Here is a 288,358-nt window from a genome sequence, read left to right as displayed (position 1 = left end):
AGCACCCCATATCAAAAATAAGGTGTTGGTATTATGATGGGAATTGCATTAAATCTGTAGATTGATTTTGGCAGGATGGCCATTTTAGCTATGTTAATCCTACTGATCCATGAGCATGGGAGATCTTTCCATCTTCTGATATCTTCTTCAATTCCTTTCTTCAGAGACTAAAAAGATTTTTTTTCCAAACAGGTCTTTCACTTGCTTGTTGAGAGTCACACCAACATACTTTATGTTATGAGTGAGTAATGTGAAGGTTATAGTTTCTCTAATTTCTTTCTCAACCCTTTTGTCTTTTATATACAGGAGGACTACTAATTTTTTTTAGTTACACTTTGCTGAAGGAGTTTATCAGCTGTTTATCCTTCAACTGTTTATCAGCTGAAGGAGTTCTCTGGTTGAATTTTTGGGGTTACTCATATATACTATCATATCATCTGCAAATAGTGATACTTTGACTTCTTCCTTTCCAATTTGTATTCCCTTGATCTCCTTTAGTTGGCTCTTTGATCACCTCCTCTTGGAGGGTTCAACCTTACCAGGCCACAGAGGGAGACAATGCAGCCAGTTCTGATGAGACCTGACAGGCTAGGGTCATACAGAAGGAGAGGAGGATCTCACCTATCAGTGGACTTGGAGAGGGGCATGGGAGAAGAGGAAGGGAGGTGGGATTGGGAGGGAAAGAGGGAGAGAACTACAGCTGGGATACAAGGTGAATAAACTAATTAATAAAAACTAAATTAATTTAAAAATAAGGTGTCAGACCATAGACGCTGACACCCAGAGTCCTCTTCTGATAACAGAGTACTTGCACATAGGTGCATGCATCTTCACATTCCCACACATGTGAGCATACACACACACACACACACACACACACACACACAGAGAGAGAGAGAGAGAGAGAGAGAGACAGAGACAGAGAGAGAGACAGAGAGAGAGAGAATATTTACCTAAAGGAACGGGGGAACCTCTTTGATTTACAATAGTGATAAATTTGACTGGTAAGCAACATTCTGAAATTATCCAGTCGTTTCCTATACGACACTGTGTGCTGCTGTCTTTTCTATCAGTAGTGTCTCCCTTCATGTCTGCAACCTCACCCACTGAACAGTTTGTAATCTTGATCAGAAGCTTGTGAGATAATAGTCAAACATAGAAGTTATGGTGAACACCCAGATCTTCTAATGATACCTTTGAACACCAACCTGTTTCCACATCACTTTAGCTAAGCCACATATCTTCTCTTAGAACAGAGAATCTTTTAACTTTGTAGCTCTGGCTAGCCTTAAATTCACAGAGCTCTGCATGCATCTGTTTAACCAAGTTGTAGAATTAGGAGTGTGGGCTAGCATAGACAATTTGTTATAGGAATTTGAACTTTGTTTTGTGAACCTGTAAAAGGGGAGTCCTGGACTCATATCTACTTTTCCTCTAGGAAAGAGGCAAATGAGAGTTCTTCTAGAATTTTTATTTTACATTTAAAAACTTTTTAAATTTATTACAGTGTATTCACTTTGTATCTCAGCTGTAGCCCTCTTTCTAATCCCCTCCCAATCCTGCCCTCTCCCATTCTTCTCCTCCCATGCCCCTTTCCCACTCTACTGATAAGGGAGGTTCTCTTTCCCTTCCATCTGACCCTAGTCTATCAGGTCTCATCAGTACTGGCTGCATTGTCTTCCTCTGTGGCCTGGTAGGGCTGTCCCCACTCAGGGGGAGGTGATCAGAGTCAGCCAGCCATTGACTTCATGTCAGAGACAGCCCCTGTTCACCTTTGTAGGAAACCCACTTGAATACTGAGCTGCCATGAGATTCATCTGTGCAGTGGTTCTAGGTTATTTTCATGAATGGTTGTTGGTTGGAGTATGAGTCTCCGAAAAGACTCCTGGGCCTCCATATTTTGGTTCTGTTGCTCTCCTTGTGGTGCTCCTTTCCCCTCCAGGTCTTTCCTCTTTCCCATTCTTTCATAAGATTCCCTGTACTCTGCCCATAGTTTGGCTATGAGTCTCAACATCTGCTTTAATATTCTGCTGGGCAGAGGCTTTCAGAGACCCTCTGTTGTAAGCTCCTGTCTTGTTCCTTGTTTTCGCCCTCTTCCAATGTCTGTCCTGTTTGCCTTTCTAAATGATGATTGAGCATCTTACCCAGGGTCTTCCTTTTTGCTTAGCTTCTTTAGGTGCACATATTTTAGTATGATGATCCTATTTTGTTTATCTAATATCCACTTAAAAGTGAGTTTATACCATGCGTGACTTTCTGTTTCTGGGATACCTCACCCAAGATGATCTTAGCCTTCTTTGTCCTGTTTTTGTACAAAGTTTACTGCATATAATATGGAACTGGAGCATGATATTTGGACAGACCTAACCCTGTGTTCCCAGACCATGGTCAGTCAAATGTTTTTCCAGAATAAACCATCTCTTTTAAAAAATAAAAAGAAAGTGCTTCTAGTTAGCTAAGTAGCCATCTGTAGTCACCACCTAGATACAGAGTAACTATCCTTTGTTTATTCATTTCTTTGTGCAGGGACTGGGCTTGAACTGAGGAATTACCCTACCACTGAGCCACAGTCTCATCCCTACTCCGGAGTACCCAGATCTTAATAGCTGAGCAGACTGACCCTGCAAAGAAAACATATTGTGGAAGCCAAGACTTTGCTCTATGGAACTTTGTAGCTTTACCATCTATTTCTCTTGAATAGCAATTTCTCAACTTTCTCAGGAGAGCTATGGGTAGTTAACAGTGTAATGTGTCATATACGTAGGGGAATATGTAGAAGACAGAGGATGACAAATGTTGATTTATTTGGTCATTTCAGGGTTAAAATCATGTCACTATAAGTTAGCAAACATTGTCACCCATATTGAGGAGAATTTACAGGGAGATTTCCTTCAAGTGGGACAGTCAGGACTGTCTTCTCAAGCTTTCCTCATATTAAGATGTGGGAGCAGAGTACAAGAGAGAACTACAAGTCAGTAGTTAGTTACTACCAGAACCAACACCAGACCTGACATTTTATCACCGCATGTGACAAATGGGGCCCCGAAGCCCACTGCTACTTGAAAGCCCCCACACAGAACACATCATTTCGCACAACTGTGAAATGCTGATATATTTATTTGCAGTGGAGTTTATCTTCTTAAACTAAACTCTTGGTTCTCAGAGTAAGAAACCTTTAGTCATAGTGTCAGGTATATTTGCCACACTCAATGCTTGTTAATCTGAGGGAGGGAATTGGGTCCTGTGAAAGCAAACAGGTAAGTTTTCATCCTTTGCTTCAAGTCTGAGTTTCTCTGACCTGCTGCTTCATCCCTTCTGAAATGAAAAATGTCTTTAGAGTGATGATGAATGCCACCAGGTCTGTTTATGCGATGCTTCCTGTGTCACCGACTTGAAGGCATTTCCATCTATTTTTGTGATTCATGCAGCCTAGAAGCAGAAAGGTGAAATCGCATGATTAATGGCTAAGCTTGCCATTTTCATCCGTTTCTATACTCATTCTTTTTTTGTTTTCCTTTCATTTCAAATGTTTTGCTAGTTTACTTAACAACCTCTACCTGTCTAATATGAAAGTTTGAGGCTGTAGGATCCTCCTAGAAGCCAAATCTCCTTGGAATTTATACAGAACCCACACTGATCATGTCACTTTTGAACATCCAAATAATTCCAAGGCATGGCCCAAAATCTGGGCCACAAACAAAGTGATGCATAACTGCTTTAAATAATTAGAGAAATCTTTAGTGTGTTAGGCCTTCCAGAACCTAGGTTTTGCTGAGGTGTCTCTGTGTCTGTGTGTAAGAACAAAAAATAAATATAAGAAACCAGTAAGAGCCCACCGGCTTACTTTTAAGCAGCACAGTTGTAAAACTGTTATGTTAATAAGATGAGATATTTTGATGTGAGCCTAAGATGATACATTAGAAAACAAGAAGGAAAAAAATGAAACTGTCTTTCTGATCATGTACTATGTGCTTGCTTGGCTGAGTAGCAATTCTCTTCCCTGTGAATCACATAAAAGTTTAAAGTTTCCAGTAGCTTCACTTCTGGACAACAAAGCCAGAAAGAAAATGCTGAAGGAAGGCTGGTGAGTTATTTAAGGATTATTTATATCAGATAATTCTTATGTCATCAATAATAGAATATGCTGACATTAAATGACAAAATGAAACTGTTAGGTATTGTTCAGAAGCACTGAAGCCGTACACACTGTTTCTGATTATATATAATTTATAAAATGACAGTTCAGACACTATATAAAAATATATTTTCTCAAAACCATGATAGTCTTTTTTCTACATATATGTGAAAATAGGATTAGATGAAGCCTGTTGTATGGATGGTTTGTGAAAATTCCAAGTGTTAACAAACAGTTACAAATATCTCCTTGAGAAGCTTAAGCAGAGTTATTTTGACTCCATGTAGACCAAGGCCATTTTTATCTGGGGCATGTGGGCAACTACATCTTTGAGACAGAAGACTGGAGAAGGAAACAAGAATTTTTTTAAAGGTAAAAAGGATGAAATTATGTCAAACAAATATCAAGCTTCCAAGAAATAAAACTATCAAGTTTACATGATATATTGTAAAATTTCAATGTTTCAATATGGGAAAGAGTTTCTTGGGTTAAATTCTGATGCCTTATATAACACCAATAGGCCAAGAACTCAAGGCCAACTTTAAAAAGTTTATCATGGGGCCCATTCTAACCCAATAAAATGACACCTAACAGAGATGTCAACGCTTCGTATTCGCCCATGTGTTCAATATAATTCTTGAAAGTGGAAACACAAACACACATACTTACCTCAGTTACCTTTGTGTGAGTTTCTTTCTTGAAATATGGCTCACCTTTCTTGATCAGGTCTCCTCGCCGAACTGCGCCAAAATGTGGAGGTGGCTTTATTGGGAACATCAAGACCCTTTGAAAGAAGCGTGGCTAGGATCTTTGTTGACGTTTCAGATGAGATAGCAAGGAACCCAGAGAGCTTGTCAGACCTTCTTTCCCTTGCCTTGGACTACTCATATAGGAAGTACTGTTAATAACACTTTAAATGCTTTAGTTGTCAGTCACTGCTCTTTCTTTGTAAATGTTACCCATTTCATAAATAAATCAAAACCTGCAGACCTTCGGTTTTCAGAAACTTGAATGCTTTTGTTAAAATTGTATGAAGCAAATTCACAAACACGTGATGTATATTATCTCAGTGCACCACTGGAGATGATAGAATATACTATTTAAATTAACTTCTCTCCCAACAAATGAAATCAATTCTCTTCTTAGGTTACTTTTCAGCTGCCTTTTGTCTTGTTGCAGAATCTTTTCTATTTCTCTCACTCATTCATCTATTGTGCCCTTTCCTTGATCTGATAGCATTAAACATATAATTAAGTCATAAAGGAGGGAACTGATGAGTACAGCAGATGGTAATTGCTTCCTACATTTGAATGAAATGATATGCATTGCTACAATTTACAGCTCTCGCCTCATATTTTATTCAGGAACCTTTTATCTCTTTTCCTGCAGAATTATTCTGCAATAAATTTAGACATCTTATCAATAGCTTGGTGATAGTAGCAGAAACAGAAAAACTGAACTTTGTGCATCTTAATGTTTAAAATAATTTTCTGTAATAATTGAATTATCTGGCAGTGAACATTCACATAGAGAACCTCAATATCAGTGTCCTTTGGGGGGGTCAAGTCTGTAATTAAAGAAAAGAAAGAGCCTTTAAATGAATAAAATATTGACTGAAAAAAGTTTGGAACTAAATAACTAAATAAGATGTCATTGGTTTTGCCTTTTTTTTTCTTCCTTAAAAAAATAGAACAGGGCATTTTCTTTCCAAGAGCATAACAAAGAGTATAAAGATTAAACTATCAGAGACCTCTAGACAAGTCACACCCAACCCTTTAAGAACTGTGAAGAAATTTTGGAGTTCAGGTCTGGTTCTATCCATTTCATTTTCATGGAGTTATATCCCACAGGTCCACACTACTTAGTGTTGAACACCTGCAAACTGCTCCTGAAGGTCGTGCTGCTGTCTCCAAGGACCCGAGAGTAATTGCTACCCTTCAGGTCAGTTCAGTAAAAACAGTGAAAGCCTTCCTTGGCATTGGTCACATGATTCAAGGTTATTGTTAAAGAATGTGATTTTGAATGAGTCCGGGTCTATAGGAGACAAGGAGCCTGTCTCAATAGAACACACAAACAGGTTCTTTGGACTGAATCATCTGTCCAAGGCAAAGTTGTTCAACGTTTGAAAGCCCATGCAAAGGATAGCACTATTGTAAGTACCTCAGTGGCAAGGGTGATTTTTCTCCAGTGCATTTTTATATACCCAGACCATGTGTACCTGGATCCAACATGCCAATTCTCTTCAGAGCATGGCCATATGTTCTTACATGTCAACAGCAATGGTCAGAGAAAAACAATCATCCATCCACTGTTTCAGGTGGATGTAAAGTCTTTGCTTGTAAAGACTTGTCTCGCAAAATAGTGAAACATTCCATTTTTTCATGCCTTCTAGTCCTTTCTTAGTTCATCTACATCCCACTAACCCAGATGCTTCACTCCCACGAGGGAAAATCTTTTCTTATGCCAGCAATAAACTAATTTTGAATAGAAGACAACTCACCCATCTCCCTGAAACATATACAGGAAAAGGAAATCCTGCTTAATATTGATTGTATTTTATATTCTAAGTATGGTGTCATTTAATGTGTTTTTCATCAATTAACCAAGGAAATACTTAGTGCTTTCTACTTTGATGTTAGATAACAACAAAAATAAATTGAAAAGGATATGTGTGACAGGAGATGGCAGCCCAGGAGAGATATGTCTAAGTTATTGCAAGAAACTATAGTTGCCCTTCTAGAACTTGAGACCTTAAAGTAAAGTTATAGGGAGGAATAGAATCAACTAGGCAATTCCAGGAAGGCTTTCCTTGTGTAAGGTAACAACACTTCTAGAAAGTGGGTAGTTGATTGATTGAGAGAGAGAGAGAGATGAATGAGGTTACAGAAATAGGCAGCCATTGTGGTTGGTTTTCCCCCCTTCAAAACAGTGAGGATTCTTTGAGAGAGAGAGAAAAAAAGATTTCAGGTCAAAATTCTAGAAATCATTGTGTATCTACTTTGCTGCCATGACAGAATAATGACCTTGAGAGTGTCCACACATCTGTTGCGATTCAAGTACTGTACCAGAAACTCTTAAACATGCATTAGTCTTATAATGTACACAAACTCTGTAAAGTTCATATTATGGCTTAGGGAGGTCAGATAACTTGGCAAAGTTTCTGCAGGTACTAGGCAACAAAACCAGTGGTAGTAACCAAACTCTGATCATCTACTTTCACAATCCATGTTTCTTCTTTTTCATCCACTTAGGAAATATGACATCTTTCCATGTAAGGCCTCAATGAGGTGAGTCCAGTTTACAGCCAGTTAAGGAAGTCTAATGGGTGGTATCTTGAACTCACATCCAAATCTGAAGAAATCTTGAAACTTACATCATTAGTAACAAAAAGGAAGCTTGGAGATCCAAGCAGCTGGATCTTCTTTAGCAGAATAATCTACTAAGTAATGGGTGTACAGTATCAAGAAATCAAAAGAAATGTAGACATTCTGGGATGGGCTCAACTGACACTACCCTTTGCTAGTGTCCTCTACAATACTACAAATTTCACTTTGAATAGAGCCCTTTCTTAATCAATTGTTTTAGTTTACTCAGCATTACAAAGTCAAAATGTCACTGTTATAAGTAAAAATGATTATTGGAGAACTTTCAGTGCAAACATTTCCAAGTATCAATCTCTCTAGAGTCAGCATTACCTGAGAAGAGAGCTAAAAAATTAACAAACGATAAAAACAGGTGAAGATTCTGGGATACAAATTTAAGTCTTCATTGTACTTTGTGCTGTACCAAAGGTACCAATTAAAAACAAAATATTGGTAGTGTGTCTTATCAATTCTCCCTCTGTGGAAAATATTTTCAGGTAAACTACATGGACAGGAAAAATGGATTTATAATTTATTCTGGTTATTTGTTGATTTTGACTTTTCAAATTCATTAAAAGCTCCTTTGTCAGAAAGATTATAAAATAAATGGATTATAAATTCTTTATCATACTTCGCAGAGCTAAGATGAGAGGAAGAATATAAGTATTTAAGTAAAGAATACATTTTAATCAAGAATACAAATAATTTTAATTCTAGGATGATATCAAAAGGATATAAAGACAATCTAAAAATTTGTTCCTGTTTTATAAATGCATTTCAAGTTTTAAAACGACTAGAACTATGATTTTGAGATTGAAAAGAAAAATGAATTTTATCTAGACATTCTGGCTTGCCTTGCAGTTGAATGTAGAATTCTGGAATCCAGGGAGAAGTCTGGGCAAGAGAAAGGAGCTTGGGTGTGAGTGCATAGAATGCAGTCTGTAGGTGGTGGTTGGAACCATGAGTGTGGGTGAAATTGTTTACAGAGCATTTGTAAAATGATAGCTAAGAAAACCAAATTTAGAACTCCAAGAAATGGCAGCATTTAAAGGGAGGAGAGGAAGAAACAAGCTGTAGGTGGATGGAGGCATGGGTGAAGATTCAGAAAGCCATGAGAAACAAGAGATGTGAAACACTGGACAGTGTATACTAGCAAAGGTTACAGTAGAATGTCTCCAATGGTAGGGGCATGACCTTTAAAATTGAAGGCTTTGTCTGGAAGGAGGTCTGCTCTTACTTGGTTAGCAGCCTTCTAGTGGGTGTCTTCTGAGTCTTTGCAAGTAACAGTTGTTACAATAAATGTTATTTGAGCAGAAAACAGTGTCCACCTCTAGAACAAGTATGAAATCTCCCAAATGACTATGCGTCAATCCATCATGGGCATCTCATGGCTTATTTTTCTATTTATTTATCAGATACCAATTCCTTCTTTAAATAAATGTGCTGCACGAGTGGACCCTAGTGGTAATTGTTAAAAAGCACATACTACCCCAATGGGAAATTTTAGAATTTTGAAGTTTATCAGTCAGAGCAACCAGAAAGTAATGCCCATTTGTAAAACACTTGGGACTCAGAAATTTCTCTTTAGGGTATCCACAAACGTTCATATCTACTTCTTTTCTTTGTAGAATTCCTGGTCACTAAAATAAGCTTATTTGTTTTCACTATGTTGCCTTTTGGATTATTTACATTACAATATTTCCAGCTGCTCGTGGTTAATGAATAATGTTTGAATTACATCAGAGACTCTGGAGTCATTTGAACATTGCTTCAGAAGTGAACCATTTATAACATCATTTCTAAGGAAAAAAAAAAATGTGTGCCGAGCTCCTAACAACTGATTAGCAAATTAAATTTTGGAATCCAACATACTTGCTAGCAAGGAAGTGTCTGTAATTAGAAAGGTAAATCTGTTGGGAGGAAATCAAATAGGTGAGCCAAATTGCAGAAGCTTGTGTTGTGAGAAGAAGTTAGTGTGTATTCGTATAGTGTGTTACTACCTCAAGGTACGTTCATACAGGTGGGCTCACCAGAGAGGCACAGCCCTGAAAACAAAGCCAGGCAACAGTTTTTCATTCACTGAAGTTTGAGGGAGGAGCAAATGAGTAAAGGTGTTTAAGTAATGTCCCTAATTTCAGGCCACACAAAGCTAGGACAACTAGGTCCCCCAGCTCAGAGTCCTTTCTAGGATAGTAGCCCTGTCTGCTGGGATGTGTTTAAGATTTTAATTGAGAACCTCAGGGTTCTCTCTCTCTCTCTCTTTCTCTCTCTTTGATAAATAATCTCAATAGTCTTGCTGCTGCTATTTAAAAAAAATGTTTGAAAGCTACTGACAAAATGGCCATGGCCAATCTGGCTTTCTAGAGTGGAGACTAGAAGTCAGGCTGAGGAATTGCTTTCTTATGGTTGTTAGGCAGAAAGCAAACCTCTTGAGCAATCATGATACTCGAATGGAAATGTGAGTAAGCACTTAGTTCATAATAAGAGCTAAGGGCTCAGCTAGGTTTCATTTAATTTAACCTTAAAATCAGGCCAGGTAGCGTTAGCTGTATTGGATCAGGGGGAAAAAAAAGAGCTCAGAATGGTTATGGGACTTGAGCATGGCTACCTAAGTTTGTGAAAAATGTTGCAATAATTTGTGTATAGGTTTTCTTAGTCCCATAGTTTGGTCTCTTAACTACCACTTCTGTATTGCCATTGTCTTTCCAGAGATGCATTATCACACTCTGAAAAAAAATTAATACAAAGGCTGGTTACTTTCTGACTCACCCAGATAGACAGTTGAATGGTGGTAGAGAAAGAAAAATGCAATCTATGGGAATAGTATACTCTTGAGTTTAGCAGTCCACAGCTACAGTTTTTCAAAGAGAATCCCCCAGATTCAAAGCTATGAACATTTGATAACACTGATTTGATACTCTGTGCAAATTGTGACATGGAATTTATTTGGTCTTAACACTTTTGGCTAATTTATTTTTAAATTTCTCTATACTGGATTGGATTCGATGAGGAAAAATAAGGATCAGCCGTATAAAATAATATATTTATTAACTTTTTGAGTCACCTGGGAAGAGAGAACCTAAATTGAGCAATTGTTTCCATCAAATTGGCTAGTAGCCATATACTTGAGGCATCTTATTAATTGCTAATTGATTAGGATATTGATGGCAAACAAGAGATGAACAGGCACTTGTATTTCCTTCTTCACCTCTAAGACAGCAAAAAGTGTACACTCTACATTCATTGCTGAGCTAAAGACTCATAGTGATCACCTGGAGAGGAGAGATTCCTGTTTAGCGACAGGCAGAGGAGAAATAATAAAAGCCTTTCATGAAAAGTGACCTACCCCCGCCAATTTTGCTCCCACTCTTGGAATCTACTCATCTTTCCTAAGGCAACAACCACAGCCATGGAGTAAAGGAGCCACAGTTAACATCTAGAACCTCTAAGGTCTAGTGTTTCATCTTCCTGCCTTATCAGCAAAGGATCTGAAAACAGGTTACTCATGCTATCTTCCACACACATCATCTAGCAAGAGAGGTGAGTGGAGGGGGACTGCAGCGGAAGTTCCTATTGGGGAATGTCAACAGGGAGAAACTTAAGGCCTTTGGACTGTCAATATTATTTCACAAACAAGTAAGTCCTTGTAGATATTTTTGCCCAGTCAGGAAGAAATCCTCAAAAACTTCAGATATGCCCTCTGGAATGCCTTGTATCCCAACGTATTGTTTTGCTTGATCCTTGATGCCCATGGCATTTCTCACACTTTATAACGCCAGATAAACCTGATGTTGCATAGTATCAACTGCCTTCTTTTTCTGAGATTTACTTTTAATTGTGTATGTGTCTGTGTAGATAGGTGCATGTGAGTGTGGTAGCCCATGGAGAAGAGATGACAGCATTGGATCCCCTGGATCTGGAGTTATAGGCGGTTGTGAGCTGCCAGACATGTGTCTTGAGAACTGAACTCAAGCAAGCTCTAAGCACAGCAAGCCCTGCTAACCACTGAGCTGTCTCTGCAGCCCTCGACTGTTTTCTAAATATTTAACCTTGTACAAATAGATGAGCACAATTCTCACCATGATCAGAAATGATTTCTAATGGCATGGATAGTGGTTTAATACAGAGACTCACAGCTAACAGGTACATGTACATCATACCCTTTTCTCCCTAAGGCTCAGGTAACATAGTGGAAGAGGTGGCAGAGATTTGGAAGGGGGTGGGAAAAAACTGTAATCAGAACTCATTGTATGATTTTTGATAAAGATTGAAAGAGCCAGGGATTGGGAAAGATTACTGTGAAATTCTGTCTTCTGTATGTGATAGGGATGTTATATTCACGATTTCACAGTAGTTGTGGTTACCAGCACAATACCTGTGCAAGACCATGCCCCATTCAACTTTCCAACATGAGAGAGAAAAAGGGGCTTCCAAGGACCCATCCTTAGCTGAAAAGCTTTTGGAAGTTGATGGCCACTGAGATAAGGAGGGTTAATGTGTAGCCCATGGTAGATTGTCTCTGCTCCAGTAGATGGCATGCTATACCCACACACATACAAGCAGCTCAAGTGGAACTCAGTGGGTTACAGAAGAGATGAAGAAAGAGGAGGAGGAGGAGAAGGAAGAAATAAAGACAACAAGAAAACCTAAAACTTAGGAGGGGGATTATAAAGGAGTCTGGGGGAATTGAAGGAAGGATTGAGGGATGAAAATTATTTAAATACACTGTGTCCATGAAGGAAATTACCAAAATAAAAATTAAAATAATGTAAAAACAGATCATGTTGTATCTTGTGCAGTCTTGGTGTGTTAGGTGCTATATTGGTCTGTTTTATTCTTCAAGTGTGGTGGTTTTCCTTGAAACCTAAAAAAACAAAACTCAATGGCTTTTTTATTAGTTTAAGTTATTTTTCATTTTAATTCATTTTTGTTAATGTAAGTCCACTCCACACAGACTCAGATTTTTGACTGTCTACTTTCATTCAGTTGTATGTGCCTCAGATCACACCAAAAGCCTCTTCCTTTGCTTGTCAGGTTTCTTTGCCTGCTCATATCTGTCTCTTCTCTCATCCCCTTCATATCCTCTCTCCCATCCTCTTCCTCTCTACTTGCTGTCTGGTGCAGAGACTTGATGGTTAACCTTTGCAAGGCTCGCATACTGACTCAGAAGTCTCAGCACAGTGTTGATGCTGTTGATGCTCAGAACTTTGCTCTAGCTTCTGTGTGTCACTAATCAGTTTCAGGAATAAGCATACTTTTACTGTGCGGGACTATTCATGGCGCTCTTCCATCATCATTGGTCTTCCCTGAACTTTCTTGTTACACCTTGTCCTTACTCATATAGCATGCACTGGTAACCAGTATGGTAAGTATATTATGTTATATGACAGAATATTAGAATGTGTTCCAGTAACTTTTATTAAAAAATATATAATCTTGGGAGGCAAGTAGCCTGTCTTCCACAGTTATTTTCTATAAGGATAATAGTGATTTACAGTTACTCAACCTGCTGTGTCTATTTCTTGACTCCCACATAAGACTTCAAATCAAATGCCAAACATTTCTATTTGTTGTTGCAGGAGATCCCTATTTTTGATAAGAATTTCTGTTTTAATTGGGGTCAGAATGTTAACAGTTATAATAATAAAAACAATCTCTAAAATTTGGCTGTCGTGGAGTGTCCTGTCTTACTGCTCTGTACTCCCACTGACCAGATGTTCTGTCGCTCTGCCATAGACAATTTTTCTCAAACAGAATTATCTTGTCTGTGTGTGTTTGTGTTCCACAGAAAATATTCTCCATGTCTGAGCTGACTTCCATGGTAAGTTATGCTATGTAAAATGGAAGTACTTGTTAAGTGGTCCATAGAAGTCTTAGATATGGCACTTGATTTCTGGAAAGTTTTTAACTTGTTTAAACCCAAGGTCTCTAAGTATGGCCTTTAGAAAACCTGTTCATACTTCCGCACCTCTTTCTCTACTCACTTCCTCGTTTTGTAGTGACAGGTGGGTTAATTAATATAAACCCCATTGTATTTCTCTGCACAAAAAGACGCTACAATAGAAAGAAGGCTGGGACCTTCAAAGAGGAAGGGGAAGAATGAAAGAGGAGCATGGGATTAGAGTGAGTGAGTCTTTCTTGCCTAAAGCCTTAACCACACTTTGACTGCTTTTCAACAGGCTTTGGCTAGGACATTTTAGTAGTGGGCTCTGTGATTTGACAGAAGACATTTTTATTTTCTTTCTTTTTACTTTTCATTAGTTTATTTATTTATTTATTTATTCACTTTACATCTGGATAGCAGCCTGTCACCCTCCTCTCTTCCCAGTCCCATGCTCACACCCCTTCCCCTATCTTTCCGTCTCCTTATCCTCAGAAAAGAGGACTGTTCCTATGGGTACCAACCCACCCTGAAACATCAAGTCACTGCAGGACTAGATGCATCATCTCACAATCTGTGCAGACAAGGCAGCCCAGCTAGAGGAACAGGATCCACAGTCAGTCAACAAAGTCAGGAACAGCTCCTGTTCCATTTGAGAGAGGGCCAGCATGAAGACCAAGCTGCACATCTGCTACATATGTAGGAGGCTTAGGTCCAGCTCATACATGCTCCTTGTTTGGTGGTTCAGTCTCTGTGAGTCCTCATGGGCCCAGGTTAGTTGACTCTGTAGGTCTTCATGTGGTGTCCTTTACCCCTCTGGCTCCCTCATTCCTTTCCAGCACTCTTCCGCAAGATTCCCTGAACTCTGTCTAATGTTTGGCTGTGGGTTTCTGCACCACTAGCTGTTGGACGAAGCCTTTCAGAATACAGGTATGCTAGGCTCCTTTCTGCAAGCATAGCAGAGTTATCATTAATAGTGTCACAAGTTGGCTTACTTCCACGGGATGGGTTTCAAGTTGGACCAGTCATTGATTGGCCATTCCCCCAATCTCTGCTCCATCTTTATCCCTGCACATCTTGTGGACAGGATGAACTTTGGGTCAAAGGTTTTGTAGGTGTGTTGGTGTCCTTAACCCACCACTGGAAGTCCTGCCTAGCTACCGGAGGTGGCCCTTTCATGTTGCAAATACTCTGCTGCTGTGAGTCTCAGGAGGGTCACCCCCATAGACTCCTGGGAGCCTCCCCAATCCCAGAGATGCCTCCTCACAATTCCATTCTCTCCTCTAGTATTGTCTCCCCTTCCCACACCACGTTACCACTCTTTTCCCCCTTCCACAGCCTCTTCCACCCAGTTCCTTCCTTTCAGCAACTTCAGATGTGCATTTTATTTCCCCTTCTCAGTGTGATTTAAGCATCCTCCCTTGGGCCTTACTTGTTACTTAGTTTCTTTGGGTCTGTGGAATATAGCCTGATTATCCTATATTTTATGACTAATATACACTTATAAGTGAGTAGATACCATGTGTGTCTTTCTGGATCTGGGTTAACACACTCAAAATGATGTTTTCTAACTCTGTTCATTTGCCTGCAAATGATGTCATTGTTTTTAATAGCCAAGTAATATTCCATTGTGTGAGTGGACTATATTTTCCTTATCCATTCTTCAGATGAAGGACATCTAGGTTGCTTCAAGTTTCTGGCTATTACAAATAAAGCTGCTGTGAACATCATTGAGCAAGTGTCCTTATTGTATAGTAGAACATCTTTTTGGTATATGCCCAGGAATGGTATAACCGGGTCTTAAGGTAGACCTATACCCAGTTTTCTGAGAAAACTACAAATTAATTTCCAAAGTAACCAGTTTGCCCTCTCACCAGCAAGGGAGGCATATTCCCTTTGCTCCACATTCTTGCCAGCAGTGAGCTATCATGTAAGTTTCTTATCTTGGCAATTCTGAAGGGTTTAAGATGAAATCTCAGAGTCATTTTGATTTGCATTTCCCTGATGACTAAGGATGTTGAATATTTCTTTAAGTGCTTCTCAGCTACTTGAAATCCCTCTGTTGATAATTCTCTGTTTAGCTCTGTGCCTATTTTTAAATTGGCTAGTATGGTTTGTTTTTGCCTAATCTATTGAGTTATCTACATATTTTGGATATCAGCCTTCTGTTGGATGTAGAGATGATAAAGATCTTATTCCATTCAGTAGGATGTCATTTTGTCCTTTTGACAGTGCCCTTTGCCTTACAGAAGCTTTGCAGTTCCTTGAGGTCCTGTTTGTTAATTGTTGATCTTAATGCCTGATCTGTTGGTGTTCTGTTCAGGAAGTTGTCTCCTGTGCAAATGTGTTCAAGGCTATTCTCCACTTTCTTCTATCAGAGTTAGTGTATCCAGTTTTAGGTTGCTGTCTTTGATCCACTTAGATTTGAGTTTAGGGCAGGGTGATAGATATGGATCTATTTGCATTTTTCTACATGTAGACATCCAGTTGGACCAGCACCATTTGTTAAAGATGCGTTCTTTGTTCCATTGTATAGTTCTGGTTTCTATGTAAAAAATTAAGTGGGTTTACTTCTGGATTTTTAATTCAATTCTATTGACCAATGTGTCTGTTTTTATGCCAATACAATGCAGTCTTTATTACTTATTCTGTAGCACAGATTGAGATCAGGGATAGTGGTATTTCCACAAGTTCTTTTATTATACGGGACTGTTTTGGCTATCCCAGGTTTTTATGCTTTTCCATATGAAGTTGAGAATTGTTCTTTCAATGTCTGAAAAGAATTGTCTTGGATTTTGATGAGAAATTCACTGAATCTACAACTGATAACACCTTCAGCCAAGTGCCTGAATACAAAACTAACTCAAAAAAATCAGTAGTCTTCCTTTATACAAATGATAAACAGGCATTTTTCTTAATACCTGGAGTGAAGTATAGGCTCTGAATTCATAGTCATTATTTAAGTCCCTTCATTGCCTATTGCTGCAAGCCTTGAAAAAGTTAATCTTTATGAGTCTCAATCTCATCACAAGAAACAATGGAAAAACAATGAGTACAGACCACTGTGATGTAGTGTGAGGTTAAACTAAGAGATAAGTGTAAAAGGCTTTTATATTCCTCCTCATCTCCCTCCTCCTCCTCTGCCTCCTCCTCCTGTTCTTCTTTCTACCCCCTCCCTCTCTCTCCCTCCCTCTGTCCACCCACCACATGTGTCTTTTCTTACTTTGGTGACAAGGTCCTCCTATATTGCTCTGGCTATTCTGAAGTTGCTGTATAGACTAGGCTGCCTTTGAATTCATGGTGCACCTTCTTTCTGCCTCTCCCTCCTGAGTTGGGGATTAAGGTATGTGACATCATCTCTAATATGTGCTTCAAATAAATATGAATCACATATTGAGACTAGTGTAGTTTTGTGGTTGAACAGAGGATTCTGAACCATACCTCCTGGGTTCTAATCTTTGTTGTTCTCAATAATCACAATTTTGCAACATAATCTTAATTTCTTACACCAGTTTCTTTTAACATAATATGTTTTGTTTATCCTTCAAATTTTTTATATGTGTATGCAATGTATTTCGATCATATCTACCCTCAATGACAGTCATTCAACTATATTGAATGGCTATAAAAACTGACATTAAGAGAGTACCACTGTTCCAAGGCAAATAATTTTTTATTGTTTATTATTTGTGTAGTATTCTGTCTATATGTATGTTTGCACACCAGAAGAGGGCACCAGATCTCATTATAGATGATTGTGATCCACCATGTGGTTGCTAGGAATTGAACTCAGGACCTTTGGAAGAATAACCAGTGCTCTTAAACTCTGAGCCATGTCTCCAGCCTAATGCAAATAATTTAAGCAGCACCTCTGACAACTTGTACTTTTGTAGTCCTGTTTCTCTTCAACTAGAGCATGAGCTGCTCCGTTAAGAATGCTGGAATCTGTTTTGTCATTCTTTCTCTGCACACAGAAACATGTCAGTCAAATGATGAGAATTTACCCTGGGAGCAGAAGCTAGATTTCAATACATCTCCAAGATGAAGCAGCAACTGTTTTCAATTAGCATTAGGTTACTCTTACGAAGCCTAGAATTTGGAAAGAGATGGACTGATACTACCTGATAGATGAAGGATGAATTAGTTGGGAAGCTTAGAGTTTTCAACTCCAATTGTCGAAGAGATAGCACAAAGTAAAATAACATCCTGTAACATCCTAATCAACTGCATGATGGTTTGTAACACAAGCAACTCAGAGGATTGGGGCTCTTTGCATTAGTGTTTCATAGATTATCATAGTATAAAATCCACAGGGAGAAAAAAAAGTGACACCACCCAGATTTTGTCTGGAGTGAATGTGTATTTTTTTTCAACTTGTTAGTGTGTGTAATTACAACACACCACCTAAATAAAGCATGAGCAAAGAGGGAGGGTTGCATGTTCAAAACCTGGATAATGCAGGGTCAATAGTGTTTATGGAATGCCCTTATCTGAATGAAACTGTACTTTGCAGAAACTTGAGAAATGACTTTCCATGCTGAGGATTATCTGACCATATGATAATAAGCCACCTGTATCAAACATGCTTTGAAACCAATAGCAGAATAGGATGAAGGCACCATGACCCAAGTCCATCACCTTCCATTCCTGGGACTGTCTTTGCATCATGTTATGGAATGAAGAACTAGATGTAAATGCAAGTAAGGAGTGGTGAGAGGAACTTGGGCTCCTGTTTGGCTCATGTCAGTGTGGAGCAAGATTCTCTCTTCGCACTTCCCACACTTTATAAAGCAGTGCAAATACGGTAAACGATATTTTTCCGCATCCTGTTTGTACTCCACATTATAAAATCTATTTTCACTTATTTTACATTTCTAAACAGCTTCTCTTAGGTAAAATTGTAAATTGTACATTAAGTTGTATGTTTTAAAGGTGTAATTTTGCAAATTCTAACATACATATTTACTCAAAGGCAGTACCAAATATGTCATCCTCAAGAAAAATGCTGACATATAAGGACAAAATTACACTAAAATTTAAAGGGAGGAAAGACATGTATTGTGATATTATTTTGGTAATATGATATTAGTACAGAAATAGAAGTTAGAGAAAATAGTGCTACCATAGCTTTTCTTAATGTCAATTATTGATGAGTTCATCATAAAAATATAACAATATTTGGCACACAATAACAGAGCCTCAAAACATGTGCTGAATACAGGATAAACTACAAAAAAAATAAAAAAATCCTCAGTTACAGTTGGATATTCTAATACCTTCATTTTAATAAATTATAAATTAGGTAGACAGGGAGGTGAATATGAAAAGACATTAAACTACCAATCCACGTCATAATTCATGGTTTTCACAACTGATATTTGTAAAACCATTCAATCTACCCCATGGGGAAACTTAGTTTTTTTGAGCAACAATAGAACACAAATGAAAATATACGGTATTCTAAATACAGCACGATTCTCAGTAAATTTAAAAATTGAGGTTGGAGAGATGACTTAGTGGTTATGCACACCTGATGCTCTTATAGAGGTGGGGGTTCAATTCCCAGCACTTACATAAAGGAACTCATAGCAGCTTTGGACTCGGGCTTAGGGGCTTTGATGCCTGCTTCTGGCCTCTGTCGGCACCACATACATAAACACCCACACAAATGCATAATTAAAAATAAAAATACATCTTTGAAAATGTTTTAAAACACGGAGAATTCATGGCTAGCAGTTCTGCTATGTATATATTTTACATAAGATGCTTTAGGCTGAGAGGGACTGACATGAGATGGAAATTTATATATTCCAGAAGGAATGAAGTTTTCTTTTTAGAAATGATAGAATCTGGAAAATATCACAAAATGAGGATGTGGGAAATGATCTTGAGGATGTAGGTGTATAAAATAGACATACAATGTGAACATTTATTGATCATGAGTCCTAAAGTAAGTACCTTGAAAGAATTCTTTATTATAACTTTACTACTTTTGTAAAGATGAGAGCAAATTCACACACTAAGGAAATTCTTTTGCTCATTTGTTTTTACATAAATTAAGATGTGACTGGATATTTGTTACTTCAGTATATAGAGCACCTTCATCCTTCAGTGCTGATGGGTATTTTTTTTTTTCATTTTAAAGTTGTCAGTGCTGTTTCATATAAACTTACAGTACAAAATAGCAGAAATATGTTTAGGGCCATTTCATAAATGGTTGGAAATTCTGCCTTAATCCAAAACCAACATTCATTTAGCAATTTCTCATGATACGTAAGCCAGCAACTCTAATACAATTTAAAAATCCAACCTTCTAACCATGCCATCTAAATGTACACTAATTTGATATTTACACACTGAAGACTGATGGTAGAAAACTATATAAAAGTCTTTGGTTTCTGTAATTAAACCATTTTGCTTTTGTAACAGCAGAAAGCTGTTACTTTAGGACTCATGATCAATAAATGTTCACATTGTATGTCTATTTTATACACCTAAGATCACCAAACTTCCTTGGGTGAAAAGTGGTAATGAGCTGGGACAGCTTCAGACTGGCCACAGCAGGTAACTATGATTTGTCTCACCCTTTAGCAGGGCTGTGATTTTTGCCAGCTGAAAATAGTATCCATAGCTGCTGCTGCTGCTGCTGCTGCTGCTGCTGCTGCTGCTGCTGCTGCTGGTGGTGGTTCCTGCTGCTTCTGATTCCTGCCTCTGCTTTTTCTAGATGCTGATTAATTTTGCTGTTTACTGGATTGCTGGTTGATTGTTGAAGGTACAATAATGTTGAAGACTGAACTTGCCCCTACAAACTCGATGCCCCTAATCAGCAGGAATGAGTCTAAAGATATCCTGCCTCCCCTTTCTCCTCTATCTTTCTCTCTCCTCTCTAGTGTTGGGGAGTTAGAACAGATTGGATTGGAGAAGGGTAGTAGGTAAAAAAAAAAAAACAAAAAACTGAATAAAGTAGCCAAAGGCTCAGCCACAGCAGACTAGGCAAACAATTGCAATACAAAGAAGGTTTTTCTATGGAGTGAATTTGATAGAATTCTTACTATCAGTGAAAAATTAAATTTAATGATACAAAGAAAATGTGTGCTGTGTTGCAGAAGGAGTAAGAATAAAATGATCAATTAAATTGAGTATTTTAAATAAACAGGATATGAACCTAAAAAAATAATTCAAATTAAAATAGTTTGTCATTCAAACTAAGTTCTCAGTGAGTACGATGAATCCCCAGAATTTCCTTATAATGGAGTAAACTCCAAGGTTTCTCAAACTATTGATTTATGAATATTTGTCTTTTTGTTGTTTTAAAGGATTCCCATCCACATAACCATAGCTTAAAATCAAATGGTCATATTAAGTATATAGGGAGAAGAAGATTGAATAAACGGAGAAACCTGGGGTTCCTTTCTCTTCGCACTTCCAGCAACGCAGTATTAAAATCAACCCTAGCTAATTTGGACTTTCTTTCAATCGTATTGATTCTTCTATGAAGAGAAAATGAGAATTATGTTTGACTTTCTGAAGTGTGTATTTTTTTAACATTATAGGAAACCTGAGTACTATTTGTCAATATTAATCTTAAAATTCTCTAGTCCCAGCATAATGTGTGTATGACATCATTTCAAGGCAGAAACCCCACATCTCATCAATTGCTTCTATCCTAATTAGCAGGAATCATTAAATTACAGGAATTCATTATGTTGTGTGAATTAATTCAAAAACATTTCTTAGTTAGAAATTGATCTCAATGAAATATCAAGAAGTTTGTTTTTACCACAAATTCACTGGAGAGTAAAAGGAACAGTGTCTTGAGGTTTTAACAGATAGCAAGACAGGAAAGGGACTTTATTTTTGTCCTGAAGATCTTTCTCTAACAATCATCTTGGCTGTGCCATTTGAGACTATGTAAAATGGAAGACAGAGAAGGGTGGGGGACAGGGGAAGCATAACTTGGTTAATGAAAGAACAACATGGCTCCTTAATGCTTATAATTTCGAGTCCCATCATGAACTTTCAACCTTGTTCACATGCTCCCTCTTCTGGCCTGTTATCAGTCAACAATCCCTTTTAACAAATTGATCTTTAATGGTGTGACTTACCACTCCCTGTTTATCATCTTTATACTTGTGTTATTACAACCTACAGTTATTAATAACAACAAATATCTGCTTTTACGTTAATGCACTTGCTAGTTCTCTTCCTTGAAAGGACATTTTGTTGCTTTCCTATGAAAAATGAAAGGTAATAATAGTACAAGAGCAACTGCCAAAAAGTCTTTATTCTAGGGAAGAACAAAACAGAGGGCCATCTTGTTTTGTGACAAGCACCTTTACTTCTAACTGTTTCTTTTCTGCTTAGGAATTTGAGATTAACTTGTCAGGAATAATTTCTAGAGTAATCTTTAAAAACCTATGAATCCCTCTCTTATTAGTTTTAATAGAGTCACTGCTCCCTAAGCTTACTTGGAAAATTATTACCTATCACAAAGACAGAAGGCAAACATGTAAGATATTGACAGCAGTAGAAAGTGAGTCCCTAATGATGGTTATTAATAGTGAAAGTTACTTTAAAAAATATAGTCAGCCAAACACTAAATTCCTCTTGAAGACTAATGTGACGTCTCAGAAGTAGGTGCAGAGTGGTGGAAGACATGCTTTGGTAGATGGGAAGATTGTGGACTAGAAAGACATAGTTAGATCTTAGTATGTGAACCGACCAAATACATTTATCAATCATTAGTGTTTTATCGTAAATATTTCATTATGAAGAAAGAATACAAAAATAAAATCCTTCCTTAGTGCCTACAAGGAGTAAAACTGTTGTCTTATCTCAGACAACTTTTCTATGATGCTTGGCAAATTTTAGTTAATGCTGAGATCTGCTCTGTGGGTTGTCTGGAGTGTCTGTTATTATACCCAGAGAACCCATTTACTATTTATATTTCTTGTCACATGTTTTGGATACATGTTTGGATACAAGGCTAGATTGTGGGTCCTAATCAAATGCTGGCATTGGAGCAAATATAATATCATGTTATCAATTTATTGACACACTGTTTCCATGTGTTTACAAGGAAATGCAAGCTGATTCCAGTACAATAGATTATATGGTGTAATAGATCATTACAGAAAGCTGGTTAGAAATAGAACACAAAAAACTTGAGACTAAAGGAAGAGAGCAAACGGAGGATGAGGTGCTGACAGACAGACAGACAGGCTGACTGACTAGATTATGATGCCTTTGTAGGTGAGCTTGTTTATGAAAACCCTATAGAAGTGTAAGTATCCCTGAAGTCCATCTTTGGAAAAAAATGAAAAGATTTTTTATTACGTCTCTAGTAGATTAGTTTGCTACATAAAGTGCAAGCAACTTGAATGGGTTAAAAAGATGCTATCCAACGCTAAGAAAACTAGCTAAAGAGTAAAGCTGAATAATCAAGCCTTGGTGTATTAGCAATGTCTGAAGACCCTGAGGTGACCCTAGTGCAAGAAGACCATGAGAAGGGAGGGGGACTTAAAGGTCCGTGGTCACAACAAGTTGTTTCATTGTAGCTTTGATTTTCCCAGTATTACCCAGCTCATTGGTAAAGATGCCAAATATTTCTAACATGTTACTCAATTATTTTTAAAGTATCAGTTCAAAGAGAAATCATCTCAATGTCAACATTATGTTTGAGAAAGATGGATGGAGGAGAGATCATTTCAGTTTGAAAGCCATCGTCTAAATTTACAGCTGCATGTGGTCAAACAACTATTGACGCCTGAGAGTTTCCAATTGCTGGTAATAGACTGGAAAAAAAGATAATGTGTTTGATCGATCAGCATGAACAAATTTCATTTAGGGGATCAATAACAGTTTATACTTGACAAAGCTGAGGGACCACATTTATTTTTCCCTTTGATTGAATAAATGTTTTCAATGGGACTGCAAATGTAAGGCAGGCCTAACCATTTCTTAACTGGAGGCAAAGCCCCAGCTACAGAGTTATTGCAAGCAATGTGTATTTAAAACTAATAGACAGAAAAGTGGATAGCCAGGGGCTGGGGCCATTGAATGAAAGTAATGTACAGTTTATTATAACACAACACATGGCAAGAAAAAGGTTTCATTTTCTTGGTGTCAAGGAATAGAAAAAAAATAGGAAAGAGACGTCACATTTCAGGAACTGAGATTTCTCTGCCTTGTTTTATTTTCTCCTTTCCTCTTTTGATTAAACCCTTCATTGGATGAAATAAATTATGAAAAAAACCTAATAGAATAATAGAATGCTAGAAAAGAGTCCAAGACCATGTGACCAATAGCATCAGTGTCGGTATTTTCACATGTCACACAGCACTGACTTCTTTACAGACCGGTGTACACATTTGCTCAACTGTTTAACACCCCCCTAAAAAAACAAACTATGTTTATATAAAGCAGAGCATGTGGTTCAGTAAAGGCTTGCTGAATGAATAAATGTTTGAATTATTGCCCGTTGATGAATAATGGCCTCCCAAGTAGCCTTATAATTAATGTTGATCTGTATATATGTATATATATATATATATATCCTTGCATTTAAACTCAGCTGTGAGCCCTGAATTTTGGGGTTACAATGGTTATGCAAAACCAACCTGCTCTTCACTTTACAGATGGAAGAGTGACACTGCAAGTCATATATCACTTAGCTGGTCATATGGAAGAATTGGTTTTTCCATTCATTCTATCCAAAATTGAGGTGTAGTACACTGGGAGATTTGATCGAATTAGTTTTGTTTTATATTTTTTATGTCACAGCTAAATGTGTCCTCTATTTTAAAATAAAGGCTTTGGGGCTGGAGAGATGACTCAGCAGGGGAAAAACACCTGCCACCGAGCCTGCTAACCTAGTTTGATCCCTCAGACGTCTATGGTGGAAGAGGAAGATGGACCCTTGTAAGTTGTCCTCTGACTTCTACTTGCATGCCCTGGCTTGTGTTAGTGCATGAATAAAAACACAAGACAAATGACTAAATAAAACGTAGTTAGACTTTCAGCTGATAGGTCATGACTTATTTTCATTGCCCCTTGGGATTCCTTCCTCCAAAGAATATTCATTCATTTCATCCTGTTCTCCATGTTGACACTGGAAACACAGCATCTATCTGGGTGTGGTAGTTCCCACCTAAAATCTCAGCATCCAGGGTGCAGAGGCAGGCGGATCACTGCAAGTGTCAGGCCAGCCAACTCTACACAGTGTGTTCCAAGCCGGACTAGACTATATAATACAATAATCTCTGTCTCAGAAAGGAAGGAAGGAGGGAAGGAGAGGAGGGATGGGGGAGGAAGGCATCTTCTAGATCATTCCAAACCTTGTTTCCATCATTGTTCAGATTCTCCACAGGTCTTGTGTGAGTCTCAACTACAGATAGAGTAGACCTGAAAGCACACTGACACATCTTAAAAGAACATAGCAGTCAAGATATTTTAGGCAGGAGTTGAGGATATAGGTAAAGTACAAAGCAGATGCCTAGCATGTGTGAAGCCTGCTTTTGAACTCCAGCACCTCAAATAACAATAATAATGTTAAAATATATTTTATCCATACATCCTCAATTCTGATTTCACTTAGAAACGGCAGGGTGAGGTCTCGGCAGAGTTTTTCTTCTGTCGAACAATGCCTAAATTCTCCTCCCATTTCCCATTGGGGCTGGAGTTATATCGTCCTGCAGTTAAGTTTCTGATGATCCAGATGATGAGCTTGCCTTGCAGTGTGGGAGAGAAGCCAGTCATCTGTGAGGCTTCTGGTTCCAGCTGCCGCAGCCAGCCTCACATTCCTGGCGTGTGCCTTGGAGTGCGAGCTGAGGTGGTAAGAAGCATCGCCCGAGGACGTGCGCCGTGCCAGGTCTATTTTAAGCACTGGTGCTCTGAATTGTTTAAAATGCATATTGTTTGTGTACATCTCACAGAGGAAAATGCCAGCTACCGATGCCCCGGGCTGCTTGTGTGTCAGATGATTAAGTCTTCAAGTCCTGCAGCTGCGGGGTCATTATCAGTGGTACTTCCAGGTCAGGGTGTACACAGCGGAGTTTGAGGCAATGGTTGACCTTTTGATGGCACTCCAGGGTAACATGGCTTCCTAGGGCATAAATAATCATTTTGAAATTGTTTATCTGACTCCTGTTTGGTTGGGAATGCAAATGTATTATAACATATGAGATCTCCTGATATTCTTTTGGGAAGGGAAAAACAGTTTCTGCTGCATTTCTCTAACTTTCTAAGCAAAACGCTTAATGAAGGAAGGAGATGGCAAAATTAATGATGTGGGTGACTGTGTTATACTCTGAGGCCCAGTAATTTAGAACGACCTCTCAGAAACTGCATTCTTCTGTTACATGTCAGCAGCACTTACAATACATGCCTGCCTGTCCTTCTCATACACTAGCTAAAACTTAAAACCGTTGTGCTCATACTTGAAGAATCTTCATACTGTTCATGTACCACTCGACCTCAAAATCAAGGGCTTTGTTTTTATTTCTTTTTTTTTAACTTGAAAAATGATTTTATCATCATGTATTAATTGTATAAATTCAGGAGCTTCACCATAATGGTTCCATGCACACATATGACAGGTGTCAAACTTGTTCACCCTCTTCTTATGTTTTTATTTTTTTGGATCTCACTTGTACTTATCTGGTACTGAGCTAATATCTAGCATCAACAGGCTCTCTTTACGTATGTAGAAGCATTCAAGCTCATTTCAGAGTAAAATAATAAAGCTCAAAAATATAATATTCCTGGTTTCAGTTGGCTTTACTCCATTGCTATCTACCCAGCAGTTGTTGTCAAAAGAAAAAAAAATCACCTGAGCCTTAGAATTATGGAAATAAAACTGAGAAGGTCCTAACAATATGGTAGTGAGCAATCACTAATCATAACCCTCAGAGTTAATCATTAGAGGTGATAATTTGAAGATGAAGGGTTGATATATTTGTTTTAGTAAAAATTCACATTGTTCTTTCAAGTGGCTTCAGGTTTCTGAACAGTTGGGTCAAAATATGGCTTTTACATGACAATAACCGTCATAATGTTAAGGTGTCATTACATACTCTAATAACAAAATGACTAATGCATAATGGTGCCAATTTACATCAGGAATCTATACTTCGATCCCATAATTTCAAATACGTTTTCTAGAAAAGTTTTGTAGTGTGTGTGTGTTTGTGTGTGCAGCTTTGCTGTAAGTGATGATTCAAGAAGTCAGACTGGTTTATGGGCTCACCTTCTTCAGCCTGGCACCCAAACAAACACAGCTGAGCTCCCTCTGGCAGGAGTGTGCTGGACCCACAGAGGGTTCCAGTATTGACAGTCAACAGTGTTGAATGTAGCTCAGAAGCCAGGCTCTGCTGCAAAGGAGAGAGGGAAATGGGGAAGACGTGATTTTGTACATGAGGGGGCTGTTTCTACTGTAGTTTTGGTTCTTCGAAATGGTGTCATTGTTTGTTCCAGTGATAGAAAACCCCAGGTCATGTGAGAGCGTACATCACAAGTCCCAGAAGAAACAAGTGCATTTCTTTCAAAATAAGAGATTTTGAATGATAGCTGCAGGAAATCTCTGACACAATGTATCTACTTTTGGGAGGGGCTGTGTCAAAGATCCCAGCCCACTTTCAGTGTAGCTACACCATGGGAGGAAGTGACAGGAGCAGAAACTCACTCTGTTGATACCTTCTCGTGAACCTCTGTTTCTCAGGTGGACTTAGCTCATATCCAGACCCAAACATGGCCATGCCTGAAAGGGTGAAATCCTACCAAACATATTTCCATAATCCAGCAACTGAGATATCATTTACTTAAGCAAGAGGTGGTAAATACTGTAAACATCTTTTCTTTAGAATTTTATTTTCTGATTCTGTTTGTATTTGATTTTTAAGAGAATTAAAATAGTAGTCAAGCAGTACTGGCATGGCTGTGTTGAAACTAATACATCTTGCTGAACCATTAATATTTATTCCCTTAATTATGTGAAGGGTTCCATGCCCGTTACTAAGGTGCGCTGACTTCCAGCAGTCATTATTAGTGTGGTTAAGCGTGTTGGACTTGCCACTTCTCATCTCCATTTTGACACAGCCGAGATGCTGCGTGTCGTTTCTTTTTCTCTCCCTCTCCTCTCCGGTGTTTCTTAACCCCTGCCCCTTAGACTAATAAATTAAGTTCCCAGGATGTGGAGGTGCTGACTGTTGCTGAGCCTGTAATGAATGCTTTTACATTAATCAGACAGCAAAGAGCCTGACAAGGGTGTCCCCATTTCCCCGTAAGCCAGATGTCACAACACTGTCATGGCTCATCCTGGCTCTTCAGTCGGTTTCATGTCTCCAGCATCCTAGCAAGAGCCTCAATAAAAGCCCAAGAATCAAAGACACAGTATTAAAAATAACTCCAAATGAACAGATGGAATGCTGGGGTTACACCATTTTAAAAGGTTAAACTTTTTTTTTTTAAAGCAATGAAAATCCTCTACAATCACTCTTTACCCTCATGTTTCAAAGAAATTTTTTCTGAGAGGTTGAGAAATGCAATTAATGTTGGTTATAATGGCATCAGTTTAGTAACTTGCCAAATTCATCTTATACCACCAGAGTTCAAAGCAAATGGGTGTCATGAATATCTGTTTATTTTTGATTTCATAATAAATAACAACAAGCAAACACATGTTTTAAAGTCATTTCTTATCTACTAATGTGGCAAAGGCATTCTTGAGGTAAAAATGTTTTTACTTAAAATTAAGAGCTTGCTATGTGAATGAAATTTGTGGGCTCCTAAGCCACTTTGGATGTCAGTTCTGCTGCTTTCACAAGCCCTGGATTGGCTGCTGGGGTGGCTGGTGTCTGTTCACCTTCAGATTGCCCAGAGATGTTTGGTTCTGCCATTACTGCGTGGCTTTCATTTTTGTGGAATTTCATGGGGGAGAATTACACACACACACACACACACACACACACACACACACATACACACACACACATATATATATATATATATTTTTTTTCTATCCTGATTTCTAAAAAAGGCAGCTCAGTAATTTAAAATAGGTAAAATACTATAATTTTAAGAGCATTTAAAGTAAATAGTCAACATAAAATACTTCCGGGACAATTTCTGGTAGAGATACAGGCAGTGCAGACTCCATGATGAAAGGGGATGGGTCCTGAAGACAGCAAGACAGGGTACAAACAAAGAGGAGAGAAGCAGTCAAGACTCTGAAGAGGAAGCTTTCAGGGTTGCCCAGTTATAAATGCATGCTGATGCTCCCAACTGGGCTACTGAGTCATCATTCTTGCTAATAAAATAAATACTGATAAATTCTTGTGCATGGAATGCTTAAAATGAATGCTGTGGTAGATGCTCTAGGAAAAACAAGTTTGGGTGCAAAATAAATCCTAAATTGACAGTTTCAATGTTTGGTTCTATGTAATATTCAATGTCCTGAATGATCACTTGCTAGGAGGTAACTTTTTGTTCAAACAGTACATGGTAATCAGTGGAATTTTTCAGACCTTGAATATATCGGTTAGAGGTCTTTGTAAATGATGATCAATGTAGGTATTTTTTTATTAAATAAATCATATTCCTAGCATCAAGGAACAATGAAAATATGAAGGAAAAATTAAGGAAACTAGTTTGTGGTCAAATGTGTTTCAAAGCATAACAAAACATTTGCATATTGTCATGTCTTCTGTAGAATGAAAAGTACTGAATGGGTCAACGTAACTCAATCACAGAAGGAAAAAACAAAACCTGATCATTTGTTATCATGGACGCTACTATCCTGTAACACAGCATGCAAAGAAATGAGAATAACACAATTTTTGAGTGTAAGACCCAGCAGTTTTGGAGGAATCCCAACTTTTAATCTCTATATGCCCAAGGTTGATGTCTATCAAGAGCTGGAAATGCTAGTTTATTCACAGTAAATTGGAACCAAGCACGCTCCTTAACCTTGGCCGAGAGACTGAGCAATTGAATCTCTCGTGTACAATATGAAACAAGTTAATGTTTCCATCTCTCATGGCGCTAGTATTGGAGTGCATGACACACTGCTGTTCTCTGTGAGGACCACATAAAAATTAAGATGAAGGGTTTAAGACAAAATTCTCTAAGATCTTTCTCAGGAACATCATGTGTAACAAAGACTAACCTTTGTCACAGCTTCGACCATTTAATGTATGTTGTTTTTGAAGACTGCTAGTGGCCTCAAGGGAAGGTACAACCTTTGGCTCCAAAGAGTGTGAGCTCTGCCAACTGCAACATAAGAAACAGACTATTTATGCTACTGATGCCCTTAGGAAGCATTCTTCCCTGGGCCTTGATCTTCTGGACTATGGCTAGACGGGAGTGACATCACGTGATTGGCTGCACACAGGGCAGCCTTACAATGCTGAGCTCAGGAGCTGAAGGGTTGTTTTAAGACCCACAGTGCCAGGAAATCAGAAGCAGCTTTCAGCTGCGTGGGCATCCTTTGATTCTCCACCTAAGTTATTTTGACTTGATTAAATGATCAGCAAGTCATCAGGCTTGAGTGGGAGTCTATAAAAAGACACAGAGAAGGATTCTATGGGAACTCGGGGTGCTTTATAATTCTGTCATTATGTGAAATAGGATAAAGATGAAAGTAAGGCATTTTGGTCTTGTGGGAAGTAGGCTGGAGAGATCCAAGCTGTAGCCCCAGCTCTGTGTGCTATTGGAAAAGCCACTTATTCCCAGACTTTGAAGTCTTGTTCATAAAAACAAGAGGTCAAGCTGCATGCACTTTCTGAGTGGTCACATTGGGGAAGGCTTTCATTGTAACTTCCTTCATTTAGCTCCTCATTTATTTCACCTTCACTATCCTAATTATCATTGGTTTCCAGTGTCTTAATCTCTACCGAGTCTTCCACATTCCTGGAGGTTTCACATTTGTGTCCAGTTGCTTAATCAATTCTGCTTCCTGACAGAACAAAGTAAATTTCTTTTGCGTGGCACTGCAAACTCTTTGGGACTTAGACACCACTTCATGTCCAGTGTCACCGTTCTTCACTCACTACAATGCACTGTGCTTCTGCCTCGGCCCAGAGAAGCTGAAAGAGTGTGAAAATGAATTTGTCTTATTCTTCATCTTGCCTTGTGCACATTAATACAGAAGAGTTTGTAAGCTCTGGACTACGTCACCATTATATTTACACCACAGTCCTATGACCATATTCCATCATGATACTTTATCCATGCATTATTTTTATAATTTTTAGGAACCCACCAGGTCATGTTTGTTTTATGTATCTAGTTTCCTATATATCTAGCAGTTGCTACTTGAAGGTCTTCGATACAGATTGGCATGGACTTCAGTAGAACTAAAAGTATAAAATATAAGTTTCGTGAAGGTGGTTTCCATGTCATTCTTTTCAACACTGTATGCTCAGCACTAAATGAAATTAAAGTTTGCTCAATAAAATTTGTTAGACGACTAGAAGTTCACATTCACTTCAGTTTTAGTTGTAGTCACTGTGTTCTAGGGCAGATTTTTTTCTGAAATTAAAATTTTTTATTGAAAACCTATGACAGACTTTTATAAACAGATAATGTTAATAAAATGGGATACCTCATTCAGGATGATCTTTTCCAGTTCCCACCATTTACCTCTAAATTTCATCATTTCCTTGGTTTTTATCGCTGAGTATCTGAGTGAGGTATCCCAGAAGCAGAAAGACACACAGGATATATACTCTCTCATAAGTGGATATTAGACATATAATATAGGATAAACATACTAAAATCTATACACCTAAGGAAGCTAATCAGGAAGGAGGACTCTGGCTAAGATGCTCAATCCCCATTCAGAAAGGCAAAGAGGATGGACATCACAGGGGGGAGAAAACAGGGAACAGGACTGGAGCCTACCATAGAGGGCCTCTAAAAGGCTCTATCCTGCAGGGTACCAAGGCAGATGCTGAGACTCATAGCCAAACTTTGGGCAGAGTGCAGGGAATCTTATAAAAGAAGGGAGAGATAGTAAGACCTGGAGAGGACAGGAGCTCCACAAGGACAGCAACAGATCCAAAAAGTCTGGGCACAGGGGTCTTTTCTGAGACTGATACTCCAGCCAAGAACTGCTCATGGAGATGGCCTGGAACCCCTTGCACAGAGGTAGCCTATGGCAGTTCAGTGTCCAAGTGGCCTCCATAGTAACAGGGACAGGGACTGTCTCTGACAGGAACTGATTGTCCTGCTCTTTGATCACTTCCCCCTCCCCAACGGGGGAGCAGCTTTACCAGGCCACAGAGGGAGACAATGCTGCCACTCCTGATGAGACCTGATAGACCAGGATCAGAGGGAAGGGGAGGAGGACCTCCCTTATCAGTGGACTGGGAGAGGGACACGGGTGGGGAAGAGGGAGGGTGGGATTGGAAGGGGAGGAGGGAAGAAAGCACAGGGGGGATGCAAAGTGAATAAACTGTAATAAAAATAAAATAATTAAAAAATAAAATGGGAACATGATTTACTTTAGTCTATACAACACTAGTATGAATGAGGAGAAAATTATTTAAAACTTAAGGTTTCCCGTTATTTCATTCATATTTAGAGAACAGACCTTACAGATGGTCTTGTATTATTGTTACTATTATTATTATTATTATTTTTCAATGCAGTTTATTCAGGAACCTTGAACAATCCTCGGACCCCGGGGAAAGCCAGCCCACAGCTTAAATAGCCTCTGGGTAGCCAACCCAGGCGTGCCACGGGGGCAATGCAGATAGGTCCACCTACATGGAAGCAAGCCAGATCCTCGGCCTTAGCCAAATGTGGAATTGTTCGTGACAGAGAGCACTCACCATCGGGAAGGTGGAAGGCGGAAACCAGCTCCATCTTTAAGGCATAGCGTTCCGCAGCACTCTACAGTTCCCCCTTTTTGTTTTAGACGCATCAGGCAAGAGTAGAGGTCTGATCTCTGATATTAGAAATAAATTGGGACTTATTATTATCAACTTACGTGATATGGAAGGGTGAGACTTAGACCGTTGTTCTTTCTGTCATATGTGTGGTTTATTATTAGGTACTGTAGTGCTGTTTGTAATCTGTATACTCACTATGAGCATCCTCATTTTAAAATCAGAGATTTTACCCATTTTGTAAGGACAAGGTACATCCAATGCTTTGCAGAGTGGCTTGTTACCCATACTGTGCCATATAAATTCATCCTGTTTCTTTTCTGTGTGTTTTTCAGCTTAGGATGCCATCGCAAAACTTATTTCTCACAGTTCTGGATAGGGGGTGGTACACATGTAGCCAGATTATGAGGAGGGCTGCCTTCCTGGCTGGCACACAGCTGCCTCCTTGCTCTTATCCCAGGCAGAGAGCAAGAAAGTGACCTTGTGTGGCTCCTTTTAGAGAGACACTGATCCTACTGGGAAAAAGCCATCATTTATCTTAGTTAATTCCTTCATATTCAGTCTCATTATGGGCTAGGAATCAAGTCACATTTGAGGAGGAAACAGTTTGTTATTTAGTAGCACCCTACAGTAACAACATGCCTCTGCCCATGGTATACCACCAAGATTCTAGAAGAGAGCTATGCCTCACACTGCATATATACTTTAGTGAGCTTTCTGAACTCATGTCTATGTATATCAACATCCATTCTACACACATAAATACTCACACACCCATATATATGGTATTTTGCGTTTCTTTTTATTCCTTATACTTATGAAATATTCACATCTCGAAATTCCCATTGACTATGCTTAAAGTTTAATTAGGTCCTCTTTTTTGGCAAAGAAGGGGGAAAAATTCTCTGTGTTTTTGCTAATGTTATGAATTAGCAGGAGATATCCAGAAATAGAGTTTGCCCACATGTTGTTTGAAAATTGTTTACAGCAAATAATGAACAAAGCAAATCAGATTGCCAAAGGCCTAGCTGTTGAGAAGGTGTAGCACATTATTAATTAAAATACCAGTCAGCTTGTGCGGCACGGCTAGCCTGTGGGTATCGAATGTACGCCACTTGATTGAATCAGGTAGTGGCAGCACACACATTTTTTATTTTGTGCTCGAAGGGATAACAAAAATGTAAAGCTGTTTTCTGCTCCTTCATTTGAAAAAAAATATATATATATCATTTCGGAATGAAGGCCTACCAGCGGCAGCAGACAGGCAGAAGTAATATAAAATTTACATTATACCCTTGAACTGTGATTTTAAACGTGGATCCACAAACTCAGACACTCTGGTGGCATTGTGTTATAGGCAGACCTTTGTCTATGGCCAAGGAAACAGTTTCCATGGAGATGCAGGCTTTTGACAATGGTCACTGTTTTGGTGAAGAAAATTAATCCAAGCAGGAGACCAGTTTACAGTTATAAGATTTTTTTTTCCTATGTAGAAGGAGGGGAAGAAAGAATTGGGACATAGTAGAGAAGAAAAACAAACCTGCCTTTTGGGTATTCTTTTTAACATGCTGAAGTCAGTGAAAATTTTAAGAAACCACAAAATATGTTTCCAATTTCAACGCTGATGGGAATTCTCAGGTGAAAGAAAAAACTAGTAAGGAGAATATGATCTTTTACAACACACGTAAACATTTAGCTCACCCCTAGGATAAGTCAGGAAATAATGCTGAGAGTGGTTTTTGTTTAATTCAAACAGTATGGGTTAATTAAACTAGGACTGGGCTCTGTTTAGCTTTGCCTTGTTCCAAGCTCTTCACGGGGATCACTTTTATTCCATACATTTCCCTCTAGTCCAACATTTGGGCAAATAGTTGACATAATCGGTTTCCCATAAATGCTTGTGTAATGTCATGGGCATGTCTGCAAGGCTCCACAGAGCAATAAGGACAATAATTTGAAAGGACTTTTACTCCACCCAGTCGGCATCCCCTCTAGGTTCAATTTAGACAACACTGAAAGCGTCATTAACACTTTGTGTCCACAAGGATACCGAGAGCCATCAGATCTGTGAGAACTGTTTGCAGAAATAAGCTTTATTATAAAGTAAAACCATGGTTGCTAGAAAGGAGTATTTAGCAAATCTACCTTGTAGGCTCCTGGTCCAGGTGCCTTAAGAGTACAAACAACTTCTCTCTGGGTAGAATTTGCAATACCTAGCTGTTAGGCTGCATTCCGATTTCTATGGGAGTAACTTGGGAATCAAATTAACCTCTACACTTGCAATCGGATTTCCAGGCTTACAGGAGTACATTCCCACAGAGTTTGAATTCAGGCCTGAAACAGAGAGAATTGACCGGACAACAAGTTCACCCAGTTCTCCAGATTCACTCTAAGTCTGCCTTGCTCTAATTCATGACGCTGGCCCTAGTGTTTGTTTGGGGGAACTTTGTTTTAGCCTAGAAGGCTTTGCCTGAGTAAGAAAGCTCCTCACTTCGAATGAGCTGCCATATCCCTTTGATCTCAACGTGATCATGTGCTGTGCAGCCAGCCACAATGAAGGTTTTCACCTCACTTCCAAACACAAAATACCAATGTCCCACGGAGCCTACTTTCCATTTCATATGAAATGGTGAACTATATTTCTTTTCTCTCCCCTTTCCCTTTCCTCCTTTGCCCCTATCCCCTTTCCTCCCTTTCTTTTTCTTTCCCTTCATTCTTCTCCATTTATTAAGTACATATCAAATCTGTTTCTCTCTGCTTGGTCTTTCTTTTCTCCTTCCTAGTGTTCATTATGAGGTCAAGACATCATTTTCAAGCCTTTGCCTCATCACCGTGCCACCACTTTCTCTTCTTCTTAACCTTACTTTCATTTATGTACAGAGTAGGTTTTCTTTTTCCCCTTCCAAATGCCTATTCTTACAAAAATAAGTAAATAAAAAAATGCCTTAGGAATCAAGGGCACAAAGATGAGGGAGTAATTGTAGTATTTCTTCCTCCTTTCTCCCAGGCTGTTTGCACTGGCCGTGAGGCAGAAGGCAGTTTTAAAACTATCTTTGCCTTTTGTTTTCTGCTTCCTCTCTCTTAGGGGAATGTAAACCATCACTGCCATAGAGCAGCTGGCCGTGACCTTCTGTGTTAGCAGTTCTGTTCCCTGAAAACTAAAAATAGGCCTAATCTCCTCAACATGTGAGTATCCAAAAGGGGCTCTTTGATTAAGAGCTGTCTCTACAGGCAGACATCACTGTCCTCAGGGCAGCCAGAGGCAGGGGCGGGCATGGTGAGGGGGAGGCAGGGCTGCAGCGTTACTGTTTTTTTTTTTTTTTTATGGATGACTTCTTGTTTTGTCCCCAGAGTCCAGCTGTTTCCTGACTTCTGCACTCAATTGAGAAGGCCACTTCTGTAGGCAAACACTGTGAAAAATAGGCCAGCAAATACAGGCTGTGCGTTTCTTTGATTTTTGAAATTAAATTCAACTTTCTCATTGTTAAAGTCAGATTTGGTGAATGGTAACCAGATGCATTTCACTGGTCATCAGTAAAGAAATTTCTGCCCCTATCCCCACGCCCCTTTGAGGAGTGTAGGCATCACAAGTTGAATTACTCCTTTTTAAAAAATAAAAAAAAAAAAAAAATTTGCACCAAATCCCGAGTTGCCTTTGCAGGGGTGAATGAGATTCTCGTTGCTCGGAGTACTGATAGACTCAACACCTGCACATATTTGAAATCTGCATTCAAGTACACATTGGGTCAAACCCTAACCACATGTAGGTACACAGCCAAGTTATTGGATTTCTTGATGATGAATACAAAGCAGACAGTGCACCCGCCTGGGTGCAGAAAAGAGTTTGCATAAAAATGAAGGAATGGTGTACATGCCTGTGGAAGGTACTGATTAACAGGTCTGCTGAGACCTGTTTAGGGCAAGTTGCTTCCTTTTGGTCCAAAGAATGGAATCTATCTCTGGCTGTGGATGGAGACCTAACATTCCAAGATACCCAAAATTTAAATTTTAAGCTAGCTTGGCTAGCTTACCTGCAGGGTTAAAGGATGACTCACCTTAAGTCATACCAAATAGATGGGAAGAATAATTTCCCTAGAAACGCATGCTCTGTGCAGCTGGCAAGAGAGTGTCATAAGACCCTATTCAGTCTCTCCCTCCTTTCTCTTCTTTGCTCTCTTTCCTAAATGCTGGCCAGAGCCACAAAACCACAGTATGTTTTTTCTTTGAGGTCTGGTTTTGTTTTTCACTACTTCTCTGAAGCTACCTCCCTTTTGCCATGTGGCTATTTGCTAAATCTCAATATTTGTTTTGCTTAAAGACACACTGTTCTTTCCTTCATTTCCTTCCTGTAGGTAGCTACTGAGGTTGTTGGCTGGCTTGCCTCAGTGTTTTACTCTAATAAAAATCTGTTTTTCATTCTGAGTCTGTTCTTAAATTATCTTATTAATTAGACTAGAAAGCCTAAGAAGAGGACCCCGACATGACAGCCGACATGCGCACCCCCAAAATTAACAACTTTATACTGTGTGTATATGTGTGTGTGTGAGAGAGAGAGAGAGAGAGAGAGAGAGAGAGAGAGAGACAGAGAGAAGGAGAGAGGGAAAGAGAGAGAAAGAAAGATAGTATGCACAGGTTCCATGCTTCTGTCTCCGAATGTGAATGACAGCTTCTTTACAGTGTACCTAAATGCCATTACAGATGTCATTAACCCCAGATGACAGGAACCCACTATCCCTCCACTTTAGACAAACGTTCAGCTGATGAGGTCAGAAACTTCCAGAACAGCACATTTGCCCTTATTATTATTTGTTATTATTATTATTATTAATTATTATTATTATTACTAGTTTTTATTTCACAGCATAGTCACACTGATGGTAAGGAATCTTTCTCTGTACGTTGAACTTATTTTTTTGCGTATTTGTTTGTTTCCTAGAATAAACTGCTCCTTTGTGCCTAGCTCTGATGAAACCCAACAGTGCATTCAGGGAATCTCCAGTGTTTCAGAACTGCTGATGTATGTTCCCTGGTGCTCTCGAGCGACAGTCCATGTATTACTTTTAAGTGCTTGGCTTACAATGCACACAGAGTTGAGATTTGCGACTTAGCTGTTGTCACCATCCAAAGAAGGTTTAGGAAAGTAAGCTACATGTGGAAAGACTGACAAGTCTTTCCATCGTCTATATTACTGCTCAGAGTATTTTTTAAATTCCCCCCTTTCATGCCTAGGTGGCTTACCAGGTAGCCACTCTGGACCCAGAGCCTGCCCTTCCTCGATGAGGACCTTGGACTGTGGGTGTGTAGTAGATAATACAGTTCAGCTCCTTACCTTGTAAATGCCATGTTGGGTTTCAACAATAGGGGGCAGCACTGAGCGACTGGGAAAGTGGGAAAGAGAGAGATCTCTTTCATCTCTGTTTCCTCCGTTCTGAGGTGCGAGCGGCTTTAATGGGAAGAGGGACTGCCTCTGACATAAACTGATTGGCCTGCTCTTTGATCACCTGCCCCTGAGGGCGGAGCAGCCTTACCAGGCCACAGAAGATGAGAATGCAGCCACTCCTGAAGATAACTGATAGACTAAGATCAGAAGGAAGGAGAGGAGGACCTCCCCTATCAGTGGACTTGGGGAGGGGCATGTGTGAAGAAGGGGGAAGAAGAGTGGGACCGGGAGGGGAGGAGGAAGGGGCTTATGGGGAGATACAAAGTGAATAAAGTGTAATTAATAAAATAAAATTAAATTAAAAAAAAGATTATTTGCACTTACTCATGTAAGGCCATTTTTTCTCTCTCTCTCTTTTAATGTAACTTTCACTGTTACACTTTGAACGGTTTGGGGAAAAATAGCATCCTCTGCTCGATCCTTCAAACCTGAGAGTGATGACAGTTCAGCAGCACTGCCAGTTTCTGTGTGTTCCACCGTTTTCTGTTGCTTTCCTAAGTTCACACAAACGTTTGCTAAACAATCGATGCAGCTTGACGTCAGACAACCCAAGAGGTGAAACAATCCAAATATCCATCAGTAAGTATTTTATTTGTTTGAGAAAGCATGAATTCAAACGAAGTAAACACAAGAAGTCAAGGGAGGGAGAAAGCAAGGAGGAAGAAAATGGGGATGGAAGAAGAAAGGGGAGAGAGAAAAAAGGGTGAAAATAAAGTAGGGAGGTAAGAATGGAAGGAGGAACAACAATGCACAAGATTGACAAAGCAAACCTACAGACCTGGCTCCTCCAGGCGCTCTGTCACCCACTTCAGCCTTTGTCACAGTCATGATATCATAGAGCACCTACGCATGTTTTTCTTTTTCATAAATCCGAAAACACAACCGCTACATTAAACTGGCTGAAAATTACTGGAACGAAAGACAGACTTCCAAAATAGCTATGAAAAGCTAACTTAACAAGATAATACTATTATTATTATTTAAGAGTGTCCTATCTAAATCTACCATTCCTTACGATGGAACCCTTAAACTGCCCAGATTAGTTCACACCTTTTACCAAATAAAAGGACGAAAAAAAATCTGAAAAAAAAAATCTAGCAAAGGATCTAAAACAACTCCTGCAATAATTTTACTCTGAACTCAAAGCTGTTATAACACAGGAGTGTTCCAGGCTGCTCTATGAGTAAAAGCTCAGGAGTGTTGGGTACCAAAGCACTGTTGGTGGGTTTTTATTGAGCACTCAGGGACGAAGGTGATCAAAAACAAACTCCTTCCCCAGGTATTCACACTAGAACGCAAAGACCAGAGAGGGCATAATCTCTAAGTCTTCAAAAGATTCTTAATACATGAATGATTTCAAAGATGAAGGCTTCATAATTAATATTGGTACAATAACTATATATATTTATATTTTTCTCTATCTCCTCTCTTCTCTGGGGTATTTTTGTTGACATATTTTTAACTTTTTTTGTTCCTTGAGACAGGGTATCTCTGTGTAGCCTTTGGCAGTCCTCGACTCACTTTGTAGACCAGGCTGGCCTCAAACCCACAGCCGTCTCTCTGCATCTGCCTCCCCGAGTGCTGAGATTAGGGGTGTGTAACGCCACACCTGGGCTTTCTAACATTTTTAATGACACAGAATAATCTTAATATCAAAATCCACCAAGGAAAGGGCTTTTCACTGCAACCTTCAGAACTACACACTACTGATATTCTCTCAGGATTTTTCAGTTTTAGCAACATGCTCTTTTTTGTCCTGATACCGTGATGCACATCATTGGCCCAATCACTCCCTCTAACAAATGGCTGCTTAGCAAAGGAAAGAGATACAGTGCTCCTTACTGAGAAAGCAGAAATCTTAAAGTTTGAATAACAAGTGTCCCTGGAAATGATTTAGTAACTTGACCTGCACCCCCATTTTCTTTCCAAGAGCTTAATGCTCACTTAAGACTGACGGGAAACTTGTAACAGACCTGTTAGAAAGGATGACTCTTCCCAGGCTTCTACAACCTGATTCATTATGCAAATGGAAGACAATTACATGCTTTTACACCCATAACACACGGAAACTGCCATGTACTCCAACTGCCTACATGGGCACATAGCTCTTGGGATTTGAGGCTTTCTCCTGGGAGTCTGTGATAAATGCTTATGTAGGTATGGAAAACATTGGTCCAAAGAAATCATATAATGAGGATAAACTGAGAAAAAAATGTCCAAAATTAAGTAAAACATTCAAGAGGAAATAGCTAAATGCTATGCTACAGCCTCTGCTCCACAGGTAAGCTCTACCCAGGCTTTGCTCTCAATTTTTAAGCCTGGTGGATGAAAAGTGTGCCAGAAAGATAAATGAGTCTCCTGTAAAGTTTTAGCTTTACATTAAGTGACACCTAATAGTAAACGTGATTTGAACTTCAGCCACACTTTCAGTGGATTCCCTTTGCTATGTTTTTTGAACTGGGAGGCAGGGACTTGCTCATGTTATTACAGTTTTTTTCTAAGTTGGTTATGACCTTCTTCCAGTTCCACAAGCCTGCAATTTACCCGTTAGAGAGACTGATGCTCTAAGACAGCCGCTGTTTTGTTGACATGGTGACAATACAAGACAATTTACAGTAATCTGTGTATCATTGGCTTCTGGGCATGTATTTATCCTACATTTTACATGTGTCTGACATATAGTCTAGTATGTGAGTGCTATATTTGTAGCAGGAACAACAATTGATAAAGTATGAATTGTTGAACTGGTGGGTCCTACATGGGAAGAGCCAGATTAAAAACCTGCTCAACATTTACAGTACTTCTCTTTGAGATTTCTGGTTCCCACACTCACAACTAATGTGGTTTAATTTCACATATCAGTGACGAGCGATTGTGCTAACTCCATAAAAGGGATCGGGAAAGTGTGAATAGATATTGAAAATAACTTGGATTCTGTTTGCTATTGGGTCTTTTGCAACCGTGTGTTGTTCTGCTCTGATGAGATCAAAGGAGAACATGAGCTAACATGTAAGATCAGCTTAAACACCCAGAATGTGTCTCTGGAAAGCTCTCCTGTCTGGCACATCTTGCTTTCTCTCTTCCCCATTACTCGCCTCCTCATGTCTGTGTGAAGAACTCAGTAGAGATGTTATCAGAAGTTTCCTGTGATGTTGATTGCTCCCACACTATTCTGACGGGAACATATAAACAAAACCGGAAGGAAAAATAAATGAGATGAAGAGGCAATAAGGAAAGGAGGATGAGGAGAAGGAAGAAAAGGAGGAGATGGAGGAGAAGAAAAGACATGGGGTGATAGGAAGAGAAGATGTAACTTCTCTAGCCAGGACTCTGAATTTCTATGAGTCAGAAGAAGGCATTGGGACTTAATAACTTTTGTCAAATTAGGATGAAGGAGCGAATTTCTCCATTGAATATGTACTTCATGGAGAGCAATAGCTTACTTTCCAGTTTTCTTTTCCCTTTAAGGTTCTCCTTTGCTCACAAAGATGGATATATTCTATCACTATTGTCTTTTGTTATGCTCTCTCAGTTTGCATCTGAGTTCTCTTTTTTGGACCGTGATCTGCTTTGTAGGACTCAAAAGCCAACATTATTTGTTAATCAAAATGCAGCTGAGGTGCTATTTCCCTGAGTTATTTCTTGCTTTCTGCTGACTTTACTGATCTCTGTCATTTCTTTAAATTCTTTAAATTTAAGTAGACAGTGTTTTGGATTATCTGCATGACTGCAGTATGAATTCTCTATTCTTTTATTCGAGAATTGCTTCTTACATACATTTCTTGGTTTTACTAAGCCACGTGCAATTGAGCTCTGACCCATGTTCATCCTTATTTTCCATATACATTAATCCAGAGTAATAGTAGACAAGAATTTAAGGTTAAATAACAGTCTCATTAATGAACTTGTCACCTATTGCCACTATGTGTTGGGTTATCAAAAACAATCAATACATAATTTTATGAACGTATTGCAAACGACTGCAAATCCTGTTAAATTAGGAAATAAAACAAATTTATTTATAGAAAAGTGTGTTAGCTACTTTTCTCTTACTGTGACAAAAAAAATCATGATCAAGGCAGCTAATAGAAAAAAAGGATTTATTTTGGCATTAGGGTTCCAGAGGGATAGGCATCCATCACCATCAGGGTGGGCAAACATGGCAACAGACAAGCATGATGGGATTGCTGAGAGCCAACATCTGGAATCACAATCAATGAGCAGAGAACAAACCGGAAATGGCCTGAATCCGTAAACTCTCAAAGCCTACCCTCAGCAACATAGTTCCCTTGGCAAGGCCATACCACCTAAACCTACCAAAAACATGACGTCACTTAGAGATCAAATATTCAAGGGCCTGAGGCTATCTGTCATTCAAACAACTACAAAGATCGTCATTATTTTCCCAATTCACTTTATACGTGTAGAGAGAATAAAAGGAAAAAAACTTTGTAAATAAGTACAATGGGGGAGAAATATTAGTTTTGAAGGTCGTGTGGACCCTTCTTCATAATGTTGTAGAAAGCTGCAAAGCCATACATTTTCCCATCTCTCCAATGTGTTAAAGGATGGGCAAGGATATTCACTAGCAAATGTGTATGGCCATGCTTGCTTGTGCTTCTTCTCTTCCAATCATAAGTGCTCATGAAAGAGGCTTAAGAGAAGACAGGTTTTAACTTTTACGTGATGATGAGATGAGAGCTGAGATGAAGAATGAGGGAAGAGTAGAATGCCCTGTAGGTCGTCTACCATTATCTGTGCTATCCCCAAATTTTGGCTCTTTGAGAAGAAAGTAATTTTGAAAAAAAAAAAGGCATTAAGAAAGGAATGGATACAGAAATTGTTGTACCTTTACATAATGGAATACTACTCAGCAATTAAAAACAAAGAAATCATGAAATTTGCAGGTAAATGGTGGGATCTAGAAATGACCATCCTGAGTGAGATATCCCAGAAGCAGAAAGACACACATGGTATATACTTACTTATAAGTGGATACTAGACCTATAAGATAGGATAAATGTACTAAAATCTGTACACCTAAGGAAGCTAATCAAGAAGGAAGACCCTGGTAAGATGCTCAGTCTTCATTCAGAAAGGCAAACGAGATGGACATCAGAAAAGGGAGAAAACAGGGAATAGGACAGGAGCCTATCACTGAGGGCCTCTGAAAAAAGACTCTACTAAGCAGGGTATCAAAACATGCTGAGATTCATAGCCAATTTTTTTTTCAGAGTGCAGGGAATCTTATGAAAGAAGGGGGAGATAGAAAGACCTGGAGGGGACAGGAGCTCTACAAGGAGAGCAACAGAACCAAAACATCTAGGCCCAGGAGTCATCTTTTCTGAGACTCATACTCCAACCAAGGACCATTCATGAAAATAACCTAGAACCACTGTACAGATGAAGCCCATGGCAGCTCAGTCAAACATCGGTTAGCAGGTGGCTCAAAGCAGTTCATTCAAACCATGCATAAGCCCAGTGCTGTTGTTCTTTGAAGTGCTTTGATTCATTGCTGAACTCTATTTGTACTGCTGTAACATACCCATAATGGAATCATTTGTAAAGAACTGGGTGTATTTTCTCATCATTCAGGACGGTATGAAGTGCAAGAGCAGGTTCTGACAGGCTCTGTTGTCTGGTGGGCTTGCTCCTGGATTCTAATATAGTGCCTTGTTTCTGTGTCTTCTGGAGGATGGGTTCACTGTGTCCTCATAGGGTAGAAGCCAAGAACAGTCAATGCTGCATGAGATTCTTCTGTGTTATGAGGGAAGAGCCTAATTTCCAAACTACTGAACATTATCCATCACATTAGCTCATAAGTATAACACCTGAATTTGGGAGGGGACAAATTCAAATCATAGCATTCATCTTGTACGTAAAACCCACCAAAACCAGAGCTGACATTTTAGGAGTGAGATCATGTGGCCAGAAACAAAAACAAAACCTCTAAACTTGACCTATGCCATACATATATGTACATTTTATAATTACAGTACTGATTTTTACTAAATACTATGCTGTGTGTTCCCTAATTGCCTCTCCGTATCCACCTTCCCTTCATCTAGCTCTGTCTTAGAAAGCTGACCTCCTCTGGGCATGGTGGTACACACCTGTAATCCCAGCACTTAGGATGGCAGGGGCAGGTGGATCTTTATGAGTTTAAGGCCAACCTGATCTACAAAGCAACTCCAGGCTACACAGAGAAACTCTGTCTCAAACAAACAAACAAACAAACAAACAAACAAACAAAATAGTGCTACCTCAAGAGCCAGTTACACCACTCCTGGGCATGTCTCCAAAAGATGCTCAAGTATACCACAAGGACATCTGCTCGACCATGTTCATAGCAGCTTTATTTGTAATAGCCAGAAGCTGGAAACAACCTAGATGTCCCTCAGTTGAGGAATAGATACAGAAATTATGGTACATTTATACAATGGAATACTACTCAGCAATTAAAAACAAGGAAATCATGAAATTTGCAGGCAAATGATAGGAACTAGAAAAGATCAGAAAGACACACATGGTATATACTCACTTATGAGTGGATATATATTATAGGATAAACATACTAAAATCTGTACACCTTAAGAAGCTAAGCCAGACAGAGGACCCTGGGTAAGATGCTCAATCTTCATTCAGAAAGACAAACAGAATGGACATTGTAAGAGGGAGAAAACAGGGAACAGGTCAGGAGCCTAACACAGAGGGCCTATAAAAAACTCTATCCAGCAGGGTATCAAAGCAGATGTTGAGACTCATGGGCAAACTTTGGGCAGAGTGCAGGGAATCTCATGAAAGAAGGGGAAAATAGAAAGACCTGGAGGAGACAGGAGCTCCCCAAGGAGAGCAACATAACCAAAAAATCTGGGCCCAGGCGTCTTTCTGAGACTGATACTCCAACCAAGGACCATGCATGGAGATAACCTAGAACTCCCGCATATAAGTAGCCCATGGCAGTTCAGTGTCTAAGAGGGTTCCCCAGTAATAGGAAATGGGACTGTCTCTGACATGAACTCATGGGCTGGCACTTTGATCACCTCCACCTGAGGGGGAAGCAGCCTTACCAGTCTACAGAGGAAGAGAAAGAAGCCAGTCCTGATGAGACCTGATAGACTAGGGTCAGATGAAAGGGGAGAAGGACCTCCCCTATCATTGGACTGGGGGAGGGACATAGGAGAAGAGGGAAGAAGACATAGAAGAAGAAGATTGGGAGGAGGTGGGGGAGGGGGCTACAGTTGGGATACAAAGTGAATAGACTATAATTAATAAAAATAAAGGAAAAAAGAAAGAAAATAAGTTGTTGTTTACAGAGAGTCTGGTAAAATGGGCAGAAAAGCTATGATAACCATGCAATCCACCTATTAGCATAGCACAAATAGAAACTTTCTGTTAAAGCTCAGGAATATAAATGGAAGTAAATGGCAGCATTATTGCATGAATAAATGAGTTAGTCAATCAATCACTGACAAGGCACACTCTGTAATCAAAAGATTTTTCATGGTAAGATTAATTTCATGTAATACCATTCTAAATATTACATAAGCCTCTTTGACATTGAGTTATACTTCCCAAGAAAGAAAGAGCACTTTTAGAGGCCAGAGAGTGGTAGACAGTCAGGAACAATTCTCTTGGATTTCAGAGTCTGGGTGGCCACAAGCACAGGTCTGAGAATTCTCTGAAAGTCCTTGTCGAAAACTCTAGTGACTAGTGATGGGTGTTATTTAAATAATGCTAGTAGTTGACAACTTTGGTAAAGGCAAGATTATCAAGAAGAAGAAAAATTCTTTAAACTACTATACTTAGCATCTTACATGTAAAACTTCTACCAAGTAATCACAGAATTGCGAACAGATAGTTCTTCTCAACATACAAACAATAACAATATATGTTGTGTGTGTATGCACTGTTTGTAGTATCACATATTTGGCTTGGAAGCCAGTAATTGTAAGTACCGCATCAACATAAACATAACCACTGAAGGTTGGTTCATGCCATTTGATTGCCTTCTATCAGGTTACTTAGGACAGACAGCCTCAGCTACCAAACAACAAAACAGTCTTCTTCCTGGAGCAAAGCATTGACGGTTAAGTGATAAAAATGATCAAGGCTGCTTTAAATTCACAATGGTGTTATTCCCCTGAATTAATAAAGGATGAGAAAGCCATAAAAATAGTTTTTGGATTCTGTCACTAAATTCTTGCAAAATAATTGGCACAAGACAGTCTCTAGTTTCCTCCAGCTGCACTTCTCCTCATGTGGGAGAACTCTCGCAGAACTCACCAAGAATTCTTCCATACAAACAATTTTCCAATGGCTTCTTGATCCAGCTACCAGCTTTTAGTTTACATATTTTTTTTCCCACAAGTAAAAAGTTAGAAAAAGAAAAATTCAAGATTTATAGCGTTTCAACAGAGAAACTTTAGTTTCATATTTCAACAAGAGTAGATTTAGTCCCTGTGAGACTCTTGACAAATACAGTTGCCGTTTATTACCAGATGTGCCGTATAAAATTCTGTTATGGGAAAAGAAAAGGCTATGAACTTGTACAAAGACAGTGTCTCTTTACAGAACCTAATGATTTTCAAAATTTAAGAAATTCTAGATATGGAAAATATGGAGAAGAAGTCTTCATGTAGTCTGCGGTCCCCAGACTTCACGTAGTCTGCAGTCTCCATGCAGAATAGTGGATACCTAAGTGTAATGAGTAATTGTTAGGATAGTTGCCTAAAATGAAAACCTGTACCATACAGTGAGCAAGAGCAAGCACTCCCCCGTTCTTAGCACCACGCACACTCAAATGGTTTTAGAAACAGAAAACCTAGTAATTGCCACCACCTGTCCAGTCTACCCGGGATGCTGAGGAGAGTGCCTGGATTGCGTTGCTTGTGACTTTTGTCTGTGTTCTATTCAGACCTACCCAATCTTCAGAATAATGGGCTTTTTAACCTTCTCTCTGCCTTCTGCCTCCTTTTATGAACTGCATAAAGTCAATGGCCACTGGACTGAAAGTCAAAGAGTGAAACTTTCTTACTGTTTTGACAATCTAACCAATGTACTCTTTCTTCCCTTTAAAAATAAATGGCCAGTGGCACATAGAACCTCAGTCCACATCAGCATTATCTTCAATAATTTAAATACCATTCAGATGAACAGAGAGGAGCACCAGTGAAAACTGCATCATGACTACCATTCCCATCAGGAGCCGGCTTGCTACACACATCACTCTCAAAGTCTGCTGTGTGCAATTCACTCCAGTTGTCTCTTAAGACCCAGGCTTCTCCTGCAGAGCATTTCTCACTGCCCTGTAAACGTGATGCTCACAATATCACACAAATATTTCCTTCTCTCTATACGCCTCCCCCTGGATCTTTATATCCATCATTTCCTAACTAATTTAAAAGCCCCTGAAAGTAGACATTCAAATTCTCTAGTTGACGTTACCATTTAGGGACTTCCCCTCACCTGTGAGGATGCTTGTCCTTAATTGTTTCTGGGCCTTCGTTTGATTGCGCTCTTCAGGTGGACTCTTTAGCAGTGGTTCTCAAGGTGTCTTAAGGCAATAGTCATTAAAATGGAATATATCTTCAGGTGGTGATGTAGAGTCACACACACACACACATGCACACATTCACATGGAAACAAACTGTAGTACAACTTCCATGACACCACCAGTTCACTTACTTTCTTCAATGTGCTCTGCTCTCTTCTATCCCAGTCTGCTTCTTTAAAAAATATCTAACTGATTCAATGGCATCTGTCAGAGCAGTTAACTGTGGTTCTCTAGGCCATCTTTGTTTTCACATATAGTTTCTTGTTTCTAGTTTTTGACTTTCAGTTGTTTGACAGACTATAAATTTAATATTATAAATTTCGTGGTCATAGTCCAGACCCTAGGTTCTTAACAAATATTAATAATAACACTAGAAACATTTTTCTTGGTCCAATGGCAGCCTTGTCATCAGATTGTAACCAGGAGTAAATAGAACACTCGATTCAGCCCACATGCTCATTATGAGACCCAAAGAGAATAAATCAACCCTTTGCTTCATGCTAATGGCTGAGTAGGAAGGAAAGTCTGGCAGGAAATCAGTTATGACTAACGTATAGATTCACCTGTCAATTTATTGTTTTCATGATCATCCCCATGGAGTTAACACTAGGTGTTAATGAAAGGAATAGGATGCCTTGGTCCTGTTATGTTCTGGGCTTTAAAAAGTAAATTTCCTTAGTATCATTTGTGGTTGCACATAGGTTCAGAGATATTTCCCCCAGTAGCACCCCATTTATTAGAGAATGAAAGCATGGACCTGGGTAGAAAATTGTGTCAAAATAATGAGAGCTACCACAAGGCTTAGAAAAACCCTAGTGTTAATTCTACAGGCTGAAATCAGACCCCCACACCCACCCACATTGTCTCAAATGTTAAAAAGAGGGAAAGGGAACATAGAGCGAAACCCCAACATTAAAACCATTTATTTTAAACATGTGAGTAAATAACACAAGGAGAGAGCTATAGGAAGAGGCCTGAGGGGAAACGCCCGCCATTTAAGACATTAAAAAGGACTTGAAATATTTCCCGAATTCCAGAGGCCCCACCCACACAGCCCTAAACCTAAGTTGCAGAAGGGATCAAGGCGAAAAACCTGCAGAGACCTTCACCAGTGTCAGAGGGCCGTGCTCAGCTCCTTCCACAGAGAGTTGGGTTTTGTGTTTCTGGAAAGGCATCAGGAATGTAGATTGGAAGCAGGTCCTTGGAGACTCTGGCTCATCCCTTCCTACTATCCCATAAGGGTTTTTCGGAATGCATACTGAGCACCTGTATCAGAATCAACTGAGACTCCAGTTCCTGGGTTCTAATCCACATGTCTGGGGCCAGTCTCCAGGAAAAAATTTGGTTCACGGTGAGAAATGCGGCCGGATTTCCCCTCACAACATTGATCCTCAGCTGAGCAGCTAGTCTTTTCTATCCAAAGCCTGATGTAATCCATCAAGATATCTCAGCACTTTCCTGTCTTTCTTTTGTAAGGAAAGAGCATACATGTGACTAGCTATAAGCCTACTACTCTAAGAGACGGCACTTTCTGCAACTGCAAGCTTTCTCTAGAATCTCTGGGGAAGGGCTGTGATGGGAAAAATCTTAGCACTGTGATTGGTGTGCTTCTGTGGGCTTATCCAACATAAAAAAGCTGGGATGAAGGATACAGGAAAAGTCAATGGCCCTGGTGTGCGTGTGCGTGCGTGCTTGTGTGTGTGTGTGTGTGTGTGTCTGTGTGTGTGTGTGTGTTTTCTCATTGATTCCCTGTTTCTACTCTAAATCTGGAAGCTGAGAAGATGACCATTCCAGAAACAATGGCCACCAAGGGAAGAGGGGATGAACACAAATAAATGCATATTAACGACACTTTGAGAAACTCCAAGACATATGTTTTTATGACTGTCAAAGTCATCATTTTTGACAGCCTCCACTTATTATGAAAGTTTGTGAATCATGATTTTGTACTTACATAAATGAAATTATCATAACTATAAATGTGATATAGGCTTATTTGACAAATCTAGAAAGTCCATCTAAAATGAAGTTTGAGCGATGACGATGGTTTCAGAAGTAACCCATCAGCCGAGCCCTTACGTAGCTAACTACACAGACTCTAACTAGATTGCTTAGGTTTGAATTGTAACTTGAGCATTTACTAGGCTAGTGACACTGAGGAAGGTACTTAGTCTGTGTTTCAGGCTGTGCTGCCGCTGCTGAGGAAGAGGAGGAGGGGAAGAAGGCAGAGGCAGGCTTCTGCCTCATAAGCTTTTTTAGGAAGAGTAAATGGCTCAGTATTTCTAAGGTAAACAGTTCCTAGTCATTACATGTGCTAGGTAAGTGTCTGTTAAATAATTAAAGTTATATTGACATTAGCCTCTGTTTCTATATGTTAGATGCCATCACATCTACAAACATCTGGCGAGTAAACTTTCTCAGCAGTTTATTTAAGTCATATTATATGCAGTTAGCTAAAACCGAATAATTTGTCAAAGAATTCCTCCATTCCTATAGTGACTAATGTAACTAAAAATTTCAGTTTTTGTTTGCACTCAGAGTTCTGGGCTTAGATTATTTTATGATTAAATTGGGGAAGCAGAAAGATAAGAAGGCATAAAACAGCAGGCACAGAATAAAACAGTTCCATTCCTCTCTCTTCCTTTGTCTATTAGAGTCATTTTCCCACAAATTTTAGTGTGGTTGTGTATATGACCAACATACATATTCATGCTCACATTCAAGTACTGAGAAGTTAGAATTAGAATCCCATTTGGTTTTGAGGGTTTCCTGTTGTTATCTTCAATCTCTGCATGGAGTTTTTTGACAAATTAGAAATTCAATATAAAATAGACAACGCCACTGTCAGCCTTTGCTAACAATAGCCAATGAAAGCTAGCCTTCCCAGAGGCCATCCTGACTGAGGGGCAGGCTTCACTCGGCATTATTTCCTAGGCCAGTATCCCCTGAGAGGCTGGCTTGTAGCTTCTTCTCTGGGTGAACTGGACTTCACTCAGAGTAGAATGGCATACTTTCATGGGCTCAGCATTAGGCTTATGCTTTTCCCCTTCTTTATAGTGGGTGGACAACCTTGTTTGCATCTCTCTGAACTTCAAAAAGGTCTTTGTTTACGGAACTGTCGCAGAGAGGCCAATGACTGTGGGAGCATTTATTTATGTTACTCTGGCACAGTAGAAGTCACTTTGATTCTTGAATGTGTTCGCGTGACTCATGGGTAATTTTTCCTATGTGCTTGACCTCTGATCCTTTCCATATTCTCCCATTTCCGTTACCTTAGCATCAAAACCACAGCTGTCTCTGTTGACCAGGAAGGAAGAATGAAAGTCCCTGTTTCCATCCAGTCTTCAAAGGAGGTAAAAATAGTTCCCCTTTGCCTTCATATAGCCACATACTAATGGGTTTTTGAAAATGAAAGTTGTCATTTCTTGTTTGAAAAATATTTTGACAGGACAGAAAATTAGAATTAGAGACATCACCAAGATCAGCTTAACTGCGCATCATGTGGTAACACTGAGCCTTATCAGAGACACTACACACAAATCGCAATAATGCCAGATAAACATTAAATGCCCTTAATCATTTTAAGGAACAAATGTAGTTATCAGGATATAAAATATTAAATGTCCAAGTCAACAAAAATCTGCAATGTTCACAAAAGCGGACATTGATTCATGAAAGTGATGCATGCTCTAGACCTCTAGAGGGCGCTGTTGCCTTTACACAGAAATACATTTAATTACATACACATCCTGAAATTTTAAGAAATGGGGAATTTGTGTATGTATAATTTCTACACAAAATAAAGAAGGGATCAATAACTGTGACAATAATCTGACCTCTAAACTATTAATTGGGGCTTATCTCATTTAGCAAACCTTTATTATAACCTAAAGATCAGCTACCTAATGCAAGAATGGCAAAAACAAGAATGTTCTCCAGATACTATTCACAATAAATTTCATTTGAACTTTGCATTAATCATAGACGTTAAACTGATTGTAGGTTCAAATAAGTATACAGATATTTAAAATCCTTTGGATAATTTTTGAGCATAAAGTAATAAACTCAGAGCGTAAAACCAAGTTTTAAGAAAAAAAAATCTACAGATTTTGAAGATACAAATAAGATTTTTGCCTAAGTAAAGCGACTTTCGCATCTAGCATTTCATACTTGTTCTTTTAGTCTAGGTGATATTACCTCGGGAGATCCAGAGCCAGAGCCAATGGTGAGCAAACAGCAAGCCGGTTCTTAGCATAATTTCAAAGCTGTATAATATCACGGGGAGAGAGGTTGGAAAATCTTCAGATCATGTGACATGCCTGGAAAGTCATATTCGAAGCGTGAATGTGTAGATAGTTGTTTGAAATAATATGACTTTTAAGAGAAGAAATGATTAAAATAGACTCACATTATTATTATTTTTTTTAATGAAATCACCAACAGATTTGTTTTATTTGGGCTTTGACAGCTACTACAAGTCCCTGTCACAGTTCCAGAATTGTTTGAATCATAATGATATTTTTAGAATCATTAGTTGCTATTAGAGTTTCATACAGAAATGCCCCAGAAATAGGATAAAGAAGAAAAAAAAGTGCTGTTTTATAATTCAAATTTTTATTTGCACCTTTTCTAACCCAATGTCATCCCAGAGTTATTTTATAGAAATAGTGAGTGATTTTCCTCTGAGTTACAAAAATGGACTAACGGAAATACTCATCTCTCAGTATCATTAATAAATCACATTATATAACAAAGTCAGCAAAACAGAAAGTAATTGATCCAAAAAGCTTCTCCAGATTTGTAGCAGTTCTTGTGTTGAAGAAGGGGAGGGGGGCAGCCTAGGTGAGAAATGTGCAGAATAATTGATGAGCCATACTTAAACTGAAGCGATTTAAGTTCCAGGTCAGGAAGTGAGGCAGCATGTTCGCTCAAATGTGAGAATCCGGCTAGAGAACTCATAGACTGCGTGTACCCACAGAGAAGCGACATATGCCACTCCTTAACTTCTCTCTCAGAAGCACAGAGCTAGTATGGAAGCTCCTTCCCTCCCTTTCCTTGGAGGGAGGAGGGTATCAGTATCCTCTGTGGCAATAGGAGAACAAAATAGCCCGGCTGAAACAAAGCCAGGGTGTTGGGGATAGCTGTCTACGGGAGAGCTTGGGGCTGCACAGACCTAACAGGTCTTTAGTCTGAATTACTCTGGGTGGCATCAGAGAAGGGAGAACTCAACTTGAAGAAGGGAAATAGGATTTTCTTCCAGATTTAGTCACATGAAACGCTCTCGCTCACACCTATAAGTCATTCAACAAATGGAATCTTGAGATCACGGCAGCTGTAGAAAACATTGGAGCACTTAATGGTCCCAGGGGTAACTAGGAGAAAGGTTGAGGATGCATGAAAAAGGTCATGACTAAGCATTCCCAACAGCTCTTGGCCATTTCATGTTTGTTTGTTTGTTTTAATGTGCAATATGCCATTTCCTTTGGGCAACATTGGTACTTAGTTGTGGATATCTCCAGGAAGGTTAGAGATTATATAGGTAAGGCATAGTGATATGTGGTTTGAGACTGAAAATAGGTTAAGAATAAAATAGTAGACTTTTCTTTTTAAGTATTCATAACTTTGAAAAAAATCTACACAGCCCTCAATTTCTACACTTCTTAAACATGAGGGTAGGTGGTCACATTTATTCTAAATGATGAAACATTTGGAAGTGTTTCGGAGGTATAAAGGATATGACTATGCTAATAAAATTTGTGTTTCAACCTCAGAAAGGATCTTTAGTCTCTCAGTGCCAAATTATTCTTTTCATGGGCAAAAACAAACTAGAACTATGAAATTGAGTGGTTTATTTCAATATTTATCACGAAGTATGAAATGAAGATTTTATACCTCGCTTGGATCTCCTCCTGGTGAGGCGCTGGAGTTCTCGCTCCGCAGAAACATCTTAGTGGGCTACCCAAAGGCGTGGAGACACGTCAAACATCGAGAACGCCAGATGTTCTAAATGCTTACGACAGTGCGGCTGACGATGTCTCAGGTGAGAAACTTTGTCTAAACCTCACGATCAGTGCCGAGTATGTCATTTGGGGCTGTTCTGCGGATCTGTCAGAATGTAACAAGGACTGAAGGGGTACAAAGAATTCTGTGTGTGTGGAGGGGGGTTCTTTTGTTTGTTTGTTTTTTAAGCCACATTATTCTGAAATCAGTCGAGAGATCTCTACCTGGGAAGAGAACCATCTCAAGAAACAAGGCGTCAGATGACAGCCTGAAGTGGACTCACGCATTTAGCACATTTATTGGCATAGAGAGAGCACAGGAGATCACCATGACTGTCTACAGAGACAGTTGTACATATTAGCATAACACCATGCTCTGCACAGTTAAAGAGGATATTATCTTATGAAATATAGAGGGTACTGTGAAAGAAGTTGGCTGACCATGAACCCGACCGCGAAAGTTTAAACTGGCTTTGCACTCTCTGGAATCGAGACAAGGACTTACCTTCTATGAGTCCGGCTCAAACCCATCTGCTAACTTGACCCCGGAGTAGCACTAAAGCCCCTTAAAATCTCCATAAAGCTCTTAAACCCCCTCAGTCTCTAGTCTAAGTGTGTGCATTCTATATCAATTCCCTTTGACTCTACGGATATAGCAAATTTTATGGTTACATTGACTAATTAAAGAGTTGTGAAAGAACTTTTCCAAAACACTAAGCATTTTATGCAAGGTATGGTGCTATGTTCGAAATCCCAGCATTCGGGAGCCTGTGGCAGAAGAATTATTAGCCTGACTGTATTTAGCAAGACTGTATCAAAAATAAAATAAATAAAAATAAAACCAAAAGAGACTAAATATTTGCATGTTTGTCACACAATACCTTATATATTATTATGAAATAAAATACCCAACACTTCAGTAATTCACGTGTGCATATTTTGTAAAAAGAAGTTTAAATAATGTTCAAGTTTTGGCTTTGGTTTTGTCCATACTTAGTTCACGTCCCAACTGCACATTCAGTGGTATCAGCCAAGGAGCTTTATATATAACTCACTACACAAATGTAAATATTTAAGGCACTATGCTATGAAGCTACTAATATAATGGATTGGTTTTTATATTTTATCACAACAAACTCGCTCATTTTGGCTACTTTTATTGAGAGAAATCCATACTAAACAGTGATTTAAAATGTTCATAAAGTTGCTAGCTGAAAATGTCCCTATCTTTTCTGTTCTATCCAGAGTCTATAAATCTGAACCTACATCTCTATATACATAGATTTATGCAATTGGTAAAAAAAAATCTCACCATCATATTTTAAGTCCTATCTATTCGTGAGGATTAGCCTGTTTGACTCTTTGAGAGAGGTGGTGGTGTAGCCTTTTCACTTAACTCAAGCCTGTGTCCTCATGAAGTGATCATGGTATCTCAGTGGCCTGTAGACATCAGCACTCATCATAGGTCATCATAGCGAAGACTTCCTAACTCTGGGAGTTCTTCCATCTCTCATAGAAAGACAACTTTAAATTTTTTTTTTTTTTGCTTGAGTCCCAATGAAACGAATAGTACAGGCTTATTTTAGCTTTTCTATACCTTACTTTTCCAGGAATTATACTGACACTTATACCCAAACCAAATTTTCCTGAGTCATCACTGACTAAGCCAACGCATGTTTTAAAGAGAAGGACATGGAACAATCACTGTCTGTACAAAATAAAACCATGTCTATGTTCAATTCTATTGTCAGACTGTTCTCTCACATTCTGTTCATCATTCAAAATAGAGTGGAAATCTTCAGAAGCGATCCATGTGATTCCAAGTGTGTTAGAGCTAGCATGCTCTCTTCCACATGGGCTTGGCAAATTCTCTCAGCATGCTTACAGGGTGTATGTCTGAGGCAGACTTCTATCTCATTTTATAAGTCCTCAACTATTCGGTGTCCTGCTTCATAGACCTCAGCTCAGAAGCTGGAAGAAAAAAGAGTTTCTTCTACGTTGAAATAGCTGTCCATCCTGTGTCTACTCTTTCACTAAACACCCATTCACTATTACTTAAATAAAAAATTCAAATGCGCTAATTTTTCTCTTTCCCCATATCACAGAACTTTATAGGACTATATATTACAGTACAATGATAACATACCATTCCCTTGGAATCAATAAGAGTATGAGTATCTCTGTACAACTTCCATTACATTAAAGTCCTAATCACTAACTGAACTTGATGCCAAGTCATCATGAAACATCGCATTAAACCATTTGGGATTCAAGATTTTCAAGTCAACATAACCACCCAAATAAGTATTAGTTGGACAAGAAGTGAATTTGGACACTTCCAGCACCGTGTAGATGATGAAACTTACATTAAGATACACAACTTTCTCAAGATCACCACCAGGAAATTGACAGAAGGAAAAAGTGGAACTGCACACAGAGCTCTATATTGATATATCTGCTATTCTACTTTGCCTCTGATATAGAATATATTGCCTATTTGAAGGCATATGTGAATAACACAGCCCAACAACTCAGGTTACAGGAAAGGACAACAATGTGGGACATGATTAGCCCAGGACAGCATAGTGATTTAAGCCAGAATCTAGATCCTGGTTTTCTCAGACTTAAGTTGTTTGCCAGTTGCCATACTGTTCAATGACAGTGTTCATGACATTGCTGAAATGTTCTTGTTTCATGCCCTTCCTAATCCCTGATCATGAATTAATAAAACTGCTAGATGTTGTTAGAAACAATCATACAATGCTATTGGAAAAATGAAAGTTCTCTTACCTTATCCCAGTCCCCCTACTTCCTGCCCCATGGTTTTTGCAGCTCCAATTCTCTTCCAATGGCTTTTTCTTTCCCATCAGAGTCAGAGGTTTTGGTCTTCCAAACTCTCTTGCCATTATTACTTTTCCCATAGTTCTTACAACTGGGCACCACACCATCTTTTCCTCCCTTGCTTTTTACCTTTTCTTACATTTTTCCTTTCTGATTTTCAACATTGACTTGCATGGCTTTTAACCATCATTTTCATATATATGGTGAAACACCTAAAATGCTCATTTACTTATTTTGATTTCAACACATGAACCACTCTCTTCTCCCAGAACATTTTTTTTTCTTTTTGCTGTTTCAACTCTTATCTTTCCATAACCATCTGTTTGGGATCCAGGGTCCCCAGATACACATGACCACTGGATTCTTTTTATGCATTTTGACCAAAGTTAAAATATAGTTTACAGGAAGTATATAATCTAAAAGCATTGAATTGATTTTACAGTCATTTTATTGTAGTTCTTAGTGATTTTATATGAGTTTTGTATGATTAGGTTTTTGTTTTCCTTAGTCATAAAAAAAAAAAAGCAAAACTTTCCTGCCCAGATGGGAAGTCTGACCCAAGATGATCACCTAGAGAACAACTACACCTTGTTATTTCTAAAGTTAACAAAAATATGGAATCCATTTGTATCTATTGGCAACTCTGTAACTTGACTATCAAAATTATCATTTTATATGCACGGACAGGCTAGCTTTGTGCCTATCTCAAACTGGGAACTCATGTGTAAGATTAAAAGGTCAGTTTGAAACATGGAGCAGTTTGACATTAAATGGATAAGGAGGAATTAAACTCTTAGTCAATTTGACTGTCATAATTCCAGGGTAAGTATGCTAGAAAATATATTTGAGAGAATCTTCCAGCGAATTACATTATTCTTTGTATGTGATAGCATCAAAGACTAAATGTATTTTCTACTCCTATTTAATATTGTTCTTTTTTCCTGTTCAACGACACATAGATATAACTTTCTGATCAGAAAATTAGCCATACTGTTGAAAGCCTTGCTTTTTTTTTCTGTGGATTCTCTCATGCATTTCAACACATTTTATTTATCACTATAGGAAAGAAAGTTTATAAACTAGATGACACTATCTATAAATTTGTGTTTTACTTTTCTGTGCTAGGGATTGTGTTAGGTGCTAGAACACAAATAGATACAGCTTCTCCTCTTAAGCATTGGAGCCTAACAAATATGTACTCACCTTATAATATTGTTGCATTTGTACTAGTGTTATTACAACTATTCTTCATTTTTAATGATTATTACACCTAGTCCCAGAAAAGCACATTTATAACATTTTATGATAGTTTTATTTCTCAAAAAGAGAAATAATCTCCTCTAATATAAGCAGGCTTTTCCTTATAATGATGTTGGAACATTTGCCAATCTTGCCTTGAACTTCTACCCCCTTGTAATCAGGAACTAATTAATTAATTAGCTAATATTTGTAAAGTGCATTGAAGATGAGCACTGGCATAAAATGCTAAGTATTTTAAAGTCATGTTTTGCCTCGTATACTAAATAAGCTTTTCTCTTAGAGTTTGGGAAAGACATTTTAACATTGCATGTCATCTCAATGAAAAGCTTAGCATGCATTGGAGGCAGGGGTGTGCAGATGCAGAAGTTCAATGGGAAAGTGCAACTGTGATCAAAGGAGAATGGTCCTTTTACATATTTCTCTGTTTACATATTTCTCTGTTTTACATATTTCTCTGAATGTATATATCATCAGAGAACAGAATGAATACATACATTCTTACGTAACTGCTGAAATCCAAATACAGATTTATAAAAGTAAAATAACACTGTAATTTCTCACTTATGAAATTGATAAAATAATTAAGTTAGGACTTCCCAAAATGCACATATAATTTATAATGTTCTTAAGAAGTTCAAGGCCAAAACATTCATTGTGGTATGCTTTTCTACCTCTGCTCTGCCTAAATTTGTGAGATAATTGTAAACTCCTTTCTTTATCATGATGTTCAAGGCCCAACACTGTGCCAGTGCCTGGAAGAGAAGGATATTAATAAGGCCCATGTCCTGCTCTGATCTATGTAGAAAACCAAACCTTAACATATATTTCTTAGGTGACTTTTCTAATATATTTGTAAGGGAACTGTATCAACTCAGAAAACCCCAAGACAAGTTCTCAGGACACACACACACACAAAGTTTTACCGAGAGGGTCAAAGGGAAGGGAATAGAGACAAGGACAAGAGATAGAGGAAGAAGGAGAAGGGGAAAATAACAAGAAAGAAGGGTAAGAGGTATGGTATTTTTTTCTGATTGGGGATTACGAGACAAAGGACTACCTCTGGATAGAGAGGACACAGATGTTGGCCATAGGCAAATGGCAGTTTATAAAGGCAAAAGGGGAAAACCCCTTTAGGATTAGGTGTTTAATTTTAATTGAGTATATTAATTAGATGAACCAAAGGGAGCTTTCAATTGCTGGACTTCAGTATTTTGATAGCTGGATCTTGCTAGTCAACTTCAGGAGGAGGAATTGGCTAACCAATGGACTAGATGTTGGTGGCTAGCTTTAGAAATGTAATCTAATGGTTTTAGCAAAGCAAAAGGAATTGGGAAGAAGGGTAAGGCCTTCCAGAACTGTATTTGTATTCTAAAGTTGGTCAGAGTCCCTTCCACATAGAAAACCAAACCTTAACATGTATGTCCTAGGGCGAGTTTTTTTAATCTACTGACTAGAAAATGTAATTAATACTTGTGATTTTTCAACATAATTCTTACAGGACATCTTATTTTGTTAGACATTGTATCTTTCTGTTTTGGAGATTATGTTAGAACCTTTTCCTGCTTCTCTTACTTTTACAGCCAATAAGATATGGGTGGCAGAAGATGGAGCCAGTGGCCAAGCACAGAGAATTACTTATGTACTGTTTTTACTCCTCTGTTACTCTTCTCTGTGTTCATATGACTGCTAATCTAGTTTCCCTTGTGAATGTGGGAGAATGTGATGAGATACAGAGAGTTCACTTGGCTGAAGGGGTCTGTCATGCGATTATTTAGAGTGCAGAGTGCCATGTGACCTTCCTTTTCTCTTTGGGAGCATAAATGACGGCTTCTCAAACAATCATACTTCTCTCTGTGTTACTTGAGATACATTAAATGTCACTGACCAACATTCCTTCCTCATTTCAAAACATTGAGGGCTGGGTTTCTTTACAGTCTCTACCATGAATGGAAATTAAAATGAAAGCTGCTGAACAAATGGTTACCTACTGACAAGGTTTTGTAATGAAAGGTTTTCCTCCTAGGAGGCACTACCGGAGTATCCACACTGTCTAGTAGATACACTATGTATGCTCCATGTCTTTATATGAGAAAACCATTGTTGATCAGCACTAGATCTCATAAAATCTGACAAAGACTCTTTCAGGACCAACCTAAATATCTGGGATTTGTGTGTGCGGGGTGGAGGTGTAGGTAGGATCACTGCTGGTTCTCTTTCTCTCTCTCTCTCTCTCTCTCTCTCTCTCTCTCTCTCTCTCTCTCTCTCTCTTTCTTTCTTTTCCTCCATAGTCATAATCAAGGATGTTGACCAAGACTTCAAGTTAGCATAGCACACATATGATGCTGAGACCTCTGGACATGCTTCACAAGGCCTGAGATGGTTCCTTGCAAGATGTTAGTCTTCAGTCATAATACAGTTCAGGTTGTAGAGACTACAAATAGGACACAAAGCCAACGAACAAATGGAAGTGAAAATGACCCAGCATCCAAAGTGTTTGTGCAAATGTGAGGACATGAGTTCATAGCTCCAGAGCTCACATGAAACTGGAGCAGTCACAGGCACTAAGTATAGCAGAATCCCAAATCTGAGACATGAGGTAGACCCTCGGCTAAATACCCTAGTTTAGGACATAGTAAACAATAGACAATGTCTCAAACAAGGTAGGAAGAAAGGATTGACACCCAAGGTTGTTTCCTAAATTCCTTCAAGCATCATGATTCCCTCTCACCTTGCCTTTTCCTCCCTCTCTTCCTGTCTTTCCCTCCCTACTTCCCCCCACACATACATGGGGAAAGGGAAAGGAGAAGAGAAGGAGAGGAAGGAGGGAGAGAGAGACACAGAGAGAAAGAGAGAGACTGGGAGACACATTGAGGACCAAAGTGAGAGAAAGTTCAACTGTCTACTCTAAATGAGAGAAACAGAGTAGAAAGGGGTGAGTGTAGCAAGCTGTGTGAAAGCTTAGTCATCAGTCAAACAAGGCAACAGCCGAGTATCACATCAAGAGGCTAGGGTGGGACTGTAGTTCAGTGGTAGTGGATTGGCTTGACACGCATGATGCCCTACATTCAAACACCAGCACTGAAAACAAACCCAGACTCTGCGATTCTTTTTGGACCATGTTGATACAAGGTCAATGGTAAAATGTTTGCTTCATATGCATGAAGTTCTGGGTAAAATTCCTAGTAAATGAAAAAAAAAGTCAGTGATGTGCTCAGCAGGTAAAGATATACTGCGCTATCCTGAGACTGAGTTCAAGCTCTGGGAGCACATGAAGGATAAAGTGGCTGCCTCTGTCATGAACTCGCTTGCCTGCTCTTCCATCACCAGCTCCTGGCCGTTCAGCCTTACCAGGCCACAGAGGAAGAGGATCCAGGCAGTCCTGATGGGACTTAACAAGCTATGGGCAGATGACAATAGTGGAGAACTGTCCCTTTCAGTGGACTAGGGGAAGGGGCTGAGGGGAAGAGGGATGGAGGGTGAGACTGGGAGGAGTTGAGGCAGGAGGCTTCAATAGGGATATATAATGTATAAACTATAAAAAATAAAATTAAACTTTAAATTAAAAAAGAAATGGAAGGAGAGAGACAACTCCAGAAACTTGTCTCCTGACCTCCATATACTTGTCTTGGCACCTGAGTGCCTACATAGCCACAGCATGCCTGAATATGTACGCTATTGAAATAATAAACTAATAAATAATTTCTAAAGGGAAACTAAATTTCCTTAGTTACAGATATCATGTCTGGCATTCATGTTTGTGATGCTGGCATGAATGTCCAAGTCTGAGGCAGAGATTCCTTTATCTTCAGGAAATCTTCAGAGATTCCTTTATCTTTGTCTGTTGTACCTTTGCTTTGGAGGCTTCCCAGTTTCACTCCACACCTGTAACTTGTTCGTGGAGTGCTTGACCCTTTCCTGAAACTCTTACGTCCATTAAAGACTTAATGACAAGTTTCTTGTTTGAAATTTAACTCTGCCTCTCAACAGCCAGCTTATCACAGACGCTCACCGTAGAAGCTCATCTAAGGTGGTGTCTTCACAAATACCCGTATCATAGTGTATTGCTTCAAAGGGAACAGAAAACCGTCCTGTTTTCCACTCTTCCACCAATCTGGTGTCTGTCCTGTTTGCCATTCTAAATGAGATTTAAGCATCCTCCCTAGGGTCTTCCTTAGTGTTTAGCTTCTTCAGGTCTGTAGATTTTAGCATGGCTATTCTATAGTATACGGATATTATTATAATATCCACTTGTAAGTGAGTGTATTCCTTGTAAAAGTCAATTCCTTAACCCAGAGGTAGTTTTCGCATAGGCCAGCCCTTGTGAAACACTTATGAAAGAGCTAACACCTGTTCTGTGACTAGAACAAACTCTGATGAGACTGGATGTCTCTGTGATGTGGTGTTACTTTGCCTTGATTCAAATCTAGGCTTTCTCACCCACCACTGCCATGATTTGGGCTCTTATGCATCCTCCCTCTCAGTGTCTGTATCCATGAAATTAGTATAGTAACAGCTATCTTCCATGGCTGCTGTGAAGATAGACTGAGTGAAATTATCTGTCTAGTTGGGAACATGAGAGCTTTATCTGTTAGTACTAATATAGGTAGATGGTATGGTACATAGATGAAGAACCCTGGCCCTGTGATTGGATATCTATGTTCAAGTCCATGTTTGGCCATGTAGGCAGTCCAGAAACACTGCAACCTCTACATCTCAGTTCCCTCATTTATGAAATGTGTTATGAGAACTAAATTTTACACGTAAGTGACTTTATATAGGTAAATGCTAGTGATTGTTTTCCCTCAGTTCCCATTTTGCTAGATCATTTGTTCATTGGGCTATGTGAGGCCAAAGTCTAATGACATATATGTAGAATATGCTACCTTTTATATTTAAAAAGAATTCTCAGACTGAAGAAAGTATTTTGAGCACTCTAGTAGCACCCAGTGTTAATATGTATAGAATCTGTTCTTACCTCTCCATCTTCAGAGTCTCACATGGTTAAAAAAAAAAAAAGTCATTAGAGAACATTATTTTTCATTCCATGCAGATTCGTGCTGGTTGTGACGTGAGGTTTCCCAGGTAAAGATTTATTCCTGCTTCTACAGAGCTCATCTGTCTGCAAAGTCTCAGCATCAGGGCTCAATAGCTTGTTTCTCAGAGGCTCCCAGTAAATGCGATTACACTCAATCTTCGTCTTGAAGTTCCCTATGCAAATGCAGAAGGCTCTTGCCTTGAGAGAAAAAAAAATCTTTAAAAGTTGCACAGTTCCCCAGAAGCTGAGGTTGGGAGGGAGGCATGCTTTGTGTCATACACATTAATTCAGTTGGCACATTACAATGTTAAACTAAATGACATTATTACAAAGCTGTGCTAAGAAGTGTTGACAGGTCCATATGGTAATTTTACAATGTATAATGAACACACAGACTCCTTTCTTGCAGAAATTTATAGTTCAAATCTATACCCAGGATATCCAGTTTTATTTCCAGAAACTTAAATTGACTTATTACGATGTAGTGAATGTATAAATTAGTTCCAGTAGTTAAACTGAACATTTCCCTACAGACTCAATTAGATTCATTAATCTGCTGTGTAGACCTGTAAATGGCCCATTGTTCTTTTCCCCCCAAAATGTCAAAAACTATTTCTCTAACTATAAAATATTTCCTACAAAAACTGTTTTAAGTGGTCAGAATTATTGTATGTTAGAAACCCAGAACTACAAATTATCTTATTGCCCTGGCACCTTTTTCCCAAAGAAAAATAGGGTCCAGCCCTTGGCAAGTAATTTAATGGGGTTAGTGGCTGGATTCAGTGCTCTGTCACACTGAAAATGCGCTGAAATTAAACAAGCTCATCTTTACCCTTGTCCTCCGGAATAAATCAGCAAGCGCTGGGGCGTATTGTGTGTAGTCCTAGTCCCGCAGCCTTTCCATTTAAAACTCTGGTGTAAGGTGCCTCCCTGTGCCTGAAGTGTGGCCGCTTCTCAGTCCACTCTGACGTTGTGGGGGCAGAATAAACTCACAGAGCCTGTTAACGAGCTCCATTTCAAACGAAGCACACCTGTGTCCCGCCTGGGTCCAGATACCACCCCCTTCATGTGGGTACCGCGTAGACTGCATCGCTGCAGAACTTTCAACACAAATCTTATTTTTTTTAAAGCTACTCTAGTGGAATTTAAAAACAAACTTGTTTTGCTGATTGATGAAGGTGGCTGTTTTTACTTGCTGAATGATTTTTAGGTTTTTTTTTTTTTTTGCTTCTGTGATTTATTAAACACTGCTGTTTGAAAAACCTTTGCAACTGTTACCTTTGACTTTTTTTTTTTTTTAGTGGCTCAGAGCCAATAATCTTTTCAGAGTTGCATCTAGTGCTAACTAACATGGATTATGTTTTTAGGCATGGGTCAACACTGCTTCATACCGAGAGGAGAGGCGTACCTGAGTCATTCTCAGACAGGCTGATGCTAACACAGCCAAGCTGTATACTTAATTTCAAAATGCTGGATACTTAAATTTAAACTACTTAAATTTGATTGTTCACAATAGAAAAAAAATGGAGCTCTTTTGAGGGGCAGAAAAGAGCTGCATTTATTATTATGGTGGTGTCTCCCAAGGGAAATGATGAAAACGAATGTCCCTCAGAAATCATTTGGAAACAGGAGTTCTAAAATCATGTCTCTGCTAGGTTGTCTCTATTCCTCTTACAATTTCTTCATTCTTAATCATTAATTCTCCAAATTCCATGTTCACTTTCTCTACTCTAATAGATGGAAATGTTGATGCAGATAACTCTCAATTTTTATGTGACACACAGCAACCCCAAGTTAAGAAAAAAAAAAAAAGAAGTGCCCTCGGTCTACACAGCTTCTGTCCCTACTTCTTTGTCACTTTGAGACAATCAAATGTGGCAAGAAGTGGGCAGCAGGTTGTGACAGGAAGAAGGGTGTGTTCAGCAACAGATCAGAATAAAAATTCACTGCTCCAACCAGCAATGGAGAAAAGGCAAAAAGAGAGGCAGTTTCCAGAAATTTGGGTGGGGTCAGAGCTGCCCTGAACTCACCCATGTAACAAACACTGTACTTTCAAGTGACCTTCACTACTCTCTTCCAGCCAAGATTGTGTAGTCAGCTGGAGGAGTGGGTGCTCCAAAAGCAGAGATGTTGGACTTTTCCTCCAGGATGATATTTCCAGTGAGAAATATAATGTGTTGGAATAATCAGCTTCCTGTTCACAGTCCCATGTTCATCTGCTCACAGGACATGCACAATTTTCCTGCCAATGTACAGCATATAACATTTCCTTCCCCCACCCTTTTCATTTCATTAATGTGGAGGTGGGGAAGGGGTGTGCCAGATTCTTCTCAAAACATATTTCCCCCTAATTTTTCAACTTATCACCTCCTTTCTTGGAATCCTAGCTTTCATGACAAATGGGAGAGTTCTTGCCTGTGCAAATCTGCTCGATGCTAATATGTGCACCTGTACTTCTGGGTGGTGGCGAGGCAGCCACACATGCACAATGAGTGCGAGTTTCCCACATGCAGAAAGGACAGGAGGCCTGATATCAGCAAAACCAGCTCAAGTGCTTCCCTGACCTTTTGAATTGGTAAGTGCTTCTGTTCAGGCAGCTTTCCCCATGGCTCAGCACATTGAGTTTCAATTCAAGTATTCAGTGAATAGCTTCCATGTGCCAGGTGCTGTGCATGAAGCAAACTATGCAATATATTGTCTCTGCTATAAAAAAAAGTGTCACCTTGATGAAGTGACAAGACAGTCTCACCTATAATTGTGGTAGGACCTTGAGGATATAGCTAATAAACTCAATGGCAGTAATCAGAAAATGCTTCTTGCAAATGAATTTAAAAGATTAACTGGATGTGAAATGGGGAATATAAGACAAACCATATTCACTGGTATTATCCCATGTAGACTCCATTAGAAACAGAACAGTCTAGAAAGAAAATATGGAAGTTTATCAGGGAAGCTCAGAAGTTGATTAGGCTGAGGTTCTCCTCTATCCTTATCACAAAGAGAAAAAAAAAAAAAAAAAAAAAAAAAACAGATGATGGCACAGGAAGGAGGACAGAAAAAGCAGAAAGAGCTCTGTAAGGAAGACAGATGATAGCGAAGAGCAGCTTATTCTCCATACAAATTCTAGCATTATTTCTAGAGGTCCTACCATTTTACAGAAACTACCACGTGATACCTGTCCTTTACATTTATGTCAGGATAAGTTGTCTCTAGAGGATAGAAGATTGGTTCAAGATGACAAATCTAGCGAATAATACAGCAAGGGACCGAGCCAGCCGCGCTGGAGAGAGAAAAGGAGAGAAATTCCAAAAAGAATTAAAGGCCAAAAAGAATTAAAGGTGGCGATGGGAGCATGTGCATAGACTTCCTGTCATGTTAGCTTTGTTGTCCTTATCCTGTCTTCTGCATTGTCTGCCCTTCTAGACAAGCCTAGATAGCACAGAGTGCTCAGTCATGTCCATCAGCTTGCTGCAAACTAGAGCCGTCAGGGAAGGAGTTTCAATTAAAAATTGCTTTCGTCCAGCTGGCCCCAGATCACATCTGTGAAGCATCTTCTGAGTTCCTAATTGAGGTAAGATGGCCCAGCCAGCTGTGAGCAATGCCATCCCTAGGCAGATAGGTCTGCTCCCTGTGGGGAAGGAGTAGCAAGCCAGTACGCAGCATTCTTCCACAGCTTCTGCTTTTCTGCTCCAGGTCCCTGCCTTGGTTTCTCGTAATAAACTCTAAGGTGAAATAAACGCTTTCCTCCCCAAATCATTGTGGTCACAGGATATATTACATGGTATATATCATGATATATATGTGTGTGTGTGTATATACATATATATGTATATGAAAGAGAAAGCATACCAGGATACATAGTATAATTAAAAGACCTCTAGCACCAGGAATTTGCTAATGTCTTCAGTAGGTTCACTAGTCAGTATGAATTAGTTACATGGCCTCTCTGCTGTGCCTCACTTACATTTTAGTCTCTGATCATATAATTAAGTGTTCCTGATGAGGTTACTGACTGTCTTTTTTGTATATCTGAGCGCAAGCTCTCTAAGAGAAAAATGGCCCATCATTGTCACCTGTGCCACGAAATGAAACTTTGGGATGAGTTCTCACAGGCTGCCCACTTTGATCCAAAATGCTGTGGTGTGTAGAAGATTGGGTTGTCATCTGGGTAATGATTTCTCTAATATCTCAAAAGAGACTCCATTTCTACATCTAAGAAGAAAAGGCTAAAAGACATTATAGATTTGGGCTCCAAAATCAATGTATATTGATCTTGGCTCACTCAAAGAAAACCTGAAAAATGTTTTACCTCATGAAACTAAAGTATGTTATCCAAGATAGGTACTGTTGCATATATTATTATTTTTGTTTTCCAATTCAAGAACCATCCATAGTAGTTTCATTATAGCAGTGATTAAAAACATAAACTTAAGAATCGGGCAGCCATGGGCTCAATTCCTACCTTAGCCACTAGTTATCTGTATGACTTTAATAAATTATTCAAATTTTCTATGCCTCTTTTTCTTCATCTGTAGAATTGCTGTCAATATATAATGAGATTTATGTAAAAATCGAATTAAATAATATTTATAAAATGTAACCATATAATAAATGATATATTGGTCTTAAAAATAATTTGATAATGTGTTAAGATAAATAGATGCCCATGTGTAAAAGTTAATACAAGAGAATAAAAGAGAAGGAATTATATGTCAAATAATTATATTTAAAAAATGTTGGGTTTGCTGTAGATTTTTCTTTACAAGAAAAAAATTAAGCATGATGTCTTTTTTAAAAATCCAGTCGTAGAATTATGAGCTAAGAAAAAGGCATAGAGCTGGTTAGTAACTAATATAGTTTGTATGCTGGCTTTGTCCACAAGCCCCGAGTTAAAGAACAGGCCTTCCACTTAGCACTGCTGAAGCACGTTGACTAGGGGGGCCCAGAGAGTGGACTGTGTGACCCTGACCCTGTGTCTTTCTCTTCTGCTTCCTGGACATAAGTTGAGTGTATTGTTTCATCAAAGGCTTCTACTGGGACAGTTTATCTCATCATGGGCCAAAAACAACAGCAGCAACAACAAAAATCAGTCATGGGTGAAAACTTACAAAACTTGAGAGCTGAAATAAATCTTTTTCCTTGTAAGTTAATTATTTCATTTTTATTCTAGGAGTAGAAGGGTGACAAATGCAGGATCTTACTTAGTTTGAATCTGTGTTCCTTGAATTCCTTTACCATAAATGTTTAAAGGATATCCTTATATAATCCTCTTAAACATAATGTGGTAATGACCACATATAAAGATGAAACTGAATATTTGTGCTATATAGTTGGTTGAGACAAGGTCTTATGCATAAATGATAGTAGCACAATGTGAAACTGTGTATAAACATTAAAGCACTAGGTTCATAAAACAGATTAATCACAGTTTATTGTGTGGTGCGTTTTAAAAAATGTCATTGATGACCTTTTGGTATTGAGGATAAACAGTGAAGTCATGCAGTAACACTTGAGTTTGGGTGAAATATTCAAAATAATTTCTTTTGATATATGAGAACATTTGCATATCCAAAGCCTGCTTCTCTACAGGGTTGTGTTTTTTGTGAATGATCAACTCACTAATTAGCCAATTATCATTGCAAATAGAGAACAGGACAAAAATCACAAACTGTTAGTAACTTAAAATAGCAATCTACATCATTACATATGAAAGAAGAGTCTAAGAAGAATAAGAGGCTGGAAATCCGAATGAAACTGTTTTTTAAACCTTTGCTGAGATAAAAATAACATTTTACAATATGGTGTCACTTCTGAGTAATGAGTGTAAATTTCCACATCTGCATGACTAATACAAAACAACGTGTGCTCTTTCTCTAAAATAATATAGAGCAGCTTTGAAACATTTTATAGTCTTTATTACAAATAATCCTAAAGTATACATCATCCACTTACAGTTCTTACTATTGCTACTAACTACTGGCATTAACTGCAGTTAATGTATCAGTTTCTCCAAATGAGGAAGGAGGCATATTTCTAACATCTGGATTCCAGTAGCTAGAATTGTAGCTAGAGAGAATCACCAGAATTAATAGAGTAAGCCATCTGCAAAGCTAACCTCAAATAGAAGATTAATATACAAACCAGGGTGTCAACAAACATCACTAGATTGATTACAATAAAAATACAGCTAAAACACAGAACACCCAAATCCATTAAATTGTTCTGTATTCTGTCACAGAGAATGTACCCCACAGGCATAGGTTTTTGGTATTTGAACACCAGGGGTCCTCAGGTAGAGGCACTGCTTATAGAGGTTTAGGGGGTGTGGCCTTGTTAGAGGAAGTATGTCCCTGGGGTGCACTTCAAGTACTTAAAGACTTGCCCAACTTTCAGTCCGCTCTCTGAGCTTTGTGTTTGCCCTTGTATGTGTGAGCTCTAAGCTTCTGTGCTTGCCACCATGTCTGCTGCTTGATGGCATGATGGATTCTTACCCCTCTATAACTGTTAGTCCAAATAAACCCTTCTCTTTAGGTATTGTTATGGTTGTAGGGTTGTATCCCGGCAACAGAAGAGTACCTGATACATATTCTAGGTTTACAGCTATCATAATCTCCAACAGTGTGTTAGGTGTACGCAGAGAAAGTATATTTCTAAGTAAAACTTCAGTATTCAATACAACACACTCCTTCAAAGTTGAAGATTTAGTGCCCTTATCTATTTGATGAACATGTAGCTCCATGAAAGAACCATCATGGCAGCAATTGCTCGGTTGGGTCATGTTAGTCTTTGGGTGAAATGACAAAAAGAAGTTCTTCAATGTCCATAAGGGAGGCCTACATTCAAATATTTGGGAGCTCCACCATGTCTGCAAACTCAACTCTCAAGGAGAACTTTCAGCTTGCAATGGAGCTTGCTGATGTGACCACGGCTTTGTTTTGTTTTTGCAATTTGGGGGCAAATGTTTCTTGCAGATACAGGTACAAAAAAGATTATACATTTAAAATATTAGGCAAATAATTAAGCAATGCAAACTTTAAGGTTTCATATATATGCTCTTTCTAATTTCTTGACACATTACTTACTTTCCAGTGCTTGCTTTCTACTTACTAAACTATATTACTTGGGTACAAATTTTATCGTTTGCAGTTTTCTTGATGACAGATGCCAATTTGTTCGCGCTTCTGTCACAACCCAGGGTCATGCCTTGCATAGTGTATATATTCAGTGATTTATTTGTTGAATGAGCCAGCTTACAGTTTGCATAGCTCAGTGGCGGGGTGACTACTCTTTCCTCTAGCACAGCATCTGGAAGCTTTGGAGCTGTGTTTTGCTTGGAGCAAGCTCTAAGAATGCCTGCTTCAGTCAGTGTGCTCTTCCAGTCACTCCATCAACGAAAAACACCAAGGGAGGCATCATTGTTCTTGTGGCTGCAGGCAGATGTGAAAGATGCTACAAACCCTGCTGAAGGCACTCCAATTTGTGATCCTCAGCACTACATGCCTCCATTCTTCCTTTTGAGAATTTCCTGCAAGCCAGCAGTGGCTTTTGTGGAACACTCGCAGAGCTGCATAGGGGCTCATTCCCTTTCTGCACACAATTTCGGCTGCTGACATACTGAAAGATACACTGGAAACTTGTCTCTTTTTTTAAATAATTTTAAGCCTGGAAAAGAAGCATAAAGGCTTAAACCTTCTTCGCTGAGTGTGGACTGTGTTAACAGAGGAGGAAACATCGCAGGCCTAGACTTCCAGAGTGCATTAGGATTTTTTTTTATTTCAGTTTTTTTTTATTTTATTTTATTTTTATCAGTTACATTTTATTAACTCTGTATCCCAGCCGTGTCCCGATCCCTCATTCCCTCCCAGTCCCTCCCTCCCTCCCTCATCTCCACCGTGCCCCTTTCCAAGTCCACTGATGGGGGGGACCTCCTCCCCATTCATCTGATCCTGTTTTATCAGGTATCTTCAGGACTGGCTGCAAAGCCCTCCTCTGTGGCCTAACAGGACTGCTCCTCCCTTCGGGGGTGGGGAGACCAAAGAGCCAGTCATCGAGTTCCTGTTAGAAATAGTCCCTGTTCCCCTCACTTTGGGAAACCAATTGGTTACTGAGCTACCACAGGCTACATCTGAGTGGAGGTTCTAGGTTATATCCATACATGGTCCTTGGTTGAATGTCAGTCTCAGAAAAGACCCTGTGCCCAGATATATTGGTCCTTGTGGAGCTCCTATCCTTTCCCCATCAGACTAACTCCCCTTCTTTCTTATGATTCCCTGTACTCTGCATTAGGATTATTGGCATAGTGGATGGAAATGACAAACCGATCCATCCCTTTGTAAGTGTCCAAGACTACTCTGAACTGCAATCCAGAGAATGAAATATACATAGAACTTTTATGCAGGTTTTTTCTTTAAACAATTACTAATAGCACAAAGTACGGTGTTTCATCATGGCATTTCCATGTGTGTATGTGATGTGCTTTGATAACATTCATTCCATCAACGGTTGCCCTGTTCCCAGCCTATTCACCTTCCACTTTCATCATCCCTTCCCACTTTCTTGGTAGTTCATGGTTTATTTTCTTACCCTTCATTATTCTATCCCCTAAATGCCACAAATGTGAAAAGCCTGTGAGATTTGTCTTTGCTGGACTAGCTAGTTTTGCTCAACATAATGCTCTCCAGTCCATAGCTATTATTGAAGGCTAACAAAATTTATGTTTGCATTCAAGGCTTTTTGTGTTTTCATCTTTTAAATCATAATGACAATACCCATAAAGAAATTACAGAGTTTGAATGTGATGCTTTAGGTATTTACATATAAGCCCAAGACCAGCTGAAAACTTAAAAAACTGTTTATGCTTATTCGATTTGTATGTGTGTGTGTGCATTCAGATCATGCATGTGTATGTGGTAAGTGCACGCCTCAGTGTACACGTGGACACAGAGGCCAATGTGCGGAAGCAGTTTTACTCTTTTTATCCATCTGCGTTCTGGGAATAGAACTCAGGTCACCAGGCTTGTGCAGCAAGCAGCCACCTCATCTGAAATTTCAATCCATAGTTTATCAGATTTTCATTTCTTCTCTACTAAATTTGCTAGTTCTCATTCTATAAGTCATTTATGTCATTTCTGAAAACTATTCTTAAATATTTTATGATTTTTAGAAAAATAAATATCTGAAAAGTACTATCAAATTAATATTTTAAAATGTCATATTCTTGTGGTTTCATATGTAAATAGTTTTTTTATTGTATATAGAACTCCGGTTTATTTTCCTGTAGTCATGAAAGTAACTCAAAGCTTTATATGGGTGACATAATAATCTGTGTGAATTTTGAATTGCCTAAAATGATGCTGGGGCCAAGATCTGCAGGAAAATGTTAAATTAGAAGTGGTGAAGGCTGAGTTGTTATATCTGCCTAATCCTAAGTGATCTTTCACTAGGAATTATGTTAACTGTGGGTGTTTCATACACTCACTTACAGAAATATCATAACTACATTTCAATTTTTAAACATCCGTTTTCTCCACTCATTAAGATAATCAACATGTTAACTTGGAAAGAGAGGGAATTTCGTGGGGTCCTGTTCTTATACAAAGAACTGAAGGCAACAGATGTCTTGTGGGAGAAGGAGATGAGGACATTTATTGGTTGTACATTGCAGAGTGATCATTCTTGGAACCATATACACACAAAGAACAAAAGGAAACTCAGCAGGTTATATGTGTGGGTACATATATATAAGTGCATAGATATACATATATATTATAATAATCATAAAAGGAGGCTGTCAGCTTGTGAATAGAAAGGCTTGAGTGTTTTGAGGGAGGATGGCTGGGAGAGGATAGAAGAAGGAATAAAAAGAGGGGGAGGAAGGAGAAAAAGGAGCTTAGAAAGGGATGTAATTCTATTTCAATTAAAATATATTTAAGGGCTGCAGAGTTGGCTCAGTGGCAAGAAACACTTAGTTTTGCAGAAGACACAACTTTGATCCCAAGCACCCACGTGGTGGTTCACTACCGTGAAGATCTGAAGCCTTCTTCTGACCTTCTCAGGTGCCACAAGGAGCACTTACATAAAGGCAGCTAAAACACTCACACACAGAAAATAATAAAATAAATTTAAAAAATGTTTAAAGTTTTTGTTAAAGCCAGAAAACTAACAAACAAAAATAAAAAGATTATGCAAAACCAACAACAGGTCATATGTTTAATAAGTGAGCCAAAATGCATAGATAAAAAAAAGATAATTTGGTTTATATTCATTTTCTAATTTAATAAAATTCTGAATTGAATTCTAAAATTAAAACAGTCTTATAATTTTAAGAGACATCTATTTGGTCATGAAAAAACATATATTTTGGTATTCAATAAGAAAATATGCTGAGATATTGTACACAAATGGGATTGTAGATTGCTCTTTATTCTGCTTTCTCTCTTTATAGTGACTTTTTACCTTGAAAACCGTGTTGGAAATAATCACACTTTTCTATTTAAGTTCTTAACTAATGGAAATATTTACCACTTAGGCCAGTGGGGCCTAGAGATTTCTTGGTAGAATTCAAGTTATTTTTATATAAAGTAATACAGGTATTTTATTTGATCTTATCAGTCTTCATAATTATTTTACATCACAGATACTGTTGAATTCATATATGTTGGTGATCTTGTGAAAAGATTTTTGCCGTGTTATCTCAAATACTTTAGTGTTTCTAGAGCCTGTAGCATTTCATCTTTTGACTCCTGGCATGGATGAGTTGTGTCTTTTGTTTTTTGTTCTTGTTTGCTTGATTAATCTAGGTGGGAGTTTATTAATTTTATTGTTTGTTTTAGAAATGTACCTTTTTTCATGAACTTTTGTGCTACTTGTATGCTTTTTATTTGATTGACATTATTACTGTTTCTAGTCCCCTTAACCATGTTTTTGTATGAAAAATGATCCAGAATCACCAGACAATATGATAGTTCAGTACTTTTAATATAATCATTCTTTATGCTAATATATATGAAGTTTGTGTTTGTGTGTATGGATAAATACACATGTCATTATACAGGAATATATGTATGTATGTATATGTATGTACATATATAACAGTCGAAGGTCACATGCTATCATTCTGAAGATTATTGACACTTTCATAAAATTCTTGTGAGGGTGTCCCTCCTGGTTCATACACAGCCATTCTCAACGTGTGCCAGAGAAGTAGTGGATATCACTGGGTAATTTTTCAAAATAAGAACATTAATTTCACATATGAAGAATCCATTCTTTCCTTAAAAACTCTCTCCTTACACTACCCCTGTGAGAGTTGAGTTTCAGCAAGAGAGTTGGGGAAGCACCAATATCCAGCCCATAGTGGGAGATGATATATCCATTAGAAAGTTATATACATTAGAGGCAATCATTATTTTCAAGGGTGTAATTGCCACAAGTGTTTTTCTAAGAAGTTAAGTTAAAAATCTGAGCCCAGGTTGTCCTGCAGAGACTGATGCACCAACCAAGGACCATGCACGTAGAAGACCTAGACCCCTGTTCAGATGTAGCCAATTGACAGCTTAGTTTCCATGTGGCTTTCTGAGTAAGGGGAGAAGGGGCTGCTTCTGTCATGAGCTCGGTTGCTTGTTCTTTGATCACTTGCCCCTGACAATGTGGTCTTGCCAGGCCACAGAGGGAGAGGATCCAGGCAGTCCTGATGAGACTTGATAAGCTAGAGTTAGATGACAGAGGAGAACTCCCCATTTCAGGGGTCTAGAGGAAGGGGGTGTGAAGAAGAGGAATGGATGATGGGACAGGGAGGATTAAAGGAAGGGGCTCCAATCTGCATATATGATGAATAAATTGTGAAAAAATAAAAATTAAAATAAAAAAGACGTTAGCTATTAAAATCCTTTTTAAAAACATTTATTTGGCAGATTTGGGGCTTTAGCGCACTGAAAATAAGCTAAGTTCTGTTCTTTGAATAAGCAGACAGAATAAGGTAGGGGTGATGCTTATATAAGATATAGCTATACACATCAGATCACACTGACTGAATCACAGTTCTTTTCAACTCAATCCAAGGGCAGTTCAAGGATCTAAACAATTTGCAGTACATTTATTCACCTAAGTTTTCTTTAAGCTCCGTGATATTTACCGTGTTTCATCTTAGTAGCTTGCTATAAATTTTCTAAGAGTAAATGGATGAAAAGACCAGATTGTTTTCTTGGAATAGAGGAGACAACCCTGAAGAGTCAGAATATTTTGAAAACACAGACGTCCTAGAGGTCCTGGCGGTAGGCTGGAGACGGGAGGACACACTGCAGGTCATTCTTTCTCCTAGTTGTATGCAGAATAGTTTCTAACAGGAAAAACAAACTCCAATACACTCATAGGAACTTTGAGTCACTGGATATTTTTGCCTGTTGCTGCCTACTTAGTCCAAGAAGAAAGTGAACATTCATGAGTCAGAGCCCTTCGCCTTGCCTTGTTCACTTAAACATGACAATGGGATATTGTAGAAGAGGAATTTGCATCAAATGATTTGGAAAATATTTGAAATAAATCAGGACTTGGTCAGTTCTATTTGTCCCTGGTGTGGGTGGGCAAAGATAGAGTTGTCTCAGTAAACTATTCTGTGGAATAAGCCCACAGTTACTGGAAACTGCAGGCAAAGGAGCTGAACATGACTGAGGTAGGATAGGTTAGGCTTGATATGATCCTCCCTCCTCAAGGAAATGCAAACACATCCAGACAAGTAAAATGGACCAAGCTTTCCGTTAAGTTTTATTTGCGTTACTTAAGTTTTATGGTGATGAAACTTACAAATTGACTGCAATAATTTTTACATCTTGACTTATTAATGATGCAAATATTTAATGGTTAGAAAAAAATCAATTGGTCTTCCCTTCATCAAGCTAAGGTCCCCTAAGCAGACTTAAGTCTTACATGTTTATAAAATACAGCTGAAGCTTACAATCCTAAGAAAGAACAAAATACTACATAAATAACCATGAAAGGGAAGTTTACCTGGTTAGGGGGCCAAGTTATGCCCCTCGAGGAAATTCATGAGAAGTAAATGAATGAAGGAAATAGGACAAGGCACTATGGACAAAAGGAATCACCTGTATGTGTGCTGGGTTATGGATGAAACTGGCAAATTAATGGCTGGAAAAAAAAAGATGAAATAGTAAAAAGGAAAACTTTCAGGATGGGTTAAAACAACAAAACATAGTTTTATATCTACCTACATATGAAGGCACAATGGACAAAAATAAAAGCAGAGGCGAGGACAGAAGACACTGTAAGAACTAAGATAAATTTTAAAGTGATAAGAACAGGCCTGGGGTATGGCTCATTGTCGAAAGACTTGTCAGGTCCCAGGTTTGATAAAACCATGGCAGTCATCCAATGAGGTCAAACAATTCTACATTTTTAGACAACTACTGAACTTTAAAGCATACAGAGCAAAGCTGACAGAATTAATGTGAAAAACAGACATATACAACAATCACAATGGGGTATTTTACCATACCTCTCCTAATATCATACAGCAGGGCACAGAAGAAACTGAACAGAGCAGCAGGAAGATCTAAATACCTTCAGGACCTACCCTACTCAGAAAAATGGCTGTACCCCACAGTGGATGAATGAGCTTTGCTTTGTGTTCTAATATGTGGTCAAGTTCATAAAAGTTTTATGGTCTTGTGAGAAATAGTATATTTTTAGTGTTTGCATGGGATATTCTCCATGTCTTTGGGAACCATTTGATTTCTGATGACATTTAGAACTAGAGTTTTTGTGTTTAGTTTGAATGACTTATCTAGTGGTGACAATAGGGTATCGAAATCACACACTATCATTGTGTTGGGGTCACTCTCAATTTGTGATTTTACATCTATTAGTGTTTCTTTCTGAAGTTGCGTACCCTGTGTTTGGTACATAAATGCTTCAAATTATAATATTCTCTTTGTAGATATTTTTTTAATAAAAAAGGAAGTACCTGACCCATTTCTTGTGGCTAGTTCAGTTTAGGTCTGTTTGAAAAGATACTACAAAAGCTGTGTCTGCTTGTTCATTTGTTCTACTTGCTTGGAATAGCTTTTCTGCTTTTCTCCCCCCAAGGTGCTGTTTATTATTGATGATTATTCTTGGATGAAGTAAAAAAAAATAAAAATAAAAGAATCCTGTTTTCTGACCCAAGTTGTCAGCCTGTGTACTTATTTCACTGCTAATAAGACCATGAACTGGTATAACCACGACGAAAATCACTGTGGAGATTCCTCAAAGAGCTAAAAATCTAACTTATGATCCAGCTATACCATTTTGGGGCATATATCTCATAGTCTTTCTATCTTGTTTACTACAGAGATATTTGCTCTGCCGTGTTTATTTACAATGGATAGGGAACAGAAATAATGTAGATATTCGTCAACTGGTGAATTGATAATAGAAATGTGGTAGTTTACAGAATGAAAATGTCATTTAACTTCTAAAAGTAAAATTATGGAGTCTCAGGTAAATGGGTGGAATCGGAAATAATCATCCTGCAGCAACTCAGATTCAGAAGGCTAAATATAGCCTGCTTTCTCTCATGTGCAGATGTTAGTTTTGCTTCTTTACATATGTATCTTTCATTCGGAAAGAACCATTCAAGGCAGGGGAACTAGAGCACAGACATATAAAGGAGGAAAGGGTAAAACATGGAACAGGAAGGGTTAGATAATGTGGGAGATAGAAGGACAGTGTAGAACAAGTTTAAGAAGAGATACCTAATACTGAAGACCTTTGGGAAAACCTAGTACTATATAAATTTCCTAACTAGGGAACCCATTTGGACACTGAGCTGCCATGAGCTACATCAGTCAGGGTTTCTAGGCATGGTCCAAAAAAAAATAAATAAGGAAAGAAAGAAAGAAAGGAAGAAAGAAAGAAAGAAAGAAAGGAAGGAAGGAAGGAAGGAAGGAAGGAAGGAAGGAAGAAAGAAAGAAAGAAAGAAAGAAAGAAAGAAAGAAAGAAAGAAAGAAAGGGAAAAAAAAAGAAAAGAAATTTCCTAAAACACACATACACACGTAATTTGAATGGTATTACTTTTATAATAGGAGTACAACAATCTGACTAAATATCACATGCTAGCAAAGAAAAAAAGTATTAGAATGAGCTAATTATATTGAGTTGTTAGTCAGTGTGCTCTGTATACACTCAAACATTACAAACTATTATCAGTGCTCTTGGATTTACTGTCCAGAATTTCATGGTCAGGCCCTATTGCTGAAAACACCACACAGTTTTATCATATGCATAGAGAAGTCAGTTTTAGTTATAAATTGGAATGTCCATTCCTACTGGCTACTTTCACAGAGTTGGAAGTCCTGTACAACTAACGGAAGAGGAAAATAATCATTAATATCCCCCACCAGCTGTGAATAAGAACTAGTGACCTGATCTGCCCACTGGTATGTGGCATGAATATTACAGAAGCGATCAACCACTTTCTAATTGGATACAAGTCACTCTCTATGAGATGGAGCCAGTTCCTAGCACAGTTCATGGAAAGGTTGTAGGACCTGGTTGGAGAACGAAAACTATTATTCTACTAAGCAGACGTAGTACTGAAATGACTCCTAAAGACCTATCATTATACTCATAGATCAGTGCATCAGAAAAGCATCTTCTTGCAGTAGATGAAAGACCCCAAACTGAACATGAATCCCAGAATATTCTGAAGCATTATGTTTTGAGTAGGACCAGATGCTAGCATGTAAAACAAGTACTTTCTGTGGCCAGGCAACTTCAGGTAAAAATAGACCCTGGGAAACCTAACAGAATAGAAGTCAACTTACTCTCCCCTTCCTGTGTGATTCATCAGAATGCATACTCACTCGTGTGTTCACTCATTAACACTCTTTTTGATGGTCTAAGCATATTTTTGGACCCAGGGCACAGTGCCTAATCTTTAGTTCTCACAGTTTGTTACTGATCAAAGACATTTATGGCTGTGGTAGACACAGGTGCTTGGTGTACAGTCATCGTAACAAACTCCTTGTAGTTGCTCATGCTGATTTTCCATTCATTGTCGGGCTCCTTCTAGAAGCAGCAATGTGAGTCAGTGGGTAAACGCACCTGCTGTCAAACCTGATGGCCTGAGTTTGATCCCAGGAATCCACAGAGCAGAAGGAAATTGACTCTTGCAATTATCTTCTTGACCTCCGCACACGTACCCTGACACATTCCTTCTCTCCAGCAAAATTAATTAATAAATGTAAACAAAAAGACACTGGAGTATGCTTCACAGTGGTTTTTTTTTAATATCATTGCGGAGGCAGAAAATTCATTATTGTACACTTTCATATTACAAAAATCAATATTCTCGTCACAGACTTTTCTCTAACTAGGTCTCCTGATTAAGACAGCAAATCCCATTTCTAGACCCATAATTTTGATCTATGCCTTCACTGAAACTATTTTAAAAGAAAAACTTGTGACTAAATACTCATTACATTTGAGAGACCCAAACATTCTACATTTCACCTGGGGCGTAAAATTTCCTACAAAACCTTCATGCTTAGAAATTTGTCTCATTAAAACAATTTGAGTTTTTTTTTAATTAAAAAAAATGACTCAAAATGAGCACTTCCCTTTTTCCGAATTGAAATAAAAATTAACAAGAAAAGCTACAAAAAAAATTCTGTTCAAGAGCATGGACACTTGATGTCTGTAATTGGCATTGAACCAACCCACAACCTTAGGAGATAAACAGTAATGATAGGCAGATATTCCTCAAGCCCCTTTACTAAAATGATTTCACTTTAATCTTCTTCCCCTAAGTTATTAGGGTAAAACTTTGCAAGCCCTAATTTCATTTGAAAAGGACTGTCTGTGGGGATGCTTAGAGCAGCTAAGCTGCAGTCCTTTGTTTTCAGACTCTTTGCTGTTCTCCAGTTGCTGAGAAGAGGAGGGAACTTAGGCTGCATTCTCTAGTGAGTAGGATGCACTCTGAGAGGGAAATCATTAAAGCTGAAGACTTCAATGGCAAAGATAAACGGGATTAGAGGCTAATATTTCAGAGTTAAAGTATACAGAATGGCAAATGAGCTATCAACTCACTGTGGCTTTTGAAATTTCAAAGTCCTTGACTATGTTTTGAAACACATTTATAGCAAAATGATCTTTTTGGCACAAATAAACCAAAGGTGAGTCAAGCTTTGAAGTTCATATCACTGATGTATAATGTTCTTAGGTATGGTAAGCTTCCATTGCTTAATAGGAAAATAATGTTTAATTAGATACATTCTCCCGGCACAGGCCATGACCATGCTTTGGTACAGGGATCTTTGCCCAGTATTAATGCTGCTCTCATAATACACTCTCCTTTCTCTGGCCCTGTGCTCTGCATAGCTCCAGAGTGATAGAGACTGTGACTGGTGCTATCATGTGCCAAACTGAGCAAGCAACAAGCTAAAGAGGTTTGATATCAGCCCTTTGATTCTGGGCACATGACTTACTTGTGAGGTTCTAGGTAATAACTAACAAGGTTATAAGAGGAGCACGTAACTTCCAGGGAAGCAGTAAAGGGGTGAGGAGAAGTGTTGCAGATAAGAAAGGGTGACAGACAAGGTGAAGGTGAACAAAGCACATTGTGGATATCACAGTGTAACTCCTGTGTGTGATACATGTAAAAAGGGAACTGAGACTGTAGCAGAAGAGAAAAATGGAGACTAGACAGTGCCTGTATAGTTATATAGTAGCCATAAGACAGAATTAATAAAATCATAAGCTTATGTTTTGTCCAAAGGGGTTTGTCAATGAAAACATGGGAGTGATCAGTTACACCTCAGTATAAAATGTCTTATCTGAGATTGGGGAAAGAATTAGCAGAATAAACACTTTGCTAGTAATTATTAGATAGGAACAAGGTTTAGTGGAGCGCTGCAGCCTAGCTGAGTTTGCACAGTGGGGGGATGTGTTCCAAGCAGGGCTCCAAACAGGTGGAAGGGAGAAGGCATGTTACAATTGAGAGAAATTTGGAACATTTGAAATCTGCATGGAATTCAGAGTGTGGGTCTCTGCAAAGCAAAATCTGATTAACTTGATAATCTCATTATGTTTCACATTCTTTCCCTTCAATGAATCAGATGTAGCTGTAGCATGCACTTCCCAAAAGGAAGAGTATTATCCTCCCAACCCACTATACACAGTACCGAGAATAATGTCACACTGGCCAGAAAATATGTGCTCTGCAGATGAAAATAGTCAGTTAGACCCTGATGGCTCAGGAGTTTCCCTGGTAGGCCTTACAGGAGACATAAGTAATTTTGAAAAACAGTATTCCTCAAACAACCGTTTGACTTAGAATTTTGTTATATCCAAAGTCAATTATAGAATAGACAGAAGTAGTGACTGAATATGTTTCTTTGATCAATTCAATCATAGACACAACATTCTCTTGCTGCCTTTTCTCAATTTTCAACTGAAAGTAAGAACATGGAACCCAGGACATCTTGTGCTGGTTGCTGTATCATCCAGGGTTAAGCCTGTTTTAATCTGTGCATACTAAACAGTTATTGAACATTTGAGTACACCATAGGAAGTTCTTATTCTTTTTATAATTTAATTTTATTCATATATTACAATTTATTCACTTTGTATCCCCTCTGTAGTCCCCTCCCTTGTCTCCTCCCAGTCCCAACCATCCTCCCTCTTCTCCCCCATGCTCTTTCCCTAGTACCCCATAGGGGAGGACCTCCTCCCCTTCTATCTGATCCTAGGCTATCAGGTCTCTTCAAGGCTGGCTTCATCATCTTTCTCTGTGGCCTGGCAAGGCTGCACCCACCACAGGGAGGTGATCAAAGAGCAGGCCACTGAGTTCATGTTAGCGACAGCCCCTGTACCCCTTACTAAGGAACCCACTTGGAAACTGAGCAGCCAATGGACTTCCTCTGGACAGCAGGTCTAGGTTCTCTCCATGCCTGGTCCTTATTTAGATTATCGGTCTCTGTGGACCCCCCTGGACCTGGGTATTTTGACTCTGTTGTTCTCACTGCGGAGTTCCTTTCCCCTCCAGGTCTTTGCCATTGAATCAATCTTTCTCATGCTAGTATTTCCAACACCTAAACTTTATCCATTTGGTTCATCTGGTTTTTAAGGGAATATGGGTGCATAACTATTGCCTTGTAAAGACACTTTACTGGGCTAGTGAGGTGGCTCAGCAGGTAAAGGTGCTTGCTGACAAACCTGACCACTTGAGTTCAATCACTCTCTGGAACCCACAAGGTGGGAGGAGGGAACCAAATCCCTTTAAGTTGCCATCTTACAACACAGGGGCTGTGGCAGGTATGTGCTATCCTGTCCGAATAACATGAATAAATGTAGAAAAATAAAAACAATCTTTCATTATTTAATTAAATGGGAAAAAATGCACTTTTCTTAGTGGATAGATGGGTTAAATCTAGTATCTATTTTCTGCCTACAGTCCATCTTTTCTTTATGTCACCAAATACGTTCTTCTTTCTAGAAATTATTTTATTAAAACTTAATGTGTTTTAAATAAAATCAAATAGTGACTACAGATGAACAAAGGAAATCTGTACCTACATCTTTAGATATTGGTGCTCCTTATCAAAAAAGTAAAAAAAAGATTGACTTCCAGGTTTTCATGTTCATTATTTAAATTTGAGCTTTTATTATACTGAAGCAGCATGAGATCTATTCCATCAAGTAACTTCTATGTAATAGGTTGCCATTGCTTCCCAGCCCATTGTAGGACAGAAACACTTGAGCTCATACACACTGTCTACATTAACTTTATATTAGTCGTTTTCTAAACTCCCTTTACCCTTCCCTCTAGCCAGCAACTATCACCCTTCCAGTCTTTGAGTCTATGGATTTGATCATTTTAGAAACTCCATCTAAGTGAAATCATGTAGCCTGGATTTCTGTGGCTTGTTTCATTTAGTGTAATGTTTTCACAGCTGCTGGATATTGCATACCTTTCTTCCATCTTGAGGATGGCATTGGTTATTCGTATCCACAGATTTGTCAACTCATCTCTCACTACACTACACGTTCGGGCTTTTTCACAAGAGCAAACATCATCAGTGAGCACAGTAGTGAAGCCTTTAATACCTGACAGTGAGACTTCTAGACAGTAGAGCAGCTCTGCTTTCAATTGTTTTTGGAAATGTTTTGTTCTCCACAGAAGATGTACCTCCAAGAGTTCCAATTTTTATAGGTCCTTACTAGCATTTTGTTTTTAATTTTTTTGATGTATGTAAATGCCATCCTGACAGAGGTGACATAGAGTACACATGTAGCTTTAATTTGCAAACTCCTGATTAATAGTAACATGGGTTATTTTAAAAACGTACCTGTAGCCATCTGTATGCAGTCCCTGGAGCAAATTCATTCAAGGCCTTGGCATATTTTAATTTGTTTATTTTTTATTTTGCTGATAAGTTATAGAAGTTCCTTATATTTCTAGGATATTGATTACTATAGGCTGAAATAGTTCTCCCACTCCGTAAGTTGCCTTTTCTTTCTTTCAGCTATTTCCTTTGGTGTTCAGAAACTTTTTTCTTTGAGATTATCCTTTTATTAATTTTGTTGTCTGGACCATTATGCCCATGAGCCATTGCTAATACCAATGTTCTAAAGCCTTTTATCATTCTAAGAATTTTACATATGAGAAGATCATACTCAATAGTTTTTCTTTTTAAGGCTTTTCCTTTAAAACCATAAATGTCAAGAATATCTACTTGGGCCACTGTTATTCAACATAGTATGGGAAATATTAGTTAAATAAATTAGAAAAAATAACTATTTAAAGCAGACAGGAAGAAATAACTGTGCTTATAGATGACATGTTGGATGAGACCTAACAGACTAGGATCAGAAGGAAGAAAAAGAAACCCTCTCCTACCAGTGGACTTGCGGAGGGGAGTGTGTGCAGAAGGGGGAGGAAGGGAGGGATTGGAAGTGGAGGAGGGAGGGAACTAGAGGGGGGATACAAAGTAAATAAAGTATAATTAAAAATAAAAAAATGATGGAAAAGTGAACAAATTGTAAGCGAAACAGTATGTATCCTATATATCATGCTATATATTATTAGGAAGCCACATGGCACATATTAGCACCTATGTTTGGAGGCATTGCTCAACGATATATTCTAGAATTTTTGCACATATAATTTAATGATTCATATTTTGTGTCTATTATATAATTTAAACAAATAACTTTGAAAAAAAAAACAAGATTACTGACTATCAGGGAGCCTACATGGGTCTGACCACAGCTCTTGCATTATGTGTTATGGTTGTGCAGCTTTGTCTTCTTGTGGGACTCCTAAAAATGGGAATGGAGCAGGAGCTGTCTCTGATTCTTTTGCCATCTTTTTAGATCTTTTCCTCCTACTGGGATGCTTTGTCTAGCCTTAATATGACGGGAGGTGCCTAATCTTATTTCACCTTGATATGTCATATTTGGTTGATATCCCTTGGAGAAGGAATGAATGGTTGGGGAGGTCAAAGGGGAGCTGGAGGGACAGACTAGGAGAGAAGGAGACAGGGGAAATGCATTTGAGATGTAATATGTGAGAAAAATAAACATATTTAATAAAAGAAGTAACATGTTTTAAAAAACACTTTTGTTTCCATACAAAACATTTGACAAATGTGATATCACCTTTGTCAACTTGGTTTTAAACTGTTTCTGAAAAAGTTAATTTTACACAAAGATCCTCAGATAGAGTTGAATTAATTGTTCCTTTGGGTACTGCATAACTTGTTTGCCAACATATCTATGGTGTTTTCTAGATGTCTACAATAAAATATTACCAATTAAAAATAAATAAATAAAATTTTTTTAAAAAGTCCTAAAGATTCTAAAAAGAAAAACACTTAAAACATATGAATTAAAGTCATAAAATGTAAAAGTAACATATAGAAGCCAACTGTAGAACTGGTAGGATGGCTCAGTGGATAAAGGTGCTGTGGCCAAGCCCAGAAACCTGAGCTTGATCCTCAAGGCCCACACATGCACCCATACTAGGGTTATAAATAAATAAAAAAATAAACAAACAAGCAAATGAATAGATGTAACAAACCAGAGTTTCCTTTTTTTATACATTAACAGCAAAGTACCTAAAACAGAACCTAGAAAAACAATGTATTTATTTATGATAACACAAAAAGAATAAGATATCTAACAATTTAAAGAGGAAAAAAACAACAACAAACAAAAACAAAAACAACAACAACAACAACAAAAATCCTTCATCTACAGGAATTTTTGTAACCAGTGAGGAATGTTTATAATATGAACTTAACTACTTACCCACAACCAAGTCTCTCCTCCTTCTTCAGTCAAAAGAAGAGTTCCTGAGACCAAACTCCCTAGCAAAGAGAGGATGGGGATCTTGCCTGCCAGTGACTGGGACCACACAGTCCAGAAGTCTCTCCGTCTTTGGTGACATTTTTTTTTTGTAACTTAATCACTCATCACCTCTTAGAAAGCTAACTGCAACAGTCAGTTGCAAATAACATGGTTGTTAGTTTCTAGACTACCGGAATACTTAATTTAATTTTGTGTATGAAATTTTGTGTGTGGAATGAATAGTAACATCTTCAAACTTAAGTATATTGATAAAATGAAAGTCAAAAATAATGTTGATTTTAAAAAAGAAAAAAAACACAGTTGTTAGGGAAAAAAATGTAACTGTGCTTTGATCTAGACAGACAGGCTTCACTTTTGACAAGGTTGGAAATCTGAAATAAGACTTGGTATTGTGGCTATTCTAGCTTCCTCTAAAATGATACCTGTTTGTGCAGCATCCCAGGGGAAGCAAGAGATGCTGAATATCTTGTTAGTAAGCACTGAGTCGACATTTCAATCTCAATTTACAACCCATTGGCATTGTGAGTAATCATTTCAGTGACTTCTTTGCAAGACCGACACCTGCCTACATACTGTCTTCTACTTCTTCATACAAGTGGGATTTAAGACCTATTTCTTGATAGAATAGGTCCCTGGTTTTAAATAAACCTCATAAAAACTGACAACTCCCAACCTTTTAAGAATGAAAGACAGACTTTTATATGAAATGCATTGCAAAAAAGAGAGGATTTTTACTCATCACTAAGAAAGTGGTGAATTACACAGCCTCGTTTTTTAATTCATCAGATACAGGCTTCTTCAACACAGTTACCACTAGATGTCTTCTGAAAATGTCCTTGTGCTAAATAGGAAGTTAACGGGCTCCAGAACTCTCAAGGAAAATTTAAAAGAAGACTCATGTCACCGTCGTTAGGAGAGGAACTTTGATGACATTCCACAAGGGTGAAGAAGACAGACAGAACTTTGATTTACCAGTTATTAATTTAACTGTGATTGAAAGAAGGATAATTTTCACAGCAATACAACTGGGGTCCTAAGAGGAGTCAGGAGTTAGGTGAGGGGACTGGAGCCCTAATGGTTTTTGTAAATATGAAAAAATGGTTGCCATATTTTTCCAGGAAAGAAAATAATAAACGTTCCTTTGGTATTCATGATCTAACCATTAGTCTATGTGACACTAATCCTCATTGGTTATGTAGGCATTTCTGATCTGAGCCACATATCCAATGATATACTGGGGAAGAGCAATCTTCAGTTGCTCACACACTATTTTTGTGAGGAGGCCTAACTCAAGCTCAGCAGACTGTCCGGATCCCAGCCTACAAGGAATTTCCTAGAAGTAAATTCTCTGTGGGACTGACGTCAAAAATACAGCTCTATCAATGTCACCTTTATGTCAGCAAACAGATTAAATGTTTCTAATATCCAGCATAATGACATTCTGTGTGGTCTTGATCATATTTGTGATAGTATATGTGAGACAGCTGTAAACCTTGGAAGACTATGCCTGCCTAAGAGAATAGGGTTTTCTTTTTTCTTTTTTTTCCTGGTCCTAAACACGTTACAGTTGCCACTGTAAATCACTTGTCAGTCTATGGCAAATGTAACAGTGTTTTAATCTGGAAAAAGGGGGGAGAAATAAAATACAGATAATCTTTTTGGCCATTTCCTTGGCACCTTCACACAGGGAAGACTGACAGCTCCTTCACTTGAATGACAGGTGTCCTTTGAAATGCCTGTGAATCAGGGTCTATACAGACTGTTGAAATGCATATTTCCCTCCTTATCGTAAAGGAATGGATGGGCAAGATAGGTGCTGTTAACATTGCAAATAGCTCCAGAATTATTCATTGTCAGCTCCAGGCAAAGAATGGGGGGAAAGTTTTATTATTCACCACGCACAATAGCAGGGCGCTTAATGATTCTCAGTTACCTTGGCAGAATTGTCTGTCGACTTCAGGCACTAGCAGTGGGTGACACAGGTCTGGCCAAGTGTTAGAGCAAGATCATACATTCTGGTCCCATTTTAATTTCTAATACATTAATCTTTCCCTCCCAGATGCACAATGAATATTCCATAGACTCTTGTTTGTCAGAAGCCGTCTGGCTTTCATCTATTCAGGTGGTTTCATTGACTGTGAAAGCGAGCTTCAAAGGCCCGATCAGTCAATGACAACTGTCTCACAATAGCACTGAGTAATGCTTTCCCTTTTTCTTTTCAGGCATCTGATAGACAACTTTGACACCTGATCTCCGGGGACCCCGTGGAGTCACTCAGAGTTCTTAAGAGACTTCCTTTACTTTATCACTCCAGAAAGAATTGTCACAGGTGAATGTATCGCACTTTCTCAGGAGCTGAACCTGACCCTTGAATCCATCTCATTTGCACTGCAGGTTTCAGGATGAATTAAAATGGATTAAGTTGGCTTAATGCTGTTTTACAAGCAAGCGGAAAGCACTGTGCCATTCATTTCTAATTTTAATCCTTTGTCTTAGCCTGTTAATTACTATTGTTTTAAGTTCATTATCCTGCCATGCACATTGTTGCTAGTTGGATGCTAATGCATGTAAGCGGTGTCCTCACTTTCGCAGGTACTGACCCTTCAGTTGTCAAAGGAGTCCGTGTCACTGCCAAACATCCGATTCTATAATCTACAATTCTCTTTAAGTTTTTATTCTTCTCTTGTCTCTAATTAATTAAGCAGCAACCCCACTGAAGCATCGTTTGCACAGACTCCAGTTCAAAGTATTAAAAAGGAGAGGAAGGAACCAGGAGCCCACTATGCGGTCTCTAGAGTTGCATTAGGGCAATTCTGTCCTAGCAAGGGGTTTTATCTACTGTGTTTTCGAAACAGGGCCATGAATAGCAATAGGAGCTCTATTTCCTATCTTATCATAATATTTTTCAGCATTTCTGTTGAGTCCAACTGGGATGTTACGACCCCACAAATGAAAGTAAAGCAAAAAGACACCTGCGGAGAAGTGACGTGAACAGATGAGCTGGTCACAGATTCAAGAGTCTCACTTCTTTGGCCGATTCAAGTTTCTCATGTAATTTTCCATTTTGGTGTGAGAATTCCTTGTGCTTTGTCCTCAGAAAGTTCAGCCAGACCCTGGACACTTTCTGTGAAGAAAACAGAGTAGCTCCACAAGTGCAAAGTTCTGAGCATGTCAAAGTTTATCTCTATGTACAATTGTACTCTTACCTAGTGCTGTATCACTTCCATCTATGGTCCCTGCTTTGTGTTCTGAAGCAACACACCACACACACACACACACACACACACACACACACCACACACACAGAGGGTGGGGAGAGAGAGCTACTGCCTTTATTCTGTAATTACACTGTGATTATATGAAGCATATGGCTTCCTTCGGCTTCCCATTGTGGGGACTTTTATAATCCCCATCAGTTTATCCAAAGTACAATTTCTTGACAGAAACCAATTTTGGGGGGGGGGGGGTGAGGAAACATTTGGGAAAGAAATATGAAGATAATAAATATTTCTTGTCTCCATGAAGGATAATAATAATAATTATAATTAATTAATAGTTCAGTAATAATACATTCTCAACCATCAGTTGTGCTGATCTGTGTGGATCATCAGCACAATTGCTTTCTTTCCTAACCACACTAGAAGAAGTAGCTTGAGTCTCTCCTCCTTCCCCTATCTAAAACCTGCCCGTCCAGCATCTTCTCTGTTTCTATCGGTTAATAAGGAATCAAACATATCATTTTCCACTTAGAAGTACCCCCTGCCCTAGTCACAAATCCTGTGCTTTTCCACTTTTCCCTTTGCTTTCATAGATCGCTGTATCTATTTGCAGACAAAGTCTCCTTTCTCTAGTAATTAGCAAACTGCTCCACTAAGGTTGTTGTCACGCTGCTGCAGGGATGCATTTTCACTGAGTTCCATCCACATGGCCCTAATCAATGACTCTTTTGCTTCTTCCTCATCGGATCAGGAGCAGTCAATAGGGCTGGCTGTTTCCCCTTCTCTACGACCTTGTTTCTCTTCACTTAAACAGCACCACAGGCTTTCAAGCACCACGGGCTGCTCCGTCCTCATCTTACTTGGTGGCTTATGTCCCTTTTCTGATTTCTATAACCTGGAGGTTCTGGTTCTAGGACTTTGATTTATCTCACCTGACCCTCTGGGTTTGAGAGTCATACAAAGGTCAACGTTTTCCTCAGTTGTCTCTATTTTACAGTATTCTCCTTAACTATTTTACCTCACACAGCTACTCTCCCACTGAAGATCTCTACCCACTTTTATAACATGGATTTAGTATCTTACATGTTCAAAATAAAATCTTACTTTGTTCCTGATGACAATTGCTTAGATAAATGAGCCAGCCAGTTCCTTTCTAGCTCTATAGCTAAAGGAACTAAAGTGGACTTATTTGAAATGTCCTGAAAAGCAACAAATATTCGACAAGACTGAAGTGGAGATTGCGAGTGAGAAAGGCAAATGAATGCAGTAGCTCTTGTACAGTGAGAAAAGACATCAATCTTCAGAGCAGGAGAAAGCCTTAGCCAAGTTAGTATCTGACAGGTTATCAGCCAGAATTTGTAAATAACTCAAAAAATTAGACATCAAAGTCAACCAGTCAATTAATGCGGCAAATGGATGGAACATCCTCCCCCCCTCCCCGAAAAATGTAAATGATCAAAAGACAATTGAGAAAGTATTCATCACCCTCAGGAAACAGAAAACTAAAAATCTAAGCTACAATGACATGCCATTTCACCTCAGTAAGGGCGGAGAGAAGCACGCTGAGGAATATTGTCAACATCTTGGGAGGCCTGTCCTGAGCCCTGCTTCGTGTCTATCCACAACTGCGGCACACGGACTGTCTTTCCGCCCTGGTTTTAATGTGATGAGGTGCTAGCATAAGAGCATAGTTAGGGTGAGGCAACTTGTTCATCTCATGGCCGAAGCACAATGATACCACTGACCTTCCTGATTTTAAAACCTAGTCTCCAACTCACCATATGTTTTAAAGCTTTATTAATTTTCATTTTATGTGTTTGAGTTTTTTTTTAACCTGAGTGCACTGCATTTGTACCAAGGTCCTCCAAGAGGCCAGAACAGGACACCAGGTCCTCTGGAACTGGAGTTAAAGACACCATGTAGGTTCTGGGAACCCAGCTTGGGTCCTCTGTAATGGCCTTATCTCCAACCCACCTCTGACTCATTATAATTTAGTGACCAATCTTATAAGATTTTCTTATAAACATTGACCAAGGGTATGGAAGTTCACCAGCCAAACCCCGCAGCTCTGCACAGATCTCTTTTTAAACTTTGACACTGTTTCTCTATGGGGGTGGATGTGGCCACACCAGTGTTTCTGTTTATGGTAGTGTGCCGAATTTACAGGGCCTGAGGTTTCCTTGGCAGGAAGCCATCTATTCTCACCTTCTCTCGCTTGTGGCTACAACAGTTGGCACTCCATTTCTTTGCCTGTTCTTCGTAAACATTTCTTCCATCTGATTAATAATTTAAAATCTCCCTGCCGTGTTTGTTGATCTCCACCTGTTTGTTGCTTTTCCTGTGTTTGGAGGTTGAAAATGCTGTGTTGGTACAAACTTAATAAAGCTTAATAGGACAGGCATCCATTGGAAGTACCCAGATGGCAGAGCATAGGCCGAGAGTCACATGGCTGACTCGTGTGCCTGTATTGAAATAAGGGAGGGGACAGATTCCATTGAGTTCATCTCTACACTCAGAAATTCTGCATAGAAAGTTAAAGTCCAGTTATACTAATTAGTTCATAATGGCTTCAATGAAATGTTTTTCTTTTTCATTTGCTGCCTGCGGTCCCAGTGTATAATTGATTTCTATCAAGTCTCAGAATTAGCTTGATTACTGCTAAGAATGGCTTGGAAAAATTTAAAAACAATGCATATCAAAGACTTGGAAGGGGAAAACTACCATGGCTCTTGGGTGTGTAATGGATAAACGTGGCCACTGAGAATCTGCACGGCTGGGAATCCACACTTGGAACCAAAACAGCAGAGATTACCTTTTAACCTCTTCAGTTTAGTGAAAAGTGACTGGAACAGTTCATCAGTGCTCAAGAAATATTACAAGATAAAGGAAATGAAAGTAATGGACTACAATATGACAGACAGGCTTTACTGGACAGATATAGGCTTTTCAAAGCACAGCCATTTTGTTTGTTGTTGGCAAACCATATCCTCTAAAATAAGTGTTATGTTCAAACTCTTGACTATATCACACAACCGTTTTTCTCCCTCCATTTCGTAAGCCACCACAGAACTAAAATATGTCCTCAGTCTTGCCTTCCTTAACAGAGGTGTTGTTTGCACCACATATAAATAACCAACACTTCTCTTGGCCCTAATAATTGTTACAGCTTTTGCTTTCTAATAAGAATGCTTCTTATCAAAGTTATTTTTCTGTTTTTCTCTTGGATTCTCACAAATAGCATCACCTAGGAGGTACCCCCACTGTTTTGGAAGACAGCTTTATATTTTTAGTTCACATACCTCTGGTTTTATTTGTTTGTACTTCACTTTGGACAGATGTGTCCATGGAAATCAATTCTAAACTTTCACCTCCAACAAAACCTAAATATTTCTGATGTCTTAAGCTGAAGCTCTGTCCCTGGCACCTATTATATCCATTAGATCATGACTGGTGGAGGAGATGTGAAAATAAGAGAAAAGAGATGAGAATCACCCCAACAGCTGAAGATGTTCTTCATGGAGACCGTGAGGGCAGCATTCCCTGCATAGGAGCAGAGTGTGCACACCTAGGCACTGTGGGGTAGGAGATTTTGTGAGGCAGGAAGAGGAATTGTGTTGAGGTGGAAAGTTCTATCTATAAATCTGTTTCCTGCAGTCAAGAGAAAGTGAATGCTGGTGACTCATGACCGCCAGCAGATGTCCTTGTCACAATGCTCACTCTCAGGAGTTTTTCAGCTCTCCTAATGGGTCTTTATTTTAGCTCATTAACCCTTCAGTGTCCCCCTTTCATCTTGACTCTGTCCTGATTTCTTCACTCACCACTAGCTATCATTTTATCAGAGCTCATAAAATCACCTTCTTCTTAATTTCAAATAAATATTTTGATGAATTTTCATAGTTTCTTCTAATTGTGCCACTATTGTTGATCTACATTTCACTCTTTTGCCATTACTTCTGTAATTAAAATTTTCATGGTAGCTCAGTGTCCAAATGGGTTCTCTAATAAGGGGAGCAGGGACTATTTCTGACATGAACTCAATAGTGAGCTCTTCCCCTCTCCTCCCACGAGGGAAAAGCAGCCTGGCTAGGCCACAGAAGAGGACATTGCAACCAGTGCTGAGGAGACCTGTTAAGCTAGGGTCAGATGGAGGAGGAGGAGGTCCTCCCTTGTTAGTGGACTTGGAAAGGGGCAGGGAGAAGACGAGGGAGGGCGGGTGGGATTGGGAGGGAATGTGGGAGGGGGCTACGGCTGCCATACAAAGTAAATAACCTGTGATTAATATAAAAAATAAAAAATTAAAAAAATTCAGTGAATGATTAGATCAAGGCTAAGTATGTAAAGACAACATGGAAAGACTTTAAGTATTTGTACTTCCTTCTCCCTTTGGGTCTTGCTGCTCCACCCCGCTGATACTCAAGCTACAGCAGCTGTGTGTAGCCCTCTTCTTTATATGTCTTACGTTGTGTTGTGTCTCCACCATGAAGCTTCTCCCTTCTTGGCCAGGAAAGCTCCTGACGATCTTCCATGTTTCTTCTAAGTTATAGCTCTTGGAGGTATATGCTCACTGCTACTATTCTGTGTAGCTCTCGTTAGAATACTTTTTAATCATTGTAAATATCTCATTTGTGTGTGGAGAGTTAGTTTCTTGGGAATGTGAACTGAAGGTTGTTTGTCAGTCACAGAATTTCAAATGATACAGAATGCTCAGTTAATATGTGTGGACTATACAGGTGGATGAAGTTATAAACATCAGGTGAGCACCGTGCCGCTCATTCTTTTAAATGTCAGCTTTGGAATCATGTAACTCTTAAGAGAATTTTGTTCCTAATACTGAGGAATCAAATACGAATAGTTTTTACCTTACACACCCAGTGTCTCTGCTTTCCAGAGCTCATTTATTTTATGTGAAGATGCAATCTTTTTTCAATAATTCCAGCGAGAAAATGTACAGAAAAACAACAAGTAAATTTCCCAGAGAACAACAGAATCCTTTTAGAAATCAGCATAAATTGGAGTTGAAAAAAAAAAAAAAACATTCAAACTTGAAAAGGAAGCCATTTACCTGAACAATTTGGTCTAGAGTAGGTCAACATGCTAACTCCTTCATCAAAAGTGTAAGGCTAAGAAAAAGCAGCTCACCAATTAATACAGAGTCCACTTACATCTCCTAAGGATTGGTGTAATAATGCCATGGTTTCAAATCCTTTCTTCTTCATCCCGGTCAGCAAAGTCTGCTAATGAAAACTTTAGAAGCCACATTTAAATGCACAAATCATCTACAGTATGGTCTTAACCATATTTTCATACCCAAGCTGTGGTGAAAATACAGAATCTTAGTGGTTTTATTTTTTTCCCCTGGGGTGAGAGGAAATCATGAGCCAAGTCAGGCTACAAACATCCTTCTTGTCCACAGAACAATGAGGGCATACATCTACTCAAGCACAGTAATGTTTCCATCCCTACTTTTTGCACAGGGGCAAACTTGCTGCTTTCTGTGGACATAGATCTAGGGAGAAGGTGCTACGGAGGTCACAGGTATTTTATAATTTTTCAAGATGCATATTGCAGCACTTTGTGGGAAAAAAAAAACCCAACTGTAACTAGAGCTAATAAACTAATTACTGCTGTCCTAATGACTGAGCTTCAAAGGAGATCTTAACTAAGTGAGCCAATTATTACATTGCCATGTATTTTTTATTCCTTCCTGTTAAATCATGCATTTGGTGTTATACAGAAGCTTTATGCTTATTAAAAAATAACCAGTATGTATGAGCTTATGAAAGGAAACTTCACTCAGATTTTTAAAAAGCAAATGAAAAACCTTCAAATCGTACTGGTGCCATATGGTATACTCAGAAACACTTGTGAAAGGAGAGCTAAACCTTGAATATATTAATGATTTTACTGAAAGAAAAAAAAAAGACCTCCTTTCCATCTTTGCATCTGAAAAGACTTTTGAATCAGCCACTGGGAAGCACATTTCTGTAGAAGAAACTGAATTCAGTAACATATAACTAATATTGTGATTATAAATAGTACGTGGTTTTGAATAACACAAAAGCTTAATGTTCTGTCTTAAAAACTGCTCAAGAGGCTTAAAAATATCTACAGCTTATTTTCTACATACATTTCTTCACTGCGTCTCACAATTTCTTTCATCTCAGCTTTAGGCAAAGACAGGAGCCTAACTAACCACATGGACTGTGGATGTGTTCATGACTCTAGAAGCTTGAGTTTCCATTGCCTTGCCACTCATTGGTTTTTGCCTCCTCATAAAGTCTCTTATAAACCATTCATTCTAATATGTAAAACATCTACTAAGATCCTGCTTGTTTGTTTTCTTGATTTTCTTTCTCATACATTGCAAATGTGAACCATTCAGGAAACCAAACACAAAGCAAGAACATGCTACACTAATGGAGAACGCCTCCTGGTTGAATGGCCAGCATTGAGCAGCACTATTGTTCACTGAATTCAGTAGTACTTTTATTCTGTGTCTTCAATAGTAAGCTTGCTGTCTCTTACATGGATACCGTATCCATTGGTACATATGCTTCATTTTTAAGGTAGCAATAAGAGCAACTCACTTACAGAGACAGCGTCATGTTGTACTATTAAAGCTAAGGAAGTTGTTTGTGGCAGGATCTTCTTTCCTGTCCTGTCATGAGCCATAAGTGTTTGCTGTGCTATGGCCTTCACTGTGTGACAGAATGAGGCACTCCTTCTTTGGCGTACATCCAGAACTCAAGACAACATTGGGTGAAGTATTTAATTTGGATGTAAACAAAAGTATTGCTTATCAACCAGAAGAATCAAAGTACTTAGTTAGTTTAGTTACCATTTAGTAATATGTGTGAGCTCCAGAACTGGTCTTTATGGTTTTAACACATGTATAGTTTATTGCACCTGAAAAAAGAATAAAGATCAGTATATGAAAAAATATGAAGTATGAAAGAAATTAATATAGTAATTTAGAAAAGTATGAAACGATTCTTAATAATCATACTGGTCATTTGGAAGGAGTAATTGATATTACTATTACATATCTAAACTGATAGTGTGGTTAGGGTATCTCCATCTCGTTCTAAACTAAAACTGGGTGTGGTTACAAAAAACAAAAATTCTTAAATGTCTAGGTGAATGGTGATTGGCAGAGTTTTCTCACTGGATCACAAACAGAAATACTTATAGGTGTATCCGTGCCCTGGTGAAGATCAGCAATTCCATTATTTGAAATTATGACTCCACTTTTAACTTACATTGCAAAAAAAGAAAATATCCAAAAATATACATAGCTATGAAGAGAAGAGAACAATAAAAGGAATACATAGAGCAATAATATATTACCAATTTCTAAAAGCTCTGGATTCAGTGGATAGACATCAAGTTGGAAGTTCCATATTGGGCAGAGACCCTGAGGTATTAGTAGACCAAGGCAACAGGGCTCACCTTTCATCAAAGATTTCCCCATAGCATCTTCCTGAATTATCAACCAGCTGGAAACATCCCACAAGCATAAGGTTCTCACACCCATATCCTCCCAGGAACCTATCCTGCCCCAGGCCTACAGCTTGACAAAGAGATGCCCCACCACCTCATTTCCCTTCTCGATCCCGGCCCTCTCACCTCCGAACCCCCTTCTTTCTACACCCGATCCCCACCTTTGTTTCCCTCCCCATTCTATCTCCTTTCCAGTTCTCTTTTTTCATCCACTTCTGCTTTCTCTTCTATACGGGTGTGACTCTAGCTGAGACTCCTAACAGGAGGGGACATGAGAACTGAACTAACCACTTCCTAGCCAGGCAGTACTAGTAGAAGGAGGGGAACAACAACCCACAGAAAAAACATTTGATCCAATAATTATTCTGCCTACAATAAGTGCAGGGATAAAGAAGGAACAAATATTGAGGGGCTGTCCAATCAATAATTGGCCCAACCTGAGAGCCACCCCATGGTAGAGAACCAGTCCCTGACACTGTTAATGATTCTCTGCTAGGCTTGCAGAGAGGAGCTTAACTTGACCATCAACTGGGAGGCTCCAGCCAGTAGCTGATCTAGACAGATGCTGGGACTTGTGGCCAAGCATGGGATGGAGCTCTGGGGGTCCTGTGGAAGTGTTGGGGGAAAGATGGAAGGATCTGCAGGAGACAGGAACCTCACAAGAAGACCAACAGATACAACTAACCCAGACCCAAGGGGGCTTACAGAGACTGCGGCATCAAGTAAGGAGCATGCATCTTCTGGACCTAGGCCCCGTGCGCATATGTGGCTGATGGGCATCTTGGTTTTCGTATGGGTGCTCCTGACAAGTGGACTCCATGGTCTGCATTTGGATCACTTCATCCTGGCAGCGCTGGCTTGCCTGACCTCAGGGGATGAGGATATGTTCAATCCTGATGAGACTTGATGTGCAGGGGAGAGTTGATACAAGGGAGGGAGCTCCCCTTTTCTGGGGGAAAAGGAAGAGGGGAAAGGAGAAGTAGGGAAAGAGAGGGTTGGGAGGATAGGAGGGAGGGGCACCCTTGGAATGTAAAGTAAATAAACTTAAGAAAAAATAGGGTTCCCATGCAAAAAAAAGAGCAAGGTGAGAACTCCTGGGAAAAGAGACTGGTAAGTCTTGAGTGAGGTTAAATAGGAATGGGGGAGGGAGGAAGGCAAGCAGGACCCACTAAGTATATTGTCTATGATTTGTTTTTTTAATAAAAGGCTATTTGACAGTTTGTAATGATGATCTCTTGATTACAGGGAAGGTACAGTTTACCATTGCTAAATGGATTCCCCAGGAAGGTGGAGTATCTACTCTGCTTACAAAAAAAAAGGCAAGGCTCTTTACAAAGCAGCTCATAATGACTTATATGTGTGCACATGGTGTGGCTGTTCTAATTTGAACATACATGCAAAGTTCTGCTGATTATTTAAACATAAGTACCGTTGGTGAATAGTAAATCAAAGTAGGCTAAAGTATATCCATGTTTAAGTTCCTGCACGTTAGAGAATTAGTCTCCCTGCAGAATGCTCAACCCTAAATAATGAATGTATGTGCTACACCTCATCCTCTTGGGGCTCAGAGATCTTTGAGAAAGAGGGGGTGGGAGGCAGTGGGTGGCTATGAGGAAATGGTATGCAGCATGTGTGAGCTCACAGTAAATGTTGCAGCACACACAAGACTTCTGTTCACCCTAAGGCAGACCAAATCCCGTCACTGAAGAGAGGAACTGGGCATGAAGTCCTACCTTCAGCTGAGGAGAGATTGGCTTCTGTTCAGCTACTGAGACAGAGAGAATCGGTATTCTCTGAGAGTGTTGCTCCTGGTAAATCAACCACACCCAGTGAAGACCATACCCCCGAGATTATTTGCTTGGCATAAATTAGTCCTCTTGTTGGGGGATGGAGGCACAAAGTTGGGTCGGGGTGGGTACAGAAGGAGGCTGTGTCTGGGAAGAGTTGGGGGAGAAAAGCTGAGTATGGTCAAAACACGTTATATGAAATTCTCATAGAGCTTAATAAAATTTTAGAAAAGAATAAGCCTTCATCCTTTAGCCTCAAGGCTCTGCTCTTGTCGTGTTATAAGCCGTAGAGTCTCCTACATAGTTTTGGAAGCAATCAAAAGCTCCCATTTTCAGTCATGTTTCAGAAAACATCATTTTGTTAGCATTTAATGTATTTTCTACTTTTCAAAATGTCTTATTACATTTTGAAGTTGAACAATCTTGCGTCCTACCATCTTCACTTGCTAGAACATCTCAAATGATTCCATGACATAGCATGATCTTTGGAATCGCGGATTTTAATGATTGCACAACATTGAAATTTGTGGCTTTGTCATAGTTAACATCATTAAATTGACTAAGTCATTTTCTTTCTTTTAAAACTAAAATGTTTCTTTCTGTTATTTGTGTATATGATACAAGTTTGCTTGCTGCAATAAGAATATAGTATATTCTAAAAATAAGATTTGGGGGTCAAAATTTATAACTTTTTTCTAATTTTAATTACCTCTTACAATTTCACAAGCAATATATGAAACTCAGAAAACAGAAGCAATTTAAACATATTTAACTAAATGTTACAGCTTTCTTTTGTTTTCAGTTTTTTTTTGGCCATCATTTGTCCATTCCTTCTTTTCACATAGCTTCTGTAAATACATATGCACATATAAAGAAATATATTTTCTATGTAAATATTATCTATATATTGTTTTATAAAATTTATATATTTCATAATAGCCTTATTTCTTAACTGTAAGTTTTTTTACCTTTTCAAAAATTTGAAGTATCTCACATTTCCTCCATATTAATAGTTTAATTTTTATATACTATGTACTACATCTGAAGTCCATTCCAGACATTTATGTAGTACATATAACTATGATACCTCCTTTCTACTTCTCTTTTTGAAGGTAAGTCCGCTTCATTTTTTTCTATAATTATTTGCAACTTAAAAACATTAATTTAAAGTTATTTATAAAAACTAATTTTCAGCAATACATTATTACTTGGAGTGTCAGCATTCATCATACAAAGAAATGAATCATAAATCAAATAAGATGCTGATTTTTTTTTCCTGAGTAGTTTATTTGGTTGCAAAGGGTGAAATTACTTCTTACCAATTATGACAACTGGGACTGGATTCTTATTATTAATGGGCTCTATTTGTTGTGTATAGAAGCAAGCAACATGGCTTCCAGGAAAATGCTTTGAAAAGAAGCCTGAGAGGAAGTCAGTGACTGTATGGAAGGGTTATTCAGGCTGAGACCCATGTGAGGGAGTAGCCCAAGCAGGATGCCCCTACTTCTGCCTTCAATTAGATTAGAGGGAAGGAAACGGGCTTAGAGGTGTGTTTTCACCAGTGTGAATGCAAAGGACAAAGGGCAAAGGGTAATTAGCTCCTGACCTGAACGAGCTAGTAAGAGAAGGTAATTCCAGCAAAAGTTTAGCTTTGGCTGCTTCAAAGGCCTATGTGAATGTGGGGGTAGTGTGTGTTCATCAATAGTAAAAGTCTACTTATGGGAGCTCCTCGAGGCAGGGTCACAAACTCGTGCCCACTCAAGAAGCAGCCTGGGCTGGTAAGCATGAAAGAGCATGTATCATCCAACAATATGAGTATAACTAGAGTTTTCACATTTGGGGTGATGTTAGAATGTGGGACAAAGGTCGTTATGTCACTTGAGATTCTATGAGATCTGGAAGTTGATAAGAATATTCATTTAAAACTTGATGTGGTATGAATACTGATAACTACTTCAATATTCAAATCAACAACTATCTATATAAAAAAAGTCCAAATATTTCTAAGTTCTAAATTTCTGCCTAGCCATTTGGCCAGCTTTACAGTTTTAAGATTTTCAAGCTATGGTAGAATAAAATAGGTTAAGTCCTATGATAAGGTTAAGTCCCTCATTCATTCATCCAAGCAGTAAGTATTGAAAAAATATTAACATGTAATACATGCTCTATCACAAACGCCAAAATAACAGACCTAAAGAAGTTAGATTATTGTTTCCCAGTAATAGTGTAAGCCCAAACAGTACACACATGAAAAGTTAACTCTGCCTCTCTCAATGTGCAGCTTCAACATCATGGCCATCATGGCTGCTCCAGGTCATGCTCTCAAGTTACCATCCTGCTAGACAGTGGGAATAAAGGAAGAGATCTCAGGCTTGTCCATTCCTCGTGTCATTCACTTCCACAATATCTCCAGAGGCTGGGCTTACTTTTCACTTCCATCTGTCTGGTCAAAAGAGTCATATAGACACATCTAACAACCAGAAAGCTGTTCATTATGTTGTGATCAGCAACCACATATCTGTCTATAGTTTCTGAGAGATTAATATATACACATTAATGTATTTATTCGTATCTCTCATCATACCTCTACTACACTGGAAGGTGAATTAGAAATAAAGAAGGGAAGAAAGAAAGAAAGAAAGAAAGAAGGAAGGAAGGAAGGAAGGAAAGAAGGAAGGAAGGAAGGAAGGAAGGAAGGAAGGAAGAAAAGGAAATCTCACCATAAATGAAGGTATGGTATTCAAGAAAAGGCAATGGTATGATCAAAAATATGAACGTGGAAAATGTGGTGCTTTCAGCAATGCTGGAAGTTTGGCTCACAACCTGATTGGCCTTCTCTTCACAATGACGCTCACCTGGGAAAATGCTGGGGCAAAGAGAGAGCCACTGAAGTTGGCCTCAAATCAATGAGCCTTACTAATTCTAGGGAATTTGGCCAAACTGAGAAGTTGAGTTTATTCTATCAGAGCAAACCACTTCATGAGTAGGTCTCCAGACTGAGAGAAAAGCCTGCCAGCTCATAAAAATGCAGCCTTTTCAATGGAACCATCCAACTGGATCATCCATCACCAGGAAATAAGTCCTCAATGAAAAAGCTCTGGCTCCCACCATACCCAAAGCAAAGGCAACACTCAGGGCTTCCACAAACCAGTGGGGATAAAGAATGTAGATGAGGCTACGTGTTCACCTTGACATGACATTCACAATTCTTAGCTTCTGGACATTAATCTCAATCTGCAGAATGTTAGTTTTATTTATCTTCTCTCCATTTGTCTCTCAACTTTTCCCCTTTTTACTGCATGTAAGGCCCCGGAGTTTTCTCAAAACTTCTACTCTGCAGTCCTTTCCAATCTCAGGGGATCTAAGAATAACTCCTGTTCTCTTCTCGAAACATACCACCCTATTTTTCTTCAAGCCTATGTTTTTTCTACCAGAGGGAAGAAGAGAAGTGTCACTGAAACAGAGACTACACAAGCAACCACAGAATCATTGGCATGAAGTATTTCAGACAGATTAAATAAGGTGGTAGCAGTGGAACAGAAAAAGGCAAGCAGTATACTCCACGATGTACTGTCTGATTGGTGGTGGACAATAAGTCGAGGAAAAATTGTAACAATAAAATTTGCAGCATAGTAGCTGAAGGAAAAAATGGTGGCTCATTAAGCAAATGAAACTCAGAAATGCCATAGATAAGGCTGAGGCACCTCGTTTGTGGTAACGAAGGATTATTTACTAATAAAATGTATGTTGTGTTCTTCTGTTAATGATTTCACTGTATCATTAAAATCACCAGAAATTTGTTGCTAAATTTTTTAAAGATGAGAAAATAAATGTTAGGAGTTTTTCTCACTTGCAAATACATTCTTATAGATATTTGAGGGATGCTTAAATAATTGGAATAGCAAGTAAAAAATAAATCGAGACTTAAGCAAGGGAAGGTTTGTATTCAAAGTAGTATTGGCCAGGTGTGGGGGCACATGCCTTTAATTTCAGCACTCAAGAGGTAGAAGAAAGTGGATCTGGTCTACATAGAGAGTTCCAAGATAATTAGTACCTGAATCCGATCTTCTACTTTGCTAATTTCCTTTCTATACATACCCTTAGTAATGAATATGTTACTGCAAGTCATACCATCTTTGTTTACTTCTCTCAAAATTACTGAAATTGAATGTGTGACTGTTTTAAATCGATTATTTATTTTCATAGGGAGCTCACCTATTGATTAGGGTTACTTTTCTCAGCGAGCATTTGTGATAAAGTCTGGTGCCATGAGAACATGGGCTCAGGACCTGGTTACTAAGCTACAGGTAAAGACCTCTGGGAATAAGCACCTCAACCCTACAAACTTGAACATTGCAAACACCTCCATTAAAAGAACACAACACCAGTAGATATACTATCAAGTGGGGGGGAGGGGAGTCTAGCAGTGTTACGCTCCTAACCTAAGAAATTACAGGTAGCTAAGGAATCTGAAAGTGGGAAAAATGCTCTTTCCCAGGACGATCCTCCCTAACTGGTACCTACTGATCAGTTCTGAAACCATAACCATAAAAGTAACTGAGAGGAAGTGTTTATAGATGCGTATATTCATCCGTGTATTCATCAGTGTGCGTTTGTAGGTATGTGTAGGTGTGCAACAATAACAATTAAAGAAAAGTGAATTTGACAAGAAGTAAGGAAAGGCATGGGGGCAGTTACAGGAAGGAAAGTGAAGTGGGTGATTCCATCTTAATTTCAGGTTTTTTAACTGAAGAAAAAAAAATAAAACTAACGCAAATAGCAGCTTAATCCCAGATGTGTACGTCCCAACATACAAATACAGGAAGTATGAAAAACAATCAAGGAACTCATACAAAAAGTATTAATTCCAAAATGAAAGACTCCAATAAGAGAGAATTAGATCTCAAACAAAGAACTCAAAGGAATGGTTAAACAAATGTTCAACAAAATCAAATAAGGAATGAATAAACTCCTCCAGAGAGCAAACGAATGAATGAAATAAAGACATTAATACAAAATATTTAAAAAGTTAAAGAAAAAATGTTAAAAAAATTGAATATTAAAAGCCCAATAAATTAATTTTTTAACACACCTCACCTATAGAACAGATCAGTTGCTAAGCATATTATCAGGGCTTGAAGAAAAGTTAAATGAACTAGGACATTCAATGATGAATATAAAGTAATAATATAGCATAAAAAGACATGAAATTTGTAGAACATCACTAAAAGACAAAAAGTTATGAATTGTGGGCATGGAAGATGATAAATTGAAGCTAAATTTATCATTTAAATGATAAAACATGTTAAATAAAATCAGTGAAGAAATTTACCAAAATCTAGTAAAAGAGATGAGCATGAACATTCAGACACAGGAGGAATTTAGAATGTTGGGCAGATGAAATTTAAAAAAAAAAGATTTTTTTTCCATATCATGTGATCATCAAACACTAAGAATATACAATAACAGAGAAAACAAGACTGAAAATTCCAAGAGTGAGTTGTCAAGTCATATAAAATGCCCACCTTTCAGAGTAACAAAAGTTTCTCAAGAAAATACAAGAGCCACGTGAGTATAGAAATATATTTCAGTCACTGAAAGATATAACTACAAATATAAAGCACTATATCTAATAAGGCTAAAGATATCCTTTATGTATGAAATAGAAAACCGGTACTTTTCTTGATAAAAAGAAACCAGAAGAATTCCTGACTACTAGGACAATACTATAAAAGATTCCCGAAGTAATACACTCAGGAGAAATGTGAACATAAGCACAAAACCATGAGAAAAAAAAATAAAGACTACAGTAAAATGAAATTTGAGCAAAAGAAGATTAAGAACTGAACATTCTAATATAATAAATGGAAGATGTGGATACATATTTTTTATAACTGAATGTTAATGGTTTCAATGATACATTTAAAAGATACAGACTACTCTGGTAGAATTTACTGTGACAATGGCCACTCTCAGCTGCTCCATCGTAGTCTCGAATTCTCCAGTCCAATTACCTAAAATATAGCTCAACAATTGTTTAGACAGATTTGCAGCACAGGAAAAATTCTCATGTTGTATGCTAGTGACACAAAGTCCAGCATACTTTCATTGACAGCCAGGCTGTAGAGAGCTGCGGAATGCTATGCCTTAAAGATGGAGCTGGTTTCCGCCTTCCACCTTCCCGATGGTGAGTGCTCTCTGTCACGAACAATTCCACATTTGGCTAAGGCTGAGGATCTGGCTTGCTTCCATGTATGTGGACCTATCTGCATTGCCCACGTGGCACGCCTGGGTTGGCTACCCAGAGGCTATTTAAGCTGTGGGCTGGCTTTCCCCAGGGTCAGATGATTGTTCAAGGTTCCTGAATAAACTGCATTGAAAAAATAAATAAATAAATAAATAAAAAAGATACAGACTAGCAGACTGAATTGCTATGGCAAGACCCATACACTTTTTGCTTAGAAGAAATGCATCTCACTGGCAAGAATAAACACATTGTTCAGTGAAAGAGTGGAAAAAGGTATTCCTCAGAAAAGGGGAGCTCCCTTTCCCACACACCCCAGCTCATCAAGCTGCATTAAGACTGAGTGTGTCCTCTTCCCCTGTGGCCTGGCAAGGGGAAAGTGATTAAGAAGCTAGCAAGTGAGTCAGTGTGCAATGCAGTCCCTACTTCCTTGACTAGAGGACCCACATGAAGTCTAAGCTGCCTATCTGCTACATCTTTGTAAGGGGCCTAGGTCCAGTCCATGCATGGTCCTTGGTTGATGTTTCCATTTCAACAAGCCCCTCTGGGCCCTGGTTAGTTGATTCTGTTGGTCTTCTTGTGCAGTTTCTGTCAACTTCAGGTCCTTTTCTCTTTCCTCTCACTTTTCCACAAGACTCCCTACTCATCTCCCAATGTTTGGCTGTGAGTCTCAGCATCTGTTTTGAGGTGCTGCTGGGTAGAGTCTCTCAGAGGACAACTCTGGCAGGCTCCTGTCTGCAAGCTAAGCATAGTATTGTTCATAGTGTTAGTGGTTGGCACTTTCCCATAGGGTCAATCTTTGGTTGGGCCAGGCATTGGTTGGGCATTACCTCAATCTGTGCTCTATCTTTATCCCTGCACATCTTGTAGGCAGGGTATATTTGGAGTCAAAGGTTTTTTTGGGTGGATTGGTGTTCCCATCCTTCAGAGAACTTTCAACAGAGGAATCTCAGATGGCCTAGGAGCACTTAAAGAAATGCTTAAATTCCTTACTCATCAGAAAAATGCAAATCAAAACGACTCTGAGATTCCATTTCACACTGGTCGAAATGGCTAAGATCAAAATCTCAAGCGATAGAACATGCTGGTGAGGGTGTGGAGAAAGAGGAACACTTCTCCAATGCTGGTGGAAGTGTAAGCTTGTACAACCACTTTGGACACCAGTCCAGTGCTTTCTCAGAAAATTGGGAATAGCTTTACCCCAAGACCCAGCTATACTACTCCTGGGTATACACCCAAAAGATGCCCCACCATACAAGAAGGACACTTGCTCAAATATGTAGCAACTTTATTCATAATAGCCAGAATCTAGAAACAAACAACCTAGATGTCCCTCAACAGAAGAATGGATAAAGAAATGGTGGCACATTTATAGAATGGAATACTACTCAGCTATTACAAAGAAATAGTGAAATTTTCAGAAAAATTGATGGAACTAGAAAATATCATCCTGAGTGGGGTAACCCAGACCCAGAAAGATGCACACGATATGTACACCCTTATAAGGAGATTTTAGCTATATAATACAGGATAAGCATACTACGAGACATAGACCCAAAGAAGATCAAAAATAAGGAGGATGCAAGGGATGTTGCATAAATCTCACTTAGAAGAGAGACAGAGCCTGTTCCATGTAGAACATTTCTACCTCAAAATGTTATAGTTTCTCACCTAATATCTCAAAGAAAACAAATGTAGGTCATCTCTTCGGTTTATGGCAGGTTAAACTAAATCAAACTGGCTTCAGACTGAATCAATAGAACGTTTTCTTTCTCATAATCCAGTCCTTTTTAGCCACAGTATTGTTGGTGTTTTGAACCAGCAAATTAATGCTTTTCTGAAGAGGATATGAGCATCATAAGATGTTTAGTGCCATCTATGAAACAGTCCCAATAAAAGTCAGTAGCACATTCCCATTAATGACAAACAAAGTCTTCATTAAGATATTGGCCTGCTCTTTAATCACTTGGCCCCTGAAGGGGGAGCAGCCTTACCAGGCCACAGAAGAAGATAATGCAGCCACTCTTGATGAGACCTGATAGGCTAGGATCAGAAGGAAGGAAAAGAAGACCTACCCTATCAGTGGACTTAGGGCAGGGCATGCGGGCAGAGGGGGGACGAAGGGAGGAATTGGGAAGGGAGGAGGGAGGGAACCACAGGGGGGATACAAAGTGAATAAAGTGTAATTAATAAAGATTAAAAAAAGATATTTTCCAGATCAGAAGAAATTAGTACTAATTTAATTGATTACTTTTGCATAGAGTGTGTGTGTGTATGTGTTTTAAAGGAAATGGATTATTGCCTGGGGACAATGTGTATCAGAACATATGGAAAGGATGGATATAAATGGCTTTTTCATGCATCTTATGTCGAATTAAACTTAGAACATAAAAATAAGTTAAGATTTTATAAAATTATCAAATTGAACACAGTCATACAATTTCAAAATTTTTGAGATATTTTGTTTTTTATATACTAAACTCTTTGGTGTGTTAGTTAACTACTAATTTAATAAAATGTGTGAGTTAACTTTAAAAAAAAGGAGACAGAATAGACAGAGGTAGTGGTTGAAGAGAGGAAATGAGGTTAGATAGGGGTCATAGAGAGTTAAGAGTATGGAGCTCAGACCTGGGGAGAGAGAGGGAGAGAGGAGAGAAGGTCTGCAGAGAAAAGAGAAACTGAGGGTGGGGGCATCTCTGTGACAAGCTGGAGACCTAAGTCAGGGTAGGCTCCTGGGAGGATATGAAAGAGACTCAAGCAGAGACTCCTATAGCAGAGACCACAGAGACTGAAGAAGAGTAACCCTTTAATGAGGTGAATTTAATACCCAACTCTAATCAATACAGCTAATCTGGACAAAAAGAAAACACCAAAGCTAAATAACTTTATAGATCAAGTGGACTTATCAGTCATCCACAGAATATTCCACCAAAATGTTACAGAACACTCTTAAGTACTTGTCTTAGAAAGAGAAACTACTTGTTTCTGTTGCTATGATAAATGCTGTGACCAAAATCAGTTTTGGGAGGAAAGGGTTTATTCCATGATACATTTCCAGGTATCAGTCGATCATGCAGAGGAAGTCAGGGCAGAAATGTGGATGTAGGAATTGGAGCAGAGTCCACTGAGGAGTGCTGCTTACTGGCTTGCCCTCTTTGGCTTGCTTAGTCTGATTTCTTACAGAAAGCTATGGTGGACACGTTCTGCACACACTGCTGTCAACACTCACACTTGGTCCCACATCCCTCGGAGCCTGAGGCTCTGGGGTTCCTGACATGTCTATGCTCATGTCAACAGCATACATTCACTCAGGACTTCCTTCACTCTGAGCCTTCTCTGCTCACTTCAAAATACTCTGTATAAAGAACAAACACCAGTGCAAATGATTATTGCAGTAAGAAAGAGGGTGTGTTGATACGGGAAGAGATTATTAATTATTTTGTTCCATTCATAAGTATTCAAGTGTCTCAACTTTAAAGAAATGCCTCTTCTATTATACTGTGTCTGAAGATTAGAATAATCCTGGGGTGGAGAGGGAGGTGAAAGACACAGAAATATTTTTGACCAGGGAATGCTTTTCCCAAATGGTCACTGGTTCTTGGGCACAGCTGGAAGCTTTTATTCTCAAAGTGTCAGTGCCCAACATTGAGCCCAACTTCGGAGTCCTTAGGAAAGGAAAGGAAGCTGGATATTGTTTCATCAAGGTCTAGTTAATAGCCTATTAGTAGTCTATTAGTAGACTGGCCATTGGGATCAGGCAGTTTCATGGCTGATGAGATTGCAAATAAGAATCTTGAAAGCTTGTGGGTATCTCTTTCATGTGTAATCAAGGGTTTCTTTAGGGTCTAAGTTGGATAGGGAAGGCTGCTTTTCTATGGGAAACCATTTCTTGAGACATGGAAGCATAGTGGCAGTTTCTTGATTGTCAGTTTTCCAAAAGTTCAAAACTCAAAAAAATCTAGCATTACCAATTCAATGACAGTTACTTCAGGCTGATTGCTCTTTTTGAAGAGGTGACTAGTCTAAAGCTTTAAACATATATATATATATGTGTGTGTGTGTGTGTGTGTGTGTGTAAAATATGTGTTTATGTATATATGTATTTAAATATATTTTAAAGTCTAGTTATTTTGGAAAATGAGTATTTCTGATAAAGACGCATAAAACTTTAATTTACTCCATTTAGGTTAGCAGGAAAGCTGAAATGCACTTTATAATGAAAGAAATTATTATTAACATGATGAAAGACAACTTCGCTTTCTTGTGGGTTCTTTGTAACTTTATATGGACTATCATTGCCAGTGGAATCCTTTTCTCTCCTTTACCTGTCCATTTTGTTGAGCTTCTCTGGGCACATTCTAGCTCTTCCTTCCATGTATGTTTGTATTTGCTGTTGTGATCCTAAGTACACCATTTAATAATGCCAAGAGGACCATTTTCCATAGAATATTATCATAATGTGTCAGGCTGTGTACATATTATTTAGATGGGGGAAGGGAGATTCTCTTGTATATCACACAAGTTGGCCCATGCACTCAATAAAAGCTCATTACGGAAAGATTATAAACGTATAACAATACATTTTAAGTGAGACGCAATGATCCATGAAATTGGTGTGGCTAATTAGCAGATCAAATCTCTGTAAGAACCGGATGTCTTTAATATCCTGCAGTTGCTCAATTCTATAGGTATTTTACTATCCACAAATGCTTAGTTAAATTAAATAATAGTTATAAATGTTCAGTGGGATTAAAGCAACTGTAAAATGAAACCAAACAAAATGAGTTTATTTTGTTAATAGAATAAAGAGAATCCCAGTGTTAATATAACATTAACACAGAATCTAGAGCAAACATCCCCTGAATCCCAGCCTCATTTCACATGTAATTAACCTTTCTCAATCAAGCTAAGCATCCTTTACACCTCCTTCCCAACTGCTGCACATCCACATGCCTCCTTCCATGTGACTGAAAGCCCGGCAACAATTCAGACTGGTAATACTGCCTCTCAGGATGCCTCCAGAGCGACATCATCCCAAGAGAACCTAGAATATTAGCCAGTTCTCCCACTTAGATGAATGTATTGCAAGTCTGGTTCCTTTGTAAGAAAGTGGGTGCATTTGACACTAAGAGAAAATGTGTTTTAGTAGTTTTCAATTGTATAATATTATGGGTTATATTTTGTTCATTTAAGTCATTTGGTCACTGCCTACTTTCCTGCAAATGTTAGCAATTTTTGAAGTGGCAACTCTCCCCTTTGGGAAGAATCCTATTCTCTTTCTACAGAGATGGAACATACTATTTGGGCATTGGTCAATCAACTCCTCCAAAACCATTGGCATCAGTGATTGGACAGTAGGTTCAAGACCCCAGTAGGAATGATAATAAACCCAAGACTGAGAGCTATTCAGAAAACATGAACTTGAGAGGAAGTAAGGGACATCTGGCATCACAGGTGATGCACACCTGGAGGATAAAGCCAACACCCAGAAGGGAGTACATCCAGGATGGGCAGAAAGAGCAACCTTACAGTCCTTGAGCCTGCAGTGAGCCATCTCTTAGGCCAGTACTGTCTTGAGACTTCAGTCACATCAGCCAAGAAATTCTCTTCTCAACAGTCGGCCAAAAGTCTCAGCGTCTGCTTTGATAGTCTGCAGGCCAGAGCCTTTCAGAGGCCCTCTGTGGCAGGTCCCTAGGTTGTTTCCTGTTTTCTTCTTCTTCTGATGTCCATCCTTTTTGCCTTTCAGGATGGGGATTGAGCGTTTTAGTCAGGGTTCTCTCTCTTGATTAGTTTCTTTAGATGTACAGATATTAGTAGGTTTATCCTATGTTATATGTCTATATGAGTGAGTATATACCCTGTGTTTTTTTCTGCTTCTGGGACAGCACATTCAGGATGATCCTTTCCAGGTCCCACCATTTACCTGCAAATTTCATGATTTCCCTATTTTTCATTGCAGAGTAATACTCCATTGTGTAGATGTATCACAATTTGTGCATCCATTCTTTAATTGAGGGGCATCTGGGCTGTTTCCTGCTTTTGGCTATTACAAATAAAGCTGCTATAAACATGGTTGAGCAAATATCCTTACTGTGTACTTGAGCCTCTTTTGGATATATGCCTAGGAGTGGTATGGCTGGATCTTGAGGAAGCGCTATTCCTAGTTGTCTGAGAAAGCGCCATATTGATTTCCAGAGTGGTTGTACAAGTTTACATTCCCACCAGCAGTGGAGAAGGTTCCCCTTTCACCACAACCTCTCCAGCATGTGTTGTCACTTGAGTTTTTTATCTTGGCCATTCTGATGGGTACAAGGTGAAATCTCAGGGTCGTTTTGATTTGCATTTCCCTAAGGGCTAATGACATTGAGCATTTCTTTAAGTGTTTCTCTGCCATTCGATATTCCTCTACAGAGAGTTCTCTGTTTAGCTCTGTTCCCATTTTTTAATTGAATTACTTGGTTTGCTGCTTTTCAGTTTCTTTAGTTCTTTATATATTCTGGATATTAGCCCTCTGTCAGATAAAGGGTTGGTGAAGATTCTTTCCCAATCTGTAGGCAGTCGTTTTGTTTTGATGACGGTGTCCTTTGCTTTACAGAAACTTTTCAGTTTCATGAGGTCCCATTTATTGATCGTTGCTTTTAGAGCCTGTGCTGTTGTTGTTCTGTTCAGGAAGTTGTCTCCTCTACCAATGAGTTCTAAGGTATTCCCCACTTTTTTTTTTCTAACCGATTTAATGTGTCTGGTTTTATGTTGAGGTCTTTGATCTACTTGGACTTTAGTTTTGTGCAGGGTGATAAGTATGGATCTATTTTCTACATGTAGACATCCAGTTAGACCAGCACCATTTGTTGAAGATGCTATGTTTTTTCCATTGTATGGTTTTGACATCTTTGTCAAAGATCAGGTGTCCATAAGTATGTGGGTTTATTTCTGGGTCTTCTGTTCGGTTCCATTGATCCACCATTCTGTTTCTATGCCAGTACCATGTGCATGGAATCTTATGTAAGAAGTAGGAAATAGTAAGATCTGGAGAGGACAGGAACCCCAAAAGGAGAGCAACAGAATCAGAAAATTTGAACACAGCAGTCTTCCCAGAGACTCATACTCCAACCAAGTACCAGGCATGGAGATAACCCAGAACCCCTGCACAGATGTAGCCCTTGGAAATTTAGTGTCCAAGGGGGTTACATAGTAATGGGAAGAGGGATTGCCTCTGACATAATCTGATTGGCCTGCTCTTTGATCACCTCTCCCTGAGTGGGGAGCAGCCTTACTAGGCCACAAAAGATGACAATGCAGCCACTCCTGATGAGATCTGATAGACTAAGATCAAAAGGAAGGAGAGGAGGACCTCCCCTATCTGTGGACTTGGGGAGGGGCATGAGTGAAGAAGGGGGAGGGAGGGTGAGATTAGGAGGGGAGGAGGGAGGGGTTTACGGGGGATACAAAGTGAATAAAGTGTAATTAATAAAAGTTAAAAAAAATTAAAAAAAAACAAACAAGACAATAAAAGCAAAGACAACCATGAAACATACAAGCAAAAAAAAAAAAAAAAAAAAAAAACACAAAAAAAGAAATTCTCTTCTTTTAACATTGATTTTTTTTGGGGGGGAGGGTATGTTTTGTTTTTGTGTTTTGGTGAGCATTTTTCTAAAATAACCATAACAATTCCAAATGATACAGTATCATACCTATATGTTAAAACTAATATTATTAAGAGTGTGGAATGAGGAGCTATAAACTCGATTAAATCGTTATTTCTGTTTGGCTATTCACTTATTGGAGTTCCTTTGGCAAATAACTCGTGCTGTGAACACAGTTCCTTTCCACAGTTAGAATTTTGTTGCAAGCATTAAACAAATTACAGATTGAACATCCAAGACACTAATAATGAATGACAGTTATTGTTTTATAACAATTATTTAGCAGAATTTTTAATGCTGAAATCTAGGGTCTTATTTTAGTTATACTTAGTCTTATTCATGGTTATAAGTCGACCTGTATCAAAATCATTCTAGTTACTAAATATGCTTGCCTCTGCTGTTTAGAGCTACGTGGTAGTCACAAAAAGGGAGGAGTTATGCTCTGTCTATAGGATCAGGAGCTTAAATCTGGCTCCTTTTTTTTTTCTTAATTAGTGTAAAGAGATGAAGTGAAGGAGTAAAGTGGAGATGAGGTGAAACAACTCCATTGTAATTAGATCAATGGAATTTTTTGGAAAGCTTGAATTGAAAAGTAGATCAAAATGTCCCTTCAAAATGTCTAATAGAGGGTTTTCTAAGCAACTCATTAAAAATTAGAGATATAGAAGTTAGCATTGGGATGCGCTTCTTTAAGGTTCAGAAAAGCAACAGGAATCATCAGAGTGCAAGGCATGAATAAGCAAAGCCCAATACAACTTGGCATCTATGGTTCAAAGGGAATTAAAAGCGCTTCCCTGCAGATGAAGCGCCTGGCTCAATGTGTGAAGTCAGTTGCTGCTGCTGTATCCATTAGGGATTCTATCATTTCATGTTGGGCCTGGGGGGGGGGGCAACTGAGCAAAGCAGAGCACAGGGTGAGTAATGCCCATACACCCCCAGCCCCCAGCATTTCAGCAGAGCTGAAGCCTTTCACTGTCTCTTCTGAACTAGGTTGCAAACAACCTAGATGTCCCTCAGCCACAGAATGGATAAAGAATAACTAGGCACATTTACACAATGGAGAATGACTCAGCCAATAAAAACAGTGACATCATGAAACTTGCAAGCAAATGCATGGAAAATCTTAGACCCACACTTAGTCCTGCCTACAAGATGTGCAGGGGTAAAAGATGGAGCAGAATTTGAGGGAAAGGCCAACCAATGACTGGTATAGCTTGAGACTTATGCCATGAGAGGGAGCCCACCTCTGACACTATTAAAGATATTCTGTTATACTTGCGGACAGGAACCTAGCATAACTGTCATCAGAGAGGCTTCACCCAGCAACTGACGCAAACTGATGCAGAGAACAAGTGGAGCTTGAGGGCTCCTGTGGAAGAGGGGAAGAAAGAATTGAAGGAGCCAGAGGGGTCAAGGACACCACAAGAAAACCTACAGAATCAACTAACCTGGGCCCATAGGGGCTCACAGAGACTGAACCACAAACCAGTGTGCATACCTGGGAAGTACCTAGGCCCTCTGCACATATGTACATATGTGTAGCTGGGTCTCCATGTGGGACTTCTAAAGTGGGCACAGGGACTGTCTCTGACTACATTGCCTGCCTTTAGATCTCTTTCTTCCTACTGGGATGCCTTGTCTAGCATCAATAGAAAAAGATGCACCTAATCTTACTGCAATTTGATATGCCAAGGCTGGTTGATATCCATGGGAGGCCTTCCCTTTTCTGAGAAGGGAGAGACTGAAAGAAGAGGAGGGAGAGGAAGCTGTGATCAGGATGTAAATTAAATAAATAACTTAATAAAAATTAAATAAAATAACTTAATAAAAATTTATAATAGATAGAAATAAAGAAAAACAAGGGTCAAGGGAGTATATCACCACTTGAATAACCTTACAAGAAATCCTACACGAAGAACCCCAAATTGAAGCAAAAGGATGTTAAACAAAACGCATAAAACATGAAAACAGACAGTTTACTGGCAATGCTAAATATATAAGCAAATACAGAATAATGTTATACTGTAATGGAGGGGCATAAGTCCCTTTTAATTGTGGTATGGCAACTAAGTAGGTAAAAATATACAACTTCAAATGAACAAAAGATGTATAAATAATGGAAAAGTAAAATTATACGATATTTTATGTGAAATTATGTTGAGTTCTTGCTTCAGAATTGTGAACAAACTTTTAGCTAGCTTAACAGTACAGAAACAGAGACAGGAGTTGTAAAATTAAAAATGAAAGAGAAGACATTGCAGACTGATGCAACAACAAGTCCATAAAGAAATACTATATACAATTATTCGGCAACAATTTGTATAACCTAAAAACATACAGCCTACCAAGACTGAGCAGTAAAGAAATAGAAAACCTGGACAGATCAATAGCACCACAATAGTAATGTGATTGTTAGCATTTATTTAAGAACGTTGCCATGTGCACAATTGATCTTATATAAAAGATATTTATTTGGGGAAAGGGAAGCAGAAGAAAGTTAGGGCCTCAGTGAGCCATGAGGGTAGAGAGGGAGAGAAAGGGGAAGATACAGGGGGAATGCTCTCCCCAACAGAGAGAGGGGAGAGAGAACAAAACAGTGAGGGCAAGAGAACAAGAGAGAGACAAAGTGGTCCTTTTATAGCTCATGAGCAGCTAAACCGCATCTGCCAGGTGCCTCTGCCACACAGCTGGCGGGCAACATGTGATGACATCGTAGGTTGCTAGGCAACCCAGAGGCAGGCTGCCTGTACGATAACTGTGGTGATCTTAGTTACTTTTCCTGTGGCAAAAGTAACTTAAAGGAGAAAGGCTTTAGTCTGGTTCACATCTCAAAGGTACAAGCAGCCATGTCTGAGAAGTCAAGGCATCAGAGGCTTGAGATTGATGGCCACATCACAGCATCCACAATCAGGAATCACAGGAATAAATCCTTTATAGAAAGTCCAGAATCTCTTCCCAAGTAATGGTCCCACACAGATTGTCTCCGAATTCCCAGTTCACTATTCACCTGTTCAAAGGATCAAGATGATCCCCTGACAACCACACCCCTAAGCTGACCAGAGGTATATACTCTCTACAGGTGTGCCTGGAGGCTTGTTTACTAAGTGATTCTAGATCCTGTCAAGTTGATCATTGACACTAATCATCACAATGCTGGATTAACTATTAGAAATGAAAATATCAGGATCATAAGTCTTCAGTAATGAACTATAATAAACATTGAATAAAAAAATTTCTCCATTTTCCAAAGCTCATTTTATGAGACAAGCTTTATCCTGATGCCAAAGCCAGAAGAATAAAACAAAGTTTCAAGAAAATAATGGAGCAACATGTATCCCTGATAAATATGAAGGCGAAAATCACCAGCGAAATGTAAATGAACTTAATTCAACAGCATAGGAAAGATGATCATATGTCATAACCAAGTGAAATCATCTCATGGGATGCAAGGAGGGATCAACATAGAAAAATAAATTGCTGTGCTATACAAAGTCATCATGCCATAACATAACTGTGGATGTTATGGTCGTGTAGCTTGATCTTCTTGTGGGACTACTAGCAGTGGGAGTAAGGGTGTCTCTGACTCTTTTGCCTACTTTTGGGACCTTTTTCCTCCTATTGGATCACCTCATTCCAGCCTTAGTATGAGGAGAGTGGCCTCGTCTTATTGCAACTTGTTATGCCTTGCTTGATTGATATCCTTGGGAGTCCTGCTGTTTTCTAAAGGAAAACAGAAAATAAGTGCATCTGGAGAAAAGGGGAGGTTGAAGACACGGGATGGGGGAGGGGTTGGTGGAGGAAAGAAAGGAGGAGAAACTGTTCAGGATGTAATATATATGAAAGAAGAATAAATGAACTGATACTCCAGCCAAGGAAAATTCATGGAGATAACCTAGAACCCCTGCACAGATGTAGCCCATGGCAGCTCAAGTCTCCAAGTGGGTTCCCTAGTAATGAGAACAGAGACTATCTCTGACATGAATTCAGTGGCCTGCTCTTTGATCACCTCTCCCTGAGGGGGTGTAGCCTTATCTGGCCACAGAGGAAGACAATGCAGCCACTCTTGATGAGACCTGATAGACTAGGTTCTGATGAATTGGAGGAGGGGCAAGGGTGGAAAAGAGGGAAGGAGGGTGGGATTGGGAGGGCATGAGGGAGGGGACTACAGTTGGGATACAAAGTGAATAAACTGTAGTTCATAAAAAATAAATAAATTTAAAATAAAATATTAAAAAAGAAGAAGAAATGAAAGAAAGGAAGGAGAAAGAAAGAAAGAAGTAAAGAAAGAGAAAGAACAGAAAGAAAGAATGTAAAGAAAGACGTACTTTGAATGAGAAATTACCACTCCCTTGTCTTGAGCATTGGAATATTTGTTTCCCAGTATTTGTGAGAGTTTAGAAGCTGTAGCTTTACAGGAGGAAGTAACTCTCAAGGGCTAACTTTGAGATTATATATCATTGCTTACTTCCATTTTGCTCTCTCTATTTCATGCTTGTCATACATGATGCTTGCTGCTATGCCTCCTACCAAGATGAACTCTCATCCAGGAACTAAAATCCAAAATTAACTCTTCTGTATGTTGCCTTGGTCATGTAAACAACAACAAAATAACCAGTGCAGTTTATTTTTGTTTTAAGTTTTATTCATTACACTTTATTCACTTTGTATCACTCTATAAACCCCTTTGTCCTCCCCTCCTAATCCCATCTCCCCTCCCCCTTCTTCACCCATGCCCCTCCCATGGGCAAATGCAGGCAATTGTGAGGCTGAGAACAGCAGCTTCCTCTAAAGTGAGGACCCTTAGTGTCCATGTGAAACCAAAGCCCTTGGAAAAGCTAAGGCCCCAAGGAACTTTTGGAGTGTGGATTGGATCAGAGAGCAAAAGCCATATGGGACATAACCGATTTCAGGAAGAGCACCTGGCCCAGCAGTCCACTCTGAGAATCCTAACTGCTGTTCTGGTGAGTTAGTTTTCTTCTTTTGCTTTGGGTAGTTAGTATTTATACATGCTTAAAAATTTTTATAATAAATTCTATCTTGTGAGCCAACTGGTGTGATTTTTCTGTCTCCCAATTAGACCCACAAGACTACTAAAACATTTTAAAACTGAATACTAAGAAAATATTTCAACCACCATACATTAGAATGAAAATAAAAAAATAACAGCAGGCAACCCAGTCCTTAGGCTTTTACAATCTTTCTGCATATTCTTCTCTGATTTTTTCCAAGCCTTGCGTTTGTGCTGTAAATGTATCAATTGATTCTAGGCACCCTATGGTCGCTTATCCTATGCATTTTTTATCAGTTGTGGAGTTGTGCAAAATGGTCTTCATTTGTTGCACAAAGCACCTTCTTTAATAATGAAAAAAATAGCTACACTTACTTACATGTGGGTATAAAGATTAAGTACTGAGAATACAGTCAGGAATTATGTTGGTTTAGGAAAATGTTCTCCACTATGGTCTATGACCACTCCAGCCACAGGTCGTTAGCTAGGTTTACAGTACCAGGCATGAATTCCCTCCTACTGAATAATTATTTTTAAAATATTTTTATTATCATTTATTACAATTTATTCAATTTGTAAACCAGCTGTGGTCTCCTCCCTCATCTCCTCATAATTCCACCCTCCCTCCTTCTTCTCCCCCTATGCCCCTCACCTAGTACATTGATAGGTGAGGTCGGCCTCCTCTTCTATTTGACCCTAGCCTATCAGGTCTCAGGGCTGGTTGCACTGTCTTCCTCTGTGGCCTGGCAAGGCTGCACCTCCCATGGGAAGATGATCAGAGAGCCTGCCACTGAGTTCATGCCAGCGAAAGTCTCTGCTCCCCTTACTAGGAACCATGCTTGGAGACTCAGCCTATGGGCTACTTCTGATCTGGGGTTTTAGGTCCTCTCCATGCATTGTCCTTGGTTGGGGTATCTTCAGGGCACCTAGTGCTCCATTTCTATGCCTCTGCAGTCTCCTTTTGGAGGTCCTGTCCCTTCCAAGTCTTTCTATCTCCCCCTTCTTTCATACGATTCCCTGTACTCTGCCCAAAGTTTGACTATGAGTCTCAGCCTCTGCTTTGGTGTCTCAAACATTAGAATCTTTCAGAGGTCATCGGTGGTAGGCTCCTCTCCTGCTCCATTCTTAAGTCCAATTAGAGAGCTGTTAGCTACCTCCAAGATAGAAACGCAATGCTGCATTGTTGGAGATATCTGTCCGGTTTGGATTGTAGGTTTTATATCTGGGTAAAACTATTGATTTCCTGTTTCCCTCAGCAGGTTGCATAGCACATTTAGATAGTATGAGAGCTAGTCCTCAGAGAGAAAGCTTCCAAGTCAGATTCAGCACGAGTCCTCTGTCTTATTTCCAAAGCGTGTGTTGTCTTCAGCAATGGGGTCTTCCTTTTGAGGTCTGGAAGGCCACCAAGGGCAATGGCAGCAGTCTGTATAATTCTGGAGGTCTCTTCAAGCCATAGGAGGCTATTAAAAAAATGTTTTCTTTTGTTTTCTGCCTATCTAAAGCGGAGCACTTACTTCAAAGTAGAGCTCATATGAAAATGCGGTATTCCGATGATAAACTGGAACTTGTCTCACATAAATATCCCATGTGGTAATTGACCAGATTTCTCCAGCCTGGGCCCCTCCTTGGGAACCCATGGAGAGAAGCTAGAAAAACATGAGCTATAACTACCGGAATAAGAAATGATAGTTTCCATGCTTCACTTGTACACCCAGTAGTGTGGCATTCTTGGAATGTCATTTGCCAAACACCATTTTCTCGAAATAAAATCACACATAGATGTTCCCAAAGAACTTCTGGTAATTGAAGTGGAATACCATTCCCATTGGTATTTAAATGCTATAATAAAAGGAGAAGTCAGAGAAGGCATCCAGAGAAGAGGTAATAGATAGACACTTCACAGCAGAGAGATGAAAAGGGAGACAGAGTATAGCCACCCCTTTAAATGATCATGAAGTAGGAATCTTAAGCACTGAAATACTCAAGTTACTTTCTACCTCTTTACAACAATTGGAGATTGTAGGAAAACTTGTGAGGATCATCTAAGCACTTCCGTCTTGTGTGAGATCAGTTTAGACTGTCAGTAATTGCTCTTGTTTCCCCATGTTTGTCTTAGCTTTCCAGTGTCCCACGGATCCATTGATTCTGCCCCACAGGCCACTGAGTTCATTTTGCAGGGAGGAGCATGCTGAGAGCAGGGCTTTGTTTCCTCCACTGACCAGCACAGTGATGTTTTCCTGGAAATTTGGGTTTCTAGGTACTTCCATTTTCCCTGTGGCAATTGTTAATTATCCAATGAGAAGTTTTATATTTCTAGAAGAATTGCCTCCAATCCACAGAGTCCCTGCAATGCTCTTGTGAATCAGACTTGAAAACAAGCTTTGTCACACAGCAGGGTCTGTCTGAATGTTAGCCAAAAATAGAAAACCTTTCAAATGACTGGCTGTAACTGGGGAAAGACAGGGAAGTATTAGAATTATTCACAATCTGTTTTCTTCCTTTTAAATTAAGGTTATCTTTGCTGCCCTATTGCAAGCCCTGGTCCCTCCAATTTAGAGGTTACAAAAAGAGTCTGGAGTAAAACACAAAAGTTTTTAGATGCCTCTGTCACATTTGAAGGCTTAGATATAGACATAGACAGCTGTCTCTGACATGGGCTGTTGCCTGCTTCTCAATCACTTCCTCCTGGCTGGGCAGCCTTGTCAAACCACAGAGGAAGAGGAGGCAGGCAGTCCAGATGAGACTCCATAGGCTGGGGTCAGTTGGTAGGGTAGGAGGGCTCCCCCTTTCTGAAGACTAGGAGAAGGGAATGGGCGAAAAGAGGAAGGGAAGTTGGGACCTGGATGAGATGAGGGATGGGGGCTATGATCAGGATATAAATTGAATAAATTTTAAAATAAAAATCAAATAAAAAAGGGAAAGAACTAGAAAGGCTAAGCTTGTTCAGCAGTAAGTCTCAAAGGGTAAAAACTTTCTAGGTCTAGGATAGCAGACAGAGGCTATCTCAAGCTGAAGCCTTCAAGTCCAGTTTGCAGAAGATTAGACTGTATGGAGGAGAGAAGCTTCTAGCCCTAGGCCTAGGGATAGACAAAACAGAGAAATGAGTTGCGCACATCTGAAGTCCTGTATTTGTAAAGCTTGGCTCTCATTTCATTGCCAAACAGTTGAGGAAATAAAAGTAACATTTAGGGAGTTGTACAATTTTTTAAGTATTTATTGAATAAGTCTGACAGAAACTCATTGAGACTTAAATTGTTTTTTTGTTTTTTTTTCCTTGAGAGGTGACTACACAACAAAATATTTAAATATCATCAGTTTCCTGTATCATAGGTCTTAACATTGTACCATATGTTTCATAGTTCATATCTCTAACTATGTAGTTTCACTGTGTTAGATAACAATTCAAAACACTTAATATCTGCATCCTACTGATTTCATCTTTCTTTAAAGCTGATGTTGATCTACACAGTGAAATCATTCTCATTGTGCTTTTATTCTTATTTTAGTGAAAGCTTTATTTACTCTGTTTTAAAATCAGTAATCGTTGTTATTATTGTTATCCATTTTGTTGTGTATTCTCATTATTTTTCCTACTGAGCCTTAATATAATGAATTATTGACTTCTTAATATTGATCTGCTCTATATATCTATTTTAATAACTAGTGTGTATCCACCATCCATTATGGTAATAAGTTTATCTGTGTAAATACAGAGGGCTTCTTGTTAACTTTGATGAAAGAAAATGATCTGCACTTAATTTTTATTTTTCAGACTAAATTTCTTACACTAATTCTGAAATTTATTGACTTTATGAGATAACTTTGGAGAGTTTTTTGAGTCCACGCAAGGAATAGTTAACATTTCTTTTAATTAACATATTTTTGAATGTGTAAACAGTCTTAAAATTAAGAAGAACAGCGACAATATTAGGCCACTCTAAACATTTCTAATATTTATACTAAATTGGGATACTCTCAAGAACTGAGTCATCTTTCTCAAATTAAGTAATACTTATTTGTAGATTTCCTATTTCTTATCAAAAGGCTGCCATTAGGTAATATTTACATTTGAATCCTATCTTACTTCCCAGCTCTTTGTATCTGATCTCAATCTAGAAGCCAGTATAACTGAAAATATTGAAATTCTTCACAAATTTAAAATAAAGTAGAAATGATTGAATCAAGTCAACAAACAAAACATTACATAGCCAATTTAATAATAACATTAGATGCCAAGATTCTGGGTGGAAATGAAAAGAAAGTACAATTCAAACAAGGAAGCTGCTGATATGAACATGTCTTTATTCTGAAACATCAAAGCCGTAGTTACACTGATTTTTAAGTAGCTGCCTGGGGACATTGGACCAAGAACTAGGGCACTGCCATGAGACAGTGAACCACTGAAGGCTCACCATGAAAAAGAAAACCTATTACACTGGTATTCAATTGAAGCAATGATTAGCTGCCTAAATGATGAACCAAAGAAAAGTATTATTCTCATCTTGGCTATAACCAGCCAGGCACCTGTGGTAGTGATCTCTCCCTCTCCTCTCTCTCTCTCTCTCTCTCTCTCTCTCTCTCTCTCTCTCTCTCTCTCTCACAATCACACAAACAGATGTATATACATCTGTGCCTGATTGGAGCTGGTACAAAGATGAACCTGTCAAGCAAAAATCGCTCTGCACCCCCAAAATATTGGCTACTATATATATATATATATATATATATATATTATATATACATACAAATCTATAATTTATTTATCACAATTTATTCACTTTGTATCCCCACTGAAACCCCCTCCCTCATCTCCTACCAGTCCCACCCACCCTCCTTCTTCTCCCTGTGTGCCCTTTCCCTAGTCCCCTGATAGGGGAGGACCTCCTCCCCATCTATCTTACGCTAGCCTAGCAGGTCACATCAAGGCCGGCTGCATCATCTTCCTCTGCGGCCTGGCAAGGCTGCACTCCCTCCAAGGGGGAGCTGATCAAAGAGCAGGCCACTGAGTTGATGTCAGAGAAAGCCCCTGTACTGCTTACTAGCAAACCCACTCAAAACATATATTTTAAAAAGATATCTTGTATTCTAATGTGTAACCAGGTTTGTAGATTGATGTTGGTTGTCTGTTTTTGTTTTTTTTTTGTTTTTGTTTTTTTTTTTTTTTTTTTTTACTGTGTTCTGATAAAACTTTATTTTAAAATCAAGCTGTTGGCTAGAATTTCTTGAATTCTTTAGACCATTTCTTTCTTTCTTTCTTCTTTTTTATTTTTATTTTTTTAATTCTTTATTAATCACACTTTATTCACTTTGTATCCCCCCTGTGGTTCCCTCCCTCCTCCTGTCCCAATCCCTCCCTTCCTCCACCCTCTGCACACATGCACCTCCCCAAGTCCACTGATAGGGGAGGACTTCTTTTCCTTCCTTCTGATCCTAGTCTATTAGTTCTCATCAGGAGTAGCTGCATTGTCTTCTTCTTTGGCCTGGTAAGGCTGCTCCCCCCTCAGGGGGAGGTGATTAAAGAGCAGGCCAATCATTTCATGTCAGAGACAGTCCCTGTTCCTATTACTATGAAACCCACTTGGACACTGAACTGCCATGGGCTACATCTATGCAGGGGTCTTAGGTTATCTCCATGCATGGTCCTTGGTTGGAGTATCAGTCTCAGGAAAGACCCTGTGCTCAGATATTTTGGTTCTGTTCCTCTCCTTGTGGAGTTCACCAACCCTATATCTGACAGAGGACTAATATTCAGTATATATAAAGAACTCAAGAAGTTAAACAGCAGCAAATCAAGTAATCCAATTAAAAAATGGAGTACAGAGCTAAACAGAGAATTCTCAATAGAGGAATATCGAATGGCAGAGAAACACTTAAAGAAATGCTCAACATCCTTAGTCTTCAGGGAAATGCAAATCAAAATGACCCTAAGATTTCAACTTACACCCATCAGAATGGCCAAGATAAAAAACTCAAGTGACAACACATGCTGGAGAGGTTGTGGAGAAAGGGGAACCCTCCTCCACTGCTGGTGGGAATGTAAGTTTGTACAACCACTTTGGAAATCAATCTGGTGCTTCCTCAGACAACTAAGAATAGTGCTTCCTCAAGATCCAGCTATACCACTCCTAAGCATATACCCAAAATTTGCTCAAGTACACAACAAGGACATTAGCTCAACCATGTTTGTAGCAGCTTTACTTGTAATAGCCAGAATCTGGAAATAACCCAGATGTCCCTCAAAGGAGGAATGGATACAGAAATTATGGTACAATTGTGGTATAATGGTTTTCTTAAAGTATAAAGAAAGTAAGAAATTGTATTGTGTGTAAAAATGTTTTAGATAAAATGGAAAATGTATGTTCTAAAGAAATGCAGCATTACAAATTTTAAAGACAGGCAATCAAATGGGTAAGGTTATTTCTTTAGGATAGCTTTAAAGTATTCAAAAATTATTTAGAGTTCTTAAACATTTCTGAAAACAGATTTGACTTTAATGAAGGCTATTGAAGCTCCTTTGATTATATCTCAGGAGCATGAATAGGATGGCTTTGGTGGTGTCTTGGTTACTATTGACCACTGGGAAAATGAAACTGAAAATTAACTCTTGCTGCAACTATTACAGTTCTAGTTCAAATAGCAGCACAGAGAGGATCACCCTAAGTTGATCATAATATTTACTTGAAAATGATCTTCTAGTCTTGACCCTTAAGTACAACAGTTCTGCCCCAAACAAAAGATAGGTATTTTATGCATGAAAAAAAATAAATGCAGCTCTTTTCTATCTAATAAATCAGATTGATGTTTAATGGCATAACAGGTCCTGCTGAATGAAAAAGTGGTCTAGAGAAATTTCTCTTTCCATAATGGAATTTTTTCTAATTCAGTTGTTCCTCAGTGCTAGCCATGTGTTCCAGTGACTCTTAAATTAATTCCAAGGATAACATTGTAAAAAGGAAAATAAAGCTACACCAGCTTCAAACGTTAAAAGTACCAACAAAGGGGAATTTCCATAGAGGACTCTATATCTTCTTTGCCTTAGTTGGAGAATGTCAGCTGAGTTACTTCATAGTTTACATTTGAGAAGCATTTTTCAAAAAGAATTTCTATTTTATTGTATCTAGCTATGAAAATTTTGGATGCTATAAATAACACATGCAGGCAGAAATAAAGGAAAGAACAGTCAACAAAGAGTCTCTGAGAAGATCTGACAAAGGTTGCCATCTATTTCATGCTCAGGACAGGATTTAATGATGAGGTATGAACAATGTTATCAATATAACATGCACTTTCATTCAAGAGCTAGTTCTCATACATGGAGAAAGAAGGTTGGATTTTCTTATTGGGAAGTCTTATGAGAATGTATAGATAAAAATACTTTAGTATCATCTATTCCACCCTACAATATAGAAATCACCTGTGGAATTCAGTCTGAATTTGGGAAGGTACCTGGATGGATCTATAAAAACATAGGACAAACGCACCAATTAAAATGGCTAAGAAGTTTTAGCCCATCCCAGTCACCTGTCTTTTGGATCAAAGGGTTTGTTTATACTTTGCACTGGCCTTGGTGAAAGGATAAAGATCTGATGTGACGCCAGGTCCCCTGGTGAGTGTTGTCTTCTTCTTACACTGTATCTTCTCATTGGTTTAAGTCACTTCCAAACTGACTTTCAAAAGTCGTGATATCCAAGGAATACTAAGAGTTACTTTCATGCTATGGAATAGAAAAGGAGATGTTCTTGGGGCCTTACAAAGACCTGTGGTAGCAAACAGAGGACACAACTCAACAGTGTTGCTACTGCCGAGAGGACCACTTTCAGATTCTAGGGGCTTTATACATGTCCTGAGCCTTGTTGGAAATAAAGGTGGCTGCTTCTTAGAATCAGGCCTCCAATGAACTTTGACAATGATTGCAAGTGCTGAAAGGTGCCCAATAACCTAGGAAATGCTCATGGGTCTTAGTTGTTTAATGTCTCAGGGCCAAAAAAAAAAAAAAAGTAGTTGAGCAGTTACATAATGGCATTACCCACATTGTGATGGGCTGTGCTTAAATGGGGAACCATAATTACATTTTAACTTATTGAACTTATTTTAATCTCAACTGGATGTATAAAGTGATTTTGATAAAGTATTTGTATATGATGCAGGCTTTACATCAACAAAGGTATGTTTTAATAGGTAAAACTACAAGCTTTGAGGCTGGGGATATAGAACATTTGGCACAGCACTTGGCTGGAATGTAAGAGACACTAGATTCAAAGCCATTGTAACTAAAACAATAATACATAAGGAAGTACAAGTTTCAGCCAAAATTAAAGGTAACCATATTGAAATCTATGGAAAGGGTAGTTCCTCAGTATGCTAGCTTTTGTGTAAGTTGATCATTCACTATTAGTTATATGAGTTATTTGTTGTGAGGGGAAATATTGCCCATTGGCCATTTCCTTCCACTTCTATAGGTGACAAAACTTGTAATTTACAAGGAGTTTGGTGCATTCTGTGGAGAAAGAAAAAGAATCTAAAAGTCATTGAAAAGAGATAATTTGATCTGTGTGTGTGACTGACATGTGTTCCTAACATAATCAGCTTAGTTCATTTTATACAAAAACCTCACCTGCCTTTTCTTTGCTAACTTCCCTAAAGCTACTTTCCCACAATTAGAGGTACCAGTTTTTGGATGAATCTTAACATTCTGTTATTTGGGGGAAACAAAGTATAAGCTTAGTAAGCTGCTGCAGCTAGATTTTAAAAAACTATTTTTTTTTCAACCTATGATAATCAGTAGCTTAAATAAATCCAGGTTCGTTTGCTTGAGAGGGGATTAGAGATGGAAAGAAATCCTTACCTGATTTTTTTCTGATTTAGAAGCTGAGGGTCTTAGAACAATGATAGTGGGTTTGGAAGAAAGAAAAATGTTGGGAAGAATATGATCTTTATAATAAATGTCTCTTGACCCAAGCTCAGAAGAAGGGAGACAGGTGTCAAGCTTGAGAGAATCAAGACAGCCTGAGGTGCGCTGTAGGGATTCTTATGATGGAGCCTAGTGTTTTGTTCTCTGGAGTGTGAGAGAGAATCATAGTTTCAAAAGGACTTGGGGATCTAAGAACTGACAGAGGTTCTTGGTTTTTTACTGGAATCAGAAAGAAAGCAAGGGCCACATGTACAATTAGCTACGTGACAGCTCAGAAGACCCATGGACTTTTCCAGACTGCCATGAGGTCTTTGGAAGTCTTTCAGGTACTAGGCAGAACACTAAGGTAGTAAATGGATACCAACAGAGATGGATGATACCAAAGACCAGATGTAAACTAGACTTCTTGAGGTCATGACACTATTATGATCTCAAGAGCTTGTATATAGGGCTAGGGTTAACAGAAGCCTAAAATAAATATGAATCTGTCCTAGAAGTATGTAAGGATTTACTTTTCTTGTCTCCATAGGTTAGATCTAATAAGGGAATGCTATCACTAACTTGGATTTGGCCAGTTGTTAGTCTAGACTTCATTTCTATGTGTGATGTCTTCTTATACGTATGTAATCCCACAATATGAGTGGGGCAGGCAACATTGTCCAGGGAAGTGATGTTATATAATGGTTAAGAAGGTGGCTTTAGTTTGCTAGATAGAATATGGTTCAGCTTGTTATCTAACACTCAAAAATTATAATTAATAATGTGATGTGATAGAGAGTAGTGCCAATGTTTCAAAATATGTAGTTTTATATCAGTTCATGTAATTAATACATTTGAAGCAAAAAAATTAATCCAGCATACGTTCTATTTACATAAAATCTAGTGAGACTAGGTAATCCATTATTTTATAACTCAGAAAAATTTTAGGGCAAAATGAAAGTGAGTATTGATTACAGCAGGACAAACAGGCTCATGGCGTGTCTTACAGTTACCCTAAGACTATCTAAACCAAAAGCACAGAGATATGTCTATTTTGATCACTTATGATCTCTGCAACCATCTTTCTGATCCTGAATACATCTTTCTCATGAGCTCTGGCTTTCTGGAATAGTCTCCCTATGCATGAAACGGAATGGGCCCACCCCTCGCTTCAGGGAGGACTCCATCACTAATTATTTATAACCAAATGACAGACCTTCTCTGAGTCTTAGGGTAAAGTGGCGTTATGCCAGTTGACCCTTCAGTAACACTGACTCTCTTGTGTTTTGTTCTCCTATAAGTCTGTAGTGGTGTTGGCAATGTGGCCTTCCCAGTGTCAGGGCACAGTCTTCGCCTCCTGGTTCACTGACTTTTTCTCAGTTAGACCCCACCATCCTTTTGGTCCTCCGCCTCACCTGGAACATCAGCATTAGTGCTCATTTATCATCTCTCAGCTTCGAGGCACATTATTAGAATTTCTTAAAATATGGGCATTTCTGTACAGATGGAAATGCTTAAATGCTTTATCCTTTTTAACACTCAAGCCAAAGGAACTGCAGCCATCAAACTCTGGTGCAATCTCCTTTATTGAACGTGATAATGTTTCTGGGTAGCTCTCAGTGTTCTTGTGGGGATTAATGCATGAAAATGCCATTTTGCATAACAATAATGTCAAAAACATAACTCTGAAAAGGTCCATCGTAGTTATAAAATTCAAGCAGAGGATTGATACATTATCTTTTAAGAATTCCAAAACTGCTTTGTGATTTTGCATTGTGTAATATCTCTGACAAGATAGAAGAAGAAAGTATTCAGTTTAAGTACACAGGTGCGATCTGATCCCAGAGCTCCGCTTCTGAACTCCGGCTTGTTTTAGGTAAAGGTCACCAGGAAATGCTCCTTCTGAAACTCCAGATATTAGAAGAAAATATGGCAATATTGGGGTGAGTGACCTTTGTGCTGATCACTCTGTCAAGAAGCCATAAATATGGGCACATGAGAAGACACTTCTGTATTCACACAGGACAAAATTCAATGTTTGGAATTATTGTCAGCTGTATTTTATTTGACAAATGCAGGTGCCAGGACATCAATATTTAAAGCCCTTGATATCATACTGTCTTGCTAGTAAGAAAAAAAACAAAACAAAACAAAATAAAAACCACTGCCCTCCTTTCCTTTCAGCCTCAGGTATGTTTGAAAGGCAATGGTCCCACATACCGATGTGGTTATATTCTTACTTGCTCAATCCTCACCACCTTTTATTTTGTGCAGCTGTTTATCAGGGAACATCATTTGAAAGTTAATAACAACATAATTTAGAGCAATAATTACATTTTTCTCAATAGCTGGGGGAAAACACTGGGTTGAATAATGAGATAAAGATGAGTGTCTCAGTCTTAACAGGACATTAATCAACATATTAACTGTGTGGGCAAACTGATTTAAGGCTGTTATAGTTTAATTTGTCTCAAAAAATCATTATTTTAGTGTATTACATAATGTGCTTTAAACTATGTGTTGAAATGATTGTAAGTAAGCACTAGATTGCAACAGAAAAAGTGCTATTCCCTATCCTGTCATGACTTATCCCTTTTTTATAGCGCATAGTATAAAATCGATATTCTAGAAACTTTGACATTCCTCAGCTATGTTCAGACAAAGCTGAATTAGTCACACAACATCTCAACCAAAAATTCTGTTTTTGTAACAGAAACTATATTTTCATAATCCTGGGTGCCAATGTGTGCAAATAATTCGCTGTTGCTTAAAAATATTTCACAATGAATGTTTAAATGCCATTGCAAAAGCAATAAATAATAATTATTTTCAAACGCATAAGCCTTTGACTGGTTTTAGATGACAGAAATTCAATTCGAAACAACAGATCTTATATTTGGACACGAACAGCCATACAAAGAATTCAGCTACCCTTCTCAAATACCTTTCACGAATCACTCTCCACAACATTACCAACATATACATTTAGTGACTCCTTCCCTGACAACAGGAAGGGAAAAGGTGTGTGTGTGTGTGTGTGTGTGTGTGTGTGTGTGTAGTACCTATGAATGTGTGTGTGTGTGTGTGTGTTTGACATCTGTCTCTATACCTATTTATTGTTTGTTTGCCTATTACATAGAGGTTAAGTAGTCAATTTCAAAACAGACTTTTCTGAAGTAGTTTTGATTTAATAGTGAAGTAGATACTGACACAAGGAAAGAATTATTAATTTTTTTAGTGAAAAATAGTGAAATGAGGAAGGCAAAGAGAAGATTAATAAAAATTATAAAGGTAAGGAGAGAGAAAAAGAAAAAAAAGGAAGGAAAGAAAGAAACGAAGGAAGGAAGAAAGAAAGAAAGAAAGAAAGAAAGAAAGAAAGAAAGAAAGAAAAAGAAAGGAAGGAAGGAAGGAAGGAAGGAAGGAAGAAATTTAAAAAAAATCAGGGAAAAAAGGAAATGAACAGGAATTTTGAGTTTGAGGTTTCATTTGTGGATAGGTTATATAATAATTTGGTAATTCCTTAGCATTTCCTGTAGAGTTTCTTAAAACTCAGGGACATAGTAGAAGAAAAAATGTCAGTGAGAGAAATTGAAAGACAACAGTAAACCAGAGCCCATGTAGACAAGGCAAGTGGGGACTTCCTTATGATGGAAAGTGTCTACTACTTTTCATTTCATTTCATTCATTCATTTATTCAGTCAGTCAGTCAGTCAGTCATTCGTTCATTTCTATACTATTTTTCTTCTTGGTTTCTTATTTTTATGTATTATTTTGTTCCCAAAGGCTTTTTCCTTTGTTTCTTATATACAGCTCTTCAGCCTCACTGGATTTTGTTCACAATGTCTTCTGACACCATCTTTGCTTCCATTCTTCAGTGGTAGATAATGCACTAAGACTCATTTGGAGTATATTCTTGTTGCTCAGTACCTGGTCGATATTTACAACTCAACTTGCTCCCATGACTTCTTGCCCACAGGTATCCCTACTTCTTCACGATACCATCTTCTCCCTTTGCCCAGCATGGCACTTTAAACACACCACCCCTATTCTTCAAAATTATTATGGGTAAGATCTGACATTCATCCCTTACTACTAGTCTTATCTCTTAATATGAGGTGAGTGAAAACAACATCAAATCCCAGGATTCACGCTGGGATTGGAGACGAAGAAGGGAACAAATAGGAAAAGCAGCCTATGAACACTTATGGGAAGTGTCCATAACAGTGGGTGTGCAAAAGTTTAGAAATTAAATTTTTAAACAGTAAAAGTTAAGTTATTTGCATTTTGAACAAATAAAACTTTTAAGTAAGTGAACTTGCACTGGGAAGAGGGGGGAAAGAGAGATTTAGAGCAGAAGGATCCAGGACTAAGCAAACATCCATGAGGAGTCCCAGGAGCAGTAGGAGTGTGCTCACATTCAGGAAATAACAGCAGCTGCAGTGCAGTAGAAATCACGCATGACCATAGAAAGGCCTGAAGTCATGGAAGATCTGTACAGATGTTGCTTTCACGCTGAGGAAGTGGGAAACTCTTGATCAGGTCTCAGCTGAGCGGTGCTATGATTTCATTGCTCCAGAATACTGGGGAAAACAGGGATGTTTGAAAGATGGGAGAGGTTAAAAGTGATAAATTAATGCTGCTGGCCGGTTAATAAAATGAGGGCATGTAAGCAGCCAAAAGATAACCCATTACTAGCTAGTTAGTTGGAAGGATGATTTTAATGAAACATCTGATTTAATTTGCTTCCTGCTTTACCTGCTTCCTGTGTTTACCGAAAGCAACACAGGTTGGGGCAAATATTTGGCTTACAGCTTACAGCCTCCGGGAAAACCCAAGGCAGGAAGCTGGAACAGGAGATAAAACAGAGACCTCAGGAGCTGTTTCCTGTCTTGTTCCTGCTGGCTTGCTCAGCTATCTTTTATATACAGTGCAGGCCCATGCTTCAAGGATGGCATTACCCACAGTCAGCTAGGCCCTCTTACACTTGTTACCAATCAAGAAAATAACCAACAAGCATTGGTCGTCTTCCCAAGGGTCCAGCCCATGGGTGAGGACAGGGGGTTCAAACCAAGGTGTTGAGAGGCACACAGTCATCACACAGACACCAGGAGTCAGTGAATGGAAACTGAGAGCAAAAGGTTACAGACTGGTTTATTCTGGAAGAAAGAGCTGGTGATATAGCTTTGGGAAACCAATCAGGGTCCTTCACACCATCTCTGAGCCTGCCATTGGTTGTTCCTCTCTGGGCAGACTCTCCAACATACTTTCTGCCCACCCAACTACTTCCATAGTCCTGTCAGGGGAAGCTGAACGAGGCCGTGCGCCCTGATGAACCTTTGCTAGGTATGCCCACAAACATGCATCCCCACAGGCCAGTCAGATTAAGGCAATTCCTCCACCGAGTTTCCTCTTGCCAGGAAAGTGCAGGTTTGTGTCAAGTTAATGAAAACTAATAAGTAATGAAAGGGGAGGAGGTCCTCCCCAATCAGTGGACTTGGAAAGGGGCAGGGAGGAGATGAGAGAGGGAGGGAGGGTTTGGGATGGAATGAGGGAGCAGATACAGCTGGAATACAGAGTTAATAAAATGTAACTAATAATAAAAAAATAAATAAAATAAATTTAAAAAAGAAAACTAATAAGTACATTTGAATAGAATGGTTTCAAGCAAAATAAAAAGTGGAAAGAAGGAATGCATGCACTGATTTGAGGCATTTGCTACTAAGAGGAAAAGACAGAAATTGATAGAAAACAGAGTTGGGGTAAAAAGTGTTTATAAGATGGAGGACACAAAGTCTTATTTCTAGTAGATAGTATCCAAGGAGAACAGGAAGTAAATGTAAAGGGAAAATCACAGGGCTGGGATCATACAGACATAGGAAAGCATCCTCGCAGTATTATGAGATTAGCCACTGATGGGACCACCATAGAAGGTCCCCACACAGTGTTGGGGTGGGGAGAGTGTTGGGGCGGGGAGAGTGTGTGGGTACAGATCCCACAGGAGAATAACTGAGGTGATGGTTTTTTTGGAATTCTCTTCTGGTTGCTTAATTTTTCTTGGTCAAATGAAATCCAAATCTTGAAGTGAGAATAAAAGAAACAAACAAACAAAAAAACCATTAAAGGCCTGAGGAGAGCCAAAAGAGAAAAGAGATTTGGAATAATCTTCCAGAAAATTCCAGAGCAGAGAAAAGCAGCAAGGTTGCCAGGAAATGGGAAAGAGTAGAGAATTAGATTTAACCAGGGTTACAGTTGGCCATATCACTGTGAGAGTTGATGTTGAGTTGTATTGTTTCTGTATGTTCTTTCAGCAAAAATCTGTCCATCAGAGGCCCTCTACTACCCAGCAGTGTATCAAAGCAGATGCTGAGACTCTTAACCAAACTTTGGACAGAGTGCAGGGAATCCTGTGAAAGAAGGGGGAGATAGTGGGACCTGGAGAGGACAGGAGCTCCACAAGGAGAGCAACAGCACTAAAATATCTGGGCGCAGGGGTCTTTTCTAAGACTGATACTCCAACCCAGGACCATTCATGGATTTAACCTAGAACCACTACTCAGATGTAGCCCATGACAACTAAGTATCCAAGTTCCCTAGTAAGGAGAACAGGGACTCTCTCTGACATGAACTCGCTGGCTGGCTCTTTGACCTCCCCCCCCACTAAGGGAGGAGCAGCCTTGCCAGGCCATAGAGAAAGACAATGCAACCAGTCCTGATTGGGCCTGATAAGCTAGGGTCAAATGGAAGGGGAGGAAGACCACCCCTATCAGTGGACTTGGAGAGGGAAATGGGAGGAGATAAGGGAGGAAGGGTGGGATTGGGAAGGAATGAGGAAGGGGGCTACAGCTGGGATACAAAGTAAATAAACTGTAATTAATATAAAAAATAAAAATTTAATTGAAAAATCTGTCCATCAGAATTATTTGGCTTACAACGGACTGTGACTTGAGTGAAAACTTAAACTTTTATTTTGTTAAAGTGGTGGGGGCTGTTTGTTAGCTTAGCTAATGTTGATTAACCGAATATATACTTGCTAGACTTGTGCTTATTTCCTTATTTGGCTTAAACAACAATGTAAAAGATCATCTGTGCCTTCCCTAATTTCTAGTTCAATTCCATTTCTGCATTTACCTATGTTACATCTTTTAAACTCTACTCTAAACACTGAGCTTTCTTGGTGTCTCTCAATGAGGCATTTCCTACCATAAATAATTGCTGAATGAAGGAAGGAGAATGAGGAAGTGTTTCATAAGATGTAGAGTGATACCAGTTCATTCTAGATTTTTGTAGTTTCTTTCAGAAGGGGTTATCAGTAGATGAGAAAATGTGTTAGTATTCATAGTTAAATACGTGAATGCAGTGAGGGACTGACAGACTTGCTTCAAACACAATGGTGTAAAGCCATGCTCACACACAGGCTGGTGGTGGGTTTCGGTTTGACTGGTTGTTTGTTTTGTTTTGTTTCTTGGCAGTCGCAGTGCTGAATTTCTTCAGTTGGTGATGTCTCTAAGCGGCACACACTGTTGTTGGAGACCTTTGAGCTGACATTTGCCTTTGCCCAGATATGCCACTGAGAACACAGGGCAACGTTTTCAAAAGAAATTCAGTTTTTCACACCTGTAGAAAAACCTGTAGTTTTTCACATCACGATCAGTGGAGAAGGGCTGGCAATGAAGATACAATGAACTAAGATGGAAATCTAGGAGCTTTTGGAGTGAGCAAGTAGCCATTCCGGGCACTGATGAAAATTTAATTTTTAGATGTGTTAAATGTGCTCCTGAAGATGAAGATGAAGCAGTTGGGTTCTCAAAAGCTTTTGATTTCTTTTTCCATCTGCCCTATTTTCTCTATAGAAAAGTGCAGATAAGGGGCCAGAGACACAACTTGGTAGTTGGGCACTGCCTACTCTGTGCATGAGTCTTTAGGCTTAACACACTCATTGGAAAATAAATAAATAAATAGAAATAATCATGCTGTTATAACCACAAATTACTAAAGAAAATGATTTTGCCAAGGTTATTTAGTTTTCATTTCTCTTTCATTCCATACTAAACATTTGCTTCAAATGGCCCCCAGCGTGCTCCAAAATTGAGAGGAATTATGAGTGATAGGTAAAACATATATATATATATATATAAATAGATTCAAATTATGGTGTGGCCCATTTTCATTGATTTCTATTTCTACTTTTTCTGTCTCCGACACTCTGTTCCTCTTTAGCTGTCCCTTCCCATTTATCTGTTTCTTTCTTCCTTTGTTTGTTAATCACTGACACACCTTGTCATGATACTTAGCTGTGGGAGTAAATTTACATTCACCCCAAATAGAGAGGACAGCATCTGACCAGATAAGGAATTCCATTCAATTCCAGTTCAGTGAAACAGCAAATTTATTAAGGTAACTTATGCTCAGGTCTGGTGGCCCTGAGAAGCCCCAACCTACCGTAGGTGACAACTTCCCAAACTGTAACACTGGAGTTCCCCACACTGCTTGGAGGCAGCTAGCTGCCAAGTCACTAGAGTCTCCTCCTCTTTTATTGCACATAGAAGCTCTGGCTGGTGGTGGTGAGTCTTGAGAACTTCCGTTTGGTCCTCCATCAGACTATCCTAACAGACATTGTGTTAGCCGTGCAATTATTATTCTCACAAAGAGGATTCCAAGTGCCTCTAGTTACAAATACTTTATCTCAGGCTTCAATTACACTTATCTGAATACATACGTGCCAGGTACCAGCTCATGTTGGCTTAATCAATAAACTCCTCCCTATCCTCAAAGTGGATACTCACTCTGGACATACTATCACCAACCCTTTCTCCAGGCCAAATTCTCCAGAGCAATCTAGACGAAGTATCAAAATTTACATTTAAGTATGTAAAGAATAATCTGGCATGTCCTATATATTAAACTATTCAGACATTTAGCAACCTTTATTTTCTATAATTTATTTGCTAACAGATCTAAGTATGCATGCCTAATGTGGGCTTATTTATGTAGCCAAAATGAATGTTTCAGTCTATCTCATAGTTCATGAAATCCATTTTATATCTTTGCTTTAAAGTCAATCCATATTTTAAAACTATTTTAAAATGGTTCTGCATGTTAGTTTCACAGTGGTTCCTTGGATTTCTAGAGATGTAAACATTAATGGCTTTAATGGTATAAACAGAGTCTCCTGATGCCCGCTGTTATACTCAGCTTTGTTGAAGTCTCTAACTGTCTTCACCACTTACCTGCAGGGCAGTCACTAAGGATAGAGCCTGAGGCGCAGGGTGGTTAAGTAAATTAGCCAGGCTTCCCTAGCTAGTGGAAAAGAATTTCAGTGTAAAGAGTAAAGTTATAAGAGCCTAATTTAATACCATAATAAAATTTTTATTTATAAATTTTTATTTTATATCTTTGCTTTACAATAAAATGGTTTCCATATTGCATGAATGATATACAATATCAGGAGAAGCACTTAGTAGTTAGGTACTTAGTAATGCTAATGTCAGAAGTAATGCTAATGGCATCAGACAAACTAGATGCCAAAGCAAGACTCTCTCACTTCACACTTCCACTGTCTGCAAAGCTAGCTGTGCTTATATAGCTCAAACTACAATAAAAAATGATGTTCAGAAGGTGGCAGTGACTTTGGGTATTATAAACATAGTGGAAGAATTCAAACACCTGACACTAGAATCAAAATTTGAAGTAGGAACACATCTTAAAAAGTAAGCACCCATTTTTACTATGTTAATCCTGCCAAGCCATGAGCATGGGAGATCTTTCCATCTTCTGATATCTTCTTTTATTTCTTTCTTCAGAGACTGAAAACTTTTTCATACAAGTCTTTGACTTGCTTGGTTAGAATTACACCAAAGTACTTTATGTCCTTTGTGGCTATTGTGAAGGGTGTTGTTTCCCTAATTTCTTTCTCAGCCCTTTTGTCTTTTATATACAGGAGGGCTACTGAATTTTTTAAGTTGATTTTGTATCCAGCCACTTGGCTGAAGGTATTTATGATACTCCAAACAAGGACCATGAATGAAGATAACTTAGAACTCCCACACATAAGTAGCCCATGGCAGTTCAGTGTCTAAGAGGGTTCCCCAATAATAGGAACAGGGACTGTCTCTGACAGGAACTCATGGGCTGGCTCTTCGATCACCTCCATCTGAGGGGGGAAGCATCCTTACCAACCCACAGAGGAAGACAAAGAAGCCAGCCCTGATGAGACATGATAAACTAGGGTCAGATGGAAGGGGAAGAGGGACCTTCCATCATTGGACTGGGGGAGGCGCATAGGAGAAGAAGAGGGAGGGTGGAATTGGGAGGGGATGGGAGGGGGTACAGCTGAGATACAAAGTGAATAAACTGTAATTAATAAAAATAAAATAAAAACTAAAAAAGCAAGCATGTGTACTCACTAAGTTTTAAAATTTTTCTATTGACATTTACAAAGTTGTTATGCTTTAAAAGCATAACAAAAATTGTAGTGTCCTGATATGATTAACGTATGTTACTAGAAATACTTGACTTCATCCTGACATTTTCACACATGCAGATACTATATTTTAATCATGTTCACCATACTTCTCCCTGCCTTGTCCCGTCTACTCACCCACTGCCTCATCACTCTGTCTCATAGAGTTCTCATTGGCTTAAACACCCAATAGTCTAGGATGCTGTTTCACTGAGGTTTGTAGAGTAGATGATTTTGTGATTCTCGTTGCTAACTTGTCTTTTGTTGTTGTTGTTTCCCTTTTCCCCCCACAGATTCCCACTATTCCATGCAAGTGTCCAACTTTTTCACTGTATTTTGAGCATGTTAGTATAGACAGCTCCTAGTCTGAGTCTGCTCTAGGTTTGCTTTTCATTCATTTGTTGAAGTTATTTTTGTCTTGCTTATATGTGTTTCTGATTATTTCACATTTGATGACAGATATTTGTTGAAATCAAGGTAACTGATATTTATGGATTTTAATCAGCTTTCAGTTGTCTCTGCAAATTTGTGCCAACCCAGGAGATTTCTTTCACATTATTTCCTACACATTAGCACAATATATTCTGGTTTATCATCCAAATGACTGGATTACGGTAATCCGGACAGGGTCATGCCCCTCCATGCTGCTGTACCCAATTTTGCCCCTTTGCAGAAATAAATGTTACAGATGGCGTGATCTTCTCCTGCGGTATGGGACCTTCCTAAAATTTACTTTTTAGTACCTATTTTTAATGTAAAAAAATGTTCTGATTAAAATTCTAGAAAATTTCAGGTGTATGGTGCCTGTGCTAAAATTCCTGCTTCTCTTCTCACACAAATTTCAACTGCATTCCAGATTGAAAGGGGTCCTTTTTCTCTTTAAGTTCCCCAAATATACCTGACATTCTACCCTGCCTTACCATATATGCCAATGAATACGAAATAAGCATCATTGAAACTTGAAATATTAACAGAGCATTACAGAGGTGAATTCATGTTAGGCATCTGAAGGTCTTTGACAAGCTTTAGGACACAAGTTCATATGAGTAACCCATGCAAATCAGGAAGCAATGAAAGCCTGTGATAAGTGGCAGAACCCTGGTACCTAAACGTCCCTGAACATCCCTAGGAATTGCTATGTACGTTTGACATATCTGAATGATAAGATGGGTGATTTCATCCTGGTTTAGTTATGAGAGGTTAAAAATCCTAATAAAATTTAAAAACATTATTATTCAAAATGTGTTACTTCACTGCAGAGTTTGATGAAAATGGTTCAAACATTATAGTCAATTGTAGGAATGTTTCTTTTATTTTTTAAATTTATGTTTATATTAATTACAGTTTATTTACTTTGTATCTCAGCTGTAGCCCCTCCTTCATTCCCTCCCAATCTCATCCTCCCTCCCTCATCTCCTCCCAAACCCTTCTAAAAGTTTACTGATAGGGGAGGTTCTCCTATCAGGCTAGAGTCAAATGCTCTAGTCTATCAGGTCTCATCAGGACTGACTGAATGGTCCTCCTCTATGGCCTACATGGCTTCTCCCCTCTCAGGGAAAGGTGGTCAAAGAGCCAGCCACTGAGTTCATGTCAGAGACAGATCCTGTTCCCATTACTAGGGAACCCACTCAGATATTGAGCTGCCATAGGCTACATCTGAGCAGGGGTTCTGGATAATATCCAAAAAAACATATATTGCAGGTGAAGTCATGAGAGGTTTTCCAAAGTGAGTCAGAAAAACTATCTCCCAAGTATGTTTTATGTCTAGTAATTCAAAACTTATAGCAAGATAAAATGCTTCAATTTACCTTATTGTAGGAAAGATATCTAACATTTTGAAGCAAAAAAAAAAAAGCCATTTTCTCTTGCTGAATGTGCATTGTTTTAGAATAATATAAAAGCCAAAGAGCCTTTAGAGTCTGTATTTCAGTGAATCTTCAAATATAGGAACTTTGCATAAGAACAGCACAAAAGAAGAACATCTCTTTTGAGTCAATGTGGAACATACTAAAATCCAAGCCATAAACACTGAGATGTACGTGCAACATAAAACAGAGAGAACTGGTCTACATGAATCTTTCCATTTTATCTACATTATTAATCTTTGCAAATATCCCTATAACATTTGACAAATTTATTTCCTTTTAGTTTATCTTTTAACAATTTCACACACACATTTAGTATATTTTGAGCCTAAACACCCCCAACCATTCCATCACGCATTCTCCCACTGAATCAATTCTTCTGTTCACCTCCTATTTTCATGTCTTTGTTCTTGCTATTGCTACCTACTGAGTTTATTTAGGTTACTTGCCTAAACATTGGTGGGGTGTCATCTCTTCTTTTTTTTAATTATTCCCACTATAGCTTGAGATTTATTTTTTGTATTCAAAAGCTTCCCTCTTTTTTTTTCTAAAAAGGGAAACACTATGTGGTTATGTCATTCTTAGGTTCTATTTGGTTAGCTGTGTGATTCTAATGTGATAATAAAAACCTAATCCATCATCCATTAGTATGAATAAGTACTACTAAGATTAAGATAAATATGAATTTGGCATTAAAACTGGCCCCATTATTATCATCAAGGAGCAGTCAAGGTAGTTAGTTTATTTCTTTTCTCTTTTCTTTCTTTCTTTCTTTCTTTCTTTCTTTCTTTCTTTCTTTCTTTCTTTCTTTATTTTGAGATAAATAAACATTAGAGAAGTTAAGAAAACTATTAGAAGATTGCTGCATTTCAAATTCAATTATGATTTATATTATCTTCAATGTAAGGTGATTTATCCTTGGAATAGATTGTCACTAGCATCAAGAATTATCCACGGGAAATATAGCTGTACTTTTGGCTACTTTATTGGTTTCTTTTTCCTACCTCCTTACGCCACCCCATTCCTTCCAAGCCCCATAACACTAGGTAGAGAAGAAAGAAGGTTAGAGGGGAAGGAGGAGCACAGATCTCTTTAGACTACTTCCTGCTGATTAGGGATTTGGGAGCAAGTTCTATTGTTGTCATCAGGATATCTCCAACCAGCAACCAGCAATCCAACAACCAGCAACCAGGAGGAGCAGCAGATGCAAACAGGGGTGGAGGGGCAGCATATGCTGCCTCTCTTGAGGTTCAGATATCTATATGCCCTCTAAAGAGTCCCCTGAATTCCAAACATAAACTATCTTCTGCTGGCAAAATCATGCCTCTGCCAGAGCACAAGGCAAATCGTAGTCAGCTGCTGTGGACAATCTGAAGCAGCCCCATATCCCACATCTGGGGTTAAAGCAAAAACATATTCAGCTAATATTTCTATGTTAAAATTTTTTCTCACTACAGAAAAAGCATTAACAGAGCCCCTTGCTGATGAGTTTCATACTGCACAGGGAGAAAGTAAAACTCCACACAGCCAATTATAAAGTAAGCAAGCAACTGGTAGGTTAAGATCTCTAAGCTAAGAGAAATATAACACTCAGAACGTACACATAGATGAGAACTGATGGATTCTCACTACTTAAGAGAAAGGAAATCTTATTGAATAGACAGAAGATTCAGGAGAAATAACAGAATTTTTTCATGTTAGTAATTGAACCAAACCAAATGAAGTTCTCTTAATATCAATGAAAATGTATCTAGCCTTAAGACATGGCAGTTTTTGTTTGTGTGTGTGTTTGTTTTGGAGGGGAGAGTCTAGTGACACGCTGGACCTGATTCATAGCTATCCTTGGATGGATGTTGAAAGCTACAGGTTGGGCACACCTGAATCAGAGCAATGCGTATGAAAAATATTTTTAAAAGATATAGCTGCTCCCAAGGAAACCAATTACCTGACAAAATAAATTCTAGCATGGCTTAACAAAATAATACCAAATCTATTATTCAGCAAAGTAATAATAACAGTTTCCTGAATCCAGGAAAGTAACTAGACATATGAGCAAGTAGGTAATGTGACCTGAGGCAAAGACACAGAAATATGAATAGAACTTGGGATGAGAGTGTAACTGAAATTTTCAGGTACCATACATTATGAGAAATTAAATTATACAAATAAATAATATTTTTGAATAAATATACAATGATGTTACCTATAATATTAAATATTCAAGAATTCTAAGAAGATATAAACAAAATATATACAGAATTAAATATAATAATAAGGAATTTAATAGAACTTCTAGAGCTAAAAACATTTCTGAAATAAAAAAAAATTCACCAGGTGTGACTAATAAATATCAAAACAGACATTCATTTAAAGTACGTGTAACCCGCAGATTGCAGGCTACATCGGGATAACTGCTGACTGTCCAGGGACTGCTATGAATGTGACTAACACGAAATTATAACCTCACTTAAAACATTGCAAGGCTGCTCTCCTCAGTTTGAAAGATGTAAAGCAGAAGACCCAAGAAGCTTAGGGAAATTTAGCAGGAGAAGTAATCTATGAAGCATCAGAATTACAATGTGGAAAGCTAACAAGATAATATTAAAATTAAACAGGCAGGAATTCCAAGATGGCAGTTACCAGTGTACACTGTATCTGAGGGGCAAAGAATCTGAAACTCCAAAACCCATGAGTGGACAGGCGGTTGGATCCAGAGTATAGGTTTTGGGGCTTCCTGGACTAGAGGGGAGATCCTGTAAGTTGGGACCGATTGGCTCCAGGGCGCCCATGGCCATCTCCCAGGTCTGAGAGTTACGAACTGTGGGCCCCCTGCACTTTCAGCATGTTACAGCCAGATCCAGGGTACCTCCACTCTAACAGCCAGATATCAGATCTCTCCTGTTCCCCTAAGGACAGCACCAGGACTCCTGGGACAGCATTCCCAGATCCAAGCCACAGTCCTGCTGGTCACCCTGTGAAGACCAGACAAACAGCAGAAGCACAGGGATCCTGATCCAAGATGGCACAGCCCAGGCAAATCTGATTAGCAGAAACACAGGGTATCGCAGGCTTATAAGAGGTTACTCAGTTCCCTACTGAGACACCTGGCGATTGCCATCCACACCCAGCCATTCAAGGCACCTGCACACATGCGCTGCACCCACACCTCCACCTGTGTCTGCACCGCCCAAGGCACTCAGGCCGGTGCCGGAACCATGCCCTTCAAGGCACCTGCACCTGCGATCTGCCTTCCTTAGCTGTGTCCAAATCTCCGCCACCTATTCTTGAGCCCCTGGACATCTCTCATCTTCCTGAAGACTTACTCTGTCTCCAGAGACAGGTGGTGCCTACAGAACAGACTCTAGGAACAAACAGCCAAGTCTAAGGACAAGCAGATGGCTAAAGGCAGGCATAAGAACAAAATCAATGAAAATCTGGACATATGGCATCACCAGAATCCCCCCAAATCAATGAACATTCTAATTCAGCTGAAACACAGAAAAATGATCTAAGTCTATGATCATGCACTTATTAGAGGCATATAAAGAGGAAAAGAACAAATCTCTCAAAGAAATAAAGGCAAATACAACCAAAAAAATAGAGGCCATCATGGACAGGCAGGAATCCACAATCAAACAGGTTGAGGAAATAAATAAAATCTCTCAAGACATGAAAACGGGATTAGTATCCAAAAAGAAAACACAAACCAAGAAAACACTGGAGATGGAAAAATTAAGAGAAGAGATCAGGAACCACAGAGAGAAGTATCACCAACAGAGTGCAAGAGACGGAGGAGAGAATCTCAAGCATTAAAGATACAATTGAAGAAGTCGATATATCTCTCAAAGAAAACTTAAGAAACAGAAAGTTCCTGAAGCAAAACATCCAAGAAATCAAGGACACCATGAAAAGAGAAAGCCTAAAAATAATAGGAGTAGATGAAAAATAAGATTCCAGGGTCCAAGGTCCAGACAATATTTTCAAGAAAATCATAGAAGAAAATTTTCCCAACTTAAAGAAAAAAATGCCCTTAAACATACAAGAGGCTTACAGAACACCAAATATACTAGAACAGAAAAGAAATTCCTCCTACCACATAATAATCGAAACACTAAATCTACAGAACAAAGAAAACGTATTAAAAGCTTCAAGGGGAAAAGGCCAAATAACACATAAAGGTAGACCTATCAGAATCACATGATACTTCTCAACATAGAATATGAAAGCCAGAAGGGCCTGGGAAGATGTCATGCAGACACTAAGACCCACAACATACCAAGCAAAACTTTCAATCACTGTAGACGCAGAAAAAAATATTCCACGATAAAACAAAATTTAAACAATATATATGCAACAACCTAGCCCTACAGAAGATTCTAGAAAGAAAACTCCAATCCACTGAGATCATCTACACCCAAGAAAACACAGGATATAGATAACTTTACAACAAAAAAGCAAAAGAAAACAAGCACACAAACACACTATCACCACCAACTCCACAATAAAAGGAACTAACATTCATTGGTCACTAATATTTATGAACATCAATGGATCCAACTCTCTAATGAAAATACAGAGACTAACAGAATATCTGTGAAAACAGGATCCAACATTGTGCTATATTCAAGAAACACACCTCTGTAACAAAGATAGACACTACCTCAGAATAAAGGGCTGGAAAAAGGTTTTCCAAGCAAATAGATCCAAGAAGCAAGCTGGAGTAGCCATCCTAATATCTAATAAAATAGACTTTATTGATTAATCAAAAGAGATGGTGAGGGACACTTCAGTCTCATCAAAAGAAAAAATCCGGCATGTGGATATCATATTCCTAAATATCTATGCCACAAATAAATGGCACCTGCAACCATAAAGAAACTTTATTAAAGCTTAAATAGTACATCGATCCCAACACCTTATTAGTTGGAGACTTAAACACCCCACTCTCATGAAGGGACAAATCATTGAGACAGAAGCTAAATAGTGAAATAACAACACTTACAGAGGTCTTAAATCAAATGGACCTAATAGATATCTATAGAACTTTTCACCCAAACACAAAAGAATATACCTTCTTCTCAGTACTTCACAGAACCTTCTCCAAAATATATATAGAACTCAAAAAATTAAACACCAACAAACCAAATAATCCAATTTAAAAAATAAGTACAGAAATCAGTAGAGAAATATCAAATGATGGAGAAACAGATAAAAAATGCTCAGTGTCCTTAGTCATCAGGGAATTGCAAATCAAAACAACTCTGTGGTTCCATCTTACACCCATCAGAATGGCTAAGATAAAAAAACTCAAGTGACAACACATGGAGAGGGTGTAGAGAAAGGGGAACCCTCCTCTACTGCTGATGGGAATGTAAACTTGTACAATCACTTTGGAAATCAATCTGGCACTTTCTCAAAAAATTAGGAATGGTGCTTCCTCAAGACACAGTTATACAACTCCTGGGCATGTATCTGAAAGATGCTCAAATATACAAGTACATTTGCTCAACTATGTTCATAGGAGCTTTATTTGTAATGGACAGAATCTGAAAACAAACTAGATGTTCCTCAACTGAAGAATGGATACCAAAATTGTGCTGCATTTACACAATGGAATACTACTCAGCTATTAAAAACCTGAAAATCATGAAATTTGCAGGAAAATGGATGGAAATAGAAAATATCATCCTGAGTGAAAAACACAAATGGAATATTTTTACCTATAAGGGGATATTAGCCATATAATATAGGATAAACATGCTAAAATCTACAGACTTAAAGAAGCTAAACAACAAGGAGGGACCTAGGGAAGATGCTTAATTATTATTCAGAAGGGCAAACAGGATAGACAGCAAAAGCAGGAGAAGAAAGGGAAGTGGACAGGAGCCTACCACAGATGTCTTCTGAAAGATTCCACCCAGCAGGGTATCGAGGCAGATGCTAAGAATCATAGCCAAACTTTGGGAAGAGTGAAGGGAATCTTACGGCAGAAGGAAAAGACCTGGAGGGGACAGGAGCTCCACAAGGAGAACAGGGCCAAAATATCTGGACCCATGGGGCTACTGCAGAAACTCATGTGTCAAACAAGGACCATGCATGGAGAGAACCTAGACCCCCTGATTAGATGTAGCCCATCCACAGCTCTGTCTCCGTGGGTACCCTAATAAGAGACGCACAGGCAGTCTCTGACACGAACTGGGTTGCCTGCTCTTTGATCCCTCTGCCTGGCGGCGAAGCCTTACTAGGCCACAGAAAACGAGGATCCAGGCAGTCCAATGAGACCTGATAGGCTAGGGTCAGACAGTAAAGACAGTGAGGAGCACTAAAGAAGGGATAGTAGGAAACAAGTGATATAAAACGGGGAGTAAAAATATAGGGAAGAGTATTAACTGGAGAGTATGGAGAGAAATCAATACAGAAGGAGAGGAAAGGAACTTGGAAAAATAGTACTAAGTTTGTTTGAAAAGGCATTAGGAATCATTATTTTGTTTTTACTTACATAAAATTAAATAATACATATAATTATATGTGATATGTATATGTGTGTGTATGTATGTATTACTTTTCTAATGCTACAGTAAAACTGTATGACCAAAGCAAATTATAAAAGACAGAGGTTCAAAAGTCAGTGATGGCATGATGAAGTCACGGTGGCAGAAAGAGCTGAATGTTCGAATCTTTAATCATAAGCAGGAGACAGAGAGAGCAAGTTTTCGATGTTTTTTTCCAAATGAATCATGTTTTGTCATGATGTGGCCCTTGTAATTACAAGCTAAAGTAAACATTTTGTCTCTTAGATTGTTTCTTACTCTGTCACAGGTAAGAAAAGTAATTAACAGAGCCAGATAGTAGATACTCAGTAAAAAAAAAACCAAATAAGGACATGATTATGGGAATAAAATAATGCCTATAAGCTGAGGTTTTGTCAACAAATGTAAAGATGACTTCAATATTTTTTTAAAAAGTTGTTTTTCTAACTAATGGTTGTTGGAAAATTAGCTGCAGTCTCCATGCAAAGAGCGATAGATCTGAAATTATGTGTGCATAACACAGTTTAATAAAAAACAAATTATAAATTTAAACATAAAAGAAATAAAAAATATAAAAGAAATCTAAATAAATATAAAAGAAACCTAAAGCAAATCAAAACGTCTAGATGGAAACACGATTATTTCTGTATTGTTGTAGATTAGCCAAGCATTTCTGTAGAGAAGACTTTAAGAGCATAATCCATAAACCCCAAGTATTTGTTTTATCAGATTTTAAAAAATTATATTCACTAAAAGACAGCATGTGTACATATGCTTTTTTTTCCTGTGACATTTTCATGACACACCTTTATACTAACAAAAAACAGTATCTGAGGCTGGGGGCTGAGAATAGTGAGAGTCTAACGAAGATAAAAACCTAGAGAATTCTAGTGTCACAAACACAGTCCATTCAGTGTCTGCAACGGTGCTTTCAAAAATTTATAACATTTCCTGTTCAAATATATAAATTTTTAAAAACTGGAAAGGAAAGAATACTTATTTAAAACTGTAAACTAGAATGCAGATCTATAGAAAATAAAGAGAATAAATTAACAAACTTCCTATAAAGAAAAAGACTTAAGCCTGTACAAGTGATTTCTCTCAAATATTTAAATTATAAAACATACCAGTTCAATGCTATTAAAAAAAATCTAGAGAAAACCTCCAGTGCATAAAACCAGCATCACCCTGATACAGGAAATTAAGGCTAGAAAAGTTCAACACAAATTAAAAATGCTGGAGTTTAATATTAGTCTTGACTATATACTTAAATCCACATAAAATCTTAACAGACTGTTGTAGTTAGAATGGGAAATATTTCTTCTTCCCCATAGACTTGTGTATTTGAATGCTTGGCTCCTGGTTGTTGGTGCTGATTGGGAAGAGAAAGAGACTGTTGGGAGGTGGAGCTTCTCTGGAGGAAGTGAGACACTCGGGGGAGGGCTTTGTATTTGATAGCCTCATTCCACTTCCAATTATTCTCCTGCATCTTGATTACAGATGCCTTCCCTACTGCTTCCATGCCTTTCTTGCTGCGCCTGACTATGTTCTCCTGGTCCTACAAGCCAAAATAAACCCTACCCCTTAGGTTGCTTTTTTTTTTTCAAGAATAGTTATTACAACCTCAGGGGAAACAATAATTAAGAGATATGGCCAAGTGAGATTTATCTCAAGAGGAGTGACTTAGTTGTGCTTTCTGCTGCTTTGAGGTAATACCATAACCAAAAATCAAATTGAGAAAAAACAGGGTCTAGTTGATTTACATTTCCATATTGCTGTTTATTATTGAGGAGAAAGAACCCAAACAAGGCAGGCTCCTGGAGCCATGAACTGAATAGCCTTTTTGGGGAGAGAAAGCCCAGTCCCTGGGCTGGAAAGTTCAGGGAGGGACTGAGGGATGCTGCAAGAACCTGGAGGCTAAGTCTGCTTTGGCATGTTTTATTTTTTAATGTCTTGTTAAGATTTTTATATTGATTATATATTGAAATGTAATAGTTTAGATATATTGTGTTACAATATGAAAATTACTTATACTTTTTTTAATAAAAAAAGCTTTAAGTTCAGAGAAAATTTATGAAAGTGTAAGGGCTTTCTGTATACCCAAGACCCAATACAGGCATGCCCCCAGTCCCCGTTTCTCACATCTCCAGCAGAATGATGGACACAATAGGCACTTCAGCAGCTTTTCCACTTCTCTGGGTCTGAATCTCAATGCTAAGCATATTGATATTCTCAATGAAATCAATGAATATAAACTACCATTCATGATTATTAAAAAAAAAAAGATCTCAGTAAAAGAAACTAAAGAGTAGTACCTAAGACATCCCTATAGACATCTTTCACTATGTCAAAGTCATCTATTCTGTATCTCCATGCTATATTACTTAAAAAGAAAAACAATGCTGTTCTTAGTATGAACAAATGCATAAAATACTTAGCATGATATAAGAGAAAAGTCCATGTAATGCCAAAAAAATTATAACATAATGCTGAGAAAGTAAAGATCCAAATAAATTGAGCCATTATATGTTCGTGGGTTGGAAACTCAATATTGTTAAAATGACAATTCTCCTTATGTTCATTTAATGAATACTTTATATTAAAAATAAATCTAAGCAAGTCTTTTTCTTTCTTTCCCTTTAGAAAAATTAAATCTAATGTATATGAGAATGCAAAAGACTTAGAACAGATGTGATAGGTTTTTATGTGTCAATTTCATGGTAATGAAATTCCCAGTTAGTCACTCAGACATTCTATGCTATTGTGAACATATTTTATAAAAGTGATCACAGCCAATATCACTTGATTGTAAGTAAAGATCATCTGAGTTAATCTGAACAGGCTTGATTCAATCTGTCGAAAACCCTTAAAAACAGAATTGAAAAAACAGTAGAGTGCGAAGTCAACATACAGGAATCTGACATCCTGGGGACCTAAAGCATACCTAACGAAAAAGACCAGTAAAAGGAGCCTGTTCCCAGCAGCTTCAATGACAATGAATACCTAAGAACTGAAGTGTTTAAGTTAGCCTGGGTGACTCCATTTTGAAATAAGGAGCCATCTTGACCGGGAGCTGAAATCAGGTACCAGGAAATATCACAGAATGTGCACCTGGCAGAAAACAGTTAACTCTCCAAGGAACAGCCTCCAGGAAAGATTACAGAATAGATGTTTAGTACAAATAGAGACAATCTCCCTGGCAATTGTGATTATGTAAACCGGTCATCTCTCCCCTCTGGCTTTTACCCAATTCTGTAACGTTAAGGCATGAACCCTTCTGCTTTCTCTCATGGAAACATGTACCCCCCTGCTTGCTGTTATGGAAACCCCCTGCTTAAGGTCTTTCCCTTCAAAAATGCTGCTCACTCAAGGCTCAGAGTCCCACTTCTCTACTGCTGTGTCAGTGAGACTTAGGTCCCGAGTTCAATTGCTCTCGTAATAAAGTTCTCTTGCTATTGCATTGTCTCCTGGTGGTCTCTGAGGGTTCTGTGAACCTGTCATTACAGAACTAAGCCTAACCAAGAGCACAAATCACAAGAAAACTTTGAAACGTTGAACAAGTAACTGACAGCACAAGAATTTGGGAAAAGGTCCTAGGCTCAAAGAGGGGCAAAAACAATGCTGTTGTATATGGCTACAGCAATCTCCATATTTACTAATAGCAATCTCCATATTTAATCAGTCTTCATTAAAATTCCAGTGGAATTCTGCACAAATCTAAAGAAAACAATCCTAAAATTCACATGGAAGCACAAATAGCCAAAATAATAACAAACATTGAAAGTTGTAGACAGAAAGAATTATCATGCCTGTTTTCAAATTATGCAATAAAAATGTAGTAACAAAAACAGCATGGTACAGGCACAAAAGAAAGCACATAAAAGATAAAAAAGACCCAGAAATAAGTTAAAAGAGCAAAAACTATCTAATTTTTTACCCAAGTGTCAAAAGCATATGTTTGATAAAAAATATCAATCATCTTTCATACATACACACACGGAAATCAATTTACTATGGCATGCTTACGAAAATCAGTAGGCACAGAAAAGTAGAAGGGTCCAATAACTTCAGAAGAAAAAGAAAATGAGGTGACAAAGAGAGGTGATAGCAGATAAAATAAGAAAATAAGATTTGAGTATATCTATACATCCTGGATGGGGTGGTGATGGAGAATGGGAGACAAAGCAGAAAGAATTCTTCCTAACCTGTCAATGGGAGGCATTTTCTTAATAGCTAAATATAAGTTTTTATTTGATTATTTTATGCTTGTTTAGCAAGTTGAAACAATATCAAAATAACCAAAACTTCTTTTTAAAATTTTTTTTAATTTATTACAATTAATTCTCTTTGTATCCCAGCTGTGCCCCCTTCCCTCATCTCCTCCCAATCTTACCCTCCCTTCCTCTTCTCCTCCCATGCCCCTCTCCAAGTCCATTAAGAGGGGAGGTCCTTCTCCCCTTCCATCTGACCCTAGTCTATCAGGTCACATCAAGACTGGCTGCATTGTCTTCCTCTGTGAACCTGGCAAGGCTTTCCCTTCCTCAGGGGAAGGTGATCAAAGAGCTAGGCCCTCCCACATCAACCAAGAAACAGGCCAATCTTATGGAAGAATTTTTTTTTCAGTTGAGGTTCCATCTTCTCAGATTCATAGTTTGTGTCAAGTGGTGAAAAACAAACAGGAAAAAAAAAACACCAACAATACTTCAAATCCACTGCAAGAAAATGAAAAGATTTATAGATCTTATTGGCAAATAATATGTCTCATAAAACTCTTTCTGCAGAACATGTAAAAATGTCTTATAACATCCAGTTAAAAGTGGTGCTGGGGAAGTAGCTCAGGGTACAGCACATGTCTGGACTATAAATGCAAGGCCATTAGTGAGAGAAAGGGTAGGGGTATCGCAAATACCATAAAAGCACATGAAATGGTACTCAGCATTACTAACTATTTAAGTGAATGTCTGTTGAAACCACAGCAACCCCCCTATGTAGCCACTAGATACCCTATTAAAAATAAACTAATCCTAGGATAGTAAATGCCTGGGTCCTTAAAGAATCCGAGGTGTAAGCTTAAGGTTGGGATGCCCAGTATCCATGTAAATTCAGCCAAGTGTGGTACCTCCCACAGTCCCAACTCTAGAGGCTGGGCAAGCTGAGACAACTCCTCAGACTATGGCCAGCAGGTTTAATTGGCCAACAGGTTTAGTCAGTTTTTAATCACTGAGTTTAGTAGAAGACCCTATCATATCAAAAACTAATGTTGAAAGTGGTAGAAAAGGAGAACTGATATCATCATGGCCTTTATATACACTCAGGCAGGCACACCAATATGCACACAAGCTTATGCACACAATCTCATATGTGCATTACTGATGCACACATATACAAACACTAAAAATAAAATAAGCTAACTATAACAAGTGATGGTGAGTACATGGAGAAACAAGAACCTTCAAAGCTGTTGAAGAGAATGTTTAATAGCACAGAAACATAGAAAGCAGATTAGCATTTTCTTAATGGATAAGTATATTTGCTGTGTGCTTCACCAGTTCAACTCATAATCTAGCCAAGGACAAATGCAAATAAAGACAACTTTCACAACTGTTCATAGAAACATTGTCCTTCATAACAACATATACATAACATATATAATAACTACAAAGAAAACATTTATAATACTATAAATATTCATATGCTTATTTATTACTTGATTTAGATTTCTGAAAAGTAATAAAATAAAAAAGTACTTTTTTATTTCTTTTTGGAGGAGCACACATGTTACAGCACACAGGTGGAAATTAGAACACAACTTTTTTCTTTTGTTTTCTTTTTAATTCTTTATTAATTACACTTTATTCACTTTGTATCCCCCCTCTGGCTCCCTCCCTCCTCCCAGCCCATTCCCTCCCTTCCTCCACCCTCTGCATGCATGCCCCTCCCCAAGTCCACTGAGAGAAGAGGTCTTCTTTTCCTTTCTTCTGATCCTAGTCAATTAGGTCTCATCAGGAGTGGCAGCATTGTCTTCTTCTGTGGCTTGATAATGCTGCTTCCCCCTCAGGGGAGGTAATTAAAGATCAGGTCAATCAGTTCACATCAGAGACAGTCACTGTTCCTATTACAATGGAACCCACTTGGATACTGAACTGCCATGGGCTACATCTGTGCAGGGGTCTTAGGTTATCTTCATGCATGGTCCTTGGTTGTAGTATCAGCCTCAGGAAAGACCCCTGTGCTCAGATTTTTTTGGTTCTGTTGCTCTCCTTGTGGAGTTCCTGTCCTCTCCAGATCTTGCTGTTTCACACTTCTTTCATAAGATTCCCTGCACTCTGCCCAAAAGTTGCCCATAAGTCTCAGCATCTTCATTGATAGTCTGCAGAGCAGAGCCTTTCAGAGGTCCTCTGTGTCAGGCTCTTGACTTGTTCCCTGTTTTCGCCTTCTTCTGATGTCCATCCTCTTTGCCTATCTGGATAGGGATTGAGCATTTTAGTAAGATTCACCCTCTTGAATAGTTTCTTTAGGTGTACAGATTTTAGTAGGTTTATCCTCAGACAACTAAGAATAGCGCTTCCTCAAGATCCAACTATACCACTCCTAGGCATATACTCAAAAGATTCTCAAGTACACAATAAGGACATTTGCTCAACCATGTTTGTAGCAGCCTTATTTGTAATAGCCAGAAGCTGGAACAGCCCAGATGCCCCTCAGTGAAGGAATAGATACAGAAATTGTGGTACATCTACAAATGGAATATTACTCAGCAACAAAAAAGAAGGAAATCATTAAATTTGCAGGTAAATGGTGGGATCTAGAAAAGATCATCCTTTGTGAGCTATCCCAGAAGCAGAAATACACACACGGTATATACTCACTCATATAGACATATAATATAGAGCACAGTTTTCAAGAGACGGTTCTCTCCTTACACCATATAGGTTCTGGGTATCCAACTCAGGAAAGCAGGCTAGAGGCAAGTGGCTTTACCTGCTCAGCCTTTTCTTCTGTTTTCAAGACAAGGTTTCTCTGTGTAGCCTTGGCTGTCCTAGACTCACCTTATAGACCATGCTGACCTCAAACTCACAGAGATCTGCCTGCCCTTCCCTCCATGAGTGCTGGGATTAAAAGCATGTGTCACCACTCCTGGCTCTGCTGAGCTATTTTGTCAGCACTAAGTGCTGAATTGTAACTTATTTACATCTATTTAAAAATGAAACTCAGACAGAAGCTAAATAGGGAAACAAAGGCACTTACAAAGGTCCTAACTCAAATGGACCTAATAGATGTCTACAGAACTTTTCACCCAAATTCAAAGAGTACACGTTCTTTTCAGCGCCTCATGAAATCTTCTCCAAAATAGACCACCATATATTAATAACATAGCAAGCCTCAAAAGATACAAGAAGATTGAAATGATCCCTTGTATCCTATCTGACCCCCATGGACTGAAGCTGGGCCTCAACAACAAGAGAAATAGCAAAAAAAAAAAAAAAAAAAGTCTATACACACATGGAAACTGAACAACTTGATACTCAATGACAGCTAGGTTAGGGAAGAAATAAACAAAGAAATTAAAGACTTCCTAGAATTCAATGAAAATGAAGGCACAACATACCCAAATTTATGGAACACAATGAATGCAATGCTAAGAGGAAAATTAATAACACTAAGTGCCTTCAAGAAGAAATTTGAAAGATCTCATAAAAGCAACTTAGTGGCTCACCTGAAAGCCCTACAGGGAAAAAAGAAGAAGAAGAAGAAGAAGAAGAAGAAGAAGAAGAAGAAGAAGAAGAAGAAGAAGAAGAAGAAGAAGAAGAAGACACACCCAAGAGGAGTAGATGGCTGGAAATAATCAAAATCAGGGCTGAAATCAATAAATTAGAAACAAAGAAAACAATTCAAAGAATCAATAAAACCAAGAGATGATTCTTTGAGAAAATCAACAAGATAGACAAACCTTTAGCCAAGTTAACTAAAAGGCAGATAGAAACTGTCCAAATCAGCAAAATCAGAAATAAAAAGAGGGCATACCAATAGACACTGAGGAAATGCAACCAACCATTAAGTCTTACTACAAAAGCCTATATGCCACAAAATTCGAAAATCTAAACAAAATTTGATAGATTCCATTTATCAAAATTAAATCACGATCAGGTAAAAAGAATGAATAGTCCTATATTCTCCATGGAAATAGAAGCAGTCATCAAAACTCTCCCTTCCAAAAAAGGTCCAGGGCCAGATGGTTTCAGTGCAGAATTCTACCAGACCTTCAAAGAAAAGCTAACTCCAATTCCCTTCAAACTATTCCACAAAATAGAAACAGATGGAACATTATCAAACTCATTCTATGAAGCCACAGTCACCTAGATACCTAAATCACACAAAGACCCAACAAAAAGGAGAACTTCAGACCTATCTCTCTTATGAATATTGATGCAAAAATACTCAATAAAATACTTGCAAACCAAATCCAAGAACACATAAACGATATCATCCACCATGACCAAATAGGCTTCATCCCAGGCATGTAGGGATGTTTCAAAATATGGAAATCCATCAATATAATCCACCATATAAACAAACTGAAGGAGAAAAATCTCATGATCATCTCCATAGACGTCAAAAAAGCATTTGATAAAGTCCAAAATCCATTCATGTTTAAAGTCTTGGAGAGATCAGGGATACAAAGAACATACCTAAACATGGTAAAGATAATGCACAGCAAGCCTATAGCCAACATCAACTAAACAAAGAGAAATTTAAATCAATCCCACTGAAGTCATGGACAAAGAAAGGCTGCCCACTCTCTCCATAACTCTTCAACATAGTACTTGAAGTCCTAGCTAGAGCAATAAGACAACTAAAGGAGATCAGGGGGATACAAATCAGAAAGGAAGAAGTCAAAAAGTATCACTATTTGCAGATGATATGATAATAAACATAAGCAACCCCGAAATTCAATCACAGAACTCCTTCAGCTGGTAAACACTTTCAGCAAAGTGGCTGGATAAAAAAAAAATTAAAAAAATCAGAAGCCCTCTGGTATAACAAAGACAAAAAGGCCAAGAAAGAAACTAGGAAAACAACACCCATCACAATAGCCACTAATAACATAAAGTACCTTGGTGTGACTCTAACCAAGCAATTGAAAGAGCTGATAGAAAAAAAAAATCAAGTTTCTGAAGAAAGAAATTGAAGATGTCAGAAGATGGAAAGATCTCCTGTGCTCATTGATCAGTAGGATTAACATACTGAAAATGGCCATCCTGCCAAAAGCAATCTACAGATTCAATGCAATTCCCATCAAAACACCAACACAATTCTTTACAGACCTTAAAAGAACAATTCTCACCTTTATAGTGAAAAACACAAAACCCAGAATTGCCAAAACAATCCTGTACAATAACAGATCATCTGGAGGCATCTCCATCCTTGATCTCAAGCAGTACTAAAGAGCAATAGTAATAAAAACTGCATGGTACAGGCATAGAAACAGAATGGTGGATCAATGGAATTGAATTGAAGACCCAGAAATAAACCCACATACATATAAATACTTGATTTTTGACACACACACAAAAAAGCCAAAACCATACAATGGAAAAAAATACAGCATCTTCAGCAAACGGTGCTGGTCTAACTGAATGTCTACATGTAGAAAATGCAAATAGATCTATATTTATCACCCTGCACAAAACTAAAGTCCAAGTGGATCAAAGACCTCAACATACCTCAACCAGACATACTAAATCGGTTAGAAGAAAAAGTGGGGAAGAGCCTTGAACTCATTGGCACAGGAGACAACTTCCTGAACAGAACACCAACAGCACAGGCTCTAAGAGCAAAAATCAATAAATTGGATGTCATGAAACTGAAAAGCTCTGTAAAGCAAAGGACACTGTCATCAGAACAAAACAACAGTCTACACACTGGGAAAGAATCTATACCAACCCTATATCTGACAGAGGGCTAATATCCAGAATATATAAAGAACTAAAGGAGTTAAAAAAACAACAAATCAAGTAATCCAATTCAAAAATGCTGTACAGAGCTAAACAGAAAATTCTCTGTAGAGGAATACAGAATGGCAGAAAAACACTTAAAGAAATGCTTAACATCCTTAGTCTTCAGGGAAATGCAAATCAAAACAACCCTGAGATTTCACCTTACACCTATCAGAATGGCTAAGATCAAAAACTAAAGTGACAATGCATGCTGGAGAGGTTGTGGAGAAAGGGGAACCCTCCTCCACTGCTGGTGGGAATGTAAACTTATACAACCACTTTGGAAACCAATCTGGAGATTTCTCAGACAATTAGGAATAGCGCTTCCTCAAGATCCAGCTATACCACTCCTACGCATATATCCAAAAGATGCTCAAGTACACAACGAAAAAATTTGCTCAACCATGTTCATAGCAACGTTCTTCATAATAGCCAGAACCTGGAGATAAACCAAATGTCCCTCAGTTGAGGAATGGCTACAGAAATTGTAGTACATTTGTACAATGGAATGCTACTGAGCAATTAAAAATGAGAAAATCATGAAATTTGCAGGCAAATGGTGGGATCTAGAAAAAATCACCTTGAGTGAGGTATCCCAGAAGCAGAAAGACACACATGGTATATACTCACTTATAAGTGGATATTAGACATATAGTATAAGATAAACATACTAAAATCTGTACACCTAAAGAAGCTAAGCAAGAAGCCTCTCCTTTTTTTGTATATTAACACACCTTTTTATTGTGTACACTTTTATCATATTTTCATCAATGTGCCCACTACCACAGTCAAGATAGAATAATTCTTGTACCATTAAGGTTCCTCCCATTGCTCATTTATGCCAAATTTTCTTTCTTCATGTGCTTCTGTCCTGTGCACTCCTAAAAACAGCCACTAACACATGTGTGTTCTTTGTCTGTAACCTTTTGTGGTTTTTTTGTTTTGTTTTCTTACAATAAAAAAGGTGTCTTAATATACAAAAAAAAAGAGAGAGGCTTCTTACATTTTTGTCTATTTTGCACATTTTTCAGAAAAATCCCTCGAGGAACATTATTTACTGAATGCAGCAAACTATGCATAACTTGTATTTTATATGTAACATCAGCATAAAAAGCAATAATAGGGCTAGAGAGATGGCTCAGTGGTTAAAGACTATTTGCTGCTATTGCAGAGGACCTGGTATTAATTCACTGAACCCACATGATGGTTCATAACCATCCAAAACTCCAGTTATATGGGATCCAACACGTTCTTATGACCTCTACAAGCACCAAGCACACACATGGTGAACTTCCATATACATAAGAAAAACACACAGAGAAAATAAAATAATAAATAAACCTTAAAAACAAACAAACAAACAAAAAGAAGCTAAGCAAGAAGGAGAACCCTGGGTAAGATGACCAATCCTTACTCAGAAAAGCAATGGAATGGCTATCAGAAGATTAGAAAGTAGGAAACAGGACCCGAGTCTACCACAGAGGGCTTTTGAAAGACTCCACCACACAAGTTATCAAAGTAGATGCTGATACTCATAACCAAACTTTGGGCAGAATGCAAGGAATCTTATGAAATAAGGGGAAGATAGAAAGACCTGGAGGGGACAGGAGCTCCACAAGAAGAGCAACAGAACCAGAAAATCTGGGTTCAGGGGTCTTTTCTGAGACTGACACTCCAACCAAGGACCATGCATGGAGATAACCTAGACCCCCTGCACAGATGTAGCCCATAGCAGCTCAGTGTCCAAGTGGATATCCTAGTATGGGGAACAGGGACTGTCTTTGACATGAACTCAGTGATCACCTTCCCCTCATGGGGGCACAGCCTTACCAAGCCACAGAGGAAGACAATGCAACCAGTCCTGATGAGATTTGATAGGCTAGGGTCATAGAGAAGGGGAGGAGGACCTCCCCTATCAGTGGACTTGGGGAAGAACATGGAAAGAGATGAGGGAGGAAGGGGGGATTGAGAGGAGATGAGGAAGAGAACTGCTGCTGGGATAAAAAGTGAATAAACTGAAATGAATAATAAAGAAATAAATAAATAAGAAATAAGAAAAAGAAAAATATATAAAAATGAAACAGACACACACGGTATATACTCACTCATAAAGATATATAACATAGGATAAACCTACTAAAACCCTGAACATCTAAAGAAACTAATCAAGAGAGCAGACCCTGACTAAAACGCTCAATCCCCATCCCGAAAGGCAAAGAGGATAGATATTAGAAGAAGAAGAAAACAGGAAACAACCTAGGAACCTGCCACAGAGGGCTTCTGAAAGGCTCTGCCCTACAGACTATCAAAGCAGACACTGAGACTTAAGGCCAACTGATGGGCAAAGTGCATGGAATCTTAAGTAAGAAGTGGGAAGTAGTAAGATCTGGAGAGGACAGGAACCCCACAAGGAAAGCAACAGAACCAGAAAATTTGAACACAGGCGTCTCTCTAGGGACTCATATTCCAACCAAGGAACATGCATGGAGATAACCTAGAACCCCTGCACAGATGTAGTCCATGACAGCGTAGTATCCAAGTGGGTTCCATAGTAATGGGAAGAGGAACTGCCTCTGACATAATCTGATAGGCCTGTTCTTTGATCACCTCCCCCTGAGGGGAGAGCAGCCCTACCAGGCCACAGAAGATGACAGTGCAGCCATTCCTGATGGGATCTGATAGACTAAGATCAGAAGGAAGGAGAGGAGGACCTCCCCTACCAGTGGACTTGGGAGGGATAATCGAGAAGAAGGGGGAGGGAGGGTGGGGCTGGGAGGGGAGGAGGGAGGGACTTATGGGGGGATACAAAGTGAATAAACTGTAATTAACAAAAAAGAAAAAAGAAAAAAAATGAAACTGACTTGATGGTTTCCTAACTAGCATTCAAAGCATTATTTATTGATGCCTGTTTTTTCCTCTCATGTATATTCATTCATAGCAACTTCCAGCTGTAGGTTGAAATACTTAATTCCTGGTAACTAAAGGCTCAATCTGATTAATACATAAAGACAATCTATTCTGCTGTTTTTATTTCTAATTTTTCTCCTGTTCAGAACATTCAAAGTGGATATATTGTTTTCTTTCTTTTTTGCTAGAAGTTAATGAGTATTTTTCTTACAAATTTTATCAGATTTAAAATAACACTCTTACTTTGTGAACTATTTACCCTTTTAGAGTGTAATTGTGGTTCGCCCTTAGGAACTTGTAGTAAACTGCACACTTACCTATGTAGGGCATTTCTTTTCTTTTCTTTTTTTTCCTTTACATACATTTTTGTTGAGGTTATTTCCCACTATTTTATAGTACTTATTCCTGATGTGAAAATGTGGGTCCATTATTAGACATCACAAATCAATCCATATTTCAAAACTATCTTAAAATACTTGTGCATGTTAGTTTCACAGTTGTTCCTTGCATTTCTAGAGATGTAAACATTAATGGCTTTAATGGTATAAACAGAGTCTCCTGATGCCTGCCGTTATACTCAGCTTTGTTGAAGTCCCTAACTGTCTTCACCACTGACCCGCAGGGCAGTCACTAAGGATAGAACCTGAGGCGCAGGGTGGGTAGGTTAAATTAGCCAGGCTTCCCTAGCTAGTGGAAAAGAATTTCAGTGTAAAGAGTAAAGTTATGGCTGCATCACACTGTTGTGAGACTCTAATCTTGCATATATACCACAGGCAAACCAAGGAGACCAACACCAGAAGGCCTGCTAACACTCCCATGCCCGCCCATTCCTTCAGATGATTCATGGCTGCAGCAATCCATGTTGATAATCCTGTGGCTAGTCCTGCGTCCACTCCGGTAGAATTTACTGTGACAATGGCCACTCTCAGCTGCTCCATCGTAGTATCGAATTCTCCAGTCCAATTACCTAAAATATAGCTCGACAATTGATCATTCAGGCCTTTACAGCCATTGAAGCAAGGCATTCTCCCCAAGCATGGTTGGATACCATAAAAAGCTAAAATGATACGCTCAGGATGCGAGGCTAAGCACTGCACTCAGGGTCAGCCGCTTTGGACCCAGAGAAGAGCATGTCTGATTGCATGCGGGTTGATGCCCCAGGTCCCGCCTCTGAGAAAAAGGTATCGGACGGGTCCGATGCTCTTTGGGTGGATGACACCTAAATGAACATCTGTACAAAGTCCCAACTTATTTCTAATATCAGAGATCAGACCTCTACTCTTGCCTGATGCGTCTAAAACAAAAAGGGGGAACTGTAGAGAGCTGCAGAATGCTATGCCTTAAAGATGGAGCTGGTTTCCGCCCTCCACCTTCCCGATGGTGAGTGCTCTCTGTCAGGAACAACTCCACATTTGGCTAAGGCCGAGGATCTGGCTTGCTTCCATGTATGTGGACCTATCTGCATTGCCCCCGTGGCACGCCTGGGTTGGCTACCCAGAGGCTATTTAATCTGTGGGCTGGCTTTCCCCGGGGTCCGAGGATTGTTCAATGTTCCTGAATAAACTGCATTGAAAAAAAAAAAAAAAAAAAGAGTAAAGTTATAAGAGCCTAATTTAATAACATAATAAAACTTTTATTTATAAACTTTTATTTTATATGCTGTGGCACGCTTCAAACCTTTACATTTCTGTGGTACGTTAATTACAGTTTTGAGTTCTGTAGATACTGCCATTTCTTCATCAACATCTTTCATTTATTTGTGTTATCCTTTCTCTACTGAGTAGGTAAAGTTAGCCTTGATCTTTCTGGATCATGAGTTTATCTCTGAGGAAGCAAAATACAAATACTTCAAGTTTAATCCTATTGTGAAGTTCTTGGGTCCAATACTAGATGCAATATGTCAATCTATATTTAGATCCACCTAATAAATGAATAAATACTTTATGGCAGAGTGTTCACTCACATAATGTTATTTTAATCTGATGATAGAAAGTATGACAAATTATAGATCAAACCTTATTTAAGCATAGGTAAAGATAGCCAAACCCTTCAGATTCCCTTGGCTAAAAAAGCCCAATTAATATACTAAACACTTGTCAACTGTAACTATCATAGCCCTGTATATAATTTACATATATCTAATAGTCACATGAAATAAGAAAAAACTTACATGCAGACATCTGTGCTTCAGACTGTGGTTACTTTAACACTGATAGAATTGTCTGAGGACTTCTTTTTACAGGAATTGTGGCATCAAGTCACAATAAATACGTCTATCAAGCAATTAGAAGCATGAACTCTATAAGCGATCCTTTAAGCAGCTTAGACAGCGACGGGAAGACATCCGTCTTGTGTGATTTTGATGTGTGACAAATCCAGGAATTGACAGAAGCGTGTAAATCATGTGTACTATCATGCCTTGTCTGAATGTCTCTACAACATATACGAGTTGAAGGATTAAGTGTGAGAATGGCTCTCAGAGCTGAGTTGGAGCCATGGGCTGTCAACACTGATTAAGACACTGACAGAGTGCACACACAAAAAAAGCCATTTGTTGGCATGACATATCAGATGGAAGAAGAATCCCTCCGTGTCTGCTCAGTTCAGCTCCCTTTCAGACTGGCTCTGAGACTGGTTGCCGTGTTTCCATGGGCCAACAGTACACTGATTTTTAATATAAGCCTATGCAAAATATGCTGCAATGAAGTTTTTTTTAAGAGGCTTTTCCATGGCATTAGTAATCACAATGAACCATCGCGCATTAATAGGAACAGTGTTCTCCCGGCCCTTACTTCCAACAGCCTCTTTTTACAAACAGCAGCTTCCACTGAAAGGGGCAAATTCTCTTTCCACCCAGGACTAAACTGGGAGGTGAGATTTGCTTTTGTTTGGCACGGAAAAATAAATGACGGAAAATTGGGGCTAACAATGTGTTCTGATTATTCCTACGGTATATAATATTTTCTGAATGTGACGAACTATGTTTATCCCACTAAGAAGAGGGAGGGAGGGATTCCCTGTGAGTTATTGGCCTGTGTAGTATTGTTAAGTAACCATTTTATTATTCTGCCTTGACACTGACATACTTTATTTCACTTCTAAGAATTAAGATTTTTCACATGCAAAATATTACCTGAATGTATATTGACTCTGAGAAATAAAAGTTATTCCGGAGCAGTAGTTAAGATCACTGAGTCCATGAATTATAATCCCCTTAATTTCCTATTTTGAAAATTGTTTCTATCTCATACTCTAGTTGTTTACTCACTTTCATTTTAAAAAGTGGAAGCTCAGTACAGATCATGGTCTCAGGAAGACAAATTCTCCATCTGAAAACAAACGCAGATTATTTGTGCATACATATTTATTCCTGTTATATTCCTAGTTTAAGACTGGCGTTAGTAAGGGCAGCCCCAACCTTGATGTGTGGCTATTGCTCTAAGGGAAAGCAGACCTTCTAAGGAATCACTGTACTGAGGGGTGCATAACAGTGGGTTGCTGATGCCAATGGGAGAAGGTTCACTTCCTGAGAGGATGCAGAAAGTCTGGAGATCATTAAGTCTTCTCCCAGACACACAAGGTGAAATAGAACTGCAAAAGCACTAACCAGAGGGCCGGAAAGATGGCTCAGTGCATAAGAGCACGAGCCGTACAAAAGATGAAGTTCAGTTCCCAGCATCCATGTCTGCTGCTTACAACCATCTAAGACCAGGGATGAAGGGTCTGATATCTGTGGCCTGCATGGTTACCAATGCATACCTACACAGACACACGTACACATACACACATGCACACTCACATGCATGCACACACATGAACACACACTTCTAAGACATCATAAAATAGATCTTTTGTTAAAAGGGTTGGGAGTCAAAGCTTTGGCCCAGAAGTTTAGCTCACTTGGGGCATGAAGCTCAACTCTGCAGGCAGTTGTGCAAAAGCAGGAAGTGCTCTTAACCACTAGCCCCTTAGACTGCTCTCTTAATATTATCTCTCAATACTGCAAGAATTGTGAGGAAAATGACTTATTTCTGCGTAAGGAGGCATATAAATGTCCTTGGTCGTTCCTCCATACCAAAGGAAATAGACTCCCAGCATAACAGGACAACTTGAGGACTGACTTGAAGATGTTGCCAATGGTCTAGATAAAAAACAACTTAGCATTTCTAAATGGGGAATGCAGAGGACAGAAATGCATATAAAAGAAATACATATTTAAGTCATATAGGTCATAATACCACTAAAACAACAGTGCTGGCTTCTGGAAAACAATGTACATTAGAATATTAAATTAAACATTTATTATGTTTTATCCATACCATCAGACCCTCAGAGTAAATATATAATTAATGATAGGAATTTCTCTCTCTCCTGCTCTCTCTCTCTCTCTCTCTCTCTCTCTCTCTCTCTCTCTCTCCTTATTTTTTCTGATGTGAGAGGAGACCGGACCCAGAACTTTCTTACCTCTGTCTCAGAAAGTTCCTCTTATTGAAGAAAATCAGCTCACATTTGGAGAAGGAATACAGTAGTGAGACATTTTTATAACAGTACAGTAATGCATATAAGCTATTGCTAATAGTGGATGTGAAGGACTGAAGAGATGGCTCAAGACTTAAGAGCACTGTCTCCTCTTTCAGAAGGTCTGGGTTTGTTTTCCAGTACTCATATGACAGCTTATAGCTGTCTGTAACTGCAGTTTCAGGGGATCTGACTGTCTTCTGACCTCTACCACCACCAAGGATTCATGGCACACAGCTACAGTCAGGAAAATATTCATACACATAAAATTAAATAATATAGAAATAAATAAAATAGTTTGTGTTTTTAAGTTCTGAGGCCCACAGGATTTCTGCTACAATACTTCTGTGATAAATGACTTGACTGTTTTCAAGCAAACGGCATTTACGAAAACAGGCGGAAGGATTTAGATCATGTCTTTGTAAAAAAGACGATGATCAGCAATGGCTTATAATGTCACAGAAAGAGTTAAAAAGATAATATTCCTTCCAGAGAGTCTAAAAGTACATAACATAATTCCTGTAGTATCCCTACTGTCCCTTTCCTCTTTTTTTTCTACTTCTCCTCTTTCCTCTCATTTTCATACAAACACACAGTGAGTCTAAATCTGATCAAGGCTCTTTATATGAATATCATGGGAGAGAAAAGTATATGACCCAGTTGAAATAAAATGCTCAATAGCTTTACAGATTATAAATAAAAAATAAATAAGATATTTATATGCATAGATATGCATGTATTCATACATACATACATAAAACAGGGAGGGGAACTTAAATGTGATTGTTACATAATAGTGTTTATAATTTTAAAATAAATTATGGTATTGTAATTATATTTAAAATTCTTTTACATGAATATTCACATATGAAGTTATTGTCATCTGGAAATGTGTGTTTCAAAGTGAGGAGAAGAAAGTGAATAGGTCATAAAGCAAGATTAAGTAGCATGTGATAACTAGCCAAGTGATTTGCACTGGGTTCATTATGATGTTTTCCCTATTTTCATACATGCACAAGACTTCTTGTGGTAAAATACTTTTTTTTAAGACACAATAGAAAAAAAAACAAAAAAAATTTAAAAAAAGACACAACAGAAAGAATATACTTTGTTGTTTCTAAAATTCAGCTTCTTATCTGGAAGACTTTTTGATAATTCCTGTACTTTACTTTGCCTCGAGTTATCTTTTTATATTTTTCACCACAAACTCGTACTCTTTGTCTTTAATCCTTTGGTTTTCATTATATACATCTCATTATATACAAAGAGAATGGTATCATCTTAAATTGGGATTGTTTCTCATAGTTATTGCTCTAACAATGTGTATGGACTCAGAAGATACTTCCCACATGTTCTGGGAAACTCATGTCCTAAACTAAATTCTGAAATCCAGTCCCTTCTACTTCACGACACAAACAGTAACTTTGCCGAGGTTAGACTGACCCTACAGACACATTGTGTCATTATTCTCTTATAATACTTTGTACTATGAAATTTTTATATTCTTAGAAACGTATAAATCTTCATTGGTAGTCTGCAGGGCAGAGCCTTTCAGAGGTCCTCTGTGTCAGGCTCCTGACTTTTTCCCTTTTCACCTTCTGATGTCCATTCTTTTTGCCTTTCTGGATAGGAATTGAGCATTTTAGCAAGAGTCCTCCCTCTTGAATAGTTTCTTTAGGTGTACAGATTTTAGTAGGTTTATCCTATATTATATGTCTATATGAGTGAGTATATACCCTGTGTGTCTTTCTGCTTCTGGGACAGCTCACTCAGGATGATCTTTTCCAGATCCCATCATTTACCTGCAAATTTCATAATTTCTTTGTTTTTTATTGCTGAGTAATATTCCATTGTGTAGAGGTACCACAATTTCTGTATCCATTCCTCCACTGAGGGGCATCTGGGCTGTTTCCAGCTTCTGGCTATTACAAATAAGGCTGCTACAAACATGGTTGAGCAAATGTCCTTATTGTATACTTGAGCCTCTTTTGGGTATATGCCTAGGAGTGGTCTAGCTGGATCTTGAGGAAGCACTATTCCTAATTGTCTGAGGAAGTGCCAAATTATTTTCCAGAGTGGTTGCACAAGTTTACATTCCCACCAGCAGTGAAGGAGGGTTCCCCTTTCTCCACAACCTCTCCAGCATGTGTTGTCACTTGAGTTTTTGATCTTAGCCATTCTGATGGGTGTAAGGTGAAATCTTAGGGTCGTTTTGATTTGCATTTCCCTTATGACTAAGGACATTAAACATTTCTTTAAGAGTTTCTCTGCCATTCGGTATTCCTTTATTGAGAATTCTCTGTTTAGCTCTGTACTCCATTTTTTAAATTGGATTACTTGATTTGCTGTTGTTTAACTTCTTGAGTTCTTTATATATACTGGATATTAGCCCTCTGTCAGATATAGGGTTGGTGAAGATCCTTTCCCAATCTGTAGGCAGTCGTTTTGCAGATACTGAGACTTATGGCCAACCTTTGGGCAGAGTGTAGGGAATCTTATGGAAGAAGTGGGAAACAGTAAGATCTGGAGAAGACAGGAACTCCACAAGGAGAGCAACAGAACCAAAAAAATCTGAGCACAGGGGTCTTTCCTGAGACTGATACTCCAGCCAAGGACCATGCATGGAGATAACCTAAGACCTCTGCACAGATGTAGCCCATGGCAGTTCAGTATCCAAGTGGGTTCCATTGTAATAGGAACAGGACTGTCTCTGACATGAACTGATTGGCCTGCTCTTTAATTACCTCCCCCTGAGGGGGAAGCAGCATTACCAGGCCACAGAAGAGGACAAGGCAGCCACTCCTGATGAGACCTAATTGACTAGGATCAGAAGGAAGGAAAAGAAGAACTCTTCTCTCAGTGGACTTGGGAAGGGGCATGCACGCAGAGGAGGAAGGAAGAGAGGGATTGGACTGGAGGAGGGAGGAAACCACAGGGGGGGATACAAAGTGGATAAAGTGTAATTAATAAAGAATTAAATTTTTTTTAAATAAAAAAAGAAATGTATAAATCTCAATATATTAGAAATATATTCCTATGCTTTACTATCGTTTTACTATGCTTGTTAATTAACACAAGGCTTTGTAATTTGCAGTCAATAGCAGGAGAAATGTTCCAATATGAAATTTTTCACCGTAGTATATAATGTAGCACACAGAAATTCCCAGAATCAAAGAAACAACAAAATATTTGAAAATTTATGTAAATGTTAAGACCTTTCAAATTATTCTCCATTCTAGCAAATACTTGACAACTATGAATGTATAATTGAAAACATCTTAATTCTGATATATCAAATATTACTTATTTTACTATTAATTTTATTTAAATTATTCAAAAGCCTTATAACTTTAAAATATAAGTTTCTCAAGACTTGTAATTTGTTTTCAAAATTTTAATTAAATATACAATTAATTTTTAAAGTAGCCTATTTACTATTACAAGACTATTTGTGTGCGTGTACATATCTGTGTGTGTCTGTTTCTCTGTCTCCATGTACGTGTATGTTTCTGTGTGTGTGGGCCTGTATACTTGAAGCATGCACAAGCATGTGTGTCTTCTTATGTGTGTGTACTATGTGTGTGTCTCCCTATCTCTGTGTGTCAATGTGTGTGTGTGTGTGTGTGTGTGTGCATGTGAGTGTGTGCATATTTAGAATTGTTTTGTAAGACAGGGTCTTTCACTAATCTGGAGCCTGTTGATTAGGTTGAGCTGGCTAGCCATCAGGTCTCATGGATATGCTTGTGCCTAGTTTGGGGGAGACTCAAATCCTGTCTTCATTTTTTGACTGGTCTTTCTCCCCAGCTATACAGTGACAGCTCCACATTGAGTCTTTACTATTTTGCATTACTCTACAAGCATTCTATTGATTTTTAATACACAGAGCAATCTTTGAAAAACCGAGGATTCGAGAGGACTGTTAATATTCTCAGTTTCCAGTCCTGGAAAGATTTGAATCTCAAGCTCAGATCTGAGTCTCTAAGTCTCCTTTTCTCTCAGCACACAACATTGTGCAAAATATCTGACACCACATGTTGGAAACATAACCAACCCTTCCAGCTTACCATCAAATGCACTGCTCTTTACTCTAAAAAAACTAGCAATTGCGTTTGTATGCTGTACCATTAAGGAGACAGCAATAAGGTAAAAGAAAATAGGAATGATTCCAACTCTCTGGAATGTACTTTCCACTGAAAATGTTAAGATGATATTCTCAGTAAAAAGGGATCAGTTTGAGATGACCTAGGGTATGACTTCAAAGTACAGGAAGGCTAAATTAATCTTATTCCAGAAGCTATAACATTTGAGCCAAATAAAGTCAAGAGTGGTGTATCATCAAAATAGTCACTGATCCGAACTGATCTATTTTTAGGAGAGGTGAAGAAAAAGTTGTCTTTATAACCTGTCCCTGGCTGACTTCATAGAGCGCCCTGACATGACAGAACTCTTCAAAACCTTGTTTATAAGATGAAATAGATATATTCCTGTATGCCTACTATACACCATAAAAGGATAGGTCTTAGTGTTTGACATTCTGCTCAAGAATTAATATTTGAATCTCATTCTCTTCTCTGAGAAAATGGTTGTAGTGATTTCTGCCGACTCTGTTGAACATTACAAATTTTGCATAAGCACCCTTCAGATAAGTTGGAACTTTTCGAGACGAGCCTACATACCTTACGGCCATTCATTCCCCACATAACCATACTGCCTTCCTCACGGTATAGCCATACATTGCTATGACCATCTTTGTCAGAATATGCGAGCCTGAATCTCTTTCTTTCACAGTCTCATGCTCTTCCTAGCCTAGTCAAGCTTTCTCTACCCAGTTTATCTCTATGTCAGCTCATCCCATGTACCTGCCCTGCACCACCCCACCTCTCGAGGTTCTGCTTGGATTGTACCTCCAGAACACTTGGAGAACATTTGAATTTGTTCATAGCCATAAGAAGATTTCTATTCAAGAGTGTAAACCTGGATCTTGAGGAAGTGCTATTCCTAGTTGTCTGAGAAAGCGCCAGATTGATTTCCAGAGTGGTTGTACAAGTTTACATTCCCACCAGCAGTGGAGAAGGGTTCCCCTTTCTCCACAACCTCTCCAGCATGTGTTGTCACTTGAGTTTTTGATCTTGGCCATTCTCATGGGTGTAAGGTGAAATCTCAGGGTTGTTTTGATTTGCATTTCCCTAATGGCTAATGAGGTTGAGCATTTCTTTAAGTGCTTCTCTGCCATTCGGTATTCCTCTACAGAGAATTCTCTGTTTAGCTCTGTTCCCCATTTTTTAAGTGGATTACTTGGATTGCTGCTTTTCAGCTTCTTTAGTTCTTTATATATACTGGATATGAGTCCTCTGTCAGATAAAGGGTTGGTGAAGATTCTTTCCCAATCTGTAGGTGGTCGCTTTGTTTTGATGACGGTGTCCTTTGCTTTACAGAAGCTTTTCAGTTTCATGAGGTCCCATTTATTGGTTGTTGTTCTTAGAGCCTGTGCTGTTGGTGTTCTGTTCAGGAAGAGCCATACCACTACTGGGCATATATCCAAAAGAGGCTCAAGTACACAAAAAGGACATTTGCTCAACCATGTTTGTAGCAGCTTTATTTGTAATAGCCAGAAGCTGGAAACAACCCAGATGCCCCTCAACTGAAGAATGGATGCAGAAATTGTGGTACATCTACACAATGGAATATTACTCAGCAATGAAAAATAAGGAAATCATGAAATTTGCAGGTAAATGGTGGGATCTGGAAAGGATCATCCTGAGTGAGTTGTCTCAGAAGCAAAAAGACACACATGGTATATACTCACTCATATAGACATACAACATAGGACAAACCCACTAAAACCTGTGCATCTAAAGAAAGTAAGCAAGAGAGAGGACCCTAACTAAAACATCCAATCCCCATCCAGAAAGGCAAAGAGGATGGACATCAGAAGAAGAAGAAAACAGGAAACAACCTAGGAACCTACCACAGAGGGCCTCTGAAAGCCTCTGCCCTTCAGACTATCAAAGCAGATGCTGAGCCTGATGGGCAACTGTTGGGCAGAGTGAATGGAATTTTAGGTAAGAACTGGGAAATAGTAAGAGCTGGAGAGGACAGGGTCTCCACAAGGAGAGCAACAGAACAAGAAAATTTGAACATAGGGAACTTCCCAGAGACTCATACTCCAACCAAGGACTATTCATGGAGATAACCTAGAACCCCTGCACAGATGTAGCCCAGGGCAGTTCAGAGTCCAATTGGGTTACATAGTAATGTGAAGAGGGACTGCCTCTGACATAATCTGATTGGCCTGCTCTTTGATCACCTCCCTCTGGGGGGGGAGCAGCCTTACCAGGCCACAGTAGAGGACAATACAGCCACTTTTGATGTGAACTGACAGACTAAGATCAGAAAGGAGAGGAGAACCTCCCCTATTAGTGGACTTGGGGAGTGGCATGCAAGCAGAGGGAGGAGGGAGGGTGGGATTGGGATGGGAGGAGGGAGGGGCTTATGGGGGGATGCAGAATGAATAAAGTGTAATTGATGAAAAATTAAATTAAAAAAAATTATACAAAAAAATAAATAAATAAATTTTAAAAAGTAAAAAAAAAAAAAAAAAAGAGTGTAAACCTATTCTATTTTCTTCAGCATGGCAAGAGTTGAGATGACATCTTGATATTTGGTTCATTTTTCTCTCCTCAGAGGAACTGGAGTTAGTTTTATATTTCATGAGTTTAATCAAAGACTAACCCAACTACTATTCAACTAAACTAAAGGAGGTAATTGTTTCTAAGTTTTCATGGGGACAATGATTGCAGAAATATAAAATTTTATGTTAGAAAAGCACAGGTTCTTGAATGTGAGTTGGTAGAGAGGAAAATTTATTATGAATATGCTTTCCCATAACCATTTGCCCCAGGGCAGCAGGGGCGAATCTATTCTTCTTAGTGAACTCCTCTTCCAAGAGTGTGCCATCAGCATTACAAGTTCCAGTCTCATCAAAGACCCCTGTGCCCAGATTTTTTGGTTCTGTTGCTCTCATTGTGGAGCTCCTGTACCACAGCCCAGTTTAGGACTCTGCTGGAGATGGGAGCTCCCAGGGAAGTGAAAACTTAGATCCAGAATTTGGAAAAGTTGGGGAAAATATGCAAAAAGCTGGTGATATTATTTTCTCAAAAAAATAAATAAATAAAACGTTCTCAGTAAAATACAGATGTTAAAAAACAAACAAACAAACATACTTCCTAGGAAAAAAGTGCTCCCAAGGGCAAGCTGGCAAAGCTGTTGAAAAGAGTAAATCCAAGCTTCCAATCACATGTGCGTGTGAATCATTCAAAATGTGCCTAGTATCATGGTCAATGTGCAGAACTGGATGAAGCGTGATCTCTGTATGGTCTCAATATTTGTGTTCCTATTGCTGAACTTCCCCAAGCTTAGCTGACTTGCTTCTTTAACTCTAAGAATTTACAAGCCTCAAACCAGCCCATTTTTGGTGCTGGAGTACCTATGACAGCCTTAAATTTAGAGTGACTGCACCCTGTCTATCGAGCGCATGGGGCTGGTATCGATTAAAAAGACAGAAAGATTGTGGGTATTCTTTCAGCACTCATGTAGATTTTTGCAGGGTATTTTCATATTCAAAATATCAGCAATGAATGCAACAAAAAGTATAGAATTTTAAAAATGCATTTTGATAAAGAGCCTTAAAATATAGATCAGCCTGACCTGAAACTTGTAATTATTCTACCTCAAATTCCTGCATTCTGAGATTAAAAGTCTGTGCCATTATGCCCAGCATGATGGGGCAAATGGTCACGGGATAGAGCATGAAAGATTTTCCTATATACCTAGTCACTTTCAAGAACCTGTGCTTTACTAATGTATAATTTCATGTTTTTGCATCAATTTTTTCCAATAAAATTCAGAAAATCTTCTTCTTGTTGTTTAGTAGGAAAGTAATTGGGATTTTCTTTGATAAAATTCATGAAACTGCATGATTCCTGTGCTAACAATGAAGCAAAAATACAATTGACATCACTACTGTTTATCCATCAACAAAATATGTAGGATGAACAGAGAGTCCAAGAAGTTTTTCAGTATACTCAGAAATATATTTCAGCATTATCAAGTGGTTGAAAGAACATCAAATAGAGGCCTTCCAATTTAATTTCAAATAAAGAGATAACCTGAAAAAAGAATTCTCTACCAGAGAAGATAGTCAGAATGCCCTGGCATCAAGTGTCTCAAGACTACATCAAGGCCAGATTAAAGACCCTTCTGACTCATCACCCAGTGACAAATCCATTTGATTGCATTTTTCTTCCAAGAGCATGGTTGAATAGATTGCTACTGTACAGACTCCAATTTTAGAAGTGAAAGATTGAAAGGTCATTCAGTCCTCCCCAAACTGACCTGACAGTTCCTTCTTTACAATGCAGCATATGGAGCTTTCTTCAAGTTTCTTGGTATTAAATGTTTTGTTCAAATTCTTACTGAAATTGATTCCATTGTATTCGGCTCCTTGTTTCATTTTAGAGTCAGAAGACTTGATCCTTGGCATCCTGTGTGAGCTGTCTTCTCAGCCCTGCTATGTCGGTACTCCCGCTTACTATTCCCCGCTTTCATTACCTATCCAAACTCCAGTTCTTCCTGCTGCCCAGCAAGGCGGACTCACACATCATAGCCTTCGACCTGACTGTTCATTTTAAACTCTTTCCTTAAACACCAATAGGGACCTTTACTCTCTTTTCCTACAAAGATCTCCAGAAGACCTCCCTTCACATCTTGGTATCAGAAACTCTTAAAAAGCCCTGTTTCCAGAGTAATTCCTTCTGGAAAAGTGTATATAAAATCACTTTTTTTAATATCTGAAAATGCACGTCTTTTGTCCCATCCTTGAACAAGTATACAGGTATTTTGCGGTTATTGTATTTAAATTAGTATTCTGGCAATAATCTAACCTAGTGATAAAGCTATTTTATGTTTTTGCAGGTAACTTTTTCATTCTCTGGTAGCTTTTATGACTCACTTTATACAGGGTTCTGCAATTTTTATCACACATGTGTGGATATGTGCGCATTTCTCTCTTTTTTAGGACTATGTATAGTTTCCCCCGAATCTCCAAGACACTCCCATGCTGTGCCTAGCTTCTCCTCCTCAACATTGCTTTGTTCTCTTTGGGATTTGTTCTTCCACAGATGGTGAGAGTGCTCAGTTGGTGATCTTGCTTGACTGTGTTTTTGTGCTTCACTTTAACATTTTTAGGCTCTCTCTCTCCATATCACACGGGATTAAATAAACCTTTGGTGCTGTCTTCTGAACCATAAATCTTCTTTTCATTACTTACATCATTTTCCATGTAGGGTTTTTATCACTCTTTCTATAATATATTATCAATTCCAATTTGTTTGTGTGTGTTTCCCTATTATTGCTTATAAGTTCTTACAAAATGTCTTTATTATCTAACAATTGTAGGATTACTTTTATTTAAAAATTATAGGACTTGATTCACTTATAAGAAGTCAACAGGTTTTATTTTATATATTTATGTGTTCTTACATGTATGAACATGCATACATGTATTCATACATAGTTGTGTGTAAAAATGATAATACTCAAAGAAAAAGAGGTCATCAATTTAAGAGGATGTGACTAGGGTATGGAAAAAGCTGGAGGGAATAGACACAGAAATGATTGGCAGGTGGAAAAGGAAGAGGGAAAATTACATATATATATATATATATATATATATATATATATATATATATATATAACATGTCTTCAATATTTTAACATGCCTGGCTGATATAACTATGTTTTAATTAAAATAATTTTTAAAAAGTCAACATGTCAGAGGGAGAGATTGACACATACAACAACATTCCAAAATTTAAACAGGGATGAAGGGACCACAGGCCAAAGAATGTCACGGATATATAACAAACCTATTACTCTTGTCTAATTACAACTTGAGTTTTCAATACTTTCACCGTGAAACATAGTAAATATTGGAGGAGACAGATATTTTATTCTTATTCATTAATACATGGTGTATATGTGTGTTGAGATATTGCATGGTATCTTTGGTATCTTAACTCCATAAATATGTACAACTTTCATGTTCATGATATATCAGTTAAAAATAAATTAAAATACAAAATGAGCAGATCCTCGAGTAGAAGAATTAAACCAGAATGTATGAGTATGCACCCTTGGCATTAACTTTTCAAAGATTATTAACTTTATGACTTTATTGTGAATCCTTTCGTCAGTCACATAAGGGCCCAGGATCATACAAGATAATCTCCCTCTATCATTCTTCTTGACTGGGGCACACTAGTAAATTCTGCTTGGTCATGTAAAATGATGCAGTTACAGATACTTAGGTTTGAAACAGAGATATGTTTACGAGGCAGAGAACTTTGCTCTGTTTGGCAGAGTTTGTTGTGGACAAAACTGTAGGAGCCTGATATGTGGTTCATTCTTCCCATGAAGTGATATGCACCTCACTGTTGATTTTTTTTTCTAGAAATGTGGGGTGTGATACACTGATCGTAGACAGCTAGCCGCAGCTCTCACTCAGCCCTTAATCAGCGAAGTAACTGACTATCTCAAGGACAGTATGTTGCTTGGCTGTCATGCTTGGTAAACAAGGTACATTCAATGCATCTCCCAAGTAATTTTACGATGTAAATAAGTTTATCAGGAAGGGACTCTAAGGCAACTTGAAGACCATCTGTACTCATTAAGTGGGAATAGTCTATTTAAAAAAAATCTCCTTTCCATTCTTTGCAAAGTTCCTATATTTTTATCTTTGATTATTTCTCTCTTTTTTTGTTTTTGATATTTCTTTTTTTATTTATTCTTTATTAAATACACTTTATTCACTTTGTATACCCCCTGTGTTTCCCGCCCTCCTCCGGTCCCAATCCCTCCCTTCCTCCACCTCTGCATGCATGCCCACTCCTGATAGTTCTTTTCTGAAACTGTATTAATGGAATGCAGAATCTCCTAAATTGCTGGCCTCTTTCTTATTTCCTATAATGTATAATGTCTGTCTCTCTGCTTTGTTGTTTCTCCGTAAGAAGAAATAAATCTTTGGATTTGCCCTCAAATATTTCACATTTATAAACAGTCACCCATCTATACAGAGTTTCCATTTCCTCTCACTACCTCCTTTTATAGTGTCTCAGGGTTTATATTTATTTCATGGATGACATATTTTCTCAAATCTTTTTAAGGGTGTTAGATGCACTATCAAATATTCTAAATTGAAGGCATTGCCTCCCTGTCCAGACAAGCTCACATCTGTATATCTTCATGGAAAAAGGTGTTGTTATAAAAGGGAGGGAGAGAGGGAGGGAGGGACAGAGGGAGTGATAAGGAATTTGTTGAGCTGAAGAATGTGCTTAATAGTGAGGTTAGTTCAGATGCTGGCACCCTGCACCAGTAATGACTGAGTGAGAGCGAGCTGCCAGGCAGGGGAGCTTACATGGAATAACATCATATCTGTATCCTCACTGTTTCAGACACTTCATTTCCTCCTGCACTCATGTTTGTTCCTCTCTGTCTCTCTGTCTCTGTCTCTTTGTTTCTCTCTCTCTCTTACACACACATGCACACACACATACACACACGTGTTCATTGCACATACATTTCTAGTGATGTTTCAGAAATAGAGAAAAGAGTAGTCAGGCTACATGTATCACGGGGTAATAGACTTGTCCTCCTTTTGAGTCTACCTCTGAGTAATTCTAAATAGTGTTCTGTGGAGTGGATCAAAATGTCTGAGGAAAGGACCTGGCTTCCGTCACAGACTTCCGAATTCAGGAATGAGAAGGGCTTCAGCACTATATTTGCCCTGAAGACAAACATCGTAAGACATTTGTTTAATGACTTATCTGTTACCTACTTGGAAGTAAACAGTTGCTGCATTTGACCTTTTCTAGGGATTTTAACTTATTCCTTGGTTTTCATCCCTGAAACATCAGAGAAGCCTTCTCTAATAAGGTAAACTCTGGATCCAGCCTTTACCAGTGAATCCACTGATAGATAACTGGGTTCCAACCTCTCCACGGCTCTTGCACATTCTTTTCTGCCTCTTCTCCATTCCTTCCACTTGTCCATGTGGAAAGAATCTAACCCTAAAGGAGGAAGTCCAGAGCAACCCTACAGGAAACATGCATCCAGTCAGCCATTGTAAGCTAGAAGTTTATCAATATGATTAAAACCATGAAAGAAGCCAGAAGTTAAAAACAATCTTAGAGACTCCATTAAATTATCTGTAACTATTTATTGGCTCTCTTGTCTTCAACTGAGTAAAATCATTACCTGTTGTCTAATTGCTTCCTAGATGATTATGCAGCATGTCTGAACCCTTGTGGTTTGGCTTGAATACATTCTTACCATGGACAGGACCAACCAAAAATGCTAAATGAAGCAACAGTGAGGCTCAAACAGCCCATAATTCAGAAAATGAAGAATGTTCTTCAGTAGCAGTAATGACTGTCTGAAAACTGCCTAACCTCTGTTACTTGTCCCTTCTGTGACAAATGGCATTGATGTTGAGTCATCTTACCAGGCAAGGACACAATGACAAATCAGACCATGGCAGCAGAACAAGCAGTCATCCTTTTTGTTGACATTGTCTTAGGAGCTCACTGTCAAACGAAGCAACCAAAAATTAAGCACCATTAAATTAAAACCAAAAGTGTAATGCTTTATCTTTCTATCTATGTCCCCCAATAGACTATATTTTCAAGCACTCATGACTGTCAAGAGCAATGGATGTTTGATCCAGAAAATCTGTGCCTCAATTTACACATATGCAGAGTCTTAAACAAATTATGTAGCTGCTCTCATAGAACTTGTTTTCTTTGCATAGAGTGTCTTTCATAGATTCTTATGAAAAGTCGAGGTATATAACAGATTTTAAAATTGTTTCATGTTTTATAAGGGATAATGTAAGTGTCTTGTGTGTAATCAGTTAATGGAATGAGCTAGCATGAGATGTTCTCTTCTTCGAAATACAGCTGTGAGCATGTTATATTCAAAACTGTTTCATGAAACACTTTTACTACTAAACACACCCCTTCCAAATTCTGTTTGCAGAGTCATCTGACTTTCAAATTTTTGAAACACATATTTTTTCATACGTTCATAAGGGGTAAATTCTGAAAGAAGTTATAGTTGGGGACCTGCTGTGAAAATGCTTCTGTCCGTCAATTCTTTTAATTTATTCTCCCCTCCATTATATTGGAATCGGTATCTATATTACCATCTCCTTCTACATATAAGCTTTATTTCATGTTTACATTTGTACATACATATGCATATGTTAATAGACTGTTTCACAAATTAATGTACAGGAAACTGAGCTTATAAGTATTTAAAATATAGGATAGCAAACTAGTCTTCCTCTTTCTCCCATGTATGGAACACAGACCTCCAACCTTACAAAGAAAGGAATCCTAACTCAGCTCATTCTTGTGCTGCTTCTGCTAGCTTTTTGGAGAGAGGCAGTCCTGTTCAGGGAATGGGTGCCTAAGCCACTCCTCAAGAACTCAGACTCACTGCTGCTTCATTTAGCCTTCTGACAAGCAGCATGCATATCTTTTCTTTCTTCTCAGGAAACTAGTAGTTGAGCTGCTTGTTGTTGTTGATGCTGTTTTTCTTTTTCTGTCTCCTGCATCGTTCTCCTAAGATAATCATTTCCCCCTTAGCAATTGCTCCTGTTCGAGAACACACAGAGAAACAATGACCTCAATTACGGTTCATAAGCATTCATGAGACACCTGTAATAAAGAGTGAAGTGGGGTCTCAAATTGTGAAGTGAAATTAGACACTATCACCAGCCAGCACCATGCACCTGAGAGCCCTTGAATGTGCCCAGGAGTCTCCTTCAGAATCCCCACAACAGGCTCCACCCTCATCCTCATCCTCCTCTAATTAAACCTGCTTTCCTCAAGCTGCCGCTTCTCAGACCTTTTCAATTTTATTATTTTTCTCTGGTGTTTGATTACTAGTTTGAAAACAGCCAGTCATTTTAACAAATCTTCTCTGAAAATGTAAGACAATGTTTCCAACAACCTTTAGAGGGTGGTAGGAAAGGGACACTGGTCAGGGGTTCTAGCCACCACTACAGTGTAACTGGAGAAAAATATGTCCACTCTGCCGCAGATGTGTCTTAGAAAATGTGATGCACAGAAAGCTCGTGCCAAAAAGAAAGATGTTTCCTTTGAAAAGCACCAAGACTCAGTTACATAAAACCATCAGAAGAACTAAGAGCTTGCATAAGAACAAGCAAGTTCTTTGCCAGCCCAATTTCCAATGTCTGTTCTCAAAACGTCATTTATTTTTATTTACCTGCTATAATTCTTACCCAAACTGGCCACTTAGTTCAGGAGATCAAATTAACACTAATGAAGATAGTGGAAAAAAAACATGGAAGGTGTGAACAAATTCAAGTTAAATAATGACTTAATAAAGCATAAACATGTACATTTCCGCTGCTCGTGAAATGTCTGAAAGTATTTCAAAAATCAGGGAGCTGAAACTTTGCAAAGAAATTAGACAGTACTTCACAGAATACTAAGAAGATATTGTATGACACTTGTAAGAAACCTGTGACAGCAACCTTTAATAATATCCTGAACTCTCTTATTTTACCTGCCAGAGTCCAAATGTACAAGAAAGAAGAAAAGGAAGAAAGAAAGAAAGAAAGAAAGAAAGAAAGAAAGAAAGAAAGAAAGAAAGAAAGAAAGAAAGAAAGAAAGAAAGAAAGAAGGAAGGAAGGAAGGAAGGAAGGAAGGAAGGAAGGAAGGAGGAAAAAAGGAAAGTGAGAAACGCTTTTTAGATTTTTGCCACCAGTATGAGCACTATTTGGCCAACTGATGAAATGGTAGCAGTAATGCCCATTTATGTCATTTTGCATTCATTTTAGTCCAGGAAAAAAAAATAAATGCTGGAAATATCATTATTTATAACTTGAGTATCACGCTGGAAAATGTCACTTGAATCTTTCTTGAATTACATTTCCCATGTGAAAATGAAATGGCTACCCAAGTTACTCTGCATCCATAGTGCATGTTTCTTCATGTTGGCACTCACAAAGACAGGGGGCAAAAAAACCCGCCTGTCTTTCCATGTGTAAAAAAAAAAAACAGCATCCGTGCCGGATTTTTATTTTGTTTTGTCCTGGAATAAATTTCATCCGTTCTCCCACCCCGCATCCCCAATTATGCTGCTGGCCTCAAAGGTCAATGAAGACATTCATGCAGAAAGACATAGATGACTACAGGGAACCAGTTCTTTCTTACTGTAATAAGGGCTTGCATATTTTGGCCAAGAGAAATTTGCACAAGGACATATTCTTCTACAGGTAATAGTAAGCAAATTCCTTAGGTTCAGAGGGGAATTCAGTGAAAATACGCTCTAACAGAGCAACGCTGCCTACCAAGGCTTGCCTGGAATGCTGTTTGTGTTTGGTGGCAGACCTATACAATTGCTTTTGCCACCTATGTGCCCCTCAAATACTGCCACTGGGAGATTAGTTCCCTTCCCTTCAGGTATGAATCCTGCAGAGCCTGGGAGATGCAACGTGGAGAAGAGATCCTGGATGTGGTATAGATAAATGTCAGTGTGGCCATGATGGGAGCAGGGACGTTAATGGATAGTTTTATTTGTCACTGTGAAGCATAGGAGTAGAGTTGAAAACACAAAAGAGCTTTAGTCTCATGGGATATGATACCTCATAAAATACGCTTCGGTTAGGATTATACTACAGTTTGTAATCACTCTAAACAGGAGTGAAAAGAAAGACACACATTCGTTTTCAATTTTAACGTGTTCTCTGTACAACTTAAAGCTCTACGTGCTTGGAGGAGCTGTTGCTGGGCTGAAGTTCCATTCACTATATTTTGGGTGTACTTTTTGAAATAACGTACTTGGTCTCAAAAACCAGGAGCCATGAAAGGACACGAAAACTAGAACTAGGCAGGCTTAAGCTCACCTGTCCCTTCCACATCCCGGTGGGTGTTATCACATGAGCTCTCTGTCTCTAGCCTCATTATCTGTCACTAATGCCACAAGATCTGCCAGGAATTATAGCACCTTTATCTAGCTCACTGGGTTTCTGTAAAGGTAAAACAAGGTGACTGATATAAACACAATGTGTAAGCTTTCCTCAGTAACCAGGTCTGCTGACCTAAGACAGTTCAAATTGATTGGAAAGGACTTCAAAATGGTATCTTGAAAGTTTTTTTTAATTTAATTTAATTTTATTAATTACACTTTATTCACTTTGTATCCCCCCATAAGCCCCTCCCCTCCTGGTCCCACCCTTCTCCCCCTTCTTCATGCATGCCCTTCCCCAAGTCCACTGATAGGGGAGGTCCTCATCTCCTTCCTTCTGATCTTAGTCTATCAGATAACATCAGGAATGGCTGCATTGTCTTCTTCTGTGGCCTGGTAAGGCTGCTCCCCGCTCAGGGAGAGGTGATCAAAGAGCATATAGAGCTAGTCATTTCTACTGTAGTGAATCAAACCTTTGTGGGGTTTTTGTTTGTTTGTTTGTTTGTTTTTGGTTTGTTTGTTTTTTTTTTTTTGCAAATAAATCAAGAAAAAATTGAGAATTTGAATTAAACATTAAACTTCATTTCTTTTTTAAATCCCACTTTGAAAACAATGTTAACATGGTGATGTGATTTAACAAGAGTAAGAAGAAGGTGAAAAAAACATCACACACATAAATGTGTGAGCTATACCCCTCACCTCAAGAATGGAATCACTTAGTTTATACAGTTAGCCTTTCACTTGGAGAGTTGTGTCTTAACTGACATTTTATTTAGCGAGGATTAAACAAACAAACAAAAAACCAATGGGACACAACGCTCACCCTTCTTTTGTGAAGTAAATGTTATCTCAAACTATTAAGGAGAGACAATGAACTTTGCTTTGCCTTGATCCCTAAAAAGGACCATGATTATTAAAAGACAGGTACCTTCCCTCAGAAAACATTAAGCCTTTTGGAGAGCAAAGGTCACGCGTTTAGGGTTAACAGGGATGGTGATGGATGTCATGGGGAGGGAATAGCATACCCTTCTAAACTGGCTCAGCTCATCTGCATTTGCACCAGACAGCTCTAGATACCTAACGTTTTAATTAGAAAATTCCCACAATAAGGATTTGGCAAGGGGAAAACTCTAACTTGCAGCAGAAACGATATTAGAAACGGTGACAAGGATGAAATTAGCCTTACTGAAGGAAAGGTGCGGTACCTTGAAGGTGCGGTGCAGGCTTAAGGGCTCTTTTGACTGACTTCAGCTCCCGCTGCGGACAGACTCCCTGCATATTGAAGCTTTGGGTGTGTGTGAGGGAGGCTGGGGGTGGGGGTGGGGGCTTGAAAAGAATTAGCCCTTGTTTTATTTGGTCAAATTCTGTGTCCTACATGATTCTGATTTTATTGGAGAAGGCTCGAGGCTGTCAAGGGTAAATTAAGGAGTAAATAATCCCATTGTCGCTGAAAAGCGATCACAGAAAGACTGAGTCTAGAGGCTTCTTTGTTAGCACGTCCCGTCGGCTCTTTACTGTTGGGGAGATTGTTGTCAGTCTTCTAGATGCAAAAGCATTCACCTTTCTGCTCCGTGTTCTGTTTTGGGTTAATTTGTGTCAGTTTTCTTGCTGTGGAAAATTTCTGTGTCCTGAAGAAATGCTTTCACCTGCCAGTGAGGTAAACACGGTGTGCCCTGTTTGACCAAAAGAGGGCAGTGTTGCTGTGCGTAAACCTCCTCGCTCTGCTCCAACTGGGTCCCCAGAACGGTAAATAATAGCCTCTGTCTGTTCCCTTTCACCGCATAACAAGTTTGCACATGTCTCTGCGCTTTGTAGTTAATCTGGACTTTGTAACTATCTGTCCTACCTATTAACGCCATCCACTCCCAAACTGTTTAAAGGGTAGAGCCGTTCACTCCATGCGTGACTGGCAAAACGCTGTCTTTGTAATTCTGCTCTTTTTCCCTTTGCCACCGATAGGCAAGAGGGAAAACAGCCTGCTCTATCAAATGTTGAAAGACGTGTCTACTGTGCCCCTGTTCCCAAACATTCGGCCAGTAACGTGTCCATTCAGGCTCTCCACGGGCAGCCAAACGGAAAAGCCAACGTCGTCGGAAAGAGGATTTGTTTTCGGGGAACTCTCTTTAAAATCAGCCGTCGTTCTGTAGCTAAGACATGAGTGCAAACTAATAGCAGAATGCTGATGGTAAAGGAGTAACCGGTTGTTTTCTTTTGTGGAGAGTCGGGCTGGTTTTGTTCAACCCACTGTGAATTCAGGCCTTTATGAAAAAAAAACAAAAACAAAAAAACAAAACAAAACAAAACCCCAACTTGCTTTCTTCAGAGAAATGCTAAATCGGTGCTCTCCCTTTCGTTAGAAAGATGGCGCGTTTTTAACCTGCCCAGCTTACGCTTTAACGTTTTATTTTCTACCTACTTTGTCACTCCTTTAAAGAACTGTGACCCAATTGTTTTCCTGGAAAGTACAATTTAGATCTTCAATGGAAGGTTTGTTTGAGGAGCGGAATTCCTGGGATGTTTTTGTGAAAGAAGAAACACTCTGTAGAGTGCTTTTGCTCTTTGGAGTGTCTGGCAAGTGCCCGGACTGCATTGCCACTAAAGCAACCTGCTTCTGCATTTAGCACATCCCCTAGCTCGTTTCCCCGCACGCACGTTTATTCTTGTATGCCTGCGGGTGCGCTTATGTGCCCATGCAGGATGGCGCTATTCTTGTTTTTTTGTTTTTATTAGTACTGATTCACGTTTAAAGTTTATTAAAAAGAAAAGGCTGTAGACATTTTTATTGGACATTAAACAACAATGATTTCTTTTTCTACAAATCTGTAAGTTGTCATTTTATCAGAACCGACAATCTAAAAAAAAATGCAAAACTAACCATCATTAAAACTAAAAATACATTAAGCAAAAGAGAACTAGGTTCAGAGTGATAAATTCTTGAAAAAAGTGGAGGTCTTAGAAGAGCCTAATAGTGTTTTTTAGTTTCTAAAGAGCCCCATGTTCTTATATTTAACTGGGCTTCAAAGGTTTAAGTAGAATCTCCCATCCTTGGGACATCAATAAAACCCAAAGCAAGCCATGGCTGCTGCAGGCGCTTCCAGGAAATCCTTACTTAACAGTGACTTCGTTTACAGTGGCTCTGCATTTTCATTTCCTCTGAGTTAAAGCCCGCCATTTCATTTCTGCTTCCTTCTCCTACAACTGTCAGTATATGTACATGAGACGGTCTATGTTATTAAAAGAATAATAACCATCTTGCAGGTTTCTGAACCCAAGATTGTATTTTCTTTCTCAAATATTCATTAAAAAATAGAGATTGTATTTTATTGAAAGTGCTCTTTAATGAATAGCATTCCTGTTTGCGTACATGAAGGAGCTTCCGGGGCCATTCCTTGACAGTAATTGTGGTCTGAACTGAGAACATACAGGAAGGGAGTGCAGTTAATGGCCACCCTGTGGGCTGAGTGCTCCACTTTTGTCATATCTGCCTACATTTTAAAATGCAGAAATTAAGCCAGGAAAGAGTTAATTACGTTCTTGTATCAGGAAACCCTCAATGAGCAGTCAGAGAGAGGAAGGCTTTGTCTTTGATGCAAAAGAGAAATTTCAAAGACCCTGGCAGATGATAGTATATAAATAGTAACTGAGCATGGTGCATGCCTCTGTGTGTGTGTGTGTGTGTGTGTGTGTGTGTGTGTGGTGTGACTTGAGAACAGGAAACCCTCCAGTAACTCAATGCACAATGTTAAGAAACACTAAATGAGTCAGGGGCACCTTTTAATTTTCATAGAATTTGAATGGGTAAACAGTCAAGCATTTATTTTTTGAAAAAAAAAAAAAAAAAAGCATCCTACTGTTTACCTACTTTAGCTTTATCTTTGCTCACTCGATCATTTACCATGGAGAAAAGCAGCTGTCACTTAAGTCACTTAAGATGAGGTTCGCAAAGAACAATTAGTTTTGTTTTTGTTTTTGTTTTTTGTAAGTTGTGGGAGTATAAAAATCTGTATTGTTAAATCACTTGGCTTGTTACAAATGGGAGAATAATTATAAATACCCAGGCTACAATACATACATGAATGTGTGCACTGCTCAAGCACTCTCTGCAATCTGATAATATCATGCAATACTGAATTTGCTCTAAAAAACAAAACAAAACAAAAAAAGCAAAAAGCTAACATACGCAAGAACAGAATCCAACTTATCCAGGCCTTGCAAAAGTGAGGCTAATATTTGATTCTAAAACATTTTCTTGAAAATAAAGGTTTTAAATGCGGAAAATGTAATAAAAGTGTTCAGCTGATTTTTAGGAGTTCAACTCAATGAGTTCACCAATCAAAGGATTGGTTTCTCTCCACCACCACCTCCACTTATTTCTAAAAACACACACAATGCTCTTGTTTCTCACTGTGGTCCACATCCTCTTTGGTGGCCTGGGATTTTTGTTAGCCACTGTGGCTGGTTTAAGTAAAGCCATAGCGTTCTGTAGTATGTTCTTTACCAGAAACAAGAACTCTGACAGATATTATGACAGTGTTTTACACAATTAGTTAAAAAGTTTAACACTTGCTCAAATCATTGTTTGATGATTTCTCCTTTTCAGCTTACTGAATTTTCCTTTGGGAACGAGCAGTTGGGTTGCAGCATCAAATTCCTACGTAGGATGCCCAGCTCAGGAGGGTATTTCAGCAATGACAAATTTCTCTCTGGGTGGCACAGACAGACCCGATATCTATGTTTGAACTGACATTTTTTTAAGTAGACTTTTTATTTAAATGAAAAGGCTTTTGCTTAATGTTTCCAAGTTTTTCTGCTACAGCATTATATATTTTTATTTTGGAAGTGTTAACTAAGCATGTTAACAAGCCTATACTTTTAAACAACATCACATTCAGACATTGTAGAATTAATTAGATTATACTCTCATACATCACCTGCATGATGTCCAGCTAAATTCTGAACCTCTCATCCATAGGGTTGAAGGTGCAGAATAAAGAATATCACATTATCATGTTCATGTCAGTCATACTGAAGAGCTGAAATGCCTTATTTGGATCTTTCACTGATCAAGTGTCATGCACAAGATACACTGACAGTGGGAAAGGTAAGGAAAGGGTCGCAGAGATGACCCCACTGATTTGCCATTTAGCAACGAAATTACTGCTTTCCAAAGTTACAGCGGTGCATGGCATCCAAGTGGGTTTCTGTACCAGAGACAGTTTCTCAGGGCGTTGTTATGAGGGGAACGTTTGACGAGAGGTGAATATTTTAAAATAGAGTTGTGGTTGATTCCAGAGGCTACGGAACGCCACGTGTCCGTGCTGACATCTCCATGTTTAACCCATAATGGAGATATTTATACTTCTTTATTAGTAACTAGGGGAAGGCATTAGTCTGTTTTTAAACCAATATAACTTGGAAAGCTCAGAATTAAGAACAAACCACAACCTAAACATGTGTTTTCCTTAGAGTGGATTGGAAAGGAAAATTTCACAAAGATTACAAAACACAAAAGGAGAAATAGCTGTGTCTATTTACAGGTGTGTATTTGAAATGGGTACACATACAGAAAACTGCATTTTGATTTAGCTGCATCCACCAAAAATGCTTATGTTTGAAGTTATTCATGAATAGCTTATAATAACTACTTCAATAGAAATATAATATAGACTGCTTCAAAGTAAGGAAACATAATTACTTTTAAAATCTAGAGAGGTTTTTGAGTGGGGTGTAACTAGACACTCTTTTTATCAGTATTCCCAAATCATTCTTTAGCCAGTTGCATTCTTAATCCTGGATAACACAAGTCAGTGACAGCAGTCTTTGCTGTTATCTTACAGTTTTATTCTGAGATGAATGCGTAAAATTGAAAATTAAAAGGGTTAATTTAAGTTTTATGTCAAATATGTTAGCAGTTTCTAATTTTTGATGGATTTTATACACTTACTGATGAAAGTAGAGAAAGCACTAGTTACCACTAAAGTGTATCTATACACCAAAACAAAATGTGCTAGCTGGCACTAAAAATATTAATCTCTTGGCCAATCACAGCCCAGTACTTTTGTTCCTCTTTGGTACACATTGTCTTATGAAGTCCTTCTGATTGTGTTTGAAAAATACTAACATATTCGTAGCCAGAGTGGCATGCCACTTTCTCGAAGATGCCTTCTTCAGACATCAGCTGCCTTATTTCCATGTTCACAGTTATCTAGAGGCTCACTTTCTAAGATTCTTAATGTGTATCCCAAGGAAACATGAAGACTCATTGCTAAATGATTGGACATTAAAAACACTGCTATAAGCCAGAATGACATTTAAACACGTGAGTTCTCAGAACACGAACATACCAATACTGAGCATCACAGAATCGTATGATGATAAAGCCTAAGAGCATACAGATTTCTTTCTTGTCAGCTTTGTGAAAAAATGAGCCCAGTAGTGTGGCTCCTGTTAGCTCCACTTATTAGTGGACGTGGCAGCTTCCTGGCTGTCCCTGTATCTCAGCTTCAGACAACCCAAAAGATGAAAATGGAGTCCCTAGTTCTCTAGTCACACAGTATCAAAATATAAATGTGATACAAATGTGTAAGTGTTTAGCAGAAAAGGGAACATTGAAGAAATCCTTGTTCATAAATGAGGATCAAGGCTATGTTCTAGCCTTGCCTCCTTCCTTGGTGAGTGATTTAGGGTGGCTGTCTCTTTTATTTCTGTGACTGTAAGCAAACCCAAAGTAAAACTTGTGTCACTTCTAGACAAAGGGTCACAGATGACAACCTCTTCAGCTAGGTACAAATAAGTATTAATTACTATAAAAGCATATTAAAATATAAGGACTATTCCAGGTGGAATAGAAATCAGTTTTGATTTTTTTTTTCTTGGATAATGTTTAAACTGCAACCCAAGGCTTAAATAAAGTTTTAGGTGCCAGTGTGCTGAATAACAAGAGTAATTCTTAACCATGGAGAATAAGAACACATTTATAGAGTACTTTCTACTTTCCCAACTCTCTTCATTTTCCTCAGTGGTTCTCAGGTTTCCTAATGTTACAACCCTTTAATACAGGTCCTCATGCTGTGGTGATGCCCAACCATAGCACTTTTTTTATTGCTATTTTATAACTGCAATTTCGCTACTGTTATAAATTGCAAGGTGTATATTTCTGTTTTCTGGTGGTCTTAGGTGACCCTTGTGAAAGAGTCATTCCACCACAAGGGGTCTGGACCCACAAGTCCCGTTCTATCACTGTTTTTTTCTCATCTCAATTTCCACATACTTCAGTATCATAGAAATTATACCTCAGAATTAATCCACCGAAGCAGTAAAAGTTATCTCTGCTGCTTCTTCAGACTCCAAAACTGGCTTCATCAGCTACAAGTGGAAAGCCATGTCCTAAGCATGAAGGCTCTTGTAATGTGTGTGTGTGTGTGTGTGTGTGTGTGTGTTTGTGTGTGTGTGTTCATTTGGTCCTAGGTGGCATTAGACAAAGGAGCAGAGGAGGCTCTGCCCTTCTTGAGGACAGCTCTGTGGACATAAATGACAACCTTTGTAATGAGGAGAATGTACTTCTTCGCTTTTACCTAAATGACACACCTTTGTCCTTTACTATGTGGACCCAAGTATGCCATCTGTGACACCTGACCTGGTAGAGCAACTCATGCCTTTCCCTTCCACCCTGTGTCACTGCTAAATAAATGGTCAATAAAAAAACATTGCAATATCCCATAAGGTGAGATAGTCAAACACACACACATACAAACAAGCAGTGGCAGCAAATGCTGTGTAGGCTAAGTACACTTTTTGTAAGGTCTGTAGGGATGCTTAATTTTCAGGCGATATGAACCCTGCTGACCTCTTCTTTCCAGACCAGTTCCTGGGAATGCTTGGGGTTCTCAAAAGGAAGGATTATGTCAGCTGTGTAACGATAAGCCAAAATGTTTCCTTTCCCCTCCCATGATTCCATCTGCTATGTGAGCTATTTACTCCCAGTCTTTAATAATTTATATATGTTTTATAATGGCAGTACCAACATCATGTAATTACACGAAGAACAATCTACCTGATGGGCATAGATAGACAGGACAGTGACTATCATGTGGCAAATATTCCAAAATATCAGTGGAGTTGATATATTAATCTACTTCTTTCTGATGACTGCTATTGCAGTAGCCCACACTAAATAGCTAAAAGTAACAGTGTGCTATTATCTCAGAGTTCTGAAGTCACAGAGCCGGCAGAGACTTCCTTGCTAGATTCTGATCCTTTACAGCCATGGTTGGCGTTTCTCAGCCTGGGGAGGGATCACTGTCATCTTTATCTCCCCAGGGATATCTCCTTGTATTCCTGTCTTCACATGGCTGTCTTCTTAGAAGGTGAGCAGTCATACCGGGCTGGGGGCTCATTTTTTTTCTCCGGGATGACTTCAGTGTAGAACTGAAATCACCTTTTCCAAATAAGGCCACATTCTGAGATACTAGGGTTATCCTCAACAAGTTTTACAGAATGGGGAGACCAATTAAGCCTAGAGTAATGTAGCAGTTTGTAAACTGGCCTTCCTCCTTGAGCATTAGCAGGGAGGAAGGCCAGTTTATAAATGGGATCCCAGTCCACCTTCTGTCTCAGAGCGCTATGTGACTTCCATTCTTATGCCCTCTTTTCTATTCTCTCGTCAACTCTGGGGATTCCTCACTCACGTCTTCTCATCTCTGTACATGTGCTAAGAACACCTTTCTCCTTGAACAATCCCAGCTTACCTGCTGATCTTTCTAAACACTCTCCAGGAGCCAAACAGTGATCGCTCTCATGATCAAGTGAGATGGTATCAAAGATTTGCTTATGATTTTTTTTTAGCTTTTAATTGCCCTTAAGATCAAATTCCAAATGCGTATTCACTCCGTCATTTCAGATCTACTAAGTCCACCACCCTCACTCCTGCTCTAGCCCAATGTTTACACCTTTAGAGATAAAGCCTAGCTATCCACTTGTCATTAAATTTTTCACAAGTAGCCTGTCCACCCCTGCTAGGACTGAATGACATGCCACCACTAGCTTTTTACCTGAAATAGAATTTCTCATGTTATACTTACTTGCCTGCCTCCCTCAAGAGTGCAAACTTGCATGAAAGGACTCATGCAGTGTACACTACTGTGTCGTTACATCCCCAAGCTTGGCACCATTCTTTCTTCAAGCGACAAATATTCAAACCCTACAATCTGTCACTGATTTACACTTGGGAAGTACAATGACCATCAAGAAAGACATTTTCCTGGTACTATAAAACTTATACTATGTGAGGAAACTATTATATTGAGGAAAGAAACTATTATATCAAAGTGCAGTCCAATCCAAGTTGATAAGGATGGTACAGGTTTCTCTTGACCCAGGGAGGCAGGAGTGAGTGACGGAAGAGTTGCTGAAGAAAGGTATCACACTGTACTATGCTGGCGAAAGGCATGAGGTGCAGAGAGCTCCATGAAAGACAAACAGCAGGTCTGGGCACCTCAGTGAGAAGTGCAACAAAAGGAAGGCAGCACGGAGCTGAGATGGTTTTAAAGGCATTTCAAATTATAGTAATATGTTTTTAATTTTCAGAAAAAATGAGAAAATATCAAAGGGTGCTCAATATTAGAATGGCTTGTAGATCCATATATTTTAAATGTCAATGGGGCAATTATCTTGAAAATTGAATGGAATGGGACAAAATTCTTCCTGGCATTCCAGCTACTGTCCAGGTGAGAGGAAATAGAGGTCTGGCCTAGGACATGGAAATATGACAGGGAGAAGCTGAATAGCCTGGGTGAATAATTAGGAGAGACAAAGAGATTGTGACTGTGGTGATTGTGGAATAGGGGACTTGGAAATGACTAAGAGGTTTTTGTGCCGAATGCATTTTGTTGACATTCAGTAAGATAAAGGATTTTCTACAGAGTTTATGTTTTGAACATGGGAGAAAGTGCAGCTTAAAGTCTGTCTGGGGTTACTGAGAAATGCCCAGGAGAAAGTCTGCCGGAGGATGAGTGCAAAAGCAGCTGGCTTGTGGGCCTAGTGCTCCAGGAAATAAATCTTGACTGAAGATCATGCCATGTCTTCTTATTCATTCTGCTGTGCAGGTTCTGATTATGAGCTGCATATTAAAATCACCTAGGGATCATTTAAAAAGAGAAAGAAAGAAAACTAAGCCTGATACTCGTTCTCAGAGATTCTGGTTTAATTGGTCCTGGGCTTAGTAATTTTTAAAAAGCTCCCCAGGGAATTCCAATAGGAAGATGAGATTTAAAAGTTCCACTCTCCACCCAGATAAATAAGTAAATAAAAATAAATGTCACCATCTTAGTATGTGTGTGTTGAAGGGTGTCCTAAACAGTTTGATACAATGTTCATGTGATCATTAATTTGTACATCAATTTGATGGGGCTGAAAGATGCCTGTATTGCAGGTAAAACACTGCATCTGGGCTCCCTGAGAAGAGAATTCAAAAGAAATAGTTTTTGGATTTATACACTGGGTAAAGGTCACACTTGTATGTGGCTGTCACCCAAGCCACCAAAGGCCTGAGTGGGACACAGTGACAGAAGAAGAGTGAATCTGCATCCTCCCCTGAAGCTGGGGTGCCATTATCCCCCAGCCTCCATCACTGGTGTCCCTTGCGCTCAGAATTTCTGACTCAGGCCAGCAGTTGGCACCATCCATTCTCAGACCTTCTAAGCCTGACTAGACTCTAAATCAGCCTTTCAGGGACCACAACCTACAATCCCGGAATGTCTCATTTTCTATAACTCTCTGAGTCAATTCCCATAATAAATACAATATATACATATATATATATGTGTTATGCATGTTAACGACACGTATATTAATTATGCATATTTAAATCAATGTATGTTCATACCAGTTCTTTTCTGTAGCTCCCCGACTTATAATATTTTTGTTTCAGATTTCTTTTCTGCCATTTCCCACATTCTGCACATTCTTTTCACTGTAATGCTGACTAACTTGCTTCTTTCCCAAGTCAACCAAGCAGCGATATCCTTCCTTCCATACTTTCCTTCCTTTCTCTAAATGATCTTCCTGGTCATAGTCAATGTCCAATTCATGCTACCTGCTCTCTGGAGCCTTGCCCAACCCCCTTCTAGGTTCAGAATTAATCTCTCACACTTATCACATCATATCATAATTATTTGATTGCATTTTAACTGGATCATTAGAAAGACAGCATTGTGTATTCTTGGAAATGTCAATGAAAGAAGAAAAATGAAGAGCATAATTACAAGGTTGTTTTCTTCACTTAAAAAAAAGGTAACTTACATTAGCATAGCATTTTAATAGCAATTTATTTAATCCTATAGCAACCTCGTGGATTTGGCAGGAATGTATCATTTTTCCATCAATATTAGTGATTCTAAGTGTTCTCACCACAAATAAAGTGCACGAAGCAATGCATATGCTAATTAGCTTGATTTAGCCATTCCATAATGTATTCATCCTTTAAAATATCATGATCTACATTATAATATATACAAAGCTTCTCAGTTTACAACAAATACCAATTTATTATAAATTACTTGAAAAACACCGTTAAATTCTACTTTCTGCTTATTTAAGGCAACATTTAAAAATTATACCTTCCAAAAAGATTTACCATCCTCATTTTCTTAAACATTTTACAAATCCAAATTTTAAGTATTTGAGTACAGTGTAAGGACTTTTTTTTTTTAATTTGAAAAGCATTTGTTTAGATTCTATGTGGTTCTTCTAAACCCTACACACTCCTTTGCAAATAGCCCCTGTACTAAACTTTTTTTGAGCTGTCCTAATTTGACCAACTGATGGAAGCTGACTGACAGAGTCCAAGGCTAGTTCAGGATGAATCACTAGATTTCAAGACAGAGAATATGAATTACCGAAAGAACGTGTGGTGTTAATATGCCATGCACATTTGCTAATCTTTAACATTCTGAAAAGTGACATAGAGCAGTCACTGGATAGTTTTATGAAATAAAGTCACAGATGATTAGTCAAATGCTTTGACATAAACACACTGTATTTGTGCTTATTAAAACTCTAGTTCACTTTAAGAGGAAATAAACTGTAGATACATTATCTATACTATCCTGTCTTAGTAAAGCGTTTTATAGCATGAGAAATCTTTATCTGGACCTTTTATAACAAACTCCAAAATAGGAAATATAGGATATCAATTGACACTAAAAATTACTTGAGTAGTCTGGGGGGGGCAGAGCCAAGATGGCAACTAGCACACACAGTTTCTGAGCGGTGGGATACCTGATCTTCTGAGTTGGAGAATGGAAGGACCCCCAACCCAGGAAAACCACAGCGAGGCTTTCTGAACACCAGAGAACATCGCAGGAGGTGAAAACTTTGGCCTCCGGTCACCCGAAGACTTGCTTGGGGAAGGAGAGAAACGATCCTTTGTTCTTGCGGCACTCCCTTCCCCCAGACCTCCTTCCTCCTCGGCACAGCAGCACAGCGGACTCATCTTTCTCAGCGCAGACCTAACTACCTGGGGTATACAGCCGCTGAGACGGAGCCCCAAGCACTTTAGCGGCAGACAAAAGCCAGCAGTACGTGTCCCAGAGTCCCAGATTCGCGCAGCGGCTGCACCATCCTCCCAGGGCGCGAATCTGCTAGACACCATACTAGCTCCGCAGGATCGCCATCACTGACGGTACGACCCGCCCAATTCCACAGTGACAGAGAATACGCTATATACTCACCGAAACCAGGCAGAAACGTCATACAACCTGGACACACCAGGCACTGGGCCTCCCAAGCTTGGAGAGCACAATGAAGAGATCCCAGGACTTCCCAGAAAGCATTGGGACTAGCAAGCCAGTCTCCAGTTACAGCGGGACGTGGCAGCGGAGCAGTACTGAACTGGCGGGGCACCACAGCCCTCCAGTTTAAGACTAACCAGGGCCAAACCAGAGAACAGAGAGCCTGGTTACCCCATCCCTGCTGAAGTGACCACCCTGAAATCTCTAGCTGCAGCAAGACCTCAGAACCTGGCAGTGACAGCAGCACAGAACTGGCGGAACACATCAAAGAAGCAGGGCCAAACCAGAGAGCAGAGAGCCCCGGATACCACGATCTCGGCCAAGAGACCTGCCTGTAAGTGAGTGCACCCTTGAGAATCTGCAGTTCCCCAGACCTGGGTCCTTCTAAATCAGAAGCCAGGCATCGAACCCCCCTCCCACCCACATACCCACTTTGGGAAACAGAGGGGCACTAGGGACATTGAAGTTCCTGCCCTGTGGGCCTCATTGAGGGGTTAAGACAGTTAATGCCAGAAATTGCGCTGCGATCATCATTAGCGCCTGCGACATATACAGTGCAGAGCCCCTCCCACACACTCAAGGGTTCAACATTAGCCATCATTCTGTCCCTCGAGAAACTCATCCACACACACTTACACACAGAGACACACACACGCGCGCACGCACACACGCTTGCATTTGCCCCGTTTGCGCCTGCGTACTTTCCTCCCACAGGTACAGCTAGTCCTCAGCACACTCTGAGAGTGCTCAGCTTCCTGAAGAACTCTCCAGACACCAGAGAGAGACAGTACCAGTCTGATCTGCAGAATCCAAAAACAAACAGGGAAGGTTTCAGATAAGCCAATGGCCAGAGGTAGGCGAAAGAACACTTCCAACATAAATCAGGACATCATGACTTCACCAGCAAACCCCAAAATCGATGGATACTCCAATTCAGCAGAAGCACAGGAAAATGATTTTAAAGCCATGCTTGCCCAATTATTTGAGGCTCGTAAGGAGGAAATGAGCAAGTCTTTCAAAGAGATGGCCAGTCAATTGGAGGCAAAGAAAGAAGAAATAGACAATATCCTTAAAGAAACACAGGCAAACATAGCCAAACAAATAGATACACAAGTAGAGGAAAATTTAGTGGCATATGAGAAGGAAATGAAAAAAGAAATAGAGGCCATCGTAGAGAGACAGGAATCCAAATTCAAACACATGAAAGAAATGGTGCAAGGCATGAAAACAGAATTAGAATCAATAAAGAAAACACAAAATGAGAAAACCCTTGAGCTGGAGAACTTGGAGAAAAGATCAGGAACCACAAAAGTAAGCATCACCAACAGAATACAAGAGATGGAAGAGAGAATCTCTGGAGCTGAAGACACACTTGCAGAAATGGATACTTCTCTCAAAGAAAAAGTAAAATCAGAAAAGTTCCAATCACAAAATATCCAAGAAATCAAGGATGCTATGAAAAGACAAAATCTAAGAATAATAGGAATTCACGAAAAAGAAGACTCCAGACTCCAAGGTCCAGAAAATATTTTCAAGAAAATCATAGAAGAAAATTTTCCCAACTTAAAGAAAGAGATGTCCATAAATATACAAGAGGCCTACAGAACTCCAAATAGACTAGACCAGAAAAGAAACACATCACGTCACATCATAGTCAAAACATTAATCTACAGAACAAAGAAAAGATATTAAAAGCAGCAAGGGAAAAAGGCCAACATATGAAGGTAGACCTATCAGAATCACGCCGGACTTCTCATCAGAAACTATGAAAGCCAGAAGGGCCTGGGCAAGTATCATGGAGACTCTAAGAGATCACAAATGTCAACCCAGACTACTATACCCTGCAAAGCTTTCAATCAACATAGATGGAGAAAACAAAATATTCCATGACAAAACTAAATTTACACAATATCTACACAGCAAACCATCCCTACAGAAGATACTAGAAGGAAAACTCCAATCCAATGAAAACAAATTCACCCAAGAAAACAGGGCATACAGATAATGTCCCAACAAAAATGAAAAGAAAACAAGCAATGAAACAGGGTTAGATCATCGACTCCATTACAAAAGGAACTAACATGCATTGGTCACTATTATCTATCAATATCAATGGACTCAACTCACCAATAAAAAGACACAGGCTAACAGAATGGTTAAGGAAACAGGATCCAACATTCTGTTGCATCCAAGAAACACACCTGTGCAACAAAGACAAACACTACCTCAGAGTAAAGGGCTGGAAAACTGTTTTTCAAGCAAATGGTTCCAGAAAACAAGCTGGAGTAGCCATCCTAATATCTAATAAAATAGACTTTCAACCCAAGTTAATCAAAAAAGATAAGGAGGGCCACTATATTCTCATCAAAGGAAAAATCCACCAAGAGGACATCACAATCTTGAATATCTATGCCCCAAATACAAGAGCACCGACATTCGTAAATAAAACATTATTAAAGCTTAAATCATACATTGATCCTAATACCTTAATAGTGGGAGACTTCAACACTCCACTCTCACCAAGGGACAGATCAACTAGACAGACACCAAATAGGGAAATAAAAGCACTCACAGAATCCCTAAATCAAATGGACCTAATAGACGTCTACAGATCATTTCACCCAAACTCAAAAGAGTACACCTTCTTTTCAGCACCGCATGGAACCTTTTCCAAAATAGACCATATAGTGGGTCACAAAGCAAGCCTCAACAGATACAAAAGGATTGAAATAATCCCTTGTATACTATCTGACCACCATGACTAAAGCTAGACATCAACAACAACAGAAACAACAAAAAGCCGACACGCACATGGAAACTGAACAACTTACTACTCAATGACAGCTGGGTTAAGGAAGAAATAAAGAAAGAAATTAAAGACTTCCTAGAATTCAATGAAAAGGAAGGCACATCATACCCAAATTTATGGGACACATTGAAAGCAGTGCTCAGAGGAAAATTTATAGCACTAAGTGCCTGCAAGAAGAAATTCGTAACATCACATACAAACAACTTAATGGCCCAACTGAAAACCCTAGAAAAAAAAGAAGCAGATACACCCAAGAGGAGCAGACGGCTGGAAATAATCAAACTAAGGGCTGAAATCAATCAACTAGAAACAAATAAAACTATCCAAAGAATCAATGAAACAAAAAGCTGGTTCTTTGAGAAAATCAACAAGATACACAAACCCTTAGCCAAACTAACTAAAAAGCAGAGAGAAACTATCCAGATCAGCAAAATCAGAAATGAAAATGGGGACATAACCACAGACATTGAGGAAATCCAAACAATTATTAGGTCATACTACAAAAGCCTATATGCCACAAAATTTGAGAATCTAAATGAAATGGATAATTTTCTTGAAAGAATCCATCTACCAAAACTAAGTCAAGATCAGGTAGAAAGACTGAATAGCCCTATATCTCCCAAGGAAATTGAAGCAGTCATTAACAGTCTCCCCTCCAAAAAAGCCCTGGACCAGATGGCTTCAGCGCAGAATTCTACAAGACCTTCAAAGAAGTGCTAATTCCAATTCTCCTCAAGCTATTCCACAAAATAGAAACAGAAGGAACACTACCAAACTCATTCTATGAAGCCACAGTCACCTTAATACCTAAACCACACAAAGACCCAACAAAAAAAAGAGAACTTCAGGCCTATCTCTCTTATGAACATTGACGCAAAAATACTCAATAAAATACTTGCAAACCGAATCCAAGAACACATCAAAGATTATCATCCACCATGACCAAGTAGGGTTCATCCCAGGCATGCAAGGGTGGTTCAACATACGGAAATCCATCAATGTAATCCACTACATAAACAAACTGAAGGAGAAAAACCACATGATCATCTCCCTAGATGCCGAAAAAGCATTTGACAAAGTCCAACACCCATTCATGTTTAAAGTCTTGGAGAGATCAGGGATACAAGGCACATACCTAAACATAGTAAAGGCAATATATAGCAAGCCTATAGCTAACATCAAACTCAATGGAGAGAAACTTAAATCAATCCCACTGAAATCAGGGACAAGACAAGGCTGTCCATTGTCCCCATATCTCTTCAACATAGTACTTGAAGTCCTAGCCAGAGCAATAAGACAACTAAAGGAGATCAAGGGGATACAAATCGGAAAGGAAGAGGTCAAAGTGTCACTATTTGCAGATGATATGATAGTATACATGAGTGACCCCAAAAATTCAACCAGAGAACTCCTTCAGCTGATAAACACCTTCAGCAAAGTGGCAGGATACAAAATCAACTCAAAAAAATCAGAAGCCCTCCTATATACCAAAGACAAAAAGGCTGAGAAAGAAATTAGGGAAACAACACCCTTCACAATAGCCACTAATAACATAAAGTACCTTGGTGTGACTCTAACCAAGCAAGTGAAAGACCTGTTTGAGAAAAACTTCAAGTCTCTGAAGAAAGAAATCGAAGAAGATATCAGAAGATGGAAAGATCTCCCGTGCTCATGGATTGGTAGGATTAACATTGTGAAAATGGCCATACTGCCAAAAGCAATCTACAGATTCAATGCAATTCCCATCAAAATACCATCTCAATTCTTTACAAACCTTGAAAAAAAGATTCTCAGCTTCATATGGAGAAACAAAAAACCCAGAATCTCCAAAACGATCCTGTACAACAACAGATCATCTGGAGGTATCTCCATTCCTGATCTCAAGCTGTACTACAGGGCAACAGTAATAAAAACTGCATGGTATTGGCATAGAAACAGAAAGGAGGATCAATGGAACCGCATAGAAGACCCAGAAATAAATCCACACACCTATGAATACTCGATATTCGACAAAGAAGCCAATTCCATTCAATGGAAAAAAGACAGCATCTTCAACAAATGGTGCTGGACCAACTGGATGTCTACATGCAGAAAAATGAAAATAGATCCATATTTATCACCCTGCACAAAACTAAAGTCAAAGTGGATCAAGGACCTCAACATAAAACCAGATACCCTAAATCAATTGGAAAAAAAAGTGGGGAACAGCCTAGAACTCATTGGCACAGGAGACAACTTTCTGAACAGAACACCAACAGCACAGGCTCTAAGAGCAACAATCAATAAATGGGACCTCATGAAACTGAAAAGTTTCTGTAAAGCAAAGGATACCGTCATCAAAACAAAACGACTGCCTACAGAGTGGGAAAGAATCTTCACTAACCCTTTATCTGACAGAGGACTAATATCCAGTATATACAAAGAACTAAAGAAGCTGAAAAGCAGCAATCCAAGTAATCCAATTAAAAAATGGGGAACAGAGCTAAACAGAGAATTCTCGACAGAGGAATATCGAATGGCAGAAAAACACTTAAAGAAATGCTCATCCTCATTAGCCATCAGGGAAATGCAAATCAAAACGACCCTGAGATATCACCTTACACCCATCAGAATGGCCAAGATGAAAAACTCAAGCGATAACACATGCTGGAGAGGTTGTGGAGAAAGGGGAACCCTGCTCCACTGCTGGTGGGAATGTAAACTGGTACAACCACTCTGGAAAGCTATCTGGCGCTTTCTAAGACAAATAGGAATAGTGCTTCCTCCAGACCCAGCTATACCACTGCTAGGTATATACCCAAAGTTTGTTCAAGTACACAAAAAGGACACTTGCTCAACCATGTTTATAGCAGCTCTATTTGTAATAGCCAGAACCTGGAAACAACCCAGATGTCCATCATCGGTGGAATGGGTACAGAAATTGTGGAATTTTTATACAATGGAATACTACTCAGCAATCAAAAAGGAGGAAATCATGAAATTTGCAGGCAAATGGTTGGATCTAGAAAAGATCATTCTGAGTGAAATATCCCAGAAGGAGAAAGACAAACATGGGATATACTCACTTATATAGACCTATAAGATATGATAAACATAATGAAATCTATACACCTAAAAAAGATAATCAATTGAGCGGACATGGGGTAAGATGATCAATCCTCATTTAGAAAGACAGATGGGATGTGCATTGAACGTATGACAGGAGTCTACTGAGCGCATCTGAAAGACTCTAACTAGCAGTGTTTTCAAAGCAAAGACTCATGACCAAACCTTTGGCAGAGTACAGGGAATCATAAGAAAGAAGGGGAGTTAGTCTGATGGGGAAAGGATAGGAGCTCCACAAGGACCAAATATATCTGGGCACAGGGTCTTTTCTGAGACTGACATTCAACCAAGGACCATGTATGGACATAACCTAGAACCTCCACTCAGACATAGCCTGTGGTAGCTCAGTAACCAATTGGTTTCCCAAAGTGAGGGGAACAGGGACTATTTCTAAGAGGAACTCGATGACTGGCTCTTTGGTCTCCCCACCCCCGAAGGGAGGAGCAGTCCTGTTAGGCCACAGAGGAGGGCTTTGCAGCCAGTCCTGAAGATACCTGATAAAACAGGATCAGATGAATGGGGAGGAGGTCCCCCCTATCAGTGGACTTGGAAAGGGGCACGGTGGAGATGAGGGAGGGAGGGAGGGAGGGACTGGGAGGGAATGAGGGATCGGGACACGGCTGGGATACAGAGTTAATAAAATGTAACTGATAAAAAAAAAATAAAATAAAAAAGAAAAAAAGAGAAAAAAAAAAAAAAACATTGTGAAAATGGCCATCCTGCCAAAAGCAATCTACAGATTCAATGCAATTCCCATCAAAATATCAACTCAATTCTTTACAAACCTTGAAAAAAAGATTCTCAGCTTCATATGGAGAAACAAAAAACCCAGAATCTCCAAAATGATCCTGTACAACAACAGATCATCTGGAGGTATCTCCATTCCTGATCTCAAGCTGTACTACAGGGCAACAGTAATAAAAACTGCATGGTATTGGCATAGAAACAGAAAGGAGGATCAATGGAACCGCATAGAAGACCCAGAAATAAATCCACACACCTATGAATACTCGATATTTGACAAAGAAGCCAAATCCATTCAATGGAAAAAAGACAGCATCTTCAACAAATGGTGCTGGACCAACTGGATGTCTACATGTAGAAAAATGAAAATAGATCCATATTTATCACCCTGCACAAAACTAAAGTCAAAGTGGATCAAGGACCTCAACATAAAACCAGATACCCTAAATCAATTGGAAAAAAAAGTGGGGAACAGCCTAGAACTCATTGGCACAGGAGACAATTTCCTGAACAGAACACCAACAGCACAGGCTCTAAGAGCAACAATCAATAAATGGGACCTCATGAAACTGAAAAGTTTCTGTAAAGCAAAGGATACCGTCATCAAAACAAAACGACTGCCTACAGATTGGGAAAGAATCTTCACTAACCCTTTATCTGACAGAGGACTAATATCCAGTATATACAAAGAACTAAAGAAGCTGAAAAGCAGCAATCCAAGTAATCCAATTAAAAAATGGGGAACAGAGCTAAACAGAGAATTCTTGACAGAGGAATATCGAATGGCAGAAAACACTTAAAGAAATGCTCATTCTCATTAGCCATCAGGGAAATGCAAATCAAAACGACCCTGAGATATCACCTTACACCCATCAGAATGGCCAAGATGAAAAACTCAAGCGATAACACATGCTGGAGAGGTTGTGGAGAAAGGGGAACCCTGCTCCACTGCTGGTGGGAATGTAAACTGGTACAACCACTCTGGAAAGCTATCTGGCACTTTCTAAGACAATTAGGAATAGTGCTTCCTACAGACCCAGCTATACCACTGCTAGGTATATACCCAAAGTTTGTTCAAGTACACAAAAAGACACTTGCTCAACCATGTTTATAGCAGCTCTATTCGTAATAGCCAGAACCTGGAAACAACCCAAATGTCCATCAACGGTGGAATGGGTACAGAAATTGTGGTATTTTTATACAATGGAATACTACTCAGCAATCAAAAAGGAGGAAATCATGAAATTTGCAGGCAAATGGTGGGATCTAGAAAAGATCATTCTGAGTGAAATATCCCGGAAGGAGAAAGACAAACATGGGATATACTCACTTATATAGATCTATAAGATATGATAAACATAATGAAATCTATACACCTAAAAAAAATAATCAATTGAGCGGACATGGGGTAAGATGATCAATCCTCGTTTAGAAAGACAGATGGGATGTGCATTGAACGTATGACAGGAGTCTACTGAGCGCATCTGAACGACTCTAACTAGCAGTGTTTTCAAAGCAAAGACTCATGACCAAACCTTTGGCAGAGTACAGGGAATCATAAGAAAGAAGGGGAGTTAGTCTGATGGGGAAAGGATAGGAGCTCCACAAGGACCAAATATATCTGGGCACAGGGTCTTTTCTGAGACTGACATTCAACCAAGGACCATGTATGGACATAACCTAGAACCTCCACTCAGACATAGCCTGTGGTAGCTCAGTAACCAATTGGTTTCCCAAAGTGAGGGGAACAGGGACTATTTCTAAGAGGAACTCGATGACTGGCTCTTTGGTCTCCCCACCCCCGAAGGGAGGAGCAGTCCTGTTAGGCCACAGAGGAGGGCTTTGCAGCCAGTCCTGAAGATACCTGATAAAACAGGATCAGATGAATGGGGAGGAGGTCCCCCCTATCAGTGGACTTGGAAAGGGGCACGGTGGAGATGGGGGAGGGAGGGAGGGACTGGGAGGGAATGAGGGATCGGGACACGGCTGGGATACAGAGTTAATAAAATGTAACTGATAAAAAAATTAATAATAAATAAATAAATAAATAAATAAATAAATAAAAGAGAAGAAAAAAAATTACTTGATGTTCCATCCCAACTTTTTCATATCCTAATGCAATTTTGTGTTGGAAAACCATTTATTCTTCAGTAAATGTTCTTTGACTAAGCTGCATAAGAAAATATGTATAAGCTTATAAGAAAATATGCTTGAAATACAATAAGACATGGCCTCTGGCCTTCTAGACCATAGATTATGATGTAACACTTATGTAGTATGACAACATTTTTAAACTATCTGAATAATTTCATGATATAGAGATGTTATATATATATATATATTTTTTAATGTTGTAGATGAGGCTATCAATGGGTAAAAAATTGACCTTACAAGCAGTTGCTTCAACCTATAATATCCCCTTTCATATTTACAATGAAGATATATATTTATACAATTTGGGCAAGTTATTGGAAACAGAACACAGCTGACAAATTTGATGAAAACATGTAGAGAATACAGTAAGCATCTCAAACCAATTATCAACTTAATAAAAGAGGAGTATGAATACCCCTTACCATGGGATGCATGAAGTGCTGTAAAGTTAATGCACATAGAGTACTCAGCCTGGAGAACAAGTGTGCAACATACGTTCAGTATGACTAGGATTACTGTCTAAAAACTCTACTGAGAAAATAGTAACGGTAATTCAGTATCAATACTTTATACAGCAGTGGTTCTCCACCTTGCTAATGCTGCGACACTTTAATACAGTTTCTCATGTGGGGACACCAACCATAAAATAATTTTTATTGCTGCTTCATAACTGTAATTTTGCTACTGGTCAAATTCATAATGTAAATATCTATGTTTTCCGATGGTCTTAGGTGATCTCTGTGAGAAGGTCAAACCCCACAAAGATCGAGACCCACAGACCGAGAAGCACTGTCATAAACCTTCTGCTTCTGGGATATCTCAGTCAGGATAATCTTTTCAGGTTCCCATAATTTGCCTGAAAATTTCATGATTTCCTTGTTTTTAATTGCTGAGTAGTATCCCACTGTGTAAATGTACCACAATTTCTGTAGCCATTACTCTGTTGAGGGACATCTGGGTTGTTTCCAGATTCTGGCTATTCAGAATAAAGCTGCTACAAACATGGTTGAGCAAATGTCCTTGTTGTGTACTTGAGCATATTATTAGATATATTCCAAGGAGTGGTATAGCTGGATCTTGAGGTAGCACTATTCCTAATTGTCTGTGAAAGCACCAGATTGATTTCCAAAGTGGTTGTACAAGTTTGCATTACCACCATCAATGGAGGAAGGTTCCCCTTTCTCCACATCTTCTCCAGCATGTGTTGTCACTTGAGTTTTTGATCTTAGCCATTTTGATGGGTGTAAGGTGAAATCTCAGGGTCGTTTTGATTTGCATTTCCCTGGTGACTAAGGACATTGAACATTTCTTTGAGTGTTTCTCTGGTATTCAATATTCTTCCATTGAGAATTCTCTGCTGAGCTCTGTACTCCATCTTTTTAATTGAATTACTTGATTTGTTGCTTTTTAACTTTTTGAGTTCTTTATATAATTTGAATATCAGTACTCTGTCAGATATAGGTTTGGTGAAGATCCTTTCCCAGCTTGTATGCTGTCATTTTGTTCTGATGACAATATTCTTTGTTGTACAGAAGTTTTTCAGATTCATGAAGTCCCATTTATTGATTATTCTGAGTGAGGTATCCCAGAAGCAGAAAGACACACATGGTATATATTCACTTATAAGTGGATATTAGACATATAAGATAAACATTCTAAAATCTGTACGCTTAAAGAAGCTAAGCAAGAAGGAGGACCCTGGGTAAGATGACCAATACTCATTCAGAAAAGCAAACTGGATGGACATTGGAAGAGGGAGAAAACAGGGAATAGGACAGGAGCCTACCACAGAGGGCCTCTGAAAGACTCTGCCCAGCAGGGTATCAAAGCAGATGCTGAGACTCATAGCCAAACATTGGGCAGAGTGCAGGGAATCTTATGAAAGAAGGGGGAAATAGAAAGACCTGGAGGGGACAGGAGCTCCATAAGGAGAGCAAGAGAACCAAAAAATCTGGGTACAGGGGTCTTTTCTGAGACTGATACTCCAACCAAGGACCATGCATGGAGATAACCTAGAACCCCTGCACAGATGTAACCCATGGCAGCTCAGTGTCCAAGTGAGTTGCCTAGTAGGGGGAACAGGGACTGACTCTGACATGAACTCAGTGGCTGGCTCTTTTACCACCTTCCCCTGAGGTGGGAAGAAGCCTTACCAGGCCACAGAGGAAGACAATGCAGCCACTCCTGATGAGATCTGATAGAAGGAGAGGAGGGCCTTCCCTATTGGTGGGGAAGGGGCAAGGGAGAAGAAGAGGGAGGTAGGTTAGGGTTGGGAGGGGAATGAGAGAGGGGGCACCAACTAGGATATAAAGTACAATAAATTGTAATTAATAAAAAATAAATTAATAAAAGAAACCATATCTGCAATAGGCTAGAACTCAAAAAATATACCTAGTTGAGCTGTAAAATTATGTGAAAGAATTCTAAATCACGATGTTCAAAGCTTGAGGTGACCAGTCCTAGCCATATTTAACAAGGTTCTAAAGAGAGACACAAGCATAGACTCATGTGCCTGAGTCTCCAGTGACTCAGTCAGCAATCCTAACAATTTCAACCAATATCTCATGTCTCTACTATTCTTATACTCAAGATACACCTAGTCTACAAATCATGCAAGTCCTGAGGACATGGAAGGGAACGTTGTGATCCTGTACTGAGAAGCACGTTCTGAGCAGGCTATGACGATAGACAAGGCCTGCAACTAGGCAGCATGTCCAAGAAACACCAAGGCCTACGACACTGCTCCAGAGGCTACTGCTGCAATTGTAAAACTTGTTTTCTGAAGTAATAGTGAATTCTACTACATGGCCTCATTAGTTTTAAATGGCAGGAATCAGTACAGCTGGATTCATTGGCTGGCACTAGGAGGTATGACTTAATGGAATTTTCCAAAAGTCCTAGAGATACAAGAATAAGGAAGACCATAAGAGATTAAAATACAGAAATCACATGAAGATGCATATTAAACCATTGCATACTTTCCTTGGTTTTAACACGTGATGGAGTTATGTGTTTTTTGATCAGGCATATCTTTCTAGCTCCCTCTTCCATTCCTCCCTCTCTTCCCTTGTTTCATTTTTTTCCTTCCTGCCTTCCTGCCTCCCCTATTAAGAACACCAGCGTTTATATTTGTTCCTAAATTAGTCTTGCTTGAGTTAGTACCCATTTTGATAACCTGCTTTAGTAGAGAATTAAAGTTATTTATTTTATGAACATTCTAGTCACATCCTCTGACATACCTTTTAAATCTTGACTAACACAATGCATTTAGTTAAAAGGTATGTCCCAGGCTTCATTTTAACTTGGTTTGATCATGTGATTCAAGTAAAAGTGATCTGAAGATAAGTAAATCTGTCAGGGGTTGCTCTATCAACAGCCTTTTCTTTTCTTTGCCACCTGAAATGCAGATGTGCATGCTGTGCACAAGCAACCACCCCAACAAACCACAAAAGTTCTTAGTTACATTAATGGTAATGTGTTGTGTGTGTCGATTAATATTTACTATTGATATATCTTCTGGTAAAGCTGCTGTTAATCCTAAACAGCTGTATAACCAAATCAACACACAGAGACTGGGTTTATTTAGTTAACCTAGAACACAATGCTGGGCAATAGTTACTCCCTCCTAAACCTCCAAGCCCTCATAGTTTCCTAACATTTAGATTTTACCCATTATACTTGCTTTTTGTGAAATTTTAGGTCTGGTTCATTCTCCACGTCGTTCCAAGATATGTCTTCCAGCTCTGCTCTCCCAGCTCCCTCTCCTCTCCTCCTCTGCCTCCCACCACTTCCTGTCCTGTGGCTCCTCCCCTCTCCTCCCTCCTCCTTCCTCTCTATTGCTTAACATTGTGACTGATTGTTTTATTTTGTATGTTTACACAATGTTGAGACAGGTCATGCTTAGAATAAGTATCACAATGCAATACCCAAATTGAAACCAGAGTGTGTGTGTGTGGGGGGGGAGAAATCATCATTTGATTGAACAAGGGTAAGGTGAATACATTTAAAAAGAACATTATACCAACAGTAATGGTTAAACAAAAATATATATATATAAATCCCAATGCTATGTTATTTGTGTAGAACCTTGATTGCCACTGCATTTTGTATTAATGGGAGAAATGATCTAATGTGGCAGATCTTTGTAACTATCATAAAATACAGTTCCTGGTTGTTCTACTTGTTTATGACCTATAGACAGGGCTTCTTTACCAAATATTTGAGTTTTGACCCTGAACTAATGACGCTATAACTAGTGTTTTATTTGCTAGCTGCTTTTCTTCTTCTCTACTAGGCTGCGTTTTAGAGTTGTTCATGTCTAGGTTTCCTATTCATCTGTCAAATAGCATCACCAGAAGAGCCACAGTACTTTATCACCCTTCCCTTACCTGCTTAGTCTACCTAGTCTGTGGCTTCAGCATCTTTAAGCTGCATTTTCGGCATATGAGTATGAACTTCCTTCTGCAATTTGAAGCATCCTCCAGGAGAAATTAAATCTACATTCCATCTTTTCCAAGTCTTCTTAGGCCTACTATAATACCAAAAGTAACTATTTAGGCAAACAACGATGCAGTGCAAATGGACTTCCAGTACCCACAAACACAAACACTTTGATCTGACTCACAAGCTCTGTCTTCAACTAAAAATACTATCCAAGTGTTTCTCCAACTAATACCTTATAATCATTTTACTTAGTCATCTCTATGCTATTTCTTGCATCCCACAGCATCTTTCTGAGTTTCAAATGCCTTTGTCTATGCATGTATCACTCTGTTTAACTCAGCTTCATGGTCAAACTATTATCACCTAGAATGCTACAATATGGTGCTGAAATGTCTTATTGCTTCTTTTGTTCTCTCAGCTTATTTATAACAGCCACCAGAATATTCTTTGGCAAATGTAAGGGTCATGTCACTCAAACAGCTTCACAACACTCCTTCCCCCCAACACACACACACACACACACACACACACACACACACACACACTACAGCCCAAAGTGTCACGGTAGCTTACAAGTACTCCAGATGTGCAGTGATTGCCCTCTTTCTGGCTTCATCTCCTTGTGTCCCCTTTTCACTCGCTTTTCTGATTCCATCGCTATTCTTTAAACACGGGAACATAAGCCATTGGGCTTGGGTATTTTTCCCTGACAAGCTCACTTTTTTCAGATGGTCCATTGCCTACATCCCCACATCCACCATGTCTTAGCAAATGTCACTGCTCTATAGATTCTTGCAATGTCTGTTTCAGATAAAATAACTCCTGGCCATTATACGGTGACTCAAGCACTCTTATTAATCTTACAGTGATCATCATTTGAAGTTTAAGAATGTAAGTTTTTATGTTCACTACCCCCAACGTGAATGAAAGTATCATGATAACAGGGCATTGAAACTTTGTTTTACTTTGCTTTGATCATTCTATTCTCAATGCATGAGTGTCTAGAGTATGGTCTATACTCATAAAGCTTTGCTATTGAGTGAAGACAATTAACTATCTCTTATTGTTAAGGTATCAATAGTCTCTTGATAATTTGCTCATTGAAGATCAATGAGTGGTAAACGAGTACGGTCTATATACATGCAAGTGTATACTTCACACTCACACTTGAAAATTTACCTGGAGAACTAGAGCTTATTACCCCATTTCCTCTTGGCATCTCTTGCTGCTAAGAATTGTGCAGCTGGTAATTGTCACATCCTCCCTCTGTTCTCCATGCATTTATAAATCTTTCCCTTCATTCATGATATTTTACACATTGCATCAATGTTTTGGGGTATTTAAAATGATCCTTTGATTTTTTTTTAATCCATAGCTTTAATTTTTTAATTACAAAATATCCTCACTCATCCTATCCTTTCTTGTTGCTTCTCCATTATTCACTTGCCACCATGGCTCTTGTGATACATAATGTTGATATTTCTCATACCGTTAATGCTTTCCTTTTATGTTTAATGCAGAACAAATTTTTATCTACCTTCCAACTTAGTTCTTTTAGATCTTCTTTACTCACAAGGTTTCTGCTTTGTTCTTTTATATATATATATATATATATATATATATATATTTCTTTTTCTATTACTATATGCTAGGTTCATTTTTCTAACTTCCTGAAGGGACTTCCTTTGCTTCGCTTTAGCTTGGTTTGCCTCTCTTTGCCTCACCTTGCTTTGCTTTCAGTGTGCTATGCTACCCACTTTCCTTCTCTGTGTTGGTTTCTGTTCCCTTTATTCTAATTTGTTTTCACAATTAGTTTTACATATTATTTCAGCATTTTCTGACAATATTTGTTATGGTTTCCAGTTCACAGATATAATCCTGTTGTTCTTGATATTTTGAAACATTTCATCCATAGTGGCTTGGCTTTTAAAGATATGTAAGTGTATGTTTATACATGTGTAGTGTGTTGTGATGTTGTACACGTGTCTGGTCCACCATGTATCTGGTATGATATGATCATGATAGTGATATATGTATCTGGTACATTGTGTGTGTGGTGTAGTGTCTGTGTGTGTGCATAGTTTGTGTGGTGTGTGTGTTGTAGTGTGGTGTTTGTATGTAGTGTGTAGGATACATGTAGTATATAATGTGCAGTGTGTGTGTGGTCTGTTTGTGTGAATATGTTCCACCTTCATATACTCTCCATTTGATTGTAACCCACTGAATTCAATTGGTGCTGCCTGTTGGGATAGTAACTGATCTTGTTGTTTTCATCTTGTGTGACTGGCCAAAGCTGTAGTGCGTTCATGAGCGCAATGGCCAAGCCATACCCCCAAAACACTGCTTCATAGCACTCCTCCCATCCTCTGGCTCTTAAATATTTTCCAACCCCTCTTCGACAATGTTCCCGAAGCCTTGTAAAGTTGGTAACAGATGTTCCATTTAGTAATGAGCACTCAATAGTGTTTCCTCATCACTTCAGTGAGTTATGAGTGACTCATTAGCTACTGCCCACCACAGAATGAGGCAGCTCTACCAAGCTGTGCGGGTATTTTCAGTGCATGGACTCATAAACCTCTTTACACTGGAAATGTCCTCAGATGTATTTTTTCACTCAGAAAAATTCACGACCTTACCTGTTTCCAATCCCCTTATCTTCTTCCCGTTTTCCTATCTCAGTTCCTGTGCTGTTTACATGCCAAAAGCCTGTTCCATGTTGTATCATGGTACTCAGATCCTACGGTGTCTTTATATGTGGGTGCTCTGCCACTTTTATCTTAAAGTATACCTTCTTCTAACCAACCAGAAGTAATGACAGCAGTACGAACTTTTGAGGACACCTGTGTCTCTGCCTTTAAGAACCATTTAAATATTCTGCCCACAAATGTATAGGGATTTGTTCTGTCCCAATACCGTTATTTAGTCCTGTAAATATTAAAAGTATGACTCATCAATTAACCCAATTTATATACACAAGTATACTTCTCTTAATAAGCTCCCTGAGACCCATTAATCAATTTCTTGTACCCTTTTCTCTCTAATGGCCTTTTGTGCCAGGTTAATACTCACTATGTGCATGTAAACTGTATAAAAGAACAAATCCATGACTAATTAAGATGATATATTCCCAGCCCATTAGATTGCAATTATTTAGTATACTTATATTTTGCGTTCTCAAAGTCTAAAACTCAGTTTGTTTCATAGATTTTCTGAACTACTTTTGTGCAAGATGATAACAGTGATATTTTGATTTTTACTTCAGCCAACTAAGGTGTGTGGAAACTCATTACAATGTAGGAATGCACTTTGAAATCATCATATATACATATTCCATGCTCAAAATTATAGATTAAAAAATATTTTCCATCTGTGCTTCTCATCACTGGAATGACTTTTCTCCTTAGCTTCTTTTTAGGGTTTGCATTTTTGCAGAACCTCTGATTGTTTTAATCAAGCATCCTCTCCCCCATCATGCTAAGTTCTTTCTTATTTCACTTTTCTTTATGAAATTTACTTCAAAATTTATTTGAACACTGTTACTATTTTCTTTCTTCTAATGGGGTAGCTCAGTTGCTAGATGAGGCAAATTTATGTCTTTCCTCTAAATTATCATGTTTCATTTTCATATTTTTATTCAACGTTCCTTTCAATGCACTGTCCACAGTGTTAAGTGTAGAGATGAGAGTTAGATTTTAAATTTTTTTTCAAACTCCAGATGAACAAGCTGTCAACAGGAACAACATTCTTTCCAAACCATCTAAGTTACCTTATGTTTCTTTTTTTTTTTTCTGTATTTTTTTTATTTTATTTTTTTATTTTTTTTCAATGCAGTTTATTCAGAAATCTTGAACAATCCTCGGACCCTGGGGAAAGCCAGCCCACAGCTTAAATAGCCTCTGGGTAGCCAACCCAGGCATGCCACGTGGGCAATGCAGATAGGTCCACATACATGGAAGAAAGCCAGATCCTCAGCCTTAGCCAAATGTGGAATTGTTCGTGACAGAGAGCACTCACCATCGGGAAGGTGGAAGGCGGAAACCAGCTCCATCTTTAAGGCATAGCATTCCGCAGCTCTCTACAGTTCCCCCTTTTTGTTTTAGACGCATCAGGCAAGAGTAGAGGTCTGATCTCTGATATTAGAAATAAATTGGGACTTTGTACCGATGTTCGTTTAGGTGTCATCCACCCAAAGAGCATCAGACCCGTCTGATACCTTTTTCTCAGAGGCGGGACCTGGGGCATCAACCCGCATGCAACCAGACATGCTCTTCTCTGGGTCCAAAGCGGCTGACCCTGAGTGCAGTGCTTAGCCTCCCCTATTTGTGGACTTGGGGAGTGGCATGCAAGCAGAGGGAGGAGGGAGGGTGGGATTGGGAGGAGAGGAGGGAGGGGCTTATGGGGGGATGCAGAATGAATAAAGTGTAATTGATGAAAAATTTTAAAAAAAAGGGAAAAAATAATTTAAGAACCTTAAATGACTTTCAAAAGTGGAGGAAAACATGGAGTTAGTCAATTGGCATGGAGCACGTCTCGCCCCTGGGGGCAATGGTCTCCTGAACCTACTCAGACCTCGGACACCACCACTGCTAGTTCTAGAACTGACGCAGGATGTTCCAACGAGGGGGTTAAGGCTTCTCATAATATTTCCTATAAGCCCACACCTGTTTGTCTATATCCCCCATTTTTATTCATTATTAGCCAGATAGAGCCAAGTAATTGTGGTGATGATACTTGCTTTTTTGCCCAATGCTGGAATGCTAGTAAATTTAGGTATGCCCTGGTTACTCGCATGCCTCACTGCGTGCCTGTGCCCGTTGATGCCCCTCACGCTATGACTCTCTTCAGACAGAAAAGGGATCTTGGAACTACAGCCACCATTGTTACTACCATCTCATTGGCGGCTGTTGGAGCTACCACCGGGGCATTAGCCATGAGTCATACTGGGCAGACTGCTCAGACCCTGAACAATCATTTAGCCAATGTAGCTCATGCCTTAGTTGTACATAAAGGAATTAATGCTCAACTAAAAGGAAGCTTGATGGTGTTCAATCAGAGGATTGACCTCGTGCAGGAGCAAATTGATACCCTATGGCAAATCGCTCAACTTGGCTGTCAATGAAAATATGCTGGACTTTGAGTCACTAGCATATAACATGAGAATTTTTCCGGTGCTGCAAATCTGTCTAAACAATTGTCGAGCTATATTTTAGGTAATTGGACTGGAGAATTCGATACTATGATGGAGCAGCTGAGAGTGGCCATTGTCACAGTAAATTCTACCAGAGTGGACGCAGGACTAGCCACAGGATTATCATCATGGATTGCTGCAGCCATGAATCATCTGAAGGAATGGGCGGGCATGGGAGCGTTAGCAGGCCTTCTGGTGTTGGTCTCCTTGGTTTGCCTGTGGTATATATGCAAGATGAGAGTCTCACAACAGTGTGATGTAGCCTTGATCATTCAGGCCTTTACAGCCATTGAAGCAGGACATTCTCCCCAAGCATGGTTGGATACCTTATGTTTCTTACTAGTAATTTTTTTCGGAATGTATTTTATATAATTGATTTCTTTACTCTAACTGCAAATTTTTAAAAATCGTGACTATAAAGTCACAAAAGAAGTCCAAGAAACTCTCATGTTTAAGGCTAGAGAGTAAATATTTTCAGAAGACAGAGCATGCTCAGGTGGGAATGGGTGACTATGATAATTGAATACAATTATTTTCATTTTTTAAAACACTGTGCTTTGAACCTCATTGTCATTTCTACTTTAAGCTTGCCTAACACCAGAGCACTTACATTTGTTCAGTCAAAATTTAATAAAAGGAAAAAATGGATATGCTTTTTCCCAAATGTTTATTGCTGCATTTCTCTTTTGCTTTTGATTGGCAGCTTTATATGACCCTGGATTTTAATTTTATGTGAAATTTTGTGGAAACTATATTTTAGAAATCATAGTCAATAATGACTATATTTCCTTTGTATCCTTTTCTAGGAGGTTGGATTTTATGTCTCAGCTACACAATGAATATATCTATTAAGAAATGTTTCTCCTGCTTGTAGAAAGTAAGACTGAAACCTCTTTAGAACATGATTTTAGAGGCTGGATTGATGGCACAGTAATGAAGAATTTTTGCTGCTGCTGCTGCTGAGGACCTGAGTTCAATTCTAGATTCATAACCACTTGTAAATCCAGTTCCAAGAGATTCAACACCCTCTTCTCTCTTCAGCTGGTGCCTGCACACACACACACACACACACACACACACACACACACTTATTAAATAAGCTTGAGAAACATGACTTTGGTGGAAATAAGTTGTTATATTTGTTTTTATATTTTCGTTCTTTTTCTAAGATTCTCTTAAAAGGCCTTCCCTCTGAGTGGTTTTATTGTCTTTTTGGAATATGTTGAGAATCTTTTTACTAGGCAGAGTTTAGTTTGATAGAAAAAATATTCCTAAGCGAAACAAGATATTTTCATTTTTGGCCTTTGACTGTCACCTTCAAATTTTCCAGTTCTACAGTCTCTACACCTTGCCTACTCCAAGTGGTCCACCACCACTTGTCAATTTGTTATACATATCAGAAAGAAAAACACTCACTTTAACAACAACAATGACAAATGTCAGATAACTCATGTGCCCCCTCTAACTTCAGTACCATTCTCTATGAATCTGATACATGTTTCCAGAACATTCACACAATCCTCTGTCTTCTAACTTAAATGCTTTTCATGCCCTGAACTTAGCTCTGTGTGCTCTGGAGTTCATTTGCCTGTTCCCCTAAACATAAAACGGGGGGTAGTGAATGAAAACGGCATCACGAGGAAGAGAAGTATGTCTTGAAGAAGGTTTGTGCTCTGTAAGAGTCAGTTGTGATTAAAAGTTTGGTCTTTGGAAGAGCACTGTTGGAAGATGGTAAAAGGTTCTCATTGTGGAACATGAGGTAGTTTGTGTGGGACTCTTCTGTCCACTAGAGAGGATTATTAAAAAGCAATAGTAAGTCTGGCTCTCTGTGGTGTTTCCACAGCACTCACTCTGTCACAGTATTCACCCATCACCATCTACCCTCCTCCATACAGTCTTCACCAGAACCAAGCCAATATGGACACCACATTCTTAAATCCGGAATCAGGAGCTATCCCTTACTACAAGGGAGCTGTCGCAAAATCACAGGAATCGTGTTATAGTGACAAAGGGTTGGCTAAGTCAAAGAACTTTCTGTCTTGTATAGTCATCACTTTGTGCAATACTGCTTCTTTATTTTAACTATTTGGATGGAAAATTTCCTGAAATTTATCATACACATTTGCTACCCTTTGAAAGTAGTGTATATCTAATATAATTTAATCTTTCCTGGTCATTAGTATGAATTTAGAGAATAACATTGCTGGAAACAAAGGTTCACTTAGATTTTTTAATTATTCATGCTTGTTTAACTTTTCATAAGCTATTGTGATGCTCTGCTTAGTTTTCTTAATTTAAACATTTTATCACTTTTTCCTTCACAGTTCTATCACTTTCTCATGTTTCCACACTCTCAATGAGATTTCCTTCTGTTCCTGTTCCTACTTCTCCTATAAAATATTTCTTTCTCCCACAATTCCATTTTGCTTATATTGAAGCAGATTACTATTATTTATTGTGTGCTTGTTTTAAGACAAGATCTCACTATCTTGCTCAGCAAGTCTTGAACTTGCTGCATCAACCTTCTGATTACCTTGTGTTACAGGCTTGCTACCATACCTCGCATTTGCTGTTTATTTTGTTATTTCTAATATTTCCCATCTTTATACATTTTATACATCTTTATAAATTCTTTTCCATCTGTATTATTTTTTGCTTTATTATTCTGTTTTCCCCATACATAATTTATTTTTAAGTAATTTAACATTATTTTAATGGCTTCCCTAGATGTATATTTATATTTGATATGTTAAAGTTTCATGAGTATTAATAATTTTGTTATGTTTCCAATAATAATAAAAGTTCGACAATTTTACTTATTTTTCTAAATGTTTATGTTATTGACATGTGTTTTAATTCTCATATATTAGACTCCTTGGAAATTATCATTACTCTTCCATATAATGAAGGTCCACTTAACTTTAGCCAGTAATGAACCTCTTGTTGCTCTGTCCTTTTCCTTACCCTGTCCTGAGTTTGATGGTTGCACATGTCCAGCTGGCAAGCTCTCCATACCACTTCCTTGTCTTTATGTCTTTCTTTGTGTGTGTGTGTGTGTGTGTGTGTGTGTGTGTGTGTGTGTGTGTGGAGGAGGGCACTATATAGAAAAGCAATTTATTCCATTATAAGAACTTACACAGTTAGTCATGGAGAGTAACAGGCCTAATGGTGAGACAGGTCAACCAAAAGGAGATGTAATCAAACTGTAGTGGTCAAAGACTAAACCCAAAAAGAAGCAACTCTTATCAAGGATTAATCTTAGAAACAAATACAAACTAACAATTCACTCTTTCTCAACATGAAAGTTCACCAGTGGGGCAACTGCCAGGTAAAAAAACGTGTGTCTTTACAACTTTGTGATCCTAAGCTAAAAAGAAAAGAAAAAGAGAGAAGAAAGAAAGAAAGAAAGAAAGAAAGAAAGAAAGAAAGAAAGAAAGAAGAAGAAAGAAAGAAAGAAAGAAAGAAAGAAAGAAAGAAAGAAAGAAAGAAAGAAAGAAAGAAAGAAAGAAAGAAAGAAGTTCAAATAACCCTACACACAACAAAACATACTTTGTTCAGCTATCCGGCAGGTGCCACCAACAAGGCTTTGTTGAATTAAGTCCCCCAGTTTAGATTTAGAAAAGACCTATGGTTTGGGCTAACAGAAAGCATGCTTCAAACCAATGTTACATCCATCTCAAGGGTCCAGAGGAAAACAAGGAGTCTAAATCCACAAGTATAGACGTGTCTAGGATCCTTGTCCTTTTCCCACCGGCAGAGCCAAAACCCTCCAAATTCTCCTTTTTCACTGTCATAGTGTGACGCATCAAACTGAGAATCATCACTAGATAGCTGGACGCTAGCTATCAGCAGGTGGTTTTGTTCCCAGGACAAGCCGATGGATGCTGAAATCTTTTCCTCCAGGCCTGGTTACATCTGGAAGCCACTGAGCAGGTAAGCTGGGCCACTCCTGGGCATGGGTCATCACCAAACCATAAGTAAAAGGGGTGTTCTTTTCCATATTTTATACTCCTCATTGATCATGCGTTCCGCCACCGCGTTGTCAAAGGCGGTTTCCTTGTCAGCCAGTGGCAGCAGGCCAGCTGGGAGGGGTTGTGGGATCCCGGGATCCTGTATTGCAGGAGGGGCAGGGAAGCTAGTAGGTGCTCGCTCCGTGCGTGGCCTCTATTGTGGTCTTTGTCTTGAGTCAGTTATCTTTCTCATCACTGCTCCCTTAAGAGGAATGTATGTTTTCTTCTCTGCCTGCTCTTTAATATTTGGTCTTCAGTTTTCAGCTACCTTGTTCTGTATGTCTTGGTGAATTTTTTTCCATGTATTTGTTGGATTTTTTAGACCTTCTTTGTTCTATGGAGAAATGCATTTTGTCAGCTGGAAAAAGTTCCGCAGTCCACGCAGGCTCACACCACAGGCAGATAAGAGCTCCTCTAGCCAGCATCCTCAGCCCACCACCACTCTCTAGACCCCAACACCCAGCTCCTACCCCAAGCAGTCCCAAAACATCCATCCCAGGCCAACACTCCTATTTAACCAATTCTACAAGTGCAAATCTCGGGGCAAAACAAAAACATGAACATCTAATTTCTGTCTTCTCTAAAACTTACTTATCCCATGATAATGAACCTCAACGTCAATGACCTTCAAATGACTATAACTGTGTCCAAATATCTATTAAAAAAAAAGACAAAAAAAATAGATATGACTGGAGTAAGAAAGTCAATACATGATGTAAAAACAGAATTTACTAAAGGGAAAGAGCTTCTTTTAAAAGACAAAACTGGAATGCTATTGGGAGTGAAAACTCAACAAGCCAAATAAAAACCTCCGTGCAAAGCCTCATCAATACACTGAACCACATGGAAAAGATTATTGAGGCTGAGAGACTAAGTTGAAGAATTGGATCATTCAAAATAAGTCAGTGATAAGTTAACAAGGATCCAGAACAGAACACAAGGAGCTTTGGAACATCATGAAAATAATTAACCTTTGGCTTGTGGAGGAAGAATGAGAAGGATGAAAAGCTGGAGGAAGAGTGGAGAGACAACAGCAACGACATAGAATATATTTTCTATAAAATAATATCAGAGATCAGACCTCTACTCTTGCCTGATGCGTCTAAAACAAAAAGGGGGAACTGTAGAGAGCTGCGGAATGCTATGCCTTAAAGATGGAGCTGGTTTCCGCCTTCCTCCTTCCCGATGGTGAGTGCTCTCTGTCACGAACAATTCCACATTTGGCTAAGGCCGAGGATCTGGCTTGCTTCCATGTAGGTGGACCTATCTGCATTGCCCCCGTGGCACGCCTGGATTGGCTACCCAGAGGCTATTTAAGCTGTGGGCTGGCTTTCCCCAGGGTCCGAGGATTGTTCAATGTTCCTGAATAAACTGCATTGAAAAAAAAATAATAGAAGAAAATTCTCTTACAATATTTAATATTAAAAAGTATCCCTGTCTCATTCTTTCTTTACAGTATTTCTGAGGCTCCAATGACATGTATCGAGAACATTTTTCATTCTGTCCTACAAGAAATGATGTTGCTCCTTGATTAGTTAGAATAGATAGCAAAGAAGAATTAAGAAAACAATATAAATCAGAGGCCATGGAGTTAAGAGCATTGACAGCCTTCTGAGAGGACATGAAATTCAAATACTAATACAAAAACATAGACTCAGGGAAAATGAGTTGACATCTATAGCAACTTTGTACACTGTATTTTCATATGTGTGTGTGTGTGTGTGTGTGTTTTGAGACAGGGTTTCTCTATGTAGCCATGGCTGTCCTGGAACTCACTCTGTAGAATAGGCTGGCCTCAAACTCAGGGACCTACCTGCCACTGCTTCCTGCATGCTGGGATTAAAGGCATGCACCACCAGGCTTACTTTCATATTCTTTATGAAGACAATAAGCTTAGAATCCAGGATTAAAAGTTTTTACTAGTCACATTTGTAACCTGGTCAGTCAAAGATAAGTTATTTAGAAGCATAGTAAGAGTTCAAATGGCCTTATTTCTTTTTATGCATAATAAAAATAAAAATAAACTTTTTAAATTTAACCAAATCTACATTTGGCTTCTGGTTCTTCTGTTAATGAGTATATGCCCTAGAATGCAGTAAATAACCTTTCTATAAATGTTGACACCAAAGTGAAGGAGGAATAATATAGTATGCAACGTTTTCTTTTTGTAATTATTTTCTTTTAAATTATGTGTATATATGTGTGCCAGTCTCTGTGGAGTATTGCCCATGAATGTAGGTGTCCATAGAAACAAAAAGAGGGTATCAAATCCCCTGAAGTTAGAAATACAGGACATCTAACATGAGCGCTAAGAACCAAAATTCTGTCCTCTGAAAGACGAATACACTCCCTTAACTTCTGAGCTATCTCTCCAGCACAGCACTCCATAATCTGGACTATAGCAATGTCTAGCTGTAAATGAGATAAGTGTGTTGACATAAAATAGGCATTTGGAACGGTACCGTTCTTAGGGAAGAACAGAATACCATCGTTACCCTTTAAATAACTGATTGATTAGTGCTAGGCACTTTAAAAACAATATAACTCAGTCTGCTGATTCATAACCGCCCTCCCCACAATAAAGCCATATAGCAAAGGCTCAGTGTGAGCTGAAAGGCTAGAAGGACTTAACCTGTTTCTGTTTGAAACTCGTTAGCTTTCTGAGCTTACTTGATAGATGAGGAACCTAAGGCAGGTATTTCAAATGTTTTTTTTTTTTCTATTATTTTACAATTGGGAAGTGGCTGACCCCAAATAACCTTGATATTTTAGTTCTTATTTAATATGTAAATTAACAGATAATTGCCATGTCCATCACCTTAGAATTTGCAATCTCAGCCAAGTAGATTCTCCATTTGTTAAAGAAAGAAAATAAATGGGTGGGGGTTGATTTTGTTCCAACTGAACCTAAATATATATATATATATATATATATATATATATATATATATATATATATATATTATATTCTGAATTCATTAAAATTCCTTGGGGAACCCATGCTGTTACAATAAGGAAATATTATAACTTATCCCAATGTCAGATAAAGACATCATCTGCTGGAGACACTAGATGATCAAAACCCAGTGCATGAAAAAGTTTAATTAGATAAAACTGTCTTTAAAAATTTTAAACATTATAGTACATTAATTCCACATTTGATAGTCTTCTGCTCCTGTTATGAAATGTCCGTCTGTACCTCTTCTTTCAGTGGCTATCAAAAGCACTGTTATTATAAGCGTATTGTTGAACAGAACTGTGCAGCTCTGTGCAGTTCTAATGCAGACATTTAGTCACGTTAGGGAATCCTCTCTCACATTATGATCTATCTAGTTGCTTTGACTGAATAATCTAGTAGTGAGATTGTTAAAATGAATGATATTGTATTTACATTTTAAGCATTTGGAAACATCAGGATTCTATGAAATTAGCTAACAGCTGATAGAAACTGTCAACAAATATTACGTTGTCAACCTTTCGTTCTTCACTTTTAAATCCATAACATTTCAACCTTAAATCTCATGGAAAGTCAGCAAAATCTGGGGAAAGCTGTTTGAAATCAAGACCAGCACACAGTTTAAAGGTCCCTTTGCATGTAAAGGTTGAAAAATGCAATTGGCATTTATCTGTTGATCTTTCCTCAGCACCCTGAGACATGCTACATGTGAGCAGCCAGCACCTTCAAGGAGGGCACAGATAATTCAATGGGCTATTTCTCTGTATCTCCACTTTACATTTGTAGCGTTCTATGTTAACTCAACTTGTTCTTTTCTCTGGTTCTCTCTTTGGTCACTGCCACGCATGGGCAGCAGCTGTTACCATACACTGGCTTCAGGAAACTCAAATATGGGCAATGGAAAGAGTGCAGAGTCTGGCCACGTCTTCTGGGCTCAGGTTTTGAGCACATGGACTTGGTCCTGATGTTCTCAGGGTTCCCCTCTTTCTTCCCGCCACCATTTCTAATTAGTTTTCCCGATGGAGAAAGAAGATGGATTATATTTTAATAGCCAGAGACTAAAATTAGTTTATGTTTTAGCAAGTTAGCACTTCTAAGCAGTTGATTTACTCTTGAAACTGCAAAATCTGTGAGCTCGCAATTAATCATAAGTTGGTCATTTTCTTTCAAAAATGTTCAGTTTGGCTGTCTGTATCATAATAGGAGAAAACATGTAATTTATGCAGTTTAGAAATTATAGCCTTGTGTTTAACTGTGTTGTAATATATTTTCTCACACACTCATTGTTCTTAACGCTATAAAAGAATGTCATCTTCCTGGGATTTATTTAAGCAAAACCTTTAGAGTGAGACCTCAAGCAAAACAGCAACCTCCTGGATTTGTGCTTGCTTTTTTTTTCTTTTTTTCTTTTCTTTTTTTTTTTTTCCTTTCTTATATAGGTGCTTTTAGGATTTGTTTTGACCACATTTAATTTTTACGGTAACTTTTAAGAATTATTTTTTTTAGATAGAGGCGCATGTTCTTTGCTTTGTTCTTGAAATAAGAATGCTTTCCCTTCGATATTCTCATGCGCATAACACATGTAAAAGCATTCTGTTAATATTCACAGAATACACAAAGCAACTCCCCCGAGGCAATGTGATAATTTAAAGACACCATAAATTCAAGGGAGTAGATGTCTTTTAATTCACTGACTTAAAAAAAAAGGCACTTCTTTGAAAATCCAAAACAGTACATATTTTAAGCAGTTGCCCCAACTAACCTTTGCCAGAAAATTAACCCCCAAATTGTTTGACATCCTTGAATAGTATATCGCAATGCTGCCAGCATACTGATCACTCACTGTGTCTGAGACAAATCAATTAGCCTGCCAATTGTATTCATTAGAATTCATTCATATCTCTATAAAAAGTTAATTAAAAGTAAGAGTGAGGAGGAAATCATGTCTAACATTCTTATTAAATCCAAACCACCAAAGTAATTTCAAATCTAAGTCAACAATCATTACTCTCCCTCCAAAATAAAAGCACAGTATACCCGAGAAACAGATAAAGGAGGTGCCAACCATGAACTCTTCAATAAAGAATTCTGAATTAAGGTTTATGTTCTACAAATATGAGGCATTCTGTTACTGTTATTTTAAATGATTCCCCTCCTTTCTTGCTGTATACGCTCGACTGGCTGAGATGGCTCCTCTAGACATCTATTCAACCCATCATCATAGGTGAGGGTAGAAACTAGCACTGTGCCTCCTTTCTCGAGAACTGAGCTTCTAAAGATGAGTGACAGCCCAGAAGAACCAGAGGAATGTCCCAATTAAAGCAAATGAAATCATCTCCATTAAGGACCATGGCTTATAGAAACCAGCTGCCAAAACAGAACCCAGGCAACAAGCAGGGTTTTTCATACTTCTGCAAGACTCTCCGTTCCTAACATACTGAGTGCCTCCTGTAGAACTGGTAAAATCAAAAGGTGTTTGAACACAAAACGCTCTGATTATAATATGAAACTCTCTCCCAGCCTCTCAATCCCTTCCGTATTGGGCAAGATATCTGATTCTTTTGTTTCCAGAGTACCAAAAAGAGAGCCCTATGTGAAGGCTGAAGAATCTTCCTGACAAGCCACAGGGAAGCCTTAGACTCATTTCATATTCAGTTCTTGGCACTGAGGTCTGGGTGGAGGTGGGCAGGTCTACCCTGCCTTTCAGTCTCATTAATCATTTGGCTTTCCCTGGCTGCTCACTGCATCTTCTGGAGGAACCCTTCTCTTTATTCATTCAGACAACCCTTTGGATTAAACAGAGCCAGCTAAATGTCAAAGCAAATCTGAGTCTTGATGCAGATAATCATTTCAATAATATTTCTCCATTTGTGCCCAAACACCAGGGGAATAAAGCTTTTCTGCTGTCAGGTACGGTAAGACTGCAGTTGGTGTAAATGCTTGACACTGAGCCAGATGGCTTAGCCGTGCCTCAAACATATGTTCAACAAGCAGGCTTGCACACATTGGAATTTTATTATTTTGAACTGGTGAGGCTTGCATATTTATTTACTTGACCTCCTTTGGTGTCACTTTGGTATTAAAACAATCAGTTGTAAAGCTTCTCCAAGCAATAGGGTAGGGCTGGCTTATAAACTACTTGTCAGTTTCACATCACCACCCGCAGTGAAGTATTCCTTGTCTCACAGTCTCCCCTGGATAATTTAAAGAAAAGGGTAGCAAGGTGAGTGTGGCCGAGGGAAGAGGAAAATGGGAATTGAAGGAGAGAGTGCTGGCCTACCCTATAGATGAAGATGAATGTGCCCTTTTCTAACCAACTCTTTACATGACCTGAGGACAAGTAATTTTCTCAATTATTACCATGTATATTTCACTCAGAAAAATCTTGTCTGGGCGTTAACAAAATCAACCATTAAAATATACAACTGTGTGTGCCCTTCAAAATATCACAGTTAAAGTTATCTACCTACCCATCTACTTATCCATCTGGATAGCTAAGTGTATACTCATATGCTTGTGTGTATGTTTATGAAGTGCATGTTTATAAAAGCATATATGATTATTCTATGTTTGCTTGAGTATATATTCAACATGTATGTGTATACACAATGTTATGTTTATATATTCTGATATGTATTCCCATTTTCATATACATATGTGTATGTGCGTATTTATTTATGAATTAAAAGGAAAAGCTGTGCCACTACCTTTATCAAGAAGCATTTGTGGTTGTTAAAAATATTTATCAAGCTGCCAATACGTTCCTCAAAATATAACTTAACTAATTTTATAACTCAGTTGAAATCAAGTTTGTACAACAGTTAATTACACATTAGTTAATATGTTCCAATTCAGTGGTTTTACATGGTCAGAGAAAGCTGGCAAGATGGCTCAGTGGGTAAAAGCAATTTCAGCACAAACCTTGATGACCTTAGGTCCATTCTTGGAACCCATGACAGAAGGTAACTGGCTCCCACAGGTTGGCTTACACACTGCAACTACATGCTACACACACGCACACCCACACAATGTGCACTCAGGTACACACACGCACAATAAGTCGACGTTAATTTAAAAAGTAAGGGTTAGAGGATAGATATCGAAAGCTAGGAACAATGCAAACATTATAGACAGTTCCTGCACATAGTTTGTACCTGATGGAAATAAATGAATTTTCACCGAGGACCCAATGTCTTAGATAAGTACACTGCTACCTCAAGTCTCTGATTAAATGAGATGTAGTTTATCAAAACGCTAGCCAGAGTAATGACCTGTGCCTGTATGATACATATTACCTTTATTCCAAAGTAAATGTTTGCTTCCAAGTTGGCTGCATCAGAACTGACTGATGGGAGATTTAGGATTCATTTTAAATGATAAATATTTATTGTTTATATATGTAGGTATACAAATAATGTATATAATATACAAACCTATAATGCTGATAATACAGTGGTTTTCCGCATTCTTAGACTCAAATGTTTTCATTCCACAATAAATGTCTTGACCCCCTTGCTGCCCTGAACTAAAACTCACACAAAATTAAACTTACCTGCACACGTGTTTTTAATTCACCTAATTTTTTCACACAATATATTGTGATCATATTCTTTCTCCTCCCCCAACACCTTCCAAATCCTTCAAACCCCACCCCCTACCCACCCAATGTCATGTTCTTTTTATCTCTAAAAATATCAAAACAAATAAACTTTTTAAAGAATCAATAAGCCAAAATTAAAAAAAAATAAAAGCACACACGAAATCATGGATTTTGATTTTTTTTGTGGGTGATGGTGGGCTTTTTGTGTTTCGTTTGTTTTGTATTTGTTTGTTTGTTTGTTTGTTTGACTTCTGGGCTTGGTACGTGCCTGGGAGTGTGATTGTTATACACTGTGTCACTCCATTGGAGAAAAACTGATTTTCCCTTTCAGAAAACGTGTCAATTACAAAGAGATTGTTGGTTATGAATGAAACATTCTGTCTACTGTGTCTTTTCAGTGCTGTTTTTTTTTTTTTTTTTTTTCTGGTTTGAACCTGTGTGGATCTTGTACACTCTATCTCGTCTCTGTGAGTTCATATGTGCATCAACCTAGTTATACCTGGAAGACACTGATTCTGTATAGTCACTCATCATCTCCAGCTCTCACAATCCTTCTCCTTTTCTACAAAGATCCCTGGGCCTTGAGGAGAGGGGTTTGATGATGACATGCTATTTAGGGTTGAATGCTTCAAAGTGTTTCACTCTCTGCACATTGTCTAGTTGTAGATCTTTTGTTAATTACCATCTAGTGAAAAGAAAAAAAATAAAAACAAAAACAAAATCCCATCCCTGATGAGGGTTGAGTGATGCTCTGATCTATGAGTATAACAACATGTCGTTAAGAGTTATTTTATTGCTATCTTCCTTTAGCAGAATTATAGCTATAGATTTCATCATGTTCAATTCCATAAGTAAGTTCTATCTTCAGCACACAGCTGCCCTTACCACAAGGTTATGATGGAAGGTAACCAATAGTCTTGGCAATGACCTGTGATTTCAGGGATCAACTATGGAACACCTTTAGCCAATGACTCAATAAGGTGTACCCCATTCCTGACACTGTGGTGGCATAAAATATTTAGGTGGAGCATTGTCTCTCTGTTATATGGAGTCTCCATTTAAATTCTCTTCCCTTGTGCTCACATTTTAGAAAACTTCTACAGAATTGGTTTGTACATCGCTTTTCAAAAGACCTTTATTCCATTACTATGGAACCCACTTGAACCCTGAACTGCCATGGATTACATCTGTGCAGGGGTTCTAGGTTATTTCCATGAATGGTTCTTAGTTGGAGTATCAGTCTCAGAAAAGATCTCTGTGCCCAATTTTTTTGGTTCCTGTTGCTTTCCTTGTAGAGCTTTTGTCCTTTCCAGGTCTTACTATTTCCTACTTCTTTCATAAGTTTCCCTGCACTCTACCCAAAGGTTGGTCAAAAGTCTCAGTATCTGCCTTGATACCCTGAAAGGGTAGAGCCTTTCAGAGGCCCTCTGTGGCAAAGGACTGTCTCTGACATGAACTGATTGGCCTGTTCTTTGATCACCTCCACCTGAGGGGGAAACACTCTTACCAGGACACAGAGGAAGACAATGCAGCCAGTCCTGATGAGACCTGATAGACTAGGATCAGAAGGAAGGGGAGGAGGACCTCCCCTATCAGTGGACTGGGGAGATGCATGGGTGGAGAAGGGGGAGGAAAGGTGGGATTGGGAGTGGGGAGGGAGGGAGATACGGGGGGGATACAAAGTGAATAAATTGTAATTAATAAAAACAAAAATTAAAGAAAAGAAGTTATAAAACAAACAAAAGACCTTTATTATTAGCTGGCCCTCCCCATATCCACTCCTTTATCTTACCTTTCATCCCTCTCCCCATTTGATCCTCCTATTCTGGCTTCCCCTTTATCTCTTTATAACATAATATTCTATTTCCCTTTCTTTGGAGGACTGTCTCCTCCATCCTGTCCCTTCACTAGCTATCTGACTTCTACACTTATTCAAGTTGAAACATACATGTTTAGCTTAACAGCTGACATCCACATATAGAAAAGAAAACATGCAATATTTGCCTTTGTGGGCCGGAATCACCTCCCTAAGGATGACTGGTTTCTAGCTCCATACATTTACCTGAAATTTTCATTTTTTCTTAATAGCTGAATAACATTCTAAATAAACATGCCACATTTTCACTATCCATTCATTTGTTAATGACGATGTAGGCTGTTTTCAATTTCTGATTAGTTTGAATAGACAAGAAATGAACATAGATGATCATAATAATAAGGTGTAAAGTCCTTTGGCTGTATTTCCAAGAGTAATATAGCTATATGTTTTATCAGCTTCAAGATTTTTGGTGGATATCCACACTGATTTCTACAGGGTTTATACCAATTTTCAGCCCCATTAGCAAGAAATAAATCTTCTTTCTCCTCCTCTTCACCAAAATGTGCTGTCATTCATTTTATTGATCTTGGCCATTCTGACTGAGACAGGATGAAATATCAAAGCAGTTTTTATTTGCATTTTCTTTATGGCTAAGGATGTCGAATATTTTAAAGTGTTTCTCAAACATTTGTGTCTCATCTTTTTTAAAAGTCTCTGTTTAGCTTTACACCCCATTTTAAAATAGGTTATTTGTTTCCTTGAAGTTCAAGTTTGGTTTTATATTTATTGCTGTTGTTATTTCTATATTCTAGATCCCATTTAACATATATATGTATATATGTATATATAATATATATAGTTATAGAGTATACATATACCATAGTAGACGTATATGTATACTATATAGTATATATAGGTATATATATATATTACATATACATGTAAAACATATATGTACATATATGTATACTACATAGTATATATATTATATGTGTGTATATAGTATATATAGTACATATAGTATATATACACATACTATTTATATGTATTATATATATATAATTAGCAAAGGTTGCTCCCCATTCTGTAGGCTGCTGCTTTCCTCAAATGTTGCTTACCTGACTGTACATGAGATTTTTAACTACATATGTTAGTTATTGATCTTATCGCTTGTGCTATTTATTGTTCAGAAAGTCTTTTCTTGTTCGAATGAGTTTCTGTTCTTCGCTTTCTTTTCTACCAGTTTCACGGTATGTCGTCTGAGTTATGTTGAGGTCTTTGATCCATTCAAACCTATTTTCATTCTTCTACGTACAGTTGTCCAGTGTGACCAGCATCGTATAATTTTTGGCATGTATAATTACACATGCTATTACATATATAATTTTAAAATGTCAACCCAAACCCAAATGTACTGATTGTGGAAAACAATGCATAAAAAGAAAGAAGTTCATGGAGTTCTTATGTGTGCATGCATATGTATTCCAGTATTTTAAAGACTTGGAAATAATTTTAATAGGTAAGATGGTCAATTAATTAGATGCTTGTCTTCTTAAGAAAAATTGACATGAATATACAGTTCAACAACATCGTATCTAATCTATAACTAAGACAATGAAAGAGGCTGCTATTTAGTTACAGGGTTTTCTAAAACAATGACTGAATTCCATGCATTGAACTTTTATGATTTCACTTTTGTATATGTAGTGAAGATTTAAGCAATGTTTAAAATTTTCACAAATAAAAAAATAATTCTAATATACTTTTTATAATGTTAAAAAGGAAGATGCTACTATACTCACAATATTATCAAGATGTACGGCTCTTTCCACTACCTATAATAATATTTAAAGGCTCTGCATTATTCAAGAAAACTCTACCTATCGGGTCTAACCTGTTCAGTAGAGGACACCCTATACAGTAGGACGCCTAACATCTTGTCTCCTCCCCAATAAATTCTTGGTTCTCCTTAAGAATTGCAACAACACACAGTATCTCTACAGTCTGCTTGCTTTTCTTATACCCTTTTTTTAAGCTATGTGGCTCTTGGCTGGCCTACTTCTGTATAGTCCAGGTTGACCAAAAGATTTTAGCAATCCTTCTCTCAGACTCCTCCATTTTAAGATTAGTGGACTCACCAGCACATCTGCCTTCTCAGCAGTCTCCATAATTTTCTAGACTAGAACTGTCATCAAAGAATATTATACATTGGATTGTCTTCAGCAGGAGAACAAAGAAAAAATCAGTCAATATCAAAATTACAAAACTAGTCATAAATGAAGATGTATTTTAAAATGAATTCTTAACTTTATATATTACATATCTTGGGATTTATATTCTTCATACATCTACAGAGAATAATTTAATTTTAAAATGATAAACTTTGAATTGTGTATTTGCAAACAGGTACCAGCATAATTTCAGAATCATAAATCCTAAACTAACATCAATATAAAACAGAGTTTAATATAAAATGTAATTCATGTTATATGTCACATTGGTTTAATTACATTTTATAATAACCCGCTACTTCAAAACAACATTAAAATTTTTTTGCATAGGAAACATGCTCTTCTTATGTAGATATAGGTATTAAGTAAATGCTATTTACTCATAATATTGAGTTTACATGAGGTTTTTGTGTCAGCCTAGGGAAAAAGTACAACTGCCTTTGAAAATGAAATATAAAACTTACACAATTACATCTTTATGTTGGCCTGCATCTTGCTGCAGTGAGATTAAATTATTCTTTGCTCTCTAAATTCTTCATTATAGCTATGTATGATCAGAGATTTTCAAATATACTAATTCACCTCCATACCAAAAACCCTAACAATTGATTAAGGAATATTGTATTAGTTAAATAGCTCTAATAAGTCATAATAATAATACAATATTACAACTATGTGTAAACACATATATTTTACATATTTTATTTAATCGCCTTTCTTGACTGCCTAACTTTCAGCTGAACTCTGTTTTCCACAGAGAACACAAAAACATTACCTGACTCTCAGCCTCCTCACTGTTGCACAGTATCCTCTGAGAGAGTTTTCTGACATGTGTGAGACACGAAAGGCACAGCAGTTGAACAGCAGCCATTCCTCTGTCCTGGTGCCTCTATACAGAAACCTAGTGTGTCTTTCTATTTTGAAAAAGAAAAAAAAAAAGTCACTTCACGTCACTTGGTCAGTCTAAAGACTCCAGAACACCAGAAGAGTACACAACACAAAAACATTTGCAATGCAATGTTATGCCAGAACTTCGGTGAGCGAACTTCTAAGCAAGTTAACAATAAAATAGCTGTGATTTGGAATAGGAACAAGTTGCAAAGACATCTTCCATTTCCAACAGTGCTGCAGCATAGATGACTCTTTTTCAGAGGATCTGCTGCCAACAGTATGTGCAGTCGACAAAGGAAACTTGATTTTTCTCAATCAAGTTTCCTGTGTGCCCATGAATAACGCATTTATGATGGGGAAAGGGAAGAGCCCAGTATCCCAGGCTTTCTTGTTGGGACAGCAGTACTTTAATAACAACTGCATTACTGATGATGGCAAATGTATTCAGTGCTTTGGGTGGAGGTGTAGGGAGATGATTTACCAAAGATGGGAATCGAAAACGGCTATGATAAGAATCTAGCATATCGCTCTTAACCATTATCCCCTTCTGCCTCTTCAAAAACAGAAAAGCGATTTCACTGCAGGCCCAGATAGTGAGTTCACACTGCAGGGCCAGATAGCTAACCATTTTAAGTAATCTCTAAAGGGGAATCATTACCAAGTTAGATGAGAACTGTCTCCATTTGTAATATTTAATGGTTGAGTGTCTCAGGCAATGGCCTAGTCATCTGTCGTGTTTAAATATTTTAGTAATAGCACTTGAAGATCTAAATTAAAGAGACCCTTCAATGAATCCTAAATAATATTTAGGGCCTGGTGGCGGATTTTAAACATTGCGTTTGCCTACTGGACTAAGGAGAATGCTTTCTAGATGGAGTTCACCCATTACACAGACAACAGCCATATGGCTTACAATCAAGGCTTTCCTTCTGAAAGACAGTTGTAGTACATCATGCACTATCCAGGTGGGAATGTGAGCTTAGACATAATCAGGAGCCACCCAAGTTGTAGCACTATTTTGTTTTGTTTTGTTTTGTTTTTTTTAATACATAATATATAAAAATGTATTTTATGTATTTATATATTTGATGTTTCAATATTTAATACATATTTGCTTAATTATGAACATGAATATAATAATTACATACATACATGTATATATAATAGAGGTGACATTTAACTGACTATAAATATCAAAGCTTAGGGTCAGATGATTGTTCAAGGTTCCTGAATAAACTGCATTGAAAAGAAAAAAGAAAAAAAAAGCACATGGCAATATTTTGAAAAATGGCAAAGGTAATGATTAATGTAATGCTTTTAGTAAAATATAAGCTTTGTTTTGTTTTTTTTACAATGACCTCTCACTGCCCTGAATTTTGTGTCTACCTCTTGTGGTATTATGATTTAGTTCAAAAAGTGTTCATCGGTGGTTAGTTCAATCCTAAGCCTGCATGTCATCAATATTATTGTGTAATAATAATTTCCAAATGGAGCAATAACATGGAAGCTTGCTCAACACTGGCTCTACACTGCTCAACTCATGTCATTGTAAGCCAGAAGCAGATAACACAGGTTCATGCATAAATACAGCCATCTATTTTAGAAGATGAGTAATGAATATAAATTCTTTACTCTCTGAATTGAATACTAGAGATGATACATGAAAATGTGGCATTAGAGAAGAATAAAATATTTTAAAATAAAAAGTATATTGATAAATATAAGTAAAACTGTGATATATACTTTTGTTATACCTTTACATTGTATTAATCATTCATACTTAATGTGACTGCAGCATAAATGTGCTGTGTCCCCCTACATGCTGTCTGCCTGATAGTCAGGAAAAATAAATAAATAAAATGAGTGGGAAAATTGAACAAAAAGGCCAGGAAGTTGTTTCTGAGATTGAGGTAAGTTATCCTCCTGAAATGCATTAGGCTGACTTTTCTCAATGACCGCCACAGCTCCCGACAAAGGGAGTAAACGATCCATATTCACCACAGCTTACTGACTTCTTTACTAGTGTTTGGGACCTGTTTTAATGCCCTCTGAAGTATAGCATTCTGACTTGGGTGTCCTCTCTCTCTTTCTTCCTCTTTCCCACTCACCATGTTTCTTCGCCATACCTTTTCTTCATTTGCCATCACTAACTCCCCATCTACACGGACACACACATTTGGATACATACAAAAAGCCTACCATTCCATGAACAGACAGTATGGGTAGCATGTTTTATTTTTATTTGACAGCCCCCATAAATTTTATTCAATAGCAGCTGCTACATGAAGGATTAAACAGTAGGTAGGTGTAGTTTCTCCAAGTGTGTGTGTGAGTGTGTGTGTGTGTTTGCTTGCTTGTTTTTTAATATCTTCAATCATTATACTATCATGGTTTGGACTTTCTGTCAGTCTTTGTTCTCTCATTATCCCTGGTCTTTCTGGAGGCAGGGTAACTTTTGGATCACAGGTTTCATCAGTGGATTGTTGTTCCCTTCCTTCCATTATTCCTGCCGGGCTAGGAGGTAGTTCAACCTTCATGCCTCTCCCGCCCCGTAGGTGTCTTAGCTAGAGTCACAGCCATATCTTCCCAGGAGCCTACCTGTCACAGGACCCCAGACTGACAAAGAGATGTCCTCCTCAGTTTCTGTTCTTGTTCTCAGCCCTTTCACCTCCAACCTCTATTCTCTCCATATCTGATCCTCACTCTTGTATCCCTCCCCATTCCATCTCCAGCCCAGTTCCCTCTCTTCATCCACTTCTGCTGTCTATTCTGTTTTCCCTTCTAAATGGAATTCCAGCACCCTCCCTTGAGCCCTCCTTGTTATTTAGCTTCTTTGGGTCTGTGGATTGTAGTATGATTATCCTGTACTATAGGTCTAATATCCATTTATAAGTGAGTACATATGAGTCTTTCTGGGTCTGGGTTACCTTAGGATAATCTTTTCTAGTTCCATCCATTTGCCTGCAAATTTCATGATTTCTTTGTTTTTAATAGCTGAGTGGTATTCTATTGTATAAATGTACCACAATTTCTGTATTCACTCTTTGGTTGAGGGACATCTAGATTGTTTCCAGTTTCTATCTATCACAAATAAAGCCTCTATGAACATAGTTGAGCAAATGTCCTTGTTGTATGGTGGAGCATCTTTTGGGTATATGCCTAGGAGTGGTATAGCTGGTCTTGAGGCAGAACTATTCCCAATTAACTTGACTGAAGTCTGAGAGGCTCCGGCCAGCAGTGGATAGAGACAGATGCTGAGACTTGTAGTCAAGCATAGGGTGGAACTCTGGGGGTCCTGTGGAAGTGTTGGGGGAAGGATGGAAGGACCTGGAGGGGACAGGGACCTCACAACAGAGACAACTAGCCGGGTCCCATGGAGGCTTTTGGAGACTGAGACATCAACTGAGGAGCATTCATGATCTGGACCTAGGTCCCCTGCACACATGTGCAGTCATGTGCAGAATTACAGTCATGCCAAACCTAGATGCCTAGATGCCAGTGTGAAAACACAATAATAGGCAGAAAAATATGTCTGTCTCCAGTAGAGCCCAGCAACCTCACCACAGTAGGCCCTGAGAATTGCAGCAAAGCTGAAGCGCAAGGCAGCAATCCTAAAACAGCCTTTATTATAATATATATTTTAAGAATATAATAGAGGTCCCTAAACAGAAAATGAATAAATCCCTTAAAGCAATATGTGGTAGAAGAAAAAAAAAGTGGAAGGAAATCAATATAACTTGAAAGTAGAAATCAATATAATATAGAATCAATAGAAAAAACCCAAACTGAGGGAAATATGAAAATGAAAGTTTTAGGAACTCAAACAGGAAACGTGGAGACAAGCTGTACCAACAGAATACAAGGCATGAAAAAAATTACAGGCATTGAAGACAAGATGAAAGAAATGGATACTTTAGCCAAAGAAAATGTTAAACTTAAAAAACTCCTAACACAAAACATAAAAAAAACAAGAATAGTACAAAAAGACCAAATCTAAGAATAATAAAAATAGAAAAGGAAAAGAATCCCAATTCAAAGGTCTAGAAAATATTTTCAACAAAATTATAAAAAAATATCTTAACCTAAAGGAAATATATATCAAGGAGCAAGAAGCATACAGAACACCAAATAGATTGGTCCAGAATAAAAAGTCTCTTCAAACATAATAAACAAAACACTAAATGAACATAACAAAGAAAGAATATTAAAAAGCTTCAGAGTGTCTGGGAGAAAACAAATAACATATAAAAGTAGACTTATTAGAATAACATCCGGCTTCTCGATGAAGACTATACAAGCCAACAGGACCTGGGCAGACTCTATTAGACCATGGATGCCAGCCCAGACTACTCTAAGCAGCAAAATGTCCAATCACAACAGATCATCCAGGCTAAAGCTAAGCAGAAATGTTGGTGATGACTGAAGTTATAAATCAAGTGGACCTAAAAGATATTTATAGAACACTTCAACCAAACACAAGATAATATACATTTTTCTCTGCACCTCAGGGAACTTTCTCAGAAGTTGACGACATACTGGAATAGAAACCAAGTCTCAACAGATATAAGAAAATTACAATAACTCCCTGTATCATACCATGCAATCATGGATTAAACTTGGATGTCAACAACAACAGAAACTGAAACCTTATAAATTCATGAAAACTGAACAACTCTCTGTCAAATGAAAAATAGGTCAAGACAGAAATAAAGAAATTAAAGATTTTCTCATGTTGAATGAAAATAAATACACAATGTATCTAAACTTATGGAATACAATGAGGGTGGTTTTAAGAGGCAAGTTCATAACACTAAGTACCGATATATAAAATCAGAGACATCTCATAATAGTAACAATACTTAACAGAGTGACTTAACAGAACATCTCAAAGCTCAAAATAAATAAATAAATAAAAATAAGAAAGAAAAAGAAAAAAATCATACACCAAAGGAGTAGATGGCAAGAAATAATCAAACTCAGACTGAAATCAATAAAATAAAATAAAATAAAATAAAATAAAATAAAATAAAGAAAAATCAATGAAACAAAGAGCTGGTTCTTTGAGAAAATCAATACAATTGACAAATTTTTATCCAACTTAACTGAAAGGCAGAAACAGAACAGCCAAATTAACCAAATTAGAGATAAGTGGGTCAGGGGCATAACAATAGACACCAAGGAAATCCAGAGAATCATAAGGACATACTTTAAAAACCTACACCACCAAATTGGAAAATTTAAAGAAATGAATAGTTTCCTGTATACATACTACTTACCAAAGTTAAATCAAGATCAGATAAGCAATTTAAGCAGACCTAAAACCACTAGTGAAATAGAAAATTAAAAGTCTACTAATCAAAAAAACCCAGACAGGTGGTTTTATCACAGAATTCTACCACACATTCAAAAAAGGGTTAATGCCAATACCCCTCAAGGTAGTCCACAAAATATAAATAAAAGGAACATACTCCAATTCTTTTTACTGAGCCACAACTTCCCAGATACCCAAACCACAAGACCTTAAAAAGGAAGGGAATTACAGACTAATTTCCTTTATGAACATAGATACAAAACTTCTCAATAAAATAAAACCTGCAAAGCAAATCCAAAAACACATGAACAAGACCAGCTACCATGATGAAGTAGGCTTTGTCCCAGAGATGAGGAGATGGGTCAGCATCTCTAACTCAATAAATGTAATCCACCATATAAACAGGCTGAAAGACAAGATCATCTTATGAGATGCAGAAAAGGCCTTTGCCAAAATCCAATACCGTTCAAGATAAAAGTCCTGGAGAGATCAGGGATAAAAGAGCTATATACCTCAGCATAATAAAGGCAACTTACAGTAATCACATAACCAGTATCAACCTAAATGGGGAGAAACTCAAAGCAATTCCACCAAAATCAAGAACAAAACAAGGTTGACCACACTATATAACTATTCAATATAGTGTTGGAAGTCTTAAGTAGAGCAATAAGACAACTAAGGAGATTGAGGGTATAGAAATAGAAAGGGAAGAAATCAACCTATCTTTATTTGTAGATAATATGATAGTATACATAAGTGTCCCTTAAAAAATTCCATCAGGGAACTGGTGATAAATGATTTCAGCAAAGTAACAGGACAAAATTAGTGCAGAAAATCAGTAGTTTTCATATATGCAAATAACAAACAGACTGAGAAGAAATCCAGGCAAACAGAACCTTTCACAATCGCATCAAAAGATATAAAATATCTTAGAGTAACTCCACCAAGCAAGTGAAATACTAGTATGACAAAAACTTTAAGACATAAAAGAAATTGAAGAATATATATGAGAAGATGGAAAGATCTTCCATAATCAGGAGAATTAACATACTAAAAATGGTCATCCGACCAATCTACAGATTCATGGCCATCCCTATCAAAATTCCAACACAATTTTTAACAGTAATTTAAAACTCGATCTTCCATGTCATATAGAAACACAGAAAACTCAATAGAGCTAAAATAATCCTAAATAACAAACATATGCTGGAGATTCCCAACCTCAAGTTACACTACAGAGCTTTAGTAATAAAAACTGCATGTTATTGGCCCCAAACCAGACATGCTGATCAATGGAATCGAGGTGAAGATCTATACAAAAATTCATGTTCCTCTAGGCATATGATTTTTAATAAAGGCAGAAATACACACTGGGGAAAAGACAGCATCTTCAAGAAGTGGTGCTAGTCAAACTGGATGGCTGCATATAGAAGAATCCATTGTCTTACTGCCCTGAACAAAATTCATTTTCATATGGCTCAAAGACCTCAACATAAAACCTGATAGAAGAGAAAGTGGGGAATAGCCTGACCTCATTGGCACAGGAGACAACTTTCTGAACAGAACACAGATACTGCAGGCACTATGATTAATAAATTGGACTTCATGAAACTCAAAAGATTCTGTATGGCAAAGGACACTGTCTTTTGGATAAAGTGGCAGCGTACAGAATGAGAAAAGATGTTTGCATGTCCAAGAGAGAACTAATATCCAAAATACATAAAGAACTCAAGGAAATAGTTATTAAAACACCAAATAGTCCAAGTAAAAATTTTAAACGGAAAAAACTGAAATGGCTGAGAAACACTTAAAGAAATATTAGGCATCCTTCCTCATCAGGGAAATACAAATCAAAACTTTTTTTAGATTTCATCTTATACCTGTTAGAAAGGCCAAGATCAATAAAATACATGACAGCTCATGCTGACAAGGATATTGAGTCAAGGGAACACTCAACCATCTCTGGTTGGACTGAAAACTTGTACTGCCTCTATGGAAATACGTGTGGCAGTTCCTCAGAAAGATGGGAATTGACCTCCCTCAAGATCCAGCTCTACCACCCTTAGGTATCTACCCAAAGGATGCTTCATCCTACCACAGAGACAGCTGTTCAACTATGTTCATTGCTGATCTATTCATAAGAACCAGAAATTGAAAACAACGGAGATGTCCCTCTACAGAAGAATTAGTAAAGAAAATATGGTATAGTTACGCAATGAACTGTTACTCATCCATTAAAAAAAAATGACATCATGAAATCTTGCAAGCAAATGGAAGGAACTAGAAGTAATTGCACTGAGTGAGGAAACTCAGACTCAGAAACACAACTATGGAATTTATTCACTTATATATGGATATTAGCTGTTAAGTTAATGATAACCAAGCTTTAATTCATAGAACCATAGAGATCCGTTGTAGCAGACTAGGGAGTACAGATAGCTCGCTCTAGGAAAGGGAAATTGAATAAATAGTTTTGGCCTCGTGGGGGAAGGGGTTCTGAAACATAGGGATCATGTGGAGAAGTGGAGAAAAGTGGAAAATGAGGGAGGGAGGATGGGAACATACAGTTAAAACTAAAGGTCATTTGAAGGGTAGTGTGGAAACATACAGTAGACGCTTCCTAAAATATATACATATAGGAAGGCAATCTAAATAAAATCACCAAGTAATAGGGGAGACATAGACCTAACTGGACATCTCTTGCTACCAAATGAAGCTTGCAGATCCAGGATTAAGTTGTATCTAATTGGGATGTTGGCCCAGGTGGTCCCATGGGAAACCCCAAACAACCCAACTGCTTCTAAGGCTATAGGCTACTCTTACAAACTGATGCCAAGGTCCCATTGCTGTAGATAACACCTATACAACATACTGAACATGGAGATGTTGATCTGGTGTCTACATAGAACCTTAATCCTTATGTACTAGTGTCTTTGGTAGAGGAAGGTACTTTTCAGGTCACAACCACAACCCTTTATCTACAATGGTGTCATGCCTTCATGTTATGCTAGTACAATGGTGGCACAAAATTTGTGAAAGTAAAAACCAGTATCTAATTTATTAAGTCCTACACTATGAAATTGAATGAATACCTGATATTGCTGGGGTGACCCACAGTCACACCCAACACTGCTCAGGTGACCAAGAACCTTTGACTAGATATCCCAAGACCTAGGGTAAAAACCAAATACCACTAGTCTAAAGTAAAACAAAAACAAAAATAGCAATAATTTTTTTCTAATAACACTGTTATACTCATAGATTAGCACCTTGCTCAGCCATCATCAGAGAAGCGTTCTCCTGCAGCAGATGGGAACAAATACAGAGACCCACGGCCACACACTATGCATAAAGTGACAGACCTTGGAAAACTCAGCCCTAAATGGGATGTCTCCATCAATTCCCTCAGAGCTCAGGAAACCCAAGGAAAAAGAGACAGTAAGATTGTAAGAGCCAGAGGGTTGGAGGATATGAAGAGAGCAAAGCTGTCAAAATCAACAGGCTGGATACCCATAGGAACTCACAGAGTCTGAGGCAGCAATAAGAGAGTGGGATACAGCTGGAATACAGAGTTAATAAAATGTAAATAATAATAATAAACAATAAAAATAATAATAACAAAAAAACCCAATACCTTTTGGGGTTTTTGTTTGTTTGTTTATTTATTTATTTATTTAACTTTTGTTTTTTACCCGACAGGGTTTCTCTATGTAGCCTTGGCTATCCTGGTCTCACTTTGTAGACCAGACTGGCCTTGAACTCACAGAGATCCTCCTGCCTATGCCTCCCCAAGTGCTGGATTACAGGTGTGTGCCACTACCCTACTGTGCTCTGCTAAACAATACAAATTTTTCAAGAGATGTTTTCCATAAAAAAGTATATTCAATATTTTTGTATCAAATTATATTCTTAAGTATTAAATTACATTTTGAACATGTAAGTTTAAATAAACAGTCTTTAGGTAATATACATAAATGTCTACTAAACTACATATGAAATGTAACTATTTGCATATTAACATTTTAATAAAATTCAGTGGAAAGTTTTACTATAAATCAATAAAATTTTGAAGTTTAACTTGAACGTATTTATAGAAATATTACACGCATAAAATGTGCAAATCAAATCAAGGTAATGAGCAAAGTCAAAATAAAATTATACACCACATTTATAGTAAAAATATATTAGACGAAACGATAAAGTCAAATGTTTAAATGAAAATATATCCGTAGACACTAAGTAATAATTAACAACAATGTCTATGTATTTATCATACAATTTAAATATTTTTACAAGCATATCAAAATAGCATTACCTATATTTAAGATGAACTTTCCCATCCTTCAAACAGAATAACTATTAATAATTCAATATTGCTTGTGTGGATTATGCATCTGTTCATAACGATTCACTTTTTAAATATTTGAATATTTATTTTTTTAGGTATGTGTATGGCTGTGTGAGGATGTACATACGAGTGCAGCTGTCCACGCAGGCCAAAGCCACCTGATTCTCTGGAGCTTCACTTACTGACAATTACAGACAAAGGCAGGTGCTGGAAACCAAACTCAGATTCTCCGGAAGATCAGCGTGCTCTGAACCACCGAGCCATTGCTCCAGCCCTACTAGATATTTTAATTTCAGAAATTGGTTTTGGTGCACGTGTGATAGATGTGCATGTAATGTGCATTTGAATATGGAAGTGCATGTGTGAATGTGTGCATATGGGAGCCGGAGGTGAGTACTAGTTTCTTCCCAATAGCTCTCCGTCTTGTTTTTTGAGGCAAGGTCTATCCCTGGATGTGAGACTCGTCTATGATGTGACTGCAATGACTGGCCGTAAAGCACAGGAATCTTTCTGTCCCTGACTCCCCAGCATGGAAATTATGGATGCTGCTGCCAGCCTGGTTTTTACGTGGATGCTGACATCTGCCAGGCTGGCTTTTACATGGATGCTGACAGCTGCAAACTGGTTTTTATGTGCATGCTGACAGTCCAAACTCAAGTCCTCATGCATGCACATCTGGCACTTTTCCAAATGGGCAGCCTCCCCAACCAAACCATTCACTCTTGACTTGGTGGTGGGTCCTTGCTGTCTCAATCTTTATTGTCTTACATAAAAAAAAAATATTTACAAATCTATAAAAGTACAAATTGCATTATCTCTGTTATATATATTACAAATATCATCAGTTCAGACAGTAAAGAATCCTAGCTGTATTCTTTTATCCTTGCTTCTTATTTAGAAAATATATGCATATTGTATTTAGAGATCAAACCACAGTTCATGTCTGGATAAAACAAAATATTTGTAAGTAATTAGAGTTCAGCATGAGTTCATGGCTTATCCAATGAAACCTTACGTAAACTCTCCATCCCAAATAGAAAGGTAAACATGACAAAGCTGAGAGTTTCAAATCCCTTTGGTGAAGTGTGAAATATGTGAATTCAACCTCACATAGCAATAGCCAGAATGGACTTCAGTGGAAAACGTGGCCAGAGTGGCATGAAGATGTCCTGACTCAGAATCTAAGGTCAGGTAAAACCCTGTCTTAGACAATCATAAGAAGGAACTTGTATATATGAGGGCTGAAGTTCAATCCCCAACACTGAAAAAGAGAAACGTGAGGCTGAAGAGGTATCTCAGACAGTAGACTACTTGCAAAACACTGATGAAGCCCTGGCTTAGATGCCCAGCATTGCAGAAAACTGGTGGATGGGGTGCATTAGTAATCTCAGCACACAAGAAATGGAGACAGGGGGATCAGGAGTCACCTTCCGCTCCACAGCGAGTTCCAGGACAGCCTGCGCTACCTAAGATCCTGCATCAAAAAGAACCCCACAAACTTTCCTCAGTATCATTGCAAAATAGTTATTTACGTGTCTTTTTCTGAAAGTTACCTTAGGTACAGGCAATGATCGACATTTCTCCAGAAGTCTCCTCACTTTGTGCAATCGTCTTTCCCCTCTCACTAATTCAAAGGGACAACATTAGCATATATAAAAGGTGATATATATCTACATGCACAAACATATATGTATATATTCCTTCACTAGTTTCCAGGCTCTGAATTTCATTGTTATGTCAGCCTCGGCCCATGCTAACTACCACATGGTTGTAATTTGGTAAGACTGTCTGTCCCCACAGGCACTACGCTATTGACGTGAGAACCATCTTGAGGTTTTACACTTTGTAAATTGCCGTGGGAGGTCTCTTGTTCTGCATCTTCTTGAACTAGCTGTATTCAAGAACCTGGTGAAGATACAGGAATGTTCTGTGGACACTTCCAAGAGGTGTTTTTTTTGTTGTTGTTTTTTGTTTTTTGTTTTTTTTAAACATACAAATCAACTCACCATTGTTGCCAATTTCCCACATCCACTTTGCAATCTCCCAGTTTTTCATTTTGTCTTTTGTCCTGTCTGCTTCATGTGTGGTGTTTACCACATTTATAGCTAAAGGCTGTAAGAAATGATCTTTATTCTTCCCTAACTCAAATTCATTTTGCTCTCAAGTCCCCACATCCCCTGATGCTGAAAACTTGCCAATTTATGGTCTTGCAGGTGAAACTCAGACTCTCTGGAGTATGTATTAGAGAAAATTATTTCTCTGCCCACCCATTTTTTTCCTGTCTCTGCTACGGTGGTGGTGGGGGGGTGGCTGGCGGGTGGGGATAACGAGCTGCCAGAGACTTAGATGTGATTCCAGTCCTAGTTTCAGGGCCCCGGGGCTTGCCATCTCCCTGTGTTCAGTGTCCATCACTGAGGCTGGCTAGTCCTACCCTTCAACACAGGCTCACGCCTCAAAGTCATTGTGGCTGGCAGTAATTTCTCTTGGCGTATATCTTGTCATCTCGTCTAGCATGCTGCTCTAAGCGACTCTGAAGCTGTGAGGTAAAACCAAAGACTGGAGATGCTGTACAGATTGCCCACACTTATTTATAGGATTCCAAGACTCTGTCTTCTGCTCTGGTGTCACCAGTGGAGGAGGCCAAACTATCGCAATTTCAGAGTTCCCCTAAAAAGAGACTGTTTCCTACCTACTGTCCCGTATTGCCTTTGTCTCAGCTCACATTTGAATCCTCAGCAACATTTGCTAGAACAACTGTAAAAGGATCAAATATTAAGATTTGAATTAAAACTTATTCCATATGGGGCACTGTGCTCACTCTAGTCTTGGTGCTCATTAAACCATTATACATTACCCTTGATTATTTTACAAACATATATCCCACCTCATACTGGAGAGCAGGAAGCTGGCCTTATTGCTCCTGCTAACTGCCCTGTGACTTCTATCAAACACAAGTCTTCATGTCGCAGAGGTGAAAGCACACACTCCCAAGAAAAGTAGGACCTTCATTCTTGCAAGTTTCCTGCTTAGCAAGGCTTAACTGCATCAGACCTTCAGACTCTATCTGCACATGCAAGATGTGTCCTCATCTTTTTCCGAGGAAAAAAGAAAGTGTCTGTTTAGAACTTTGATCAAGAAAGCTGTGGTTTAAGTAGCATTCATGGAGATAACCTAGAACCCCTGCACGGATGTAGCCCATGACAGTTCAGTCTCCAAGTGGGTTCCATAGTAATGGGAACAGGGACTGTCTCTGACAGGAACTGATTGGCCTGCTCTTTGATCACCTCCCCCTGAGGGGGGAGCAGCCTTACCAGGCCACAGAGGAAGACAATGCAGCCGCTCCTGATGAGAACTAACAGACTAGGATCAGAAGGAAGGAAAAGAAGACCTCCCCTATCAGTGGACTTGGGAAGGGGCATGTGTGGAGGAGGGAGGGAACTACAGGGGGATACAAAGTAAATAAAGTGTAATTAACAAAAAATTAAAAAAAAAACATGAAACAACAACAAAAAGAAAGCTGCGGTTTACATAGATCCATTACTGTGATGGTTGATGAAACTGCATCCTCTCTCTTCTTTCCTGGAAACCCTCCCCTTTTACCCAGGCTGCTGAAAGGAAATCTGCCTTCTGCTTTAAGGAAGAAAATCCAACCCACTATCAGCAGTTTCCCTTTGAAGAGAACTGTCACTTTGTGTCAATTGTAAGAATTTGTGTCAATTTCTGAAATCAGTTCATATTTGCTCTGTAGTACATCACTTTGCTCAGGTCTCAAACAACAGAAGATGTACCTGAAATTTTATTGAATATGACAGTTCCATTCTCTTGTGCAGATGAGCATGAAAGGCAAAGGTGAATATTTGAGGTGCAGCAAAAACACCTAACTAAAATGGGCCAAATGTCGTGTTTAAATTTTACTTGGTATCATTATCATTGACTAAAATAAAGTGTGGTGGAATTAGCAGATCCTTAAATCCTTTAGCTTCGTATTTATCTTGGGGCTAAACTTTGTATATCTATAGAGCATTTGTTGTCTTTTACTTATAACATAGAAATGAGAACCATGAATGCTTGCCATCTATGTATGGTGTTCTATCGGATGATGGCTCTCCAATCTTACACACAGTAAACTAACAATCTACTTGCTTTTCAGAGAGAAGAGAGGTTTACACCACACCATTGGCCATCTTTCTACTCGCTGGGAGAGAAGAGATCAGAAGCAGACTCCTTGCCTGTAAAATGTTATCTCTGTCACTGAGTGGATATCTTATTTGGTGTCATAATTTCAACAGCTGAAATGATGTTCAGCTCATTTTCCAAGGTCAGTTCTTTTCTGAAAATTAATATGCAGTCTAAATTGGGAAATTTGAGAGCATCCATCAATCTTAAAATTTTTCTGCCCCCCAAATTTAAGATTTTCCCAGCATCTACATTTGTTTTGCTCTAAAACAGAACCATGGAAAATTTAGCACACCACACTGTGTCAGTAATATAAGGATTAATACTCAATATATGGAGAATATAAGAAGGAATATGTCTTTTACGACATTTCCTTTTATGAGTGAGAAGGGACCTAATAAATTACTTTATTAAATCTCTTCTCACAAGTGAAGATAAATGTCATCAAGGGCTTAAGGTCTCGTGCATTACATGTAATGTACAGTTCTGTCGATCTTCTATATTTCTATATTTTGTCAAAATCATCCAATGGGCTTTACTTCACCCTCAAATACTTTTTTCTTTAAGAAAAAAAAAAGAAATAATGTATTGAGAGGAAAATGTCTGGCTTCATTTAGTTTCTTCCCCAACTTGTTATTTGCACTGCTGGATTGCTCTTCTCTTAAACTCTACTTCATATGATTTTCCATCTCCAAATGAGAGTCCCTGTAGGAGAGATTTGTTGTTAATGTTTAGGGGTAGAAATGTTTTAGATTCTTAGCTAACTGCTCCTTCTATATTTTTGTTGTTCGTCTGACAAGGTATGACTTGCAGAAACTTATTTTTCTTCATACATCATTTTAATAATCTTCTTTGAACACTCTACTATATGGGAAAAATTCAAAGCTTCCATTCTGTTGGGATGTAACTAAATGGTAGAGCATGTGTCCAGAGTGTACAAGTCCTTTAGTTCAATCCCCAGCACCACAACATAAATGTTTTTTTGAAGCAGCAAAATTACCATTGCTATTCTCCAGCCACAAAACTCAATAAGCTCTCAACGCAATAGCTTCTACTATCATCATCACTATCATTATCCTCTCCATTCTTTCACTTTAGATGTTTTGACTAAATTTTATAATCTTTCAACTGGAAAATTTTAGTACTCTGCGAATATGATGGCTTTAAAACACTTTTCTAACATTGTTAAGAAATATAAATGACTTACTATATAGACATACAATTAAAATCAAATGTAAGTTTGCAAAATAAAAGTTATAAAAACTACTCTAGAAATATGCACGATGACATCCTGTAGTCTATTCCACTATTAAAGAAAAATTAACTTTACGACCGACCTTAGTCAGGGTTTGCTTTCTTTAATTAAAAAGCATTGTTTATGTCCAGTCATGATTCTTGCTAATGAATTTCTCACACTAACAGCAAAGCATTTGCTTTCAACCTACTGAAATATATAACTTCTCCTCTTAAAGCTTTGGGGGGAGGGGCTTCTGCATTCTATTTAAACTTACTACAGGTATAGTCGGGGGTCTTCCTGTGTGTGCTACAAGCCTACAGGTCAACCTATTTCATGTTGCAGTCATACATTTCTTCCACATACGCTTCTGGGACTGTCTCATTTAATTCTTTGCATTTTTTAAATCCCTCTCTAGATTTTGCTCAAAAAATCTTTTGCCCATTTATAAATAATATTATTCTTCATCCCCAAATACATATACTATTGTTTTGTACCTCCATTGCACCTTTATAAACCTAATCAAACATATTCAGAAAACACACTCCCAGAGTGGTCCTTACCTGGCAAGCATAGCCATCCAAGCATGGATTAATATTAGTAAATTGATTGTTGGCTTGTGGTTGAATCCCTTCAAATTTTCTATTTCTTGGTGTGTTTCCTATGAATTATTTTTTGCCTTCGTTCTTTAGAGAGATTGCCATAAGATTCTTCACTACACAGGAAAATGAGCTCCATTTTTCATCTAGAAAGTAGTGAATGATTGGGGACTTGAGTTCTAGCACAAACAACCAGATGATTAAAACACTAGAGAAAATGTGGGGTGCAGACGTTTTCAGCCGCTGGACAGCAGAAAGAGAAGCTTTCCAGTGCCTAGTGGAAAGGAAAGAGGGAAAGGCTTGTTCTTTAGCTCTCTGTAGAAATATGACTTCATTAAAAAGGTGATGAAAATCTAATCATAGCCAAAAGAAAATCAGAGCAGAGATAACAAGATTAGCAAGCATGCTTTAAGATTTAGAGGAAAATGTAAACTTAACGAATGTGGTATTAAATAGAATTAAAAAATAATAATTTCTAGGACCGAACAAAACATTTGAAATAGCAAATTAACAGGCTTATTAGTACCTCAAGAAGAACCAAAATCAGTAAACTAAATGCATTAACATAAAAATATATTCAAACCAGACCTCAAAAAGTATTTGAACTTACATCACATGTAAGGTGATTTTAAGTGGCTTAAAGTATGATGTATATATTTCCTGTCAAAGAAAGGAAGGAATATAATGAAAGAAAAATATAAGATTCGTGAAAAAAATAATAACCAAAAATACTAAAATTTGATGAAATATATTACCATAGAGATTGTAAGAAAGCCACAGCAAGGGACGCCATAATCAAATTGTGATAAACCAACTGTAGAAGAAAAACTTTAAAGGACCAAGGACATGACTCATATTCTACAAACACAAAACTGGCTGCAAACATCTCATCAAGAGCACAGCCAAAGCCAATAAAGTGCCGTATTTAACATGCCAAAATATCAAGAGACAATTCTAGGTTGAATTTTTGTAGGTTAAATGAACACTGCAAAGATGAGCAAGAAGCTAAGAGAATTCACACCCAACAGACTAGCACAAGAAGAAAGATTTTTAGAAATACTAAATGTTTAAAAAGTAGTCAAGCTGAACGAAAATGAAGGCTGGATACAGACCTACAGAAAAGCACCTCAAGAGATACATATTTGCGTGAATATGAAAGCACCATTCTTGCCTTTAAATTTCATTTAAAAGACAATTAGTGGCTTAAAAATAATATTACAACAGACTGGCATTTCTGTGCAGACGGAAATGTGTGACAATACTAACGCCAAGAGTGGCAGAAGAACATAATATTATGCTGTGGTGAGTCCCTCTCACTAGATGTAAAATGTGACTATCTCATAAGATGTCATTGCTAGAATATTTCCACCACTGCTTGGTCAATGGTGGCCTATAGCCTGTGTCTGTGCTGTATTTCTGTTCTGCAAGTTCTACAAGCTAAGCGACTTTGTTATTTAAAGAAACAAGAGGTGCCCTAGTTCTCACATAACCTACAAAGTAAAAAGAAGAGAAAAAGACTATTTGGCCAACATTGGAGTGATGTTGTGACATGGAAAGGATATAGACCAATGGTGAAGATAAAATAGAGCTTGGAAAAAGATTCTGCATTCATTTAAAAGAATGAAAGGAGAACAACAAAATGGCAAAGGTGTGCTGATACAAGGATCAGATGAATGGGGAGGAGGTCCCCCCTATCAGTGGACTTGGAAAGGGGCACGGTGGAGATGAGGGAGGGAGGGAGGGACTGGGAGGGAATGAGGGATCGGGACATGGCTGGGATACAGAGTTAATAAAATGTAACTGATAAAAAAAAATTAAAAAAAAGAAAAAAAAAAAGAAAAATGACAGAAAGTAAAAAAAAAATTTCAAGGGGATATATCTAAGCTCAAAAATGCCAAAAATTTGACTAAATATGAATAATATAAACACTGTAAGTGAAGAACATAGATTGCCACTGCAAGACCCAATCACATGCTGTGTACAAAAACTGCCTGAATTACACAGACGCTTATACAGAAAGCTAAAATTATAAAGCAGCGCATATTAAAGAGCTAGTAGTCTGCCAAGGCTGCACCAAAGAGGGTCCAGGCTGCCCTGATGAGACTTGATAAGCTATGGGCAGATGGCCTGGGAGGAGAACCTCCCTTTCAGTGGACTAGGGGAAGGAGATGGGGACAAGAGGGAGGGAGAGACAGGGAGGAGATGAGGGAGGGGGCTACAACAGAGATATAAAATGAGTAAATTGCAAAATATTTAAAAATAAATTAAAAATGAAAAAAACAAACAAACAAACTAGTAGTCTGTCCAGGTGTTGGTGGTGCGTGCCTTTAATCCTAGCACTCAGAAGACAGAGGCAGACAGATCTCTGAGTATGAGGACAACCTGCTCTACAGTGTGAATTCGGAGAACCAGGGCTGCAAAACCGTTAGTCTATGAATATACATAATCAGTATAAATGAAAATTTCCCATCTGGGCTAACAGTACTTCCTCCAAGATCCAAAGACTATCTAACAAAAAGCCTAACAACAGCTATGAGAAGCCGTCTTTCATGTTTTTGGTCAAGACTGTCTGCAAGACTCCTAAAAGATTATTTTCTACTGCTATTGCCACGGTTTCCTTCCAGATGTGGAAGATAAATCTCTATGACTGTAGACACCATGAACTTTAGATGCTGAGACTAAGGGTCTCTGTGATGTAACTGACCAAAAAACACATCTGAGGACTAGCTTTTATGGTACAAGAAGGCACCATATATTCTTCCAAGGGAAGGAGGCAACCAAGAGTACTGTCCACATGAAACACCTTTAAACCACATCAACAATGAGTGTGGTATGATAATCTCTTAAGGATTTACAAGAAAAAAATGCATTGTGATTTGTCTAAATCTCACAATATGATAAAAGAAATATCAAACATAGGGCATAATAATATAACTAAATATACTAAAACATTGAATAAACTCTTTTTAAATATGTAGATTCTTTAAAAATTATTTTGATGAACACAATTGTACAAACATTCCATGAAATGGTGTATAATCCTTAAGAGATTATCACACATACTCTGGCACACATACTGTGGGTCTTAACCAACAGCTCTCTAATGGCAGTTAAGATCCTCTCAAGGAGCAAACTGTGCCTTGTCCCGGAAACCTAACTAACCACCCAGGGCTAGTGAATGGATCTTGTGAGGAGAACCTACAACCAGCAACCACTTTACTAAACTAGAATAGTCCCTGATGACATTATAAATATTTTTCCTTATGCCTCCACATAGTCCTCAGAGACCTCCTTCGGCCAGAGACCAGCTCCAGCACTGTGCTCAGCAATCCAAGAAGGGACTGTGGAATCAGCAACAAATGTAAAGCAGACACACTCTCACAAATACTTAGTGGATGAAGCAAGGCTCTAACAACTTAATTTTTTTCTTCCCACAACTTCCAGCAAAATCTTTCAAGCAGTATAAAAATTACAATGTGGTTACATTGTATTTTTCATTAAGTGAATGATTACAATGAGTATAAGTTAAAAAAAAACAAACAAACAGCATGTTCCCAACACCCAGACATGATTAAACACTTTCCATACTACAGGTGAAAACAGATTATTCCCAAGGACCCATATACATTCATGTCTAAGGAACTTGTTACAGATTAACAAAGTATAAGCAAGCATGGTGTTTTTCTTAAACAGTTCTCTTACTGGCAAGCTGTAATTTGTGGTGACAAAGAAAGGATCAAAGCACTTTGTTATTCATCTCAAAGGGTGATCTTATAAAAAAATCTTAAGAGAATCACAAATCCAAACTCTTATATATAAAAAGCAAACAGCCATTTCTACTTTAAATCCTCAGAGTGAACACCTTCTCGCCAACATTTTTTTTAAATAATATCATTAAGTCAGGGGCAAAACGAATAGAAGACATTAATCATCATCTTGCATCACCAACCCGACTTCAGCAAGACAAGCATGTCAGTGAGCAATAGACTGCCATTGTTCTTGTTTCCTGACCTCAGATGGCTTCCTCACTCAACTATCAAGAGAGTGCCTTTCTCAACTTTAAATTGTTCCCCAGATGTTCTACATTAAAACCACTATGAAAAACATCTTAACCCAGCTTTATGAACAATCTACATCTCCAGACTTTTTTTCTAAGGGTAATGGTGGTTACTAACAATCTCCATGTTCTTTCTAATGGTGGTGGTTGAATCATTCATCTGCTCCAGCAGCAATGTTTGGAAAAGATCAATCACTAATATTGTAAGTGCCAATGACCCTGCCCAGTGAGGGGTTCAACCCCCACCGAGAGTTTTCATACAACTCATAGATTATGAGGGGTGTGGTGACCGAGAGGTCAACAAACAGAACAAAAATCCATAACAGCATGAAGTCCTCATGACAGGTAGTCCTCAGGTCTCTGCCTCATCAAGACATACTCATCGTGGTTGTGCTAACTGGTTGGCTACCTTCCATGAGTTCCAAAGCTGTTTGATGTCCTCTTGCAACTCTTCCCCCCACCCTGGCACCTACATCCTACCAAAGAAATTTCTCTATAAATAGACAAAGATCATTTAAAAATTACAGCCAATCAGCATGCAGAGTTTTGGAGGCCAGTCTCAACTAATACATCTACAATACAACTCCTGTATTGTAGATCCTAAGGCTCACGGGTAATTTTGGAAGAGTGGATAGTGAAGACTGTGAAGAGTAGAATGGGAAGACATCTGTTAGATGGAGTCAGAAGCTAACTCTTACCAACATGACTGCCTATATGTGAGCTGAACAACCACACCAACAGATGTGCTACTGTGGAGAAGGGAAAGCTCATAAGAAAGAGTTACAGACAACTAAGGAAGGCTGAGAATGGCAGAAATAGTCTTCCCCAGGGAAGAGCATACAAATCATTATCCAATACCAACTTTCATATATATAATATATGTGTGTGTGTGTGTATTGTTCATACTAATGATTTCATTAAAAAACATGATCATTTACTTTATCTTACAAATAAGGAGTTAGAGACACAGATGTATGTATGTAATATATGTATATATGTTTTCAGTGGCAACTAATTTTAACTAAAATTAATTGAGCATGAATTTGTAAAGAGCGAATGAATTTGAAAAGGAGCACAAAAAAAGAGTATATGGGAGGTTTTGAATAAAGAAAGGGGAAGAAGGTAAAATTAATAAAAAAAATAATTATTAATTAAAAAAAAAAACAACGAGAGTAATCCTGAAAAGCAAGATGGTGCTGTGAATCAAAGTGTGGCTCAGCACGTAGGTGGCCATTTCAATACCCACAGAAGTAGTTACCAGCTGTGTAGGTTAATGTCTTTACCTCTGTGTCTCCACTTCCTCATTTGTAAAACAGAGTAAAGGATAATATTTTTTAAAGAAGTCATTCGTATAAACACTGTAGAATGTTTATATCAACGATAATCTCTTTTTAAAAATGATTCATAAATTTACTCCCTTTTAAGGAAATATATTATCATTTCGTAATGATAAAAGAGTCAACAAGATAAAAAATTCTAAACCTCTATGTTAATGAAGAAAACATTTAAAAAAAAAAAAAACTAAAGAACACAAGAATTCTTTTAAACCTAAATATTATTGACTATTTCAACACTATATCAGCAATCCTTACATCTAAGAGACAGGAAAAAAAATCAGTTAGTGTGTAGACAATCTGAAATAAATTATCAATCACTCTGACCCATTTGACTGTAGGGATCATACCAACTAAATCCTGAACCTATAGATCACTCTCGAGTGCAAACTGAGCTCTTATTACAGTAAACAGTTGGGCTACAAACAAGTTGCAATAGATTTAGAATTATTAAAACACTATAGGTATCTCCATTCCACAAGTGAGTTAAAGAAGAAAGCAACAAAGACAGGACATAAGGATATCTGGAATTTTAACAATATATAATAAAATGTATTGTTAATTATATGATGTATAATTATACAGTTTTGTGATGCTTTTGTCACTGAAATACTAAAAATATTTTAAAGCTGATGAAAACACAGCATGCTTCTTAGCAAGGCAATGTGGTTTTGGTGAAATTTATAACTTTAAGTGTTTATACTGAGAAAGGAGAACATTCTAAAGATTATTACCTATGCAAGGAAAAGAAAAAGGAAGATCAAAATAGAAAAGTGATGGAAACAATGGTTAATAACTGTGTTCAAAATTATTTATATGTCTCATACTTTTTTGAGTGGATTAACTGATACCTGGGTTAAAAGGTAATTGGATACCAACCCATCGAAGTGCTCAGGAAAGATTTGGGGCATCTCTCCCTGTTATGTGATTTCATAATCCAAAAACCAGTTAAATCTCGAGGATTTTATGCTTTTTTCCCAACCAGTTATGTCTTCACTACTACAGTGAAAGTCTATCCATGGAAGGCAAGAGAAAATACTTGTTAGAATAAAAGAGAAGACATTATAGATAAGTTTAATTGAATGTAAAAAAACATACTGAAAGAAGGTGTACACAAGGTAATTTCAAAGAGATATATACTATGTTCATGAATTGGAGGATTCAAGATTTTCACCCTGGACTAATTTACAGGTCTTTAAAACTCAAAGTTCAGGAGTATTAGTTTTGGAAATCACGAAGGTCTTACTAGTCAAAAGTCTACTCTAAAACTACAGCAATCAAAGCACCATGTGATTAATGATGTTACACAGTCACAGATGAATGGAGAAGAGTAAGAATTGTCACATTATGAATATTCAGAGTTAATTATTTGCAAAGTTGTCAAGTTAATGAATGAGAAAATGGTTTCTAGAAAACATCATAGAAGCGCTAAATGTCCATTTGTGAGGAGGGAAGGGCTGCATGTCTATGTTCATGTGTGTGCACACCTGAGGCAGGCAGGCGTCAGAGGTCTTTCTCTACCACTCTCTACCTTAATTTTGAACACGGTTCTTCACGGATCCTGAAGCTCATGGTTTGGCAAGACTGTCTGGCCAGTGAAGTCCAGGGATTTTCCTTTTTCTCTTTCTCTACCTTGTTCCCGACCACCACCACCCCTGCACAATGCTGGAATTACAGACATAAACTGTTATGTGCACCTGTTTCTGTGGGTGCTGAGACTCAAACCCAGACTCTCACAGTTACGCAGCAAGGACTCCAGTGGGCAAGCTGCCTCACCAGCCCCAGATATCCAGTTTCAAAATTGAAACTTTCCTAGCTCACACCATGTATATAAGTTCATTTGAACAGACCTCGAAATAAGTAACTATAAAATTTATGAAAAAATAAAGCAAAACTCCCTAATTTAGAGGTAGTCAATGATGTTATAGAATATTACCAAATGAATCTTAAAGAAAAAAGTATTATAAATTACAAGAACCAAGAAACCTTTGTTTTAAAATACATTGAAAGCCAATTTCACATTAAGATAAATAATTTTTATTGCATGACACGACAGAGAACTTGGAACTGAGAATATATCAAAACCATAATTCAGTATGAAGAAAGAAAACAAGTTTCAAAGATTGGCAGAAGCCAAAGGTTTCAGTAAAGGGGTCTGAACAGCTATTAAACTCCTGAAGAAATGGTTGTCTTTACCAGTCACTGGGGGAATGAGCATTGCAATTAAATTACACAACACTACAGTTTGCTAAAGTGTTTGAAATTTAAATGATTGACTACTTTAAAAATTTGGAGCAACTAGAACTTTCACAAAGCACTTGTAAGAACGCAAAATGGCACAGTCACTTTGAAGTCATTTTTGTCAAGTTAAATTTGCATTTATCATAATGCAGTATTTTCACTCCTAAGTATTTATTCCTAAGTGAAGTGAAACATATGTCTACATAAAGACTGATTTAAAAAATTCACAGCAGCTTGATTCATTATAGTCTGAGCCTAAAGACAATCCAAGTGTCTATCCACAGTTTGTATGTGGATAAACAAACTGTGTGCTAGCCTTACAGTGAAGTACTACTCAGGAGTTAAATGGAATCAACTACTGAAATGAAACATGGATGAATTTCAGAAACATTATACTGAGCAGAGAGGCCAGACATGGAAGACTGTATGCCATGTGAATCCATGTCTACAGAATACTATAGACAGAAGGCAAAGCAAAGGATGCCAGGGCTGTCTGAGATGACAGAAGTAGCCTGTGCCATGATTATAATTGAGTTTGCACAGCTGGAGAAGTTTATTAAAGTTCGTCAGTTTTAAACATTTAAAATGAGATCGTTGTATTATCTATGGATTACACCTCAACAAAATTAAAATGCTAAAAGACAGTTAATGACATCTCTATAGTTTGGTATCCTGTCTCCTACCAGTCCCATCTTGAAAACACTAGCCATACTTGTACATTCTCAGCCACTAGGATAGTGTTTGGTAGACGGTATGTACACAGGAAATGTTAGATGAGTGAAATACACCAACACCTGAGTAAGTAAGTAAAGGATGCTGAATAGTGTCAGAAAACATGTAAGCCATTTAAAAGTAAAGACAAGGTCTTGGCCGTTTCTCATAGGGTAAGTGCGTTTGCCATCCTATTATGTCTGATGATCTGAGTTCAATTTCCATAACCCATGTAAAAGAAGCAGGAGGGGAATGACTCCATGAAATTTTCATCTGAGCTCTACACATGTACCGTAGCACATACACTTACACACATATCACAAACATGCAATGACAATAGATATATTAAGAGAAAAATATTGGGGACATTCTGGAAAAACTCCCTGTGTGAGTGTTTTAAGAGCCTACCAGGACATGATTCTTGATAATCCACCCTTGAAACAAAATTTTTGCACATGGTAATCCTAGTAGTCTTGAGGTGGACGCAGGAGGATCAGAAGTGCAAGGCCAGCAACTATGGAGTTGTGAGTTCAAGCCCAACCTAAGCTATATTAGGTCCTGCCACCAGAAAACAAAACAAAAGAAAAAACAACAAAAATTATTGTGGAGAGAAGGAGTGGCTTCCCCAAAATTCAAGATTTCCATCTTTAAATACAGATATATCTGTAGGGGGTTAAATAAAGCAAATCGTTGGCACCAATCAAGAAGAATATTTCAGTTGTGCTTAAATTCCTAATAAGTAGATATCAAACTAGCAAAAAGGTTTGATCTTCTGATATGGGAAAAAGAGAAACGAGGAGGTATGAGGGGTGGAAAACAGTCTGGGTAGTGGATCTTGGGTCATTTGGAGGGTTACAATGTGTACTCTGTGTTTGCATAGTCGATGATGTGCTGAAAGGAACAGAAGTGGAATCAAGGGGAAGGAGGACACAGATTTTGATCCGTTTTTATTTCTCCCCTAGAGCAAGCTATAGACTGAGTCAGTCTGTCTCTTGGAACATTCCAGAAGATGATTATCTGGGACAATGGCCAACACAAGAACCATCTGTTTTGGGAAGTTAAAATGTAATGCTTCTCAAATTCTTCTTTCCTTTATCCCCAAACCCCACTTCCAAACTGGCACGCTCTCTTGACACCTTCATGAGGTTCAGTTAAATTGATAATAAATTTTATGTGAACTTAATTGACATTAAACAAGTAAAATATTTTAGAAAATATTTCTTTTCTTCCAGAATGCCCAGTGATGGAAAGCACAACTATGGAAGATATAATCCAGTTAAACGTTTGTTTGGTATGGTTGAGAAAATGCATTAAATCACACTTTACATTCATCCCCAATGATGTTAGAAAGCTGCACTAGCAAGCATTGTGTCTTTGGGCAGAACCATGGATCATTCTGGAAAATCAGCTGTATGTTCTAGGCTTGGCAAAGGTAGGGAAAGGCCCTTTCACAATTCTTTTGTCTTTCCCCTCTTCCCTGATTTGATTACTCCTGACACTTATTAAACAATGGAATTGCTATCTGTTCGGAATTTGGGAGATTCTACAAAGGAGACAAACAGGAAAGATGGAAAGAACTTTTGATGTGCAAAGACACCGTGATTTGACTTAATTTCCCCTACAGTGACTGATAACAGATAGTAGATATTTTATTCAAAATAATTACTGTCTAAAAAAGAAACGTGCATTGCAATCAAAGAACATGAAAAATCGAAAACGAAAAACTTGTGTCTTAGAAAAAACCATGAGAGTGTCTGCAATAATCCTCCCACTGGTGTTCTTAAAATAACATTTGCTTCATGTCTTTAAATTTTCAATGTGCTTCCAGCTGGGTCAGGCTATTAGCCAGGTTCACTGTAGGCTGGCTGTGGGATTTGAGGCTTAGAGGAAATTTGGCGTCATGGCAGGTCTAGAAACTGATAACCAATTTCAGTTCATCAGTATTTAAAAAAAAAAAAAATCTTTCAAATCTTGTCCTTTCACAGGTAGAATGAATTGTATACTGGCCACACACGGGGGCATTGTTTTGTTGGTCATATACTTCAAGCGAAGGCTTAAAAAGTCACCAGCTGTGAAAGCAACATAAATGGATTCTAAAATGTCTGACCTCACCTGTTATGTCTCATGCCTGAAGAAGCTAATGTCAACTCATACGTAACACTCAATTTGCACAATAAATTATCAGGCTGGAAGAAAAAACCTTCAATGTATTCATATTTATTTTTAATATCATGAAAAGTTTTCAAAAGCTTGGCAGCATACCAGAATTAGAAACACAAACACTATGAGACGTAGGAAGTATATTTGATGAAAAGACAAGGCTGTCACCTTGTGCACTTACTGTATGGCAGTGTCTGGAATATGGAAGGGGTGTGTGTAATTCAACTACTCTTGCATATTTTTAAATCTTTGCTTACTTCAATGTGATGTTTTGTATTGTGAATCTATATGAAACACTTTTAAAATACTACAGTCAAGATTTAAGTAAAATAGTACGTCATGTTAGGTGGTCTAGTGGTCTTGATTTTCTCTGTTAGTAAGTTGTTAAAGAATGTATGATGATAGTCTTGAATGTATAGTGTCGAATCCTGCTTCAGTTCATGTGGCCGTGTCTATCTGGTGACAAATATTTGTCAGGGAATAAGTGTCTATTGTCATTAGCGATCAGGGCCCTTCCCCTTCAGTGTTGAGCCCCAAACCTTCCTTTCTATTTAAGTTAGGGGGTGAGGGGTTCATATCAGCAACAATCATCAACCAACCAATGGGATCTACTTAGTGGTGACTGGATTTGGCCTGATCACACCAATGTGTGGCCACTTGGGTTCTTGGAGAGATTGCCTCAGTTTCTACCATTCCTCCAACAATTGCCTCTTTCCTGATCCAGAGGGACCTGGGGACTCCTGGATGGAGTTCACTGGGTCATTGGGAGGTGGGGGTGAGAGGCCAGGGGCTGCTACTGCTGAGGGAAGTCCTTGCCTCTGTTAGGCCCATGCTTAATGTCTGACATCCCAGGAAGAGCAGCCCCTGCACACGTGGGTATCAGTTACTACTGTGAGGAGGAAATAACGAGAACAATTTTACCAAAGAGAACAAGACACCACGTCATGTCTGCCTGTCACACTGATTTGAGTGCACCCTTAGAAAACTGAAGGTAACACAAACCCAGGACAGTTTTGGAAATTGTATGCTCTCTAGCAACTTCGTGTGAATTTTTATACCAGCACTATTTTATTAATTCTATAAAATAGAAAGAACTGAAAAAAAAAAAGATTTCTCATGAAGTAGCTGTGGAGCAGACATCTGCTTTTTCCCTCAAAACAATAGTTAAATTCCATAATATGGGAATTGAAAGAAAAGTTCCAAGGAGGATAAGAAAATATTTAACTTAGATTTTTTAAAGAGAAACACATATGCAGTCTTTGTTAGAGGTAGGTGCCCCACAACATAATATGGAACCTTCTGATAGCCAGGGGACTGAGTTCCCAATGGCAAGGCAATAACTTGGCACAGAAGACTAATCTATGTTAGTGCAAAAGGTAAAACAGAATAAAGAAATCTTTCCACACCATGTTAAGCGAAACTCTGGCCTTGGGCAGAGAGAGGGAGACTTACTCCTGCCGCAGTCCCCAATACTCTACAGCTGGGTTGCAGAATTTTTACCTGCAGCTGCTTCCGGCTGGTAAGACTTGCTTCTCCAGGGACTTCCCAGACCTGCTGGAGAAGGGGAGCTGCCTGCTACCCCTGCTGCTCCTGTCACTGACTGGCAAACTTACTCTTGCTGGGCACCCAAAGCCCTCTGGGAGCTTTTAAAACAGCTTTCAGCAACACCCACTGCCACCAAGAGTTCGAACCTGTTTTACTTAAATCCCACATGGCAATTTGTTGAATGTTTTATTCCATTTAGGGTTGTTAATCCTTTATTGGCAGTAAAGCACCCCATGTTTGCACTCTGCTGTCTTCCCACTTCATTCTTGGAGGAGAGTGGAACAAGAACCAAGTGGAAGACAGAAGACGGTCTCCAGGAGCTACATCACTGTGACTGCAAATATCTAGCAAAATTCAATTTTTTTATATCAGTGGAAGTATTTGTCTTTTTCTTTAAATGGCCTCTAAATAAACTCATATATATATATATATATATATATATATATATATATATATTCCTGTGGCTATGAATAGAGGGTAGTGGGCTCACTTATTTCATGTCAAGGTAACTTTGCTGATCACTCCAATGACAGCACTGATCAATGCGGGTTTTTCTCCCATTTTTGTTATTGACCTTGGGTATCTGGAGAACCAGAAAGAGGCTGTGAATCCCTGGAAATACTGAAAGGTATTCCCCGTTACCTCAAATTAGGAAACAGGAAATCAAGCATGAGTGTGTGTGTCTTTTACCTTTGTGTTTTATTAGGGAAAACTGTTAACTCCAAATAAAAATGACAAGTGGGCCTGGGGATGTGTGTTAGTGGTAGAGTATTCGTCTACCATTTGCAACACCCTGGATTGATTTTTGAAGAGAAAGCATTTTATTGTTTGTTTGTTGTTTTTTGGTACTTTTTGGTGTTTTATATCTCCTGGTCTTGTTTTGTGAAACAGGGTCTCTCCATAGCCCTAGCTCTCCTGGAACTCACTATGTAGACCAAGCTGCCTTTAGCTCATAGAGATCTGCTTGACTTTGTTTCCTGAGTGCTGGGACTAAAGGCATGCACTACCACACCTGGCTTATTTTAGTCTTATTATTTCTTCAACAAATGTATATAAACTGTGAGAAGAGAGAACCACGTTTTAATGGAAGCAGGAGAAAGGAATAAAAAGAAGTAATGGAATACATGTGACATAAAAACAGAAGAGGGGGTTACTCATGGAGGAGACCAGCAGAGCAAGGCCAAAGTGACAGTGACAGGGAACATGACAGAGGAAGGGATAAACAAGCAAAAAAATATAGTGGAATTTATGAATTAAAATGCTGCAATGAAGCCCATGACTATAGGCTAACTTAAATTTTTAAAATAAAAAAAAATCAAGTTCCATATTTTGACAGAGGTGCTACCTGAAATCTTATGAACATACTTGTCTGTTTATGGCAAACAATTATATCAGACTATAGCTTTTCTTCCAGTTGCAGGAACTATCTGCCAACAATGTGACATGGGCTACAGAGCAGTACCTAGAACCATTTAGGATCCACAACCTTCAGGAAAGCCTGAAAGGTCAGAAATTGACAGAATAAAGTGAAAGTGCCCACAGAGTCCATCAGGTCCCCACGTCATTCTGTCTAAAAAACATTTAGTGCAGGCCATTCCCTATTTTCCATAATGTAAGGTGAAATTTACCTTTCTGACATGCCCTGTGTTCTTCCTTCTGGCTATCAAACTCCTCTTGGCTGGAATCTGAGCTCACCTTTTACAGGTTGCTCCTGGGTGACCAAGAAAAGTAAAGTTCTGTCCTCAGTAAATAACCCTCCCCATCCTGGCACTGTACCTGGCTCAGGTTTGCTCTTCTCTATGTTTACAGCCCAGCACCTTTAACTTCCCTTAATGGTCTCATCCTTCAGCCATTTCATCATTTTGTTTATTGCCGATACGCTTGCTCATGACTCCATTGTCTTCTGTCAGTTTTGTTTCTCACATTGGAGGAGGTCTTGATGATTACGCCATGGTAAAATATTCTGGAAGGATACTTCCAGTTCCTATTGCCCAGCCCCTGCTAACAGAACAATAAAGATCAAAAGTGAGATCCTTGTAGAACTGAGCTAAAAGTCTAGCCCCACTGCTTTCTCATCCGATGTTTTCACTCTGTCCAAATGAGATGAAATGTAGATTTTCCAATGGAAGGATTACAATATGAGATATGTCAGACCTCGTGCCTCCATCGATCCCTCTGACCTCATAATCTCTCTCCCTGGTCTCTGAACATTTACAAATGTATGGCCACAGCCTTTGGTAAGTCAACTACCCCAGGACACTATATGATTATATTAAATCCTAGAGCTTACCACATAGCATTCTTTTAAACTCTTACCTACTAGTTAGGGCTCCTTTCAGTGTATACACACAAAAAAAATCATAAAAATTGTTAATAATGAAAAAGGCTCATATTATTTAGTTCTACAGATTTGTGAACTTAATATAAATGTTATTATACTATAAATACGTTATTGTACACATTATTCTGCAACCTGATCTTTGCAATATAAAGCATGCTCATTAATTAGATCTATGCTGATGCACGGACTTGTTCATTTCTTTTACTGTTTTTAAATTTACACATCAGTAAACAATTTGCTGTTAATTTAGGCAAAATTATTGTGTTTGCTTTTTAGTGTTTTTACTGTACATATTCATTGTCTGTAACATGGGGTTCATAAGTACGCAATATGTTTTGACCCAAATTCTCCTTTGCCACCTTTAGACACCAGCCGTTCCTCGACAATTTCACTTCTGCTTTCACATTATGTAAACATACATATTTTTTTGTTTCTTTATAAAATTCAGGATCCACAAATACACCTCTGTGGGTGTAGTCATATACATATTTTATGAATAATACCCATAGGAATACAGTTACTAAACCATTAAATATGTACTTTATGGTTCTAGCAATTAGTGTGTGTGTGTGTGTGTGTTATATTCTCACTACTAGAATTATATCTAATTGTCAAAGATTTATCTTTTTACTCTCTCTTCAGTTAACCAAAGTTCTAAACTTAATGAATTTCTTCACTTATCTCACTCATGATATTTTAGTTTTAGGAACGTCTTTCCTTATTAAAGCTTTTAAGCACGTCTGGAGGAACTCTCATTTTAACGTTTTGTTTTTATGTTTGAATTTTTAATTTTTCTGGCACTGATATGCACGTGGTATGAGTAGAAACCCAGTCTACTGTGTCTGCATGAATAAGCAGCTTGTACCTTACTACACAGTAGCTGATGTCTCTATGATGCCAGTTCCGTCTTTCATGTGGTTTAGATGTAGTTTAAGTTTGTTCCTCAAATATCTGGGCCTGGAATCTTGGTCTTGAGAGTAGCTGTGGTTAGAGGTTCCAGAACATGAAAACCGTGAGACCTAGTACAAGACAGTTGGATTGCTATCTTAGTCATCATGAGATTAGCATAATTCTGGGGCAATCCAAGTTATTTCCCACAAATACATGACCCAAAAATAGTGATGTCTATTCAAACCTCTCCTAGCTTTTCTAGAATCAGAGGAAAGCACACACACACACACACACACACACACACACACACACACACACACAAAATGCAGAAAGATTATCACATAGTTTCAAAGCCAAACTAAGAGAAGATTTTCTGAGGTCCTGGTTCTGTACAAATTGCTAAGCTCAATAATACTCTATGAACTATGTTATTACCCTGTTATGTAAATACAGAAATGTAGAAACAAGGTGAGGAAGGAGCTACCTGAGGATATGCCCCCAACACAAGCTCACACAAAGCAGGTTACCGAAACAAAACCAATCAGGCGAAGACTTCTAGAACTCCTAGGTAGAGTCATCTTATTTAATGTTTATAAAATATTAGGGTATATCAGCTGGCTGTTTGCTAAAATAATTTGCTAAGTAATCACATGAATAATAATTATAATATGTAACTGTGTTTAATAATGTATTATATATACATATATAATAATTTATATAACTAATGTAAAAAGTTATTTTATTGTAATAGAGTCTATCTTTGCTTATTTATGTGATAAAGTGGCTGGTAAGATGGTATATGATATAATATAATATAATATAATATAACATAATATAACATAATATAACATAACCTACCAGACTCTATGAATAGAGGTAAGTAGACCTGAGTCTATAATAAAATGAATTGGCCACATTAAGGATCTGGTTTTGTGATGACATAACTTCTTAAAATTTGATTTATTGCACTTTTTTATAAAAAGGAACTAGGTACAGTAAAAGTGAGAAAGCCTCAGCACTTAGTGCTCAACTCTAAATTACTTTTTCTGTAGGCTCTTTTGTTCTGCTATGAAGTTTTTGTTCAGCATTTGGGTCAGATTTTTATTATCTCACTTTTCAAGTCAATCTTTTTTTCTTAGATGACCTACAGTATCTTATCCTAATGACAGCCATCAGGCCCTCTGAATGTGGCCTTTTGATGATTAACCTTCGGGATGCCTAGGGTCATGCCAATAGAAGTTTTAATACTTTACAATGCAAATCTGATCATCTGGGATGTCCAAGTATATGGTAACCTCTCCACAAAATTAATGGTTCGTATGAATTTAAAAAATACTCTACTCTCACCTAGGTTGTGTTGGAATTGTTGCATATGTGCAATATAAGGATGTCACAATATATAAACATAATACACTATACAGACATAGCTCATTTTCTGTATTTCCCTTCAATGCCTCTTGAAGATCCTACGTTTTTATAGACTAAATGTTTTGAGAAAACCCTGTGTTCAGCAAGTTTACTTATGCCATTATTTTTTCTCATAGCTCAGAAAGTCATGCAACTTTTAGCAACAAAATATTTTAATTGAGATATGCACATTGTTTTAGGTATTATTTTCTTACTTAGTCAAACACAATATGGTGTAAATATATCTTTAATAGGTAATTAAAAAGTGTGACTTGCCTTATTGTGAATTTGCTTTATTGTAGTGGTCTAAACAAAGTCTACAGGATCTCTGAGGTAAGCACATGTGTGTGCCCCCTCCCACTCACAGAATAAGCTTTTCAACATCTGCCACTTGGAAGAAGCAGCCAAAGTAGCCATTTAGGAGAAAAGCAAAGTTGGTACCAGCCAGGAAGAATGAGGTTTAGCTGCTCTGCCAAACAACTCCAAATTTAATGCAAAGAGGCTCGCCTCTCAATCACATCATATGTCAATACAGTTTTGTCTGTATAACTAGTGAGTGAGGTAGGATGAGGGATGTTGTAATATATCATAAAAGAAATAAGGTTAATGACGGCTATGGACACATTAAAATATCTCGGGGGCCTGTACTGTATGTCACCTAATGCAGTGATGTAACCTGGCCTAGGGATTTCCAACCCTGGCCTCAGATTATTGATTCTTTATGTTAATGAAACCTAAAAATCCCTGGTTGCCCTAGAGACAAGGCTATCCCAGCACAGACCCAACTTTCATGAATTGTAAAATATAGTTCACTCTCATAAAAAGCAGCTTAACTCCCTTTATGAAAGAAACACCGGGTGAATGCCTCAGACCAGATAAGGAAGAGGAAAGAATCTCTCAGACTCTGAGAAAGGTATCCAGATAGACTCTCTGCTTAGGAAGGGTCATCTGATCCTTGATTTCATATGGTCCACACTGGCCTTCCCCTACTGTCTGTCTTGGAAGAGAGTTTCTAGTGGAAAAAAAAAAAAAAAAGCTGCGTAAGTAGAAGATACTGCCTGCTACTCATCTTTGACATGATTCCAGCCAAAGAGGAAAAGTGGTCCCAAGGGAAGCTAGTTAATTAGGACAGTTTGCCAACCTTGTATATAGAAGGAGTCTGTGTTCAATGATGGAGGCAGATATATGTTTTATTACAGTGTGTGAGCCAATAAAGCAAGGGATGAGGGAAAATGTGTGGGATGGGGGCAACGGCTCCTCATGCTTTCCTCCCCTAATTAATACCTCAAAACAAGTCACGTGAGGAAGCCTGAACTCCCCAAGAAGCAGTTTAAAGAAAGTGCAATTTCATTCTGGTTCTAGAGGGTATGGAAAGGGAATGATGGGGAATTACTTGTCACACCTCTCTCGTGGCTACCAAAATATAGACTTTCATTTTGAAATACATGAATGACCTAATAAACTTCAAAAATTATTACTCATGGATAAATTGAAAATGAGTGGGGCAGCTTTGCTCAACAGTGCACTCCCCTTCATGAGAGCCAAGTCAGTTTCTCAAATTTCAAAGGGAAAAAACTAGGATTATAGGAATAGCATAGACAAGGTAGGAACTGAACAATTTCTTTTGCAGTTTTTGAAAGAAGTTTATACCTAACGATTGTATTTAGCTCATTTCCACTCCACACACTCCAGGCTCCAATTCGTCCTGTATTTCCCAACCCCCCTTTCAAATTCCTGATATCCGATCCTTTAATTATTATCATCTCAACCCCCAAACACTCAAACATGTTGAGTCTATTTAGTGTTGCACATATGTGTATGTGTTTAGGGTTGATGACCTGAGACTGGATAACTTTCAGGGGCCTGGCCCCTGGAGAAAACTGGTTCCCTCTCGTAGCATCAATTAACTGTACGTAGCTCTTCATACAAGTCTGGGGCCTTGTGAGATTTACTCTATCCATGCTGGAGTGTCAGATGCCTTTGTGATTGTCCAGGTCTTGTTTAGGTGAGTGCAGCTCCCTGTCCCATAAAGAAGAAATGATCTTTCAGCAGGTCTGTTGTGGAAGCAAACCCGTTTTTGTTTTGATCCCAGGTGTAGGGTATGGGACTGATTCAGTCCACAGCAGAGAACTGTTTGCCTGGTGTAGGCTCTGAGAGGGGCCCTTTGCCAGCTGCAGATGGTATACATATGAGGACTCTGGAGAGGGAATAAATGCCAGGGCCCAGAGAGAGAAAAGGAGCTCTGAGAAAGAAGGTTGCTGGTGCTCCCTACTGCTGCTCCTGGTTGCTGTTGATACAGTTGGATGAGAAGTTGGAGATATCCTCAAACAAGATTGGACTTCCCACAAGTCACTCAGTGGTGCCAATCAGCAGGAAGTAGCTAAAGAAAACTACGTGACCTCTGCCTGCTAACGTTCCTTCTTTCTCCTGCCTGGTGTTGGAAGTAATTGGGGTGGAGTTGGGAGCAAGAGGCATTAAAACTGTAAATAAAATAGTTTAAAAAACTAGTACCAACAAATGTCCTGTCCTCTGTCCTTAGAATTCTTCCACCCCCTCTTCCAAGATAATACCCTGAACCTTAGGTAGAAGGGTTATATTACAGATGTATAAATTGGGATTAGGCACCCTACAACATTTTTTCTGTGCAGTTTGACTAGTGTGGATTTCTGTAACAGTCTCTGCATGTTAAAAAAAAAATCTTTAATGAGAGGTGAGAGCTCTACTTTTCTCTGGCTATAAAGAACGAAAGAACGTTTGCAGAACGGAACAGTTTCATGACAAATGAATTGCAATCTGAGAACAAAAAAAAAAGGCATCTTTATGTTCACCTTGAAGATTTTCTACATTTCTATACTTCCATAAAAGGATAATACCATATTCCATAAAGTATTATTGAGCTTAGCAATGTGTACAGAACCAAGACCCCAGAAAAAAATGTTCTTCAAAGGACATAAAATAAGCGGTAAACAGACAGAAGAGCGAGGCCACCCTTCCACTTCCAAACTAAATTTTAGTTTAGATGTTACTGCATAGAAAGAAAAACAAAACTAGGTGCTGGAGAGGTGTGAGAGGGGTGTCAGAGGTTAAGAGTCCTTAATTGCTCTTCCAGACAGACCCAGGTTTGGTGTCCTGTACCCACATGGATGCTCACATCTCTAGGTCCAGTTCCAGGAGATACAGCACCCTCTTCATGCCTCTGTGGGAACTACATAGACATGATGCACATACATGTAGGCAAAACACTCATACACATAAGATTTAAAAAACAATAAACAAATTACTTTAATAAGAATTTTATGTAAGAAGTGGGAAATAGTAAGAGCTGGAGAGGACAGGGTCTCCACAAGGAGAGCAACAGAACAAGAAAATTTGAACACAGGGAACTTCCCAGAGACTCATACTCCAACCAGGGACTATTCATAGAGATAATCCAGAACCCGGGCACAGATGTAGCCCAGGGCAGTTCAGAGTCCAATTGGGTTACATAGTAATGGGAAGAGTGACTATCTCTGACATAATCTGATTGGCCTGCTCTTTGATCACCTCCCTCTTAAAAAAAGGAGACTCATTCTCCACCCAAGGACTATTCATGGAGATAACCTAGAACCCCTGCACAGATGTAGCCCATGGCAGTTCAGTGTCCAAGTGGGTTACATAGTAATGGGAAGAGGGACTACCTCTGACATAATCTGATTGGCCTGCTCTTTGATCACCTCCCTCTGAGGGGGGAGCAGTCTTACCAGGCCACAGTAGAGGACAATGCAGCCACTTTTGATGAGAACTGATAGGCTAAGATCAGAAAGGAGAGGAGAACCTCCCCTATCAGTGGACTTGGGGAGTGGCATGCATGCAGAGGGAGGAGGGAGGGTGGGGTTGGGAGGGGAGGAGGGAGGGGCTTATGGGGGGATACAAAATGAATAAAGTGTAATTGATGAAAAATTTAAAAAAAATAATATTTACTTATTTTAATCAAATACTAGGAAGGCTCATTGCCTGTACTGTATTCACTGCAAGGTCTATTGTGCCTTATTAGTTTTAGCATTTCAAATATTAGATATGATGCTCAGATTTCAAATAGAATAACATATAATGCTTATGTCTACCGTATTTGTGTGTGTACACCGTCTTCTGGGTACCATACTCCAAGCTGGGATATGAGATGAGATGTACAAGTTTCTGCCCTTGACGATCCTGTAATGCAGATGCTAGCAGTCATAGATGCATAAAGAGCTGTTTTGGCATGCATTCGTAGGAAAAGTCCTCCTCAGACAGCGTGGTCCCAGAGCTCTGGGACCCAGGAAGAAGACGCTTGGCTCCGCACCACATCTGGACAGGATGAGGCCTCCACTCCTTCCTCAGGCTCCCTCCTTGTTTTTGAGGTGCGTGAGGGGAAGAGAGGAGTAGGCAGATTCTCTTCTAGTTGAACCAATGGGTGAGGGGCTATGCAAACAGTAAGATGCACAAAGCTGTGGATAAATGGTAGCATCCCGTGGAGGAAGAGGGGTAGGTGCTGGGGTATTGGAGACCATAAAACAAGCAAACAAACAACCAAAACAACAACACAAAGGTGAATTTAAAATATATGTATTTAAAAGGACAAGCATGCTCACCTGGCCTTTGAGACCCTTGTAAAACTGTGGCTCTCAGGTGCAGGGTGGTGCTGGGAGATTCATTATATCTGATAGGTTGTGGAAAGGAGAGACATGTATCACTTCTGAGCAAAACTATGGGAGATACAATCTCACCTGCCATTAAGAGCCCTGGCATAGTGCTTATAGATATTTGTTTGCAATTGTAGGCCTGTGAGAGATGGGTGGGCTGCTTAATATTTACAAGGAGGGATATTGTAAATAACTGTTTGAAGAGGGTATATTCACAATTATTTTTGTGCTGTACATTGCTCCTGAGTAACAAAGGGTTTTGTTTTTTTTCTGCCAAAGATGTTAATCATTGCCTGTATCTGAACAGGGAGGAATGAAGGGGAGATTAGTTTCTGGTTCAGTGACTAGTGAGAAAAAATTTTTGAATGAAAAAATTAACTTAAATTAGTTTGGAAATATATAGAAGCAAAAACTATATGGCTTAGAAGTACCCATGTATTTTTATGATGGAAATGGTCAGCCAACACTTACGTACATGAGCCAGATGTACAATGGATTCTTGGAGACAGAGACATACTAATCTGTATATTCTAATTATGAATGGTGGTTAACATAATGAGAACAAATAACATCACCCAAAGAAGTCGTGAAGCAATTACATATGAAATTTAGGCTAAATAGTTCAAGCTTCCAAAAAAGCAATTTCATCATTCCAGTTGTCTGATTTGGCTAAGAAAATTTCCAGTTGAATTTGAAAATCGGCTTTCTCAGATAGCCTGCAGATAGGCTGGAGAGATGGTGCAGAGATTAAGAGCATTGGCCATTCCTGCAGAGGTCCGGAGTTCAAGTCCCAGTAACCACATGGTGGCTCACACCCATTTGTAATGTGATCTGGTCTCCAGGCAGAACATTGTATACATAGTAAATAAATCTTTAAAAAATTAGCTTTCCCTGGAAATTTCTATCTTTATAACTTTCTGTAAATTTGTTTTCCCCAGTTTAAAATGACGACTAAGACAGAAATGTAATGAAATCACAGGTTTTCTACCTCTTAGACTTGAAAAATTTTATTTGCATGTTTGCTAGACACCTCACTTTGGTTTGTGCCCATTGAGATAATCGATCCTGCCTGTTTTACTTGCCATTATATCCCCATCTATATACCTGGCATTCATAGTTATGTTTTCTTCTGTATCTGAAGAATCTATCAACAATTTGGTCTGCAAACACTTGAGGACAATGTGCCACAGGGAAATAACCATTCTGTCTCTTATGTCCATTTGAAAATGCCATCAGTGTCTGTTAATTGGGTTTTCTTGTTTTGCTTTTGTTTCTGGTTTGTTTATTTATTTTTTTCCTGACAAAGTTTCTTTTAGCCAAGGTTTTCTTTGAACTGCTCTATAACTCAGGCTCTCTTCTAACCCTTGATCCTCCTGCCTCTGACTCCTGAGTGCTTGGATTACATTCATGTGCCACTGGGCCCAACTGTACCAGTGTTTGTTGTTAAATAAAAAATTTAAAAATATTAATCCCTTCTTTTCCCATTCCTGTTTTCCATTCACACTTTATAAATTTTCTATGTCATGATTTTAAAATGTTTTCCAAATCTAACTACCTCTCCAAACTATGCAACACTGATCTGTCACCTCTCAGCAGGATTACAATAGTCCTTGCCTACTGTTCCTACTTGAGTCTGATTTTATTTTGTCTCTTGGAGGGTCACGGTGTAAGAGCTGGTTTTTGATATAGTGATATCAGGAGACAAGGGGGACATGATATTTTAGAGAGATCACTGGTATTATAGACTCAATATATGGGTATTGGAGATCCAAAAGGCATTCATGCTCTACCCTGAACTTTCACTTATAATGTTAGGCTACCTTCAGCATTTATTTATTATTTACGTATTTATTTGTTATTGTATGGGTTTATGATGTATGTGTATGGGTTCACACATGCCACAATGACTGTGGTTCTCTTTCTACTGTGAGTTCTGGGGATCAAACTGAGGTTTGCCCAGATAGGACCCTTACTGATGAAACTATCTCAGCAGCCTCAGTGATGAGAATAGATTAAAATTGGTCAGGCAGTGCAGTGACCCCAGAGTAGCAGTTCTGAGAATATCCTCACTGGAGATCAGCTAACAAAAGACAGTGTTGGCTCCTGTTTCTTTTCTTTATTTCCTAAATGTGCCCCTTTGCGTACAGGCTAGCGGAGAGCAAGTGACTGAAACAGTGGGCACCTAAATACTCCTCTTGGCCCAACTGAACTAACCAAATCAACCCCTCCTATGCTTCACCCTGCCTCCCGGATTACCAGACTTTCAGTTCAATGATGCCCTATTTCCTGTTGTTTACCCACCCCATACACAGCAACTCTGTCTGTCTGTCTGACTAGCGACCTACCTACCTACCTCTCTACCTTTCTTTTTCTTTTCTTCCATCTCTCCCTTCTTAAGCTTCCAGGAGAGAAACACATTAAATTTCTCTCTAAGAATAAATTTTGGACCTTCTTTGTTCAAAAAAAAGAAAAAAATTACGAAAGTCTTCAGTTTGGGGTGGCTTTGTGGCCCTGAAGTTTTCCAGGACTCTAGTCCTCCAATCAAAGTTTACCAAAAGCCAAGAAAGACTCCAACAACTTCAAAGGCACCCCAATATTCCTGTATTATCATTATTCCATGATAGTAATCAAGTAAATGAATACAAAGGTAGTCATATCATTTTCTACAGAAATGTAAAATATTTCAAAGACACTCTCAGTCTTAATGTTAAATGATAAAACCTGAAGTTTGATAACAAGTAAAGGAGCCCAATGAAGTCCATACAAGCCTGATTGGCAACAACAATTATAAAAATAATAAGTCTCACACTCAGTCCTGTTGGAAGATTAAAAAAAAATACAAGGCAGTTTATACATAAATGTGAAAACAAAGAGGTGTGAAATAAACACTTCTAAAACACTATCAGTTTAATCTTAAACTCAGACTTAACAATGTATTTGCAGTTAACCTACTAACCCAATGCCTACCAAAGTCGATCATCCGCTGCCTAGAGTCTGAGTTTGGCTAACGACCCCTGCATGTCACTAGCAGCTGAACCAATAGATTATACAGTCGGTGCTATGTCCTGCAATGGGGCTTTGCATGCTCTTCACCTTCCTCACAAATGTGGATAATCCTGGCACTTCCTAGCACTCTCCCTGGATCACACACCATTTAAAAACTGTCAGAGCCCCAAACTTCCATTAAGAAATTACAAAGGCCCTCAGAACTGCATTGCCAGGAAGTCCCCTCTGCCCTGCCTCTGCTTTGCCCTTGTCTCTCTGCTTTCTAGTCACTAACGAAAAGAACTTTAACAAAGACAGAATCAGATAAAGCTGGCAAATAGTTGAACTGAGGCTAAGAATATGCCTCGGCACTTCTTAACGGAGCCCAGCTCCAACAGTTTTTTTTTTTTGGGGGGGGGAGGGGATTCTAATATAAAACAAAGATTGAGAAAGCAGAATACTGGTGTCTACATCCCCTTTTCACAGCAGTTTTCTAAGTTTAACCCTCTGAGATAGAATATCAATAACTGTTTCTTGTAATTATATCCAAGTGAATTTTAACCACATGGAGATTTTGCTCCTAAAGAAAAGTTCAGTAACTTGTCACATCATCATGACCTCATGTCTTTTTAACACCTTCATACATTAGTATACTAGTAGAGTGCTGGATCTCATCCCCACCCCCAGGCAAGCACACAGCACACAGCACACACACCACACACACACACACACACACACACACACACACACACACTCCCAGGAACTGTGGCATCCTAGGTTATCAAAAGACTTAACTCACTTCCAGCACAGGAAAGGTCAGTTTAGGGAAATCTAGCCCTCTCCACATTGGAAGAGCCCTGGGAAATCAGAATTTTCAGTGACCTTTAGGAGACCGGGAATCTTCAAGACAAAAGTCAAGGCTTGAAAGTCAGCTTGCCAAGTGTGTTCCCGGATGTGCCCCTGACCCTTAGCCATCAGTTTTACAGCGGCCCACTCCACTTTAATATCCTCCCTGGGCTCTACCTGAGACTCCTGTTCTTGGATCAGAGAGGAACCGGGTATCAGACAGACTGAGAAAAATCATGCAGAGGGATTAAAAAGTACCTGCTCATAGCCTGAAAGTTTGTAAAGAAAGTACTGAACACAGACTCCCCATCACATCAAAAGGAAAATTTATGCATCGCCTTTGAGTTCAACTTCTCCATTAAGCTTTTTCCCTATAATCTAGGGAGTTCTTATCTTGGTGACTTATGGTGTTATGGAGGGGCTCATGCATGGAAAATGTCAATAGAAATAGTAACTCTGGAAGGGAAGGGCCTCCTAATTAGTCCCCATTTAGATTTTATGATGGCTTTGAGATCTGCTCATCCTGACAGTGCGCACTGTGGTTACATATTGTTCTAGCCTGAGGGAACCATAGGAAAATCCAGATTTATTGTACCTATCATACCAGCATATTTCATTTGCCATTATGAGCAGCCATCTCGCAATGATGCAGGAGTATTTATTACAGATTAAATTGTAGGACCTGGATGGTTTAGTGAGGTTCTTGAGGTATCATTTATGTCATTAACTGGCTCATTATCAGATCTGCGAATCTCCATTCTTTTCTGAGCCTTGCGTTTGAGAATGGAGGCGTCCAGACTGGAGCAGCTTCCGGGCTGTATTTTGTCGTGGCCGTCATGAAGTTTGAACACAGACAAAGCAAATCGCTTGCCTCAGCCCTGTGTTGTTGTTTCACCTGATTGCCTGGAAGGTCCTGGCAAATCTTCTCTTTAGTACGGTTTGCTGGGGGTCAGGGCGGCGGGGCTCAGTCTGTCAGGAAACTCCAGTCGGTCCAGGTGCTCCCGTGGCTGGGGTGGATGAGGGTGGGAGAGAAGCTGGAGCCGCGGGATCCCAGGGATTTACTTTCCGAGGTGGCTAACGCTAATTAGGTTAGGAGTGCCTGACTGCCCTCTAAAGACGCAGCCTCCAGTTTTTCTGCTATGGTAAATAACCCCACGTTTGAAACACCAGGAAGGGAGAAGGGAAGGATGTGTGAAATTTAATTGTGGTTATTTAAGAAGTTAGCTATTCTTCCGTGCTGATTATCTGCAGCGAGGGTCCAGCCCCTGGGACTGCGTTTTCATTCCACCTGAAAAGCTGGGCAAAGAGGAGTCACCGACGACCGATCGGGATAGGCATTCTTAAAGATAGAGAGATACTCTTGCTGAAGACAGGCTGAGGGAATATTTTCAAGAAAGGCTCAAGAGCAGCGTTTACCCCAGCCTCTCTGCTTAGGGCTCGGTCTTCTATTTGCATTGAGTGTTTGATTCCAAGTGGGGGGCTTTTGTTGTTGGTATTTGCCCTATTTACTCTCATATATTGCTTTTTCATAAATCCCGGGGAATGGCATTTAAGTTGCTGTGTTCTCTGGTATTAAAATACTCTCTGATGCAGGCACAAAAGTACCTATAGAAACGCTGGACTCAAATTCACAGGTTATCTAGGGAAGAAATGCCTGGTGATTTAATTGTTGAACATAATTAATTCACGGCATAGACAATAGTTGCTGGAAAGGGCTCCTTTTCACAAAGGAAAATCGCAGGTAGAAGCTATTATGAATTCTTTAACCAGTATTTAATATCATATTATACACATAAATCTGAGGCAACAGAATTCTTGATCATTGCTAATTTCACAGATGAACCTTACTTAATAAAACAGTCTCCCTTTTCCATTTACAGTGCTAAAGGAAATAATTTTGGTATTAACTACTAACAGCAGAAAAATATACAAACCAACTCACATCCACAACTATTCCTCTAGGTCCAAAGTCAGTCAAATATGAAATGTTCTGGTTGAACTAAAATAGCAGTATGAGCTGGGCGTGCATTTCCTGTCCCACACTGAATTTGCACTAGTGATACCCAGCCTCCTAAGCAGATGCTGAGCTGCCTCTTCTCCCAGTCAGCTGTATCAAAGGGGGCTGTCGGAAGCTTCTCATTTTTACTTGTTGCTTGTAAGTTAGAGTTAATGAAGCTATGTAGAAAGGTCAGAAGGAAACGTTTTTACTTTTTCCCGGCTAAGCAGAATAATTGAGAGCCTTGATAGCAATGTTGTTGCCTCGATGTTGTTATAGCAGGAAGATGCTGCCCAGCACCCTCCAGAGCCTGACACTTTCACTAAGCAAGACTTGGTAACAAGGCTTCTATAATTTCTAATTTGCCCTTTGTGAGACTCATTGTCTCTCCCACTTACTGTTTTGAATCACACAAAGATTTTTTTTTTAATTTTATTTTTTTTTAACTTCACTCTGGGAGTTTTTGTTTGGTATGCCTTCCTTTTATCAAAGTTGATAATTTTAAATTATTCCTAAAACTTGTTTCTAATGAAAACTGGAAAATCATATAACTCTTGCAAAAAAGAAAAGAAAAACCAAAGGAACATATTTAGACCTTCATTGTGTAGACCTCACACTCCTAGCTAAGCCCTGAAGTTAAGAAATATCATTTGTGAGCAGGATTTAAGTAGCATATGCCCCATTTCTCTTACCTGTTTGTGTTTGTTATGGTACTGTTAACAATTCATTTATTCTCAAGTCAACCTTTTAATAGTGGAGGGGGGGTGCTAACATAAAGCAGCCAGTGAAGAATTACCCTTAAAATAATATGGCCATTCAGATTTATAATTTTTTTCACCAAACATCTAAAGACATGTTTTTCTTTCTTTTTTTCATAAGAAAGCAGATTTAAATACTGCCCACTTTTATACAAGTGCTGTACTTAAAGGGACAATCCATAAGCACAAGGCTTGCAGAGCTGTTTGTGCGGTCCCTTGAGGAGTGCGTTAAGCAGATAATTACATACATGTGTGTATATATGTGTATGCATTTGTGCTTCACAATACCTGAGTGCTTAGCCAATTAAGCAGAACTTAGCACTAAATGAGTCATCTCTTGTATTTGCTGTATACTCCGGGCACTCTTGAATAAATAAGATCTGCGCTGCTATAAATAGGCTCCTTGAAAGAGGAGTCTTCTCTGCACTTTCTTTGTAATGCTCCTCTCCGAGTCCAACTGCTTGGGCTTTTGCACTCTAGTCTTAATATTGAGCCTGCTCATTAATCTCCGTCCTTTTTTGAGGTTAGTCTTGTAGCTGTAGCACTCACTGGGCTGACGCAGGAACAAGAGAGCCGAGTAAATATGCTTATGGAAAAGAAATGACTACTAATTAAATGTGAACAGCATTTATAAATTGCCTAGTTCTCACAAAACGCAGAACATAATGTGCTTTGATGTACTTCATTAGTAAAAGGCACCTATATTTTTAAAATATCTGCTAAGGAGAAAACCAAATTTTAATGCAAAAGTGATCTTTCCGTGCTTTCGTTTTCTTGCTGACTATAAATCCTGTAATTTAATGCAGATATCCTTTTACTGCATTTACATGGCAGAAAAAGACATTTGGTTGGCCTGTGAAACTGCTGGAAACCTTCACTATTCTCTAACCAAAGTATAATTCCCTTTTTTTATTGTTCAGATTACTGCGTTTCTATTAGATTTTAGACAATAAGGAGCGCGCTGCACCGTCCAGTCTGCAGCCAGGTAGGCAGTATTTTCACATCACACGGTGGTGTGCTCTTTGCCTGCCTTGCCTATAAAATCAGGACTTCTGTGTGAACTACAAAGCCAGGTTTCTTTCGGTCACTGGGCAGCTTTATTTGTGCTTTGTTGGGACAAAAAAAGCACCTCTCGCCCTTTCGGAGACGGGAAGGAAAGGCCCCAACTTTAATTATCACTCCGCGTGTCACAGAAGAGAACGCATCGGTTCCTCGCGCGGGGCTGCGCTTGATGGGTGGAGTTTCCTTCTGGGACGGTTTGTCGTTTCTTTGGGGAGGGGGGAATCTGGACGTTTGGCATTTACTTATTTCCAAACAGCTGGTGGAGGACTAGCCCACAACATAAGGAGTAAAATCTCTCTCTCTCTCTCTCTCTCTCTCTCTCTCTCTCTCTCTCTCTCTCTCTCTCTCAAGTCTGTCTGCAATCCGGGACAAGCTGGGCCACAGCTTTATCAACTCCTAGGTTTCACTGGAGTGCTCCCGCATTTTGATGATTGCTTTCCAAAGGTCTTTATTCTAGGAAGAACCCAAATCACTGACTATGAAAAACAGAAAAGAAAAATAAACACCTGAGGTTTTTTGGTTTTTTTGTTTTTTGTTTTCAATGCTGCGAATAATCCACTTTACATTTGTCTTTGTTTCACTCAGCTTGCCTTCAAGCCCCTCTTTCTGGAAATCTTAACAAATGATCCTCTATTCAGACGAGAATCTCTGGGGCGAAAGGCGGACGGTTGCTTCCGGGCGCTTGTGTTGTCTGAGCATGCGCAGTTGTGTCGGGCAGCGGTAGTTCGGGCCGCTTGCTCTTTGGGTGTGATTAGCATCAGCAAAGCATTTGTTGCCAAAGTTGAGGGTAGTAAAGAGGCGATTGTTTTTTATCCCCCGAAGTTGCTAAATCCTGACTTTTTAGGTTTGTTCTAGAAAAGGAGACAAGTGAGTCAGTGCTTAGCATTTAATACATATTAGATCCGTGCTATTTCTAATGAATGTGATTATTCTATAGTATTTTGCGTGGATTTAATTTAAAATGGCATGGATTTAATAATGCCTGACGAATAAAATTAAATCACGGGCATTTGTAGGCTTGCAATGAATGCATATAGAATTTAATTGAATAATAAACTTTAAAATTATTAATCTTTAAGTAAAACTTGATTATCAACTTTCTGAATTGCATTTAGTCTTATAAGTGCTATAGGAAAAGCTTTCTAAATTAATTCACCTTATTATAGTTTTAATGAATCAGAAAGACTTATGAAAGGCATTTCCGTCCACTCATCACTACATGGTGGTTGTTTTTTTAAACTCCAAAGAAAGAGTGTATATAAATGGTGACTTAGACTCATACTATCAATTTCAACTTGTGTGTTTAGGTAATATCTTATTCTGGATCTGTTGTCAAAATATTTGCAAATCTAACTGAAATGTACAGCAAACTATTTAATAGCTAACGATAGTTATTTTTTGATACTTAACAACGTGAAAAGCGAATTTCCTTGGGCATTAGTTAGGTGCCCAGCACAATGCGAAATGTTCCATAAGCATCACCTCTTTAACTTTTATGAAACCCTGCAAAAGAGCGGAAACAACACCCACTTTCAGATGAAGAAGATGAACTTAGAGAAATAAGCTACTTTTCCTGAAGCTTTGAGTAACAAAGCCAAGACTCGGATTTTAACCAAATTTCTGTGCTCTACCGGACCTTCACAAAACTTATTATTTTTAATCTCAAGATATTTTTCTTGTGTGATGTTTTACTTCAACAAGCTCCTCTGCAATGTCATGTTCAGTGGCTGCCTGCCCTATCCTTCTCTGCCTATTTTCTCTGAGTAGTGTCTGTGGGTTACTTTTTCTTTAATGCTATGAACGTAGACCCTGGGAAAACTGGTACACCTCAAAAGGTGCCTTGTGATCGCCTGACCTCATTCTGCTTTACCTCCCCATTTTCATTTCTGGAGCAAGCTAGAAGACTAGTGTCACTGTGCCACTCATCTGGAATTCACGTCTTTTAAAGATGCTAAAGACATCTTACTTGATAATTTTTCAAGAGCTAAAAACATTCATGGAAAGGTTGTGTTTGTCCTAAAAAGATGATTTTTTTTATATTAAAAATAAAATAAGACATTGATTCTTAAACTAATTTGATGATTAAATTATTGATTTGGATTAAGAACAAACATTAACAAACATCCATAATTTGATTGCTTCTGACGTTCCGTTTCTTACTTAGGAAATCAAGTTAATCTCTCAGAAATGCTTTACACATGGTCCCTTCACATGTCCAGAAGTCAAAGCTTGAGATATCTGAGGAGCTGTAGTGACCCTTATCTCTAAGCACCACAAATACCCTGAGTAGGTTGTGCTGTTGCTTGCCTTCATTGCCTGGCTATACCAGACTCTCATCAGATGAATAACATTTCAGATTGGCTTGTAGCCAACTCAAGACTCTTAACAGGAGAAGTAATTTTAGAGTGAATTTATGTTTAGAGATATTTTCGCATTTTAAAGATTTTTCCTAGTTAAGTAAAACCAGTAAGCTTTTATGCCAGGGAACTAGGTGGCATTCACCGAATACCTGGTCTCAGCAAACCAACAAGTGAACAGACAAGAGTTCTGCTATGAGCTGACAAGAATTAACCCCACATCATCCCAGCCATATGGCAATAGGTAAGCTACATACACTGTCTCTTCACATTCATTTCTTCCATCTTAAAGATAAATGTTGAACTCTCTTCTGATTATCATGCCATGTTCTATAGGATGGTGTAACAGACACAATGGACATGAAAGTTGGAAAAGCTCTGAGGCAATTATATAAACATATATATATATATATAATTAAATATATACATATAAAATTAAACATGTCTTATAAGTTCTATCTCATCATTCTCTCGGGGCATTAGACCCTGTTATGCCATCTTTTTATTTTCAAAGCATATTCCTACAAATGAAGGATAATAATTTTTAATCCAAATGTAATATTATTATTTTACGGGGACATAACCACACCAATGCATTTTATACAGCTTTCTCAACATACTCTATATTTTTTTTTCAAATAAATCACATACATATTTTAAGACCTATAACACATGTGGCAACTGGCATTATATTATCGTATTCGTAGTTTCAATGATAATTAATGGATCTATTTATCGCATTAATTAATGGATACATTATTGTGCTCATAACAATGTATGATCATTTCTTTTTCGTGGTTTTCAGGTTTGAACTCACAGCTAACTTCGAAGATCTTGTTCTGAATCGTAACTCATATTCCTGCATGTGAAAAAACAGAGCTCTGGGATGTTAACATTGTGCTCAATAATTTTTCTTGTCACTGGGGCAAAAGCCTTGACAAAAGCAACTTAAGAAAAGAAAGATTCATTTCCTCACAGCCTGGGATAAGGCCCACCATGGTGAGGAAAGTGTGGCAGCAAGAATTTGAGGCGGCTGGTCCGATGGCATCCACAGCCAGGAAGCAGAGAGTGATGGATGTCTGTGCTCAGCAGTCTTCTCTGGTTTGTGCACTCCTGGCCTCGAAGTTATCCCGTGATGCTATATGTGGTTAAGGTGGATCTTCCCACCTTCGTGAATCCAATCCATAAGCTGTTGCACAGACGCTTGCAGGAGTTTGTCTCCTTGATGATTCTAGACTCTGTCAAATTGACAATCACTATTAACATTCCGGTGTTCGTTTAAAGCGTACTAAAATATATTTTAATTTCAGTTTTCTAGTAAAACAACAAAGATTTTACTCTGTTTTCAAGTATTTTTACTTTTTTCTCTTAGTTCCTGAATCATAGAAATGTTTTGAAGCACGTTGAATGTTATCATAAACATATATAACACATATATCGCACACATAAATATGAAGGGGTGTGTGTGTGTGTGTGTGTGTGTTTCAGAAGGGAAAAAAATGACCCAAAATTTTAAAATTGTAAGTTGGTTTTGAGTAGCAAAAAATAAATAAAATTTGATGGTTGTATTTCAATGCTTACCCTTCATAGGCTGAGACACTGAGGTTCAGAATGTAAATCATATATCTCAGTATATTTGTGTGTTTGCATGTTAGTAGATGTGTTCATATATGTGTGCCCAAGGATGCCAAAAAATGCTGTTGGAACCCCTGGAAGAGTTTCAGGTGGTCATGAGGCACCGACAGGGCTGCTGGGAACCCTGTGAGCTATCTCTGCAGCCCCAAGATTTATTACTTGACTCTTATTCCACTGTTGCACGTTTGGCTTCATTGCTTCTTGGTATACCTTAAAACATGTGGAAATTGTCTGGTAAGGGACTGCCGTATGCCAGGCAGTTCATTTACAGCTAGGCCCTTGTCGCTGCGAATTCTGAATCCTCAGATTCAGCCAACAGTACTCACAAAGACTGTCTCTTCTGAACACTGCAGACTTATTTCTCACTATTGTCTCCTAAATGATCTAGTATAACAACGGTTGCATAAAATTTGCATTGTATGGGCATTTTATATCATCTGGAGGTATTTGCAGTTTTGTTGTTTTTTTTTTCTTTTTGATTTTTCTAGATAGGGATTCTCTGGCTGTGCTTTGACAGTCTCTGCAGACGAGGCTGGCCTTGAACTCAGAAATCCATCTGCCTCTGCTTCCCGATTTCCTGAATTAAAGGCTGTATTTGCAGCTTCTGAAGTCCTTTTTTTATAAGAGACTTGAACATCTGAAGATTATTAGGGGTCCTGATGGATGACTGTGTTTTGTCTTCACAATATAACTGCTTCTGTTATAATATTAACAGGTAGCAAGATATGCAGCAGATTCCATACCGAACTAATCCCAGAAAGCACCCCTCAAATAACATAAACCTCACCCGAGAAGCTTCCCCAGTGTAGGAGACGTTTGAATAGACATCAGAGGTAACAATTAAACATGAAATAAACTGTTTCCTTTTCAAAGAAAAACCTAATTAAGTTTGTGTATGTGTATACTGATTTGTACCAGACAGATAACTTGAATTTATAATCCTTAATTTTTTAAGTATTTTGTGTGTGTGTGTGTGTGTGTGTGTGTGTGTGTTTGCATGTATCCACTAGCCATAGTGCATGTGTGTCATGGTCAAAAGACAACTTGCAGGAATTGTCTCATCCCTTCAACCTTGGATTCCAGGGGTCAAACTGCTGTCACCAGGCTTTCATGACAAGTGCCTTTACCCATCTAAGCATCTTGCCAGCTATCTAAGTTAAAATATATATATATATATTTCTTTAGTGTAAAGCTTCCTTAGAAAACATTGGAATTTCATTCACTGCACAGCTACTGGAATATTACTTTTTTAGATGCTGCTGCACAAAGCTGCGGAGCGCACTTTCATGGTCTTCAGTGCGTTCACGATAAAATAAGATTCAACTCGTAATAACACTATGAACACAGTCCAGTTATGGGGACATGGCAGCAGGAAGGAGTAGAAAGCTGCCTGCTGCCTGCCTCACTGGGTAGGAAACATGGGTCTGGGTATCACGCGCTGCTAATAAAAAGAGGTTGTGGTGAAAACACAATCAAGTGCAGGTAAGGACTTAATGAAATGCTTCTGGGTCTGAGGCTAAGAGTTCAGTGGGGCAAGTGCTAAGAAGAGACTTCCATTTTGAATGTTTTTCCTTTTTTAATTTTTTTTCTTCACAATTTATTCATTACATATCCCGATTGAAGCCTCCTCCCTCATCCCACCCTCCCTCTTCTCCCTCATCCCCTTCTCCTAGCCTACGGAAAGGGGGAGTTCTCCACTCTCACCATCTCCCCACAGCTTGTTAACTCTCATCCAGACTGCCTGGATCCTCTTCCTCCTTGGCCTAGCAAGGCTGCATCATCAGGAGCAAGTGATCAGAGAGCAGTCAATTGAGTTCATGACAGAGGCAGCCCCTGCTCCCCTCACTCAGAGATCCACATGGAGACTGAGCTGCCAATCAGCCACATCTGAGTAGGGGGTCTATGTCCTCTCCACGCATGGTCCTCCATGTACATCAGTCTCTGCAGGACCCCCAGGGCTCAGAAATTTTTAGCTTTGTTGGTCTCCTTGTGGGGCTCCTGTCCCCTCCATGTCCCTCTATTTCCACCCCTCTCGTCTACCGTAAGAATCCTTACGCTGTGCCCAAAGTTTGGCCCTGAGTATCACCATCTGCTTCTATCCCATGTAGGTGGATCCTATCAGAGGACCTTCTACAGTAGACTCTCATCCTGGTTCCTCTCTTCCACCGCTTCTGGTGTCTATCCTGTTTGTTATTCTGAATGAGATTTAACTGTAGGTTTCATTAGAAGATTCATTAAACTGTAATGGTCCATAGCAAGGGACAAAGACAGCTGATGTCTGTGTTTCTCTCCAGTTCCCCAGTACTGGTGTGCTACTGATCCTGACCACCCCAGCCTGAGAAGCAAATGCCTGCTGACCCTTTGAAAATTCAAATTCAAGATTTGGTTTTTCACAATATTTTTTAAATTCTCTTGATTTACTTGGTTATCGAATCGTAGAATTTTAGAGTTGGCGGGGAAATCTAAGGATTTCACAATAACCACATCCGGACCTGTGAGAGGCATCGATCTTCAGTGAAGTCCCCTGCACAGAATCATTCATCTGGTGGTTCAGAGCCAAAGGACATTAACTGGCACACTTGCTGCTTGTGAATTCAAATGTCTTAAAGTTCCCGAAGTACCCTCTTTCTTCTTCCTGCCATCAGTTCTTCCACACTCACACCCTCCATCTGTATAGTCAAGTAAGCAAGTTCGGGCAGGCCAGAGAGCAGAGCCACTGGCTCATGAGTCTTTGGCCAACAGAGAACTCCTGTACTTTGTGTCAGGATAGGAGATGAGTAAAAGTCTGTCCTCAGCTCACCAGGCTTCACCTGGGACATGGAAAGAAATGCGGAATATCTGGACCTGCCCCACATGAACTGAGTAAGCATCTTCATTTCAACAGAACTCAGTATCAGATCCCTATCTGTGCTAGATTGCTTTCTATTGGTGTGGTAAACACATGACCAAAACTGCCTGGGGAGGAAAGAGTTTATTTGGCTTAACAATCATAGTCCGTGTCTGAGGGAAGCCAAGGAGGGAACCTAGAGGAAAGAACTGAAGCAGAGAACAAGAAGGAGCCACAGCTTACTGTCTTGCCCTTTTCTGTCCTCTGAGGGCACTAGTCATAGACAGTACACAGCTGTGTGTGCGAGTAAAACTGAGGTAGGCAGTCCCCAACCTCTGTGTTTGTTTCCTGTACTCTAAGCAGCATTCTAAAAGATGATCCTACTTCTGCTCTTGCCTCCTCATCACTTGGCTCATATCATCACAGATTTGCCTGGACAAATTGCAAATCACCAACACAGTAAATAATGACAACAAAGTGCATTTTTTTTTTTTTTAGTAAGAATTGTTTGGAAGTTGTCTCTTTTTTTGTAGTGATTTTTCTCTTTTTTTTCTTCCAAATTTTATTTTTTATCTTAATTACAGTTTATGCTGAGACTCATAACCAAACCTTGGGCAGAGTGCAGGGAATCATATGAAAGAAGGGGGATTTAGTAAGACCTGGAGAGGACAGGAGCTCCACAAGGACCAAATATATCTGGGCACAGGGATCTTTTCTGAGACTGATTCTCCAACCAAGGAGCATGCATGGATAAGACCTAGAAACCCTGCTCAGACATAGCCCATGGCAGCTCAGCATCCAAGTGAGTTTCCCTAGTAATGGGAACAGGGACTGTCTCTGACATGAACTCAGTGGCCAGCTCTTTGACCACCTCCCCCTGAGGGAGGAGCAGCCTTGCCAGGCCCCAGGGGAGAACAATGCAGCCAGTCCTGATGAGACCTGATAAACTAGGGTCAGATGGAAGGGGAGGAGGACCTCCCCTATCCGTGAACTTGGACAGGGGCGTGGGGGGAGACGAGGGAGGGAATGACGGAGGGGGCTACAGCTGGGATACAAAGTGAATAAACAAAGTGCATTTTGCACTGGCTTCAGAGACATTTCCTGATCCCGTGACACTGCACTTACTACCTGTATAGTAATTTCCCCTCTCCTCACTGTGCTGGCAGCACTTACAGCCTCCTCATCTTGAAGATGTCAGCTACCCAGGGCCTGGCATTCTCTGCCAGATTCTCCATAAGCCTGTTGTTCCCTTATTCCCTTTACATGTTTGTTTTGTGTGTGCCAATCCTAATTGGGCTTCCCCTGATCATCCTATTTAAATTTTTCTTTCTAGGGTACTCTATAACCTGCTTTTCTCCCTTACGTTTCTGCACTGAGAATCACTGCTGTACTTTGTACATGTGCCTTTGTCTATGCCTTGTTCCTTCTTTCTAGAATGGAGGTTCCTTACCAGGGAGGTATCTATGTTTTGCTCACCTCTGTATATACCTTGTGTCATATACATCGTAAATATTTTTCAATGGCTGACTGACTGCACGAATGAGTAAAGCCCATATGCCACATAACAAAACACATAAACACATATACGAATATCCTCTCTCAACCTGTTCCTTTACTCACGCTCCACATTACAGATTCCGCAAAGAGATTGTAAAACGTGAGCAATAATTAACAGCCGGCATGGTGGTGGCTTTGAAAAGAAAATTCTGCTGTGTTAGATTTAATTGATGGTAGTTTCTTCCCTTTTCTAGAATATTTTTTTTCTTACCCATCCCTGCCCTCCCTCTTTTTTTTTTTTTTTTCATGAAGTCTCATGACTGTAACTGTCTTCTTTTCCAGGTGTTACGCTTTCACACATTGCTTTCGTTCCTCTCAGCTATACCACTGGAGGATTTCATAGAATAAGGGATTGAAGCATGGTAGATAGCTGTCTCTGATTGTTTGGGGCCCGCCTCCATAACCTATATGCTTTCCTTTTTAATTTTCTTTTGAAGGTAGAATAAAACTATTTCTCCATGGAAATTTTTCATTAAGCCCACAATATGCCCACAATATAGTTTAGTGACAGTTTTTCAGGAAAAATAAAAACTAAAAACCCTAGAACCTAGAATAGATTGACTACAAGAAGCACTGAGTGTCATTATTTCTTGCCAACCATGAAACTAGCAGCTCTGAAAAGCCCTGCTTTACTAGGTGTTATGGGTCACTGAAGCAGCTAAAAGTTGATCTGACCTTCAATTAAAGAATCATACTTAAATTTATGCAAAAATTTTCCACGGACTCACGCCACTCTGCCTCGCCTAAGTGTGTGACTAACAGCGGTGCACAATTAACAGAATAAAAACCGTGATAACAAGCTTGGTCTACCCCACAATATCTATGCTGCTCTCCACCTCTTATTAGAGCTCAGATCTAATATTTACATTTTCCTTATTTACTTAAGGGTTTGTATAATTCACCAGTTAATAACTTAGAAATGTGTCTTCAAAATTATTCTCCCTGCAAGGATATCATGGAAGGAAAGAACAGCCTTTTAGGGCCAGTTAATTATCAGATCAAATTAAAATATTTATTAAAGTTGTATAATATAAACTTAATAGCAAATAACTAGAATAGGAAGGGATTTTTTTCTCTTGTAAGGATGGAAAAATATGCTTTTCCAACCCTCTTTTAAGGTTATTTCTGCTACAAGGGATTAGTATGTGTAATTACAATATCATGAATACTTAAAATTCTCTCATGCTGAGAAAGTCCTGAGAGGACTGCAGCTTGCACTGATTTTGATATATGACCTTTCAAGTGGAAAACACACCCACCCTGCCCTAGACTGATATGCTGCACACTACTCTAGCAAACAAACAGAACGCATGTCTGAGACCTGAACACTTGCCACTTGCAAAAAACAACCACAAGGCTGTCTGAGGTTTGCACATCCCTGACTTGGTGGCCAAAACCTGCAGCTTCTGAAAACAGACTGGTTGGCCCACCCTGACACAGAATTTTCTAGACTATGTTTCTTAAAATTTCCCCAAAAGTAGGAACAATCTAAAATAAGAAATACCATTTTGGCGCATTAGTAAATGATCATTTTGGGTAGTAAAGGCTAGAGTGATTCCACTAAAGTTTAATTTCTTTCAATTTATAAGATTGGTTAAGTTGTAAGATAATGTACAACAAAATTGTATAAAATTCTACATCACTACCCGCAATACATTTTTTTATCACACAATTACATGCTGTCAAGTTGAATACCCATAAAAATATGGGAAAGTGGAGCTAAGAGGTCAGGGTTTGTTTTGTTTCGTTATGCTGCTCTGATGGTTAATGTTGATTGCCAACTCACCTGGAAGATGAGCTTCTGACCATATCTGCAAAAGATTTTCTACATTAGCTTAATTGTAATGGAAAGACCCAGCCTTAACCAGAGTACCAAGCTTCCGTGGGTTGGGGTGCTGGGCTTAGTACAAACGAGGGAGCTAGATAAGCAGGAGCAATCCTCTCTCTCTCTCTCTCTCTCTCTCTCTCTAACTCTCCCTTCACCTTCCCTCCTTCTCTGCTTCCTGACTGTGGTCACAATATTACCAGCAACCCTGAGCTCCTGCCCCCATTCTTTTTTTCTACAATGATGGACTGTGCCTTTGGCCTGCAGGCAAACATGGAATCTTCCTTAACCCTCTCTTGTCAAGGTGTTTTATCACACAGGTCAAGTGACTAAGACAGAAAGGCTCACAATTTAACAGTGTATGTTGTCTTAATGATTGTCGGTATGCAAATACACATAAAGCCTTATTACATACATCTTTTCAAGTGGCCTCATCCCTTACACCATAGCAACTAGGACAAGAAATATGGTAAATACAAAATTGAGGAAAGTTAATGTCCCTTGTAAGTGCTCCCTCCTAACCAGTATGCCATCTCACATACACCTTAGTTTGCGTCCAGTTTTACAATATAAAACTGTGAGTAACGATAACAGAAAGAATGACAATGGCAAGTAGCAACAAAGGTATGAACCAATGAGAAGAGGCAGAACCAAAGAGAAACGTTATGCTTGGCAAATGCTAATTTTTTAATGGCCATTTTGTAACCATGGCCCCAAAATCTTCTGAACAATGGTGATGAACACAAGAGCATGGAATGCAATGGAGAGCTGGGGATAGCTATATTCATCAGCCAAGGAAGAGAGAATTCACTACAATAATCTGTAGGGTCAACCCAGATTGGGAGTTAATGAGGAACAATGTTCTCTACCTAATTAGGGTGGTAGCACTTCCCCTAAAATGTAATATTACATTATCTGGCTCCTTGTCAGAATTTTACTGTACATTTGCACCCCAGCCTAGAAAAATCCTGATCCGAATTCTATCTTTTATTTCATTTTTCATTTTATCCATCTCATCTTTCCTCTCACCTGGCTATTTGGCGAATTTCATACCCCTTGTTTAGAACTCTATAATAGTCCCAATTTTCCTTTCTTTTGTCAGACTCCCACTTCCCATTCATGATTAAACACAGAAAGGACTAGAAAGCCTTCCTTGTACAACTTTGGGGATTCTGCATTGATAAAAAAAAACACCTCAATACAAATTTTCACATCTCTAACTTATCAAATTTACCAACTGACCTTTCCAGTCTTGATCTGTACCCACACCCACAAACGCTTATCATCTTTTTCATCAATTCCTATCCCTGAAACAGAATTAATGTTTTTCCACCTGTAATCCTTTGCTTGTGTAACTCTGCCCTTCTGGAAAGCCCATTTACTCTTGCTTTCCCTGACAAATCACTGGATATTCCTTGGGACATGCCACTCCTAAGAAGCTTTTCTAATCCTTCCAGATGAAGTCAGACACTTTCTAGGAAGCACTGCATGTAGTTGTATGTCCTTAGAAATAAGCATATTCTCTTTGTTCAGAATCATTTTGATATATGTATGTATATACATATGTATATATATATGGTTCTTAATATCGAACATTCCATCTAAGGCCCCACACTACATAATACTGCTTCTTGGCCATGATAGATTCTTGATAAATATTTTTAAACATATGCATAATAAATATTAGTAGTCCTGCTTGCAGCCTATCTCATCATGCACAGTTTACAGAGGAATACTTTGAGGTTGGGCCTTTCTTCTGGATCCTATCTCACTAGTGGGTCCAACTGCCAGTGACCAGTTTGATGCAGCTACTTAGATATGGCTCATACATGGGTAAAACCTTTAAAGAAAAATTTATTCCATCTGTACTACATGGGATTATATAACAACATTTTGACTATAAAACTAAGTACTGCTTTAGCAACTCTGTCTTGTTTCCAAATCTCCCACTTTATAAAGCTTTTGGCTGATACTCATCTAGTCAGCTGAACTAAAATCTTACATAGAGGAAACCTGGCTTCATAGTGTGGAGCTGACTGATTTCTAGAAAGGATGGCTACAATTCAAAACACCTTTAATTCACCTCTGGAGTCATTTGAGAAAGAACCTCAACGGGGAAAACGTTTCCATCAAATTTGAGTTTGGAACCATCCCACTTGGGTGGTTTTACCCCAGGTAGATGATCCTCAGAGGTGTAAAAAAGGCAGCTGAACAGGACCCAGGAAAGCTGGCTGGTAAGCATCGTCTCTCCATTGTCTCTGCTTCAGGTTCCATCTCGAGGTCTCGCCTTGACTGTGTGCCCGACCTGGCCTTCCTTAGTGACCGACTGTGACTAGAACAATTAGGCCAAATAAACCCTCTCTTCTCCCAAGTTGCTTTTACTCATGGTCTTTGTCACAGCCATAGAATCCTAGCTAGAACGTCCTCTCAATCCCTTGTGAAATTCATTTCAGTAAAAAGAAATTTAACAATTCCACATTTGCTGTGGCAAATAGGAGAGTGTAAATGGCTGACAGAGGGCCACCTGTGAATGGCAGGTCCATTCTTAGGGTCTGATGTAAACCTGTTTTAAAACATATGCTTCTCATGAAAACAGAAGGCAAATTCTACCCATTTTGTACAAAGATAACTTTACCCAATGGCTTTCCTCTTCCTATCAACTTAATTTCAGATGCACATCTGAATCTTTTATTGTTTCACCATCAGTAGACAATATTCAATTTAAAACAATCTTTCTACCATTGAGGAATACATTTATTTTTCTTTTGTTTTGGCAACTGTTAGTGAAAACAACAAGCTGTCTTGGTGCCATACATCATTGCCATGCTTGGCTTATTTAAGGATCAGTGGAACTTGATTAAAAATTTCCTTCAGAATTACCAATTCAGATGAATTGTGCATATTTGAAACACATGGTAAATATTTCACAATAAAATAAAGAATTATTTCAAATTGCATTTCTCTAATTAAATTCCCAGCTGTATGTTTTATTCAGATGTGTATACAATGCCATTTGTATAGAATGCTAAGCAAAAAGTAACAGTTAATTTGAGGGCTACTGCAGTAAAAGTATGTTATCTTTTATATCTATCACGGCATTACTTATTATCAGCTTTACACACAGCATTTTGCCTTTGATTTACGCAAACAACTGTAAATGTTTTATATATTTGTGAGGAAGTGAATGATATTAGACCATCAATCCATGGGGACTGCAAATCAGGAGGAAAAAAAAGGCCATTACATTTCAGAAGCCGTTAAATCAGTTGTGCCCCCTGGCTGATTTTGTCAGCTATATTTGCTGTGGGTAAAACCGTTGATGCCTGGAATACTGGAGGGGCCCTGAGAGTCCTGGAGAGTAAATAGCAGCTGAGTTGTAAACTACACCACACACCTCACACTTACCGCACAAGCCCGGCTTACACTTTCCTCTGAATAAATCCAGCAGCTTTAAAAAGAGCGAGAGAGAGAAATAAAGAAAAGGGGAGGGGAAAACAAGGCAAAACTCGTGCCTTCTGTCACTGCCTCCAGCTTCAGCCCCTCAGCAGCCTGCCAACAGGACACTGTTCTGCCAGTTGTAAATTTTAATTGGCCATCTGGGGAAAGCACAAACCACTGACTAGAGATTAATCAGCAAATTAACCCAGGCATAATACACATTTCCCAGTGGACCCGAAGCTGCTGTAGGCTTGAGCGGAGCAGCCTGGGATGCTGGAGGACCTGTGTAGAATGCCGTTGTTGCTCACTGCATTCGGTAGAACATCTTTCCAGCATCCTGAAATCCCCTTCTGTGTGACCTTGGCAGTGCCCCTGATTTGTATGGAAGTGGCAAAGAGCCCCCTACCCCGCCTCTCTGTCCCTCTGTCTCTGTCTCTCCTTCTTTCTCTCTCTCTTTCTCTCTCTCTTTCTCTCTCTCTTTCTCTCTCTCTCTCTCTCTCTCTCTCTCTCTCTCTCTCTCTCTCCCTGCCCCCCTCTCTGAAGCACTAAACACACTTGGCTCAGGTACTGTGATTGCTGAAAAACTGTTGATGAATCAGTGAATGTGACAACTTTTCTCTGGTGGGCTATTTGCTTGGCTTGCTAAAGAACCTACAGGAAGAAACAAGAGGGTACCTAGTTTTTACCCTCTTTGTGAGTCACTGGAGAATAGCATTCATGTAGCCAATTTCTTGTGCTACATAGAATACCTTTTTGCGGAACCTGTACTGGAAAAGAAAGGTTTGTAAATAATAAAGCCTCCCTCTTGGAATCTAACTAATAGAAAATGATTTAAGCCAAATGTTCATTCATACACAATATGGGACCTCAACTTTTCAACATTATGGTCTGCCTAACTGAAATGTAGAGAGCCTAAAAAGTAAAGAAATAATATTACAATGATAAAAATCCCGAAAAGTAACTGTCAAGTAGTGTAGGATCGGGAGCAGTGATTTAGAAGTAGGATGAAGGGGGAATAAAGGAATTATCACATTGCCACAGCTTTTAAAGTAGTGGAAATGGGAAGATCATGTACATCAGCCTGAGGAAGGGTGTTGGAAACACAGAACACTCAGAAGAGTAGGTTGGTCCGTAATACCCCAAAACCACACCTGCTGGAGGGAAACCTAGATGTTGTAGCCAGGGCAAACCATGAAGAGCATAGATTTTTCACCAGGAAGAGCATAGATTTCTCACCAGGAAGAGCATAGATTTCTCACCAGGAAGAGCATAGATTTCTCACCAGGAAGAGCATAGATTTCTCATCAGGAAGAGCATAGATTTCTCACCAGGAAGAGCATAGATTTTTCACATTGCTGATGCTTGTTCTTTCACATTTACCAACTTACTGCAGCACAGAGAAGGAGCTCAACATTTTCTAGTGAAAGTGGGACTACCAGCAGTTACGATCCTGTCAGACAAGCCTGCTGTTGCCTTTTCTGTGCATAGTCCATACCAGGTCAACCATATTCCATGTGATCAGGTTCAGACACTCACAAGGCATCATTTCATAGACAGATGAGGGAGTTAGTACATCACCAGGTACAAATATCTTGACCAAAAGTGTGACGGATTAGATTATTTCCCTGGTACTATGGAACCTTGCGAGTCTGAGTTACTAAAATGTACAGCATGGAGGCTGAGGTGCAGAAAGGGACAAAACGGAGCAGCGGTGGTTTGAGATCGTGGGCAACCCTGGGAATGATCTGAGACTGTGTACAAGTCAAGGAGGGATATGAGATTTTAGGCAAGTCCAGGAAGGATTCAGACTGTGTAAGTCCATGAAGGATCTCAGATGAATGCGTACAAGCCCGGGAAGACAGTGCATTGATAAAGAGCAGAGCCTGGTGCTAGGTTACACATGAAAAAACAGGGTTTGTCGAGCCAACAGTAGAGACCAGCCTTCTCATCCCATTTTTATTTGACCTGAAGCCTACTTCTGCCTTTTTCTCCTGGCATCTGATTTTATAAGTTTTGAAGAAGTTCACATGGCATTCTGATGGCTGCAACGAAAAGAAACCCGACCATGACAACCATAAATTCCAACAGTGTATTAAATCACCCAGCAGCTTATTTTGAGGCTTGCGTGAGATATAGAGGCATAAAAAGAGGTGAATGGCAGATCTGAATTAAACACTGAATGCAGTAACTAGCAAAATATTTAGCCTTTTAGTGCTTGAAATATTGAAAACCACATACACTTTTCTTTTTAAATTCCCTCAGCTCCTCTCAGTCCCACCTTCCCTCCCTCTCCTCCCACCACTCCCTTCCCCTAGTCCACTGAAAGGGGGAGTCATTTTAAAGTCTTGAAACATCTGGCCCCTGCTGCTCTTGGCTGTCTCCAGAACTCTACCTTTTGCAACCAAAAAATAATCACCAAACCCAATAGTTATTGCACAACGTAGTCAGTATATCCAGTGTGCTTCGGCAGATGGATTTCTTTATCTCCCATTGGAGGGATATATCCAAAGGTTATCACAGGCTCAAATAAGCTCAGAGGAGTACGCATGTGGTCTCCTCTGAATTATTCCAAAGCCTCGCTGTCTAGCTTTACCTCTGCTCTCTTGTTTCAAGTTTCCGTATTATCTCAACTTGTATATTACATATAGAATACTGTAATAACCTTTACAGGTAGATCAGCCAGTGCCATGTGTATCTTGTCACATCTACCTGCCCACATCTTTAGATTTTAAACAAGTGAAGATAGGAGCACATGGCAATATTTGAGTACATATATGCAGATATCTTTAAAATAATTTCTATTTTATATTATCTTTACACCTAAAAAAATTCTCAGGAACAGTTTCACACACTGATACTAAAAGCTAGAAATGGAGGCAACAAAGCTGAGATGCACAGGGATCAGCAAAAGAACATAAACTTGAGTCACAACAGCACCTTTTAAATGCTGAGAATGGATTTGGTTCGTTGCAAGCTGTCAAGGTTCTCCAAACCCAGCTTCACCTCCCTTCCTCTTCCTCACTTTCCCCACCCTTTAGTTGACTCAAAACTTTTCTGCTTTTGGAAGCATCACAGATTTCCGTGGGTAAGGAAGAGAATGTCAGGTGCCCTGGAACGAAGGGTTACGGGGGGGGGGGTAGGCACCCAATATAGGTGCTGAACCCAGGCCCTCTAATTGGCCTTTAATCTCTTCATTACTCAGTCTCAAGCGCTTAATCACAGGATACCTCGATAAGCTTTTTCTGACTCCTCCGGTGGGATTACTTTTCTTCTCCCCAGAACCTTGCCCCATTCTAACACTTTAACTCCTGTACCATTTTGTTCAGATTCATCTGTTCACGTGTTTCCTCAACAAGGATATCAATTCTTTGAGATTTAGGCTCAGTATCTTATATAGTGCCTCATCTCAGCACACGATCCATGCACTAGATAGTGAACAAAGACAATGGAGTCCTTGTCGGAGTGACACAAGGAATACGAGCAAAATAAACCTCTGAAATGAATTTTAGGATTCATGTTTGTCTAGATGCCAATCAGAGTCTTAGGAATTTCTGAAGTAATTAAAGATGGCCTTGATTTTCATATCTTTTTATGATTTAACAACTTTTAGGTTAAATAATGTGTGTACAGTTTAATACATAATTAAACATTGCCTTGTTTTACATAACTTTAATTTCGCCAACTTTATTAAGAATAGTAGGCGTACAATTAAATATACTGACTTAACAGAACAGTTTGATGATTTTTGCCAAATATATCCATCTTTGGGCTTATACAACTCATCTCTGTCACAGTGTAGCATATTACTATCACCCCCCAAATCTTTATCATACTTTTTGTATCAGTCCACTCTACTCCCCAATGTATTAGCACAAGCAACCACTGGTCAAACCATAGATTAATTTTTTCTGTTCTAAAACTTCATATACTTGGAATAAAAAAAAATGCATGTCATATTGTGTTTGACTATTTTGGTCAAGTGATTTAATGTATCAACATATCGCTTTTATTGATAAATAATATTTTAATGCATGAACATTCAAGAATCTGTCCACTCATATGTTGATGTGAAATAAATTGAAAGGTCAGTTAAATTGTCTTTAATTTGTAACTGTCTATGGATAAAATGGTTTTGTGAGACAGGACCTAATGAAGGGCCAGACTCTAACCTACTATGTAGCTACATATAATCTTAATCTCCTGATTCACCTGCCTCTACCTCCCAATTGCTGGATTTGCAGGTAGGTGACACCATACCTAGCTGCTATAATAGTTTGTAAGAATAAAGCATAGACTAGCACGAGACTAGAAATATAATTTAGACAGAAAACAGGGATTAGTTAAAATAAAAGAATGATTTTGTTTTGACTCTATTATTTTTCAGGGGTTAGCACATTTAATAATGGCCTTCTGTTTGTGAAGACCTCGGTTTTGGGTCCTCTATACATTTTCAGTTGCTGTGATAAAATATGACCAAGACCATTTATAGGAGGAAGAGTTTATTCGGGTTTGAATTTTCAGAGAGAGAGACAGAGAGTTCATGATGGTGGGAGGCATGACAAGCAGTAGACACAGCATCCGGAGCACAAAGCTGGGGGATCACATCACAACTAGAAGCACAAACCGGGGAGACCACCCCCAGTACACACGCCCTCTAGCAAGGCTGTACCTCCTAAAACTTCCATAACATTCCCACAACAGCACCACAAACTGGGGACCAGGCCCTCAAATACGTGAGCCCATGAGAGATATGCCCATTCAGACCACCACAGATCTCCACGGCCCAAATAACCAGTTTCACAGCTTTACTCCTAGCGCTGGAGAGCTAGGGACAGGAGAATTCTTTAAACTTGACTCAGTCAATCTGAATGAGAGAGTTCAAAATTCCATGCAAGACCCTTTATAATAAAACAAGGGCTGGGAAGTCAGCCTGGTGC

The 288,358-nt window shown here is 38.6% G+C and overlaps 1 pseudogene; it reads left to right on the top strand.

Moving 5' to 3' along the window:
• The first annotated feature begins 251,030 nt into the window (after nucleotides 1-251,030).
• On the top strand, nucleotides 251,031-251,216 carry LOC110557164 (ATP synthase membrane subunit K, mitochondrial-like; annotated as a pseudogene).
• The last annotated feature ends 37,142 nt before the right edge of the window (nucleotides 251,217-288,358 follow it).

The sequence above is a fragment of the Meriones unguiculatus genome, chromosome 8 (assembly GCF_030254825.1).
Source record: "Meriones unguiculatus strain TT.TT164.6M chromosome 8, Bangor_MerUng_6.1, whole genome shotgun sequence".
Classification (NCBI taxonomy): Eukaryota; Metazoa; Chordata; class Mammalia; order Rodentia; family Muridae; genus Meriones; species Meriones unguiculatus.
The sequence above is the reverse complement of the archived record's forward strand: the minus strand, read 5'-3'. Positions and strand labels throughout refer to the sequence as shown.